Source organism: Vulpes vulpes, chromosome 3 (genome assembly GCF_048418805.1).
Source record: "Vulpes vulpes isolate BD-2025 chromosome 3, VulVul3, whole genome shotgun sequence".
Taxonomy (NCBI): Eukaryota; Metazoa; Chordata; class Mammalia; order Carnivora; family Canidae; genus Vulpes; species Vulpes vulpes.
In genome coordinates, this window is record NC_132782.1 from 86,196,752 (window position 1) to 86,418,051 (window position 221,300).

A 221,300-nucleotide genomic window follows, 5' to 3' on the forward strand; every position below is an offset into this window, starting at 1 on the left:
GACCGCCCTGGCCTGCGCCGCGCGGCTCGTCTCCGCCAATCAGCGCGCTCCTTCCGCGGCGCCCGGCGCTCCAGTGACGCGCGCGCCAGCCTGCGCCGGCGGCGCTTTGACGACCGCCCCTCCCGCGCTCGCCCGGCCCGTTAGCTCCGCGCCGCGCCTCTTGTGCGACGGCCCCTGGGCGGCGGCGCGTGCGGGCGCGGCCCTGGCGCGCCCCCTGGCGGCCCGGCGGGGCGCTGCGGGCGCGGCGCTGACCCGGAGGCGGCGGCGGCGGTGCCCGGATGGAGGCACGTCATTGTCCCCCGCCGGGCGGCTGGGCTGTGTGCGGCGGCGGCGGCGGCGGCGGCCGAGGGGGATGGAGCGAGCGCCGAGCCGGGTCAGGTAAGCTCCCGCCTCCTTCCCGCCTGCCGCCGGCCGGCGTGGGGCCCGCAGAGCGCCCCGCTCGCCTCGGCCGCAGCTGGCCAGGCCGCCCCTGAGCCGGCGCGGCCCGCAGGGGACTGGCGCGGCCCCTCGCCTGCCGCCCCCTTCGCAGCCGCGGGGCCGCCCGGGACCCCGCGGCGCCGGTGGCAGCGCCGCTACCGCCGGCCGGGCCAGGCCGCTGGGGAGGAGGCGGCGGCCGGGGCGGTCGGGCGCCGGGAGAGCCGGGCTGCGCGGGGAGGCCAGACCCCCCTGGTTGCCATGGACACTGCCCTCCCACCCCCACCCGGCCCCAGCCCGCCCCCTCGGCCCGTGGGCCGGGCCGGGCGGGCGGCTCCGGGGCGGCCTGGCCCGCATGGGTCTGCCCGCGGTGGGCGTGTGCCGGTGCCGGCCGCGGAGCCCGGCGTCCCCGGCCCGCCCGCCGCCCCCCGCGTGGCTGCCACCTCTCACCCTCGGAGCGGCCCTCGGAGCCCGGGGCTCGCCTCCCCGCCCCCCCCCCCCCCGCGCCCCCAGGGAGACAAACTTTCCCACCCCGGCGCCCCTCGGCGGCGCGCCGGTCCCTCCCGCGAGGCGGTCCACCTGGCTCCTCAGCCGAGTGTCCGAGTGCCCCACGCCGGCCGCCGGGGCGGAGCGGGCACCCTCGGGGGTGGGGGATGCGGAGGGGAGAGGAGGGGCCGGCCCCGGCGGCGCGTCCCCCGGAGCGTGTGCGCCTCGGTCCGGTTCTTTATCTTCGGGGCAGGGAGAGCTGGCTTACCTGGAGGGGGTCGGGGACGAGGGTGATCAGTTTCAGATGTTTGAAATGAAGATTTGACGGGACAGAAGTTTTACGATCCTAGGACTTTAACCTCGTTCTAATGAATGCAGTCGAGATCACTTTTGTTGAATGGCGCTTTTATATTCAGGGAGGCCTTAGGGTTTACTTGTTTATGGGAAAACATGTTGGTTATTAAAGTAACGACGCTCGGATAATAGTGAAACTGGTTGAGGAACGTGTTCAGTTAACACCTCTCTTTCAAGGTTAACAACGGTATTATAGGTTCTCCTACGTTTTTGTGGCGTCTCGAAATTTTTTAAGAGAGTTGTAAATTTTAAAGATAATTTTACTCTCTGGGTTCATTCATCGTGCACAGGGGATATGGATAATCAGTTTTACTTATTTGTTTTTATTTAAGGTCAGTTTCACTTTCTTTTCCTATCGTTGAATCAAGTCTACCCTGGTTTGTAAAGCTTTAAGGCCAGTCGTTTTATTTACCTAAAAATAATTGAAATCAAGACTTTATCTTTTTAAAGCTTGTGTGTTTTCCTTTTAAATAGAAATGTCACAAAAACGTGGATTACGTTGTTTATGAAGAAGAGTGTATCATTTTCTTCTCTACATGTATTGATGTTATCCCCTTTATGAGCAGTGCCACAGTGATTTTAAAGTAGAGATATGCTTTCCTTTTTTTAAATGAAAAAAAAAGCATATGCTATTTGAAATATCATATAAGGGGCTGAAAATTTTAAGCCTTCCAAATCAAAGATTGCACTTAAGGCAAAGGAAGCATTTGTGAACTCCATTTGTCTCATCCTCTACACACATCCAGCCTTGATTCAAGTACTCATTTTTTTCAAACGTGCTTTTATAACTTTTGGTGTATCATTAGAAGATGCTGAGAGAAATTTTAACTTTTCACTGAAATAGCTGCTTAAAAGTGATACATAACCATATGTACTGATACATAACCATAATGTTTAGAAGCTTTACTGTGAGTAAAGAACTTCTTTAACTGTATGAATCTTAGGTCCTATGCAACATTGTTTGACTTCTAGAAAGGATATCTCCATAGCAGATGGAATTTAGTTTGGATATTTGATGGTTTTAGGATAAGTAAGCATTCATTGGCCGAATATACAAATGAAGACAAATGGATAGTTTTGGTTTGTTTTCCCAGAATTATAATGCTATATGGTTATTGATTGAATTGTATGCTTTCCTTAATTTTTTTTTAAGAGCCCACCTCCCCGCCCACCCCCCCCCCATCCCAGCCCCCAAAGGCAATTGGAGCAAGTAAAATGGTTTTATTTGGTCATTTGTTAATGATTGTCCTGAAGGGATGTTTACCCTGGGAAAATTGAGGTTTTTACTAGTAAATGTTATTGTAAATGAGGCCAAATTAACCTTTCCTCAGGACGCTGTTTTGACTTCTTCATTTTGCTCCTCCTTGTCTTCCTCCTCCTCCTTTGTTTTCTTACACATGCTTGCCTCCACTATGTTTCATGGTGTAGACTTTATTTGGATAAAACAGCTCAAGCTTTCTTCCTGAATGGGGATCCTGTATCATAGGTTGACTTAAAATAGTTCCGTTTTTCTTATTTTATTAAGATGTAATCTGACATATACTTTTTAATTTCTGCATAAGATTCCAAAAAAAAATTTTAAGGTTGTGCTTTTGGGGCAGGGGACTGTAATCATGCCATCATTTAAAATTAAAACAAATTTGAGGATTTTAAAAGAAGCTCACTGTGAGCAGACTGTGCATCACAGCATTTGTTGAGGTGGCGTACGCATTGGTATTTATTCTTTCACTTGACTGTATTGAACATTTTTTAAAACAAGTTTTAAAAGGCTGTTTCTACTTCAAAGTAGGAATGAGATACTGTATACAAATGAGATACTGTATATAAATCACTCAGCACAAACTGGTGCTAAAAGCAAACACTGGTTACTTCCTATCTTCAGAATTCATTCATTTGCTCAGCACATGTGTGGCAAGCTTTCTGTGTGCCAGGTCAGGAAATAGAAATAAAAGTATGACAGAGAGCAATGAGTGAAACCAGCCATGGAGTGGGTGCTATAGCGCTACCATAGAAATCAGCGCCAGGGCGCTGTGGGAGCTTGCAGGAGGGGTTCTAACCCAGTGAGAAATGTTGTCAAGGAAAGTGTCCCAGAGGAAATGAATTCTAAGCTGAGAAGTGGAAGTGGTAACTGGCCAGAGGTGGAAGGATGGAAGAGTGTGAGGTAAAAAAAGAACAGGAGGCGAAGAGTCAGAGAGAGTAGGTAGGAATGGAACGTGGGGAGCGGTTCCTAGGTCAGGCAGGAGCAAGTCTGGGTGTCGGGATGTTGTACCTGGGGCGGTCGGGGCATGCCTCAAAGAACGGTTATCTATAGAGGAGTGGCACACTGGATTTGGTTGTCACTGGACAGTTTACATTCCTAAAAGGATCCCCTTGACTGGGTGGGTATAGCCAGAAGGAACTCTTGCTGGGAATATTGGGCCAGGTGCCTGGTTCTACCTGGTGACTAAGTTTGGGTTATAATTACTCCATTTTCTAGACCCTGTGGACTCTGTCCAATTTCTCATAGGTCCATTATGAAAATTAAGTGAATCTATGTTCAGTGATTAACACAGTGCCCAGCATATAGAAAATGCTTAAGTGTAGCCCTAAGATTTAAAAGTAGGATTCAGAGAGAAAATTATAATTACTTTTTTAACCTGTATTTATGTTCAAATTTGATGTCAGTAATATCTTATGGGCTTTGTTTAAGAAGTCACATATACCAAATAAATGAGCCTCTTCAGGAAAACTTTTCAAATGTGTGACTTCCTATTGTTTTTTGAATAATATATTTCAAACAAGTCATTTTGGACTTGAAACTTAAAATTAAAGCTAGATAGAACAAAATATATGGGTTTTTGGCAAATGTATAGAATTGGAAATTGAGGTACCTGATTATAAACTGAAATATGAGACTAAGAAATTTTAGGGGGCTCTCGGGATAGAATGACAAGATCCAATCAAATATTTCATTGAAGTTTTTACAACTAAAATTGTTAACATGTTTAGATGAGCACAATGCTAAATGTTCCAAGGAAATGATTTCAAAATTTAAAAATACTGCTGCTGGTATATTACAGTGACTTGTTTGACAATGATTAAATATGACTAGATCTGGGATCCCTGGGCGGCGCAGCGGTTTGGCGCCTGCCTTTGGCCCAGGGCGCGATCCTGGAGACCCGGGATCGAATCCCACGTCGGGCTCCTGGTGCATGGAGCCTGCTTCTCCCTCTGCCTATGTCTCTGCCTCTCTCTCTCTCTCTCTCTCTCTGTGACTATCATAAATAAATAAAAAATTTTAAAAAATGACTAGATTTAATGGTAGATTAAGATCTAATGGTAGGTTAAGTAGATTACTTTTCTCACTTTATGAAACAACTGTATTTTGTCTTTTGCAGAGTTGAACAATGACCATAGTTGACAAAGCTTCTGAATCTTCAGACCCATCAACCTATCAGAATCAGCCTGGCAGCTCTGAGGCAGTCTCACCTGGAGACATGGATGCAGGTTCTGCCAGCTGGGGAGCTGTGTCTTCGCTAAATGATGTTTCAAATCACACACTTTCTTTAGGACCAGTACCTGGTGCTGTAGTTTATTCAAGTTCATCTGTACCTGATAAATCAAAACCATCACCACAAAAGGATCAAGGTACTACTTTTTTAAGGACAAAATTCTTCCAAGAAACTTTTATATAAATGCTGTCAATGGTTGGTAGTTTTGGAGAGGGTCTTCTTTTGTAAGACATATTGCTACCCAAGGGGCCAGCAGGCTTCATTTTCCTGCACTACTTGTTTATGATTAACATGTATCATAACAGGGTCGCCTTGGTGGCTCAGGGGTTGAGTGTCTGCCTTTGGCTCAGGTCGTGATGCAGGCATCCTGGGACTGAGTCCCACATCAGGCTCCTCGAATGGAGCCTGCTTCTCCCTCTGTCTATGTCTCCACTTTTCTCTCTGTGCCTCTCATGAATAAATAAATAAAACCTTTAAAAAAAGTATCATAACAAGGTAGATGACTTTTAGTTACTATAACATTTGTAGTTTCTTTTATTCCTAATTTTTTGGAGGATAAGCTTCATCTTGGTGAGATTTGAGATGGGCAGGCATTTTGTTAACTTGTCAGGTAACCATAGTTCCCTAGATGCCTATCTTTAAAATTTTTGAAGATTTTTAAAAAAATATTTATTCATGAGAGACACTGAGAGAGACACAGAGACATAGGCAGAGGGAGAAGCAGGCTCCATGCAGGGAGCCCAATGTGTGGGACTTGATCCGGAGACCGCAGGATCATGCCCTGAGCCAAAGGCAGACACTCAACCTCTGAGCCACCCAGGCGTCCCTGAAGATATTTTTTAAAAAATGGTTGCCTTTGGGGCAGCCCGGGTGGCTCAGCGGTTTAGTGCCGCCTTTAGCTCAGGGCCTGATCCCAGAGACCTGGAATCAAGTCCCACGTCAGGCTCCCTGCATGGAGCCTGCTTCTCCCTCTGCCTGTGTCTCTACTTCTCTTTCTCTCTGTCTCTGTGTCTCTCATGAATAAATAAATGAAATCTTAAAAAAAGAAAAGTTTCCTTTTAACAAATGGCTCCACCTAACTGTGGGTTGTTTTTTTAGTATTTGGAGTTTTGGCCCCTTAAAATCATCTCTGGTAATAAAGTTCTTTGAAAGACAGCAGATAATGTAAATGCTACATTTGTTGAAACTGTGTAAATGTGGTTACATTTGTTAAAACTGATCTGGTAAAATGAGACATTGACACTTTGGTTGGTACTTCTGAGACTTCTGGATTTGGAAGCTTTGAAATGCAAAGAAGATAGATTAGTTCCAACTCAGAATGTCATTTGGTTTAGAATAATTTGGCCCTTGTATGGTTTTGCATCCTCATAGTAAATGTGGTATTGTGATGTGGTGGGTGGTGTGATTTGCTGAAGGTGTTTCAGTGGGAGGAGAGTTTATATCACAAAATAAACAATTCAGTGTTACACATAGAGTTTAAAGATTTTCACCAGCAAGACCTTCCCACAGCACTTCTTTTCACTGACTTGAACTTCCCATTACTTGCTGGGGTTCCTTTCCGTCCCTCAAGCCTTAACTCACAGCACCCTGCCATGCCCTTTCTGGAGCCCTTGTCCCACTCTCCGCAGACTCATTTCCTTTTTCCTAATTTTGCTTTCCATTCCCACTGAACTGAAGCCTACCTTTGCATACTTATTGCCCATTAATTTCTTAGTTAAAATAGAGAGCCATCTGGTGAGGCGTTTCCATCTCCCAGTAGTGCCAAGGAACTGGCAAACTTTTGAAAAAGTAGTCCTCAGATGAATGATCAAACTTTCCCAAATAAGTTGTTTTTGAACTTTATACCTGATTTCTCTAGCATAGTTATCATTAATAATCTGTTTCTATAGATTGTGTTGGAAAATTTTTAAGTAGATCTCAAAGAGTGATTATGGTGAACTCTCATGTACCATCAGTCAATATTGACATTTATCAACTCATAGCCAATTATACCTTCACCCATTTACTCCCCTGTCATTGTAAAGCAAATCCAAGACTTTGTGTTTCATCTATGAATATTCTAGTTTGTGTATCTAAAAAATTCTTTTCTAAAATTTAAAGCATCAAAAAAAATAAAATAAAATTTAAAGCATCTTTAAATTAAAACTCCAGCCAATGTTAACATTTCTCTGATTGTCAAAAAACTTTTTTTTACCATTTCATTTGTTGAAATCAACATCAAAACAAGGTCTATACTTTGCATTTGGTGGATGTCTTTAAGTTTCTATTAACACACCCCCTTTGGTCTGTACTATTGAAGAAACCAAATCATTTCAATTTCCCACATTCTAAGATCCTTCTTTTAAAATATCACTTTCTTCCCTGTATTTCTGGTAGCTGGTAAAAACCTAATCTTGAGGGATTCCTGGGTGGCTTAGCAGTTTAGAGCCTGCCTTCAGCCCAGGGCATGATCCTGGAGTCCCGGGATCAAGACCCAAATCAGGCTCCCTGCATGGAGCCTGCTTCTTCCTCTTCCTGTGTCTGTCTGTCTCTCTATGTCTCTCATGAATAAATAAATAAAATCCTTAAAGGAAAAAAAAACATAATCTTGATCAGATTCAGTTTGATGTGTTGCTATTTATTTAGCTTGAGAAGCGTGCAAAGCTTTTTTTTAAAAAAATATTTCTTGTTTGTTTTTCTAGCCCTAGGTGATGGCATTGCTCCTCCACAAAAAGTTCTTTTCCCATCTGAGAAGATTTGTCTTAAGTGGCAACAGACTCATAGAGTTGGAGCCGGGCTCCAGAATTTGGGCAATACCTGTTTTGCCAATGCAGCATTGCAGTGTTTGACTTACACACCACCTCTTGCCAATTACATGCTATCACATGAACACTCCAAGACATGTAAGTGTTCTGGGCTATGTTACTTGTGTGGTGTTGTGGTATGCTAACCTACTTTCATTTTTTTCTCTGTAATGATAGTGAAGAATTAAGCCAAGAACTCTATGATCACTAGGAAACTGGTTTATTCTTTTAGAAACCATGGAAGAAGACTCTTAAGATTTGTATTCATGTTTCATAAAAATCATTTTGCACCTAACTTGACCTGTGAAGTTATTTAAAAAGAACATATTTTATCAGCATTTGCCATTTCTGAACCCCCTGCTGGCTTTCTACACTTGCTGAAAAATGTGACATTAATGTCTGTCGCCAACAGCTTGGGACAAGCAGAATTAAGAAATCCTGTCTCTCCTGGCTTCTATCCTGTATTGTAAGGCTTGATTCATTTACAGGTTTGTAAGCCTTAGTGGAGAGGAACCTCTTGTTACAGCCCCCAACCTCCTGAAAATTCATACAGGACTTTAGTGTGTGTGTGCGAGCTCAATTTCAACTAAAGGGCAGGAAATCAGTTAAAATATATCATGTCTTTAACAGGTGACAGCCAACTCAGTGGTTGACCAGTAAAATTTAGAATTTAGAAAATAACTAGTCTTTGAGGTTTGATCTTCTAAATATATTGTAAATATCCTTCATTCTTATAAACAGAGCCTCCCTGTCTTTTGATCTATATTAGTGCTGAGGTGTGTGTGCGTGCTATTCATTAATTATCAGGGTGAAAACTCCTTTTGCTACTTCTTTTTGAATAGTCCTTTACTTGATGGAGAATTTAAACCAGTTCTTTTAAAACTGTTTACCCCTCCCCCAAAGAGCAAAATAATGCTTGTAAAGAATTTGGAAAGTACAGAAAAATTTAAAGAAACCAAAGGAAAATCACCTAGAATCTCACTGCCCAGAGGTGTTTGGTATGCCAAGGGCTTTTAAATTACAGAATGAACATTTTGTTTACTCTCATTTTCCACCGAAGTTCATAATTCATTCCCCACAGACAGCTTTCCCATTACTTTTGTGCTTAATGAAAGTAGCATGTGGATTAAAACCCAGTCCTGGCACCTGGGCCACGAGGGGCGAGACCAACAAAAAATTCAGAAGCTCCCAGTGTCCAAAATTAGTGCCTATCTTTTACGCTATTGGTAGCTTTCATTTGCTTTCTATTGTTCCTTTATTTAGATATCTTGGGGCATGGTTATATACATGTTAGTTACATCTCTTTATTATATATGTGATTATATATTTTCCTTTGCTTAGGTTTATTGAGGTATAATTGACATACAGTAAATTGCACATACTTAAAATATATATTTGATACATTCTGACATTTGTATACTCTCATGAAACTACCACTACAGGGATCCCTGGGTGGTGCAGCAGTTTAGCGCCTGCCTTTGGCCCAGGGCGCGATCCGGGAGAACCGGGATCGAATCCCACATTGGGCTCCCGGTGCATGGAGCCTGCTTCTCCCTCTGCCTGTGTCTCTGCCTCTCTCTCTCTCTCTCTCTCTCTCTCTCTGTGTGTGTGACTATCATAAATAAATAAAAATTAAAAAAAAAAACACTACAGTTAAGGTATTGAATATATTCATCACCCCTGAAGTTTCCTAGTGCTCCTTTGAAATCACTCCCATCCCTTCCACCCCAGGCAACCACTGATGTGTTTTCTGTCTACTATAGATCAGTTTGTATTTTTTAGAATGTCATATAATAGAATTACACAGGCATATATTCTTAAATTGCCTGACTTATTTCATTTAGTGCAATTATTTTAACATTCCATGTTGTTGCATGTATCAGTAATTTTTATTGTTGAGTAGTGTTCCATTGCATGGATGGTACCATATTTTGTTTCACCTACCTATTGATGGAATTTGGGTTCTTTCTTGTTTGAGGCCCTCACAGATTAAGCTGCTATGAACATTTATAAACAGGTCTTTATAAGGACATGTTTTCTTTTCTCTTGGGTAAATATCTAGGAGTGGAATGGTTCAGTCTTGTAGTATATGTTTGTTAACTTTAAGGTAAACTGCCAAGCTGTAGTTCCCAAAGGGATTCTGGTATTTTACATTCCCAGCAGCAGTGAGTGAAAGTTCCATTTACTCTGTATCTCCCCATAATATTTGATGTGGTCAGGCTTTCCAGCCTCAAGTCATTCTGATAAGTACATAGTATAGCAAGAACTACCCTACTGTGGTTTTAAATTGTACTTCCCTAATGAGTAATGATGTTGAACATCTTTCCATATAGTTTATTGCTGTCTGTATACTCTTGGCTAAAGTGCCTGTTCATATCTTTTGATTTAAAATTGGGTAGTGTTCTTGTTGTTGAGTTTTGAAAGTTTTTTATATATTCTGGATACAAGTCTTTTATTGGATATGTAATTTGCAAATACTATCTTCCAGTCTGGAGAAGAATATTCTCTTCACACTGTTTTTTGAAGAGCATGTTTTAAGTTTTGAAGAATTTCACGTCATTATTTTTTCTTATCACTTGTATTTTAAGTGTTATATTAAAAAATCTTTGCCTCACCAGAGGTCTCATTGATTTTCTCTATATTTTAGAAGTTCTATAGTTTTAGCTTTTATATTGGTCAGTGATCCATTTTGAGTTAATTTTTATTAGTGGTGTGAAGAACGGATCGAAGGTCAGGTTTTTCAATATTGGATATCCAATTGTTCCAGCACTATTTGTTTGAAAGATAGTCCTTTCTCCACTAAATTGTCTTGCTTCTTTATCAAAAATCAATTGGCCGTATCTATATGGATCTATTTCTGGGCTCTATTCTGTTATGCTGACACTGTCTATCTTGACACCATAAGACGGGGGTCTTGATTACTATGTATTTAAAAGTTTTGGGGGATCCCTGGGTGGCTCAGTGGTTTGGCGCCTACCTTCGGCCCAGGCGTGATCCTGGAGTCCTGGGATTGAGTCCCATATCAGGCTCCCTACATGTGTGTGTCTCTCATGAATAAATAAAATCTTTAAAAAAGTGAATAAAAGTTTTATAATCAGGAAAGTTGTCCTCCATGTTCTTGTCCTTGTCCTTTTTCAAAGTCGCTTTGGCCATTCTTGGTCCTTTGCATTTCCAAGTGAATTTTGTGAACTTCTACAAAAAAGCTTCCTGAGGGCAGCCCTGGTGGCGCAGCGGTTTGGCGCCGCAGCGGTTTGTCGCCGCCTGCAGGGAGTGATCCTGGAGACCTCGGATCAAGTCCCACATTCGGCTCCCTGTGTGGAGCCTGCTTCTCCCTCTGCTTGTGTCTCTGCCTCTCTCTCTCTCTCTGTGTCTCTATGAATAAGTAAATAAAATCTTTAAAGAAAAAAAAGCTTCCTGAGATTTTGATTGACATTGTGTTGAATCTGTGAATTAATTTAGGATGAGTTGACACCTAAACAGTATTATTTTCTGTCCTTAAACAAGGTATATATCCCCATTTATTTATGTTCTCTGTAATTTTTCTTAGCAATATTGCTTAATTGTCAATGTACAGATATAATGTGAACCTTTTTTTTTTTAAGATTTTATTTATTTATTCATGAGAGACACACACACAGAGAGAGAGGCAGAGACACAGGCAGAGGGAGAATCAGGCTTCATGCAGGGAGCCTGATGTGGGCTCAATCCTGGGTCTCCAGGATCAGGCCCTTGGCCGAAGGCAGGCGCTAAACTGCTGAGCCACCTGGGCTGCCCCAATGTGAACTTTTAAATCAGATTTATCTGTGTTTCATATTTTTGGAAGCTGTCAATGGTAATACTTTTTGAAGTTTAATTTCTAATTGTTTATTGCTAGACTCTTAAAATGCAAATGATTTTTGCGTATTGGTCTTGTATCCTACAACCTTGGTAAATATTAATTATGGTAGTTTTGTTTGATTGTTTTAAGATTTCTTAACATTTTATATGGAGTCAGTCATGTGATCTATCGATAAGGACAATTTTACTTCATTTCCAGTCTGCATGCTGTCTATTTCTTGCTTTGATTCACTGGCCAGGACCTCCATTACAGTGTTGGATGGATATGGTGGAAGTAGATGTGACAACCATGTCTCCTTCTTCACTGTAGAGGGAAGACATTTTAGTCTTTCACTTTTACATACGTTGTTAGCTGGGGAATTTTCATAGGGGCACCAAGTGTTTGCTTGAATGCTAAGCCAAATTTGCATTCCAGAGGTGAGCCCAGCTTGGTCATGAGGCAATATGATTTCTGTACATCATTGAATTTGCTAAAAATCTTATGTTCATGACAAATAGTAATCTGTAGCTTCTTATAATTCCTTTTTCTGATTTTGGCATCAGGGTAATGGTGGCATCATGAAATATGTTGGGATTATTTATTTCTATTTCCCGGAAAACTTTGTAGAATTTGTGTTATTTCCTACTTAAATGTTTGGTAGATTTCACTGAAGCCATTGGGGCCCTGGAGTTTTCTCATGCGTAGGTTTTTAACTACGTATTTAATTTCTTTAATAGATGTAGGCCTCTTTGGGTTATCTATTTTTTCATTAGGGAGCTTTGGTAGTTTGTGTCTAAGGAATTTGTCTTACATGTAGAATATACTAGCATAAAGTTGTTCATAATGTTCTTTTCTCCGTTTTTATTCATGTAGTATTGATCTCAGAAAATCAACTCTTGGTTTCATTGTTACTTTGTTTTGTTTCATTGATGTTTGTTATCTTTTTATTACTTTTTTTCCTGCCTACTTTGGATTTAGTGCCCTAGACTAGTTTCTTAAAGGGGAAGCTTATAGGTCATTTAATTTGAGATCTTCTTTTCCGTTCTGTTTAATGCCATAAATTTCCCTTGAAATGCTGCTTTACTTGTATTCCAGACATTTTGGTATTTCATGTATTCATTTTTGTTCAGGTCCAGATACTTTCTAATTGCCTTTGCGATTATTTAGAGATGTGTTTAGTTGCCAGGTATTTTGAGGATTTTACAGAAATTGTCCTGTTACTGGATTTTAACTTAATTCTCTTGTGGTCAGGGGATGTATTTTTTGTTGTTTGAATCCTTTTAAACTTGAGACTCGTGTTATGCACCAGAACATGGTCTAGCTTAGTAAATGTCCCATGTGTACTTTATAAGGATGTGTTCTCTGCTGTGATCTGTGGAGTTTCTCCATGATGGTCAGTTACTTGGTAGTGTTGTTGAGGCTGTCTTCTGTGTCCTTACCGCTTTTCTGGCTACTGTCAAATTTTGAGAGAGGTCTGTTGAAATCAAATATATTTGTGAATTTGTTTTTTCTTTGTTTTGTCAGTTTTGCCTCGTGTTTTAGAGCTTTGTCATTTAAGATTATTATGACCTCCTTGATGAAATGACCTATTCATAATTGACAAAATTACCCTCTTTCTCCCAGTAATGTGCTTGGTTCTGAAATCTACTTTGATATAAATAGAGCCCCTTCAGTTTGCTTATGACTAATGCTAGTATGGTATATCTTTTTCCATCTTTTTACCTTTAACCTATTTGTGTCTATGCTTAAAGTGGATTTTTTGTAGATAGCCCATAATGTAATTTTTTAAACAATCTCTGCATTTTATCTTGGGGTGTAACCCATTTGTATTTAATGAGATTAATTGATAAGGTTGGGTTTAAATTACCATCTTGATGTTTGTTTTCTTTGTCCTATTCTTTGTACCCTTTTTCATCTTTTTCTGCCTTTTTGAGTAATTTTATGATAATCTTTATTGGCATATTTTCTGTAACTTTGTTTCCTTTTTTTAGTGTGGCTTTAGGGTTTGTCATACTTCTTTAAATGATCAGTTTGCCTTCAAGTAATATTCCACTTGTGTATTGTAAAGACTTGGTGACAATCTTGGTGACAGTGTACTTTCATCTCCCCTCTCATGGCGTTTGTGCTGTTGTCGTCATACATTTTATTTCTACCTGTGTTATAATCACACAGTATATTGTTTATTTTTGCCTTAAACAAATTATAAAGGTTTTACTTTAAATAGTTCAGATGTGTTTAGAAATCTTTTGTATTTACCTATATAGTTATCATTTCCAGTGCTTTTTTAATTCCTTTATGTGGATTTAGATTTCCATCTACTTGTTTCCTTATGGCTGAAGGACTTCCCTTAACTTTGCTTGCTGGTGATGAACTCTGCTTTTAGTTTTATGTGTTTGTTTTATTCTCAGTCTGAAATGTCCTTATTTTTTGCCTTTTTAAAAGTTAACTATTTTGAGGTAATTGTAGATTCAGTGCAGTTGTAAGAATGACACAGGGACCTCTTGTCTACCTTACCCAGTTTCTCCAGTGGTGGTAACACTGTATTTCAATATCTCAACCAGGATGTTGACATGGATACAGTCCCGATACAGAACATTTCTATCATTATAGAATCCCTCATGTTCCCCTTTTATAGCCACGCCCACTTTCTTTGTGCCCTGATGTCCTCCTTTAACCCCTAGCAACTACTAATCTGTTTTTCATTTCTATAATTTTGTCGTTTTTAGAATGTTATGTATATACATTAGGTTGTGCAGTATTTAACTTTAATGGATTGGCTTTTTCATTCAGCATAATTCTCTGAAGATTCATTTAGGTTGTATGTACTAATAATTTGTGGGGTTTTTTTTGTTTTTGTTGTTGAGTAGTACTCCATAGTATGGATGTACCATGGCTTGTTTTAAGCACTCATCCACAGAAGGACATCTGGGTTATGTCCAGTTTGGGGATATTATGAATGGAGCTTCTGTCAGCATTAGAGTGTACAATATATGTGTGAACATGTCTTTTTCTCTGGAATAAATGCCTAGGATTGCAATCACTGGGTCATATGGTAGTTGCATGATTAATTTTACAAGAAACTACCAGTTTTCCAGAGTGGCTGACCATTTTACAGTCCTACCAGCAATATATGGGAGTTCTAGTTTCTGTATATGTTTGCCAGCATTTGGTGTTATCACTATTTTTCATTTTAGCCATGTTGATAGGTATATAATGATACCTTCTTGTGGGTTATTATTATTTTTTTAGATTTTATTTATTTATTCACAAGAGACACAGAAAGAGAGGCAGAGACAGAGGCAGAGGGAGAAGCAGGCTCCATGCAGGAAGCCCAATGTGGGACTCAATCCTGGGACTCCGGGATCATGCCCTGAGCCAAAGGCAGATGCTCAACTTCTGAGCCACCCAGGCGTCCCTATTTTTTTTTTTTAAGATTTTATTTATTTATTCATGAGAGACAGAAAGGCAGAGACATAGACAAAGGGAGAAGCGGGCTCCTTGCAAGGAAGCCCGATGTGGGACTTGATCCCCGGACCCAGAAACATGCCCCCAAAGGCAGATGCTCAACCACTGAGCCACCCAGGGATCCCACCTTCTTGTGGTTTAAATTTGCATTTCTCTAATGCCTAAAGGTCTCGAACATCTTTCTGTGTGCTTATTTGCCATCTGTATATCCTGTATGGTGAAGTACCTCTTGGCTGTCTTTTGTTCTTTATGGCATTCTTTGTTTTTATACTGTTGAGTTTTTTTTTTTTTTTTTTTATACTGTTGAGTTTTAAGAGTTCTTTATGTAATTTAGAAACCAGGCCTTTGTTGGATATGTAGGTTCCAAATAATTTCCCCCAGCCTGAGGCTTGTCTTTTCATCCTTTTAACAAGGTCTTTCACAGAACAAAAGTTTTTAATTTTGGCGAGGTGTCTTACTTTTTCCTTTTATGGATTGTGCTTATGATGTCAAGTTTAAGATCCCTTTTGCCTAGCTCTTGATTCTGGAGATTTTCTCATATTTTTTTTTTCTAAAAGTTTTATAGTTTGACATTTTACATTTAGGTCTGTGATCCATTTAAGTCAATTTTTGCATAGTGTGAGGTTAGGGTGAAGTCAATTTTTTGTCTCAAATGCCTTTTAGCCACCGCACGCACCATTTGTTAAAAAGGCTATCTTTCCTCTATTGAATTGCTTTTACACCTTTGTAAAAAACCACTTGGACATATTTGTGTGTTTCTATTTCTGGGTTTTCTGTTCTGTTCTGTTGAGGTATATGTCTGTCTCTCCACGTAGTTTTGCAATTGTAGCTATGTAATAAGTCTTGATATCAGATAGAATGATTCCAGCCATGTAGTCTCTTTCAAAATTGTTTTAGCTATTCTCATTTTTCTGTGTTACCATATAAAGTATAAAATAATAGTGTCTATATCTACAAAAAATCTCCCTGCGATTTTGATAGGAGTCGTGTGAAACCTTCTCAGTTTGGGGAGGGAGAATTGACACCTTTACTTACGTTGACATTTTCAATCTATGAACATGGTATGTCTATTTATTTAAATCATCTTTACTTTAATCCCTGTTGTGTAGTGTTAGGATGTTTTGTCTTATTAGATTTATGTGAAATTTTTTTTATTTTTTGAGGGGTTGTAAGTGGCATATTTTTAATTTTGGTATCCACATGTTTATTGCTGGCATATAAAGATACATTTTATTTTCATATGTTGTTGATCTTATATCAACTGTGACCTTGCCAAACTCAGTGATTAGTTCTAGGCATTTTTGTTTGTTTTCTTTTTGTAGTGTTCTTGGATTTTTCTAATAGTCATGTTATATGCAAGTATGGACAGTTTTACTTATTTTTTTTTTCAGTTTTACTTATTCTTTACTGATTGGTATGCTTTTTATTTCCTTTTCTTATTTCACTGGCTAGAACTTTGAGCAGAGTGGACATCCTTGCCTTGTTTCTGATATTAAGGAAAGGAGCATTTAGTTTGATATTAGTGGTAGGTTTTTTGGTACATGCTCTTTATTAAGTTAAAGAAGCTTTCTGGATTTCTTTTTTTCTGACTTCTGTCTGTCATGAATAAGTGTTGATTTTTGTCAAATCCTTTGTCAATATTAAATTGATATGATCATGGGATGTTTAGTTTTTAGTTTGTTAATATGGTGGATTATACTGGTAGAGTTTCCAATATTGAGTCCTCTTTGTATCCCTGGAGTAAATTCCATTTGGTCACGATGTATAATTACTATTTTAATAGTTTTTGTTTTAATTTCCTGATACTCATCATGACAAGTACATTGCTTAATCCCCATCACCTATTTCACCATTGCCCCACTTACCTCCCCTCAGATAACCATCAGTTTGTTGCATTTAGTTAGAGTTTGTCTCTTTTCCTTTTGCTTGTTTGATTTTTGAAATTACACATGTGAGTGAAATCATATGGTATTTGTCTTTATCTGACTGACTTTTTATACTTAACATTTTGCTCTCTAGGTCCATTCATGTCATTGCAAATGGTAAGATTTCATTCTTTTTTAATGGCTGAATAATATACCACATCTTTATTCATCAACTATTGGACACTTGGGCTGCTTCCATATCTTGGCTATTGTAAATAATGTTGCTACAAACATAGGGGTGCATGTATCCCTTTGAATTCTTTGGGTAAATATCCAGTAGTGCAATTGTGGGATCATAGGATAATTATATTTTTAATTTTTTGAGAAATCTCCATACTGTCTTCTATCTTCTAGAGTGGTTGCACCAGTTTGCATTCCCACCAATAGTGCAAGAGGGTTCCTTTTTCTCCTTATCCTTGCCAACACTTGTTTCTTGCATTGTCGATTTTAGTCATTTTGATAGGTGTGAGGTGATATCTAATTGTAGATTTGATTTGCATTTCCCTGATGGTAAGTGAGGATGAGCATCTTTTCATGTATCTGTTGGCTGTCTGTAGGTCTTTGGAGAAATGTGTGTTCATGTCTTCTGCCCATCTTTTAATTGCATTATTTATTTTTTGAGTGTTTGAGTTTTATATGTTCTTTATATGTTTTGGATTCTAGCCCTTTATTGACTATGTCATTTGCAAATATCTTCTCCCATCCAGTAGGTTGCCTTTTAGTTTTGTTGATTGTTTCCTTCACTGTGCAGAAGCTTTTTATTTTTATTAATCCCAATAGTTTATTTTTGCTTTTGTTTCCCTTGCCTCAGGGAACCTATCTAGAAAAAAGTTGTTATAGCCAATGTCAGAGAAATTACTACCTGTGCTCTCTTCTAGGATTTTTATGATTTCAGGATTCATTTTTAGGTCTTTAATACATTTTGTTTTTTGTTTTTTGTTTTTGTTTTTTTTTCTTTCTTTAATACATTTTGAATTTATTATTGTATCTGGTGTAAGAGAGTGGTCCAGTTTCATTCTTTTGCATGTTGCAGTTAGTTGTGTTTTCCCAACACCATTTGTTGAAGAGACCATCTTTCTCCCATTCTCCTGCTTTGTCAAAGATTAATTGATCATATAGTTGTGGGTTTGTTTCTGGGTTTTCTATTCTGTCCTGTGTGTCTGTTTTTGTGTCAGTACCATACTGTTTTTAAGATTGCTTTGGCTATTCTGGGCCTTTTGTGGTTCCATACAAATTTTAGGATTGTTTGTTCTAATTCTGTGAAAAATGGTGTTGGTATTTTAATAGGGATTGCATTAAATGTGTAAATTGCTTTGCATAATATAGACATTTGAACAATATTTGCTTCAGTCCATGAGCATAGAATGCCTTCCCATCTCTTTGTGTCTTCTTCAAGGTCTTTCAACAATGTTTTACAGTTTTCAGAGTACAGGTCTTTTTTTTTTTTTTTTTTTTAAGATTTATTTATTTGAGGACCCTGGGATCATGACCTGAACCGAAGGCAGATACTTAACCTGAGCCACCCAGGCACCCTAGAGTACAGGTCTTCTACTTCTTTAGTTAGGTTTATTCCTAGATGTCTTACTATTTTTCGGTGCAGTTGTTAATGGGTTTGTTTTCTTAATTTCTGTTTCTGCTGCTTTGTTACTGGGGTATAGAATTGCAGCATGATTCTGTAGACTGATTTTGTATCCTGCAACTTTACTGAATTCATGTATCAGTTATAGCAGTTTTTTGGTGGAGTCTTTTGGGTCTTCTACATATAATATCATGTCATCTGCAAATAGTGAATGTTTTACTTTTTCCTTACTGATTTGGATGCCTTTTCTTTTTGTTGTTTGATTGCTGTAGCTAGGAGTTCCAGTACTATGTTGAATAACAGTGTTGAGAGTGGATATCCCTATCTTGTTCCTGACCCTAGAGAAAAAACTCTGTTTTTTTTTCCCATTAAAGATGATATTAACTGTGGGGTTTTCATACATGGCGTCTATTATGTTGAGCTATGTTACCTCTAAACCTACTTCATCAAGGTGTTTATCATGAAAGGATGTTTTACTTTGTCAAATGCTTTTTCTTGCATCTGTTGAAATCAAATAGTTCTTTTCCTTTCTCCTATGGATGTGATGTATCACATCGATTGATTTGTGAATATTGAACTACCCTTATAAGTCAGGAATAAATCCCACTTGACTGTGGTGAAAGAGTCTTTTAATGTATTGGATTTAGTTTGCTAGTATTGTGTTGAAGAGTTTTGCATCTGTGTTCATTAGAGATACTGGCCTGTCATTTCTTTTTTAGTGGTGTCTTTATCTGGTTTTAGTATCAGGATAATGCTGGCCTCATGGAAGGAAAACTTCCAACTTCATTATTTTTCCGTTTGTTTTTTGGAATAGTTTGAAAAGAATAGGTATTAACTCTTCTTTGAATGTTTGGTATAGGGAATCCCTGGGTGGCTCAGCAATTTAGCACCTGCCTTTGGCCCAGGGTGTGATCCTGGAGTCCTGGGATCGAGTCCTACGTCAGGCTCCCTGCATGGAGCCTGCTTCTCCCTCTGCCTGTGTCTCTGCCTCTTTCTCTGTGTCTCTCATGAATAAATAAAATCTTAAAAAAAAAATTGGTATAATTTGCCTGTGAAGCCATCTGATGGTCCTGGACTTTTGTTTGTTGGGAGTTTTTTGATTGCTGATTCAATTTCTTTGCTGGTAATATGTCTGTTCAAATTTTTCTATTTCTTCTTGATTCAGTTTTGGGAAGTTCTGTATTTCTAGGAACTTAATCTGTTTCTTCTAGGTTGTCCAGCTTGTTGGCAAATAGTTTTTCATGACATTCTCTTATGATTGTTTATATTTCTGTGGTGTTTGTTGTTATTTCTCCTCTGTCATTTTCATTTTATTTATTTGAGTCCTTTCTCTTTTTTTCATGATAAGTCTGGCTACAAGTTTATCAGTTTTGATTTTTCTTTTTTTTTTTTTTAAGATTTTATTTATTTATTTATTCATGAGAGACAGAGAGAGGAAGAGAGAGAGAGGCAGAGACACAGACAGAGGGAGAAGCAGGCTCCACGCAGGTAGCCTGACGTGGGACCCGATCCCGTGTTTCCAGGATCACGCCCTGGGCTGAAGGTGGTGCTAAACCGCTGAGCCCCCCAGGCTGCCCAGTTTTGATTTTTTTTCAAAGAGCCAGCTCTTGGTTTCATTGATCTGTTGTATTATTTTTTAGTTTCTATATAATTTATTTCTGTTCTGATTTATATTATTTCCTTCCTTCTGCTGGTTTTAGGTTTTGATGGTGGTTCTTTTTCTAGCTCCTTAGGTGCCCAAGAGTAGATTATTTGAGATTTTTCTTGCTTCTTGAAGTAGGTCTGTATTCCTATAATCTTTCCTCTTAAAACTGTTTTTGCTGTATCCCAGAGCTTTTAAACTGTTGTGTTTTCATTTTCATTTGTTTCCATGTATTTTTGATTTTTTTCTTTTATTTCCTTGGTGACCCATTCATTTTTAGTAGCATGTCATTTAGCATTCATGTATTTGTGGGCTTTTCAGATTTTATCCTGTGATTGACTTCTAATTTCATAGCGTTGTGGTCAGAGAAGATGCATGGTATGACTGGTCTTTTTTTTTTTTTAAGATTTTATTTACTCATGAGAGAGAGAGAGAGAGAGAGAGAAGCAGGCCTCTCACAGGGAGCCCGATGCGGGACTCGATCCCGGGACTCCGGGATCACACCCTGAGCCAAAGGCAGTTGCCTAGCCAGTGAGCCACCCAGGTGTCCCAACTTTGCCCAACCAGTGAGCCATCCAGGTGTCCCAACTTTGGTCTTTTTAAATTTGTTGAAGCTTGTTTTGTGGGCTAATATGTGATCTGTTCTGGAGATTATTGCATGTGTATTCTGCTGTTCAGGAAGGAATGTTCTGAATATATTCATTAAATCCATTTGATCCAGTGTGTCATTCAAAGACATTGTTTCCTTCTTGACATTCTGTTTAAAAGACCTGTTTGTTGATGTAAGTGGGATGTTAAAGTCTCCTACTATTATTGCATTGTTATTTGTTCCTTTATGTTATTAACTGTTTTATTTATTTAGGTGGTCCCATGTTGGGTGCATAAATACTTACAATTGCTATATCTTCTTGTGGATTGTCCCTTTTATTATTACATAGTGTGCTTCTTTTTCTCTTTTTACAGTCCTTGTTTTTAACATCCATTTTGTCTCATATAAATATTGCTACTCAGGCTTTCTTTTGACATCCATTTGCATGATGAATATTTTTCCTAATTTGCAGGTGTCTTTAGGTCTAAAATGGGTCTTTTGACACACCTGGGTGGCTCAGTGGTTGATTATCTGCCTTTGGCTCAGGTCATGATCCCAGGATCCTGAGACTGATTCCTGCATCAGGCTCCTCACAGGGAGCCTGCTTCTCCCTCTGCTTATGTCTCTGCCTCTCTCTGTGTCTTTCATGAATAAATAAATAAAATCTTTTAAAAAAAATAGTAAAATGAGTTTTTTTGTAGGCAGCATATAGGTGGATCTTGGTTTTTTATCCATTATGTCACTCTGTGTCTTTTGATTGAAGTATTTAGTTCATTTACATTCAAAGTAATTATTGATAGGTATGTGTTGATTTTATTACTCATGTTATTACTTGTTTTGTGGGGTTTTTTTGTTTGTTTTTTTAAAGATTTTATTTATAAGAGACACAGAGAGACAGAGACAGAGACACAGGCAGAGGGAGAAGCAGGCTTCATGCAGGGAGCCTGATGTGGGCTGAAGGCGGCGCTAAACCGCTGAGCCACCTGGGCTGCCCATTTGTTTTGTGGTTGTTTTTTTTTTTTTTTTTTTTGTGGTTGTTTTTGAAGATTTTCTCTGATTCTTTTTTCTTGGTTTGCTGGTTTTCTTTAATGATATATTTGGATTTTTGTCTTTATTCTTGGCAAAATTATTAGTGGTTTTTGATTTGTAGTTATCATTAGATTTATATGTAACATCTACATGTAGCAGTCTAATATATGAAGTGGGTGATTAAGTTTTAACCTGTTCTTTACTCCTCCCCATGTTTTAGGTATGTGGTGTCATATTTTACATCCCTTTGTTTTGTTTCTTGGCTGATTTTTGCAGAATTACTCATTTTTACTGCTTTTTCCTACCTTCATATAATCATTTTTGGTCTTTCCACTCAAAGAGTCCCATTTAATATTTCTTGCGGGACTGGTTTAGTGCCCACAAACTCCTTTAGTTTTTGTTTATCTGGGGAACTCTTTCTCTCCTTCCATTCTGAATGATAGCCTTGTTGGATAGAGTATTCTCGGCTGCAGGTTTTTCCCATTCAGAAATATATACTTTGAATATATTATGCCACTTCTTTCTGTCTTAGAAAATTTCTGCTGAAAAATCTACTGATAGCCTTATAGGGGTTTCTTTTGTATGTAACTGTCTTCTTCTGTCTTGTTGCTTTTAATAGTTATTCTTTATCACTATATTTTGTCATTTTAATTACAGTATGTTTTGGTGTATATCTGCTTTTGTTGTTTTTTTTTTGGGGGGGTTCTCTGTGCCCCTGAATCTGGGTATCTCTTTCCTTCCCCAGGTTAAGGAAGTGTTCAGTTATTATTCAAATAAATTCTCTGCCCCCTTTTCTCTTCTTCTGGAATCTCTGCAATATAAACATTATTATGTTTGATGTAGTTACTGAGTTCCCTAAGTCTGTTCTCATCTTGCATAATTCTTTTCTCTGTCTTTTGTTTAGCTTGATTACTTTCCATTACTCTTCTTCCAGGCCATTAATTTGTTCCTCTGCTTTTTCCAGCCTGTTCATTCCATCAAGCATGTTTCTCATTTTGTTTATTGAGTCCTTTATCTCTGCTGTGTTATATCCCTTATCTCTGTGTTAATAGTCTCACTAATGTCTTTTCTGAAATCCAGTGAGTATTTTTATGATAATTGCTTTAAATTCTCCATCAGTCATGTTACTTAAAACTGTTTTTGCTTAGATCTCTGACTGTGTCTTCTCATTTAGTCTAAGTCTTTGTGCCTATTTCTTTGTGTTAGGAAAGTTACCATGGCTCCTGGTTCTTGAAAGTAGTGGCCTTATGAAGAAGAGGTTCTGGGGGCACCTGGCTGGCAGGCTCACTACTTAGTGGGGAGTCTGCTTCTCCCTCTGTCCCTCATCCCACTGTACCTGCGCTCTCTCTTTCTCATGCATCCACATTCTCTCTCAAATAAATAAAATCTTTAAAAAAAGAGAGAGAGTTCCTGTAGTGCCCAGCAGTGTAGTATCCCCTGTTCCCCAAAGGCCTGGCACTTCTAGGATGTCTCCAGTGTGTGCTATGTTCATTCTGCTGTTGTATTTTGGTCACTTTATCTTTCATCCAGTTGTCTGCAGAGACTCTCTTTGCCTATTGTGGGCAGTGTTTGGTCCCTGTCTTGAATGTGACAACTTTTTTTTACTAGATGTGCACTGGTCTGCTAGTAAAATGAGATGTGTTACTGCTGCCACCTGGAACCAAGGTCTCACAAAACACCCTGGTGAGAAGACGTGTTGGCAGGAGTTTGGGCTGGTCTTCTGAGCAGAGGGACCTGCCACACTGGGACTGAGGGAAGTGTAACTGGGAAGGGTGGTTATTCCAGAGCACAAGGCAGTTTGGTGTAAGTAAGCAAGTTAGATAGTGTGGGTGCTGCACTGATTCCCACAAGTGTCTCTGTGTTTATGCTGAGGGTGAAAGAGGACAGTGGTGTTGGCCAGTTCCTTCATTCCTTAGGGGGTCTCTCCCTGAACAGTTTCTCTGGGCCATGCTTCGAGGTGAGCAACTAATCTCCCTGCTGTGTGCCCCAGGCCTTCTTCAGATGACTGTTTGCCCTGTCTTTTCTCCAAGAGCCCCACTGGTGTCTTTGGAGCTCTACCAGAGCCAAGCACTCTGACCTTTAAAACTCCAGGGTTTAAGTGCCCTTGGTTGTAAGAACTCATGAAATTTGGACCTTTTGCTTTCCAAGCCAGTTGCTCTGGGAATTTGTCTTCCCCACACATTGTCCCGTGTGCTAATTTGTCTCTCACCCTTCTCTGACACTACAGCTCCCTCCCCACAGCAGTTGCCGCATTTTCTCTTCCAGTCTGGGTCTTTGCACTTCCTGCCTGGGTAATTCCTGCCTTCTTCATTTGGCTTCTTCTCTCCCTTCAGTTGTGGAGTTTGTTCTGCCATCCTCAGATTGATTATAGGATATTTAGGATGATTTGATAGTTGTCTTGTTTTTAGGGGGATGAGGAGAACCTAGAGTCCTCCTACTTGGCTGCCATCTCCCTTCTCTCTTCTGATGTGTAGTTATTTTTATATTTTGTTGAATTTTATTTGTAATATTTCATTGTTTTTATGTATCCATGAGAGATATTGGTCTGCAATTTTCTGCTTTTGTACCATTTTTATTTGGTTTGGTGTCAGGGTAATACTAATTTTACAAAATGAATTGGGGATATTTTTCTGTACTTTTGAAGAGATTGTGGAGAATTGATGTAAATTCTTATTTAAACATTTGGTAGATTTATCAGTGAAACTATATTGGCATAGAGATTTCCTTTTAGTGAGTTTTTAAATTACAAATTTAATTTTTGATATCTGCAGGGTCTGTATTGTTATCCTTGGTTTTGTTTCTAATACTGGTAGTTGCTATAAATTTTTCTTTCAGTGCTGCTTTTTTGTGTGTTCAAATTTTTGATATGTTGTTTTTTTCATTTTCATTCAGTTTAGTGCATTTAAAAATTTCCCATGAGTCTGTTCTTTGATCCGTGGATTATATAGAAGCGTGTTATTTAGTTTCCAGATGTTTATTGTTTTTCTTATTTCTAATCTCTAGTATGATTCCAATGTAGTAGAAAACATATCTTTTATTATTTCAATTCTCTTAAATATTTTGAGGTTTGTTTTGTGGCCCAGGATATGGCCTGTCTTGGTGTATGTTCCATGAATGCTTGAAATGAATTTGTGTTCTGCTTTTGTGTGAAGGGTTTATAAACTGACCATATCCCATTGGCTGATGATACTGCCGAGTTCTCTATCCTTGCTGATTTTCTATTTCAATCATTTATTTACAGAAGGATGTTGAGGTTTCCAGCTGTAGTTGTGGATTTCTTTATATCTGTTTTCAGATTTCTTTATATCTGTTTTCAGTTCTATCAGAATTTGGTCCTTGTATGTTGCAGCTTTGTTGCTTGGTACAAATACATTTAGGATTGCTATAGATGGATATATATTTTGATGGAATTTTTATAATGTCTGTTCTCTGGTAGCTTTCTTTGCTCTGAAGTCTGCTTTATCTGCTATTAATATAGCTGTTTTTACGTTCTTTGAATTAATAAACATTAATTATGTTTTGCATGGCATATCTTTTTCATCCTTTTTCCTTTGGCCTGCCTACATTGTTACATTTGCCCTGAGTTTCTTGTAGATATCATATGGTTGAGCCATGTTTTTTTTTCTTTTTTTTTTTTTAAGATTTTATTTATTTATTCATGAGAGACACAGAGAGAGAGTGGCAGAGACACAGGCAGAGGGAGAAGCAGGCCCCATGCAGGGAGCCCGAAGTGGGACTCGATTCCGGGGCCCCAGGATTACACCCTGGGCCGAAGGCAGGCGCTAAACCCCTGCGCCACCCAGGGATCCCTAAGTCAGGTTTTTTTTTTTTTTTTTAAGGATTTTATTTATTCATAAGAGACGCAGAGAGAGAGGCAGAGACATAGAGGGAGAAGCAGGCTCTCACAGGGAGCCTGATGCGGGACTTGATCCCCAGACACAGGATCATGCCCTGAGCCAAAGGCAGATGCTCAGCCGCTGAGCTGCCCAGGCGTCCCTCAGTCATGTTTTTCAATCTACGTTGCTAATCTGGGTTTTTTAATTGGTGTATTTAAGAACATTTACATTTAAGTTTATTGACAGATCAGGACTTAAGTCTGTCCTTTGTGTTTTTTTTTAAGGTTTTATTTACTTATTTTACGGAGAGAGAGACAAGTGGGGGGAGGGAAAGAGATGAGCAGACTCCATGCTGAGCATGAAGTTTGACACAGGCTCGATCCCAGGACTCCGAGATCACAACCTGAGCCAAAACCAAGAGTCAGATGCCTCTGAGTCAGATCACAACCAACTGAGCCAACCAGGTGCCTCTTTTCTTCCTTTTAGATGTTGTAGGGTTTCTTTCTTTCTTTCTTTTTTTTTTTTTTTTAAATCATTTCGTTTTTGTTGAGAGAACTTCTCTTAGTCATTCTTTTAGGATATGTCAGCTGGTGACAAATTTTCTTAGTTTTGCTTCATCTGAGAATGTCTTGATTTTGCCTTCATTCCTGAAAAGTGTTTCCACTGTACGTAGGATTCTGGGTTGACAGTCTTTTTCTTTCAGACCTTAAAAATTGGTTTGGCACTTCCTCTGGCCTCTATGGTTTTTTATCTGAAATATTCAGTCATTTTTCTTTTGTTTATTTCATACACACACTTTTATAGGTAAGGTATTGTTTTTCTTTCACTGCTTTCAAGATTCTGCCTTTTGTTTTCAGGAGGTTAATTTGGATATATTTTGGCATAGATTTCCTTTTCCCCTGTTTGGAGCTTGCTCAGCTTCTTGAATCTATAGAGACTTCTTTAACCAAATTTGGGAAATTTTCAGGTTACATTTCTTGTAATATTTTTTGAGTGCAGCCTCATCTCTCCTCTCTTTCTGGGAATCTGATGACATGTGTGCTAGATGTTTTGTTAGAGTCCCACAGGTCCCTAATGCCCTGTTCATTTTTCCCTCAGTCTGTTTTCTCTCTGTTATCCAGAGTAGATAATTTCTATTGTTCTGTCTTCATGTTTACTGCTTCTTCTGTGAGCTTCATTCTTCTGTCTAGCTTACCTACTAAGCTTATTTTGTTATTGTATTTTTCATTTCTCAAGTTTCATTTTGGTTTTTTTATGTTTCCTATTTCTTTGTTGAGTCTATATTTTTTATTTGTTTCTAGTGTGATCGTAATTATTTGTTGAGCCATTTTTATCATGGCTCCTTTAAAACCTTTGTTAGATAATTCTAACATCTCTCACCTCAGTGTTGGCCTCTTTTTATTGTCTTTTTTCACCCAGTTGAGAAAGTCTTGGTTCTTGGTATGATGAGTGATTTTCAGCTGAAACCTGGACATTTTTGCATTAGAAATTTTATGTGGATCTTATCTAATGATTTTTTCAGCTGGCTTTCTATGATACCACTCTGGCAAAGGAAGTTGTGTTAGAGTGAAATAGAAATCCAGCTTCCCTATTCCATTGACACTCATGGTATATGGGGCAGGGAGTTTGGGATTCCTCAGTACTGCTCCCCGCCTGGTTTCCATTGACACCACAGTGGCTTTGCACTACTGGGTGATGATGAAAGTCCTGATTCTGAAACTACTACAGTGGAGAATTAGAGGGAGTCTTCTTTACTACCGGGGGAGGGGGATAGAAGTCTAGGCTCCTAACTTGATCTATGCTGTGGGATTCGGTGTGGTTTGTAATCACCCAGTGTGGATGAAAGGTCCAGCTCCTAATCCATCGTCTTTAACATTGTTCCAGTGGGTGAGTTGGGATGCCTCATTACAGCCTGGCAAGTGGAAGTTTAGCCTATCGACTTGGCCTTTGCTGGTCCAGGGGTCGGGGGTCGTAGTTTTTCTGTGGTTGTGGTTAGAGTAGAGAATTACTGTCTAAAAGTTCACTGTCTCACTTCCTGGTCTTTTGGCAGAAGAAAGCAGGCTTTTACTGGGGCTTTGTTCTATTTGTTGGTGTTTCCAGGTTGCTGGCCCTCATCCCACTGTACCTGCGCTCTCTCTTTCCAGGGACAGCCCTGGACTGTAGGAGGCACAGAGAAAACCTAGGGAACATACCACAGTGTCATTCCTGGGGTTCCAGAGTCACTAGCTTGTCTTTTCCTCTCTCTCATGGCTTTCTTCTGTTTACTTTACATCCAGTGTCCAGGACTTGTGTACTTATGAAGGGAGGAGGGAAAGGAACTTCTATTCCATCTTCTCTGAAGTGAGAGTCTGTCTCATCTTTGCTTTTGAAAGATGTTTTCATGGGGTATAGAACTCTCTGTTGACATTTTTATCCTAATACCCAGATGTTACTGCACTGTCTTGTGTTGTTTCTGACAGGAAGTCTGTTGTCAATTTTACCTTTGTTTCTGTGTACATGTTTTTACTACTAACTGCTTTTATGATGCTCTCTTTATTACTGTTCTCAGCAGTCTGACTGGGTGGTTCCTTGTGTGGTTGTCTTTTATCATCTTCTGTTTGGGATTTGTCGATGTTCTCAGATCTGTAAATGTACTGTTTCAAATTTGTGTGACTCTGGTCATTAAAAAAAAAAACCTCTTTTATTTCTGTAGTTAGAACACTATTAACCTTTTCTGGTGTATAGTTCTATGAATTTTAACACAGGTATAGATTCATGTAAACTACCACCTCTTCAGGACACAAAACTGTAGAATCACTCTAAAAATCTCCCTTATGCTCTCTGTAGACAGTAATTATTTCCTGAGCTGTTTGTTCTGTCCTTTCAGACTCCCAATCACAAGTATATTTAGGAACTAACAGGAAGGAGTCCCACTGCTTACTGATTATCAGCTTATCTGTTTGTTGTTGTTGTTGTTTGGGATTTCTGTGTTTCATTATGGATGATTTCTGCTGTTAAATCTTCAGGTTCACTGATCCTTTCTCCCCTTCTGTCTAATCAATTGTTAATCTCTCCTGGTATATTATTCATTTCAGAGATTCTACTTTTCATCTATAAAGTACATTTGGCTCTATTTCCATGGCTCCCTAACATGCTCGTGCTCTTTTCTGACTCCTTGAACATGTGACTATATGTATGATGTCTTTTTTAATGTCATTGTCTTTTGATTTTATTATCTGCCATTTCTGGGTCTGTTTCTGTTTATTTTCTCCTTGTTATGTCATTCTTGCATCTTTGCGTGCCTTGTGGTCTTTGATTAGAACTTTATTTATGTTCTGTGATGCTGGAGGGTTTTTTTAAAATTATTGTTATTATAAATATTTTTGAGCTTTATTCTGGGACACAGTTAAGTCAGTTGGAAATGATTTGAACCTTTCAAGACTTTTTTTTTTAATTTTAGCAACTTTCTTTTCTTTTTTTTACTATTTATTTATTTATGATAGTCACACACACACAGAGAGAGAGAGAGAGAGAGAGAGAGAGAGAGAGAGAGAGGCAGAGACATAGGCAGAGGGAGAAGCAGGCTTCATGCACTGGGAGCCTGACGTGGGATTCGATCCTGGGTTTCCAGGATTGCGCCCTGGGCCGAAGGCAGGCGCTAAACTGCTGTGCCACCCAGGGATCCCCCTTTCAAGACTTTTAAAGCTTTGTTAGGCAGATTCTGAGAAGCCTTTAGTTTAAGGTAGAGTTTCTCAGTCTCAGCACTATTGAAGTTTAGAACCAGATAATGCTTTGTTGTGGGGGCTGGCCTGGGCTTCTTGTAGGATGTTTAGCAGCATTTGTGGCCTCTACTCACTGGATACCAGTAGAACCAGTTAGTCATGAGCTAAGAATGGTTTTCACATTTTTTTTTAAAGTTGTAAAAAGGAAAAGAAAAGAAGAATATACAACAGAGACCCCTGTATGTGGCCAACAAGACCAGAATATTTGCAGAGTGGCTTTCAGCCTCTTGTATGGTGACATTTTTGTACTATTTTAGACAAATGGTGGTATAAGAGACAACTTATTTTTCTAGTATAAAGAGTAGTTAAGATTACAGGCTTTGAATATGAAGAAAATATTTGAGTCCAATATGTATCTTCCACTTAATTTGACATTGGGCAAAAATTTAACTGAGCCTCAGTTTCCTCTAAAATTGAGCCAGTATATACTTATCACCTGGGTTTGTTGGTGAATTAAATGAAAATGAATGAAAATATGTAGCTGAAGGTGTGACACACAGTAGCTGTTGCTGTTACTTCACTTCAGGCGTGTGCCCCTTATTTAAAATATTCTGTGATGTCTGTATGGAGTCATATTTTGCTAATTTGGAGGATTATGGTCTGTTATCTTTCAGGTCATGCAGAAGGATTTTGTATGATGTGTACAATGCAAGCACATATCACCCAGGCACTCAGTAATCCTGGGGATGTTATCAAGCCGATGTTTGTCATTAATGAGATGCGGCGTAAGTATCATCTGTAATAGTTTATGATAGTATTTATTAGGTAATTGGTCTTAATGGCATAATTGGTAAAAGACAAACTGCTGGTGTATTGTAGAAAACAAACATGTTTTATCATACATGGATATGTCTTTAAATAATAACATATTTTTAGTAAAACATATGCTATAGAAACATACTTTGAAACCTTAAATAATAATAAATATAATAAAGTATTCAGTTTAATATAAGAAAAAAATTTTTTAAACTTTTAAGTGAGTTCCATGCCTATGGCAAAGCCCAGTGTGGGGCTAGAACTCAAAGCTGTGAGATCAAGACCAGAGCCAAGATCAAGAGTCAGACTTTCCACTGACTGAGCCACACAGGCACCCCACAGATTTAAAAATTTTTTAAACTCACTTTGTTAATAAAATCATTGATAAGTTTTACAGTGATTTTTCCCCAGATACTTGAATTACTATGCTGAGTTATAATGTCACACTGATTTCTTCCCCCCCCCCCCACTGATTTCTTTAAATAGTTTTGAATTCGTTTTAATTCAGTGAATGGGTAATTATGCTATGTATATAAAGCATCAAGAATTATGAAACTAGTTAATTATATGTTTAAAGCAACATGTAGACTCATAACAGCAAATTTGTGGATAATTTCACTTTTTCTATTTAATTTTTAAATGACTTGAAAATTTTCTTCTGCATTATAATGACCCTGATAGGGTATGTGAAATGTTTTAATGCACTTTCTATATGTTTTTGTAATAACTTTTTACATCTTAATTAACTGAGTTAGGGAGAAAAATGCATACAAATAAAAAAGAAACCCTAACTGTTAATCTGGAATCTAGCAGGGTAATTATAGTGGTGGATAATTATACAATGACAATGTATAATCCTTTTGCCTAAAAAGCTGCCGAAGATTAAGAGGTGTTCTATTGGCCCTCGGCACTATTAACAGACCAGAGGAAACAACACAAACATTTTTTATTGTTGTTGTTAAAGATTTTATTTATTTATTCATGAGAGAGAGAGAGAGACAGAGACACAGGCAGAGGGAGAATCAGGCTCCATGCAGGGAGCCCAATGTGGGACTCCATCCCATACCCAGGATCACCCAGGCAGACTCTCAACCACTGAGCCACCCAGGCGTCCCCCGCAAACACTTTTTAAACAGTGTTGGATCCTGACAGAATCTTAGCTAGGGGAAATTTTATTTCTTTAGTGTTGTGTATATATAAGGAATGATTAATATTTTTAAACCTAGACTTTAAGAAAAGGTCATTGCTGTTTGTGTGCACATATATCCACAAGCTCACATAACACCCAGCACAGCCGGTGGGATTATGGGATTGCCACTTATGTATGCAACACTGGCAGAGCACCGGCACGTCATACGAGACAGCGAATATATATTCACGTGGAGAAATTTCTCTATTCATGATTTATTGTGACATTGTCTATATCTTGTTGTTTGTTGTGTCATTTTGTCTTGCGGCTGTTTAGCCCATTAGAAACAGGGCTGCAGAACTGCTCTGTAACTGAGATGCTGAAAACAGTGTGTTCTGTGGGTTGTTGAGACAGAACTGAGATGGGTTCAGACTTTTATGTTTGCCGTGGATTCTCTTAGGGAGATATAGCACCAAATTTAATAAGATTGTATGTGCTGACGTGTTTCGAACAAACATTTTGAGCATTTTGAACAAATTTTTGAGACAATACAGTTGAAGTTGAATTTATTCAAGGATAGTTTTTTAACCTGCTGCAAATCTGGAGTTTCTGGGCTCTTAGGAACTCTAGCCCATGTGCACTTGTAATGGTCTAAAAGGCATGGTACTAGCTGTTCTTAGGATAGTTTGTGTTAGTGCTATGTCCTCATAAAATAATTATCAGGTATTTTCTAACCGACAGATGGTCATTACTCTGGGAGTACAGCTGGGGCATATAATCTGTGATGATAAGGCTGATGTCTTTACTTAAACTTCACAGGTATAGCTAGGCACTTCCGCTTTGGAAACCAAGAAGATGCCCACGAATTCCTTCAATACACTGTTGATGCTATGCAAAAAGCGTGCTTGAATGGCAGCAATAAGTGAGTATAGCAAAGCATTAGTCATTTCTTCCCTTGGCATCACTGACCTATCAGTTCAGTTTTGCCTTTTATGATGAATGCACAGAGCTGTGTGTTTGCTTCACTCTGACTTTGCACTGCCTTTTCCTCAAATGATTTCCCTCATTTTAAAATGATTGAAACATTTTAAAGGGGTGCTTACTATAACAATTTGAATTTAATTACAGATGTCAAGAATTGGGTATTGATTTGGCCATTACTTAATTTCTGAGTAGCAGCATCCCTTTGCAGATCTACAACTAACCACTTCTCCTTTCTAGTTTCTCCAGCATTTTTTCTGCTCCTCTCCACCCTCTGAAATTTATGTGTGTTCCTTGTATCTTTCTTAGTTTGGTCAATTACCAGTTCCTACAGTTTCTTCCTTAAAATCTAAATGCAGACTCAAGAGGAAGATTGCAAATACAACTAGATACCAAATCCTAACCCACTTGCTATTGTGTGAACACACCTGGTAGATCTGTTCTCATTCCCACTGTTGCTAGCCTGCCTTGACTGGGCTCTGCTCACTTGTATGACAGACCCCAGAGCAGAGGAGAATGCTCTCTACTCCCTGCCTTCTTCACCAGCCAGTCCACACACCCAGTGTCATAGGTGTACTGCTTGCTTCCAGGTCAAATTCCTGCTTCAAGTCAAAGCCCTTCTCAGTACTGTCCTATCTCTTTCTGCCTCTCCCCAAACCCTCAGTGTGTTCTGGTCCAGGCAAGATGACACTCTGGCTGCCGTGCATACTGATGTCTTTTTATTCCGTGGCTTCCTGTTTGAATTCTTGTTCTTTTATAGATGTCCATGCTTTTAAAATTCAGTCATAGCATCTGTAATTTTTGTACAACTCTTGTCTCATATCACTGTTTGTTTTTTCAGATTAGACAGACATACCCAGGCTACCACACTTGTTTGTCAGATTTTTGGAGGATACCTAAGATCTAGAGGTAAAGTTTTATTTAAAGTTGTTGATAAAGTGATAATGAATATGGTTAGAAAAGTGCAGTAGGAAAGGTTTAGTACTGGAAAGTGTGTCTCCTGTCCCCCTCAGAGGCAGCCCCTGGCCCAGTTGATAGTATAGCTTTCCAGTACTTTCCTTCCTATGCATGAGAAGCCTGGGAGTATGTTAGATCTCTTTCCTTTTTCTCTTAACATGATAAATCTTTTTACGTTTTAGTACATGTAGGTAACACAGTCTTTCACAGCTAAAGTAGAAATCTATTTACTTGAGTCCCCTAACAATGGATATTTAGGTTGTTTCTAATTCTTTGGTGTTGTTATTACCATTAGTCATTCATGGAACATCCTTATACATTGCCTTTATGTTCATGTAAAAGTGTCCAAGTAGGATGGATTCTTAGAATTTCTGCATTAAGGGGTACCTGTATTTTAAATTCTGATGCTCCAGATCATCCTTCCTAGAGGTTATACCAGTTTACATTCCAACCAACAGCATACGTGGGCTGCATTCATGACAGTTTGGCTCACACTGTGTGTAGCATTAAATTTTTTTGCCCAATCTGAAAGAAAAATGTACTTTATTTTGATTTTTTATTTTGAAATAATAATATTGTGTTCTGTCATTTCAGTAGTTGGTATTGCCAGAAGGATTACACTTTGCTTATTCTTTGCATTTTATTTTCATTTCAGTCAAGTGTTTAAATTGCAAAGGTGTTTCAGATACGTTCGATCCATATCTTGATATAACGTTGGAGATAAAGGTATGTTTGCTAATTGTAGTGATGAGGTTAGAAAGTCAAATTTTGTGTAACTTTTTCTGCAGTTCATTTATAACTTAGACTATAGGTACTAGAGAATGTGAATTGAAACATTTCCTGGGCCAAGATTGTATTTAGAGGGGATTATGTAAGATATGTAGCAGGTATCATACAGACTTAAGAGACTTCATCTTTTTTCTGCCCTTTGACTTTTCTCTTGATAGGTCATGATAAAACCAGAATCTGATGCCTGTATTAGCCCAATTTAGAGGATTGTCATTCTTTAGAAACTGTTTTGTTTCTTGCATTCTCTAAGCTATTTTTTGTTAAGCTTTTATTTTTCTGATGACAAATGTAATCCATGCTTATGATAGAAATGAAGTGTTGCAGATAGGTAGAGGGTCCCATCCCTCAGGATGAACCCTTAACAATTTGATATAAACTGTTCCACACCTACTATTTACTGCTTATAAAAATAGGATTACACCTTAGGCCTGTTTGGCCACTTGCCATCTTCATGTAATTCTGCTTGGGGGCCTCTCTGTATGTATGCCTTGACAGTCGTGCCATAGTGCCCGGTGAGTGCAGACACCATGATGTACATGTCCGATTCCTTGCTGGTGCATATTTGGTTTGTTTCCAGTTTTATGCTATTTTAAATAGTGTTGTGGTGAGAACTTGTTTATACATCATTCACTTTGATCCGCATATTTTTTTTAACAAGGGGAAGATAATTTGATGTATACATGTATAAAAGTGAACATCATAATAAAAGAGAAATTTATTTCTACACAAAAATTCACATTTGCTTTTATACCTTTGAGATATCTTTTTCTTTTCTCTCTCAAGTGGCAGTGAGAGGTCACGTGGTACTGATGCTGTTGTTTTCTTCCCAGGCTGCTCAGAGTGTTAACAAGGCATTGGAGCAGTTTGTGAAGCCGGAACAGCTCGATGGGGAAAACTCTTACAAGTGCAGCAAGTACGAGGATGTGACCACAGTGCTGGGGTGGGATGGGGGTAACAGGGGGGTGGGGAGCACATAACAGTGGGGTAACTTGCTGTGGTGTTGGGGGTGTCTCAGGAACCCCCTCGAAACTCCTGTGAGCTCCTGTGGTGTCTGGGAAAACACCAGGTTTCCGTGCTCCCAGGGTCGGAGATGTGCACCTCTGTCCTTGGGAGGCTTGGTGTCCCATTACTGGGAAGGTTTGTGGGGGGCAGTCCACGGTAGCTGCCATGTAGAAGGGTGCGGCCCAGATGATGTGTCTGTGGTAAGCAGCGTTTTCATGGACTCCTTGTTAGGAGAGGCAGTGATGGAGTGGGGTTTACCTTCTAGAGCGATGAAGGCTCTTCCCCTCTCATCCAGTTCTCACCCAGGATTGGGGTGGTATCTGCTGGAAACTTCTAGAGTTGATGATTGATTCATTGCTATATTTTCCTGTGAAATCAAGAGAGCCTCTATTTGAAGAAAGTCCTGCTTCACATGTTTTAATAGATTTTCATTTTAGAATCAGGTACTATGGGTGATCCTTATCAAATACTCAAGTCATTGGGGAATAAAGCTCCCCACAACCACAGGGACTTCTCCTACTCTAAGCTCCACAAATGTTCTAATCTTTACTTATATTCTTTTTGTATCTGGATAGGGATTTGTTTGCTAAGAATTATACGAGCTTGAAAACTGATTAGCTCTCCAGTTTGTTTTGAATTGGGAGAAGTCTGTAATTACCTGATTTTAAAATTATCAATGACTGTGGCTTCTCAGAAACTGTTCTAGCTTCCTTTTTACTTTCATGCTAATTGAGCAATCTCCCGTTATAAATTTTAGTGTTTTGATTGTTGATTGAGAGCCATGGTGTTTCTTAGCTAGTAGCTTTCTTTTAGGTTTGGTGGAAATATTTCAGAGAAATAACAATGGAAAGACCAAGATACCAAAATGTGTGTGTGTGTGTGTGTGTGTGTGTATTAATCTTCTTAATCTTTTGTTTCTGTTTATTTCAAGGTGTAAAAAGATGGTTCCAGCTTCAAAGAGGTTCACTATACACAGATCCTCTAATGTTCTTACGCTTTCTTTGAAACGTTTTGCAAATTTTACTGGTGGAAAAATTGCCAAGGTATGTAGATAATATTAATAACCTTTTACATTGAGTCTCTCAGTAAATATCAAGGGCTATAAACGACCTAATTGAACAGTTCTGTTACCTGATTTCCTAAATTCTTCTAGTACTTAGTAGTGAGGAAAAAGCATTGAGCTAGTGGTAATGTGTTATGTGTGCTTGTGAGTGTATGTTGTTTCACCTTTAGCTGGTTAGACTTTCTGATGATAAAACTGGTAACTATGATCTGCATGTGGGCTCTGTGGTCAGGGAAGGTGGTGAGATACAGGGAGAGCTGGTGTTGTTTGAAATCCAAAGAGGATGCTACTGCTAGATCTCAACACTCTTTCGTTAGAGTTGATTTTCCTGTTTGTTCATATTTTCTGATAGTAACACACTGAATTTTCGTATTTTCTTTCTACTTTCTAAAATAGAAAATATCAGAAATCAGTAGTACATAAGAGATCTAAACAATCCTTTCCCAAAGTAGTAAAACTCAGTGAGACAGAAGTCCAGAATTAGTGTTCCATTGCATCCTTGGCCTGTTCAGAGGATTCACTTCATGTAGATCCTTGTTTGCTGCAAAGAAATCAAGAATACAGTGGGAGCGCATGAAATAACTTGGGCTCCAGGCTAATTATGTCTTTTGAAATGTGGTTCAGTGTGTTAGGTTTTTGCTTGAACATCTGAGGGTACCGAGCCTTGTGCACAGGTCTCCATGTGGATATGCAGAATGATCTGGGCCTTCAGAAGTAACCTTCCTTTATCCTCTTTCCATCTCTGTTTAGGATGTGAAATATCCTGAGTACCTTGATATTCGACCATACATGTCTCAACCAAATGGAGAACCAATTATCTATGTTCTGTATGCAGTGCTGGTACACACTGGCTTTAACTGCCATGCTGGCCACTACTTCTGCTACATCAAAGTAAGCAGAGTTTACTGTTTTTAAAGTAGACTCTAAGGTAGCTCTGGCACTCTTAGGGGGCAAGGTGGGACTTCTACAGCTAAAATATGAAAGCCCATGTTTCTTATATTTCTCTTGCTCAGTGTTCCCTCTTTGTCTAATTATATCTGATTTCTCTTTTGTTGGCTCTCTTTTGCAGGCTAGCAATGGCCTTTGGTATCAAATGAATGACTCCATCGTATCTACCAGTGATATTAGATCGGTACTCAGTCAACAAGCTTATGTTCTCTTTTATATCAGGTATCATCAGGAAAACAGATTTTCACATTTTCTGTTATGTCATTTCTCTTCATCTCAACATATTTAAATTCAATTTTCTGTTATTTTTGAAACAGCAACTTAATGGTGCCAACAGAGTAAGGGAGGTAGTTTTGGGGTATGGATTAGGAGTTGGATTTAGCTTCCAGCTCCTTGGCAAGTTGACAGTGAAGCATGCCGAGAAAAGGGCATGGTGATGGCGTAGGAGGGTAGGCTGCTGCTGCTGGAAACACACAATGTGGGCCTGGGGGCTGAGGAGGTGATGTGTTAGAGGCCTTAGGAAGGGGCCTCTGAGGACCTGGGTGTGGTCACCTCTCAACCACTGAGCATAGGCAGCCAGTCACCTTCCTGGGGCACACCTGGGTTGGCACCAACTCACTTCTCTCTTGTTGCTGCTGCATACTCTGACTTCACTAATTCCATTTCTGCAAGTATGTGGTCTTGGAAAAAAATCTGATATGTGCTCCAAGGTATATTGATTTATAATAGCTGAAAATTAAGAACATCCTAAAAATTCCAATATTAGCAGAATGAGCGTGTAAATTGTAGCATAATCCATAATAGTTGGACTATTACACAGCTGTTAAAAATAATTCTTATGATGCCTTTATTTTCTTTAACGATATGAGGAAGTGCTCAATATATATATGGAGGAAAAGCGGTTTGAAATCTTTTATACTGGTATTGAAAAAATCAATACAGGCTAAAGTTTGGAGGATATTGCAATAAATCTGGAGTAGATGCCTCTCATGGGTGAGATGAGTTACAATGTTTGTGTTTCTAACTTCTGAATACAGACTTCCTATAATGGGATATATTGATAATTAGAAAAATATAAACAAACAGAAAATAATTCCTTTCATCTCCAGATGTGGCATCTCCAGAATACACAATCAAAAATACGACTTGTATGGCTTTTGTTATATCCCTGTTGGAGCATCTGCCACTAACCTTGACCTAAGGGGATCCTATGCATAGCTCTGTGCACGGCAGTTTCTCAGTCTGTTCTCTGGGGGGCTACAGATGAATCTCTCCTAAGGTTGTGCCCTATGAAGCCCTAACCACTGTCACTTTCTGTCCCCAGGTCCCACGATGTGAAAAATGGAGGTGAACTCACTCATTCCACTCACAGCCCTGGCCAGTCCTCGCCCCGACCCGTGATCAGCCAGCGTGTTGTCAACAACAAACAGGCTGCGTCAGGGTTTATCGGACCACAGCTCCCTTCTCACATGATAAAGGTAACATTCCAGAGGTAGGATGTAATCTCTGTGGTAACTTTGGTATTGTTCAAAGCCTCTGGTTAGCACTGCTGTGGCTGCCATGTCCTTGTACAACTGAATTTCTTGTCAAAAAAGTTATTATAAAGTATTTTAAATATACAGAAAATCTCAGCGTATGAATGTAATAAACAAGAAGAAAGTCTGAGTATAGGTATATTTAAATGCTAGAGATTTTTAGCTCTCACTTTGGACTTCCATTCTGTGAGTGGACTAAGTATTTGGGGATCCCTGATGGAGGCTGGAAACAGAAAGCAACCCTTTCACAAAGAATATTCTCAGTGTGTCCCTGTAGCCCTTTCAGGAGTGTGGTGTGTCCTGTCTGCCATCCGGCAGGTTGGACACACTTCCTGGGAGAATCGGAGGGATGCCTCAGTCACATGACACCCATATCTTCAGGAGGGAAGGCCAGATGTTCACTGGCCTTATGCAGTGATGATGGACAGCCTGTCTGCGAATGGAAGCACCCCTGCCACCTGCACCAAAGTGCTTAAGCCTTTCCGTTTGAGTGTGATTTGTTTTGAATCAGCAGATTGTCTAGTGTGCTGTTTTTTATGGATGTTGGAAAGTATTTGGGTTATAGTCAGAATCGCAAATCAAATGCCTCTGGGAGCTGGGCAGGTAATGGGTTCCTGCATTGGGCTCTTCTTAATAGTGGCGTCAGGACACCAGCCAGCTAGAGAGTATGTGTCCTGTGTGGAGAGGTGGCTAATACTGATTTTTCAAGGTTTTTTGTTTTCTTTCATGTGAAACCTTCCAAAGTTAAGTTTAGCAAATAAATCAGATATTTAAGAAAACTCTGTGAAGGCCAGGCACAATGTCTCTGTGAATGAGATCTCACCCCTGGCCACCAGTTTGCCTCTAGGATAGAGCTGCATAGGTGGAGTCTGGAGCAAAACAGCTCATGAGTAGGATTCAGAGGGGACAGCACCCGAAGCAGCTCTTCTCTCTTTGCCCGTGCCACCCATCTCCCTGGCTCCTATGGTCAGTGGTAATTCCCCACTGGTGGGCAGTTCCTTCTGCCTATATAGCAGTGGGCTTCCAGGAAACCAGGCCGAGGAAAACATGTGACTCTGTGCCCAAGGGAGCCTGTTCATTTCTGTCAGATTGGAGCAGAGAGAATTTGGGCTGGGAGTTCTCAGAAATAGTTGTTGATTAATTACCAGAGAACACTGACCCATGGAAGGTTTATGGTGGTCAGAAGTAGATAGGAGGAAGAGGTGTTTCTAGGTGGGCGCCATGATATTCCAAAAAAGAAAAAAATGAGCAAAATGGGAAGGGCCTCCAGCCAGAGTGGATTCTTTTGTCCATTTCTGGGGCTCTCACCAGCTGGGATCTTCTTTCTTCCAGAACCCACCTCACTTAAATGGGACCGGGCCATTGAAAGAAGCGCCGAGTAGTTCCATGTCAAGTCCTAGTGGAAATTCCAGTGTCAGCCGGGCTGGTTCTGTTAATGCTTCGACTTCTGTGCAAAACTGGTCCGTTAACAGGCCTTCAGTGATTCCAGAACATCCCAAGAAACAAAAAATCACGATCAGTATTCACAACAAGTTACCTGTTCGCCAAGGCCAGTCTCAGCCTAACCTTCACAGCAGTTCTTTGGAGAACCCAAACAAGCCTGTTCCCTCTTCTACCGTTACCAATTCTTCTGCAATACAGTCTACCTCGAGCGCATCTACGACGGCAGTTTCTAGTAAAGTCACAAAGCAGATGACCCCGAGCGAGTCCTGTTCCAAGCCTGTGATGAATGGCAAGTCCAAGGTGAACTCCAGCGTCCTGGTGCCCTATGGTGCTGAGTCGTCTGAGGAGTCTGACGAGGAGGCGAAGGGCCTAGGCAAGGAGAATGGTCTCGGTACGATTGAGAGCTCCAGCTCTTCTGTGCAGGATGCAGAAGACGATGAGGCCTCTCCGCTCGAGCTTCGAGAACCTCTTACTCTAAATGGTGCTGACGGTACAGACAGTGACCTGCAGGAAAACGGTCTGTCCTGTGATGGTGCCAGTTGCCAAGTCCCACCTGCGCTACACTCAGAAAATCCCTTTTCGAAGGCGAATGGTCTGCCCGGGAAGGTAAGTGTGTTGGGGGCCTGGGGGGCGGGGAGGTGGGTGGGAGGAGGGTAGGCTTGTGACTCTCAAATACAGCTGGCCACTGTCCAGCAGCAGCAGGATTTGAAAGAGCTGTGTTTTTTTATTATAGTTGATGCCTGCTCCTCTGCCTCCTCTCCCAGAAGACAAAATCTTAGAGACCTTCAAACTCAGCAACAAGGTTAAAGGCTCGACAGAAGAAACCAGGTAAGACAATGACAGTGAGGAAAGGAAACCATGACCATGTGCATGCGCGCTGCTACTTTAACTCTGCACACATCTCATCATGAACCTTTTGGATCTTGGAATGATTTGAATCATGATCTAGGGAATTTGTTAAGTGCCTCTGAGAAAAGGAAAGGAAAAGTTTATTGGAAAAATTACCATTTTTCCATGAAAATGATGTCCTTGAGCTAACACTCTGTTCTCCTGCCCAGCCCTGTCTCTCTAGCTTAAGAACATTGCAGCATGCTTCCGAATCTGCCCCTAGCACTGTCTCACTTCATCCTTCAGTGACATATGTATGAAGACTCACTAAGGTTGTAGGGCAAGATTTCTTGACTCCCATCATGTTGCAAATATTTTATTCTGCTCCTTCAAGAATCCTTAAATTGCAATCATAGATACAGTCTGTCTCTACATTTAATGTTTTGTTTTACTTTTTTAAATCAGTACATTTTCTAGGTATCATTTAACAGGAGTGAAAGACAGGAATATATAAGGCAGTGGCATTTGGGTTTGCACATGTCCGGGTGGACCCATGCTCCTGCACGATACCCCGTGCGTGTTTTTAGCTGCACACACATTTGCTGTGAGCCTCACTGTGTGGAATGTGGCTGGTGTCTGAAGCACAGTCTCACGCACACATTTCACGGTCAGGGGTATGATGTTCTCATGAGGGACTTTTGGTGACATTCTAATTATCTCTGGATTTACACAGTAGTTGTGTTCCTGGAAAATGTCATGTCCATGAAAACTGCCAATGATACCATAACTTGGGGTTTTCCCCCATGTGGACATCAGGATGTGGGAAGTGGAATGCTAACTCTCTACATTCCACTCCCTGCTTCCTTCTTGGCTCCCTGCCTGCTGGTGCTAGTAGGGCTTCCCTATCTCTATGACAGCCCAGGATGCACCCCACATTTCAAAATGGCCCCTGGGAGGTGGGCTGTACTTCCTGAACAGTGGTCAGGAAGGTTTAGTTATTGAAACGGAGTGGAGCAAATCTGTAGGCAAAGAACACTCCTTTCCAGTTGACCTTCAAGAGGGGCCAGCGTAAACCCTGTCACTTCAGGGTTCCTTTTGTTCCACTTTCCTCTTGTTCCTTTCCTTGTCTAGTTTAGTTTGTCCTGTAACGTCTTGTACATGAGGATTACCTGTGTAGATGGTTATATACACAGAACCACACACAGACTATAACCTAGTGGATGCAGCTTTCCATGCTGGCTTGAAAATCTCATGGTCACACTCGAGGTAACTTGTCTGTACTGATCGCATCTGTGTTCTCTCTCCCAGGTATTCTCTCACTAACGTGGGGCCCCTGTGGGGCTTTCCTTGTTTGCTGGCAGTTTTCATTAACCTCGAGCATGCCTTGGGAGCTCTGTAGTGGTCAAGGGCACACAAAGTTCATGTACTGCAGGAAGGTTTTCTGAAATCTCACTAATTCCTCCCAGTTCGTAAGTTTCAAGGAGGCGTTGGTTCTGTTTGGAGGCAGTGACTCTACCTCTGAGGCTTGGGAGAAACACAGAGGAAAAGTTAGAGCCTTTGGTCATCATTTGATTTTTCTGATTATTTGCAGTTATTAAGAATTAGACGTGTATCTGAAAACAGAAGGAGCCTGATAACTGCAAGATTACCTGAAAAATGGGAAAGTAGATAAGCCTGATAGAGAATTTTGTATTTTTATTTAATGAGGAAAAGAGAAAATTTGAAGTTTCCAAAAATGATAAGCCTGGAATTGGGCTCCTGCCAGATAGGTTAAAAGCATAGATTATTTAGTAAACAAATGTTTTGAAGTTTTTGTCCCTGTGGGCCATAAAGCAATCAAGCCAATGACTGACTTATTGATTTCTTTGTTTTGATGGGGCTGCAGTACACCTGGACCAGAGGAGAGTCCTACAGAGGGTCCCGGTGCGGAAATGGAAGCTGGCAGCCCCTCTCCAGATCCCCGTGAGAAACTGGAGACACTCACAAATCTTAGCAGCAAGCTAAAGAAGGCTCTGCCACCCTTAGACCCCAGCGTCAAATCTACCAAAGAAGAAGTCTCTGAAAACATTTTAGCAAAACCTGAGGAGTCTCTGCCTAGTGCCAACACTCTTTGCAGCAGCACCAAGAATACCACGGAGGACGATGTGCTCCCTAAACTATCTGGCCCTGGGGATTTGATGGACGACCAGAGCCGACCACCCCAGGCTGTACCTGGGGCATTCATAGAGAGCCCACAGGCCTCGGCTGCTGTGGAGACAGTGGGGGGTTCAAGCCCAAGTCCCCCAGTACGTTCCGAGGGGGCCTGTGAGCATGAACTCTTAGTCTACATCAGTCGAGACAAGTGCACAGACACGGAGGACCCTCTCAGGAGCACAGGCACAGCTGTTGAGGACTTGCCCTCTCCCCAAGTAGACAAGATGACAGAAAATCATTCAGAAGGGGGCCCCGAACAAAGTAACAGTGAGAAATGTGAAGAAAATAAGGTTGGACAGAAGGTTCCAGATCATTCTCCAGTTAAGGAAAAAATCAGTATCCTAAGAAAAGTTGATCGAGGACATTACCGCAACCGTAGAGACCGTTCCTCTAGCGGAGAACGTGCACGGGAGAGTAGGAGCAAAACAGAGGACCACTACCACAAAAAGCGCCACTCGTACCTGCGGGAGCGGGCCAAGCAGGACCGCTACAGGACGGAGCCCTGCGGAGGGGCCCAGCACCACCCCTGTCACAGTGAGCGGCTCAGCCCCGGTGAGTACCGCTCCCTGGGCCGGTACAGCCACCACCACTCCCGGAACCGAGGTGGGTCAGACCAGGACTGGAGCAGATACCACCACTCAGAGAGTGAGCACTCCTGGGGCCGGGAGAAATACTACCCGGCCAAACTGAGATGGGACAAGTGCAGGTATTACCACGACAGGTACGCCCAGTACACGGCCAGGGAGACGCGCGAGTGGAAGCCCTTCCACAGCGCCCGCGACTACGCCAAGGCAAGCCAGTACAGTAGCCGGCCCTCCAAGGACTACTACAAGGGGAGGAAGGGCTATGAGCCAGTCGCCAAGGGCAGGGAGCGGCACCACTTCAGTCCCCGGGCCGCCCCCCACGCCCTCCTCCCATACCCCGAAAAGTACCCCCATGAGAAAATTGCACTTGTAGCTGATGATGCCACCTGTAACCTCGCCGAGCGGTTTCATGAGCACGAGAACAGCAAGTCCCGGAAGCGGAGATATGACAGCATGGACGACAGCGATGGTCACATCGAGAAGAAGGCCTGGAGGGGCATACAGAAGGAGCCCTTGGAAGAGCCCAGAGCGAAAAAGCACAAAAAATCAAAGAAGAAAAAGAAATCCAAAGACAAACACCGCAGCCGGGATTCCAGGTGAGGGTGGCCTGCGTACGGTGGGAGAGGCCAGGCCGTCCCCATAGCCCGGCAGAGACCCACGCAGGGCAGCTCCAGCGGTGGTGGCAGCAGTGGCAGCTAGATTCGTATTTCCCATCCTGTGGGTTGTGACCTGCCACCTGCTAGATCTTGACCCAACTCTGTGCTGACACTCCCTTACTTCATGGTACCATAAAGTGCCTCAACCTCCCTTTGTGAGATGGTGATGCTAGTTTGGGTCCGTGCTTTCAGATCTGTGGGAGGAAGCATGCCACGGTCTGTACCTGAGAACTTGGGAGTCTTGGACTTCGTGACTGGGGTTAATATTCTTACTTGTCAGATGTAGTTACATTTTATTACCTGTTAATGTTTTCTTGCAACTCAGAGGCCACTGGGCGGCAGGTATAGGGAGCCCGTCCCCCGCTGCTGTGCCCACCAACGGCGTGGGTCTGAATGACCACTGCTTCCCTCAGCCTTGTCCATCTCTGGCTCCATTCTCTTGAAAATGACTTTTCAGTGACAAGATGCGTGAGCACAAGCAGCAGTGCTCCGTACCCAACACTAGAGACTTGACGTCTGTTGAGATGGAAACCCTGGGGAAAGGTCACCAAGAGCCTTAGGGAGACACACGGTTACCCGAGGGAAAACCACCTTCCCTCCTGTGTGTCTGAGTCTCCTGGCGAAAGCGTATTTTCCCATCACCCTCTAGTTTCAGGAAAAGGTAGTAAAGTCCTTCCTCTGGACTTGTGGCCAGCAGCTGTAGCTCCCGAGCGGAGCTCGAGGCAGTGGCAGGTGGGGTCCAGGTTGGTGAACTCATACCCTGGACCCCAACACTTCCTGCGGTGAACACAGCACTTTTGTACTTCGGTAGGCTCTTCACCGGTGTGTGCGTGCTGAGTGTCTGCTGTGGTGGGGGTAAAAGCCAAGGACCAGGCCTCTTGGAGGTGGTTTTGGTTTTTTGGTGGTTTGAGTTCTGGCTTATTTCTCCACAGGCATCAGCAGGATTCCGATCTTTCAGTAGCATGCTCTGATGCCGACCTCCACAGACACAAAAAAAAGAAGAAGAAAAAGAAGAGACACTCCAGGAAATCCGAGGACTTTGTTAAAGACTCAGAACCGCACCTCCCCAAGGCCGCCAGCCATGAGACTGTTGACCGTTTCCGGAGACCGGACAGCACCCTCCCCCTCACCGACGGGCTGCCTCTGGAAGGTGTCGGGCCTTTCCGTGAGAAGAGAAAACATTTAAGGATGGGAAGCAGGGATGACAGGTGTCCTCTGTCTGAGTGTGGCCAGGGTAAGAGGAGATACTTGGAATTAAGAATATAGAAATGATTTCTTGTGAACGGAGGGGAAGAAGCCCTCAGATGGCGGAGAAGGCCATGCGTTCCAGCGGGAGCCCTAGTACCTGTCCGCTCCCCCCTCGGCCCCCAGCCGCACGGTCCCAGCTACCGGCCGAGGCTGTACATGTGCCAGCAGCTCAGTGACGCGGACTGGCTCTGCGGGGCCTCTAGCGACACCTCTGGGAGGCTGAGGCTCTGGCTGTGTGTGTCTCATGAAGGACCAGGACTTTTGTTTGTAAGCCGTTTCTGATAGAAATATTTTCAGTGTGTTTTTTCTCTCCTGAGTCTTTAAACCTCTTGTATTCTGAGTATAACCTGAAACTCAGTTTGAGGAATGTCAGCTGTCGGCCCTTCGTGGAGCTGAGGCCTTCAGGTGCTTGTACTGTGGGACCCTGGCTCTTGCCGAGTAAATCCCTCCAGGCTGGGGGCTGGGGGGCTTGGATTCTTACCACCTTTGCACCGTGTCTTCCGATGTCATTCCATACCCCTTTCTGCTCTGACTGCACTTAAAGCAGTCCCTCTTCCCATTCTGATTTGTGTCTGTGACCTTCGGCTGTGGGCACCCACAGGAGCCAGGGTGCTGAGCAGGGTCAGCCAATTGCAGCCCATGGGCACCACCTGTCTCCATGTGGCCTGCTGCTAAGAAAGGCTTTACAGGCTTTAAATAGCTGGAAAGTTCCGAAGGAGGACATTTCATTGCACGGGAGGGTTGTGTGGACCTGATATGCAGCGTCCGGAGCTGTGCTTGGGGTGAGCCAGGTCCGCTCAGTTACATGGGGCCACACTGCCCTGGTGAGTGGCTGCCAAGAGCCTGAATGGTCCCACCCAGAACCTGGTTATGCTCTGGCCTTTTGTACAGAAAGCTCGCCCACCCCTGCCCTAGATGCCTGAGGTGCGCTTTCAGGACTTTGATGGTTGCCAGAGGCCCTTTGGTTCTTGACTGTGTTGTGAACTTGAGTGGGACATTCTGTGTTTTGGGGTCAGACCAGTCCCTGCAGTGGCCCACTGTCCATGTGGCTGTTGAGTGAGGAGGGACAGACAGGTCCCAAGGGTTGGCATTAGAGAACTGGACACCATGAGGGAGGTACTGTCCCAGCAGGAAGGGATGTGCAGTGTGACGTGCCATGACATGCCCAGGGGGCACGGGATAGAGAAGAGTGGGAAGTGATGCTGGACTGTTGTCTGTTCTGGGTTATTTTTTATTTAAAGATTCTATTTATTCATGAGAGACACACAGAGGCAGAGACACAGGCAAAGGGAGAAGCAGGCTTTCTGCGGGGAGCCCAATGTGGGACTCGATCCCGGTTCTCTAGGATCATGCCCTGGGCTGGAAGCCGTGCTAAACCACTGAGCCACCCAGGTGTCCCTCTGCTCTGGGTTTTTTAAAGAGATTAATTATATGAATCTTCAGACTGGTTTCCCATGAGCATTTGGTGATTTGGGGAAGGGCTTGGCCTGATGAAGATGGAGTCCTTTCTGACCTCTCTGGTGCTTGGGAGGAAGTGTAGTGGGCATCATCCAGGGGATTCTGCTTTGTTGCCAGAATCTTCCTGTCCCAGCTGCAGGTCTAGGCCGCGGTGCACAGTGGAGGGCAGCTCCCCCACAGAGATGGTTCTAGAGGGAAAGCAGGCTGAGTGTGAACCTTGGTAGTTGGCATTTGGGGGCCCAGACACGTCTCCAGGGGCTGCAGTCAAGCTTTGTGTCAAGTGGTGGCTGTTTCTGTCCTGTCCGATTACACTTGGTGGCTGGTGTGCTGCCAGCACTTCTGGGGAGAACAGACTGAGGAACCCATGTGCCTGTCCCTTCTGTCCTCCTCAAGGACAGGGACCACCTGCTTGGCCTTCCATGCCCAGCATTCCCTGTCTTCTGAGAATGCCAGATCCCCTTGCCTGCCTGCTGCGCGTCCCCTCTTCTTGGCACGTTGACTGCTCACCTCTCAGATGCCTGTCCTCGGGCTCCATGAGACTCTCACTTCAGTGTCCCTGGTCTGAGATCTGTTCTGTCCTCCTGTTAAAATGCTGATCAGTTTGATGGACTGAGAGCAAACTCTTCCCACAGAGTATGTATGGCTTTCGCTCCCCAGGCATCACATAAAGTCTTGCTTTGAGGGGTAGCAGCGTCACAGTGTACGCCTGCTTGTCTTGTGTGGGGCAGGTGTCAGACACCCAGCCCCCCGGAATGGGCTCTAGATGTAACCACTTGATGCAAGCACACAGCACAGGCACGAAAAATTCTGCAAAAACAGTATTAAAATGTCTTTCCTGATTCTTTGCTTTCTAGGTGATTGAAAACTTGGCCTCAAAACAAAAAATTCACTAGTTATGGTAAGCAGCTTTCCTGTCTGTATATTTCATACTTGTTTGTAGAGGCACCAAGGGGGACACACACAGAGTTCGCAGCCTTGGGGACACAGCCAGTGCTGCGGGGAGCAGGTGTGGGAGGTGCCTCGTGAGGGAAGCAGACTCCTCTGACCACCAGGCCAGTGGTGGAGCTGTGTTTAGTTAGGCCCCTATTCGTCAGTTCTGGCTCTGAGATGGTGTCCCTTAATCCAGGCGGCACCACCTGCTTCCCCTGCCTCCCCTTATGGTAGGAAAATGAGGGAAAGTTGAAAGCGCAGGCGACGAGGATGGAGAAGCCCCTTCCTCCACCTTACCCACTGGCCTGAGGGGCTCCGCCCACACACAGGCGCTCGTCCTCGTGCTTGGGGCACAAGGGGCTAGCATGCCCCACACCTGACACGCTCCCCAGCTGGCACAGCGTCCAGGCCTGGAGCAACAGGTCCCATAAGGACCTAGAAATCACACCGATTTCAGACAAAAGGAACTTTGTGTTATTGGAATGAGGTTGGATACCTTCTAACAGATAAAAACTTTGCCAGTGTCTAGTGGTTGACTACTGGAATTTGATCCATGGCCGTGGGAGATAGTAATTCACGTCTGCGGTTCAGGAGAATGTGCCACCTTGCTCTGGAAGGGACTTACGTCCAATGTGTGACTTGTAGTCAGCAAAGGGGTGGGGGGTGAAATGGATTTCACTGTATTGTCTACCGAAGATTAACGTGCAACTAATGCTTTCTCGGTGTGTCTTAAGGAAAAGACCTAAGCCTAAGTAAGGAATTAGTCTTCTCTAGTGAAAGGGAATTAATTGAAGGAGCGAGCCGATTAGCCGCGGCCCAGGCTTGGCGGGCCCAGCAGGTGGCTCCCTCTGCACGTCTGGCCCGGCAGCCCCCTTCCTGTCCTGCCCTTGGAAGGAAGAAGAGCTCCCCCAAAAGGCCTGGTGCAGCTGTGCTGACAGGAAGCCCACGAATGAGTTGTCCCATTAGGGATGCCCGGCCCTGCCCGGCCCCCTAGCCCCGTGGCCCCTCTATCCTGCCTCGGGAGGTACTAATGCGTGCTGCTTGCCGCCTCTTGTCTTTCAGATCCAACGTGTTCAACAGAAGCCATCCCCAACCCAGCTTAAATTATAAATATAGAAAATAACTTTGTTCAAATCTGCGTGGTGCTTCTTTAGTAAATACTGTACAGATTTTACCATGGAGAACTTTTTTTTAGTTTTTACCTTTTCTTAATTACCCTTATTCCAAATGGACGAACACTTTCTACAACTGCTGACCATTGTAAAACACCGTGTATATAAATCCCATGGACAGTAACGCCCTGGACTGGAACATCTCAAATGCTGCTTAATCAGACTCAGGTGGACCGCTCGCATTCCATGGAAAGCTCCTCCCAGTTAGACATCCGGCGCGAGACCAGCCGGGAAACCATGGAATTATTAAAAGTACAAACAAACTGACAGTGTGTATATTTAATTTAAAGACTTATTTAAAGATTCACGAGCTCTCAACTAGACTTGAGAGCAGTCTGTTTTCTGTAATGTCTGATACTAGAAACTAATTTGCTTCATATTTTAGTTGTATTCAAGATTTGAAAATGTATTTTATAGACAAGTTCTGTTTTTGAACTTTGTGGAACTATTCCAATCAATTTACCAGTTATGATGAGTATTTACATTATGAATGTATAATCCAAACATTATTTGTAAAGCCTACAGTATGTTTTTATTACTTAACACTTTTTTATACAGTGTCTCTTGTCTTGACTATGATATTGGAGTCTGAGTTGTCAGCTTGGTCCCTTAAAGTTTCTAGTTACAGACAAAATCATACTGTGATTTTATTTTTAATATGGATATGCTATCAAACTGTGATACACTTATAATTCACTGGTCCTGCATCAGGAGATGGAGTGGGGAAAACTGTATTTAATACAGTTTGTATCTGAATAATCTGTATGGTTTATACAGTTTGTGTTGTTCAGAGATGTCTAAAGTTTGATCTTTGTTTTTTTAAAGATTAAAAAAGCACTTGCCCCACTGTAAATATACAGCATGTAAAATTTATATAGTATATAAATGGCAGCAAATTAAACATTTTGTGTCTTATTCTTTACTTTACTGCTGTTTCTCCCCTTTGCTTACCACACCCTTCTCACCAACTTTTTCCTGCTGCCTTGACTTTCTTAGCCTCTGGAGCCCAAGCTACAGCCTCCCTTCTCGGCCTGGGAGGACGGAGGGACAGGGAGAGGGTTGTCCGACCCAACCATCTATTTTAGAGAACCAAGTCACAGACCATCTTGTTTAAACAATGCATTTTTAATTTTGTGAACACAATATTTGCAATTTGACGGCCATACACCTTCCATTTTTACTATTCATTTTACAACAAAATATTGATAGGGTATTCATGCAGGTGGTGGGAGTATATACACTGAATAACAAACACTCCAGAAAGCTCTATGTACATTATTTACATATTAACTATTTACCGTAAATAGAAATGTCTAAGAAAAAATAAGAAAATGTGAAATCACAACGTGTGGTTTCAGGTCTACAACAGACCTAACTTCCCCAGCAAAGCACATCTATGTCAATAATACGCATTTTAACTTTAAAAAATATGCATTGCTTTATATGAAGCATTAAATGCTGCTTCACCTATAAATAGCTCCTATTTTGATTCAGTTTGGTACCACATTAAACTGTTGACAGTTGTTCCGTGATCCTGAAGACACTTGCTTGCCTGGGTCCAGGGTCATCCAGTTAAACCTCGAGCGTTCACGGAGGCCTGCCTGGTGCGCCCCCCCACCCTGCACTGCCGCCTGCCCTTGGTCTCAATTCAAGCGCGCCACGCAGACGTGGGGCTGGGGAGGAGGCTGAGGTCCGGGCGGCGTCCTGGACAGGCCTGCCCGCAGGTGGAGTGGGTCCGACGGCTGGTGTGCCCGTCCTGTTAATACTGTCACCACATAGACGGGGAACGAGAGGATCTCCCGTAACATGGGGGGCAGGTACCACAGATTCTAAGCACCGCGGCCTCTGCCTCGCTCTTGGGGAAAGAGCCATCACCGGGGAGGAACAGTTCCTACCGGGCTTTCCTGAAGCTTGCTTCTCCCAACCCCACTGAGGCCAAGCCCGGGGCCAGAAAGCCCTGCTTCCCCAGGGGCCTAGCTGGGGCGGCCGCAGGACAGAGGGACGCTCTCCCTCGCGGGAGCTACCGATCAGGCCACCGCCAGGGCGCTCTTGAGCAGCGCTGGGCCCGGGCTCTGGGCGCTGCGTGTCCGTGGAAGACCAGAGGCCAGAGTTGCATATATGCCGGCACATATACTTGCCTTTCTCAAAAACTACAGTTTCGAATTTGAGGTATCAGTACAGTAACAAAGCCTAAACGCTTGGGAATGAAACAATCAGTTCAATGCAGGTCAGAGAGTCCTGGGCTCAGACCCCTTTGCATTTAGTGGGACTTAAAGCTACGTCAAGGTCAGCGGCGTCGAGGCCAGGGGCCCGCAGCCGGTCAGTTCCAGCACCAAGGCAACTCACAGGAACAGTCACTTGTACTTAACATCTTCACACAGGTGCTCACGGTCTGAGGGCTGCTTTCTGGAACTTGCATGTGGCACAGGACGGTCCGGGGACCCACCGCCAGAACAGCCGCGTGGGCCAGGGGGTCCCATCCCAAAGACCCAGATACAGCACCCCAACCTCACCCACCAGCACCCCTGTCCTGCTCGGAGATCCACCTTCCCTCCGGCAGCCGCCCTGAGCACCTACCATGAGATCAACAGCAACCTGACAACTACCTGATAGTGGATCCTCTGAAGTTCCACCACCAGTGCATATGTGGGGTTTTACACTATTTACAGGAAACCCTCAGTGCCCCGTGCCTTCATCCCACAGCGTCCTCTCTCCCTGCTCGTAGCGAGAGAGTCAGTCTCTGAAAACATGGAGTAAGGTTCGTTCTCATTTGTCTATATGTGTTAAGTTAAAAGATCTCGTCAAATTATCATCGGGTCTGTAAAAAGTATTTGTTTTGCCAACAGGTTTTCAATAGCGAAGACTGACCCACATGGAACCGCTAGCTGGCAGGCCACACAGGCCAAAGCAGCCGCTCCGTGGGGCTCAGCACCCGGGCTGCGCAGGACTGCAGTCACAAGAGAAACACCCAGAACCATCACTTCGATGTTAAAGATCTGCCTTTTCAGAGGGTACTCTGTGGGGGCACAAGGTCTGCGCTGAAGAGTAGCCCCGGGGCCTGCCCACCCCCTGGAGCCCAGCCCTGGGCCCCTTGGGGGCATCGAGGTGCCTGCCCCTCTGCACTGCACATGTGTGGACAGAGGTTTCCTCAGTGCACGTACTTGTGTCCTGTACTTGTGCCCAGGAGTTCTGTTTATAGCTGCCATTCTAAAAATACTGTTAGAAAGTAAGTATCTTGTTATAATTTCAGAATATAAAAAGGCATATAAAAGCTATAATCCTATATATCTGAGAAAAAAACTCTGAATAAAAAAGTGGTAGCTTTTCCTTTCTTGTCCTGATAGAAAACGGCGGCTTCTAGAATGGTGAACACAGCCACGGGGAGTGCACGTGTGGCCCGCGGGGCACGAGGTCCTGTCCACAGAGGCGGCGCTGGGACGTGCGGGCGGCGCCCCGCACAGAAGGCCCCTCGGAGCTCGGGCCACGCCCTCGGCGACCCCAGAGTGGCACCTCCGTGAAGCCGCTGCCCGGTGCAGGCGCTGCCTCCTCTGGGGAGGCGGCAAGGAGGGCGAGGCTGGGCCCAGGGTGTCTGTGCGGGGAGGCTCCCAGTCAACTTTCTGCTGCGGGATTTCGGCTTCCACTTTCACCTGTTCCGGCCAGGAGGGATCTATTTCTTATTGGCAATCCTCCTCTTCCTCGTGGCCAGCATGTCATAGAAGGGATCCCTGCTGATGCTTGCTCTGGGGACAAAGGACAATCCTGAAGGCGGAGGGCGGCTGTAGCGCGTTTCTGCAGCCAGGGGTCAGGCCCGGCACACAAGTGTGCATGCGCTCAGGCAGTGCTGCGCCTGTGCAGGCACTCCCACGCATGCAGGCGTACACACACATGCGCGTGCATTCCCACGCATGCATGCCTACTCGTGTGTGCACACCCATGTGCAAGCATTTCCACGCGTGCTGGCGTACACACGTGCACTCCCACATGTACCGGCATACACTCACATGGATGTGCACTCCCACATGCACACGTACACTTACATGCATGTCCTTCCACACATGCAGGCGCACACACTCGCCCCAGCGGAACCCCGTGCACAGACAGGACGGGGCCCTGGGGCTCTGAGCAGGGGCTTGGGGCACACACCTGATGGATTTCATCCACTCTTCCTTCTCCTCAGGGCTCGGGGCAGAGATCCGGTACACGACGTGGTTCCCTTCCACCACTCGGCCGTCTGCCTCCGTTTTACAGGCCTTGATGACCTGGCCCTTATGGCTCGGGTTATAAAGCTCGAAACAGTTCTGGTGGAGACAGAGGGCCGTCACCCTGCGCCAGGGCCGCCCAAGGGCAGGGGCAGCAAAAGGGAGCCCCGCTTACCGGTTTCCGGGGGTCCTCCACCTCTCTGATGCTGAGGTTTTCCAGGGGAATGATGCCCCTGGGCTCCTTGTCCTAGGAGAGAAGAGCGCATGGCCAGCCTTGCTCAGGTCCGTGCCAGGGGCCTGGTCCCCGGGGCACCGCAGCCTGCCCCATACTTACTGTCGTGTACTCGAAGTAATAGAGGCAGTTGTCAGTGAGGATGAACCACCGCCGCTTCCAGGTCTTCACCCGCCCTCCTAGAAGCAGAAGGACCCCGTGAGTCAGAGCCCCAGCTGCTCGGAACTGGGACCTACAGAAATTACCATATTTTCAGAAATGCCACCAGGAACCAAGCTCGGTTTTACGCTCCCTTCCTCGTGAAAACGTTGGACATTCCACTCAACACTTAGCCAAGGCCTAGACAAGCCTTGTGGCCTGTGGCCTGGCTGGTGACAAGCGGGCGCAGGGCGCTGCCGGGGCCCCACATGCACCCCCACCCGGGGCCATCATCGGCGCCCCTACAATGGCCTCGGCCACCTGAGCCCCCTACTAAATTCAATTGCTCTCCAAGCCGGCTTTCTGGAAACGTTAGTGGTGATGAATGGGCTTAATATCCCCACATGGAAATGACAACAGGATGAAGTCAGTGCCACTCCCCGGGCCTGTCCGGGTTGTAATCCTGTTACCTCAGGTCTCTGGGTGGCCCTGGGATCCATCAGGATCAATTATTCCTCAGTCCGGGGAATTACTTGATTGAATTAATCTCTTAACAAGATCAAGACACACATGTAAACACACACGCGCGGGCACACACACACACAGCTCGTCTGCATCTCTTCTCCTTTCACTACAGAAAAGGAAATCTTTTACCCTTAAATATTCAGCACAAAATGGGCTTCAATTTCCAACCCTGGCTTCTGACATAAAGTTCAAGAAAACACAATCTACGAGAAAAACACACACATGGTAACAGGATCAAGCGGTACGTGGGCAGGAGTGGATCTCCCTACTCTGTCTCGCCTGAGGTGGCATCCGGGCGCAGCTCACTCACCTTTCTCTATTATGTGAGCAGGTGAGGGCTGTCGGGGCTGAGGGACGAGGGTGTGCAGACAGGGCGAGGGGAGGAAGGATGTGTGGGTCACGTGGGGAGAAGGGGTCAGGAGGGACAGGAAGGCACACTTGCCAGCTTCCCAGTTCAGCCTGGGGCTGAGGCAGGACGGCCTCCCAGTCATAATGTCTGCAGAAATCCAGGCAGGGAGGACACCCCACTTCAGGGGGAGAGGCACGACCACTGGGATTTGGTGCCACTGGGCCAGGTCCCGGGGAGGTCCCTCTGGGATCCCTCAGCCCTGCCGCACTGAACAGACATTGGACCTCCTCTGGACGGCCTTGGGCAGGCCAACATCCGACCGGAGAGGCTGGTGTGTGGGATGGGATGCCTGGCAGTGGGGACACGGCCTCAGCTGTGCGGGGAAGGCAGGCCTGCTATGTCTCCCCCCGTCTCTGACCAACACCCCCAGCTCCAGCCACCTCACTACTGCTCCCTGTCTGAAGGGTCTGTGTGCCTTCCCCAGATTCCTGTTGCCCCCTCCACACCCCCAGGCCTACAGACACATCCCCTCCCCATCCCCCAGTGTCTCTCGGAGCCCCAGCTGGACCCCCGCTCCCCACACCCCTGTGCAGCTACCCTGAGACTCTCGGGGCTTCCCTGGAATCCTCTGCTTCCCCTGGACCAGGCCTCATCTGTTCTTCTGAAGAGCCAGCACAGAGCTGGGTAGAGGAGCCCTGTTTATTCTCCAACCTCCCGAAGCACCCCAGGGAAGCCCAAGTTCACAGGGCAGGGACCCAGGAGACCCCTGTCCCAAAGTCCTCCAGTGATAGGACAGCACGGACTCTCTCCAGGTACATCCCCTGCCCCCACGAGGTCTTTCTCTGGCCCCTGTCAGCCTCACCACTGTCTCCAAACAGCAGCCACAGGCGTCCCTTGAAAGGACAAGTTCATCCCAGCTCTCGATGCCTGAAGCTGCCAAAGGCTCCCACCCTCAGCTGAAGACCCCAATCCCTCGGTGGCCTCCATGGCCTCCTCCTGGCTCCCCTCCCTGCCCCTGCCCTTCCTTCTGGCTGACATGCCAGCGGCAGCTCTGACTCTCCTGCCAGCACCTTCCCTCTGCTCGCCCCACAAGCAGTTCTTGGAGAATCCTCCCAGGAGTCCTGCGCCATCCACTTGTCTAGCACCTGCTCTTCTGTCCACGCTCCTATCACTGGGTCACTAGGTGGCGGTCTAGGTGTTCCGCTCACCTCCAGGCCCCACCGCAGGCGGTCCAGGAAGGCTTCTCAGCACTTTGCCCTTGGGCTCCTGCCCCACTGCTCCTGCACTCAGTGGCATGTCCAGGGGAGCCCCAACCCTGGTCCAGTTGTCACAGCCAAAGGGCCTCCCAGCCCAGCCCTAGGTACCCTTACAGCTCAGGGCCTGCCCAGCAGGGGCGGGCGTGGGAAGGGGGCCACACTTTTGGTGTTGGAGCCACCCCAGGTTTTGCTGCAAGGGAACAGACAAGCTCTGCATATATGTGTTCCTGGCTGAGCTTCAGGAGATGGGGATGGACACATACATACACACACACACACAAACACACACACACACACACTCTTTCACTCCTGCAGAAAGGAGCCTTGCTTCTCCACCCTGTGAACTTCCTGCTAGTTCCATGGCCGTTGCCAGGCACACGGCATGTGGGCACATGGCATGTGGGCACCCATTACCCTGCAACAGGTTTTCTGCAGGACAGGTCAAATCTGATCCACGTTCCTGTTTTCAACACAACGGATCCATTTTCAAAATTCAGCGACTTTATAAGGCCTTTACTTGACCATCATGAAAAGATGCTACAATGCTCCCATGCTCTCGCAAAGCATGCAGGCCTTTTGAAAGTGCCACCTGCCCTAAGACTACATTTTTTATGAGAAACACGATGCAAGGCCACGTGGTGACCTCTGTTCCTATCTAAGCACATGCACAGAACACACGCTGTTTCCTACCCTTGTGTCATAGGCCTCTGGCCAAGCACTTCTGTGTCCAGGCCTTGGTCCGCCCTGTGCTGGATAAGGGCCCAGAGCTAACCCAGGCCACGCTAATGCATCTTTAGCATCGGCTTCCAGCAGATTTACTGCTTTCTTGGTCTTCAGAGCCCAACACCAACCAGCTGCCCCTTAGTAGCCAGGCCAGTGTCAATACTGTGGGGAGGTGACCTGTGGGCAGGATGGTCTCCAGGCCTTAGCAGCTCTGGAGAGCAGACCAACCTGGGGAAACGTGCTCTCTGGACGGCTACAGCTCTGTGAACACAGCAGGTACAGAGGTTGCCTGGGCCAGAGGGAGGCAGCAGCAGGCTTGCTGGCGCTCTGGGAAGGTGGCTCCTGGGCAGTCACTGGGCTGGCCAGCTCAAGGTCTGGGCAGTACCATCACTGCTAGGTCTGTGACAGCTAATGAGAACACCAGTGCCATAACTTACACACACACACACACACACGCAGCGGTGGAACATGGAAGGAGCAGACCTTGGTCCTCCCACCTACCCGCTGTGCCAAGGCCATGTCTGGCTGTATGGGGCCCCTTGGGCACCTACCCAGCACCCAAGCCAGCTCTGTGGCCCCTAAGGGTGCTCTGGGCACTGCTTACATGTACAACCAGAACACAGGTTGGAATATAAGGCCTGTTGTGCCTTTACCTCCCTCATTTTGTTCTGTCTTTAGAAGCAGGAGCATCTCCCACTGGTGCTGAGGCCACACCAACTGCCAGGCAGGCTTGCACTGTCACTGTCACTGTCACACAAGGGGCATTCCCTGGCCATGCAGGAACAGGAGGGACCCAAGTGCAGCTGCTGGTGTGTCAGACACATCCCTCCTCTGCCCTCACCCCAGGGCCACAGGTGTGACGTGACCTCAGAGATGCATCTCGAAGTCCATGAAAGCATTCAAGTCCACACTTAGGGCTCTGAGTTTCTAGACAAAGATCTAGAACTCCCCTAACTGGCAGCACAGGCAGAGAAGTCGGAGCAAGACCCCAAATCAGAATGGCTGAGTCCCAGCACACACCTTCATGCCTCTTACCCACCCTTGATTAAAAACACAAAGTTGCCGGACTTCTCGATGTCTTACAGTATGTTCTCAGAGTGCCCGGATGGTACACAGTTGTCACGTCTCACAGGCTCTCATGTCACAGTAAGGCATAAATCCCAATCTCCCCAGAGTAAAAACAAACAAAACACCCCACCCTAACAATTCATTAAATTGCCCAGAAAATATCAATGTTTCTGTACTTCTTTGTCAATGGTTAGGAAGCCTTTTAAACATTTCCGGATTCCGTCCAAGGGTGGTGCAAACATGCGCTGTTTGGTTAGTATGAGAGGCAACCGGTGATGTACGGGAATGGAGCAGGCAACCAGCAGTCTTGTGGCTGCTCAGGCCCTAAGGACACTGAGGGGCAAGCTTGTTCCCACATGGCATTCCCATGCGCTCCCGGGCGCAGAAAGGCTGGCACTCCAGCCATGCCTCGCCCGGCCCCGGAGGTGTAGGTGTCACATTCGCTGCACCCTGCATGAAGCTAACCCCGGCAAGTCCAAAGCCACATGGGTCAGATGAATGGCAGCCACAAATCAGAGCTTCACACAGACCAACGGGGGAGAGAAACTGAGAGAGGAATGAGCAGCTGGGGAAGGGGCAGGAAGCCACTGGGTACGTACCTCCTAACGCAGAACAAGCAGGGACAGCCCGTCACAGAACAGAAAGGTGGGAGCCACAGGCAGAAGGAAAACAAGAAGGCACATTTAAACCACTCATCAAAAATCAGCCACACCAAACCAAGAGAAAGGCACGCAGGTTCTCGCAGTAAATGCACCTGCCTCTGGTACAGAAAACTGCCTTGGGTCTATCTGGATGCTAAGTGAGCAGTTTTCTTGGACGCTCGTGCAGCCCGGGCGTTATTCTCTGCCGTGGACACTGACAAGATGGCCTCGTTCGGACAGGGCAGGGCTCAAAGCAGCAGCCATCAAGTCTGGGGCGTGCGGCCGGCTACCGTGGGCGGACTCGGCTCAACAGCCCTTGCTTCTAGCAGTTCTGCCTTTGGTCGGGGGCCTTGGGGGCCGAGGGCTGGGGGCTCCGAGCGCGGGGCCCACCTGCTGGCCGCCACTCACCCAGCTTCAGGAGCCAGCCCTCACGGTCAGGGTTGAAGAACGTGTGTGTCAGGTCATTGCCATCATCCTCGGGGATCTTAAACGGCTCGTTCTTGATACTCTCGTATAAGTTCTGCGAGGAGCACGGGTGACAATGGTCTCAGGGATGCAGCCGGGGGCCAGGAGTGGGGAGGGCCCAGTCAGCACTGTGTCCCCAAGGGCGCCAGACTCAGCGGGACCAGGGCCACGAGGTGCCTGAAGGTTAAGGGGCGGTGGTGGCAGCTCCTGAGGGGCGAGGGCCAGTTCCGTGGAAGAGGGAAGCTCACCCGCAGCAGCTCCTCCGGGAGATCCCCTCCCTCATTGATGCCACGGTTCATGGTGACGAAGCGCTCAGCCGTGGGCTTGTCCCGCACATTGTGGTTGTGGAGGCTGGTGTTGAGCATGATAATGGCAAATGACAGCACATAGCAGGTGTCTGAAAGAGGACAGAGGGAGCCGGGGCGCTCAGCCACCTGCCCGGCCAGAGGCACCCCCTCCACCCGGCAGAGGCGCACAGTGCTGGGGCCCAACCCTCACCAACCTGTGGACTGGAAGACGCCCGGGTTGCACAGGCAATAGCGGGACGCAAACGCCTCCATCATGCGGTCGATCTTCTGAGCCTCCCCCGGAAGTCGAAAGCTCCACAAGAACTGCCTGCGAAGACACCAACACCAGGGGATGATGGTGTCTCTCCCTCTAGAGGACCCCCAACCCGGGAATGCTCCAGGCAGCCCCTGGATGGCAGAGGGAGGCACTGGGGGCAGAGCCCCAGGACCCGCAGGAGCAATGTGGCGGCCGCCACTTGCTGCCCTCAACTGTCCACCCAGGGACAGCCAGCACCACCCGCAGAAGCACGTCGGGGACCCCTGGCTCCAGCCAGAGACTGACCAGCTAAAAGAAATGGAACCCTGGCTGCCATGACCACACCCCAGACTCGCCAGGCCTGTGTCTCTGTGTTGCAGAGTTGTCAGCACCTCCTTCAGCCCAGGCCAGATGAGGCACCGAAGAGGACAAATGGCAGACAGCAAAGCCACCCCCAGCTCTGTGCAACTTGCGGAAGCCGTATGGGGACAAGGGCCAAGAGTAGGACAGAAACACGGTCAGTCACACACTTTGCAGCCACAGAGCACGAAGTAGTCGCAATGGAGACTGCATGGCCCTGGCTTGGGGGACAGCCATCGGAGCCTCAGCTGGGACACCAGGAAGGAAACCAGATCCTCTCGGTGGTGCAGGAAGAGCAGAGCGTACAGGACGATGCCTTGAGTGGACATCCAGAGGGATGACCTGGCACCTCTACCACGGTGGCTGGCAAAACCTCAGGGCCACACAAGGGCCATCCTCTTGCATTCACCCCGATGACATGTAGTGACGGCTGGCTTTGCCTGGACAAGGCAGGGACTAGGGGGCAGCCTCTGACAGCAGGCCGTCCACATGCTCCCCACCCACGCTGGGGCGTCCACGAGACAGGCATCTGAGACCAGATGCCCCAGGAAGCGGGCCCATGCCTAGGCCGCCCCAAGACTCTGCTGCAGCAGTGGGAAGAAAGTATGCACTGACTACTGAGTACCAACTGAGATGATGAAGGAGAAGCAAAGGAGTGGGGAACGGCACGCACACCCAGTGGTCCCACCAAGGCGAGCACAAGCTCGGTCCGTGAAGGCCTACCCAGGCCCTTGGGCAACACCCTCTGGGGGTGAGCCCCGGCCTCCTGCTCCAGCACCTCCCCACCAACAGCCGAGACTCTGACACTTACCTTAAGGCTTGGACAAGGTTCAGATCAGCAAACTCATGGAGTTCGACAAACGCCTGGAGAACTTTAATATTAAAGTCGTCCCTGGGAAAGAAAGCAAACACAGTCCAAGTCCACTGCACAGAATTTCAATCATCTCAAAAGAAAGATATTTCCTATATCCAGCAGGTGCTTGTGGTTTTCCATTTTGCCTAACTGGAAGATGTATTACATTGCACGTTCATTCTCAGACTTGGGGCTACTAATACCCCTGGCAGCTTCCAACACCCCTATCTGCTTCCACTTTTCTTTCATCCTTTGCCCTAACACCTTCTAATATATGACAGAAATGGTTTTCACATTTATTATGCTTATTACATACTGCCTATATCATGCCAGCAGAATATGGCTCGAGTGAATGAATCCATCTTTTCTTTTTTTAACACCACAACCCATGTGCCTAAAACAGAGCCTAGCATGGACTCAGAACTTAGTATTTTTGTGGAACTCAAAACCTGCAGGCACTCAGCACTTCTAGCAACAGGAACTGCCAGACTTCGTATTACACAAATGTCATAGTTCATCTCATGCACTTGCCACCAAACGATGGAGAATTCAGACTCTAGATCTCATGGCACAGACGATTAAATGAAGTGCTGCAACCCCTGGGCCACTGTTCAGGTTTTCTGTGGGTTTGTTTTTAGCAGCTTTATCCGAACATAATTCACATCCCATGAAATTGCCCTATTTCAAGCATACCTTTCAATGGCTTTTAATATATTCACAGATGTGTACAACTGTTACCACTATCAATTTCTGAAGACTTTCATTACCCCAATCCCAAGCACTTTCATTTCACCTATCTCAAGCACTTCACGTAAAGGGAGGAACACAACACATGGTCTTCCGCAACTGGCTTCTTCTATTATCTCCCTGTTTTCATCCACGTGGTAGCATGTACCAGCACTCTGTTTCTCCTTTTACCAATTAATTTTCCATTGTATGGATGTACCACATCTTATTTATCCACCAGTTGAGGGACATCTGAGTTGATGAACATTTGAACTGCTTTCACTTTTTGGCTAACAAGAATAACGTGGCTACAAACATTGGTCCGGGTTCGTGCAGATGTATGTTTTTACTTATCTTGGGTGTATACCTAGGAGTAGAATTACTGGGTCACGTGGGGACATTAGTATTTTGAAGAACTGCCAACTACTTCCCACAGCTACTGCATCGCTTATCCTACAAGCAGTGTGTAAGAGGTCTGATTTTCCCACATCCTTGGCAATGCTTATTATCTTTTTATTATGATTACAGACATCCCAGTGGGTGTGAAATGGCAGCTCACTATGGTTTTGATCTGTAGCTCCCTGATGGGGGCTAAGGATGCTGAACATCCTGTCGTGTGCTTATGGCCTTATCATATATTTACACATCATCTTTGGAGAAAAGTCCATTCAGATGTTTTTCATTTGTAATTGTCTTGTTACTGAGTTGTAAGAGTTCTTTATATATTCTAGATAGCAGTCCTTCTCAGACTTATACATGACTTGGAAAGATTTCTATTTTGTAGATTGCCTCTTCACCTTCTTGATGACATCTTTTTTTTAATTTTTATTTATTTATGATAGTCACAGAGAGAGAGAGAGGCGGGGGGGGGGCAGAGACACAGGCAGAGGGAGAAGCAGGCTCCATGCACCGGAAGCCCGACGTGGGATTCGATCCTGGGTCTCCAGGATCGCACCCTGGGCCAAAGGCAGGCGCCAAACCACTGCACCACCCAGGGATCCCGATGACATCCTTTGAAACACAAGTTTTCAATTTTGATGATGTCCCATTTACCTAGGTTTTTTTTTTTTTTTTTTTTTTTTGCTATTTATGTTTTTGGTGTCACATCTAAGAAACTCTTGCCTAATCCAAGATCACAAAGATTTACCCCTAACATTTTCTTCTAAGTGTTTTATAGTTTCCTTCTTAAATGTAGGCCTCTGATCCAGTTTAATTTTTGCATATGGTGAGTGGTCCAGTGGTATTATTTTACATATGGAAATCCAGGTATCCCAGATCATTTGTTAAAAAAGACTCTTCTTTCCCCCACTGAACTGTCCTGATAACGTTACTGAAAATCATTTGACAGGAGTGATTCTGGATGGTTCTGTTAAGCTACCTTAGACTCAGGTCATGAGATCTCAAGGTCCCAGGATCATGCCCAGTGTCAAGCCTCTTTGCCCCTCCCTTACTTGTGCGCTCTCTCTCTCTCTCTCTCTCTCTCAAATAAGTAAAATCTTAAAAAGAAAATCATCTCACAGTAAATTTAAGGGTTTATTTTAGATTCTCCATTCTATTCCATGACCTAGAAGAATACTCTTACACCAGTATCATGCCATCTTGATTATTTTAGCTTTAATCTGTCTTATAATCATAAAATGTAGGTTCTGCAAAACTCTGTTCTTCTTTTCCAAGATTGTGGCTATTTTGGGTCCCATGAATGTCTACATTAATTTTAGGATGAGTTTGTCAACTTCTACAAAGAAGTAAGCTGGGATCTTGATAGAGAATGAGTTAAATCTGCAGATCAAGGTAGGTGGTACTGCCATCTTTGTACTACTAAGTCTTCCCATCCATGAACATGGGCCATCTTTCCATTTATGTAGGTCTTCTTTTTTTTTTTTCAGTTTTATAGTTCGGAATAAAAATTTTATGCTTTTGTTAAATCCATTCCCAAGTATTTTATTCCTTCTAATGCTATTATAAAAGAGAGTTGTTTTTCTTAATAGCTTTTCCAAGCTTGCTCATTGCTACCATTTAGAACTATAATTGAATTTGACATAACAATCTTATATCCTGCAGCCTTACTGAACTTATTAATAATGCTTTTAGTGATTCCTCAGGATTTTCTACATATACAATTAAGTCCTCTACAAACAGTTTTATTTCTTCCTTTCCAAAGTAGATGCTTTTTTTTTTTTAAGATTTTATTTATTTATTCATGAAAGACAAAGAGAGAGGGAGGCAGAGACACAGGCAGAAGGAGAAGCAGGCTCCATGCAAGGAGCCCGACGTGGGACTTGATCCTGGGACTCTAGGATCACGCCCTGGGCCGAAGGCAGGCACTAAACTGCTGAGCCACCCAGGGATCCCCCAAACTAGATGCTTTTAATTTCATTCTCTTGCCTAACTAGAACTGCCAGTACCACGTCAAAGAGAAGTGGTGAGAACAGTCAACCTTATCTTGTTCTTCTTAGGAGATTGCATGAAGTGAACTTGTAAGTTTTACAGGTGCCCTACATCATATTGAGGAAGTTCCCGTCTTTTCCTGGCTTGAGTGCTTCTGTCCTGAAGCAGTGAATGCTGTAAAAATGCCTTTCCAGCATCTATTAGGATGATCATGTGGGTTTTACTCTTTATTGTATTGAAATGGTCTATCGCTTTGACTTTTGCATGCTGAACTAACTTTGCATTCACGGAATAATGAATGTATGCATGGGAATGAATGTATTAGTGTAGAGTCATTTTTATACATTGCTGGATTTAATTTACTAATATTGAATTGCGAATTTTTGCTTCAATAGTCATAGGAGATACTGGTCTATCTACTGTTTTGTGTTTTTTTTATTGTGAGGTCTTTGGTTTGGGTATCAGGTAGTAGTGGCCTCACAGAATGAGTTAAGTGTTCAGCTTTCCACTTTTGACCAAGTATTTTTAATAAAAAGCTACAAAACAGAAACCACTCTGGTTGAACAACTGTTAGGCTCTTGTTTAAAAACAAGAGTTTGGTCCTTGACTCAGGGGACATGATTCCTGCCCTAACCTGTGCTAAGCACAGCAAATGGACTATTAACTGGAGAAAGCTGGGAATGTAAAATCTGACCAGCTTCTCTCCATTTAAAAAATTAATAACTTCCCACCTTCACTCATCACCCCCAAGCAACAGGGGAAGAAAATCATGAAGAAATCTGGTCTATTTCGGGGCAAAACATGAAAAGAAGATTAAGATGCTTTCTGAGGGGGCACCTGGGTGGCTCAGTTGGTTGAGTGTCCAACTCTTGATTTTGGCTTTGGATTTTGGTCATGATCTCAGGTCTCAAGTCAGTTTCCATGCTCTCAGTGGAGAGTCTGCTTGAAGTGCTCTCTTCCTCTGCCTCTCCCGCTCCCTACTCTCTCTCAAATATATAAATAAATCTTAAAAAAAAAATAAATAAAAAGCTGCTTTCTGAGGTACAGAGAAAGGCAGCGTCAGTTTCAGTTCTGCTATGGCTCCCGAGTTAAGGCTTCCAGAGATGACAGACCCCACCTGGCCCAAAAGACCCATACCTCCCCCAAAGGCAGAGAGAGGACATGAGAGCATAGGGCCAACTCGGTGGTGGGGAGTGGCCCACACAGCCCTGGACCCACAGGAAACTGTGACAGACCTTGATGTGGAGGGCGAGACCAGGTTGTGCTGCTGATTCTCCTTCAACTTACCTCTCACCCAGATAGTCCCCAATCACGGTCTTATTTAGGCCTTCTCCTTTATACAGGAACTGGGCTACGTCTTCTGGGGAGTTCTGCAGCAGGTCATTTTCTATTAGAAACTGAATTCCCTGAAGAGGGACATAAGGAAGAAAGCTCTGATTAGGAGGGTCGCCCAGACTCATTTTTCACAGACAGAAATACATCCAGAGTAATGATCTTACTGGCTGGGGTATGGCAAAAACAACAGAATAATCTGATCCTCACCCCCCAGAGTACACTTTGTCCATCAGAGGAAAGCACATTCATTCCTCCTGGCCCATTAATGGGCTAAAAGACAAATAAACGTGTTACTGAGAAAATCATTATAAGGAAGTTATTGGAGATGATAAAGGCAGAGGTGGTAACAATAGCAAATTTCCCAAGCTCAGAAGATCAATCTGCTTTGTGTGTGAGAGCAACATGTCATATGTGGTTGGCTAACCCACGCCCTCCCCAAGCTCCCCTTTATCCTTGCTGTTCCTCACTAAATAACCACATTCCTAGCTTCCCTTGCAACTTGGAGTGACCTTGTGACACAAATCTGGTCAGGAAGAAGTCTGTAGGGAGTGCCTGGGGAAGCTGTCACTTTCTTGATACAAAGGGACTCGTGAGCAGCCACTGCTCCTTCTTCTTCCTTCCTGACTTGAATGCAGACATGAAGACCAGAACCCTTACAGCCAGTGGACCAGGGAAAGGCCCCGATGAACACAGGGCCTGTGTCCTGCCACTTGACACCCTTCAGCCACCTCTGCTATGTAAGAGGAGAGCCCACTGTGTAAGCTGTATTGGCTGTGGCTGAACATGCTAACTGATCACTGGGCCAATGAGCTTAAGCTGGTGAAAATCCATGCCCACCTGAAGGCCCAAAAGGGCACAGGTGACAATTTCTAAATGAAAGGCTGCAGGGGTACTGTCCTGGCCCGAATTAGCTATGCTCCTCTCCTGAGAAGCCCTAATAATAGCAAAATTTTACCTCTGACACAGCTTCTGAGCTGGTTTCAAAATACACGTTGGCAAAGCTGGTGAGGGGATTCTATCCTCTATTTGCTGGAGGTTATTTCTACAAATTCAGAGAGATTTTCCAGCTACAACTCTCCATGCCCGGGACCTGGGCTTCCTCACGCCATGTGCTCCATCCGAAAGTCTTTGTCATTTTTTTCAAACACATGAATGTCTACAGCAGCCTTATCTAAAATTCCCCAAAACTGAAAACAACCCAACATCTCATCAATAAGAGAAGAGATAAATCTATTCTGGTAGATTCCGTATGATGGTACACAATACAGCAATAAGAGAGAATAAGCGTACAACATCGATGAACCTGCCAGACGTGGCATAGAGTAAAAGGATGACACAGTGTGGACCTTAATTCCATTTATATGAAGTTTTAAAACAGGTAACCCCCTCTATGGTGATGGGGTGGAATTCATTCGCTAGGAGGAGACACCAGAGAGACATTTCTGATGCCCTATAACCACATCTTGCTCTGGGTTACACAAGGATTTCAATTTGTAAAAATTTGTCAAGCTGTGCAAAGTTTGTGCACCATATGCTGTTCTTCAAAAAATGAAAAAGTTTACCAAAAAATCAGTATGTCTGACTATCCTAAATTAACTCTCATCTATTTCTGGTGGGAGCTAAAGTGAAGACCAGCCCCCCGTCCCCCGCCATACCATCCTCTAAGTGGGAAGGCATGCACACAGTATAAGGAAGCGTTCCATCCCAAGTATGCGCCTATCCTACCCAGTCCCCTGAAAGCGAGGCCGGGGACAAAGGTGACAATGCTGGTGTTTATTCACCCACAGAGAAGCATGCTGGATGGGGAAGCAGGGCTCGGGATGTTGCAGTGGTCTGTGAGGGAGGGGAGCCCAGGGCAGGAGGGGGGCTGAAGTTTACAGTCTGACCTAACATCCCTGGAAAAGTGGTCCAAGGTCACAGCTGCCCTGGTCTGCCTGTCTTGACTCCGTGTCCCAAGGGTGGGTAGAATCAGCAGACCCTGCTGCCCCCCCATCCAAAACTGCAAGGGATGGGGAGAGAGCATCTAAAGGACCCAAAGTCTTGGGACCAAGGGCCCAGCAGATACAGGTGTTCCCTGGGGGGTGCCTGGTTGGCATCTGGGTGACATCCTTGGCCTGGTCTTTTGTGACCATTGTGGCGGCAGTACTAGCCAAAAAACAGGGGACAGGGGCCCCACAATTATGAAACCACCGCTGCAGGCTGTCCTGTAGTCAGGTCCCTTCTGCTGCCGTTACTCTCTGTGCACCTTCCCTGGGGCCTTGGCTTTGCATCCATCCCGCCCCGTGCCCTTTCCAGCCTCCCAGAGGTCCCCAGAGTCCCTAGGCCCAGCAATTGACACAGTCACAAAGTCCCAGGTACTCCATCAGCCTACGCTCTGCCCAGAACTGAACGGGCCTGGGGATGAGGTTTTCTGAGCTCTGGATGCTCATGACCTGCTCTAAAATTCAAACACTCAGGAGCTCCTCAGGGAGGCTATGTATATAGCCTGAAAAACCAGATTTGAGAAGAGCAAGTAGGTCCAGAACAAGGTCATCTCTTCTGTGCTTCAAGGTTATGGGAGACAGCCAGAGGAGCCCCAAACCAAGCTCCAGCTCCCCTCTGCAAGAGGTACTGGAAAACACAGCACCACAGGGGTAAGTCCAGGCCAGGGACTTGAAGAGAAAATGGAGCCAAAACCCAGAGTCTGAGATAGCAGTTACGAAGGAGAATGGAACTATTATCAGGGAGGAAAAACCAAGAAGCAGAAGCAGAGGACGACAACACAGGAGCCAGGGGACATGTATCCTCATACAGGACAGAAGCGGCGGCATCACCATCCATGTGACACGCAGGCTGAGTGTAGGTCCGCAAGCCAGGGAACACCAAGGATCACGATCCCCCGTGGAGGGAAGCAGGGAGCAGACTCCCCATCAGAGCTTCCAGAAGGAACCACTCTGCCCACACCTGGATCTTGGACTTCTAGCCTCTGGGCCTGTGACACAACCCATCCTTGTTGTTTCAGGCCATTGAGTTTGTGGTCATTTATTACAGCAACTCTGGAGACCCAAGTACACTAGATAAACTTTAAGGAAAGAAAGTAAATGTTCTGGTATCATTAGACAAGGTTAATGTTTTAAAATATCATTTAGGAAATCAAATAGGAGAATCTGCTGGAGGGGGCCACCATTCAACCCACTACACCTCATCTACTTTTCCTATTTCCTGGTTTTCAACCCTGGTGCTATGGGTCCTGGGTGCGTGTCTCCATCAGGACACATCTGGGCTTTATTGTTGTTTCTTCAACCTGATGTCAAGGTGCCTTGTAAATGGTAACTGAGCACAAATTTATGGTGATTATGGATTTGCTACCACTTGATTCCTGAGCCTTCACGTACACTGGGTATTTCTCATGTCTTTTCAGCTTTCTGTTGAATTAAGTTTTCTTTATTCGATGTTTCCTAGTTTGGAAATCCTATCTTAAAAAAAAAAAAAAAAAAAAAAAGGAAATCCTATCTTATCCCTAACTTCCAATGGTTACTCTTAAAATTTTAATATTTAAACTTACCTTCATCCATGAATGTCCAGAAAACCTTAGCCAACCTTTACTTCCCTGCTTCCCTTCTCCCTTGCTATGGATACAGCTGACCCTTCAACAACACAAGGGTTACTGGCCCCCCACGCCCCACATAGTCAAAAATCTGCATGTAACCTTTGACTCCTGAAAAATCTGACTCCTAATAGCCTCTTGCTGACCAGAAGCCTTACCCATAACACGAACAGTCAAGTCACACATTTTCTACATCACATGTATTCTATATTTGTATTCTTAAAATAGTATCATAGTATTATAACCACATTCTTATAAGCTGGAGAAAAGAAATTGTTACAAAGAAAATTGTAAGGAAGAAAAAATACATTTCCAGTACTGTACTATATGTTTAAAAAAAAAAAAAACCCTGTGTATGTAAATGGACCCTCGCAGCCCAAACCCAGTGCTGCTCAAGGGTCAACTGTATTGAGGTAATCTGGGGGTTTTAGTTTGTTAAACACTCTTTCAATAATCAAGCTCTCATTTAGACTTAACCATATGTTTGGCTGGTTTCTTTGCATCTCTGTTTCATAGTGCAGCTGCTCTTGGATTTGGGTCGGTTACAGGTGTGCTGCTCCAATCATGATTTCTAGAGTTTACAGAAGGCATTAGCAGTTACTTTTGTGAGCCTTTGCATATCTGGCATGTCTTCACCTGCCTCCTCACACAGGTGACAGTCTAGATATACAGAATTCTAGGTTTTATTATTTTTATCTTATTTGGTTTCTCACAGCTCCACACCAGCCTCCCCAGAACTCCAGATTTTAAATCACACTTCCTCAGACCTTGGAAAACACTTTCCCTGCTGTCTTTGCTCCAGTGTTTCTGGTGAGATTCTGGTTTCTTCCTAGATAATCTGGTCTTTCCCTTCTGGAAAGTCAGTGAGTTTCTCTTTATTCACAAGCTTTCTGGTATTTTACTTGATATTTCTATGGATCAGTCTCTGAAAATTTTATCCTGCTTGGTATTTAGTGAGCCCTTTGAATTTGAGAATTTTCTCTTAATCTAGTTCTGAAATACTCCAATATTAATTTGAAATACATCCCCCACTGTCTTCTAGCTTCTCCTCCTGGAACTTCTATGGGATAAAATCCGAGCTGCCAGACCTGCCGCCCCACCCCCATGAGTCTACACAGAGCTATGGAAAATATGGAGGGAGCATTACCATCCACCCTGCCAGCGTCCCTGATCCTGCCCCACACTGTGGGTTTTCACAGGGCTTTGGTTCTTCACTTCCACGGATCTTTCCCACAACTCCTCGTTTTTGCACCAAGGATAAGCCAACACCCTATCATCTCTGATGATATTTATAATATACATAACATCTTACTTTTAATGTTTCCTCCTATGTTAGTTCTGCTGTGGAGTTTGACTTCTCTCTCATGGGGTCGAACAGCTTATACATTCAATGATTCCTGGCTGGGTGTTCACCTTAGTATTTAAGAATCTCTGATAGTCTCCCTGAACGCCATTTGTTTCTGGAGCAAGTGATGCGGCCATTGGGGTGCTCAGAAGCTGGTCTCCAGAACAGGTGTTTCTCCTCCTCCTGCTCCTCCATGAGGCCAGCAGAGAAGAGAGACCTCCATCTCCTACGTGGAGGCACACACCACTACTTGGCGCAAGCTCAGCCAAGGGTGAGTGGTCTGGATATCCCCTCAATGGTCCCAAGCCCCAAACGTGCTGCCCTGAGCGAGCTGAACCCCTGATGTGGTTCTCACTTCCCACGGCAATTCTTTCCTGATGTGCATTGGGCTACCGTTCATCTTTTTATCTTTCAGGGTTCCCTCAACTTCTAGTCCTCTAAGTGAACTCGTGCTTGTTATAGAGCCATACATTATATTTTTAAAGACATTCCAAGGAGACTGGGAATAAAAGAGAAGCTGTAGTATGTTTCCAGCTTCTTTGATTGAACCGATCTTTCCTCTTGCTCACTTATAACCCCGACTGCTACTTCTGGGTATCTAATGTATCTGCACAAACAAAAGCTCCTTGCTCAAAATGTTACCACTCTGTGACTTAAAATATTTCCTACTGGCCTGGAAGTCTTTACTCTGATGATAGCCTGTTTCCCAAGCCCATCACTCAGTGCTGTTATGGACTGAATGTTTGTGTTTCCCCAAAATTCTGATCTTGAAGCTCTGACCCTATGTGATGGTATAAAAAAGCGGGGCCTTTGGGGGATGCCTGGGTGGCTCAGTGGTTGAGCACCTGCCTTTGGCCCAGGACGTGATCCTGGGGTCCCGGGATGAAGACCTACATTGGGGCCCCTGCATGGAGCCTAATTCTCCCTCTGCCTATGTCTCTGCCCAACCCCCTCTCTCATGAATAAATAAAATATTTATTAAAAAAAAAAAAAAAAGGAACCGGGGGGGGGCCTTTGGGAGGCAGTTAGGGTCAGGTGAGGTCATTTGGGCGGGGCTTTCATCTGATGGAGCTAATGCCCTTATGAGAAGAGACACCAGGGAACTCTCTCTTGCTTCTTCTCCGCCATGTGGGGACACAGTGAGAAGGCCATTTATAAGTTGGGAAGAGAGGTCCCACCAGAACCCAGCCATGCTGGCATCTCAATCTCGGACTTCCAGCCTCCCAAACTGTGAAAAAGTCAGAGTCTACTGTTCAAGCCACCAGTCTATGGTATTTTGTGAAGGTGGCCCCAGCAGACTCAGACCAGTGCTATGGTCATCTATAAAGTGGAATTTTCATTACTTTTCCCCTGCAGGTCACATGCAGACTAAATTTACCATCTGATTTTACCGAGCAACATGATTACAAATAAGTTGTTGGGCAGAGCCAATAATTAGTATCTTAGAAATTTTTCGGGGGATCCCTGGGGTAGTTCAGCAGTTTAGCGCCTGCCTTTGGCGCAGGGCATGATCCTGGAGTCCCAGGATCAAATCCCAAATCGGGCTCCCTGCGGAGCCCCATCGGGAGCCTGCTTCTCCCTCTGCCTGTGTCTCTGCCTCTCTCCATGTCTCTCACGAATAAATAAATAAAATCTTTAAAAAAAGAAAAAAGAAAAAAAATTTTCAGGTGATAGGATGCCTGAGTGGCTCAGCAGTTGAGCATCTGCCTTCAGCTCAGGGTGTGGTCCTGGGGTACTGGGATTGAGTCCTACATTGAGCTCCTTGCATGGAACCTACTTCTCCCTCTGCCTGGGTCTCTGCCTCTGTGTATCTCTCATGAATAAATAAAATCTTAAAAAAAAAAATCTTTCAGGTGAAGAGGTCTATATGTAAAATGAAGCCTATAGAGCAACTGGCCATGGCCTAGGCAAAGCAGATAAAGCCCCTGCTTGCTTAGATGTGGTGAAGAGGATCCCCAGGGCTGAGCAGGGTTCCGGAACATCCAACCCCAGAGTCCCACAGGAGCTCAGGGAAGTGCAGTAGTTACAGGCCTGAGTCTGAGGTGGATTCCTGGCTCAGGACACTGGGCAGGTCTCAGTGGTTCTGTGCCCCATTGTCCCCAACGGCACAATAGGAATTAAAATGGAACCCACCTCGTAAGATTAAGTATACTAATTACAGTGCTTCATTAGCAGTTCCCAACATATGCCAAGTTCTCAATAAACGTGAGTCAGCCCTCATGATTATAAAGCTGACACCTGGTGTTGGGAAACTATGAGGACAGGCAAGAACCTGAAGAAGTCATGGAACCACTAAAATATAGGTTATTTGTGTTTCACTGGGGGAGGATGTGGGCTCATCCATGACCTTGCTGGCGCACTATCCTGCACTGCACCATAAAACATTAAGGTCCAGTTTTTAAAAGAGCCACTTGTGAAGTATCACTCGAGATGCTGCCAATGCTTAGCACATCTGCTAATTAAGCCAACTCTATGAACTCGACTCCTCAAGAAAGGGGTTTGTGTGGCAGGTTTCATTGCTTTCAGGTGTTTTCCTAGACAATCCAACTTGAACACTGTATTGGCTCAAGTCAGGAGAGCTCCCTGACCCTTCATGCAGACATCTTCTCTCGAAGGTGAATGAAAGGAACAAAGTCCTCTGACTTGAAGCATTTAACCCCCCAGCAGCCTCACAGGCTGCAGCCCTGCCCACCAGCCCCAACCTGTGCCCTGACCAAGCACTCCTCAAGCTGTGGGCCATGCTTCAGCAGAAGATATAGTGCTTGACCCGGCCCCACCAATGGTCCCACTATTGGTGGGCACACACCCATCGCTCCCAGGAGGCCCAGCCTCGCCTGGAACCTCACATGCGAAGACCAGGGACCAGATCAACAGAGCTTCTTCTTTACCCTACTCACCAGGAGCCCCTACATAGTAAAAATTTAACATCAAGTCTCAGTATTTTTCATGAGGGCAGATGACCACCTCTGTCCAAAATGAGAGAGCCAGTCAAATCGGTGAACCTCAATTTCTTATATGTCAGAAACCTGGGATGTCTGCTTACCTTTTTGGGATCCATGTTGAATTTCTTCCTCCCCATGGCTATCTGCTTGTTCCTCTGGGTAGTTTTGCTATGCATTTCAAACAGTGAAGAAATGGTTAGCCAAAGTTTGCGCCAAGCGCAAGGGCGCGTGTAGTCTCCATGGCACTTTGGTCAGCATCTCGGTGCAGAAAACTGCCTAGGCTCCCCCACGCACCCCTCTCCCTCCACCCTCTACCCCCTAAAGCAGAAGTAGCACACATGGCTTCCCCAGGCTCTTCTCTACACTGGATTCCTTTTCCAGAAAAAGCCAATGACAAGGAAACGGCTATTTAAGGGAAGCACAGTTCCCTGCTGTACATAAAGGCTGCTTCTGCGGTTAATTCGGAGGGGCCTGTGCTTCCAGAGAAGAGAGAGGACAGGCTGTGGCTGTGGCCCCTGAAGAAGCACCCTGACTCCTCCACAGAGAGCAGGAAGGGGTTGGAGGGTGGAGAGCAGAGGAACCAACGCCCCACAAAGGCTGCCCCACTTTGAGTGTCTCCAACGGTCCCGCCCGCCCCTGCTGTGGTCACATGGCAGCTGAGGCAGGGAAAGAAGAGGTTAGTAACTCAGCAGTGTGGCACCAATTGTTTACCTCTCCTCCACTGAAGTCAGATTGTCAATCTCAGTCATCACTTCGGCAATTTCATATTTCAGCCTCTGCCAAAAAAAGCAGACATTTGGGCACAGGCTCCTTACCGTCCCCCTCCTAGACACAGATAAACTTTAGCCTCCCAGACAGAAGCTTCCCTGAGGTCTCACATGGGCATCTTAGGGATGGAAAAATCAGTACTTTCTATCCACACAGAGAGAGCTTCACAGAACAGCCCCAACTCTGGAGAAAACACAATTATTACCTATCCACCTCTTACCAGAACAAGCTCAGAGGGGTCAACCAGGCAGATTCTAGAGTGTCTGTATGTAAAACCATCCTGAACTCACTCACTGTGGCTCCTCCTCCCCACCCTTTGACCATGCTCCCTGCCTTCTTCACAGCCATGGTCTTCTCTTCTTGGGAAGACCGGGGAGAAGGTGCCAAGGCCAGTATCAGGCCCTTAACCACCAGTCTCAGGGTGAGGTTCTATTGCTTGCCTTCACTTCATGTGTTAGGATACAGACACACGAGATTCCCACTTTTTACATTTTCATGAAGCTACTTGACTATTTGACCTAAAAGCAAAAACCAACTAGAGTTTTTGGGTTGCTTTTTTACCTCAATGTCATCAATAAGTTCCTTCTTTCTTCGACGAATGTCTAAAAGTTCTTCTCTCTCTTCTAATGAGAGGTCTTCAGGCACTGGAAGAAAAAAAAAATCAATTAAACTACTACCAGTCTGGAGCCCATGTCGGCAGTATCTAGGGAGGTTGAAGATAGGCATGTGAACAAGCTGGTGTATCTGTAGGTAGGCATCCAGCCTGAGGAGAACCCTAGGTAGACCCCACATAAGATATTCATAGCAGCATTGTTTGGAATAGAATAAGCACCCAAACGTCCACTAAACATGGTACATTTTTAAAACAGAATCCCACGCAACAATAAAACATGGCTTAACTGAGTTAACACAGGTGAGCCTCTGAGAATGGGGACAGTAAAGCAGGCTGGACACTGGATATGGCCCTGTTTGTACAGGCTAAACGTCGAGCACACACTTTTGGAGGTGTGCATGTCTTGGAGATGTGCATGTATGTAAGAACCCAAGTGTACACACAGGAATGAGAAATCCCAAGTTCTTGATAATGGTTCCTTCTGAGAAGGGTGGATGGCAGGAAACATATTCCAGAAGGACACAGGTAAGTGTCAGTGCCATGGGTGCAGGGTGGCCAATATGGGGGTAATTGAACTTCTATATCATTATTATTGACAGAGTTGTTCATAATAATATCTTAATGATTAACCTTTCCCATTCCTATCACGCATTCTCTCTCTTCTTTAACTGTGCCACAATTGGTATTTCACTTAGCTTTTCGAAGAAGGAGCTTTTGATTTTTAATACTCCTCTATTGTGCGTTTAATTTCCATTTCATTAATTTCTTTTTTTTAAGATTTTATTTATTTATTCATGAGAGACAGAGAGAGAGAGAGGCAGAGACATAGAGGGAGAAGCAGGCTCCCCACAGGTAGCCCGATGTGGGACTCGATCCCGGATCCCAGGATCAGGCCCTGAGCCAAAGGCAGATGCTCAACCACTGAGCCACCCAAGCATCCCTCTATTTCACTAATTTCTTGAAAGAAACAAAAGATTAACAATCTGATCAAACAGCAAGAGAGCACACAGAGCTTCCATAAGTGAAGATAATAGGGTCATGGCACAGAGGTAGACCCACTGACCAACACATCAGAAGACAGTAGCCAGGAAAGTGCCCCCCAGACAGACAGAAGCTTGATTTATAACAGCTGACACCACAGCTCAAAGGCAGGGTACGCACTGGTAAGTAACATGTGCTGTATGTGATACAAGTAACATGTATCTTCTGTCCAAGATGAAGCCAAATCCTTATTTATCATCATAGGAATTTTCAACCAGCTCCACGTAGAAGGCAAAACCACAGGTTTTAGAATAGGAAAGGATTTCTTAAACAAGACAGGAAAAATGTAAATCACAAACTAAAATATCAATAAATTCACCTTGAAATTAAGAACCTTTGTTCACCAAAATTCCACACCATAAAGTGAAGAGCTAAGCCAAACACCATTAAAAGGTTGGTATCCAAAATACAGAACTCATACAAAGAAGGGGGAAAGAATTTAAAACCAAGGTTAGGAAATGGGCAAAAGACCTAAACAGCCACAAAATCAAAAAGGAATGAAACAATGGACATGTGAAAAGACATTAACTCTCTTAATCATGGGAAAAGGTAAATTCACATCTTAGGGAGGGACCTCTACTAACAAAGTAGTAAAATTCAGTTAAGGCAATTTCTTAGGACTCAAAAGCCCTGGGGCTCAATGGTTAGGTGGCTGCCTTGGGCTCAGGTCATGATCCTGGGGTCCTGGGATCATGGATTAAGCCCCACATCAAGTCTGCTTCTCCCTCTCCCTGCCGATCTCCCTGCTTGTGCTCGCTCATTCTCTGTCAAATAAATAAAATCTTAAAACAACAACAAAAAAGCCAGACTGGACCAGAAGTGATTCACTTAACCAAGGTGATGAAGCAGAATCAATGAGGAGAGAGGGAGGGGGCAGACAGAGGCGGAACCTGACTCCAGGCCCTCTAAGGGCTTGGGAACTGGTGGCAGCAAGTAAGTCTGGGGGCGGGCAGAGAAAAGGATTGAGCTCATAAGAGGGCTGGATGAGGCTTGTGAGAGCTATGGGACCCCTTGATCTCCTCTAGCTCCCACAGAAGACTACTCATCTCCAGACAGCATCAGTCGGGGGCCCAAGGGTAACCCAACACACATGAGAACACCACACCAAAGACAAGGGACGCAAGCGGTGCTGACACCCCTGTCACCACCATCACCACCAATCTTCTCCTCATGGGTCTCCTGGCTACTGGCAATCATCCTTTACCCACTTGCACCATCATGGACTAGAGGTAGGACGGTCTTCTCTGCAGAATCAGATCAGCTATAGAATGCCAAGATACTGATAAGGGGGAGGGGTGTCTGCCAGCAACCAGCATACTTGGATCACGTCACAAAGAAATTGATCAACGAGGCCTCTTGACACACTCAGAGCTTCCAATGACCTTTAGCCTTGCACTCGCCAACATGCAAAGCAACCAGAACAAAGATGTGAAAGTGGTTACATTTTGGGGAACAAGACATTTTGTGGGTAGCCAGGGTAATGCTCGTCTCCCCCACTGTGGCCCTGCAGAACCACTGACTGATACACACATAAACGATAAATATAAAAACTTGAAGAAATACATGCACGTCAAACTCACCCATTTGGGGGGGTGGGATGGAGAAAGGGAGAGAGAGTAAAAAAAAAAAAAAAGAAGTCTGTTCAGAATGGAAACTGGTACGGCCACTTCAGAAAACCAATTGCTGCTGTCTGTTCCTATGGAAGATGTGCCTAAGTGATGGGCCAGTAATTTTACTCCTAGGTGTAAACATACTAAATTCTTGAGCACTGCAACAGATGATATGTATGATGTCAAAGAAGCACACTTGGTAAAAGAGAAAGGAAATGGGCTAAATGCTTATCTAGAGTAGGATGGGAAAATATGTTGTACATTCAAGGCAGGAAACTCCTGACCCGTGATTAAAAAAAAAAAAAAAATCACATACTAGCACTACTACATGGACCATCTCAGAAAAATAGGGACAAGAACACTTCTATTTCAAAAGCAAAAAAAAATAATATGTTGTGTGGGTATACAAATATCTACATAGTAAAGCAACAAAGACAATCATTGGGATAATAAATACAGAATTCAGAATATTTCTTAGGAGGAAAGAAAGGGATACACAGGATACCTCAAGAGTAGTATTATGCTCCAAAGGAATGCTCTTTTGCTAACAAATACTATTCCTGCTACCAAATAAAATTTTTTTTTAATTTTTAAATCTTTAATGAAAACAGGAAAAAGAAAAGAAAAAGAAAACAGGGCAGCCCAGATGGCTCAGCAGTTTAGCGCCGCCTTCAGCCCAGAGGGTGATCCTGGAGACCCAGGATCGGCCTTGTGTCTCCCTGCATGGAGCCTGCTTCTGCCTCTGCCTCTCTCTTTCATGAATAAAATCTTAAAAAAAAAAAAAACTTTAATGAAAACATTTTTTAAGATTTTATTTATTTATTCATGATAGAGAGAGAGATTGAGAGAGAGAGAAAGAGAGAGACAGAGGCAGAGACAGAAGCAGAGGGAGAAGCAGGCTCCATGCCGGCAGCCTGACGTGGGACTCGATCCCGGGTCTCCAGGATTATGCCCTGGGCCGAAGGCGGTGCTAAATCGCTAGGCCACCCAGGGATCCCCTGAAAACATTTGTTTTAAGGCTAGGCAGAACTCTTGGCCCCGGAGTAGATGTCCAGACTACATCTTCCTCCACAAAGTGGTTACGACAACCCAGGGAGTTTAGGTAAAAGCAGAGAAAGGTCTTATATACATAGGACGATGTAGTGTATTTCAGTTCAGAAAATTCAGTGCTGTTTAGTAATTAAAACCAACAGTCAAGGGCAAAGAAGGAAAAAAGCTGGCCAGATGCCTCTCCCTAAATCAGCCAAAGAGATTTCTTATTTTCAGTGTTCTTCTGCTGAGAAGCTTTCTCTGTTCTCCACACAGAGAGGAAGAAAATAAGACTCAGAAAGGCGAGGGCTGTCATGCAATCATCAACATTCTCATTTCTTTTCAGAAAGTCCACCTCTGGCCCCTCCCTCCGACCCAGAGGATGAGTAGGGCTGGCTGAGAGCACAAAGTGATGGCCCCGAAACAATCTCAACACCCAGATGACCTGTCACTAGATCCTCAAGCTTCTACGCATACCCTTTAGCTACTCTTCATTGATGCCCATCTTTTCCTGTGACTTTAAGACCCCAATGACTTAAGTAAATCAAGTACTGACCATTTATTTTACCAACACTTCTGACCAGATTTTGCTGGTCTAAAAGAAACATTTTGTAAGGTAGGGTAAGGTGTAGAATAATGTTCTTAGAGCTTCATACTGTCCCATTTAGGGACTGTAATGGTACTATGTCTGTACTTTGAAATACTTCTGAAAAAAAAAAAAAAACTTTTTTCTTTTTTTAGAAAGTAACAATCATTAAGCCTATTTGATGGACATAGGAGTATCCATCATCCATTTCATATTCTAAGGGTTGAAATCTGTCATAATGTGGAGTAAAAAAGAAACATTCCTGGTATTCACTGGCCAGCAGCATTTTTTATGGTCATATCTACTAGGGTATTCAGCTGAAGTATTAATAGGAAATCACGGGATGCCCCCCGGTGCATTACAATGAATAAATAAATAGAAGGAAGAGAAATATGTGATAAAATACTAGACTGATTTCTGCCTAGGTTCTGTAACTTAAGTATCTCACTATCCTAATACTTCTCCTTACACCCAGAATGTGCAGTGAAAACCAACATTTTAGCTGTGGCTCCAGCTGTCGGAGGGGAAGTTCTATCAGTATCTCTCTGCATCCAAAATAACTTTGTAGTCACATAATCTGCTGACATGCAGGTGCTTTCACACGTGCAGGCACCACACTAAAAATGGAGTAAGCAGTATTCAGAGCAGACATCCTTAGTTATCAAGACCTTTTCCTACAGCAACACACCCAGGGGAGGCAATACACAGTTTGGATCCACTGCCTGACATTACCATCATTTTGTCCTGTTGACATGGTTAGGTAAGATAAAACAGAAAATTCTCACGGTTGATTTTTTCCCCCTAAGAAAGCTGGTACTTGATTTAATTGAAAACATAATACATGGGATATACAGCCAAATCCAAATACTCACACACACACACACACACACACACACACACACACACACTCTGCACACATAAAAGTACATTTGATAAAAAAAAAAAAATTTCTCCTTCCAGCTTCAATAAAACCTGTCTCTTAAAAAAAGGAAATTTACTGGAAATTACTGGTAATATTCAGTGAAATCACTTCAGTTTAATGCTCCTATCATGAGCTTCTACATGGAATCCCAACTTTGCAGAGGCAGTCTTGAGCAAGGCCCTCCGTGACCCAGGACTCAGTTCTTCACCTGCCAGAATGACCGGGAGACTGGATACACTCCATTACTAGATTATCACTTCAAGTTCTAAAGCAGAATGAATCTATGTTAGCTACAAAGCAGCAGGTACCATTTCAACAAACCAAGTATTTTCACGAGGGAAAAGCAATGTGGAAAGAAGGCAAGAGATTCCTCATTTTAGTACAAAAACGTTCCAGTGACATTTCCTAGGAAGCACCAGGAACAAATTCAGGGGATTCAGCCTAGGTTCTAGCCTCTTTCAAGCTCTCATCTGCACGGATGGACATCAGCAAAACCAGTGATGAAGTCTGTGTTTTGGGTTCAGGACTGTAGGACTTTAATGCACGTACTTAAGTGAGGTCCTTTTGCTTCTGGTCAAGATGGAGTAATAGAGACTAGACTTATATCCTGCCTAAAATGGCTAAATGAAAAACTCAGACCCAATTCAATCTACACCCCGAAAAATGTCTCTCAAAAGTCAAGGTGAAGGGTGTCTGGGTGGCTTAGTAGGTTAAGTGTCCAGCTCTTGATTTCAGCTCAGGTCATGATCTCAGGGTTGTGAAATAGAGCCCCATGTTAGGCTCTGCACTGGGCATGGAACCTGCTTAAGATTCTCTCTCTCCAGGGTGCCTTGGTGGGCCAGCTAGGCAGCCAGCTCTTGATTTCAGATTGGGTCATGATTTTATCAGGATCCTGGGATTGAGTCCCGTGTCAGGCTCCACACTCAGTGGGCAGTTTGCTTTCACACGTACAAAGGGATTCTCTCTCTCCCCCTCTCCCTCTGCCCTCACTTCCCTCACTCATACTCTCTCTCTCTAATTAAAAAGAGAAAGAGAGAGAGAGAGAGAAAAGATTCTTTCCCTGTCCCTCCTGCCTCCTTCACTATTAAAAAAAAATTTTTTTTGAAACAAAGACATTTCCAGACATAATAACTTGAAAGAATTCATCAGTATGTGATCTGCATTATAAAAAATTCGAAAGTCCTTTAGGCACGGGGGGAAAAAAAGAAACTAGCAGATGAAAATCTGTATCTCCACAAAAGAATTCAGAATACTAATGGTAACTATGTGAGTAAACATTGTTCCCTCATGATGTGAGTCTCTTTAAAAGATTTACTGTTCTGTTTAAAGCAAAAATAACAAATGTGTTAGGTCAATAATATATGTAAAAGTAAGACAGCACAAAGCCTGGGAAGGGAGAAATCAAAATTAAATCAATAGTGATTTAAGGTTCTCATCTTACAGGTAAAGTGGCATAATATCACTTGATGGTAGACTGATGAATTAAAGCTATATAATATCTTAAAACCACCACTATATAAAGACTATGAAAATAATCCACTAAAATAGAGAATGCAGAGCACCCTGGGTGGCTCAGCAGTTTAGCACTGCCTTCAGCCTGATCTTGGAGACCCCGGATCAAGTCCTACGTCAGGCTCCCTGCATGGAGCCTGCTTCTCCCTCTGCCTGTGTCTCTGCCTCTCTCTGTGTCTCTCATGAATAAATAAATAAAATCTTAAAAAAAAAATCAGTGAAAAATGGAAGATGACACATTAAAATATAATCAGATGGTATCCCAAAATTAAGTATTTTCTAATTTTCAAATTATATTAATAATCTAGTTTATCTAACAGATTCCAATCTACTAAGAAGCTACAATTTGGTTTACTACTATAAATATCTAAGGATTCTCCTACAAACTTCACACACACACACACAATCTTTCTTAAAGTCAATCAGCAGCTCTCCAACTTCTTCCAGGGGAAAATAATGGTCCCCAAGTATGAACCATGGCCAGAAACCCTATGTTTTAGTTACAATATGTCAAATGCAATCCCTAAAAATTACCCATTGCACAAAAGTTTGATAGTAGTAGATAAAATAAAGTTCAAATAATCACATGCAGCTAAGTCACAGCTCCACATTTTTGGCTACTCAGTCCTAACTGAAAGTGATGTCATTTACCCTTAAATTTTACCTTAATTACTAATTAATACTAGCTTTCTTGTTATGACTTGGATTTTTGGTTGTTTGTTGTTGTTGTTGTTTAGAGTTTTAATCAGCTCAGGGACAGACCAATTCCACGGGGCACAAAGAACAGTGGCAGAGCATGGGCTTCGCAACTGGTCGGTCCTGCTGACTCGTTAAATGGGAATTCTGTACAAGTTGTGGTTTAACCCGCATAGAAATAATATCTACCTAACACTAAAAAAACAGGTTAAATTAGCATGAGTTCCTAGCTACTATTGAAGTACTATAAGATCTTAAAAGAAATGAGGTTGAGGGATCCTGGCTGAAATGCCACCACATGCATGGACCCAGACTACAGAAATTCATTAATTGCCAGCCAATTCACAGAATGGTGGGACAAAATAAACCAGTGTCCTGTTAAGGTGTTTACTTTGGAATACTGTTATGTAGTAATAAATAACTGACACATTTACAATGAACATAAATGAAAATAGGACGAAGTTTAAAAACATGGACTTAAAAAAAGATCCAACTAAATGCCCTCTACAATGGGCACATGCAAAATAGAACAATACCTAATGATTGAGGTGAAAGGGTAGAATGCTCTGCCAGACAAACCTTTACCAAAGTTAAGTTGCTCCCCCTACAATATCATAGGAAATCAAAGATAGGCACTAGATAATAACATATTGTTCAATTACACAACTAACAAGACTGAATTTGTATGCCACTAACAAAATTGGCTCAAAATACATAAAGCAGAAATTGACATATATGTAAAAATGGCATTTTTCCCTAAAGGTAAAAAAAAAAAAAAAAAGGGAAAGATACAGATTTGACTAACACAATTCACAAGCTTGCACTATGGACAATACATTTCAACAATTTTTTTTAAAGATTTTTTATTTTTATTCATAGAGACAGAGAGAGAGAGAGAGAGAGAGAGAGAGAGAGGCAGAGACACAGGCAGAGGGAGAAGCAGGCTCCATGCAGGGAGCCCGACGCGGGACTCGATCCCCAGTCTCCAGGATCACGCCCTGGGCTGCAGGTGGCGCTAAACCGCTGGGCCACCGGGGCTGCCCACATTTCAACAATTTTAAGATGTACTTTTTTTTTTCACATTTTAGCATCTTTGAAATTAACTGTCACTGCCTTCCTATCTGTGAATGTTTATTATTGCTAGAGGCATAATTGATCTTGATGTTTCTGCCACACACACACACACACAATATAATAACCATCTGATGAAGAGTTATTGCTTGGTTATTGCTTCAAACTTTTCCTTGATACTTTCTGGTAGAATCACCAAAGTCAGAGCATAAAAACTTACAGAATTTGAAAAATCCCAAAGACAACAAAGCAGTACTCTTTTGGGAAATGATGCATCACCCACAGAGGACAAGACTGTGTAGAGAAACACAAATACTTTCCATAGAGTGATTCTGAAGAGTGGGACTCTCTGAACAAGTTTTGGAAGTACCCTGACCAACTTACTTTGCTCCTATTTTACTTTTTATATGAATGCAAAATGGAAGCACAATTCTAAAGAACACATTGGTCCAAGAAGATGTAAATGACAAAATTCTGAAGTGAGCATAATGAAGAAAATAGCAGTGCCTGCATGCTAGTAAATCATGGAGTCACAACTGAAAAACATGTATTTTAGAAAAAAAAGTTAAGTTGAAAATAAGCTAAGCATTCACCTCCAGGGATTAGAAAAATAGCAGCTGCTTAAACACAAAGGAGAAAATAATACAGAGAAAAAATTCATTTAAAAAGTACCACAAAGCCACTTTGGCAGCACTTCAAAAAAAGTAAAACACAAAGTTTACATATAACCGTACAGTCCCTCTCCCGGGTATTTACCAAGAGAACAAGGACACAAGTCCACACAAACTGGAATGTTCACAGCAGCACTGGGAACAACAGCCAATAAGTAGAAACTACCCAAATGTCAGTCACAAGATGAATGGATAAACCCAGTGTGGCCCATCAGATGCAGTGGTATATTATGCAGCCACAAAAAAGGAAAAAAGCATTGACACATGCTTGAAAACATTATGCTGAGTAAAAGAAGCCAGCCCCAAGGGACTATACGTTGTATGACTCTCTTTATCAGATGTGTGCCCAGAACAGGCAAAACAAATTTATGGTGACAGAAATCAGAAGAGCAAGGGATGCCTGGGTGGCTCAGTGGTTGAGTGTCTGCCTTTGCCTCAGGGCGTGATCCCGTGGTCCTGGGATCAAGTCCCACATCTGGCTCCCTGCATCGAGTCTGCTTCTTCCTCTGCCTCTCTGTGTCTCTCTCATGAATAAACAAATAAAATCTTAAAAAAGAAAAGAAAAGAAATCAGAAGAGAGGTTAATCTGGAAAGCAGAGGAGGGTACTGAATGAGGAGGGGTACAGAAGAGCCTTGTGTGGTATCACAAACCACCTAGATTTTGATCTGGTAGTTATACATGCATATACACACATATCTATGTAAAACAGCTTGATTTCTATGCACACTTAACATTTGTGCATAGAAGCATTGTATTTACTGTCTCTAAAAGTTTACTTATGGATAAGTAATCCCTTTTATTTTTTTTTAATTTTTTTCAAAGATTTTATTTCAGAGAGACAGAGAGTGAAGGAAAGCAGGGGGAGAAGCAGAGGGAAAGAGAGAGATAACATCTCAAGCAGACACCCTACTAAGCGTGGAGCCCAATGTGGAGCTTGATCCCAGGACCCTGAGATCATGACCTGAGCCAAAATCAAGTGTCAGATGCTTAAACCACTGAGCCACGCAGGCACCCTAAGTAGTCCGTTTTAATCCTCAATAAAGAGAAGAATTAATTTCCTGCAAAAGATACTAAAATGACATTCTAAGAACCTGCCATTCACAGAACTGATGCTCAACCCGCTCAGATGACCTAAGAACAATCTGCCCTGAGGTATAAGACAGGAGTCAGATAGTATCACTGCACCTCTGCCTCACATCCTGTGGCTGTTACTCTTCCAAAGTCCTCTCCACCTCAGATATGCACATCTATCACTGTTAAGAATTTTTGTACAATACGAAGATAGATAAAATCAGCAATAAACTAAGAATGAGAGCAGTCATGGCAAGTTTTTAAGTGAACTGCTTTGTCTTACACTCACATGGAACTTCCCTCCCCACCAGATCCTCCTCTGCCTTCATATATAACCCCCCTCTGATGACCAACATGCCAGCCTGTCACTGACACTGTTTGGTGGCCACCAAGGAAGGGCAAGAGAGCTTCTGTGGCAGCGTGTGTCTTACAGGCAGTGGTAAAGGAAGATTTATTCCCTGACTCCATCTGGCAAACCCACACATAAGAGCCAATGACTCGGCCATCTATCTGGAATCCATATCTGAAAGTGTTTCATTGAACCACGGACTCCAGCTCATCTTCTATAGCAGTTTCTTATACATGGTCTTCCAGCCTTCTCCATCAGTAGCACTTAGAGGTATTTGAAAACAGGGTTCCTATCACATGCCTATCAGATCAGAACCTCTCAGTATGAGGCCTAGGGCTCCAAATTTTAACAAGCTTCTCAAATGATTGTGTTGAACACTAGAATTTGAAAACCACTGCTAAAAGGTGGCTATAAACATATAAGTCCTGAACTTAAAGCATGAATGCAATGTATTGAGTACAGAATGCCATCTGATATAGTAATTAAGAGCCTGAATTCTACAGCCAGACTACCTGTCTCAAAGCTGGTCTCTTGTCTGTTATCAGCTGTGACCACTTTGGGCAACTTACCCAACCTCTCTGTGCCTCTGTTTCCTTGCCTATAAAAAGGTTAATATATATTACCATGTAAAAAAGCTAATCAAAATCAAGTTCTCTTCTTGAATGTTATTTGCAATTTCAAATTAAATTTACTTCAATCGGGATCCCTGGGTGGTGCAGCGGTTTGGCGCCTGCCTTTGGCCCAGGGCGTGATCCTGGAGACCCGGGATCGAATCCCACATCAGGCTCCTAGTGCATGGAGCCTGCTTCTCCCTCCGCCTGTGTCTCTGCCTCTCTCTCTCTCTCTGTGACTATCATAAATAAACAAATATAAATAAATAAATAAATAAATAAATAAATAAATAAATAAATAAATAAATTTACTTCAATCATGAAAAATTAATAGTGAACAATGAGACTTTCTCTCTTAGATAACTGAATGACAGAGCAAAATACGCATCTGGACATTAGGCTTGTTTAATTGCGTTTTCTGCCCCCCCCCCCCCCCCCCGTCCCCTGCCAGAAGGTACAGTGCAAGGTAGAAGAGGGAGAGGGAGAGGGAGCCGCTTCACAAATACACATGAATAAAAATTGTGTGAAGACAGTTTGGCAGTTCTGCAGAGGTAAACATAGTCTTATAAGACAATCCTGCAATCACACTCCCAGGTAGTCCCCCAAGTGAGCTGAAAACATGCAAACACAAAAACCTGTACACATGTGTTTACAGCAGCTTTATTCATAATTGCAAACATTAGAGGCAAACAAGACGCCCTTTAGCAGTACAAAAGAATGTTATTCACCACTAAAAATAACTATCAAGCAAAGAAAAAATGTGGAGGAACCTGAATGCATATTAGTGAAAGAAGCTAGTCTGAAGAGGCTGCATAGCGTATGATTCCAACTACATGATGTTCTAGAAAAGCCAAAACTATGGAGACTGTAAAAGGATCAGTGGTTGTCAGAGGTTAGGGAGATGAGGGATGGGATAAATAAGTGAGCACAGGGGATTTTAGGGTGGTAAATCTACTATGTATCATATTATAAAATGGTAGGTACACGTCATTACACATTTGGCACACCCCACAGAACTACAAAGAACAAAGAGCAGAACTCTATTGTAAACTCTGGGGGTTAGGTAATAACCATGTATCAATACTGCCCTGTCAATTTTAACAAATGTACTACACTAATGTAAAATGTTAATAATAGGGAAACCTAACGGGGAGGAGGAGCTTATGGCAATTCCATAGCACCTGCAAGATCTACTGCTTCCTTCTTATCTAACCTGGTTACGCATAAGGTTAATAAGATTTCCCACAGTAATATCAAATTACCACTAGCAATAAAAACTGACTCAATCCTAATGTAGGCTACTGCTAACCTTTGCTCTGTGAAGCTCTGTGCTTCCTTGCCACTATAAGCAAGAGCTGGCCACTTGTACCATTAGTACAGAGAAAGGAAATATGTTATACTGATTTTTTTTAAATAGTCTTTTAGTAATCTCTGCACCCAATATGGAGCTCGAACTCACAACCCCAAGATCAAGAGTCTCATGCTCTTCTGACTAAGCCAGCCAGCTGCCCCTTTATCCTTATTTTAGTCAGCTTTGGGCAGAAGGGTGAATTTTTTTAGAAAATTTAAAAAAAAAAAAACAAAAATATTTAAGCAAAACCCACCCTACACAAAACTAGAATTGTTGGGCAGCCCAGGCTTGGCTCAGTGGTTTAGCGCACCTGCCTTCGGCCCAGGGCGTGATCCTGGAGACCTGGGATCAAGTCCCACGTCGGGCTCCCTACGTGGAGCCTGCTTCTCCCTCTGCCTGTGTCTCTGCTTCTCTCTCTCAATCTGTGTCTCTCATGAATAAATAAAAAATAAAATCTAAAAAATAAAAAAAAAACTAGAATTTTTTTGCATGAGAAGCGAGATAGGGCGCCTCTTCCTTTGAGGGGACTTATATCTTACTTCTCAAGTGTTTTAGAAAGAGTAATGATAGGATTTTAGAACACCACTTCTAACAAGGGGCACCTGAGTCAACAAAGAAAATCCCAGAGGGATGTACATGACAGAAAAGTTCTCTGTGAGCTCTGACAAGAGAAGCTCCACACTTGAAAGGGGCACTCGACAGTCAAAAAGAGAACAAAGAATTTCCCTGAAACAAATGAGGACAAAGAGGACATGCTGGAAAAAGTCTTTTTAAAAAATGACTGTAAACTTCCCAAATTTGCCAAAACAAAACAAAAAAACCAAAACCCACAAATTCAAGAAGGTGAGCAAACTCCAAATAGCACAACCCAGAGATCTATGCCAAGTCAAATCAACCGTATGCTTCTGAAAGAGAAAAAAGGCTGAATCAGCCACAGAAAATGACATCTTTCCTACAGGTTAGAAACAATTCAAATGGTTGGATTTCTCATCAGAAGCCATCATGGCCAACAGAAGTACTGCAACAATTTTCAAGTAAAGAAAGAAAAGAATGGTCGATTCTCCATTCTGTACCTGAAGTTATTCTTCAGGAATGAAGGAGAAAATTATTCTAAGGTGAAGTAAAACTGAAATTTGTAACGAGCAGACCTGCCCTAAAGAATGACTAAAGTTCCCTAAACAGAAAGGAGATGACAAAATAAGGAATGTTGGAATTCAGAAAAAGAAGGAAGGACAACAGAAAGAGTAAAAATGTGGGTAAAATGCGGGTAAGTACAAGAACCTTTCCTTCTCAAGTATTCTAAATTACGGTTGAGATAAAAATTAGAACTCTGTCTGATGTAGTATGCGGGGAAAAAAGAGTTAAGTGATATAAAAGGGAAGTAAAGTTTCTCTAGTTTACTTGAAGTAGAAAAGTGATGATACCAGTAAACTATAATTATATAAATATGTAATTATAGGGACGCCTGGGTGGCTCAGTCAGTTAAATGTCTGCCTTCGGCTCAGATCCCAGGACCCAGGGATAGAGCCCTGCATCCCCTGATGAGCAGGGAGCCTGTTTCTCCCTCTTCCTCTGCCCCTCCCCCTTTGTGCACTCAAGCTCTCTCTCAAGTAGATAAAATCTTTTAAAAATTATGTAATTATATATTATATATATACATAGCTTATACACATCCATGTGTATACACGCACCTTGAGCAACCACAAAAAAAGCTATTCAGGGCAGCCCAGGTGGCTCAGTGGTTTAGCGCTGCCTTTGGCCCTGGGGTGTGTGATGCTGGAGACCCGGGATCAAGTCCCACATCAGGCTGCCTGCATGGAGCCTGCTTCTCCCTCTGCCTATGTCTCTGCCTTTCTCTCTGTGTCTGTCATGAATAAATAAAATCTTTTAAAAAATTAAAAAATTAATTTAAAAAATTTTAAAAAGGTTCAAGTAACTCACAGGAAAAGTTCAGAGAAATGGAAAAAAAAGAAACAGGAAAAAAAGTGAAGTGACAACTTAAGCTCTGATACGTCAGTAATCACCTTAAATATAGAAGTTCTAAATAAAGCAATTAAAAGACACAGATTAGCAGATTTTATTTTTTTTATTTATTTTTTATTTTTTATTTTTATTTATTTTTTATTTTTTGCAGATTTTTTTTTTTAATGACCAATCTGAGATCCCTGGGTGGCTCAGCAGTTTGGCACCTGCCTTTGGCCCAGGGTGCGATCCTGGAGTCCTGGGATCGAGTCCTGCATCGGGCTCCCTGCATGGAGCCTGCTTCTCCCTCTGCCTGTGTCTCTGCCCCTCTCTCTCTCTCTCTGCGTGACTATCATAAATAAATAAATAAATAAATAAATAAATAAATAAATAAATAAATAAATAAAGGCAACCCTCTTAACAAGATAAAAAGACACATATTAGCAACGTGAGGAAGGCAACAGGGCAATCCCCCCAGGACCCCCAGACATCAACAGAATAAAAAATACTATAAACTACACTGAGATCAAATGTACCATTTTCTTAATACCAGAAACTACTACCACTCACCCCAAATGAAGTAGATAATTTGAAGAGCCTATGACAATTAAGGAAAACAGAGTCTGTAATTTTTAATTCCCAAAAAAGAAATCTCTGGGTACACATGGTTTCACTGAGAATTCTGCCAAACTTTTAAAGAATAAGCACTAATTCTATACAATCCCTTCTCCAAAAACAAGAGGAAGGAACATTTACTTCCCAATTCATTTTCTGAAGCTAGTACAAACACTAAAGCCAAAATGAGAGTAAAACAGTACAAAAAAGTAAATTACTAGCCAGTATTTCTCAGGTAAATATTGACATAAAAATCACTGTACATGTATCTCAAGGAAGAAATAAAAGTGTCCCTTTTTGCAGATTACATGATAATCCACCTAGAAAATTCCAAGAAACCTAACAACAGGGGTACCTGGGTGGCTCAGTGGTTGAGTGTCTGCCTTTAGCTTAGGCCATGATCTGGGGGGTCCTAGGATCGAGTACTGCATCAGGCTCCCTAGGAGGGGAGCCTGCTTCTCCCTCTACCTATGTCTCTGCCTCTGTGTCTCTCTCATGAATAAATAAAATCTTAAAAAATAAAAAATAACCTAACAAGCCTTCTAAAACTTAAAAATAAGTTCAACAAAACTGCAAGATAAAAGACATCATATAAAAATCAATTGTACTTCTATGTACAGCAATGAACACGTGATAAAATTTTTTTAAAGATTTATTTATTTATTTATTTATTTATTTATTTATTTATTTATTTATGATAGACACAGAGAGAGAGAGAGAGAGAGAGAGAGGCAGAGACACCAGAGGGAGGAGCAGGCTCCATGCAGGGAGCCCGATGCGGGACTTGATCCCGGGACTCCAGGATCGCGCCCTGGGCCAAAGACCAGCGCCAAACTGCTGAGCCACCCAGGGATCCCCACGTGATAAAATTTTAATGTTACCTCCATCACTTGAAAAATAAACTTGAGTATAAATCTAACAAAAACAGGTATGCTGAAATACATGCATGTTGAAACTACAAAATACTGATGAATGAAATTTTAAAAATCTAAATAAATGTAAAGACATGTTGTGTTCATGTCAGAAGACTCACCACAGTAAAGACATAAATTTCCCCAAAATTAACATGCGTTTAATGTAATTCCTGTCAAAATCCCAACAAAATGGGGCACCTGAGTGGCTCAGTCAGTTAAGTGTGTGCCTTCAGCTCACATCCTGATCTTAGGGTCCTGGAATCTGGGTTGGGCTCCTTGCTCATCAGCTGGTTGCCTCCTTCTCCCTCTGTCCCTCCCCCCTGCTTGTACATGCCCCCCCCCCTCTCAAATAATCTTAAAAAAAAAAAATCCCAGCAAGATTTTTTATAGATATAGAGAAGATTATTCTAAATATATCACTATACATATATATATATAAGATTATTCTAAAATTTATATGCCAAGTCGAAAAAATCAGAACAGCTAGAGCAATTTTGAAAAAGATTAAATTGGAGTAACACTGAAAGAGATCTCCAAAGAGTCATTCATGGAGCCAACTGATTTTTGACAAAGGTACAACAGCAATTCCATAGAGGATGGTGAGCTTTGCAACAAATAGGGCTGAAGTTACTTTGACCTAACCTTCACACTTCATATAAAAATTAACTCAAAACGGATGACAGAGTTAAATTTCTAATGTAAAAGAATAAGCCTTTTTGGAGAGAATCTTGAAGGAGCTAGAGCTCAGTAGAGTACTTTGACAGGACACCAAAGCTCTAACCATATGAGAGAGTTAATAAACCAAATCTCATCAAAACTAAAACCCTTTGCTCTGCAGAAAACGCCGTTAAGAGGATGACAAGGCAGGTTACAAATTGGGAGAACTTTCTCTAAGCCATATATCCGATGAAGGACTCTACATCTAGAATGTATTTAAGGACTCTCAAAACTCAACAGTAAAAAGCAAACAAGTCAATTGAAAACAAGCAAAGCATTAGAAGAAACATTTCATCGAAGATGATCTACAGATGGCAAAGCAGCACATGAAAAGAAGTTCAGCATCACTAGTCATTAGAAAAATGCAAACAGAGACCACAAAGAGCTATTATTACTTATTTAGTACAAGAGCTAACATAAAGAAGACTGACAGAGGATCTGTGGGGAAACTGGATCTCACACACTGCTAATGTGGACGTAGAAAAACTCTGGAAAACTGCGGCAGTTTCTTATAAACTAAACACACACTTACCAAATGACCCAGCAATATCATTCCTAGACATTTAACCCAGAGAAACTTAAAAATGAAATGTCCACACAATGTCCATTATATGCAAATGTTCATAACAGTTTTACTTATGACATCCCCAAACCGGAAACAACCCCAAGCATTGTACAACAGGTGAGCAAATAAACACATTGTGGTCCATCTATATACACCTTGGGATATTACTTTGCAACCAAAGTGAATGAACTGGGGATCCCTGGGTGACTCAGCAGTTTAGTGCCTTCCTTTGGCCAAGGGCGTTATCCTGGAGCCCCAGGATCGAGCCCCGCATCAGGCTCCCTGCATGGAGCCTGCTTCTCCCTCTGCCTGTGTCTCTCATGAATAAATAAATAAATAAAATCTTTAAAAAAAAAAAAAAAAAAAAAAAACAGTGAATGAGCTACTGACACACGCAACAACTTGATGGGTCTTAAGGGTATTATGCTGAGCGAAGGGGAAAAAAAAAACCCACCCAACCTCAAAAGGTTACAGACTATGATTCCACTGACATAATACTCTTGAAATGACAAAACTATAGAAATGGCAAACAGATTAGTCATTGCCTGAAATTAAGAATGGTCTGGGAGGGATCCCTGGGTGGCGCAGCGGTTTAGCGCCTGCCTTTGGCCCAGGGCGCGATCCTGGAGACCCGGGATCGAATCCCACATCGGGCTCCCGGTGCGTGGAGCCTGCTTCTCCCTCTGCCTATGTCTCTGCCTCTCTCTCCCTCTCTCTCTGTGACTATCATAAGTAAATAAAAATTAAAAAAAAAAATTAAAAAAAACCACTGTTCTCTATAAATAAACATAAAAAAAAAAAAAAAAAAAAAAAGAATGGTCTAGGAGGGGGATCCCTGGGTGGCTCAGCGGTTTCGCGCCTGCCTTTGGCCCAGGGCGCGATCCTGGAGTCCCGGGATCGAGTCCCGCGTCGGGCTCCCAGCATGGAGCCTGCTTCTCCCTCTGCCTGTGTCTCTGCCTCTCTCTCTCTCTCTCTCTCTCTCTGTCTATCATAAATAAATAAATCTTAAAAAAAAAAAAAAAAGAATGGTCTGGGATAAAGGACAGCAGGTATGACTATAAATGGGCCAGCAGGACACAGAGATCTTTGTGGTGACGGAATAGTTCTGTCCTGACTGCAGTACTGGTTATATGCATCTACAGGAGTGATAAGATGATACACAAATACACACACCCACTGCATCAATGTCAATGTCCTGCTTTTTGAAACTGTATTACAATGACACAAGATGTAACCAACAAGAGGAACGGAGTAATGGGCCATGTAAGACCTTTCTGTACAACAGTCTTTGCAACTTTTTGTGAATCTATAAATCAAAATTTAAAGTTTTTGAAAAGCATTCGTATCACCTAAAGAAAAAACTAGGTGTCTTCTATACCCTGATGACCAGAAAGAAGAACTGGTACACTCTGATCTTCAGTCACACAGGTCAGGGAGAAGTGGCAAGGGGAGTGAGGAAAGCCACTGGCTCCAGAGCACTGTGGTCCCTCCTGGGGTGCGGAAGTGCCAGGTTCATCACAGCCTCTATGGGGTCAGGATGGGGATGGGGTCAGGATGCTAATGAAACACCAGCCAGACCTTCAGAGACCAGAAATGTCAGGATCCATCTACACTAAGTGAATATTAGGGCTGACTCATTCTAAAAATATAGCACCAAAAATGGAAACAAGGAGAAAATGTCCAACCACTGTTTCTGAGCTGCACATGGCATCTTAGCTATATCCCTGCCATGATAACATCCACTGACCTGGAGGATTCAAACATTTTAACATCTAGGGAAACAGCAGCCCAGGCAAATGGTACTATGAAGTGCTGACTCTGAACCTGAACCAATTTGTTAGATGCTACACTATATGACACTATAATAAAGATATGCTCCACATTTCCAGTAACGGTTAATTTTTATTGGACAGCACAGCTAATATGACAAAAGAACATTTTAAAAAGTGGTTCCACAGGAGGCACCTCAGTGGCTCAATCAGTGAAGTGTCGGACTCTTGATCCCAAGCTCAGGTCTTGATATCAGGATCCTGAGTTCAAGCCCTGCACTGGGCTCTGTGCTAGGCATGGCGCATACTTTAAAAAAAATTTTTTTAAATAATAAAAAATAAAAAGTGGTACCACATAACACTCTAGTTGGCCTGCTCTTAACAGTCAATGAATCAGTAACTAACAAATTTAATGTGAACTAAACACTTGCAGGCAGCCTTTACTGATAGGCAAGTAATTTTCTCCATCATTTAAAGTAAGCAGAAGTAAGGGTATCTCACTTCTCTCACTTCTTCACTTGTATGGAGGTTAGGTATAGGTCTGTATACAGAAATTAATTCTCCAGAATTGCAGGAACAGATAATGTGTGTGATTACAGCAGTCAAATCATCAAAACCTGTGAGTTTTTATGCAAATACACTCTTTTCAGTTTCCACACATAATTCTCACTGATTCACAACTCTATCCTGTTCACTCATTTTTTCAAGAGTTTTTCTATCACACCAAAAGCTAAAACACATGCTCATGCAGAAGCAACAAAAGAAAAAGCAGCTACAACCCTGCCACAGAGAGATAACCACAGTTAACATTTCAGATTCAGTCTTCCAGAGTACAGTCACATATGCAAAATCAGATGAGAAACAGTGCAAAAACACTTGTTAAGTGTTTAAGTGGGATGGGACTAATGATGATCTCTGATGCTTAGGCAGAGGGGCATCCAGGTTGTACCAGTGTGCCTGGGTCCTGTTTAGTGCCACTTGTTTTCTTATAATTAGCAGCTCACTCTTCTCCACTTGACTACACAAACCAGCATTTCATAAAACACCATTCTACCCTTTAAAAAAAAAAAATCAACTTGTAGAGATATAATAACCACAAAATTCAAGTCTCAAGTATCACAAAACCAAAACATGGCTTTTACTTCAAAACTAAGTTTAGTAGGTCAAAATTTAATCTCAACCCTTCTTTATTTCAAATCAAAACTCACTCCCAAAGGGCAAAGGCTGCACTCAATGGAAAAATTAATCTAAATAGCAAGACCAGAGAAAGAATGATTAGCTTTTATGCATCCACTTATTTGCAAATGCCAATTTCGTAGGTCCTCCATACTTAGTTTACAAAAACCAAATATGCTTGTGTTGTTTTACAGAACTGTAGCTATAGCTTTCACAGAGAGTGACAGTCAGTACTGCATCAAGTAAAGGTGAGCAACTTTCACCACATACAAGCCTGTGCCCTTACCTTTCATTTTTCTTCCAAAACCTTGCCTTCAAGCCATGCTCTTTCTTCGATCTTCCAACTTTTTCTCTTTCCCACCAGCTTCTTTTCATCAATCTATGAACATGTTCAAATCTCTCGTCCCATCCACTGTGTGTGACAGATCTGAAGGAATGAGTTCAATCTCTTTTTTCTTCATATAAACTATTAGAAAGAGTAGTCTGTGCTTGCACTTTCTTAAATATAGAGATGATCTGAACACATTAATAAGCTTAAGTCTACACTTAGTATAGACTGAAAGGTATTAAAGTCCTAATAACAACAGTGTGGTATGAACTCATACAAAAATAGGTTAAAAGATCAATGGAAAAGAATATAGAGCCTAAACACAGAAGCACATATGAAAGATATTTAAAAGAATAAGCTCTTCAACAAAGAGAGCTGGAACAAATGAATATCCACATACAAAAGAACACAGTTGAACCCCTACCTCACACATAAGAATTAACTCCAGGGCACCGGGGTGGCACAGTCAGTTGAGCATCTAACTCAGTTCTGGCTCAGGTCATGATCTCAGGGTTGTGAGACTAGGCCCCACATCAGGCTCTGCACTCAGCATGGAGTCTGCTTGGAATCCTCTCTTCCTCTCCCTCTGTCACCCCCCACCCCGCCACACATGCAGGCGCATGCACTCACTCCCTCTCTTTCTCTAAAATAAATAAATAAATATTTTTTAAAAATCAACTCCAAATAGATCAACGAGCTACATGTAAGAGCTAAAGCCATAAAACTCTAGAAGAAGACATAGGAGTACATCTCCATGACCTTGGATTTGGCAGTGCATTCCTAAGCACTCAAATCACAAACAAAAGAAAAAATACTTTTGCAAAAAAAATTATCAAAAAAAGTAAAAAGATGACCTACAGAGGAGAGAAAATGCTTGCAAATCATGAATCTAATAAGGGTCTAGTATCCAGAATACATAAAGAACTCTTACAACTCAATTGCAAACAACCCAATTAAAAAATTTAAAGCACCTGAACATTTTTCTAAAGGTACACAAATACCCAAGAAGCACATGAAAAGATTCTCAATGGCATTAGTCATTAGGAAATGCAAATCAAACCACAATTAGATTGTACTTCAGACCAACCAGAATGGCTATAATAATTTTAAGGGGGCTGCTATAATAATTTTTTAACCGAAGATACTAACAAGCTTTGGCAAGGATGTGGAGAAACTGGAACCTTCATACACCACCAACAGGAACGTAAAATGGTTTGGTTGTCCTGGAAAATGGTTTAGCAATCTCAAAAAGTTAAAGAATTACAAAGGATCCAGGAATTCTACTATGTATGTACCCAGAAGAACTAAAACAGACATTCAAACAATTACTTGTACAAGAATATTCATAGAAGCACTATTTAAAACAGACCAAAGGTGGAGATAAATATCCATCAACTGATGAGTGGATTAGCAGGTTGTGGTGTGTGCACATAGTGGAATATTATTTAGGGAAAAAAATACTAATATCTACTACCATATAAATGAACCTTGAAAACATGATGCTAAGTGAAACATGCCAGATGCAAAAGACCACATATGTTTCCCTTGATGCTAAATGTCCAGAAAAGGCAAATCTCTAGGGACAGAAATTAGAATAGTGTTGGTTGGGGCTGATGCAAGGAAAGACTGCACCCAGTAATGAGGGATCTTCTTGGGGTGATGGAAAGGTTCTAAAATTGACTGGGTGATGACTGTACAACTCTATAGATTTACTAGAACTCACTGAACTATATAGTATAAATGGGTGAATTTTGGAGCACCTGGCTGGCTCAGTAAGAGGAACAGGGGTTCCTTGATCTTGGGGTTGTAAGCTAGAGCCCCATATTGGGTGTAGAGATGACTTAAAAATAAAATCTTTTAAAAAGCTAAAACTTTTTTAAAAGGGGTATATTTGATGGGGATATAAATTGTGTCTCAATAAAGCTGTTAGGAAAAAAAAAAGCTTTTTTATGAATCTTTCTGTTTTGAGATCCTAGCATCCAGGATCCTTGGTTCCCTACTCTGCCATCACGTGCCTGTTTGTCATTTATACATTCTGTGCAGTCCAAACAGTAGAAAATCTAGGGGAACCTGAGTGGCTCAGTGGTTGAGCCATCTACATTTGGCTCAGGTCGAGATCCCGGCGTCTGGGGATCAAGTCCCATGCATCGAGCTCCCCTCAGGGCGCCTGCTTCTCCCTCTGCCTACATCTCTGCCTCTGTCTCTCATGAATAAATAAAATCTTTACAAACAAAACAGTAGAAAATCTTGAACATGCAGCACACAATGGTGAGGCTCAAAACAAATTCTAAACCAATGTTTAGCCTGTTTTATGCTGAACATCTAATGTTAATAAAGTCTGAAATACAAGACAAATCAAGACAATATAGTATTACTTATGTCACACTGTCCAAAGAGATGTGTACATATTTACTATCACATATCCAATGGAGCATTCAGAGAAATTACTCTGGGTATACAGATAAACATTGTCCAAATAGGGCTACATTACTATGAAGCTTGCAAAAAATTAAAGGTGGAAAAAGTTTATGCTGAAAATGTTATTTAAGAAGAGGGTTGGCACCTGGGTGGCTCAGTTGGTTAAGGTTTTGACCCTTGGTTTCAGCTCAGGTCATAATCTCAGGCTCCTGAGATTGAGTCCTGTGCTGGGCTTCACACTCAACCCGGTGTCTGTTTCAGATTCTCTCTCCCTTTCCTTCTGTCCCTCCCGCTCATGCGCGCACACACTCTGTCTCTTCTCTCTCAAATAAATAAACAAATATTTTTAAATAAATAAAAGGGAGGGGAAGGTAATTTTGGTTTTGTTTGGTTTTTTTTTTTTTTTTTTTTAAGATTTATTCATGAGACAGAGAGAGAGAGAGAGAGAGACAGAGATACTGGCAGACAGGGAGCCCAATGTGGGACTCGATTCTGGATCCTGGGATCACATCCTGAGTCAAAGGCAAATGCCCAACCGCTGAGCCACCCAGGCGTCCCAGCAGGAGGTAATTTTGACTCTCAATAAAGAAAACCCAATTTGAATGTTCATCACCAGGAGCTCAGAAGAACATCAACTTGTGTCACTAGCCTGGAAAACCCTACCTCAGGCAAAAAGGGTATGCTCTAAAAAGGCGATGTGTCTGAGCTCAGCTTCTGCTTTAAGCTGAAGAATGAGGCAGTTCTCCAACTAAAAACCCGAGTTCCTCCCATAGCCACACCTACAAATAACATTCTCCAATAACCTCCCCTAGAAACCGACTCAGGTATGTTCTTATTCCTTGTCGGGAAGCGTGAACCACAACTCAGTCTTTAGCCGACTGGATACAGCTGTATAACATCTGGCATTCCACTTCCCATTCACAAACATCTGAAAGGTAGAATGCTTGAGGAATTTAATGGTAATGGGGTGGGGGAAATGAGGGAGCGCTATTTTAGGACAAAGCAGGGTGGAAATCCATGTGGTTTCTATCTCACAGTCCAGGAAGGATGGTGGGGTCAGCAGTCTCGGCTGGAAACCCCACCGGAGAGTCCTGCAGCTACTCCATAGCTGAGGTTCTAGGAAACGTCCAGTTTTCTCCTGAAATTTCAGGCCGAAAAAAAAAAATTTTCAGGCTGAGTTATCAGGTTTTGTAATGTCATTCCAAGCTCTGATTCAGTCAGGATCTCCAGGTAAAGCAACAGGACATCTCGAAGGTTACAAGAACATATCAGTTCCTGGGCAGAAGCTGGATGAGGAAGGCTGGGCATTTCAGAGTCCCCAAGCCTGGCAGACCTGGCATGTGGGTGTGCTCTCACTCTCCCCTAAATCCAGGGAATGACAGGAGAGGCTTTAAGATAAATAAATAAATAAAATCATTAACTGCTTAGAAAAGTGGAAATCATTACAAAAAAGAGAGAAGGGATCCCTGGGTGGCTCAGTGGTTTAGCGCCTGCCTTTGGTCTGGGGTGTAGTCCTGGACTTCCAGGATCAAGTCCCACGTCGGGCTCCCTGCATGGAGCCTGCTTCTTCCTCTGCCCGTGTCTCTGCCTCTCTCTCTCTCTCTCTCTCTCTTTCTCTCTCTGTGTGTCTCTCATGAATAAATAAAATCTTTTAAAAAGAGAGAGAGAGCAGATAAGAACAGAGCAAAGGAGGGGTGGGGCACCTGGTGGCTCAGTCAGTTAAGCACCTGCCTTCAGTTCAGGTCATGATCCCAGGGTCCTGGAATTGAGTCCCACATCAGGCTCTTTGCTCAGCAGGGAGTCTGCTTCTCCCTTTGCCCCTCCCCCTGCTCCTGTGCTTACTCGCTCTCTAATAAAAATAAAATCTTAGAAAAAAAAAAGAATCAGAACAAAGGAAAAATCAAATCCAAGGAGAAAGCAAATGTATATACATGCAAAGTTTATGGCAGTATTACTACTGCAAAGTTTGCAACTTAGAGGAGTCCTAAAGCCTCAAGTCGCTGGATATAATATGTACAAATGGTTTAAAATTGAAAAGTCAAATAAGACAGAGGGACTCATAATGAAAAACATATGACCATCTCAATAGATGGGAAAATAGCATTTGATAAAATTCAACAGCCTTTCCTGACTAGAAAAAAAAAAAATCCAGCAAACTAAGAATAGAAGCTTTCTTAACCTAAGGGAAGGATATCTGGCAGAAACCACCAACAAGCATCAGACTTGGAAGCACTCCCACTGAAGATGGGACTGAAATGATGCCCCTATCACAGTTGCTGTTCAATGCAGGAGGCCTGGCATATTTCCCCAATCTGGGATGGGGCTCTGCTTAAGAAACCAAAGGGAAGCATTTCCATCAACTATGCTTGTAATAATTCGCATATTTGTCTTTCTCCACCCAAATGGGCTGTCAAATTCTTCACCTATCTTCCAAGTCAGTAAGACCTCATAAAACTTCATTGAAAGTATCCCAGAAAATGTTGTTATGATTTCTCAAGCGGAATATTCCACACTGAATGAAAACAAGTAACCTTCTCAGATGGTCCACAAGTTCTAACGTTCTGGAGAATGCATTAGGGGACCCTGATCTTTGCTCTGGGTCTGTTTATTTAATCATGACCATGTGCTAGGCAGACGAGATTTCCAAAACCACCAGGTAACTTACTCAGGTTTATTCTGACTGAAGTGCTCCTACTTGAAAACTTTGCTGATAACGAATGTGAAAATGTGAAACTTTCCTTCATTTTACATCCTGATTTAAGTGTTTTAACTCTGCTAATCTAAGGCTCACAGAAGAATGGTCTAAAACTGTGTTTTTTTGATTCTCCAGTCTTCATGATCCAACCAAGGCCAGTCACCTTCTCTCCAGCTGCAAAGAGGCCTGTGAAAGAGGACAGGCTGCAACAGTATGGCACATCCATAAGTGAAAACAATGTGTCCCTGGCCTAGAGGGACACTTCCTTTTCTATATACATTTGCTTTAAAGTCATACTTTGCCATAGCTACAGGAAAGAACCAACTCGACATGACCTCTAGCCAGGCTCTGTTCAAAATACTTAGCTCCAAATATGGAGTATTTTGGAGGAAGGGCAGGGGTTGGAAAGAAGTCTTTGTAAGAAAAGAATCAAGCTCTCAAGTTCGCGTGGGAGGGTAAGATTCAGGGGTCAGGCCACACTCAAAGAGCTAAACTGGTCGCAAGGAGGCTCCCCCCAAATGACCTTACAAATAAAAAAATGAACAGTTTTAAAGCCAGTAGAGGAGGCGGAAGAACTTCTTATCTGCATCTAAACCATGCTGAACTTTACCATCTAGCTTCTGGAAATCTGGGCTGTTCCTCTGAGAAGTGCCCTCCCACTCTTCCAACCCCTCCCGCCACCCAGATGTACAACAGGATCCCCTCACACTTGAGAACACTCTATTTTGGAGAATGTAAAACCTGCCCTTTTCTTTATAGCTATTTCTTCCTTCCACTGTTTTACCTTCTTCTTTTCCTTCATTTCTGTGGTGACAAAAGAACCTAATTTTGTTAGACATCTCCACCAGTAATCAGTGACTGAGGACATGGTGACAGGAGAGCATAGGACACTGCAGTGCCAAAGGAGCCTCTTCATTCTGAAGGCTCCTAGAGCACATACAAACAGGATACAGAGGGCCACTGTCTATGCACACAACAACCACACGTTCTTGGGGCAGAGAGTAGCAGATGTTTAACAGCTGTCCAGCAGCAGAGTAAAACAGAGGAACAGAAGGTAAACCTTGAATTAGCCAAAGCGAGTATAGGGAAACCCGAGGAGAAAATACAGTCACTCAAGTTAGCCAGGGCACCAGCCTACCCTGACTGGTTGGCTTTTCCCATTCACTACTAATCGATGGCCAAATAAATAAAAGCAGTTACATCTTGATTTTAAACACGTTCCCAAAAAATGATCAAACATTTCTGCTTCTACTTTTAAAATACAGTGTTGCCAAGGGAGACCGCCAGAATAGGCAACTGTGAGTCCACAGCCCAACTCCACCCTCATGTAAGTTATTTTATCTCCCTATCAGTTTCTCATCTGAACCGTGGGGCTCACAATACCTACCCCTCCAGGACTTTTGTAAGAATTACAAGCGAGCTAACACTCCAAATCCAAAGTGCCTAGTATAACATCCGGCACCTAGTAGATGATTAGTTAAATGTAACAGTGAGTAAGTACTGTCACTGCTGTTATTGTAAGTAATTACTATTAACATTCTTTACCCAGAAACTTATAAGGAGTTTATCCTTCTCAAAGTGGAGCTTCAGATACCCATTCTGCTAGGGGGAGAAAGAAGAAATTTTTTTGTGTGTCTTTTTGAATCCATGGAGAGCGTCCAATGACTAATGCAAACCCCCAAAGAGACAGAACTAGTCAAAAACAAAAACTTGGAACCCCAAGGAACACCTGGGTGGCTCAGCAGTTGAGCATCTGCTTTCAGTTCAGGTCATGATCCTGGGGTCCTAGGATGGAGTCCTGCCATCAGGCTCCCTGCGGGGAGCCTGCTTCTCCCTCTGCCTATGTCTCTTCCTCTCTCTCTGTGTCTCTCATGAATATATAAATAAAAGCTTTAAAAAGAAATTTGGAACCCCAATTTCCATCCTACTCTCTGAGGTGCCAGACTGAAGGAAAGCCTTGTGTCTTGGAGGACAGACGTTATGACAGACAGTTGGCTCCTCACGGGGCAATTTCCATGGCACAAAGTGTGATGGAGCCTAAGTGTTCCCGGGAGACAAGATGTGAGCTCGGGCCACAGAGCACAGCAAGGCTGCTCCGTGCTCAGGTACACAAATGAAAAGGGCCAGGTACAAAGTCTTACATAAACAGGCTTCCTGTTTGCGTTTTGAAAAATATACACATTCACTCACAGAGAAGCCAAGTTTCACAAACCAAACCAAAACGTGAGAATGGAAGAATTATAGATGGCTTTTACTCTATTTGTCATTTTCTGAAATATTTTATAAACTTGTACTTTTACAATCAGAAAAAAAAAAAAATCAACAATGCTACCTCCATCTCAAAGTAAGCAAGGACTCTCTGGCTATGCAAGTTAGCACACAGCATGCCACAGTCCTGCCAAGTGCTTCTGCTATAACCTTCCAGGCAGGGTTTCCACATCCCCTTAAGTTGCCCAGGGCTCCCCGAGGGTCCTCTGTGCTGTACCAATGACACCCTGGAATTTCTCTCATTTATTCTCTCTCAATATTGCCAAACACCTGCTTAGTCACAGGCTCCATGGCCTACAATGCACAATGAATGAAACCAGAAAGACCCACCCAGATTATGCTTTCTGTCCAATAAAATGGAAAGACCACATATACACTATTATTACAAAATGCCTATAAGTTCTAGGAGGGAAAAGAGAGGATAACAGAAAACTCAGATTGAAGGTACAGGAAGGCAAAGGAGGTGGCATTCACATGGAGTCCCAGCCCCAGAGGCTAAGGAGCAGTGAGCAGACCAACAGCAGGATCAGGGCAAAGGGTATTCTGGGCCAGGGGAATAGTATGAGCATAAAGACACAGACCTTGCAGGAGGACACAGCTGCTCACAGCTCATGCAACATCATGACAGCATTTCTCAGGCACATGAGGCCACCACAGTCTCCTCAGGAGCCTCACTACCTGTGGATTTCTGCAAGCCCAAAAGCTGGACTTACTTGCTCATATGCCTGGAGCAGATCCATCCCTCAGGTTCTCATGCACATTAACCACACTCAGCATGTTTCTTTCGCAAGTCAGCATGCAAACTGATCAATTTACAATAAGAAGTAAAACTGCCTAACACACACGAGTCCCTGAGTCTACACTTACTGCATTCTCTCAGTGTTAACAGATCAGTTCACAGAGATAAATATAAACCTGTCACAGGTAAGACTAGAAATTACCATGACCATCTCCTTAGCTTCCAGGTGGGAAGCCTATTTATAATTGGAAATTTGCCATGGGATCAAACCAAGAGGGCGGAGCTTGAACAACAGTTTAAGGGCATCAGGATCCTGGCCTGATACCCCCATCTCCATGGATGGCAGCTAAGCAGCAGCCGTGGGCAACCTAAACCACACTGTTGACGTGGCCTGGCTGCACCTGTGGTTCCAAATGCCTAGCTTTCTTTGGCTGCGGTCAGTTTCCCAGCTCTCCAGACTTCCCGCAGGTTCTGTAACTTCCCCTGAATCTTTCCAATGATTCCCTTATATACTTACAAGAGCTACTTACTTTCTGTGATTTGCAATCAAAACTCCCAAGGGCTATGTTCACTTTCAAGCATCAAGCATTAGCTATGGTGTCTGGTGCTCCAGACGCTCTACCTCCCTCCCTGTGGCAGTGTCTCTCACTCCCCTAATCGATTCTATCTCAGTCTCCGTGTATCTATCCCTAGGAGTCCTCCTGCTTCCCAACTCCCTTTAATATTGATGCTCCCCAAAATCCATCCCTCTGTCTTCCACCTTCATCATCGCACACCGCACTGGGTTATCTCCATGCTGTGATCACCTCATCACCCAGGCGTGAATTCCTCCAGTATATTCAATCACCTGCCAGGCATCTTCTCCAGGTGATCCTATGGATGCATCAATGTGTCCAAAAGTTAACCCATTAGCTTATCCTCTACACACTGTTCTACTGCACACCTTGATTCAAGCCTTTACTATAAGCTTCAGGTTTGCTTTGTCTTATATCCAAATCCCCTCAATTCTGCCTCAGTAAGAAGTTTGTTTTGTCTAACACAATAGATGTCTCTTCATCTGTAGTCCCAGGTTCTATCCTCAGTTGAGATCTTATCACTAATCCAGCCTTTATAACACACAGGGCTAATAAAGTCACCCTCCTTGCAGAGAGTCCCAGGTACTAACCTTTGCCAGGCATAGCAGGAGCCTGGTAAGGCAATGTTCTAGAGGCTGTCAGAGATCTCTGTTAACAAGGAGGGTTCTGCAAGCCAGCCCTCTCTTAGCTGGGCAACTACTAGGCAGGTAGAAACCCGCTGCCCTAGAAAAAGAGCTCAAGTATGTTCCAGGTTCTGGCCAAGGGTTGCCCTCCTAGTATCTCAAAACCCACTTGTCAAATGTGCATCTGGGATGGGCAATCTTTAGGAGGAAAAGGAGACCCTCATTCTTTCCTGGTAGAAGTTCAAAGGGAACTTGATACACTGGATGTCCCCAACCAAGGTCGCTGGCAAGCAACGACATCAAAAGCCCCAAAGAGGATGTTACCACAGGTGACTCAGCCTCAATATTGAGGCCAGGATACTCATAGCAAGGGCTCACAGCCTGTGCTCAAGACTGGAAGCCCCAGAAATCCAGAAAGCCTGCTGGGCAGGCATGCTTAAGGGAAGAACAGTGGAAAATGTGAGTACCTACTAATGGAGCTGTTACTCTAGGGTCCTCAGTTTTTCCCCAACACATGACCAAATGGACTCCTGGAATTTAAGGAGTCCTTGGAGTTCTACAGGATAATTCCTAGGTCTAGAAGAGTCATCGTGAAAGAAATCGTGGACTTCTAATAATCAGTAGTGAGAGGGTTTGTGTGATTTATTGAAAAAAATAAGGAACATGGCCCAGGCTGATGAGGAAGGTCACCCCGTTGTCAATGGTTTCTCCCCCACCTACTCAGAAAAAGACCAAGAGCCTGGGATGCATCATTCAAGTGTCTCTCATCACATCCTAAATGTTTCCAACCATTGCTCCCAAAAAACCAGCAGCCACACCGAATGCTCACTCCCTGAGTACATCATGCTTCTCTGTCACACGTGTGTTCCCTCCCAGCCTGTGGACCACCTCTCATCCTTTACAGCTCCAATATCCCTTGTCCCACGATGTCTGCCCTGATCCCAGTCAGAACTATGTCTTCCTAAGGACTTCCAGTGTTGCCTGCATATCTGCTTAATGTCTGCTTAGCACCTGCAGCCCTGCACTCTGTGTCTCACTAGTTACCTCCCTACATCCTCCTCACTAAGCTGCTTGAGAGTCACCATGTCTTGTGTCCTTCCATAGTTCTCAGACACCTACTACAGGTTCTTTCTCATACGTGTAGTCACTGCAGAGGTCCTATAAAACAAAAAATAAAATGCAAATAACACAGTCAAATAACACAATAGCTGTTACCTAATTTATACAGCTTCTTCATCTCTGGAAATCCAGTAGAACAGTCAGGGAGACCAGTCCCATCAGGCGTGAAACTTCCTGTTTTTTTTCTCTTTACTACTCTACACCGCCAAATAATAAGGTCTCCCATTAACGACAACCAATAGAGGTCAAGATATACAAATCTACCACTGTTTTAAGAAATTTTGAAGTGTTTGTATAGATAGGATTAGCTGTTGCTTAAAAATCAAACCTGCCTAGCCAGTTGAGGACCTCACAAGTAAATATCCCTTTAACAACTAATAGCTTCAGCAAACCTAACTTCCTATTACTTTGGGGGGGGGGGTGGAATCAGACCATCAGGCACTTTAACGGTCTTTTTTCAAATAACCATTCTAGGATTACATCCTAAACATGAATCCTAAGCTTTGAAATCCTAACAAACTCTGCCATCCACACATGGATTTAGAAATTCTGGAGATTATATTAACAGCAAATAACCATTTCTTCTGGTTAACTTGCAGCCCCTATTCTTCTGACAGTGTACTTACATCCACCTGCTACTGGGCATGGTTTCAAAGAGATTACTGAAACTTCTCCATTTCCCAACTACTATTCTAAAAAAGAAGTCTCTCTTCTCTTTAATACATACAAAGCTTCATATGAAAGACAACTTAATCAAAACAGTTGCCTCAAGGTCAGGGGTCAATAAGCCTGGACCAGCTTCTAACTATGAGAGGGAGGCAGAGATGATGATGACGTGTTTCTTTACTCAACAGCTCAGAGAAGGCTTGTGTCCAAACAGAGAAACACTTGGTGAGAAGCAGCTCAGCAAACTCCTGATTCCAGGAGCCACATGTCATGCAGGACCTGAATGGCCTTCAGTGCGTTACAATGAGTGCTGCTTCCACATCCCCCAGGAGCTGAGGCTGGCACTGTGTGGCCCGCTGGGAACTGGAGGCACAGGTGCAGCCAGATTCTGCAGGGCACGGCTGCCTCACACAGTCTGGAGCTCCAGCCAGTGTTCAGAGGATAGCTCATGCCCCACTAATGAGGCTCTAAGAACAAATGGCCTCAGGACACCTGGTTGGCTCAGCGGTTGAGCATCTGCCTTCTGCTCAGGGCATGATCTCAGAGTCAGGGATCTAGTCCTGCATCGGGCTCCCTACGAGGAGCCTACTTCTCTTCTCTCTGCCTCTCTCTGTATGTCTCTTATGGATAAATAAATAAAATCTTAAAAAAACAAATAAACAAATGGCGTCGATGGCATTTGTTACTGAGAAGCAGCATCCACTTCTCATCCATCTTGTCCTCTGGTTTCTACTGAAAACATAGTTTTTATTCCCACAAGAGCTCCTGCCAATTAGAAAGTTCCATTTATACATCTACACAGGAATTTGACTACTTTCTTCCTAAAAAGTCTCAAATCAGCCAACTTCCAGAGATGGCAAGAATGGCAAACCCAAGGGAGAAAGTAAGATTTAGCTCCACTCATGAGAGTGTTCACCATTTTGCTAGAACACGAGCCTGCAAATCAGTTTGGCTGAGGTGTTAGGCAATAGTCTAGAGTCATCTGAGGGGCAGACACCAAGGTTTTCACTCATTCTAACATTCTATGGAAGAAAATACATTTTAAACATCCGAGATAAACTTGATACTTTATCCAATCTCCTGAGGGGTTGGTTATCATTCAAATCTAGGAAAATGTCCACTGAACCTGCTTCAGAGTAAGAATGAGGGATTCATATTTTTAAGTTGCATCCTTTTTAAATGAATTGCTTTTTAAGTTCACTTCCATAAAAATCCGGAAAAACGCTGTGGATCTTCATTATCTGTTTAACTGCTTCATTTGTTACCAAAAGAACCACCCTCCTGTTTCCATTCAAAGGTAACTCCTCCCTGCAGGTAACTGTTCAAACAATTCCCACTCAACAAATTCTTCTCTTTTAAAAAAAAGAATGAGGGCAGCCCGGGTGGCTCACGGTTTAGCGCCGCCTTCAGCCCAGAGTGTGATGCTGGAGACCCGGAATCGAGTCCCACGTCAGGCTCCCTGCATGGAGCCTGCTTCTCCCTCTGCCTGTGTCTCTGTCTCTCTCTCTGTCTCTGTGTCTCTCACGAATAAATAAATAAAAACCTTTAAAAAAAAAAAAAGAATGAAGGGTTGAGGGAAAAAACTGAGAGATTAAAGAAATGAATGCTCATAAACAAGCTGAATTTGTAAAGACTAAGAAAGGGGCAGCTTGGGTGCCTCAGCGGTTTAGTACCACCTTCAGCCCAGGGCGTGATCCTGAAAACCCAGGATCAAGTCCCACGTCAGGAGCCAGCTTCTCCCTCTGCTTGTGTCTCTGCCTCTCTCCCTCTCTCCTGTTTCTCATGAATAAATAAAATCATTAAAAAGACTAAGAAAGTAGTATGCTCAGCAAGGAAGTAGAAGCGAAAGTAGGATAGTAAACAAAGGGACTCTCACTGAAGAGGCAGAAGTGCTTTAAGGGGCACCTGGGTGGCTCAGTGGTTGAGCATCTGCCTCTTGCTCAGATCGTGATCCCGGGATGCTGGGATTGAGTCCCGCACAGAGCGCCTCACAGGGAGCCTGCTTCTCCCTTGGGCTGTGTCTCTGCCTCTCTGTGTCTCATGAATAAATTAAATCTTTATTTTTAAAAAGTGCTTTAAGTATGATACTCTAATAACGGACACATGTCATCATCCATTTGTCCAAATCCACTCAATGTACAACACCAAAGGCAAAGCCTCAATGCAAACTATGGTTTTGGGATGATGATGACATCACTGGGGGTTCATGGATGGATCGTAACAAGGGTACCACTCCGTGAGAGATGTCCACAGTGGGGGACAAGGGGAGGCAGCAGGAATATGGGACAATCTGCACTTTCTGCTCAATCTTTTTTTTTTTTTTTTTTAGATTTATTTATTCATGAGAGGCACAGAGAGAGAGAGCAAGAGAGAGAGGCAGAGACACAGGCAGAGGGAGAAGCAGGCTCTATGCTGGGAACCCGACGTACAACTGGATCCCAGGTCTCCAGGATCACACCCTGAGTCGAAGGCGGCGTTAAACCACTGAGCCACCAGGGCTGCCCACTTTCTGCTCAATCTTGCCATGAACCTAAAACTGTTCTAAGAAATAAGGTCTATTTTAAAGGGGGAAGGGGAGCCCTTCCTCCTCACTCCCCTCTGGGGTCTCTGCCTGTTGTCAACCACACATCACCACGGTGCCATCTTCAGCTCTGGTGCCATCTTCAGCTCCATCCTCTCCCTGCCCCCGACCCCCTCCCCCCCCTTTCTCCTTCCACCAACATATATGCTCCCAGTTTAACCACCATTGTTAGTTAATGGCTTCCAAATCTGATCTTGCCCTACTATCTCTCTCCCAAGTTCCAAGCCTGCATCTCCATATGGAGGGCTCACTAGAATCTCAAAATGAACATTTTTCAAAACAGAACTCAAAAAAAAATGACCGATGCAATTGACACAAGAGACCACAATCATAAGAAAAAGCTGGAAAGGAGGAGATAAAGTTATCACTTGCCAAGGAAATGACCATATCAGTGGAAAACCTAAGAGTACCAACCAAAAACCTATGTTCCAAAAACAACAAAACAATTTGGTAAGCTAGTGAGATATAAAATTAATGTACAAAAAAAATTAATGTACAAAAACCAATACTTTTCATAAATTCAAATAACCAGATAAATAAAAAATGGAAAAGAGTACTTCAATGACAATAGCAATATCAGATATCCATAAAGAGATTTAATAAGTGCACAAAACATATGGAAGTAGAAGGAAAACGTGAATATACTCTTGAAAAACATAACAAGTTTGAACAAATGAAAAGGCATACTATGTTCTTGGATAAAAAGATGCAACATCAGAAAGAGGTCATTCTCCCCAAGGTCATCTATAAATTTAATGCAATCCCGGGGATCCCTGGGTGGCTCAGCGGTTTAGCACCTGCCTTCATCCCAGGGTGCATTCCTGGAGTCCCAGAATCAAGTCCCACATCGGGTTCCCTGCATGGAGCCTGCTTCTCCCTCTGCCTGTGTCTGTGTGCGTGTCTCTCTCTCTTTCTCTGTCTCTCATGAATAAATAAATAAAGTCTCGGGATCCCTGGGTGGTTCGGCGGTTTGGTGCCTGCCTTTGGCCCAGGGCACGATCCTGGGAGTCCTGGGATCGGGTCCTGCGTCGGGCTCTCGGCATGGAGTCTGCTTCTCCCTCTGCCTGTGTCTCTGCCTCTCTCTCTGTGTATCTATCTATCATAAATAAATAAATAAATAAATAAATAAATAAATAAATAAATCTTTAAAAAAAATAATAAAGTCTTTAAAAAAAATTGGGGGGCAGCCCCAGTGGCGCAGCAGTTTAGTGCCACCTGCAGCTCAGGGTGTGATCCTGGAAACCTGGGATCGAACCCCACATCGGGCTCCTGCTTCTCCCTCTTCCTGTGTCTCTGCCTCTCCCTCTCCCGCTCTCTCTCTCTCAATCTGTCTCTCATGAATAAACAAATAAAATCTTTAAAAAATTTTTTTGATGCAATCTCAACACAGCACCTATTTTCTATTGGGGTCAGATTCTAAGGGTCATAAATTAAAACAAGCAAGTAAGAATAGCCAGGAAAATTCTGAAAAGGAAGAAAAATGAGGAGTAAAAGACTAATCCCAACTGATAACCATCTGCTGGGGCACCTGGGTGGCTCAGTTGGTTAGCATCCAACTTTTTTTTTTTTTTTTTAAGATTTTATTTACTTATGAGAGACACTGAGAGAGAGGCAGAGACATAGGCAGAGGGAGAAGCAGGCTCTTAGTGGGGAACCCAAAACGGGATTTAGTCTCAGGACCCCGGGGGATCATGACCTGAGCCAAAGGCAAATAATCAACCACTGAGCCACCCAGGCGCCCCAGTTAGTGTCCAACTCTTGATTCCAGCTCAGGTCATGATCTCAGGGTCATGAAATGGAGGCTCCCCGCTGGGTGTGGGGCCTGTTAAAAATTCTCTCTTTCCCTCTCCTTCTCCGCCCCCGCCAAATTTTTTTATTTTTAAAAATTTAAAGTTAAAAACTTTAAAAATACCATCTGCCTCATTAGGCAAACCGAGAGTCACTGATCTAACAGCAGACAGACCAAGGGAACAGAAGAGTTAAGTCCAGAAAAGTTCAAATCAGCTGGAAATTCAGTATATGATAAAGGCAGTGAGGTAATGACGGACTTTTTAATAAATGGTGTTGAGACAACATAGCTTTTTGAGAAAAAAGATAAATTTGTATCTATACAGCATACACCAGGATAAACTCCAAATCTCCAGAGGTTATAAAATAAAACAGACAATATGGGCAAATTCCTTTATAATCGTGGAATGGGGCAGTGCTTCCTAAGGATGACTCCAGATTCAGACACCACCAAAGAAAAAAATGAATACATATGACTGCATAAAAAAGCACATTTTTCACGGCAAAGCAAAGTGAAAACACCAAGTAAACAAAAAGGTGAAACAAAGTCACAAGAGAAATGGCAAATCGAGAAATAACATTTGCAATCCATGGAAACTAACCCCTCTAACAGACACCTTATAGAAGCCCAAAAGACTAGCAGCCCACTAGATTAATGGATTAAGCCCACTAGACACCTTATAGAAGCCCAAAAGACTAGCAGCCCACTAGATTATATATAAATTTTTATATATATATAAAAAATATATATATATAATATATATATATATATATATTTTTTTTTTTTTTTTTTAAGTAACCTCTATCCCCAACATGGGGCTCAAACTTACAACCCTGAGCCCGAGACTCACATGCACTAATGACAGAGCCAGCCTGGCACTATTATTTCTTCTATTGTAATTGCATAAATAAATATCCTATGGACAAACACATTTCTAAGAAGCAGGATGCAGCAGAGAACAGGCTCATGTTTGTTCACACAAGTGCAATAAACCTTTCTGCAAAGGAAGGAAGGGAATGCATTAGGGACACTTTCCTACCCATGAACAAAAGCACCCAGGGCCCAGGCTTTTTTTTCTTTTTCTTTTTTTTTTTTTATTGGAGTTCTATTTGCCAATATATAGTGTAACACCCAGTACTTATCCCGTCAAGGCCCATTTCCAAACGTAGCCCAGAGGGGGTGAGCTCAAGAATAGAGCAAGAAGTTTTGATTAACAGAAACTCCAAGTTTCTAAATCAGTATGCTAAATCACCACCATGCCCACTCCCTCCCAACTCCTTCCTGACCCTACTGCTCCAAGAGGCTAGGATCCCAGCTGCCTAGCAGTAATTCCAGGCAGGACCACAAGCACCGACTGAGCCTCCAAGCTGCCCAGACAACTGAGTTTCTGTGAGACCTGCATCCACACAGGCTCCACTCTTCCTGTCCCTGAGCCCTTGGGCAAGTCCCTCCCAAGGTAGCTGAAGTGAAGAGATACAAGCCTAGCCCACTGCTAACTCCAGGTGCTCAAAAATGCTTCTCCTCTCCAAGAAGTGCCAAGCCAGGAGCTTCCCCCCCAACTCCCAGTCTGGCTCAAGAAATTAACAGAACGAGAGCAGAGAGCAGAGTTTCCACCTACAGATGGGAGGAAGCAAGCTGTTCTCGAGGAGCAGAGTGAGCCCCGGGGACTGGGCCCATGTCACTGTTGGAAGGGCAGCATCTGCCCAGGCCTGGGCTGGCTCTGAGGTCTGACCACTCGTAGTGATCAGTGACCACAAAGCTATGGAAGAAGAGGCTCTGGGATCCAGCACTTCAGGGCCTTCCACAACTGGCCAGGTCCCAGCAGCGAGTCCCCTTGTCATCAGTCTGTGGGCTTGAACCTCCAGCAAGCTGGATTGGGTTAAGACCACTTTTTCTACTCTAGCTTCTCCACTCCCCCTGGCAGGAATGGGCATTCTGGAGAACCACAGGGAAGCTGAATTGGGGATACATTTAGTTTGGGATCAATTTGGATATATTTATGTGGCTTCCAGCCACTTCTGAGTACAATTATAACCAGCTATCCCCAAATGGACAAATGCCTTCTCGGACGTCTCTTGCCCCCTGGACCTACTTATCTGATGGTTACGACACAGCAGTAGCCTTGGGGTGGTAGCTCCATATGAACACATCTTCCAATTCCCAGCACCAGAAATGAGGGTGATGGAGGATAAATTAGGTTTGAACCAGAGTCAGAAGGTTGTCTGTGGAAAACTTTTCCAATCATCAGATATGTAAAAAATCATCAAATAGAAGATCTGATTCTCACTGAAGTCTTATCAAAATGGAAATTCTGTCAGGAATCTCACTTGATGGCACAACATGTAATAAATACACCATATTTTTTTCTCCTTCAGTGTTGTGAAAAATTTATGAGAATCCCTACACTTAAAGGTTTTATAGCTATAGTCCTAAACTAGCAAGTCTGTGCTGAAGCTGCATGCTTGATCAGCCCAATAAATCAGATGCATCTCATCCTGATGACGTCTGGCAGTTCCAGACTTTACAGATGGAATGACACACAAAACTGCCACCTAAGCAACAAAACAGCCTGAAGAAAACCATTTTCAGGTGACAATTCCCAGGTTCATCTACAAGTCATGACTAAATGGCGTAACCCAAAAACAACTTAGAGGAAATTTTTAAATGCATTCTAATTACCTTTGTATGTGTATAATTTCAGAATAATTCTGTTTTTCAGAATGTTTTATCATTCAAAAATTCAAACACGATGTGAAGGAAGTACCCAAGCTAAAATATAATGATTTGGGACGCCTAGGTGGCTAGGCGGTTGAGCATCTGCCTTTGGCTCAGGGCATGATCCTGGGGTCCTGGGATTGAGTCCCACATTGGGCTCCCCATGGGGAGCCTGCTTCTCCCTCGGCCTGTGTCTCTGCCTCTGTCTCTCATGAATAAATAAAATCTTAAAAATAAATAAATAAAATGATTTATAAGGAATGTATTACTTGGTCACTTGTCTAAAATATATTTCTCAGATACACTTGGGTCTTCATCCATGGTTCCTGAAAACACATCAGAGCCATAAGGTAAAATGAATGCCTCGTTATTAATGAAGATGACTCTTAGACCTCACTCAAGTGCACAGGCTGGTTGCTAGGAGGACCATGTGATCAGAGGGGTGGAACTTTAAGGTCCACACTCCTCATCACTTCCAGGGAGAAGGGTAAAGGTTGAAACAGCCAATGGTCAGTAACTTAGTCAATCATGACCATGCAATGGAGCCTCCATAAAAACCCAAGAGGATAGATATCTTCCTGGTCCTTTATGGAGAGCTTCCACACCTAGGGAATCAGAATGCTTTCACATGCCACACCACACCCCAAGCTCCAGAAGGGCAGAAGCTCCTTTGCCTGGGACCTCACCCTACGTACGCCCTCATCTGGCTACTGACTCCTATCCCTTATCATATCCTTTAACAAGCTGGTGAACTTCAGTGTTTCCCTGAGTTCTATGAGCCACTCTAGGAAGTTAATTGAATCTAAGGAGCAAGTGGGTCAGAAGCACAGGTGACAGGCCAGGGTTTTCCAAAGGCCTCTGAAGAGCGGAGTGAGGAGCAATCTTATAAGACCAAGCCCTTAACCTGTGGGATGTGATGTCTCCTGGTGGACAGTGTCAGAAAGAATTCTCAGACACCCTGGTGGTGTCTGAAAAACTGCTTGGTGGGTGGGGATGCCCATCTCACACTGTAATTGGATCCAGAAAATCAAAAAACTGGTAAAATCCAAAAACAGAAAAAGACAGAAGATGAGGATAAGCTTCAAAATAGAAAAAAAAAAAAAGTTCTTATTACAATGTAAACTTAACACTGATGACTGAAAAGAATTTTTTAGAAAGATTCATTTGAGACCACACATGAATGCCAGTGGGGGGGGGGGGGGGGGGCAGAGGGAGAGAAAATCCTGAAGCATTGACATATGACAATAATCCCCACTGAGTGGAGATTCCCAACATGAGGCTCAATTCCAGGACCCCCTCGATCCCAGGACCCCGAGATCACAACCTGAGCCAAAACCAAGAGCCATATGTTTAACCAGCTGAGCCACCCAGGCACCCTGATGACTGAAATCTTAAAGAAACTTTCCTAAGTTAGCAATAATTTTTTAATTATTTTTCATTCAACCATCCTAGAGGAAAGACTGGATTATCTTTCTATTCTCTTTACAGCAAGTATGTTCCAAGATTACTGTTGTGTGAAGGGATCATCAATTAGCTAGAGATGGCAACCCAAAACACAGGGGGAGCATACTACAAAGTTGTGCCCAGAATAGAAAGGGATTGTACGATTTTTCTGGGTTTTGACTTATTTGTGGGTTTATGAAGTTTTAAAAACTTATAAGCTGTTGTGACTTTTTTTTTTTCATCCTAAATGAATTTTCACTTTGATACTTAATTTTGTATTATTTTTCTTAAAGAGGGCATTCCAAATTTTAAGCATTTCAGGCCCCAGGAAAGCTGGGCCCTCCTGACTGACCACAGGTGCCGACCAAGGCAATAGAGAACTTCCTCCACTTTCTTTTCTTCAGCCTTCCTGCCCTTGGCAGGTTCATCTTTGAGAGAAGGGACAGACACCCCCCCCCTTACTTTATCTTCTGGGACACTGCCACCCTTCCTAAGCCTTTCCCCCCCTCAAAGATGTCCCTGCAGATCTGTCCAAAAATACTTCAAAACAGCACAGGGATGAATCACAGAGGACCCAAACTCCTAAACAAATACACTTAGCAAAATGGAACATTTCCCACCAACCCCTCCCCAAAAAGGCATATGCTTCTTAAAGATTTTCCAAAATGTGCACCAAGCTGGTAACTGTGATCTACATAAATTTTCAAAGCCAATGAAGAAAGCAAAACCAGACCGCAGTACTTTTACCCGACGTGACCTTATCCCATGATCAGATATATAGGTTTGTTTCCTTCTCATAATGTGGAATGTGAACATCCTACTTTAAGTTTTTTAGTAGTTACCTTTAAATTACTTTAAAACACACACACACAAACACACTACTACCCACATTTTTTTTTAAAAGATTTTATTTATTTGAGAGAGAGGCAGAAATAGAGAGCATGAGCAAAGAGGGAGAAGCAGGCTCCCTGCTCAGGGAGCCCGATGTGGGGCTCAATCTCAGGATCCTATGATCATGACCTGAGCCAAAGGCAGCCACTTAACTGACTGAGCCACCCAGGCACCCCCTACCCGCATTATTCTTATTGTCAATGTCTAAAATAAAACAAGGTATCTCTGCTTTGTAGGAAGAAAAGGTAGGGCTTTTACTCTCCCCCACCACCCACTTCTCTGCTTCATTCGTGTAACAGAAAAACTGTAAACAGACTCAATCCCAGGACCCTGAGATCATGACCTGAGCCAAAGGCAGACGCTCAACTGAGCCACCCAGGTGCCTCTGTTTAATGATACCCAGGCCCAATTCCCCCCCAGCACAGAATGGCTGCTTCTCCGCAGGACGCTACTGAGCATGATAGCTTTGTCCAGCTCTAAGCTTGTAAGGGAGAGAGCTGAGACATGTAATGAATGCCTCACCATTTGTGATGTGAACTTCATCTCTGCAAATATGCTTCTCTGTGAAGCAACCCGGTTGGTTCGGGATCTCATTTCTGTACAAGATTCTCCGTCTGGCAAGGCTTCTACTCCAGACAGATGGGGTGCTGCCCACTGCACCAGGGAGGATGGCTGCAAAGCCAGGGAGAAGCCCGGCTGAATCTGAGCACGTGGAGGCCACCCGTGTCCTCCGGCCGCCAGATTCTGCTGATCCATGATACTGCCACTGCAGAGCAAACCCACCTGCGCTCCCCGCGATCACGTGGTACCACCAGGCCTTGCCCACTCTCTGCCCTCCCCAGATCTGTAGGTCCTCCCACAGCAGGTCCTCTTACTTAACATTGCTCACAACCCTGCCCTCAGGAGACAGTGATGAGTCAGTCACAGTCCCGCCCGCAGCCCCCCTTCAGTGTCCCCAGACTTCTGTTGCTCAGTCACCTGTATCCGGAGGGTGACAGGAGGGAGGAACAGGAAGGAGGATTGCTGGGGCTCCGGCCACATCTTCCCTGCACGTCTCCAATGATCACATTTTACTGTTCTATTTCAGAATTCTTGTTCTTCTGTGGTCAGACGTTCTTTCTATAAAAAATGTTGCATTAAGTTTTCTCCCTCATGCTGTTGAGTTTTTTTTTTTTTTCTTCTGTCTGGAGGTTCTTATGGTCGGTGTATATTTAAAAATGAGATGTAGCTGGTTGTGTGGTAGAAAGTTTCTTCTCTCACGAGATTCCATCCTGAATGGGAAGGGCTGCTATGTTCTCTGCCCCATGAGAGCAAAGCCTGTCCACTGGCAGGCTTCACTCCAGGATGCAGTCAGGGAACTCGCCTGCAGGATGACAAGCCTCCATATGACAGAAGGAAAAGCAGCCTTCCTTGGGGTGCAGACACATACCCAGAGAGCCCCAATTCTCCCCCAGCAGAGAACGCAATCTCCGTAAAGGAATAATCACCTAAGGGTAAAATGCTATCAACTGCCTGCCTCAAAAGAAGGGAGAGAACCCTGCGGCACAGCACAACCGTCCCCACGACTGGAAATTCTCCTCCAAATAGGCAACACGGTCCACACTCGCCCACTCTCAGAGCTGTGGCCGGAGCACAGCCCACCCGCAGACTCCACACCCTCATTCTGCCCTGTCTGCTAACAGGCTTCCAATTTCTCTTTCTTCTGCAAATCTATACAGCTCTCCTCTACTGCCGGGCATTTCCCAGTGTTGCTAGCATTTCCAATCATGTCTTGTCCTATCATCTGCTGAGATTTGGCGGGGGGGGGGGGGGGGGGGATGTTAAGGAGTTTGCTCTCCTATGTCCCCTACTAGGGTCACTACCAGCAAAGCCTCACGGAACCTGAGAAGTAGATCCTTCAGCCTTCTATGAGCAGATTTCAGTACAGCCCCCTGAGAAATTCTGTTTCTTGAACCCACAGACTCGTCTTCAGAGAGTAAAACTTGTCTGCAGACAACATGGTTCTGCTCGGGATGCAACCGTGCATGATTATAAACTCAGGGCTTACCACACAAGGACTCAATTTGGCCCTTCTACAAATAATAAGACTGAAAATCAACTTCAACTTTCTCTGTGGGAAGAAGACACATGCACACCTAAAAACCTTCAAGAGAGCGTTCAAGCCACAGATTCTACCATGTGACAGGTGAGCACAATCTCTCCAACCTCTCCCAACATGAAAACAGGTCCAAGTCTCAGTGCCACTCACAAGAAAGTATAGGTACTTTATCCTGAAACGTGTCATAACATGGAGAACCTGGAAAATGGAATCCAGCTGCAGCTTGGATGAACCCACTAGTGAAAGCAGCCACATATTCTACGATTCTGTTTATATGGGATGTGCCAAGCAGGCACATCCACAGGCACACAAAGTAGATTAGTTGTTGCCAGGGGCTAGGGAAAATGACTGTACTGGGGGACAGGGTTTCCTTCCAATGTGATAAAAATGTTAGTCTAGGGGCGCCAGGCTCAGCAGAGCGTGTGACTCTTGATCTCAGGGTTGTGGGCTCGAGCCCGTTGGGGGCTTTAAGATAAAATCTTAAAAAAACAAAATTCTGAGGTGCCTGTGTGGCTCAGTCAGTTAAATGTCTACCAACTCGTGGTTTCAGCTCAGGTCCTGATCTCAAGGTCATGAGATCAAGCCCCACCAGCATGGGGCTCCCTGCTCAGCGGAGTCTGCTTGTCCCTTTCCCTCTGCTCCTCCCCCTCCTCACACTCCCAAATAAATAAAATCTTAAAAAAAAAGTTCTAAAATTAGGTAGTGGTGGTGGCTGCACAACACTGAAAATACTAAAAGCCACAGAATTAAAAAATTTTTAAAATAAAATAAATTAAAAATAAAAAATAAAAATAAAAGCCACAGAATTGCATACTTTAAAAGGGTGACCACTATGTTACGTGAATTACAGTTCAATTTTTTTTTTTTAATTTTTTTTATTTATGATAGTCACAGAGAGAGAGAGAGAGAGGCAGAGACACAGGCAGAGGGAGAAGCAGGCTCCATGCACCGGGAGCCCGACGTGGGATTCAATCCCGGGTCTCCAGGATCGCGCCCTGGGCCAAAGGCAGGCGCCAAACCGCTGCGCCACCCAGGGATCCCCTCCAGTTCAATTTCTAACAAAAGATTTAGTACCTTATCACCAAATCAGTCCCAAGGTTCACAATCCATGACTCCTGTCATACCTTTGTTGGATCAAACATTACTTCAAGAACATAAGGGCCTCTGACAGCTTACAGAGCAGCAAGCCTAATCATTTATAGATCTAAGAAGCTCCCAGGCTATTCTCAAGTTTAAAAAAAAAAAGAGCAGCCCGGATGGCTCAGCGGTTTAGCACCGCCTTCAGCCCAGGCCCTGATCCTGGAGTCCTGGAATCATGTCCCACCATTGGGCTCCCTGCATGGAGCCTGCTTCTTCCTCTGCCTGTGTCTCTGCCTGTCTCTCTCTCTCTCTGTCTCTCAGGAATAAATAAATAAAATCTTAAAAAAAAAAAAAAAAAAAAAACCTTCGTGTAAAAATGAGGCAGGAGAGAGGTGGAAGAGCAGTGTAGAAAGCTTCTTGAATGGTTACAAAAATGTGTCTTTCAGTGGGAGGCAGAAAACAGCAATTTGTGAAAACCCAGGAGACTGAGCCCACCTAGTATAAAACAGGCAAGGATTCTTCAAAATAGCATTCATGCTGGTACTGATATGGCAATAACCTGAGGAAGAGGACAAGCTTTTCTTAAATTTGCTCAGTAGTCCTCACTGATTACATCCACTCAAGTGGCACTGGTTTTTATTTTTTCCCTACAAAGTTTCAACAGCCTTAGGACGCTGAACAATATTTTTGTGCTGAATAATAAATCAGTGTATTGTGGATGCCCAGAACCACAGAAATGTAAAGAGACCATCTAAAAATAGAGCGTGGCATTTCAAGGAAACCTGTTCACAAAATCGAATCTAAAAAGAACAACTCGGAAGACAGCCACAGGGCTGCCCAATTTTTATTTCTTCTCAGGCAGCGCTGGTCTCAAATAGCCCCAAAACAGGATGTCTGGCGACAATTAGAAGAAATCTGAGAAATCTGACCTCCTTAACATAAAAAAAAGAAAAACAAAATGTTCGAGACACACAAGTATGTGAAAATCACTAGTCTTATGATAATTACACTTATCACAAAAGCTATTTTGAAACATATAATCCACCTTCAGTGACAGGGTGATGATATGTACTTGGTCCTTACAAGACAGACCTGATCAAAGATGCAAAGCTTTTAGGGCAATTACATCGAAGTGGACCTGCAGATTTGAAATTTAATTTGACTGAACTGCTGATTCCGCACTTATCTGCTGTCTGGTAATGCACTCACATGGGCATCACTGATCAGACCCAAGGAGAGGGAGTTCTACTTCCTTCGATGGCCCACTGCCACCTCTCCACCAGCTAGAACATTTTGAGAAATGCCTGCCCCGGGCAGCTCAGAGGTTTAACACCACTTTCGGCCCAGGGCGTGATCCTGGAGACCTGGGATCAAGTTCCACATCGGGCTCCCTGCATGGAGCCTGCTTCTCCCTCTGCCTGTGTCTCTGCCTCTGTGTGTGTGTATGTCTCATGAATAAATAAATAAAATCTTAAAAAAAAAAAAAAAAAGTCCCTGCCCCACTTGACAGGAGAAGGGTTCGTTTGGTCTCTGGGTTCCCACAGCTCCTATTTTCTGCCTCCCGCTGAAAACAAGCCTCAGCCTCGCATATATGTGCTCTGGTTACACAGTAATATACATGATATGATTAAGAGGGAAAAACTAAAATGCCTGCTAGGCCAGTCACAAACAAAATGAGTACTTCAGGGTGGAATCTAAACCAGCCGTCTGAAAGGGAGACTCCTAGATCCTGTCACTGTTTCTTGAATACTTTTATAGAGTGTCACTTTTTTCCCACCCTGCCCTCTTCCTTTACTGAATTTTCATACAATGAGTTTGCTATGACCATCACCGGATATACTAACAACAGAAAAGTTACAGCTGGATCCTGTATTAGTCTCAGCTGCAGCTAAAGTTAAAAATGTTTAAGGCCTATAGGAAAAAGGGGGATGGGGGGGGAGAAGAGGGAGGGAGAGGCGACTGAGGAAGAAGGGGAGACTCATTCCTAAGAGATTTCAGGTTTGTTCTTCATCCAAGGACCTGGCAGCAAAAGCTGCTCTTTTGTATTATGTAAATAAAGTTTGTCGTACTAAATCTTCCAATTCTGAAGCTCGTTTCTTTATAAAGCCATGGCCGCATATTAAAATAAAATTCTTAATCACCTCCATATGAGGACAAGTCTAACCACTGTGTATATTTGTTCCAAGTTCACCGTCGCACATATTCCATTGATATCTGAGCCGTTTAGTAACTCCTTTTGGTTACGGATCTAATCCACATATACCAAAGAACAAGAAATATGAATGTGACTCTGACCTTGAATCATCACATAGATGACTTTAACGTATTTATAATTTCAAAAAATGACATAAAAGAAACCAAAGCACTTCTTTTTTTTTTTAAGATTTTATTTATTTATGAGAGAGACAGAGACAGAGGCATAGACATAGGCAGAGGGAGAAGCAGGCTCCCTATCGGGAGCCTGATACGGGACTCGATCCCAGTACCCCGGGATCACAACCCAAGCCGAAAGCAGACGCTCAACCACGGAGCCACCTAGGTGTCCCTCTCTTCTGTTTAGACATGTAACCTATATTATAGGATGCAAATGATATTAGGCAACCGGCGTGGACACTTCAAAAAGAAAAAGTCACCATCACCCCCCAGGAAACAACTGTTTTAAAGATCAAGGAGACATAACTAAATACAAGGTGCAAACTCTGATTAGAGCCTAGATAGGAAAAATAGATATAAAAAATATTTGGGGGAAAGCAGAATTGGGACTGTATTTAGAAGAATATTACAGAATTACTACTAATCAGTTTTCTTCAGTATGGCAGGGATGTGGTTATGAGGACAATGTCCTGACAAGAATGATGAAGTATTTAGGGATAAAGTGTTGTGACGTATGTAACTGACTTTCAAATGATCCCCTCCCCACCCACCAAAAAAATTAGTTTGTATTAGAGATAAAGCAAATGTGGCAACATTTTAGCAACTGGTGAATAAAAGGTAACAGGTAGAGGAGCATTCTTTCAATTTTACTGTAGATTTGAAAATTTTCAAAATACAAAGCTGGGGGAGGAAAGATAGAGTAATTGTACTGCCAATTACCAGTTACTCCTAAGCCCAAACACAGCAGTTCCTCTGCTTAGTACACAAAGGGGGGCAAGGGGCTTCACATGTTGATGACCATGTTTTTAATGCCTGCTAATTGTTTGGGATTTTTGACAGGTTCTTCACTAAATAATTTCAGTTGGGTTTTTTCATGTCAGTTTCACATACAGGAAGATTGAAGCTTAAGGAGACTATGCATACAGGCTCAAGGCGGGAAGGACCAGAGCTGCATATATTTACTTACAAACTATGTCAACAACAATCAGTTCGACTGGTTGAACAAACTTCTGTAAGTATACACAGAGACACAAATTCTCAAAATCAACCATTAACGTTACAGCTGACTGTTTTCTGCCCTGAAATATCCTTCAGTGGCTGAGCATCATGACATAGCAAACAGACAGGAATTCTGCAATCTTAATTCTCTTAATTAATTAGACCACAAGGGGAAGGGGGCCCTTCAGTCACACAGGACTGAGATTATCTCGGAAAGAATGATTACATGATTCATCCCAACAGAGTCAGCCACAGAGAGGCATAGCCAGGAACAAGGAGGCTGCCCAGCATAGCCAAGATCCTCTGGTTCCAGATTTTGATAAATGGAAGTAACAGTCTCTGGATGGAGGGAGGGACAGACATTAGCCAAAAAACCATCGCTAAAACATGCAGGAACAGTCTTGTAAAATTACGGGTTTATACTAAAAAACCAGACTCCTCTCTGGAGCATTTGGGGAAGTGGTTCAGGTTAGTATCACCACCCAGGCTTGGCCATTAATCTGACAAGTGAAAGTCATTAACTTAACAAGGAAAATGGCTCTCCTGTCAAATCTGTTCCTCAAATTCCCAGTCAACAATGTATGTTGTGTTGTTGTTGTTTTTTAAAAAGATCTTATTTATTTATTCATGAGAGACAGAGAAGAGGCAGATAGGCAGAGGGAGAAGCAGGCTCCATGCAAGGAGCCTGATGTGAGACTCAATCCCAGATCCCAGAATCACACCCTGAGCCAAAGACAGACAGCAAACGACTGAGCCACCAGGCATCCCAACAATCTAGGTTTCTTGACTGCTAACACCATGAAGCTAAAACCACGGACACCAAGCTAAGGTGATGGGAGAACTCCTATGATGATCTCCCCAAGGAGACGCACTTGGCTGCACATGCTCATGACTCCAGGACTTGGAACTCCAGGGCAGGCCTACACCACCTCTGCAGGTGGCTGGAAGGACTAGAATGGCAGGCTTCAATCCCAAGAGTGAAACTTTCTCAGCCTACCCCAAACCTTCCTAGATAAAAATGGAAGAGAAAGGTAAAGTTTCTAAGAAGCAGCCTGAACACATCTGAAATAGACAGTCTTTATCATCTTGACATGCAGGATAGTCTGTTCTTCGCCAGGATCTTATTACTCGATGACAAAGACAAAAAGAGAAGGCCCCAGGCTCCTCTTCCATAGAGCAAAAAGGGTGGAGGCAGAGCAAGAGGTAGGAGACACTTAAATCCTGAAACCAAATGTCTAAGCACTAATAGCAGCAGAACCCAAGGGAAATATCTCAGTTTATGTTCTTTCCAGATTAAAAAAAAAAGTTAGTCATGTTCTGCATGTCCAGCCAAATTACTGGGCATCTGTGAGGCAGAACCACCATGGGGGTGCCGAATGAGTGTGGGACACACACGCTGCACTGCCTGTCCGCTTGCCACCACCGAGAGGAGAGGAAGAAGTTAGAGCACTTGGGAGACCCAATGCGACCACAGGAAGGAGGGAAGAAGGCATCTGACTTTCTTTCGTTTAAAAAAAAAAAAATGCCACGGAAACGATTTGACTAGTAAACGGCTTAGCCACTATTTTAAAAGAAAAGGCTAATTTAGAAACATGTTACTTTCGGGAATCCACAACAGACGTTCTGCAAGTCCCGAGAACATGCCACATTCTGGAAGAACACTTATCCGATATTAAGATTCCTTCTGTGTGGGCAATGAAAGACACCATTTTATTCTCAGGATGCTCTGGGCTCTCAGAAGTGTGGTCATATACCGAAAAAGTCTGCAACCGCTCGGCCCTCCCACACTTGGGATATACGGCCTCACCGTGTGAACAAGCCAAATGCTTCAAAGTCACTAAAATCCTCCAATTTTCCCATACTCTAACACAAACAAAAATGAATTCATTTGTCTGTCTCAATTCAAAAAAATTTTAATTTAATTACTGCAACTTGGAAAAGGACATTCTTGATCATTTTATTTCCTCTCTACTAAGAACTAAAAGGAAGTCCTGTCTTCTAACGGAATAGAAAATGGCCAATGTCTGCCACTTTTGATTGCTGCGTGTTTAAAAATGTTCATGTTGAAACAAACGTAATCATTAAGGAATTGCCAAATGAAACTATGAATGGATTTGTAAGCATATGAAAATATATTAAAAGAAGAAATTAAGCTCAAAAAGAAAATATAACCTCTCTCAGTTCTAAAAGTAACAAACACATATGCTTGATGAATACCTACAGAAGAAAAGAGGTTTCTTCTCTGCACTCCTTAGGGACAAGGTCCTTGCTGAGTGATGACACAACAGACCTGCCTCTGCTACAGCCAGGATCTGGCAAGATGCCTGTGCTCCTTACAGAACGCCTCTTAACCCTGTAAACAAGAAGGGCATTTATCGTCCCGCGTGACAGGAAGTATGGACATAGGGAGGCTCCGGGTGGGTGACATTCAGCAACTCAACCACATCCTCAAGGATCCAGCTGGTCATCCTCAGTGTGCGGATGGATATGAGGGACATCATGAATGTAAGGTGGCCACCCAGCCAGGCCAGCAAAGTCCATCCGAAGACAAGGAACTGTTTCTTCCTTATTTTTCCAAGAACGGAGAAACCTTTCCAAGAAGTACCCCCAGCAAACTGCCCTTCACAGTTCACTGGCCAGACTTGGTTATACTCCCCTCCTCTGATCAATGATAAAGAAAGAGGGATTTCCTTCCCTGGTTTATACCTTTTAAGATTCATTCTCTCTAGGGCAGCCCGGGTGGCTGAGCGGTTTAGCGCCGCCTTCAGCCCAGGGCATGATCCTGGAGTCCGGGGATCGAGTCCCGTGTCGGGCATTCCTGCATGGAGCCTGCTTCTCCCTCTGTCTGTGTCTCTGCCTCTCTCTCTTTGTGTCTCTCATGAATAAATAGATAAAATGTTTTAAAAAAAAAAAGATTCATTCTCTCTAGTGGTAATAACATCCCCTTCCTTGTAAAGAACCCGGGACAAAGGAAGAGGAGGATGGATCTGCAATAGGCAGCCCACAGTGTCACAGAGTCAAATACAGCCATGTGGACAGCCACCAACTGAACAGCGACGGTCAAGAGAGAAATGAGCAGCCTGATGATTCTTGCCCCTGCCCCTCAAAATATCTACATCCCATTTTACGGTTTAAAATCAAGAGTTGAAAAAAAAAAAAAAATAAAATAAAATAAAATAAAATAAAATAAAATAAAATCAAGAGTTGTTGGGGCGTCTGGGTGGTGGGTAGCCCAGTGGTTGGGCATCTGCCTTCAGCCCAGGGTGTGATCCTGGAGATCCAGGATCAAGTCCCACATCAGGCTCCCTGCATGGAACCTGCTTCTCCCTCTGCCTGTGTCTCTGCCTCTGTGTGTCTCTCATGAGTAAATAAATAAAATCTTTTAAAAAATAAAATAAGGGCAGCTCCGGTGGCCCAGCAGTTTGGCGCAGCCTTTGGCCCGGGATGTGATCCTGGAGACCCGGGATCAAGTCCCACATCGGGCTCCCTGCATGGAGCCTGCTTCTCCCTCTGCCTGTGTCTCTGCCTCTCTATCATGAATAAATAAGTAAAAAATCTTTAAAAAAAAAATAAAATAAAATGTGATATGCTAACATATATGCTTCTTAATAATACACTAAATAATAATATCTAGGGACGCCTGGGTGGCTCAGTAGTTGAGGGTCTGCCTTCAACTCAGGGCATGATCCCGGAGACCCGGGATTGAGTCCCATATCGGGCTCTATGGAGCCTGCTTCTTCCTCTGCCTGTGTCTCTGCCTCTCTGTGTCTCTCATCTGTAAGAGGTAACTCTTAAATAACAGCTCTTGATTTTTTTTAAAGATTTTATTTATTCATCTTACAGAAAGGAAAGAAATATTTAATAATTATTTTTAAAAACCTATCAACCACCCTAACACTTAAATCAATTCTAGAAATAGCTAAATAGTTACTGCTTTAATGAACCCTCTTATTATCAAACTGTGGTTTTAAAGAACCTCGAGAATGTAAAATAATAAATGCAACCCAGATGTTCACTAAAAAAATGAAAACAAGATTGTTTTTACTTCATAGCAACCAGTAGGTCAACCCATTTCCTCCTTCAGAGAATTCTCAGAGGACCACAAACTCCACTCGAAGACCATGTGTTTCATATGTATCTGTCCAGAGAAAAAGGAAACTCTGCTGTCCAAAATAAACGGAGAATATTATATGTTCCCATGAAAGTGAATTAGAAAATTGCAGTGAGGCCGGGTTTACAGGCTGCCAAACATCTGGATGAAAACTGAAAAAAAAAAAAAAATCACTAATTACCTAGATATTGGGAAATACTTTTCAATCATCATTAAAATGTCCAGATTTATAGCAAACTGCTTTTATTAATTACAGAAATCAGTTTTTCAAAAGCAAGAGTAATTAAAAATAACCCTGCTGAGAGTTTAAAACGGAACTTATTTTCTACTATTTGAATAATGTTCCTGGTGAGTTATGGAAAACTAAGTCAGCTGAAAGAGTAAATTTGCTCTGAGAAAGCAAATTACCAAATCTTCTTAGACAACTAAACTGACTCAGGTGAATATAGTATTTACATAATACTCTACGTATCCCAAATAAATGCTTGCAGAATTGTCTTCAGACAAATTTATAAAACCCTGCAGAATCTAATGTCTTCTTTCGTGTTAACTGGGGAGCTGACTATAGGATGTCGGTAAGTTTAATTTCAAAAATCAGGATGAAGAGCCATGTATCTTCTATTCTTATTTAAATGATTTACTATTCTCCTACCACTCCAAAAGTGAATTTTAAGCAGCTTTTCAGCTACTTGGACACCTATATTTTCACCTCCCACATTTCAATAGGCCATCTTCTCGCTGACTGATAAACCTGCTTCCTAAAGGATCTGCTAATAACTTTTTATTTTTATTTATTTTTTTTTTAATTTTTATTTATTTATGATAGTCACAGAGAGAGAGAGAGAGAGGCAGAGACACAGGCAGAGGGAGAAACAGGTTCCATGCACCGGGAGCCCGACGTGGGATTCGATCCCAGGTCTCCAGGATCGCGCCCTGGGTCAAAGGCAGGCGCCAAACCGCTGCGCCACCCAGGGATCCCCATGCTAATAACTTTTTAAAACGAATCCATCTCTCCCAAAGTTATTCATGCTAAGAGCGTGACCAGGCCAACAGCAACACTGTACTAACTCACCCAGCAGAAATTACTGTTGGTCCTCTACCTAAATGATTTAGGTAGGTCCTCTTACCTAAACCTAAGAAGCGTTTCAAGGCAAAACACACAAAATCCTTCCCTGGCCAAGCCCCACCCCTGTGGCTTTCCTGCCACTCTCATCCTGGGGCAAACTTCCACCCAAGGGCGTGGTGCCTGCTTTTCCTAAAGCAGGCAAACATCTTTCCCGGTCCCTCCTAAGCCTGCTCCCTGCCTTTCCCCCAGGCCAGTAGACACTTCTCTGTCCAGTGCACCTCTCAAGCACAATCAGGGCACCCTCTCTTCCAAAACATGGCTCCTCCCTTAACTTCTGTACAACCTCTGAGAAGCCCCCGACATCACTGGCTCCCCTTTCCCAGTCTGCTTTATGGGGCTGTCCCCAGCCCTGGGACTTTCCCCTTCCTCTCAACTTGCTTCCCTAAAAGTGATCTCATTCATCCAGTCCCATGAACTGAAATGAATGAAAGCCTTTCCAACACATATCTCCCACCCAATCAGGTCTTCTAAGCCGCCAACTCTCACAGCCGCCTGCCCTTCTACCATCTCCACTGGGATGTTTCACTTACAAATCCACTTTTAAAAATCCTAAGATGATGCTTCTCGTAAAAGCTGACTAGTTTGTTACAGACCAACCTGTCTGCCAAGAACAACTAAAAGAGTTGACAAATCATAAGAAGCAACTGTGTGAAGGTATCGGGGATCTACCAACGCAGTGTGGACTCAGGAGGCCAGGATCCCAGAGACAAGTGCAGAGAAGTGAGCCCAAAACCTGAACCACTTTTCTCTTTGAGACATTTGCCAATTCACTGCAGAAGCCAAGAGGCCAAAAAGCTAAGCAGAAACAAGTGGTGGAGAATCTGAGCAGGCCGGCAAAGCCTCCAGCAGCCTCAGGGGACCAGGGAAGAGCTCAGGGGCTGCCAGATAGAAGGAGCTTAGTAAACACCCCAGGCTTTCAGAGAGGACCACCAGACAACTACACCAGGATGGGGGTAAACCAGAAGCAGACCTATGCTCACAGTTCTAAAGTGGTGTTCCCCTACTTCTGCCTGCCAGAAGCCTCCCTTGAGGAAAACTGCCCGAGTCTCAAATTACCTCCACAATTTTTTATACTCATTGTCTACAAGTTAATTAACAGGTATGTCTAGAGTCAGGAGCACACGACTGAAAACCTAGGGCAGAATAGACAACAGAATAAACTCATGGGCTATCCAAATACTGACATTATCAGACATGGACTTTAAAATAACTATGATTAACAGAACAAGGAAATTGGGACACCTGGGTGGGCCAGGCGTGATCCCAGAGTCCTGGGATCCAGTTCCGCGTTGGGCTCAACGCGGAACTGCTTCTCCATCTGCCTATCTCTCTGCCTCTGTCTCTCAAAAATAAATAAAATCTTTAAAAAAAAAATAGAACAAGGAAATTAGTTTACATGACAAAAAATTTCAGCAGAAAATTGGAATCTAAAAACAGAATCAAGAAAGTTGGGGGCATCTGGGTGGTTCAGCCCCTAACTGCCTTTGGCACAGGTCATGGTCTTGGGGATCCTGAGATTGAGCCCCACATCAGGCTCCCTGCTCTGTGGGGAGTCTGCTTCTCCCTCTTCCTTGCGGCCCCCACACTCGTGCTTGCTGCCTCTCAAATAAATAAAATCTTTAAAAAAAAAAAAAATCAAGAAAGCAAAAGGCAGCAGTAACTGAAATTAAAAACTCCAGAGATGGGTTTCATTGCAGGCTGGAGACGAAGAAAGGATTACTCTGCAGGAATATGGGTCAAAAGGAAATATTCAGAGGGAAGCATTGAACAGATAACAAGGATGAAGAGTCTGAGAGACACACAGAACATGATGACAAGGTGGAGTCCCAGAAGGAGAGATGGGGAATGCAGCCAAAGGATCGAATGAAGAGATAATGAGCACCAATTCTCCAACTCCAACTCTAACATAAGATTAAGTCTTGTCACGGCATCACCGAAAAGCAGAACCACCACCACCAATCCCAACAAGGACAGATTCAAGGAAACCACATCTGGACACATCACAGTAACAGCTCAAAATGAAAGGCAAAAAGAAGAATCTTAAAAGCAGCCTAAGCAGGCGAGGAGGGGGTGATGAGGCAGAAGACATGACCTTCAAAAGGACAAGACAGATACAGCTGACTTGTCAACAGAATCCATGGAAGCCAGAGGCATTGAAATGACGGGTCAAAACACTGCAAGAAATTAACTTGATAACCTACCACTGTAGACCCAATGAAACTGTCCTTCAGAAGTGAGAGCAAAGTAATGACATTTTTGACAAAAAAAACCACATAAGAATTCTCCAAATGGCTTTCTCCTATCCCCACCTCCTCCGACCTTCCATTCTCAGGCAGCCGCACCAGCATCACCACCTTGTCACATGAGCCAGAACCGGGCGGGAAGTCCTCTCTGATTCCTGCACCTCTGGCCTCCCAGATGTCGTCGGCATGTCCATCTGATTCTCCAAAACACATCTCATCACTGGTGAAGCAACGCATCATTTCTTCCTCAGGAGACAGGCCAACGCTTGGAAGTCTGATACATGCCCAGAGCTGAGGAGCTTGTCCCCAGTGAGAAAACAGTCTGTGAGCAGGTAAGGAAACCAAGAGCATGCCTATACTCGCACGTGCAGTTCTGAAGCTGCCGTCTAGAAAAGCGCCCCAATGTCTGTAGAAGCAGACAAGTCCAGGAGTTCCCCTGGGTATGGTTTGTAAGAGCAACGTAAAATTTACAGAGAAGTCCAACAGAGTGGATGCCTGGGTGGTTCAGCGGTTGAGCGTCTACTTTCAGTAAGGGTGTGATCCTGGAGTTCTGAGATCGAGTCCTGCACCTGCGGGGAGCCTGTTTTTCCCTCTGCCTATGTCTCTGCCTTCTCTGTCTGTCATGAATGAGTAAATGAGATGTTAAAAGAAGAAGAAGAAGAAGAAGAAGAAGAAGAAGAAGAAGAAGAAGAAGAAGAAGAAGAAGAAGAAGAAAGAAGAAGAAGAAGAAGAAGAAAGAAGAAGAAAGAAGAAAGAAGAAAGAAGAAAGAAGAAAGAAGAAAGAAGAAGAAGAAGAAGAAGAAGAGAAGAAAAAAGTCCAACATGGGACAAGATACATAAAATGTTACAGCAATTCTGTGAAATAAATAGGGTCTCCAAATGGTAACATAGATAATCTCAAATGCAAGCTGCAGAACATTCCAGATAGGATGATGCCATTTTTATAATTTTAAACAAACTGAGACCTTTACCTCATCTACAGGCACACGCGTATATGTTAAAGTATGAAAACCATACCATGGGACCCAAGCAAACTCACATCTGCCCTTAGGAAATACCCCTAAGGATGTGAGTCGGACCAGGAATCATTCAACAAGTGACCTTAACTTTATTTGACATCTGTTAACATACATTCACTGAAGGCCTACTATGTACTGTGTTCTAGGTCATGAAATATAGTAAAAATATTTTTTAAGTTTTTAAAGGGCTATTTTAAAAAAAAAAATTGTAACAGTATGTGGCATACCAAGCCAAAAATATTTACTACCCAGCTCTCTTACAGAAAGCTGGCAGGCCCCCGGACTAGAGCATACGGAACCTCACTGACAGGTCCTGGGGGCCACAGTACAGATACAGAGAAAGTTCTAGGCTGAGAATAGTGCAGACTCAGAGACGGGGTGACATGATCTGCTCTAAAGGGATCGTTCAGGCCACTATGCAGGGAAAACATCAGGCAGCTAAGGCAAAAGAAACAAAAGATGGCCCCAAAATTTTGGCCAGAGCAGAAACAATGTTGCCGTATGCAGAGATTGAGGCTTACCTGTAATGCTTGTGATTTTTTGTTTGTTTTTTTTACACAAAAGACCTAAAACAATGTAACATCGGCAGTATTCTCTTAACTATGAGCAATGGGAACATGAGTGTTTCACTGTTTTCTGTTTTTTTTTTTTTTTAAGTGACACCCTCAAGGTGTGTATTTTTTATTTTTTTTTTATTTATTTATTCATGATAGAGAGACAGAGAGAGAGGCAGAGACACAGGAGGAGGGAGAAGCAGGCTCCATGCTGGGAGCCTGACGTGGGACTCGATCCCGGGACTCCAGGATCGCGCCCTGGGCCAAAGGCAGGCGCCAAATCACTGAGCCACCCAGGGATCCCCTGTTTTCTGTGTCTTTACATAGATCATATATCTCTTTCCCTTCACTGCTGCCTCAGCTGCCCAATCCCCCAAGATCCTGTGACTCTCACATGAACACCTGCCATGCTCCCACTTCAGCAGTGAGGTCCCCACATCCTTCCTCCCCTCCTGGGATCCACCCTCCACTCAGTGGCCAGGATCACTCTTCTTAGAAAGGCAGGGGGTGCAATGGCGAAGAATGTGGCCTCTGGAGCCAGAATACCTGGACTCGAATCCCTGCCCCACCCCTGACTAGCTATAACATGTGACAAAAGTCGTTTAGCTTCCCTATGCCTCCGATACCTGCAAATGGTGACGTTAAGTGTCTAACAGGGTAAGTTAAGATACGTAAAGCACGCGGAACAAGGCCCAACACAGAGAGCGTTATGTAAACACTGGCTAAAATTATTGAAACATAAGTCATATGCCATTGCCCTGTTTAAAATCCTTCATAGTCTTCACATGCTTAGAACAAAATGTGAATTCCTTACCTACTGAAACTGCTGCCTCCAGCCCACACCCTGGCCCGCTCTCCCTTTAGGTGACACCTGACAGAGCATTTCTTCCTAAAGGCTTCCTCTGCCTCTCTACACCCCCACCCCGCCCCAGGTGATGTTCTTTAACACACTCAGCATAATCTGCCATTATTTTATGTGTCTGTTTACATTTCCTGTCCATCTCCAATCTCAACAAAAGCTCTGGGAATGCAGGAAATTCATCTCCCTTATTCATGGCTACTCACCCTTGTGCTAAAAGCACAGGACCTGGCATTTGGTAGGGCTGTTATCAATATTTGTTGAATCAATGTTTGAGAAGAGAATATGCTCTAAAAACACCGATTGTGTCACATTTTTTAAAAAAGATTTACTTATGAGAGGAGCAGAGGGAGAGAGAATCCTGAAGCAGACTCCCCTCAGGGCCCCACACAGGGCTGGATCCCAGGACCCTGATATCATGACCCGAGCAGAAGAGTTAGCTGCCCAACTGACTGAGCCACCTAGATGCTCCTAAACATTCAAGAAAACAGTGATTTCCTGTGCAAAGATTGAAAATACAGGTAACCTATTTTATAATTTTCTACATTTTTTTAAAGATTTTAGGGATCCCTGGGTGGCGCAGTGGTTTAGCGCCTGCCTTTGCCCCAGGGCGCGATCCTGGAGACCCAGGATCGAATCCCACATCGGGCTCCCGGTGCATGGAGCCTGCTTCTCCCTCTGCCTGTGTCTCTGCCTCTCTCTCTCTCTCTCTCTGTGTGACTATCATAAATAAATTTTAAAAAAATAAATAAATAAAGATTTTATTCTTTTATTTGAGAGAGCAAGTGTGCATGTGCTCATGGGGGGGGGGGGGGGGGGGCAGAGGGAGAAGGAGGCTCTTGCTAAGAGCCCAAACTGAGGCTCATGATCTCAGGCCTGGGATCACCACCTGAGCCAAAGTTGGATGCTTAACCTACTGAGCCACTCAGGTGCCCCTAAACTGTTATGCTTTAATATATAAAAATACTCTCAGGGTACCTGGGTAGCTCAGTTGGGTAAGCATCTGACTCTTGATTTCAGCTCAGGTCATGATCTCAGGGTCATGAGATAAAGCTCCGCAGGCTCCCGCATCGGGCTCCACGCTGGGCATGGAGCCTGCTTAAGATTCTGTCTCCCCCTCTGCTGCCTCACCCCTTCCCTACATGCTCTCTAGAGTGTGCATGTGGTCTCTCCCCCTCTCTCTTAAAAAAAAAAAAAAATCATGAAGTGCTTGCTCATTCCTTTCTACAACTTCATTCACCATCTGGGTATAAGATGCATTTGATGAGGCTCCTGAAGGTGGACACTTGGGTTCTCTTTTACTATCACACACAAAGCAGTGAGTAACCATGTACCTATAGTATCTCCAACATGCACAAATACACCTGCAGATTAAATTCCAAGAGCTGTTATTGCTGGCTCAAAGGATTTACACACGCGCAATTGTTTTAAAAAGCTGCTGCTGCCCAATGCTGCTGTATCCATCAGGATCCACCCAGAGAAACAGAAGGCCCTCTAAGGAGCTGAAATGGAGGAAATTTCATACAAGGAGTTGGTCACACACATGATGGAAAAGCTGAGAAGTCAAACAGGAAATGGTAAGAGAACCCAGAGACCAGCAAGAGCAAGAAGCTGCTACCATTTCTAAGTTGGAGGGCCAAATGGAGGAGGTGTTTCTAAAGCTCAGAGGACTCAGTCAATGGGCAGGAGCTGAACCACAGGAGACAAGGCAACTACCAGAGACGGTCTGAGGCAGAACAAGAGGAGGAGAGAACCCCATTTCCTCCCTCTTCCAGCCATCAATCTCCCCCATCCCCCATCGCCCAAATCCAGCACCAAGCCAGCTGACTCAAAGGTCTGGGAAATGTTGCCTGCAGGGGTGAGTGAGTCCCTTGGCCGGCCAGCCAGGGAAGAGCAGGTGATGGATCTGAGCCAACAGGATACAGGCTGGCGCTGTAACTAATTTACCCTCCTACAGCCAACAGATGGTTTCAAACGTGGGGGTCCCTGCTTGTCTGACAGGTGAAAGGTGGGCTCTCAACCTGGTCTTAATTTGTATTTATTTCATTACGAGTGAAGCTGAGCACCTTTTCATGTGAAGCACACGCTTAATCCTCATCTACACCGTTTGGGAGGCGGGGAGAAGAAAACCGGTAGAGTCATTCACTTCATCTGCCACAGATGGTCCACTCAGGAGCATCATGCAGGCAGATTCCCAAACTGAGCATTAAGATGGTGGCAATGAGCCAAACTAGCCAGTCACCTGCCAAGCAGAGACAAAGCTCAAGAACTGTTCTAGAAAATTGAGAGGCAACAAAGCCCCAAAGGAATTAAAAATACCTTAACTACACTCTGCACACATTATAAGTAACAATGTGTTCTTGTAATCTTGTTCCTCCTCAGAATTGCCTTCCTACCATTCACATCACCATCCTCTCCCCTTATCTTGCATTGAAAGAACAAAATAATACCCTGGACAAAAATTTAAATTATAAAAATAATTCATTTTGGAAGTCTTTTAACCCCACTCACACAGAAGCAAAAAAGGGCTCTTAAGTGACCTTCCGTGCCTGTGTAACTACCCTTTGAATAGATTATTTACCCTATCTTGTAAACAAGCTGCAGCTCACTTCCCCATGTACAGTTCAAAGTTCTACCCTATACTCTAAAAATATAGTTTTTGTTGACTGGCAACTGAAATTATTCTCTTTCAAAGGGCTGGACTTTATTTTCAAAAATGTGAGGTTTTAAAGCAAAGACTTTTTTTTAAAAAATCTAAATGGCAGTAATAACTATAAAGAATTTTAAAGAGGTATATGTTAACTTCAAGATCTCCAAAAATAGTTAAATATAAGCACATCAAATGTATACAATAATCACTTTATAATGACTTATTTCAAAACTCTAAGGCTCTCACTTATCCAAAAATATACTTCTAAGATTGCCAAATTTATTTTCAAGTGTCTTCTACAAGGAAGATGAATGAAAAAAAAAAAAAAAAAAAAAAAACACCTCATCGATAAAAGTGGTCTTTGAGCACCTACCATGCTGCCGGGTATTTTAGCAGACAAATAACTGCTCATTGTTGACTGTTCTAGTGAGGGAGATTAAAAACAATCACATCCCTTTCCTAACACAGGATGTTTTATAAGTTTTTTTTTAATTCAAATTTGAAAGTAATACACATCATTTCAGAAACTTGGAAAATAGACAAATAAAACAAAATATCCCTAGTATCACCAGATTTTACATTGTTTCAACCACAATACATAAAGCAACTGCTTGTTTTTAATGGTTGGAACATTTCATCGATAACCCCCCTACCCCCCCATAATTTAGCACCTTTCTCCTATTAGGCATTGCCTTTCCCAATTTTCTGCCATTACAAATAGCATAATGCACATCTTTGGGTACAAGATTTTTTATTTTTTATTTTTCTTCTGAATCTCTCTCCTGGGAAAGCAACCTTGCAAGTAAGTTTTAAAACTTTTGATACTTAATAACATCCTTTGTTACAACACTCAAGATCTATAAACTGCAGGGCCACACTGACTTCCTTTTCTAATCTTTACATCTGCCTTTTACCTTCAAGCTGGCTTCATTTCTGTATTCACAGAGTCGGAAACGCCTTCCAAACAAAATCGCCAAGCCAGCAACGTCAAACGTTTAAGTATTATGGCGGTTTATTTTCTAAGAAGGAAAAACTGCTACATGCCTGTTGTTACCAAATCCTGACAGGCAGGAAGCAGGGTATCTACGAGAATCCTTTGCTTAGAGTCTTCAGACAGACAGCCTGGCTGTAGGAGGGCTTGCAACTGGGCTCCTTCTTTCCACAGCACTTTCTTTCATAAACAACACACCCACTCGGTGCCACAGTGCTACCCCTAGCTTTAACTGTGAGAACTGAATTTGCCAAATGCCACCGAGGGTGCCAAATTCCCACCATCGCAGCCGCATCGCTTCTTGGGGCACCAAACCTTTCCCCCTGGGCAGCACTTACAGTCCAGAAGGCACCTTGATTAACCACTTCAACCTGAAAGCGTTCGATACTGCTGATTCTTACAGGCAGCTGCTCCAGCAGCCTGTAATTAAGATTTTTTTCCCCCCCAAAACGCTCCCTCATTACAAGGGGTTCTGAAGATTCGGTCGGTCAGCATAAAGGAGGTTTTCAGCACAGTAGAGGAAAAACCTCAACTTCGGGTGTCCCTGTAAGATAGGGGTATTAACCCTGCACTTTCCAAACCAACGACCCCCTCCATACACACGCGTAAGGCTGCTGCTCAGACATAATTCGCAGCATGACACAACAGTAATTTGCATGCCACTAAGTAATCTACGACGAAGGCAAATCCTCCTGCAAGGGGTAACCGAACGGCAGGCACACACAGCCTGGCGGTTTTCGGTCTTGCCTCAGCGCCGGCTGCCCCTCCCGACTCCGACCCTCGGCTGCTCGGACTTATTTTCCTGGCCGACCCTGTATAACGTTCCTTATTTCGTAAAATGCGTGTGCCCTGGGTGCCCCCTCTTCGTGGAAGCCTCCTCACTGACCACCTCTGACCCAAAGCCCGGTGCCTGGCACGGCTTTCAACCCCGTCGCCCCACCCGTCCCTCTTGAACCTGGAGGATCCCCAATTGGAAACTTTCCCCTTCCCATTTCCCGGGGACACCCCCCCCTTTCCCACCACCTGAGAAAAGACGCCACGGGGGTCAGCCTCCTGCGGTCAGGCTCCGGAGGGCGTGGACGCCCTTGGCGACGAGAGGCGGGGAAGGTCGCCCCCAAGGTACCCCGCCCCCGGAGGGCGACCCCCCACGACCTCCTCTGAGCCCCCAGCCCGGGGCCACCCCGGCCGCAGGCGACCCCGGCCTCGCCTCGGACCCCCGCTCCGGCTCGGCAGCGACCCCGCCGGTCCCCTCCCCTGTGCCCCGAGCCGGCGCGCCGCGGGCCTGGATGGTCGCCAGCAGGCACGGGCGCTGCCCGGACCTCCGACCCCGGCCCCGGCCGGGCCGCCCCGCCTCCGCCCGGCTCCCCCGCGAGCCGCGACCCCCGCCCCCCGCCCCAGGCCGCCAGCCCGGCCGGCCACACCTCCGACACTCACCGCCGCCGCCCTCGCCCCCGCCGCCGCCGCCGTCTTCGTCCATGTTGAGGCCGCTCCCGCTGCCGGCGAGCCCGGGGCCGCGGGCGGTGGGCGCCGCGGGTGCGGAGCGCGCGAGCGGCCGGGCGGCTCCAGCAGCGCGCGCGCCGGGTCGCGGCCCGGGCCTCCTCCTGCCGGGCGGGGCGCTCGCCGCTCGGCGCGCCGTCACGTGACGCGCAGGCCCCGCCCCCAGCTGCGGTGGGCGGGGCCTGGGGCGCGCGGCCCCGCCCGCGGGAACGCGCCCGGCCCCGCCCGGACCGCTCCGCGCGGGCCGGGTGGGGCTGAGCGTAGACCCTGGGGGCGGGGGGCGCGGCGACCCCTGCCCCGCCCCCCGCCCCCGCGGGGACTGCAGACGCCTGCGGGGTCCTGGGCGCGGGATGCCACTTCTGCAGACGCACGTGCGCTCAGGAGAAAAAGCTCAAGAAACGCACTCCTTCAAAAGTCGGGCCTTCCCGCTTCGGCCCCAGGGCATTTCCGAGTAATTCCAGGCTCTCGGCTTCCTGATGGATCCTGGAGGCGCTGCTTTGCCGGTGGGGAGCGTACTTTGAAATTAACCAAGTGTCAGGCTGGTCTCCAACCCCAGACCCGCACACCTGGGGACCCACCCCAGCGGGCTCTGCAGGGGCTGGTCGGGTCGGCTGGCCTCGGATGCTCTCGCAGTGTCTCTAAAGTCTCCTTTGGAGAGCTGCCAGCTGCCCTGGATTTAGGACGCCGAAGGAGCTCTGAATTCAATTTCCCGTGGGCGCAGCCAGGGTCCTAAGTGCAGGCCTCGTGGACACAAGGCCTTGGCCTGCCCTGCCCCAGATCTCTGCATTTCCTTCCTCACTGGGCGTCTGGCTTCCAGGGTCTCCCCCCAGCTGAATGGGGCCCCTGCCCAGCCTTTCTGTTCATCTCGCCTGAACTAAATTGCATTAAAGAAAAGAAAACGCTGTAATGGAGGAGGTAATTCATCTCTAATATAATTTTCCAGCAACTGTTTTATATTTGCAAATGGCCTGTTTAGTGCAAGGATCCTTCCGCTGTCATTTATCCAAGTGGACAGTTTTTACCTTTTTGTTCAAGGTTGTGGGATGATTCCAGAGTCCACAATCTCCTAATAACCTCTAGAATTAAACAGCCATCCTTCCTGTGCTTCAGAGTGATAGGGCACACTTCTGGGAGCAAAGAAGATATTTGGCAGCTTACATAACAAATAAGCAACAGAAAAGGGGGCTGGGGGGATCCCTGGGTGGCGCAGCGGTTTGGCGCCTGCCTTTGGCCCAGGGCGCGATCCTGGAGACCCGGGATCGAGTCCCACGTCGGGCTCCCGGTGCATGGAGCCTGCTTCTCCCTCTGCCTGTGTCTCTGCCTCTCTCTCTCTCTGTGTGACTATCATAAATAAATAAATAAAAATTTATAAAAAGAAAGAAAGAAAAGGGGGCTGGGTGTCATGAGTTGTAGATTTGACCAGCCTAGAGATGTGGCTTCCCCATCTTGTCCCTGTCTGCTTGGTTATCTTGAAGATAATCTCATGGTTACCAAGAAAAATGACAGCACATATTGAACTTGATAGTGTGATATGTGGAGCTTTGAACTCAAAGATACTATCAATTAGAAAAGCCTTTAAATGTCAAATTACTAATTCTTTATGCTTCTTAATGTGTGATCCAAGGTGCTTCTCTCAAAGTATAAACCTGAAAATTGCTCTCTGATGTCCATCTAAGACAATTCCCATCAGAGTAAAGCATGGCCCAGTTATCTGCAAGCAGAATGTTGTATTATCACCACGGCTGAGCCCTGGCCTCCATTTTGACAAACCCTGCAAAAATGTTGGGGGAATACAGGCTTAGGGTGTCATTTTGTTCTTCAAGGGAGGAATCAGAAGACTTCAAAACCTTCACTACTCAAAGAAATTACTATCTAATGGGAAAATTTGATGGGGAGGGGAGGGCTGTTCTCCAGGATCTCTTAAATCCCAATCCCACCAAGATAGCATTTATCTAATCCGCTCACATGCAAGTTGCCCCTACATATAAGAATATTAGGTATCCTATTTACCCACTAATATAGGCATTCAGTATATGGCCAGCATATGTGTGGTTTACTCAGAAGTTGAAAGTTTTATAAGTGGATTTGTAAGAAAGACAATCTGTGTGGTAGACCTTGTTTCCAAGATAACAAGTGTTAAAACCCTGTTGCAATCACTCAGACAATAAATATTTAGGCACCTGCTGTATTCCAGGCACTGTCCCAGGTGCTGGGAATATGATGATGAAAAAGAGCAAGTCAGTCCCTGTTCTCAGGGGACTTAAGGCCTAGCAGGATTAGAGCCATTAAGCAAATAATTACACAAATAATTTTGTAATTGGCTTGTGATGTCCTACCCTGTTTCCAGCCTTTCTCACAGTGTTTGCTGTTTCCTGTGGATTGGCTCTGTGCCTTGAAACTCCTTCAAACCGAGATTCTAGTCTGTATTTATTCCATCTCTAGCATCCACCACAGGGCCTTGCCATGTTGGAGAAAGGGAGGAAGTAACATTTGTTACTGCTGCTGAATGAACAGAGAGCCATCAAAACCAGAAGACATTTTGAAAACATGTTGAAACCCATTTATCAGCCCTCTGACCATTGCAGAAATAGTTTTAAGAAATCAAGAATGTGCACATTCCAGAAAGGTCAGAGGACTCCTCCTTTGTACATTCATCTCCATCCTCCAAATGAAAGTCTGTGAAATTGGATAGAAGCATCCTCTCCTGGCTCTAAAGTCACAGGAGCCAAAACCCTGCCAAGACCGGTGTTCTGCTCAACCAGAAAGAGGCTGCCCAAGCCGCCTGAACTATGGCTGCTTTCAGCCCCTGCACAGAGCTGTTCCCATCTCCTCTGATAGTGGTCAAGAAAAGCAGAGACAGCAGTGACCATCAGCAGATGGGAACCTCACTAATCCATTGCATCTGCTCAGGGGTCTGGTCCAGTCCAGGGAAGGCAAGGTGCACACAGGGCTAGCTCACTGTCAGCTCATGGTCACGAAAGGAAAATAATATTTTCTGAAATCTAATTTCATCTCAGAAAGAAACATCATTGAAGAATCTCATTGGAAAGGAGATGATCTTGTGCAGATTAGCATTCTCCACTCGGCCCAGGCAAACAACAGGGGTCTAAGTGTCAAGTCACATCCTCATTAAATTTTCAAAAGCCCAGACATCATGTCCTCCACAGCTTCCGCTTCTCTTCCCAGGTTTTAAAGCAGTCTACCCTGATCCTGTCCTCTTGCCTGGAATCCACACAATTGATTCTTAAATTGTAAATTAGTTTAGACTGATTAGTAACTTGCATTTCTGCTTGAAAAGGCAATCAAATTTGGTGTTCATGGTAAACTGGGGGAAAAAAATTTGGCCACCCGTTCAAGCTATTTGTCTTTGGGAAGAAAGGCATTATACTCATTCAAGGTGACATCAATATAAAGAGTTATTACACACAGGGTGTCTTCTATAGTAATAAAAAACTGGATTTTTTTTATCTAGCTTTTCATTTTTATAGTACATCCCTGACCTACTGAAAATAATTTAAAAAGGTCCCCTTCATAAGTTGGTCAGAGTCTGCAGTGTGCAGCTTAAAGTCATCAGAAAAACCATCGTGGGGTGCAGAGTGTACTAACGGACAAGCAATTAAAAGGGAAAAGGGTGAAAATGACAAACATAAAGACATAGAACATCTGTCCTTGATCATGGTCCTCTGAATAGAAAGTGAGCTCTTAGCCAGCAGCTAAGTGACAAACAACACCCATCACTGAGTGCTGTGTGACCCAGAGGGCATAACCGTGCACAAACAAATGGGATTCTGCACTTTGACTTATAGGGCCATGAGTTCTGGTCATCCATTGCCTTTGTGAAGAAGCCACATAAACCCAGTAAGGTCATTAGGTCCCAGCCATGATGTGTCACAGCACACTACCTTTAGTAACTGTATAATGCAGTGTCTAAAGTCAGACAGCCCAGGCACTTCCATTTCTTGTCTGTGTGACCTTGAGAAAGTTGCTTTACCTCTCTATGCCCTAGTTTCTGCATCTGAAATGTGACCACCACCAACCCTGCCCCATACAGTTGTTCTGGGAGCTAGAACTTGATGGTACCAAAGGCAGTGCATGGTGCACAACAAGTGTCAACCAATGCTCGTCACCTTTGGGCACAGAAGCATAGTTTCCCCGCTCACTCTGCACAAGCCAAGCAGAATCCATCTGACAAAATGGAGAGGCAAAGGTGAATCTCAGTAAGGACTCCCAATGTCACTGCCACCCTCTAGCTGCCGTCTTTTCGCCCCATGTCTGCCTTCTCGAATGTCCCTTGCCACGCTCCATGCCCTCTGCTTATGAATTGTCCCACACTTCATATCTGAACAGTCTTCTGAAGAACTCAGATGCATAGAGGAATCTGGGGACTCTGTGACCCTCTTCTGATGTCACTTTGTTCCATAACTTGTTTCTTTTTTTTTTTTTTAAGATTTTATTTATTTATTCATGAGAGACAGAGGGAGAGAAAGAGGCAGAGACATAGGCAGAGGGAGAAGCAGGCTCCATGCAAGAAGCCTGACGTGGGACTAATCCCAGGACTCTAGGATCACACCAGGAGCCAAAGGCAGACGCTCAAGTGCTGAGCCACCCAGGGGTCCCTGTTACTAAGGTTTCAAATAGGGAAACTCATTATTGAGGACCCTAATTCACTGGAATAAAAACATGAAATGGTTGTATGTCTTCCAATCATGGCACCCAATGATACAAAGTTCAATCTGTCTCCATCAACATACAGGGCAGATTCCCAACATCCTGATCACTTTCATTGTAAAAAAATAATGTGGTTTGGACAGACTTTTGATTCCAGAAAGATGGAATAGAAGTCATTTTCCCTGTCCCTCCTGCCAAGTACAAGTCCATGGACATTGTATATGAACCAAAGAAGACTCTGAAAGGAAAGAGGACTAGGCACCTTGGGACCCAAGGAATGATATGATGGTGAGTTCCTTGGGTTTTCTTTTTGCCTCAGAGATCTCAGACTTGATGCTGGAGAAGCCAGAAATCTAGAAACACCAACTGGTGAAGAAAGAAAAGAAAGGAAAAGAAAAAGAAAAGAAAAAAGAAAAGAAAAGAGAAAGAGAAAGAGAAAGAGAAAGAGAAAGAGAAAGAGAAAGAGAAAGAGAAAGAGAAAGAGAAAGAAAGAAACCCAACAAAAGCCTGCTCTCTCTAGCCAAAAGATCAGGAAAAGTGCAGCTTGGCAAGGCAAACAACCTTTTAGACAATAAGGCTGCACTCCAGCCAGCCCCATCCCCACCAATGTCAGCAAAAGTCTGAGTGGGGAGCCTAGACCTCCACCCTCCTCAAGCTGAAAGGAGGTGTCCCAAGCCAATGCCCCCTCCCAGAATGATATCAGAGAAGGCCAAGTGGAAAACCTATACCTTCATCCCAGCCAGGCAGTAATGAGGCCCCATCTCTCTCTACTAGGATGATGTCAGAGAAAGTCTAGGGAAGAGTCAGGACTCTGACCACCAGCAGTGACGAGGCCATCTGGTCCCTGAGTATCATTGGAGGCCATGTGGGGAGCAATAATGAAGACCTAGCTCCTCCCCACCCCCCAACCAAGGTAGTTTCAGCAGAGGTGGGGGGGGGGGTGCTAAAATTGCATCTCCATTCAGCGGTAATAAAGGTACCCTTTACCCCAACCCAGAATATCCACAGACACCAAGTGGAGAACCTGGATTTTCACCCCCACCTGGTAGTAAAGAGGAGGCATACATACCCCACTTCCTTAGCTGGAGGTGTCAAAGGAAGCAAGCATAAACAGAATATTTATCTAAGACTGCATAACAATACCAAAAAGTCCAGTATAGAGTTGGAAATCACTCATGACACCAAGAACCAGAAAATCCTGGGTGCAGTGAAAAAAGACAATTGATAGATGCCCATACCAAGATGACAGAGATGTTAGAGTTACCTGAATTAGATTTTGAAGCAGTCAGTAGAAAATGTTCAATGAGCAATTATGAACACAGGTGATACAAACGCAAAAATAGAATGGAATATATGAAGGAATGGAAGGTATAAAGAAGAACCAAATAGAAAATTTAGAATGGAAAAGAAATAACCAATAAAAGCTTTTAAATCAATGGGTGGGCTTGCAGAAGAAAGGAAGAAATATATATATATATATATATATATATATATATATATATATATATATATATATACATACACACACATGCCAGGGTTGGATGGGGTCTATTCCAGGGATGCAAGGCTGGTTGAGCAGTCACAAATCAATCCATGTACTCCATAGATTAAGAAGAAAAATCATATGATCATATCAATAGATGCAGAAAAAAACATTTGTCAAAATTAAACACCCGTTCATGATTAAAAAATGCTCAGATACTAGGCATAAAGAGGGACTTTTTCAATTTGATTTTTTAAAAACTCTACAAGGGCACCTCAGTGGATCAGTCACATAAGCATCTGCTTTTGGCTTAGGTCATGATCTCAGGGTCCTGGGATTGAGACCTGTTTTGGGCTCCCTGCTCATTCGGAAGTCTCTCTTCTCTCTCCCCCTGCTCTGCTCCCGTGTACTCGCTCTCTCTCTCTCACTTGCAAATAAATAGGTAAAATATTTTAAAAAATAAAATAAAGGGGCAGCCCAGATGGCTCAGCAGTTTAGCGCTGCCTTCAGCCCAGGGCCTGATCCTGGAGACCGAGGATCGAGTCCCACGTTGGGCTCCCTGCATGGTTTTAAAAAAAATAAAATAAAAAAGAAAACTCTATATATATTAAAAAAAAAAAAAAACAAAACCTACAGCTGACAGAACACTTAGTTTTGAAAGACTGGTGTTTTTCCCCTTAGATTGGGAACAAAGCCAGGATCCCACTCTCACCACTGCCACTCAACTGGAAGTTCTAGCCCTGGAAGTTCTAGCCCACACAATAAAGCAAGAAAAGATATTAAAGGCCGACAGATGACAAAGGAAAAAACTTAAAGTGTTTCTGTTTATAGACAACAGGATTGTCTACGTAGAAAATCCCAAGGAATCTATAAAAATATCTCCTAGAACTTCTAAGTGAATTCAGTAAAGTAACTGAATCGACATAAAAATCAACTGTATTTCTATATGCTAGCAATGAACACATGAAGATCCCTCACTACATTGTCCCCAATGAACCCCTGCACCTCTAACTGCTCCCCGGAGGACGCCAACTGCACAGTGGTTACCTGGGGGCAGGCTAGTGTTGCCTGGGGAGGGGCACAAGGGAGCTGTGGAAGTTTTAACCTTACAAATTCCTACAAAAGGCAGTAGTGCTTGAAAGAGGAGAAAGAGTGGAGTGTAGGTAGTCTGGCTTTGAATCCGTGTTTCTATGTATCAGGCTTGTGTGTTTGGAATTTTGGATCATGGCTGGCATTTGGAGTTTCTGTTTGTGTACTGAGGTGAACAGCGTCCCCCCCATCCCCAAAGTCATGTCCATCTGGAATCACAGAATGTGACCAAATTTGGAAATAGGGTCTTTGCAGATGCAATTCGTTAAGATGAGATCATACTGGAGTAGGTGGGCCCTCGATCCAGGGACCAGAGTCCTTATAAGACAGAGTGAGGGCACACACAGAGGAAAGATGACTCTGGGCCATGGAGGCAGAGACAGGGTGGTGCAGCTAACAGCTAAGGAAAACCAAAGGCTGCTTCCTGGGAGCCACTGAAAGCTAGGAGAGAGGCACCCTTTGGCTCTGCAGACACCTTGATCTCTCCAACTTTTGGCTCCAGACCTGCAAGAGAATAAATTTCTGTTGTTTTGAAGCCACCCTGTTCCATGATCATTTGTGATTGCTGCCCCAGGAAACTCATACCGTCCGCATCTGGTGGTCTCCATCAATTGAGGAGGTGGAGTCTTCCCTGGATGCCCAGAGAAGGGCAGTCTCCTCCACCCTCAGGCGGTCCCTGTGGCTTCCTCCCAAGGAGAACGAATTCCAGATTCTGTTTGGGAACTGAAGAACTATCTTCTACCCAAGGAAATAGGGACACGCCCTCAAGCATGCGGCATTTGTCTGTGTGTGAAAGACGGGCTGGAAAACCAGTGCTCAGAAATCACATTCTTGTCCGGCTGCAGAATGCACTGCCCGGGGCGCCTTCTCCTCTGGCGCCGGCTTGCTCAGCAGAAAGCTGCAGGGCAGCTGGCTGAGAGCTTAGTCACAGCCTTCCAAAGCCTCCTCCCCTGCTTCCAAGTTCAAAGAGGAGAAGAAACAAGAAGCAAGCCCTCCCACCCACCCATCCCATCCCCCCACCGCAGGACCTTTGCAGGGAGACACCCTGTCGCAGCAGGTGAGTCAGGGCGAGTGTCCTCAAGACTTAAAAGGCTTTCAAGTCTCTTGGCTTCTCCCCAGTGGAGGCAGAGACTTCTCCAGAAGTCTCCCTCATTCTTCACTTTTCTGCATCCTTTTCTCTAGCACCTCCATCAACTGCATCAACATCTTCATCACTGAATAAGTGAAACAATATGATAGGAACTACTATTTTTTTAAAAATTTTAAAAGATTTTATTTATTTAACACAGAGAGAGAGAACATAAGCAGGGGGAGGACCAGAGGGAGAGGGAGAAGCAGGCTCCCTGCCAAGCAGGGTTCTTGACGTGAGGCTTGATCCCTGGACCCTAGGATCATGACATGAATTGAGGCAGACACTTTACCCACTGAGCTATGCAGGTGCCCCATGGGGCTACTATTAAGTACCTGCTGTGTGCAATCTCAGTACCAAGTGTCCTCCTACCTACCCTGGAGTCCTCCCAGCTGCCTGACCAGGTAGACACTTTCAGCCCTCCTTAGAGACAAGGGAGCTGAGTCTTACAGACACAAATTAACTTGTTTGAGGCTACATAAGGAGAGGATAGAGGGGCCAGAAATGGTCCTGCCTCTGCTGCCCCTGTTCTGTCGAGACACTGTTGGGCCTGGGGAATACAAAAGAAAAGGGAACACATTCTGGTTATTCCTGGACTGTCATTCATATAGCCAGTCCCCAGCCTGTTACCCACATGCAGCCTGATGTCCTCACCTACATCCCCACCCCCCACTCCAAGACTCCTTTTCCTGTCTTCTGTCATTTCTTTCTTCAGCTCCTACCACGTGGCACAGGTGTCAACTGAGCACCTGAATTCACACCAAGGATTGAGTTTTTTTCTTTCTTTTTTTAAGATTTTATTTATTTATTCATGAGAGACACACAGAGAGGCAGATACATAGGCAGAGGGAGAAGCAGGCTCCATGCAGGGAGCCCACTGTGGGACTCGATCCCAGAACTCTGGGATCACAACTTGAGCCGAAGGCAGATGCTCAACTGCTGAGCCACCCAGGTGACCCAAGGATTGAATTTCCTGATCCTGGCCCAAGGGTTTGGGTTGGGAGTGGCTGTTTCATGGGTACAGGATTCCTTTTGAGGTGGGGGGATGCAGGTACTTTGGTACTAGACACCACCCTGGGAATGTGCCAAATGCCACTGAACTGTTTACTTTAAAATGATGAATTTTGTGTGATGTGAATTTCACCTCAATAAATTGAAAAGGCTTGGTGGTGGGGGTGCACTTGGGTGGCTCCATTGGTTAAATGTCCAACTCTTGATTTTGGCTCAGGTCATGGTCTCAGGGTGGTAAGACGGAGCCCTGTGTCAGGCTCCACGCTCAGCAGGGAGCTTGCTTGAGAGTCTCTCTCCCTCTCCCTTTGTCCCTCTCCACCTTGATCTCTCTCTCTCTCTCAAATAAAATAAACATATCTTTTAAAAAATTAAAAATGTCTGGGAAGTGCCCAACAAAGGAATTCTATAGCAGATTATTTTTAATACTGTCCCAGCTTAAAAGCACATCATCCTTGCTGGAAGCACGCTCTCATCAGATGTATGCAGGCAGCAGGAAACAAGTTCTTGAGACCCTTGTGGGTGTCAGCAGGTCATTAGATGAGCCATACTGGGACAGGGTTTCACTTACACTGTCCTCCATCCCGTTTCAGCATCCTCATGCTTACACATCCTGCTAATACTAAAAATGAGGCAAGACAGGATATCCAGAGATTGAAGGTGAAGCTTGCCGAGAGGTGACTCAGTGAAATGGATTCTCAGTGCATCTGCCTCTCAGAAGTTATGACTGCTCCTTGCAGCACTTCTAGAAAACCAATGGCAGACAGAACTGCCCGCCCACGTCCTGGAGCACCCGCCCCAGGGAGCATGATGAGACAGCTTCCTAATTGCTGGGCGGCCTCTGAATGCTGTGACCCTCTGAGACATGTCACCTGGCAGGTTCTCCAAGAGGTGGTTTGTCCCACAAGCTACAAGAGGCCAGAGCAGGACCAGCCTGGCCACAGGTGAGGATGAGCAAGCTGTGAGCCTTCTTTTTTTTTCTTCAAGGAACCAGTTCCTGGTTTCATCTGTTCTATCGTGGGTTTGTTTGTTTATTTTTCAGTCTCTATTTCATTTATTTCTGTCTAATCTTTATTAATTCCTTTCTTCTATTGGCTTTGGGCTTTGTTCTTCCCTTTCTAACCCATTTAGATAGAAGTTTAGGTTGTTTATTTGACATTTTTCTTGTTTTTTGAGGTAAGCCTGTATTTGCTATAATCTTCTCTCTTAAAACAGCTTTTGCTGCATTCCAAAGATTTTAGACTGTTGTGTTTTGATTTTCATTAGTCTCTATGTATTTTTTTATTTCCTCTTTAATTTCTTGGCTGACCCAGCTGCGAGCCTTCTTGACAAGGAGAAAAAGAAACTGAGAGCAAAAAGGCTGCTGAACATTCCCAGCAGGGGTGCCCAGATAACTTATCGAACACACATGTTCACAGCAGCACGATAACAACCAGAGGTGGAAACATCCCTTGTGACCATCAATGGATGTGTGGCAGATCCATACCACAAAATATTATTCAGTCATAAAAAGCAACAAACACCATAGCGCTGACACCTGCTATGACAAAAATGACCCCAAAAATCATTGTGGTCTGTGAAAGAAGCCAGATACAAAAGATCCCATATTGCATGATTCCAGTTAGATGAACTATCTAGAATAAGTAAATTCATAGAAACAGAAAGCAAATTGGTGGTTGCCAGGGATTGGGGAGAGGGGCTTCAGGGAACAGGGTATGACTCCTTTATGGGTATGAGGTTTCCCCTTGGGGTGATAAAAATGTTCTGGAACTAGTTAGAGGTGATGGTTGTACCAACATTGCAAATGTACTAAATGCTACTGAACTATATACTTCAAAATGGTTAATTAAAAAATTTATATATATATATATATACACATATATATATATATATATATTCTTTGAAGATTATTTATTTTAAAGAAAGAGAGCAAGCACATGAGCAGAGGGAGGAGCAAAGGGAGGAGAGAGAATCCATAAGCAGACTCCTCACTGAGTGGGGAGCCCCATGCAGGGCTTGATCCCAGGACCCTGAGATCATGACCTAAGCCAAAATCAAGAGTTGGCTGCTTAACCAACTGAGCCACCTGTGTGTGTGTGTGTGTGTGTGTGTATAGTGTGTGTATGGTAAAATGTATATAACATGATAATGACTATCGGACATTCACATTGCTGTGCAACCATCACTCCCATCCCTCTCCAGAACCCCAACATAGACCAAAACAGAAACTCTGTCCCCATCAAATACTCACTTCCCCTCCCCTTTCTCCAGCTCCTGGCAATCACCATTCTACTTTCTGTCTCTGTGAATTTGAGGACTCTAGGTACTTTGGGTAAGAGGAATCACATAGCACTTTCTCTTTTGTGACAAAATGGTTAATTTTAAATTTTTTTTTTTTTTTTTTTTTTTTTTTTATGATAGTTACAGAGAGAGAGAGAGAGGCAGAGACACAGGCAGAGGGAGAAGCAGGCTCCATGCACCGGGAGCCTGATGTGGGATTCGATCCAGGGTCTCCCAGATCGCGCCCTGGGCCAAAGGCGGGCGCCAAACCGCTGCGCCACCCAGGGATCCCCAAAATGGTTAATTTTATATTATGTGAATTTCATCTCAATTAAAAGAAAGGAAGGAAGGGCGGAAGGAAGGAGGAAGAATCCATCCTAGCCACCTCTTTACCTTGACCATTTTAGCCAAAGACAGCATCTGAGTCAGGGTGACCATAGCCCCTTCTGAATGCACCCTGCACCCTCCACTGTCATCCCCTAAGAATGAGACCAAACTGGCAGGACATCAAAATCAACTGTGAGCTGGGGGTGGGGGTGGGGGGTGATGGGCACCTCTTCAGGGGCCAAGAGGTGCTGGTGGGAGGAAATGCTGTCCTGGGCCTCAGACGGTGGCTTTGGGCACAAATCTCACATTCAAGTGCCTGAGAAAAGTGGCTCGCTGTGGTTTCCTCCCTAAGTGTTAGAAAGCGGACAGCTCATTCCTGCTAATGGAAAGGTGAGTATCCGCTTCCTGGATTTTGTGAATGGGGTAAAACCCCAGGAGAGAAAGCTCCCACACAGCATCACTAATTGCACCCCATCCATTTGTTTTCTGAGTGTAACTTCAGGTTAATTATTTATGACGGGGCTCCAAATGAAGTGTTAGTAAAAGACTGGCTTCTTCCTCTAATTGCCAGGTTTCTGAGAAGCAGCTCAGCCTGGAGGGATTTTGTGATTAGGATGAGAGGAAATCTAAGAAAGTGAAGTGCACTTTGGCCTGGCCCAAAAGAACAGCCAGAGTACCAAGAATGAAAAGGAAAAGTGCATTATTAACAACCAGAATATGGAGGGACACCTGAGTGGCTCAGTGGTTGAGCATCTGCTTGTGACTCAGGGCTTGATCCTGGAGTCCCAGGATCGAGTCCGGCATTGGGCTTCCTGCATGGAGGCTGCTTCTCCCTCTGCCTATGTCTCTGCCTCTCTGTGTCTCTCATGAATAAATAACTAAAATCTTTAATAAAAAAGAAAATAATAACCAGAATATGGAAAGGGAGAGAAGACAGAGGAAAGGTGGTTTCCCTGAGAGTCCTTCCAATGCCTGGCCCTCCCCTGAATCTCCCACAACCAGAAGCCAAGGGGAGCTGCCCACTGAGCCATCCACCAGATGTCAATGGTTGCTCATTGGGCCTGAAGATGCAACAGCCTGAGTCTTCCTTCTGGTGGGAGATCCTAGAGTCAGGGAATGGTTCTAAAATAGCAGGGGCTTCCGGTGGCCCAGCGGTTTGGCGCCACCTTCAGCCCGGGGTGTGATCCTAGAGACCTGGGATCAAGTCCCACGTCGGGTTCCCTGCATGGAGCCTGCTTCTCTCCCTCTGTCTCTGCCTGTCTCTGCCTCTCTCTCTCTGTCTGTCATGAATAAATAAATACAATCTTAAAAAAAAAATAGCAGGGGCTTGCCCATGAAATCAAATAGAACCCTAGAGGTGCCTGGGTGGCTCAGTTAGGCATCTGCCTTCAGCTCAGGTCATGATTCTGGGGTCCTGGGATCAAGCCCCACATTCTCCCTCTCCCTCTGCCCTTCTACCTGCTTGTACACACACTTTCTGTGTCAAATAAATAAATAAAATATTTTAAAAAGCAAACAAACAAAAAACCAAATAGAACTCTGGCTCTCCCTAAGATGGCACGTATGACACGTTCTATTTAACTTCTAGCCACGCACTAACTTCCTACTTAGGCAACAAATACCCAGCCCTGGGATCATTTACACTCTACAAGATGAAGATGGAAGAAAAAATACATGGAAAAGAAAAGGGAACCAGCTTTCAAACAGTCCTGCTCTGCTATTTACAGAAGATTTCGTAGGGGAAGAAATCACAATCATATTCACTAAAACACAATTTAAATTTTACCTGTTTATCTATGTATCACCCTGTCCCCAGCCACAGTGACAACTATGAGCTGGCTTCTTTATCAGTTTAACTCCCAAGTATTCTTCCTTGGAGGCAAGAAGCGGCTTATCAGGACACGGTGAGAAGTTCCTAGATGAGGACAGTCTGTAGCTCAGTCACTGGGGATTTTGCTCATTTCTATCCCAGCCTGCAGCTCAGAGCTTCTGTGAATTCTAGGACGTTTTACTTCCTCACTCACGCTCCATGCACCTCAGCAAGAATTCTTCATTAAGGCGTAGGATTTAATAACAGACACACTTAATTATAGATGTTGCACTTGCCTGTCCTGGAGGATTGATAACAAAGTGTCTCCTAGAAAACCCAAGACAAGGAGTAATGAAGGGGCTCAGACGGGCAGGCCAAGGAATGCCACCGGATGTTGAAGACATGGACAGATGATGAAGAAGGGGGGGCTTGTGGGGGGTAACTGAAATTCTCTCAGGGTTATTCACCAAAGAACCTGCCCAACAAGGCCCCTGGTGAGGCTTCCACTGGGGTACACAGGACCAGGTTGGAAAATGTTCCTCTGGCTTTTCCTCTTCTGGGAACATACCACTACATTTCCTTCCCTGGTCAACTCAATACCTTCAAAGTGCAGTTCTGACCTCCCCTTCTCCAGGGAGCCTTCTTGGAAACTCCACCTCTAAAGAAACGGATTTCTGCCCCAGGGAAAGGAGACCAGTACCCAACAATGGGATTGTCCACCCCATGGTGCTGTGAGCACTTATCACAGGAAGCATTCAAACAGAGACAAGAGAAGATGCTCTGAACTGTATTTCTTCCAAAACTCCTTCCAGCTTTTGTGTGAATTTTCAAGCTAACAGGACTCAGAAGGTCATTACCAGAGCATCACAATGGGTGCTCTTCAGCCAACATTCCATTCTGGGAATTGTGCAGGGAAATAGCACTGATGGTAATCAAAACTAATCATGGACGAACTACAGTGACCAAGGATCAGAAAGCCTCCCACCCAACTTCAAAATACGGTCTCCATGTGAAGATGTGGGTAAATGGTACCCTCATGCCTGGCTGGTGGGAATGCAAAATGGTGCAGCCATCATGGAAAACGATTTGACAGTTCCTCAAAAAACTACATGTAGAATTATCATATGATCCAGCAACTCCATGCCTAGGTATATGGTATGCCCAAAAGAATTGAAAACAGGTATTGAAACAAATATTTGTATACATATGTTCATAATGGCATTATTCATAATTACAAAAAGATGGAAACCACCCAAATGCCTACCAATGAATTAATGGATAAATTATGATATATGTGCAACATACATGTGTTAACTTTATATTGTCATATATACAAACATATGTAATGTATCATATAATGTTATTATATGTGTGTTAATGTGTAATAATATATAATAAATTATGTAATGTGATTATATGTTATATGTGTTAATATATAATAATATTTATAATGGAACGTTTCTCAGCCATAAACAGGAATGAAGTACTGGTATATGCTACATGGATGGGCCTTGAAAATATAATGCTGAGTGAAAGAAGCCAGACACAAAAGGTCACATGCTGTATGATTCCATTTATATGAAACAGCTAAAATAGGCAAACCCCCAGAGACAGGCACAGATTGGTGGTTGACAGATGCTGGAGGAAGGGAGGGATGGGGAGTAGCTTGCTACTAATGAGGACAGGGTTTCCTTTTGGGAGGATGAAGCTCTTTGGGAACTAGAACTTTGAATTGCAAGACTTTAAGTTTTGAGGCATCAAAAAAAACCCAAAAATCCACAATAACAAGTGTTGACAAGGATGTAGAGAAAAGGGAACCCTCATGCACTATGGGTGGCACAGCCACTATGGAAAACAGTATGGAAGTTCCTCAAAATATTAAAATTATGATCCAGCAATCCCACTTCTGGGTATTTATTCAAAGAAAACAAAAACACTAATTTTTAAAAAGATTTTGTACTTATTTGACAGATGAAAAAGAGGGAGAGGAAAAACAGAGGAAGAGGGACAAGCAGACTCCGTGCTGAGTGTGGAGCCTGTTGCAGGGCTCAATCTCATGACCCTGAGATCATGACCTGAGCCAAAATCAAGAATCGGATGCCCAGCCAACTGAGCTACCCAGGTACCCCAAAAACACTAATTTGAAAAGATATCTTCAATCCCTGGCTCATTAAATGAATGGATAAAGAAAATCACATATATACATATAATTATATATATAATACACAATGAAGTATTATTCAGCCATAAAAAAAAAAAGAATGAAATCTTGCTATTTGCCACAAAATGTATGGACCTTGAGGACATTATGCTAAGCAAAGTAAGTTGACAAAGACAAATATAGTATGATCTCACTTATATGTGGAATCTAAAAACAAAGAAAACAAAACAAATGAGCTCATAGATACAGAGAAAGGACTGGTGGTTGTCAGAGGTGGAGCTGGGGAATGGGCGAATGGATGAAAGGGGTACAGACTTGGGGCACCTGGGTGGTTCAGTGGTTGAGCATTTGCCTTCAGCTCAGGTCATGATCCTGGGGTCCTGGGATCAAGTCCCACATTGGGCTCCCCACAGGGAGCCTGCTTCTCCCTCTGCCTATGTCTCTGCCTCTCTCTCTCTGTCTCTCATGAATAAATAAAAATAAAATCTTTAAAAATATATATGTGTACAATATGATCCTAACCATATAAGAAGGAAAAGTCATATATAGAATATTCCCAAAAAATAAAATAAAATAAAATAAAATAAAATAAAATAAAATAAAATAAAATAAAATAAAATAATAAAATAAGGGCAGCCCGGGTGGCTCAGCGGTTTAGCGCCACCTTCAGTTCAGGTCATGATCCGGGAGACCGGGGATCGAGTTCCACGACGGGCTTGAGCCTGCTTCTGCATGGAGCCTGCTTCTCCCTCTGCCTGTGTCTCTGCCTTTCTCTCTGTGTGTCTTTATGAATAAATAAATTTAAAAATCTTTAATAATAATAATAATAATAATAATAATAATAATAATAATAAAAATAAAATAAAATATTGCCAACAAAACAGACCAAAATACTCATACTGGGTGCCCTTTGGTAAGAGGTCTGTAGATGACTTTAATTTCGCTGGGTCTATTTTTCTGTATTTTTGATATATTCTATTATATGGTGATGTACTGTAATATCTAGGAAAAAATATTTTAATTTTTAAGTGCAGCCTAATCAAATTGAGGAAAAATTTGAAGTTTCCACTGTAGCTTTTCTCCATAGTTAGAGCAGGCACACATTAACGAATAAAACACACCAGCCCTCAAATATAGCAGCCTACCCTCTGCATTCTTTTCAGAGATGAGAAATTATTCTACAAAACAATTTTAAAACTCAGCATTTAAGGAAAAATTATTGAAAATAAAGTCCATGTGTATTCATAATATCTTGATTTGTCATTATGCTTTGGCTTAGTTCATTCCTATTCTCTTTTATTCTCATGAACTGAGAAGACGCAGCAATGGTGCAGCTAAAATTTTGCCTTTGCTAATAACTTAGTTTATGAATGTTATAAATATAACCGATTTTTAAGGGAGAAAGCACATTCTTGGCAAAAAAACAAATGTCTCTTAAGATGGGCTTAATTAAAACAAAATACTCTCTAAATAGAATACCTCACCAGAACTCATGAAAATTTTAGAAGTTGAACATGACAAAGTGGGTTTAAAAACATGAGAATATTTAAAGCAAAACATTCTTCTTTGTAAATGTCCCAAAATATGTCTAAGAGTGCTTGAAAAGTCAAGACTACAGAACAAAGACTCTGTGTTTGAAATTTTAATATGCACATTAAAAAGACCAAGAAATATGACTGTAATCTGAGTAAGATTAGACAAAACCAGGAAGGTGATAAAATAACAGAAGGAAGTGCCTTTCAACATAAGAATTTTAGGCTTATACAAGAGACCTTAGCTCTTAAAAAAGTGACAATGGCAAGGAGCCATATTCAAAGCAAAACTTCATGGTTCAAAGACAAAAGACATTTTAAAAAATTATTTCCATTTTCCCACTTTGAAAAGGCCTTTTCATTGCAGTTTACTACGAAATTTTACTATATTTTCCAAAGTAATCTTGGCCACATACTTTGTAAGTCAGGAAGAACCAAGTCTTCCTGATCTGAAGTTCTGAAAACAGTTACAACTGGAGGGAGCACCTAGTGGAGTCTCAACTTCTAAAGGATTGGTGAAAACAACCTCTGAAGAGCAACAGCCTTTAAAATGTATTTGCCGGGATGCCTGGGTGGCTCAGAGGTTTAGTGCCTGCCTTGGGCTCAGGGAATGATCCTGCGAACCCAGGATAGAGTCCCACATTGGGCTCCCTGCAGGGGGCCTGCTTCTCCCTCTGCCTGTCTCTGCCTCTGTATCTGTCTCTCATGAATAAATAAATAAAAAATCTTTTTTAAAAAAAAGATTTAAAAAAAAAAAGTTAAAAAAAAAAATAAAAAATAAAAAAAAGAGTTAAAATAAAATAAAATATATCTGTTAACAGGAGCCTGGCTGGCCTTAGTTGGTACAGAGTGCAACTCTTGATCTCAGGTGTGAGTTCAAGCCCAATGTTGGGTATGGAGCCTACTTTAAAAATAAATAAATAAAACAAAAAATAAGATGGGGGCACCTAGCTGGCTCAGTCAGAAGAACATGCAACTCTTGATCTCAGGGTCCTAAGTTTGAGCCCCATGTTCAGGGCAGAGATTACAAAAAAAAAAAAAAAAAAAAAAAAAAAAAAGATAAAAAGCAAGCACCCCATTGCTGACACTTAAAGGGTGAAGGGTGAACGGTGAACTTTAAGAAAATGTTGGGTTGGCAACATTTATCAATGAGGACCCTGAATTCCTGCGTCTGCTCACCTAGGGCTTCATTCACCTGGTATCCCAGGCCCAAGGCTTCATTCTGGATTATGGACCCATCTAAGAACAGCTGTGTGCTTGAAAAGCATGTAGGACTAAATTATATCTAATTTTCCTTTAGGTGATTAAGTTCCTAACTCAAGAATCTATCATTTTTTTACCTTTGAATCTGGAATTCTCAAGGCCTAAAAGGGTTTTAAGGTAACTCCTCATGGTTGGATAGACTCAGAGTACTTACATGCTTCCCAAGCAAAGAACCTACTTTCTGTTTCCAAAAATATCAAATGTTCTGAGCATTATCAAGTTCTTTATCTTTTTTTTTTTTTTTCCAGGCAGCGTTGGAGCAGACTGGAATAAAGTAAGGTAAAATACCGCCTTCTTAGTGATTCGTGTTTTCCCTAAATTATGGGTCTTTTAATGTTGTGATTAATCTCCCCAGACTTTCATTATAGATGAGTAGGAGTTATTACTTGGGTAAGGATTGAATTGAGGTAATTGAGCTGCAGTTGTGTTTTAGAAAAATCAGTGTAGGGGAAGGCTTGGAGGGCCAAGGTGGAAGGCAGAAAGACATGTTTGGAATCTGATGCAGGTAAAACATAAAGGCTCAAGCTAAGGTAGAAGAAGTGGAGATGGACAGAGAGAAGTAGCCAGATTCAGGTATATTAAGCAGATAGAATTGGCAGGACAGCATTGGTATCATTGTTCTAGTTACAACAGCTGTGTAACAAAAAGCCCCAAACCTACAGGTATAAAACCACCATTTATTACATTGATGGATTCTGTGGGTGAGGCATGAACAATGAAAATGGCAAGGATGGCTTGACCCTGTGCTGTGAGGTCTGAGGCTTCAACTGGGAAGGCTCAAAGGCTGGGAGGGGTGAGGGAACTACAATCATGTGGAAGCACCTTCACTCACATATTTGAAAACTGAAACTGGCTTCCAGCTGGGACCTCAGCTGGAGCAGTCAGCCAGAATACCTACACATGGCCTCCCCATGTGGTCTGGGCTTCCCCTACAGCATGTGGGCTTCATGAAGGGTCTCTGGCATGACCATGCAGGGCTCCAAGCACTGATGTTCAGTGAACGAGACAAAAGCTGCATAGCCTCTTATGACCCATCCTTTAAGTCATGGAGTGTCATTTATATCACATTAGTTATAAGTGAGTCATAAGTCTGCCTGCATCCAAGACCAAGGGGATGATGGCGTTACACTCCATCTCTGATGGGGTGACAAGATTCTAGAAAAGCATGTGGGATGGAAGATGCCGTCGTGGCCATCTTTGCCAAATGCCATCTGCCACAATCATTGGCCTTTTCCTATGTGCCAAGTGCCTGTCATTAGGCTGAGCTCCCCTTCTTCCCTCATTTCCTCCTCATGGTAACCGTGGGAGAGGGGTCATCTTCTGACTTCACAGAGGAGGAAACTAGGGCTTGGTGAGATTGTTTTCTTTTCTTTTCTCTTCTTTTCTTTTCTTTTCTTTTCTCTTCTTTTTTTTTAAGATTTTATTTATTTGACAGAGTGCATACAAGCAGGGAGAGTGACAGGAAGAGAGAGAGGGAGAAGCAGACTCCCCTCTGAGCAGGGAGCCCAACACGGGCCTGGATCCCAGGACCCTGAGATCATGACCTAAGCTGAAGGCAGACGCTTCACTCACTGAGCACCCAGGAGCGCCAGAATGTCATTCATCCTTAAAAGCTAAGGAAATTCTGGCATCTGCTCCCACGTGAATGAACCTTGAGGACATTATGCTGAGCAAAATAAGCCAGTCGCAAAAAGACAAATACTTTGTGACTACTTCTAGGAGGTCCCTGAAGTTGTCAAACTCCGAAGAGACAGAGAGGGAGTGAGGGGGGGTGAGGGAGGGGGAGGGGCGGAGGCTGAGTGTTTGATGGGGACAGACTCTCAGTTTTGTTTATGGGATGAAAAGTTCCGGAGATGGATGGTGGTGCTGGTTGCACAACAGTGTAGGTGTGGTGTTGTACCACTGAACCCTATACTTCAAAATGGCTAAAATAGTAACTTTTATGTTAGGGATACTTCACCATGGTTTAAAACAAAACCAGCAGAGGCGGGATCCCTGGGTGGCGCAGCGGTTTGGCGCCTGCCTTTGGCCCAGGGCGCGATCCTGGAGATCCGGGATCGAATCCCACATCAGGCTCCCGGTGCATGGAGCCTGCTTCTCCCTCTGCCTGTGTCTCTGCCTCTCTCTCTCTCACTGTGTTCCTATCATAAATAAAAAATAAATAAAAAAAATAAAAATAAAAAAACCAGCAGAGGCTGTGGGAGGGGGAAATCTTGTGGACAAGATTACTATTTAATGACAGCAGCCAGGGCCCTCGTTCATACTTCTTTTGTTGTCCTTTGATAAGAGGATTTTTAACAGCTCTTCAGAGATGAAATTGTGTTACCATAGGTGGGCAGGGGTGGGGAGATGGTTTGTGAAAAAAAATTTTTTAGGTTCCTTTTTTATCACATTATTTTAAATGTTTAAGTTTGTATCCTTCTGTTGCCCAGAATAAAGAAAGATGAGTATTCTAGATATTCAAGAGCTATGCCTTACATTGCTGAAACATTTTCTCAAATTTTTCTATTAGAAATCTGTGTAAACTGGAGCACCTGGTTTAGTTCAGCATCCACTCTTGATTTTGGCTCAGGTCTGATCTCAGGGTCATGAAATCGACCCTGTGATGGGCTTCATGCCAAGCGCGGACTCTGCTTCAGATTCTTTCCCTCTCCCTTTGTCCCTCCCCTCTGTGTCTGCTCTCTCGCTCTCTAAAATAAGTAAATAAATATTTTTTAAAAATATGTGCAAACTGAGAAATCATACCTCTGACCTACCTTGACAAATACGCTATACTTAAATAAAGTACCTAGGGGTGGCTCAGCGATTGAGCATCTGCCTTTGGCTCAATGTTGTGATCCTGGGGTCCTGGGAGTGAGTCCCACATCAGGATCTGCACAGAGAGCCTGCTTCTGCTTATGACTCTATGTCTCTCATGAATAAAAAAATAAAATCTTTTATAATAATAATAATAATAATAATAATAAATTAATAAATAAATAAAGTACCTAATCTTTTTTTTTTAAAGGAGGTGACTAGGAGCAAAAAGGAAGGGGTGAAGGAGTGAGTGGTGTGGGCTGGGCTGGGGTGTGGGAGAGGAGATCTCAAAGAAGGGGAGCCCAAAGCAAAGCTCACGGCCAGCCATGTACCTGCTTCTGGAAGGACACAGAGGCTGGTGGGACTGCCATCAGTGAGCTAGAGGCAGGAGAGGAGGTCCACAAAGAACAGAGCACAGTTGACATAGGGCCGGGGAAGCACTGTTGGGACTTGGACTTTTAGTCTGGTCACAAAGTGAGACAGGAACTTTTGTGCAAAACACTAGATCATTTCTACAAAACAGCAAAACAAAGGTCCCAAAGCTCTGTTACCGGAGCTGATTGTAGCTTGACACCTAGAGTTGTTTTTTTTTGCCCAAAGCTGAATTTACACCAGGGTAGGAGGCTCCTAAGGACAAATCTAGGGAAGAGGCTAAGAAAACTTTCATACATAAAATATAAAGGGCCATTGGTCCACATTATTGATTTTTCAGTCAGAAGCAGGAGCTCATTTAAAATTGGCAGCTGCCTTGGCTTTTAGATTCTGAAAAACCATATGCTTCAGGATGATAAATGCCAAACATAAATGAAACATAAAATACAATGGGAACTTTCCTGCCTTTCAAGTGAATGCTTTCATTGCAGTTCTAAAGTCTTGTGTGTATAAGTGGACAATTATGCAGATGTTTGAAAGCATGAAGTAGGTCTCCACCAGTCAATGTGTAAAAATGTCCATCATACATTGAGAAGTGAAACAAAGGCAAGTTTTATTATTTTTTTAAAAGATTTTATTTATTTATTCATGAGAGACAGAGAGAGAGGCAGAGACACAGGCAGAGGGAGAAGCAGGCTCTGTGCAGGGAGCCCGAAGTGGGACTCCAACCCGAGTCTTCAGGATCACACGCTGGGCCAAAGGTGCTAAACCACTGAGCCACCCAGACTGCCCCAAAGGCAAGTTTTAAATGGTTCCTATGCCACCCCATTTGGTTAAAATAGAACGTGTTTATGCAAGTATGTCTATAGTGTATGCATAAGAAAAAAGCCTCTTGATGATCAGTTAGTATGGTTAGATCTGTACTAGGATGACCAAGAACTTTCGCATTCTGTATTATATATTTCTGAAGTGCTGGAATTTTAGAATCATGAGCACATATTACCTCTGAAATCAAAAAAACAATAAAGATATTTTTTAATGGAATATCCAGGATATGTAAATATCTCTCCAAATTCAAAAGTAAAAGAACAATCTACGTAATAACAACAAATAAAAAGGGGCACCTGGGAGGCTCAGTCAGTTAAGTGTCAGATTCCTGATTTTGGCTCAGGTCATGATCTCAGGGTTCTGGGACCAAGCCCTGAGTCAGGCTCTATGCTCAGTAGGGAGTCTCTTGAGGATTCTTTGTCGCCCTCTTCCTCTGCCCTTCCCCCTGCTCACTGTCTCTCTCTCTCAAATAAAAAATAAGTGAATCTTGAAAAACAAACAATATCTCATTTAAAAATGAACAAAAGACATGCACAGATATTTCACAAAAAAGGATATACAGATAGCAAATAAACACATGAAAAGATGTTTTTTTTTTTTTGAAGTTTCATTGGAGAAGTTTAATCTTCTACTTTTATAGATATCATGTATTAAATTAGAGAAAATATGTTTTTAACCACTTTTTAAAATATTTTATTTTGGGCAGCCCGGGTGGCTCAGCGGTTTAGCGCCGCCCTCAGCCCAGGGCGTGATCCTGGAGACCCGGGATCAAGTCCCACGTCAGGCTCCCTGCAAGGAGCCTGCTTCTCCCTCTGCCTGTGCCTCTGTCTCTCTCTCCTCTCTGTTTCTCATGACTAAATAAATAAAATCTTAAAAAAAATTTTTTTTTTATTTTTAAGAGGGGCACCTGGGTGGCTCAGTTGGTTAAGCATCTGCCTTCGGCTCAGGTCTTCGGCTCATCTGCCTGGGATCGAGCCCTGCATCAGGCTCCCTGCTCAGTGGGAGACTGCTTCTCTCTCTTTCTCTACCCCTCCCCTCCTACTCCTGCTCTCTCTTGCACTCGATCTCTCTCTCTCTCTCTTTCAAATAAATAAATAAAATCTTTTTAAAAATATATTTTGTTTTTAAGTAATCTCTACACCCAACATAGGACTCGAACTTACAACCTAGATATCAAGAATCACATGCTCCACCAACTGAGCCAGCCAGGCACCCCTGAAAAGATGTGTAACATCATTAACCAGTAACAAAATGTAAATTAAGACCACAATGAGATATCTGTCATCGGCTAAAATTAAAAACAGTGACAATACCAAATACTGTCAATGATATGGAAAAATTGGATCATGCATACAGTGTTGGTAGGAATAAAATGGCATAGTTATTCTGGAAGAATAGTCTGGTAGTTTCTTTCCTTTCTTTTTTTTAAAGATATTACTTAATTATTTGAGAGAAAGAGAGAGCATGAGCAGGGGTGTAGAGGGAGAAACAGACTCCCTACTGAGTGCAGAGCCCAACATGGGGCTCTATCCCAGGACCGTGAGATCATGACCTGAGCGAAAGGTAGACACTTAACTGACTGAACCACCCAGGTGCCCCTAATGAATTATTTTCAACACGTCTTTCAAGTTGGTATGTCAAAAAAAGTTCCACCATCCAACCTGATCGATTTTTACTGGCTAACCCAGGACATCTGTATACACCACTATTTCACAAAGTCTTATCTATAAACTACATTGGTGCATGAAAAGATGCAGATTCTAGCCAGCCTTTCTAAATTGGGCTATCTTGGCCATCTGCATGGCTATTACATATTTCTAGTGGCTTTTATAACCAGTCTAGCATGAGAACCATTGGTACATATAGTTTATGCAACTGAAATCAGAGAAAGTTAAAAAAAAAAACACAAATATTTTACATGGCTGAGAATAAAATACTGGGGAGTTGACTAAAATAACAATGGTCTTATTAGGACGCCTGGGTGGCTCAGCGGTTGGGCGTCTGCCTTCGGCCCAGGGCATGATCCCGGGAGTACCCAGTCAGGCTCCCTGCATGGGGCCTGCTTCTCCCTCTGCCTATGTCTCTGCCTCTCTCTCTCTCTCTGTGTGTGTCCCTCATGAATAAATGAATAAAATCTTTTTAAAAATATTTTAAATAACCATGTATGGAAATATACTTTGGTAAGCAAATTAATCTGAGTATCACAATCAGTTGAAAAGATGCTTTGTAGGGGCACCTGGGTGGCTCAATGGTTGAGACTCTGCCTTTGGCTCAGGTCATGATCCTGGGGTCCTAGGATCAGTCCCACATCGGACTCCCAGAGGGGAACCTGCTTCTCCCTCTGCCTGTGTCTCTGCTTCTGTCTCTGTGTCTCTTATGAATAAATAAAGTCTTTAAAAAAAAAAAAAGAAGAAAAACCCATTTTAAAAAAAGAAGATGCTTTGTGGACAAGAGAAAAAAAATTTTTTTGTTTAAGGGAGGCATATGCTCATGTCTCAATCCTTCCAAACTGAAATTAAACACATGCCTTTAACCAAAAAAACACAAAAAACAAAAAACAACAACAAAAAAATACATGCCTTTAGCCTTGACATTAAAGCTCAGTATAAATTAATGTCTTTCACCTTCTAGTTTTATTTGAAATGCAAAATGGAAATAGTAATAGATTGACTGAACTGATAATTTATTAAAAGTTGAATTCTGGGGCAGCCTGGGTGGCTCAGCAGTTTAGCGCCGCCTTCAGCCCAGGACCTGATCCTAGAGACCCAAGATTGAGTCCCACTTCGGGCTCCCTGCATGGAGCCTGCTTCTCCCTCTGCCTATGTCTGCCCCTCTCAATCTCTCTCTTTCTCTCTCTCTCTCTCTGTGTCTCTCATGAATAAATAAATAAAATCTATTTTTTTAATAAATAAAATCTTTACAAAAAGTTGAATTCTGGGGGTGCCTGGGTGGCTCAGTGGTTCAGCATTTGCCTTTGGCTCAGGTTGTGATCCCGGGGTCCGGGGATCGAGTCTCACATTGGGCTCCCAGGAGGAAGCCTGCTTCTCCCTCTGCCTCTCTCTGTGTTTTTCACAAATAAATAAATAAAATCTTTAAAAAAAAAAAAAGTTGAATTCTGTTTGCTAAGGTAGCTGGTCAAATCAGGAAAGCAGAGGGACCCAAAATCTAGCAGGCAGAGCATGGATATTTAATAACTTAGCCAAAGGGAGTGCCTGGGTGGCTCAGCTGGTTAAGCATCTGCCTGCAGCTCAGGTCATGATCTCAGGGTCCTGGGATCGAGTCCTGCATCGGGCTTTCAGCTCAGCAGAGTCTCTCTCTTCCTTTCCCTCTGCCCCTCTCCCTGCTCATCCTCACTGTCTCTGTCTCTCAAATGAATAAAGAAAAGATACTTTTAAAAAACCCACAAGTGCCATGTTAAGTAGTTTTCAGGTCTCCCAGCACACCTCAAAGTTACTGTCCAAATAAATTCAATGAACCTTCTTTAAACCCATTTGTGAGTTGTCCCCAGTCTTGAACACCACAATTGTCCATAGCTCGGCAGGGATGGAGCTAGGCCACCCGCTAAGCAGCCTAATGTGAGAACCTACACACTTACCCCAGTAGGCACTCAGATATCAAAAAGCTACGTAAGCTTTTTATTTTCACTTTTAAATCTTTCTCTACAGAATGTACTTGTTGCACATATTTTCCCTCATGGAATGTTCTCTTTAACCACCAATGCTGATGATCTTGCCAATAACCAGATTTGAACCTTAGCCATCAAATAACCCTCCCTGGTGCCTCCATGGTACATATACAATATTTAGGACATATCTGCACTTAGAATTAGCAACTATGAAAAAAAAAAGAATTAGCAACTATGAGGCCAAAAATTAGTTATTTTTTTAAGTAACCTCTATACCCAACACAGGGCTTGAACTCAAGACCCAGACATCAAGAGCCACATGCACCACTGATTGAGCCAGCCAGGTACCCCAGTTTTTAATCTTAATTTTAACCATACTGCTAGCTAGAAAGTTTAAAACAAAAGGAATGTTAACATTATTAGACCCAGTTATTCTTTTAAACTGTTACTGAGTAGTATTTCAATGAATTTAAGCTCTTAAGTACACAATGACTCTATTCCCAATTGTAACTACCATTTGTTGGGTGTCATCTGTATGCAAGCACAGGACAAAGTACTTTGCATGCTTTAGTACATAAGATCCTCCATAATACCCCTAACAACATAGATATTAACACCTTTTATAAATAAATTAGGGGTGCTCGATCCCTGGGTGGCTCGTTGGTTGAATGTCCAACTCTTAGTTTCAGCTCAGGTCATGATCTCAGGGTCATGAAATCTGAGCCCCACATTGGGCTCCACACTCAGTGTGGAGTCGGCTTGGGATTTTCTCCTTCTCCCTCTGCCCCTCTCCCTGTTCATGCATGCTCTTTCCCTCTCTCTCCCCCTAAAATAAACAAAATCTTGGGATGCCTGAGTGGCTCAGCAGTTGTGCATCTGCCTTTGGCTCAGGTCGTGATCCCAGGGTCCTGTGATCGAGTCCCACATTGGGCTCTCTGCGGGGAGCCTGTCTGCCTCTGCCTCTGTCTCTGCCTCTCTCTCTCTATGTGTGTGTCTCATGAGTCAATACATCAATCTTTAAAATAAATAAATAAGACAAAATAAACAAGATCTTTTAAAAAAATGATAAAGAAGGTAGCTGAGGATCAGAGTTTACATGCCTTCCCAGGGTCACACAGCAGCAGGGAGCCTGGGATCCCACCAGCAGGAGGTGGGATTCAAACCCTGGTCTGAATCACTCCCAAATCTTTCTACTGAGCCCCCTGCCCATGGAGCTTTCTACTGCCTAATGGTGCGTGTGTGTGTTACAGAATATAGAAAACACACAATTTATCATTTTAACCAGTTTTAAGTGTCTAGTTCAAGGGCATGAAGCATATTCACATTGGTGTGCAACCATCATCACCACCCATCTCCAGAACTTTTCCATCTTCTCAACCTGAAACTCTGTCCCCATCCAACACTGACCCCATCCCTTCCCCCAGCCCTTGGCACCCACTCTTCTACTCTCTGTCTCTATAGCTTTGGCTACTCTAGGTCCCTTACAGAATTAGAATCATACAATATTAATCCTTTGTGTCTGGCTTATTTCACTTGGCATAATTTTTTTCAAGGCTTTTTTTTTTTTTAGATTTTATTTATTTATTCATTAGAGACACACACAGAGAGAGAGGCAGAGACACAGACAAAGGGAAAAGAAGGCTCCATTCAGGGAGCCCGACGTGGGACTCGATCCCAGGTCTCCAGGATCACGCCCTGGGCTGAAGGCAGATGGTTAACTGCTGAGCCACCCAGGCGTCCCTCTCAAGGCTGTTCTAAGTTAAAAAACAACTTCAAACAACTTCCCAAATGGAAATACTCTGTTTACCTACAAGCTTTGAAGACAAAGCCTGCTTCTGGGCCTGTCAGTGGCTGCCAGGGTTCAGGGAGACTGAGATCCGTACCCTTAAAGCTGTGAGGAGAGCCTCAGGACCTATTGATTCCCAAACATGCAGAAACAAATTAAATCCACCGAAATAAACCAGGGACCCACAGAGTTGACACAAAGATGTTTTTTTTTTTTTTTTTTGACCCAAAGATGTTAACAGATTTTCTTTCTCCCTTCCTTCCTTCCTTCTTTCCTTCCTTCCTTTCTTTCTTAGGTTCTTTCTAGCTTAGGTTAAACAGGATTTCTTTTCTTTTTTTTTTTTTTAAGATTTTATTTATTATTCATGAGAGACCCAGAGAGAGAGAGAGAGGCAGAGACACAGGCAGAGGGAGAAGCAGGCTCCATGCAGGAGCCTCATGCGGAACTCGATCTCGGGACTCCAGGATCATGTCCTGGGCTGAAGGCAGGTACTAAACCGCTGAGCCACCCAGGGATCCCCAAACAGGATTTATTTTCATTTGTAAGAGAACCATCTAGCAACAGATTTATTCAATTCTCCTAAAAATGGTGGCATTCTTTTAAACTATTCTTTCAGAAGCAGCAGTTACATAAATGGAATATTGGGTTCAACCTAAAAATGTGCCCCTACCTTGTTAACTTTATTATTATGCATATGATCATGATAAAAGATTAGGATATTCTTCACATTTCCAAGCAAAATCCGAAGCAATACGCTTGTTCTTATCAAACCCCTAAAAACAGCCATTTGAGAGTAAAGCAGCAGAGCTTTATGCATTACATCACCCTAGTGAAGCTACAGGTTCCAACTCATGCACCAACAAATCTACATAGCTAGCTTTTTTTTTTTTTTAAGATTTTATTTATTTATTCATCAGAGACACAGAGAGAGAGGCAGAGACATAGGCAGAGGGGAAAAGTAGTTTCCCTGCAGGGAGCCCGATGCAATGCAGGACTCAATCCCAGGACCTAGGATCACGACCTGAGCCAAAGACAGACACTCAACCACTGAGCCACCCAGGGGCCCTACAGGGCTAGCTTCTACATTTCACTTTTATAGAATTTATTTTACACCTATTGTACCAAATAGCATTTTGTCTTTTTTTTTTTTAAGATTTTATTTTTTTAAGTAATTTCTATACCCAATGTAGGGCTCAAACTCACAACCCCAAGATTGATAGTCATGTTGCCCTTCTGACTGAGCCAGGCAGCCTACCTACCCTTACAGTCTTCCAACATTATAGCAGTTCAATTTCCATCATTTGACAGTGCATTTATGGGACAATCTGCAGGCAACTCATTTTAGCAGACAAATTAAAGAACGCTTTTAAACAGACATGACTGTCCTAAATTGTTTATTAGGTAAGAATTTCACAAACATTAATTATATTAGCGGCAAGGTGGAGCAGGAGAGGATCCCTCCTTCTCCATGCCCCCCTGCGAGGACCACCAATGGTGTGCCGGAACTCGGGATGCTTTCCAAGGCCACATTCTCACGGCTTGCAGATATCAGACCTCAGGTCTCCCTGTGCTCATGAACTGGTTTGGTGATCCACTGGGGGTCAGGATTTCTTCTGATAGCTTTATAGAATGGATCAATGAGGATAACCTCAAAGAATGTGTATGTGGAATCTCTGCCAACCTAGTAAGAATTCAAGACCGTAAGAGCCACAGTGGCCACAGTGGTGTCCAGCTCATTCCTCTGCTATAGACTGTAGGCTTTGGGCAAACTTGAGCTAGTTGACACCATGATGGACAGTCTTGCTGCAGCCTTAAGCAGTGGGTGTTTGCGGCCACTATGTGGCACACGGATCCAGTATATGACATAACCTTGCTTGGTCTTGTACCTCAGTCTGCATGCTTTTTCAGGCCAGGTTGCATGGGGCATCCCATGGAGTGCAGAGAGCTGGTACTGCCAGCAGTGCTTCCAAAGGAAAAAGTGCATTCCATTGGACTTGTTCTTCCTCCATAGCTCCTTGGTATACCTGTAAGCACCTATCCTGGCTTACCTGTGAGCTGATAATTGCCCCCAGATCGAAAGGAAAGGGCTTTTCTCCCCAGTAGACTATTGCTTTAACTTAAATTTTTGGTGCCATATTTTTGGGTCAGGTATATATTGTTTATCACTGATGACAGACAGTAAGCTTCCTGGTTTTAAACAAAAGAAATCTTGGTTCCAGGAGGGACTTCACTACCTACAGAGATTCACAGCAATCCTCGGCCTTTCTTCTTTCTTTCTCTCACCCCAGAAGGGTTCATTGAACAGAAGAAATGCCAGCATTTCCCCCAGATTCAAGCTATTTAACAAGAGGCTATTTTTGCTAATCTTTTGGATTAGTTTTCCTAACTGCTAGAGAAACGGCGCCTTAAAAAGGAAATGTTTCTGCCTTCAAACTTATACTCACTCAGTTTAAAATAGTCATGATCATTTAAAAAAATATAATGCCATGCAAGTACCCAAAAGATTTACCTCCAAACGTCTAGCCAGCTAAAAATAACCTCTAAACAAATAGCAAAACCTGGGCAAGCTCCCACAGAAGAAACCAAAGGCAACAGATCCCAGAGAAGTGAGGACCACTGGGCTGAGGAACAGACCAGCTCTTGGCTTACTTAGTTTGATCCAGAGTAAGAATCAAAAGCGGATGTAGGGTACCAAAAGCTAAGGCAACGAAAGCAAAAATAGACTCCATCATGCTAAAAATGTTCTGCATAGCAAAGGAAACCATCAGTAAAATGAAAAGGCCACCTTTGGAATGGGAAAAAAAATTTGCAAATCATGCATCTGATAAGAGGTTGTTAATATCCCAAGGCTACAAAGAACCCATAGAACTCAATGGGCAAACAAACCCAATTTAAATCTGGACAGAAAAAACTGCAGAGACATTTTTCCAAAGGAGACAGACAAGTGGCCAACAGGTACATGAAAAGGTGCTCAACAATACTCATCATCAAAGAAATGCAAACCAGGGCACCTGGCTGGCTGGGTAGGAAGAGCATGCAACTCTAGATCTCAATGTTATGAGTCTGAGCCCCACGCTGGGTATAGAGATGACTTAAATAAAAAAACTTAAAAAAAAATGCAAACCAAAACCACAATGAGATCTCACCTCACACCTATTAGAATGGCAGCCGTCCAAAACACAAGAGATAAGAGCAACAAGCCTTAGCAAGGATGTGGGTAAAAGGGAATCTTCCTGCTCTGTTTGTGGGAATGTAAATTAGTTCAGCCACTAAGAAAAACAGTATGGAAATTCCTCAAAAGACTAAAATAGAACCACCATATGATCCAGCACTCCCACTGCTGGGTATACACCCAAAGGAAATGAAAACAGGATATTGAAGAGATATCTACACCCCTGTGCTCATTGCAGTATTATTCATAATGGCCAAGAAATGAAAGCAATCTACATGTCCATCAGCGGATGGATGGATAAAGAAGATGTGAGGTACATATACATACATACAATGGAAAGAAGAAAATCCTGCCACTTGTGAAACATGGATGTAGCTTGAGAGCATTATGCTGAGTGAAATAAACCAGACAGACAAACACTGTGTGTCATCACTTGTGTATGGAATCTAAAAAAACAAACAAACAAAAAACAAACAGAAAAGTAGAAAAGTGGTTGGCAGAGGCTGGCTTGGCAGGGGGCAGGAATAGTGAGAGGTTAGTAAAAAAAAGGGTACAGGGATCCCTGGGTGGCGCAGCGGTTTGGCGGCTGGCTTTGGCCCAGGGCGCGATCCTGGAGACCTGGGATCGAATCCCACGTCAGGCTCCCGGTGATATGGAGCCTGCTTCTCCCTCTGCCTGTGTCTCTGCCTCTCTCTCTCTCTGTGTGACTATCATAAATAAATAAAAATTAAAAAAAAAAAAGGGTACAAACTTTCAGCTCTAAGATAAATAAGGTCTGGGAATCTAAGGTAAATAAGGTGACTATAGTTGATAGTACTATATCTTATAATTGAAATTCATTAAGAAAGTAAAACTTAAATGTTCTCACCAAACATTATATATGGTGATGGATATCTTTTTATTTTATTTTATTTTATTTTATTTTATTTTATTTTATTTTATTTTATTTTATTTTATTTTTTCATGACAGACAGACAGAGACAGAGACACAGGCAGAGAGAGAAGCAGTCTCCATGCAGGGAGCCCCATGTGGGATTCGATCCCGGGACCCCAGGATCATGCCCTGGGCTGAAGGGAGGTGCTCAACTGCTGAGACACTCAGGCGTCCCCAGTGATGGATATCTTAATGAACTAGATGGGAGGGTGAACTATATATTATATATATATAAAATTGTCATGATGTATACTTTAAATATCTTACCATTTTATTTGTCAGTTATACCTCATAAAGCTGTGGGCATAAAAGCTGAAGTGAAATTTATTCCTATGGTTGCAAAAATGCAACGGAGCTTTTCAAAGCCTTGTGTAGAAAAGTATTAAAATACATAAATGTTAACATCAAAAAATCTCCCCTGAGCAGAGTTTTTGGTTGGAAGGAGGGGATTGGAAAGGGGGGTGCCAGTAGATAGGAAAACTCTTAGTGGGCAGAACTGATGTAGGCATTACAGGACGTTTAGCTTCTCTGGCTCTCACCCCATCAATGCCAATGGCACTTCCCAAGTCATGGAGTTAACCAACCAACACCCACATTTCCAAATGCCCCTAGCTACCCCTCAATTCCACATAAGAACCCCTGATTGTGGTACATCTGTCTGTAACTTTGGCTTCCCTAGCTCCCATCCCATTATTCCCTTTATTTCTCCCCTTAACTGGCATAGAAATACTGGTTGCACTTTTTTTTTAAAAGATTTTATTTATTTATTCATGAGAGACAGAGAGGAGAGAGAGACATAGACAGAGACAGAGATACAGGCAGAGGGAGAAGCAGGCTCCATGCAGGAAGCCCGATGTGGGACTCAGTCCCGGTCTCCAGGATCATGCTCTGGGCAGAAGGCGGCGCTAAACCACTGAGCCACCCAGGCTGCCCCAAAATACTGGTTACACTTAAATAGCTTTATTGAGATATAACTTATGCGCCACACAACCCATCCATGCAGAGTATATAATTTGGGGTGCCTGGCTGGCTCAGTCAGCAGAGCATGTGACTCTTGATCTTGGGGTTGTGAGTTTGAGCCCCAGGTCAGGCATAGAGATTACTAAATAAATAAATAAATAAATAAATAAATAATAAATAAATAAATAAATAAATGAAACAAGATGAAGTGTACAATTTGATGGACTCAAATATTCACAGGGTTGTGCAAGCACCACCACAATCAAGTTTAGAACATTTTCATCACCCCCAAAAAGAGAGCAACATCCACATACGAATGCCAGGCCACATTAGTTCCCTTCCCTCCTCTAGGCTGTAAAGTTCATATAGAGAAAAGGTGGTCATGTCGGTGTGTGTGGCAATGTTTTCTCTCTGATTCTCCCTATGGGCCTTTGGAGCAGCCCAGTAGATTTTCTTGGCACTTTTGGGGCAGGTTCTCCAAGAAGTACTGACCAGCGCTACAGGTAACCTTCCATCTGAGCAGTGGAGGGTCAGAGGTGGGGGCCTCAGGTCTGCAGACATCCCTCTGGGACAAACACCCCTTGGCTCTGAGGGTGCCTTCATCATCCTGGGCTGTTAGAACAAAACACCACAGACCAGATGGCTTGAACCACAGACATTTATTTCTCACTGTTCTGGAGGATTCAAGTCAAGATCAAGGTGCCAGGAGGTTAGGCTCTTGGTGAGGGCTGTCTTCCTGGCTTATAGATGGCCACCTACTTGCTGTGTCCTCACATGGCAGAGAAACAGAGTGCTCTCTGGTCTCTTCCTCTTCTTCTTCTTCTTTTTTTTTTTTTTAGAGAGAGCTTAATTTATTTGGCAGAGAGAGAGCATGAGCAGGGGGAGTGGCAGGCAGAAGGAGAGGGAGAAGCAGGCTTCCACCAAGCCAGGAGCCCAATGCAGGTCTCGATCCCAGGACCCTGAGATCATGATCTGAACTGAAGGCAGACACTTAACTGACTGAGCCAGCCAGATGCCCCTCTTCCTCTTCTTATAAAGACACTAATCCCAGTGTGGGGGCCTCACCCTCCTGAACTCATCTAAAAATAACTACCTCCTAAAGTCCCTATTTCCAAATATCATCATCATATCAGGGATTAGGGCTTCAACCTATGAATGGGGTGGGGTGAGGGTGGAGTTAGTGGCACACACAATTCAGTCCATACAGAGGGTTAAGGTCTATAGCTGGAGAAACAGGGTAGTCACTCCACTCTCAGGAATAAGAGAGCCAGACACAGGGCGGGCACAGAGGTCCTCCCATAACCAAGTAAGAAAGGCAGCCTGGGGCCACTGGGCATTTCATCTGGCTGGGTCTCACAAGACTCCACAGCCTTGGTCATTTCTCCTTAAGTCTTTTTTAAAGTTTTTTTTTTCTTTTTTTTGTAATAAAATATACCTCATATAAAATTAACCATTTGTAAGAGTACAGTTCAGGGACAGTAAGTATAGGACACTGTTATGAGAGCTCTCAATACATAAAGGCAGTGTTTGGGTGATGTTGGGTTTGGGTGTTACTCTTCTCCCCAACCGGTGGATGCTCCAGACCATCTTGGGTCCTGTTCACCGTCTATCCTTAGACCCTGACACACAGCCATGGTGAAATGAGGACATCAGATTCTTATTCCAAATCCTGGGAACCCCAAATTACTATTGCAAACATTTCAAGCCGTGGCCTGCCTGATTCAATGCAGCGTAGGATTCTCAACCACACGTTGGGTCAACGAGCCAAATTCTGTTGTCTGGTCTGTTTAGAGGATGTGAGTGTTTCCCCAATGAGCCAACCTCACCACTTTTATGAGCCCCACAGATCCCAGAACAGGGGTCAAAGGGATGGACAGCATGATTACTAATAGCTGACCATACTTTGTCTATGAAGCATTGGCACCCCGGATCAAACAAATCCAGCCAATCTAACATCTTCTGCTGTAGTTTTCAAGAACATGCTATGTTTTCAGACTGAAGAAAGCAGTTTCACATTATGTGTGCTGACATTCTGTTGTAAAGGAGGACAGAGAAGGAAGGCATGCCTTCTCAGACCATCTCCCAGGGATGGTGCAGGCCTAGCAGGAAAGCATTCACTTCCTGCCCACGAGTGTGACACGCATTAGGTCACATGGGGAATAAGTTCCAAATCCTATTTTTGGAGGTAACAAGGGGGAGGCCAGCCTGGACGTTGGAAGGAGCTCAAGGATTCCTTGGTAAAACCCACAGGTCTAGGGAGACAACTGTTTCCAAGACCTGCCTCAATTCCTCAGGCTGTCCTCTCTCACGGCTTGAGTCCCCAAGTGGCTCTAGAGAGGGGGCATACAGGATGTTCTCATGAATCATTTCAAGTCCCATGACCAGGGCCAAAGTCAGGCTTTCAACCTGTGTCTGTTTTTGCTTGGGATTGAGCTAAATCACAGTGCACCCTTCTTCCCTAAAATCACCAGCCAGGGCGACAGTCTTATAGAAGGTGACAGTTTTTCAAAAGGTGCGAGGTTGAAAGAGACTTTAAAACCAATTGCCACAGGACAATAAAATGGTTAGGACTTAACTGAGAGGGTCCACGGGTTCTACATTTTAAAATATATTTTTAAATATACAGAATCATATAAAAACAGAGAGGAGGCCACTAGAACTTGTGTCACAGAACTTCCATGTAGTTGCCACTGTGTTAAATTTTCACATCTTCCTTTCAGAGAGAGGGAAGCCTGGCTGGCTCAATCAGTAGAGCACACGACTCTTGATCTCGGGGTCATGAAGTGCTTCACTGTGATGGTTCATTTTATGTGTCAACTGGATGGGACTAAGGATGCCCAGAGTTGGCAGGACATTATTTCTGGGTGTGTCTGGTAAGGGTGTTTCCCAAGAGATTAGCATTTGAATCAATAGACTAATAAAGATCTTCCCAAACCAATGTGGGCAGGCAGCATGGGCCTGAATATAACAAAAAGGCAGAGGAAGGGCAAATTCTTTTTTTTTTTTTTTAAGACTTTATTTATTTATGTAAGGGAGAGCACACAGGAGTGGAGAGGAGGGCAGAGGAAGAGGGAGAAGCAGACTCCCCAGAGAGCAGGGAGCCCGCTACAGGGCTGGATCCCAGGACCCTAAGATGATGACCTGAACTGAAGGCAGATGCTTAACCAACTGAGCCACCCAGGCACCTCACAAATTCTCTCTTCTTGAACTGTGACATGCATCTTCTCTTGCCCTCAGATCCCAGGGCTCCTGTTTCTGGTCTCTGAGTGTTCTGGTCTTGGAGTGTTCTATCACTGGCTCTCCTGGTTCTCCAGCTTGCAGAGAGCAGCATATCGTGGCATGTCTCAACCTCCATGGTTGCATAAGCCAATTCCCATCATAAATCTCTTTTATGCCTCTGTACGCTATTGATTCAGTTTCTCCACAAAACCCTAATACACTCATGAATACAATAAAAAGTAAGAGACTAAAACAATCCCTTCTTGTAGAGCAACAGCTTACAGAAAATCATGTGCAAACTGGTGATCCCTTTCCTCCTCACTTCAAGAGAATGGTGTTTTTGTCTTAGTTTGATGGGGGGGGGGGGGGGGGTTACAATTAAAGTCATGTACTCCAATATGTTAAAGGTCTTCATATCCTGAAGAAGCAAAATTGTCAGGGATCCCTGGGTGGCTCAGCAGTTTAGGGCCTGCCTTTGGCCCAGGGCGTGATCCTGGAGTCCCGGGATTGAGTCCCGAGTTGGGCTCCCCTTGAGGAGCCTGCTTCTCCCTCTGCCTGTGTCTCTGTCTCTCTCTCTCTCTCTGTGTCTCTCATAAGTAAATAAAATCCTTAAAAAAAAAAAAAAAGCAAAATTGTCACAAGCGCATCTGTGACATACCTTGTGTCTAACAGAATATTTCCACGATAGAAATGTCCTTTCTCTGAGCTTCTGCTGCCATAGCCGTGAGCTATGTAGAAACTAACGACTTAAAAGGTGGCTGGTATGAGTGAGGAACTGGATTTTTAAAAAAATTTATTTTAATTATTTTTAAGTAGTCACATGTGTGGTAGGACCTACTGAATGGGATAGCCCCGGCATAATTTTCATAATTTTAGATTCATTTAAGTTGTTTTTTTTGTTTTTGTTTTTTGTTTTTAAGTCTTTGACAATCAGTAGAAAAGCCTGAGGCTGACCTGGGCAATGCAGCCAGAGATTAGAAAAGATTCAATACACAGTTAGGGGATCTGGCTCTAATCCTTAGAGACCTTGTCAATACCAAGCAGTTAGCAGACAAAACTTTTAATTCTTTGTTGTGATCTTTCTCGTTTTCACAATCTGGTCAAAAAGCAAATATCAGCACTTTTATAACAGCAAAGACCTTTCCACTTCCCCACGCATACCTGCTTTTACCTCACTTCTTTTGCTCATTACTTAATAAGGAACCAATATGAACTCCTGGGCTCAGAGAAGATAGTGGCTTGGTTTTATTTTAAGGAAAGTAATCTCTACATCCCACATGGGGCTTGAACTCACAACTCTGAGATCGAGTCATATCCTAAAAAAAAAAAAGAAAAGAAAAAAAAAAAGTCATATCCTCTACCACCTGAGCCAACCAGGCGCCATTGGGGCTTGGTTTTACTTTCTGCTCTGTCTCCAACACCTATGAAGATGCCTGGTACATAGTAGGCACCCAGTGAATACTTCCTGGATGTTGAATGACTATCTTGAAAGGAAGTGACCAGGAAAAACAAAACAAAACAAAACATGAAAAATAAACCACATCCAGCAAACTGTTTAAATCATAATTCTGCCAGTTACCGGCTATGCTATCTCATCTTTGTGTCCTCAAACACTGAAATGAGAACCACTGTGTTTCAGGATCATTCTGAAGGTTTAAGAGAATGTTCCACAGGCGGTCACTGTCTCTTCACTGGGCAGGGGTGGGAGCTCAGTGAATGGCTATTAGCTATCAAAGTGATCAACTGCCTGATGGTTCTTTGGGGTTAGGACATTATTGTTAGTTTCTCTTTTAATAAAACACCGTCATTCTAAATAAGCAGATATGGTGAACCATGTGCATAAAAATATGAGCTTCATGGGACGCCTGGGTGGCTCAGCTGTTGAAGCATCTGCCTTCAGCTCAGGGCCTGATCCCAGGATCGAGTCCCATATCGGGCTCCCTTCATGGAGCCTGCTTCTCCTTCTGCCTGTGTCTCTGCCTCCATCTCTGTGTCTCGTATGAATAAATAAGTAAAATTTATTTTAAAAATGAGCTTCATGACATGAAGAGTTTTATAAGAAACTCATGCCAGGTTTTATGACCCTGCAAAATGTATGTGAGCAGCTCTGAATAACTACATTCTGAATCAAGCAGGAGAGAGGGAGCAAAATCCTAGCAATTTTTCCCCAAGAGAGTAAAACGGAAACATCTAACAAAGAGGAAGCTTGGAGTTTATTCAAACAAACTGCTTTATTTTAGTAAGTCCTAAGTGGTACTCAGAACATTTCCAAGAAATCAAATAGTTTATATGCTATTTATATGTACTCGATTATCACAATTAATCATTTAAGAAAATTCTCTGAGAGATTTTTTACAAAAAGGCACTGGAAGGAGGAATATTTCACTGATGTTACAGAACAATAGTATTTCCCAATATTTTAACAGATTCTGACATTTTAAAAGCATTTCACTATGAGCCACGAAAGAAATCTAGAGTTATGGTTTCTGTTGTGAAAATCTGACTCGTTCCTGTGGCAGATTTCCCCATCGGGGTCTCCCAAGAGGCTCTCATAGGTGGGTTAGGCTCAGGACAAGCCCACTGTGGCCCAAGCTGAGTCAGCACAGACCCACAGCATACCAAGCTGAAGGGACCTGTTGGGGCTCAACTGCCCCAGGAGGCTGTGTGTAGCCCTGGGCAGAAGTGAATTCTCTGAGAAGCCCCCTCAGAACAAAACCCATGGGCTTCTCAATACAGTGGGAAAATGTGATTTCAGGGGCATCTGGGGGGCTCAGTCAGTTAAGTGTCCAACTCTTGATGTTGGCTCAGGTCTTGATATCAGGGTTGTGAGTTTAAGCCCTGCTTTGGGCTCCACGCTGAGCATGGAGCTTACTTTATTTATTTATTTATTTATTTATTTATTTATTTATTTATTTATTTAGATGGAGCTTACTTTAAAAAAAGAGAAAAGAAAATGTGGTTTCATACTGAAAGTCAGTTTCCAAAATAAAAAATAAAAATAAACTCACCAAATTAATTTATCTAACACATTTATCTTCTTGTTTTAAAGCACCATCTATAGGTATTGAGTTAAAGAGCTAAATCTTGTTAAGGCTTGATAAATCACTCTCATTGAGCTTAACAAACCACATTGAACTGGATTAAGTACAACATTTTTATATTCGTTTTTGAGTTTGAATTTGGATAAACAGAAAAGAAAACCCCAAGTTCTTGCCTGTAGGGACACTCCCTATGCGAACATATGGCTCCCTCTTGTGGCAAAAGTGAGCCTCACATGACGGTTGGGGCATGGGAAGGGGGGGGATTTGCTTCACACCCCATTCATTCCCCCGCAATTAGACAGCTCATTCAAATTACCCTGGAGTTGACTAAATACACAGTGTCAAGGCAGGAGTACCCCATCCACTGGATACTCCACAGGAGTATCCCATTCACTTGTCCACCTTCAGAGGGAGATGAAAATGTGCCATTGAAATGCACCCAGATTAGTAAAGGCCACAAAATAAAGACTTGGGGTGCCTGATTGGCTCATTCGGTGGAGCGTGCAACTCCTGATCTGGGGATCGTAAACTGGAGCCCCAGGTTGGCTGTAGAGAGTACTTAAAAATAATAAAAATCATTTAAAATAACAAAGGAACCACTTGACATTTTCACACATTTGACCTCATCAGCCAACTCAAAGTGCAATACACAATGCCCCTCACATGTACAAAAATAAAGGGCACCTTAAAAAAAAAAGCCCTGTATCAATGGACAGGTTTTTTAAAAAATATTTTTGAGAGAGCGAGAGCACACAAGCAGGGAGTGGGGGAGAGGAAGGAGCAGACTCCCAGCTGAGAAGGGAGCCCAACATGGGACTCGATCCCAGGACCCCGATATCTTGACCTGACCTGTAGGCAGATGCTTCATTGATTGAGCCACCCAAGTGTCCCAATGAACAGGTTTTTTTTTTTTTTTAAGGATTTATTTATGATAGACACACACAGAGAGAGAGAGAGAGAGAGAGAGAGAGAGAGAGAGAGGCAGAGACACAGGCAGAGGGAGAAGGAAGCAAGCTCCATGCCGGGAGCCCGATGTGGGACTAGATCCCCGGGCTCCAGGATCACACCCTGGGCCAAAGGCAGGCACCAAACTGCTGAGCCACCCAGGGATCCCCCAATGAACAGGTTTTAAAAGAAAACCCAGGTCTTCTTGGTCATGCTAATAGCCATATTAAAATACTGAAACTGAAAAAGACGATGCATTTTGCTGAGAAAGGATGCTTTATTCCCTGGAGTGTGTTACTCACAGGGGCAGATTCCTTGGCCTAATTGTTTCTCATCTGGAATGAACTGGGCATTTTCATCCCTTTTTCTGGATCACCCTTCTCCCAACACACTAAAACCCAAGGCTCCTGGGGCACCTGGGTGGCTCATTTGGTTGAGCATCTGCTTTGGCTCAGGTCATGATCCCAGAGTCCTGGGATCAAGCCCCACATCAGGTTCTCTGCTCAGTGGGCCTGGTTCTTCCTCTCTCTTTCTCAGTCCACCAGCTTGTCCTATCTCTGCCAAATTAAAAAACAAAAACAAAAACAAACAAAAAAACCCACAAAGTCTCCCTCTGTTATGAATCTGAGTAATGAAGTAGACAAGGTCAAGTTTGAGAGTGAAATGCTATAGTTTTTATACCACTTCTGTGGCTCCAGGTGCTGGGGCACAAGGTGGCGGGAGGGTATGCCCCTCACTGCTGTGTTCTCGATTTCCGGATGAATTCAGATGTGTCTGCTGGCACTTGCCACATACAGGACAAAGCACCTGTAGTGAGAATAAGACAACAGCCCTCCTTTTCCAGATCACTCTCCTACAATAAGCAGGTTTTTCTGAACAACTGTGAGTCCTTAAGTCTTGGAGCAGGAGCAGTAGTGACCAGAAATGCCCTAGCTATGGCATCCCTGTGGGTGTCCCACAGAAACCAGACACTTCAGGATGTCTGAGAACTCAGCTGACAAGAGGCAGCTGTATGACAGTGATGGTTAGTTTTACATCAACTTGATTGAGCTGAGGGACACAGGATGGCTGGTAAGACATTATCTCTGGGTGTGTCTGTTAAGAGCACTTCCAGAAAAGAATTGATAGATTGAGGATGGAGCGCCCTCACGAATGTGGGTGGGCATCATCCAATCAGCTTGGGGCCTGAATCGAAGGAGGCAGAGAGGGGGCACTTTAGCTCCCTCTTCGCTTGAGCAGAGACATCTATCTGCTGCCTTCAGACATTGTGTTCCTAGTTCTTGGGCCTTTAGATTAGAACTGGGAGCACCATCAGCTTGCAGAGCTGGCAGGCCTTCCCCACTGACTTTCCCATTCTCCAGCATACACGGCAGATGGTGGGACTTCTCAGCCTTCACTATCACAAGGGCCAATTCCTCTAAGGACTATCTTTACATCCTATTGGTTCTCTCGATACATCAACCGATGTCAAAGGAGCAGAAAGGACACCTGGGTGGCTCAGCGGTTTAGCGCCTGCCTTCAGCCCAGGGCATGATCCTGGGGTCTCAGGATCAAGTCCCACATTGGGCTCCCTACATGGAGCCTGCTTCTCCCTCTATGTCTCTGCCTCTCTCTGTGTGTCCCTCATGAATAAATAGGTAAAATCTTAAAAAAAAGGAGCAAAGAGAGACACGCTTCCTCCAAGTCATCTTACTAAGCAGCGGCAGTTAAGAGTGCTGGCTGACTTCAGTTTAACAGGAGGTAAGCTTCTCAAGTTAGAAAACAGAGCCTAGCAGCACCTGGGTGGTCTAGTGAGTTAAGTGCCCACTTGATTTCAGCTCAGGTCATGATCTCAGAGTCCTGAGATCAGGCCCCACATCCAGCTCTGTGCCCAGTGCAGTCTGCTTGTCTCTCTCCCTGTGCTCCTCACCTCCCTTGCTATCTCTATAATAAATAAATCTTAAAAAAGAAAAAAAGCCAAGGGGTGCCTCAGTGGCTGAATCGGTTAAGCATCTGCCTTTGGCTCAGGTCATGATCTCAGGGTCCTGGAATCGAGCCCCAAATCAGGCTCCCTGCTCAGTGAAGAGCCTGCTTCTCCCCCTCCCTCTCTCCTCCCTGTTTATGCTTGTTCTCTCTCTCTCAAATTAAAAAAAAAATTTGTTTTAAGATCCTATTCCCTAATCTTCAAACAAATCACTCATTTTCTGAGAGCAGAAAAAGACCCCTTAGTGAGCAGGAGATGGGAAAACAGGATATAAATCCACTGCCTTAAAAAAACTGATAGCATTAATCAGTTAACTGGAGAATTCTCTTGTCAATACTGTGGTGAGGCACAGCTGCCCTAGAAACACTCTATATTGTTATGTAACTAAACACTTTGAAAAATTAACTGTAAAGAGCTGCTCAAGACACTACCAGAGCAAAACTGCAGTGAAGCCTGCTCTTGCTCCTGTAAATAACAGATCTGTTTACCAGAACACATAGGACTGAAGGACTCCTCAGCCCCAATGAGTGGGTCATTTGTTCCAGAAAACATGTATCTGTGAAGATAGCCTATCCTAAGCAGCAAGTCCCTTTGCCAACAGTCTCTTCCAAATTTCAGTCAATCCAATGTACAGCTCAGATTTTGTGCAGAGTTTGAAGCACAAATGATTTTATCATTTAAAAAATTATTTATTGGGATCCCTGGGTGGCGCAGCGGTTTGGCGCCTGCCTTTGGCCCAGGGCGCGATCCTGGAGACCCGGGATCGAATCCCACATCAGGCTCCCGGTGCATGGAGCCTGCTTCTCCCTCTGCCTGTGTCTCTGCCTCTCTCTCTCTGTATGACTATCATAAATAAATAAAAAAAATTATTAAAAAAAATAATAATAAAAAAATAAAAAATTATTTATTTATTTATTCATGAGAGACACAGAGAAAGAGAGAGGCAGAGACACAGGCAGAGGGAGAAGCAGGCTCCATGCAGGGAGCCTGACGTGGGACTCGATCCCGGGACTCCAAGATTACACCCTGGGCTGAAGGCGGCGCTAAACTGCCGAGCCACCCGGGCTGCCTCACAAATGACTTTTTAATTGACCTGATTGATCAACTTTTGATAAAAATAATTTTGGAAAAATGAGTTAACATTTAAGAAGCAAAGAGGAGCCAAGTAGAAGCAACAATCTTATTAAATCCTAGGTCTCTCAGGAGCCTGGGTGGCTGTCAGTTAAGTGTCTGCCTTTGGCTCAGGTCATGATCTCAGAGTCCTGGGACTAAGTCCCGTATGGGGCTGCCTGCTCAAGTTGGAATCTGCTTCTCCCTTTTCCTCTGCCCCTCCCCCACCCTGCTCAGGCCTTAAGATTTTATTTATTTATTCATGAGAGACAGAGAGAGAGAGAGAGAGGAAGAGGCATAGGCAGAGAGAAGCAGGCTCTCTACAGGAAGCCTGATGTGGGCCTCGATCCCAGGATACCCTGGGCGGAAGGCAGGTGCTCAACCCCTGAGCCACCCAGGTATCCTATCAAGTTTTTAAAAAATTAAAAATTCCAGGTCTCTAACTTCACGTCTGCACTGAATGTATCATACAGATGGGGTGTGTTTCAAAGCTTCCACCACTAACCAGTGCTAAAAGGCAGTTTCTAGCTCTGAGCTCATCTAGCTTGTTTAGGAGACCCCTTAAATCTAGCTATCTGAGTGGTTTAAAAAGGAGAATTTTTAAATTATCTAGGGGAGAATATAGGGAGAATTTTTTTTTTTTAATTTATTTATGATAGTCACAGAGAGAGAGAGAGAGAGAGAGGGGCAGAGACACAGGCAGAGGGAGAAGCAGGCTCCATGCACCGGGAGCCTGACGTGGGATTCGATCCTGGGCCTCCAGGACCACGCCCTGGGCCAAAGGCAGGCGCCAAACTGCTGCGCCACCCAGGGATCCCCGGGAGAATTCTATAGTACATTTCTTTTTCTATGTGAAACTACAGTAAATAGTCTGTGTGAATTTTTGAATACACTGATTTACAGAAAGCTCCGAACAACACATGCCTTGTGGTTTACAAAACCAGTAGTCCTGCAATAAGGATTGATTTAAATGCAAGTTTCTTAATTTCTCATTCCTTATGGGCTTGCAACTTCATAATCACTTCAACATCTCACTGTTCATTCCAATGTTAAAAATTATGATTGCCAAATGTGAAAAACCAAGTCCAAGATTTTGTACTATGGGGAAGAGCTTCTAAGTTTAAAATGATTGTGTCCAATCCTTAAGAACAGAATCCATAAGAACAAAACACCAAAACCTATATATAAACTTCTAAAGCAAACTTGCCTGTTTTCATTGTCAAAATGATACACCTAAAAAATTTCAAATGACTTTCCCTTTTAGAATACATGCATCCCTATGTCTATAGCAGCATTATTTACAATAGCCAAGATATGGAAGCAGTCCAAGTGTCCATCAATTGATGAATGAATAAAGATATGGTGTGTGTGTATATATGTGTGTATACATAATGAAATATTAGACATAAAAAGTGAAATCTTGCCATTTGCAATGACACAGATGGAGCTAGAGAGTATTATGCTAGGCAAAATTTAAATCAGAGACTGGCATTTCACTTGTAAGTGGAATTTAAGAAACAAAGGGGGGAGAAAAAGAAACCAAGAAGTGACTCTTAATTATGAAGAACTGGGGATCCCTGGGTGGCGCAGTGGTTTGGCGCTTGCCTTTGGCCCAGGGCGTGATCCTGGAGACCCGGGATCGAATCCCACATCAGGCTCCCGGTGCATGGAGCCTGTTTCTCCCTCTGCCTATGTCTCTGCCTCTCTGTCTCTCTGTGACTATCATAAATAAATAAAAATTAAAAAAAAAATTTAAAAAAAATTATGAAGAACTGATGGTTACCAGAGATGAGGGGGTGGGGGGTGGTTAAATAGGTAATGGGGATTAAGGAGTGCACCTATCGTGACCAGGTGACATATGGAAGTACTGAATCACTAGACTGATTGAACCTGAAATTAACTGTAAACTGGAAAATTAAAACTTTAAAGATTTATCCTTTTTATAATTCAATCACAGAAATAATTTATCTGAAAGAATATCCTATTTCTATACTAATTGCCTCAAGAATAAAAATGTTTATAGAAGGCCTTATTTTATAAAGTCATGAAACCTTAGGCCAGCCCAAGTGGCTCAGCAGTTTAGTGCCACCATCAGCCCAGGGTGTGATCCTGGAGACCTGGGATTGAGTCCCACGTTGGGCTCCCTGCACGGAGCCTGCTTCTCAGCCTCTCTCTCTCTCTGTCTCTCATGAATAAAATCTTAAAAAAAAAAAAAAAAAAAAAGGAAACTTTTTTTTTTTTTTTTTTTTAAGAAACTTTATATAGTGAATTTATATCACCTCTCCACTCTAGAACTTTCCATAGGAGATTGTCTTCAAACAGGAACTGGACACAGGGCCAAAAGGAAAAATTTTGGTCAAGTATACGTGTATTAAAAAATCAAAGAAAAAAAGTTGCTAACGCGAGCATTCCCCCAAAGTGACATTCAGAAAAAAAAAGCTTATTTTAATATGACCATGTGAAGACATTCTAAATTTATTTAAAAAAAAAATTATTTAGCATCTGATACTAAATAGAGAATTCCGTATTTGTTCTTTGCAACTGGTTGAAATTTATGTACTTGCAGTTTACAAAATAAATAAAACAGTCAATGGATCCCAGAAAGTTCTATCCCAAAGGAACAGACTTAGTTTAAAAAAGAAAAAAAAAAGAGGGGATGGCTTGACAAGAAAACACTTCTCTGTGTCCTCACATCATCCATCATGACCCCAAACACAGGGTCCACTAAGCAGGGCTTTCACCCCCACCCACCCCCAACCCGGACAGTGTCCTTTACACTGGCCGCTATCACAGTGAGCACCACCCCAGAGGATCACAACACATTCTCACTATGTCCTGGGAGGAAAGTGAGAGTAGAGTTCTGACCTGGCTTCGCAGATTGTCTTTCAAGCTCTGCTTCTGGTCTTCTAAGTGAGCAGCCTACTTGGACTGGTGCTAAAAGATTTTCAGTAAGAGGAAGATAGCATTGATAAATGACAAGGTGAATCAAGACTACACACAGAAAATAAGACACTTATTATGCTAAATAACACGTTTTATTTTTCATTTTCCCAAAACACTAAAATAGCACACGGCAGAGTAATTTAGGACACAAATGGAGAGAGGCAATGAGTAACCCCGAAAATGGTTGTCTTACTTTAGGACTCCTTAAAAACTCATGCTCTGAGGTGACCTTGATTGGAATTCTCAACAACCAGAGGGGTTACCTCAGAAAAAAGGCTAGTGTAAGAGATACCTCCGCTCCTGGAAACTGGAAACATTCTACAGGGGAAATATGAGGTCTATCTCCCCCTACCTGAGCTACAGCAGATGGTCTCAAGCTTGTTTTATTTCAGGTGACAGGGCTAGAGCTCCGTGTTTGAGAAAGGATTATACTAAAAGGACATTGAATATTTCAACTTTCACCATAAGGACTCCATTTAAACTGCGTTTCAAGGGGAAGGAAAGGGATATGACAAAAATCAAATTTTGCTGCTGACCGAAATTCTACAGAATGCAGAAATGGTGGCAGCTCACAATCACATCAGCAGGGCTGAGAGCAAGTAGGGAGGAGCTGACTTGTACATAAACAGGCACTTCCACCTGATGATCAGACAGTCTAAGGAGACAGTATCTGGGACAGTAGCCCTTTAGAATGCTGAAGATACATAAAGAATTTTGTTAAATCTTTACATTGTAACCTGACATTTATATAGGATGTATTAATGTTATTGAAAAGGTATCCCAATATTGAATGTCTTTCAAGCACAAGATAAAACATGTTCAAAAATCTCCTCTTATATCAACCAACTTCCCATGAGTTCATCTGATCATACAAACTGAAGCAGGAACTTCATGGCTGCCCTGTTGGCATCCAGACTCAGTGTGAAAGCAATCATTGTAAGACAACTTTTAAAATTAATCTCACTATTTTTATTGTTCTGCTTGTACCTTAACTATGGCATAATGGATTTGCTACTTCAAAAGCTGGTAGAGCCAGTAACCCCAGTGTTATCTGCAGATGGTTTGAAGTACTTTTTATACTTGAAAGCATTTTCTTGTTTTCTACTGTTTGCTCTGAAAACACAGGCTCTAAATGGCCAAGGAAAACACATTTTGTCTCATCATTCAGGAAAACTTCAAGGCATGCGTACAACAGTGTAGACAGGACGAAATGCAAGCAAGACAGTTCCAACTCGAGGCCTGGCCCTTCTGGCAGAGCACTTGGCGGTTTCTCCTCAGAAATCCCCATTTCTAATCTTTTCTGACAGCACAGTAGTCCTGACCCCCAAGGCTCTCCTTTGTGGCACCATCCTCTGTGGCTGTTGATTGCCCTTGGCCCCCCTCCCAGCCAGTCCCTCATACCACAGGACACCCCAGCCAAACACTCTTTTGCAAGAGCACAGAACAGATCCAGAGTCTTGCTCTGAGCCGCAACGGAAGCTGAATTTCTTCTTAATGATTCTTTCAAACATGGAAGCACTTTATTGCCATTGAGGAGCAAGAGGCTGGTCTCACTGAGAGCATTTTTCATTTCCATTGATAACTCCTCATTTTGTGAATTTCCATCCACATCAACCACAGATGTATGCATCCAGGAAGAGGAAGGTATACCTGATGGGCAAGGGCTCTCCCCCTGCGCTCTTCCAAGTCCATACAGCAGCCTGTTTGAGTCCTCTCCCACTCCCTTCACCTTCCCGAGGCAAGTGTCCAGAGCCCCGACTCTGTCCCTCATGCTGTGTGTTCTTTGATGTGGAAACTTGACCACACGAGGGTCAGCAGAAGGCCTTCAATGGATCTCAATATGAACCTGGAAGAGATAATCAAATTAAGGTATTATTACGAAGACAGAGTCTTAAAAGAGCATACACACACCAGGTATTTCTGAACAAATATGAAGATCTCTTTAACAGTTTCTGGTACCAAGGATTCCTACATTTTGACAGAAAACAGATGATAACCTACCAATCAGAGATCACAACAAAAAGAACATACTTAAAAAAAAAGTACATTAATTCAGCGTTTCCTAAAAATATGAAAAATGAACATTCTTAGGGTTTGTACGTTTCACAGCTATTTAGTTATTTCTGTAGGTTCAATAATCAGGATTGATTGTCCTTTCTTTAATCACGATGTAACTGGATGACTTGATCATGCAGACCAAGGCCCTACCTGATGTGTCCTATTTGAGAATGCTTCTCAGTGACTCAAGCATGACAAGCTACTTTTAAGGAATCAAGGTCAACTTTATTTATGGATCTAATGCCCACAAAGCCCTTCCAGGAAAAACCAGCATGGAGGGTCCTGGCATGTAACACTGCAGCCTCAGGGTGGTAAGGAAGATCACTGGCTGCCATATCAGGAACCTCAGCAAATTCTGGAGCCTTGATAAGGGAAGAATTCACCCGAATTTATAGGTACAAGTAAATATGCTAGAGAAAGGTTCTTAGCTTAGCTCCCCACTCTCAGACTAGCAAATAATAGAGGCTTTTGAAAGCCCAGTCTGAGATTCTAGGTTGAAAACTTCAGGACAGAAGTTGATTTGTGACTTCAGTGGTCATTTAAGAGCAAATTCAAGGTGAGGTGACCAGATGGTTAACAATCTCACTGTACTTGGAACCCTAATGGGACCAGCCTTTTTCTGTGACCAAGAATAATCTTTCTTTGATAGCATTATGTCTCCAGTGGAGAAGATGTGTCAGGAAAGGCTATGAAAGGGCCCTGAGGTTGACAAACCACAAGTTGATTGGGCATGCTGTCCAGTGAGTCCTTGAGTTACCTAAATTTATGGAGCCTTGACCCTATCTCCAAGCTGCTTTACAACCCTCTGAGTTGTAGGAAATGTGAGAGAAAGGCAAAAGATTTCTCATCCAAAGAAATAACTTTTGTCTAGGCAACTGATTATTGCCTGTGATACTGATCAGTTTTATTTTTTTTTTTTTTACCAGTTTTATACCCATTTGGCATTCCGCATTACGTGTGTGCTTGATTTGTCTAAATTCTTCCTTAAACTGATTCTAACATCTCATTACTTCATTAACTGAGTTAAAAAAAAAAGGGGGGGGGGGAGCCCCAGTGGCGCAGCAGTTTAGCGCCGCCTGCAGCCCGGGGTGTGATCCTGGAGACCAGGGATCGAGTCCCACATCAGGCTCGCTCCATGGAGCCTGCTTCTCCCTCTGCCTGTGTCTCTGCCTCTCTCTTTCTCTTTCTGTGTCTCTATGAATAAATAAATAAATAAAATCTTTAAAAAAAAAAAAAAGTTGACTCGTGTTCTTTCAAAAACCAACCAGGGATGTCTGGGTGGCTCAGCAGTTGGGTGCCTGCCTTCAGCCCGGGGCATGAACCTGGAGTCCTGAGATCGAGTCCCACATTGGGCTCCCTGCATGAAGCCTGCTTCTCTCTCTGCCTGTGTCTCTCCCCCTCTCTGTCTCTCTCATAAATAAATAAATAAATAAATAAATAAATAAATAAATAAATAAATAAATAAAATCTTAAATTAAAAAAAATAATCCCAGAGCATTAAACATAAAAAATAAAGAAATGCATAAACTCTATTTAATAATTTTTCTAAGAGGCCACCTGAAGGAAGAGCCATCTAACGAAAAAACACAACTCTGCTGGGAGAAAGGGAGGCTGGAAAAGTGGGATGTGAGACAGGAGCCTGGGAGCTCATTTCCCAGAGTAATAAAAAGACAAAGCCTGCGTGAAGAGTCAGGGAGCAACAAGCATGCAGTTCAGAGACGGAGGAATATGCACAAGGAGAACCAGCTGTAGCTGAGGCCTGGCTGCGGGGACAGAGAGATGGGGGTCAGGAAGCTGCAGTTTCTCTAACTAGGGGAGCTCAGAGACTCCAAGCTAGGTGAGTGTATACATGTTACATTTTTTTAAAAATTGAGACTACACTGAAAGAGAAAAACAAGAATTACTGGAGGCTGACACAGAAGCAAAGTGAGTGAAGGGATGGGGGGCCAGGAAGCCAACCAGGGCTAATGAGAGGCAGTGGCTGCAGCTTGAGGAGTGTGATGACATCCGCGGCGATGCAGAGCCACCAAGGGGTGTTTGGCCAGGTCTGCCCTTTGGATTAATTATCTGGCTGTAGTGTGGTGGCTAGATGGCAAAGGAAGCACATTTCCAATGAGGAGGCTATTCCAATGGTACAGGAAAGAAGAGGAGAGACAAAGTATTTTTCCAGTTGGTGGCCAACAGGTTAGAAAGGAGGCTGTCATTTCTGGGTAGCAAAGGCATCATTAACAGAGAATGGAGAGGAGCAGCAGGTCTGGAGGGATGTCAAACGGCTCAGATAGGGACACAGAGAGTTTGGCTGCGGGAACTGGGCATCCATTTTGATTATGAGTAAAGTTGTTAGCTCAAAGAGTGATGTCAGAGTTGGGGACCTAGATTCTGAAGTCACCAGCTTTGGAAAGGTGGATAAAAAGAAGACAGTGGGGTACAGAAGGCCAGGATCTCCAAGATCTAGCGAGGGCTCCCCAGTCACCAAGGAGAAGACTCAGAGCACCTCAGGAAACTCCATGTCACAGACGTCAACAGCATTGAGTGCTTCAGAAAGAGGGTGGTTAGATGTGCTTCTGGCACAAACAACTTAGCTCCAGATAAACTCTAAATGATCTTCTAGTCCAGCAGTTGTTAGATGGGGTGACACTACCTCAAGGAGTGAGGGAGAGAATACCAAATCATCTTTGTCTAGTTCATTTTATTTCATTCCTCTTTTAACTTTTTCTGTTTTACAATATATACCGTATTTTGGTGGAGCAAAAGATACAATTTATAAAAACATACATCTCCGTATATCTGTAGGGCATGCTCAAAACTTTTTACCAATAGAAATGTGACCATTACTCTACAGAACTGATAAAAATGTATCTGAACAGTATAAAGCAATACACAGATGTTAGATGCAATTTTATATCTCACAAATATGAGATCTAACTGACATAACATTATATTAGTTTCAGGTGTACAATATAAAGGTTCAATATTTGTATATATTACAAAATGATTACTCACCATAAGTTGACATCCATCACCACACATAATTACAATTTTTTCTTGTGATGAGAACTTTTATGAGGTGCAATCTTATTTTATTAAGTGTGGATTCTGGCTACAATTCAATACAGCTGACCCTTGAACACATGGTTGTGAACTGCATGGGTCCACTTATATGCATGTCTTTTTCAACAAATACAGTACATCCTGTAAAATGTATTTTCTTTTCCTTTTGATAATAACACTTTTTTTTCTATATTATTTTTTTCTAAGAATACAGCATATGACACAAAATATATGTTGACTGTTATTGATAAATTAGATTTTTGAGGAGTCAAAATTTATTTATTTATTTATTTATTTTAAAGATTTTATTTATTTATTCATAGAGACACATAGAGAGAATGAGAGGCAGAGACACAGGCAGAGAGAGAAGCAGGCTCCATGCAGAGAGCCCGACATGGGACCCGATCCAGGGTCTCCAGGATCACATCCTGGGCTGCAGGCAGCGCTAAAACTGCTGCGCCACCGGGGCTGCCCAGGAGTCAAAATTTATACATGGATTTTCAACTGCACAGGGGTCTGCACTCCTAACACCCACCATTGTTCAAGGATCAAATGTACTTTCAAAGCTTACCAAGTTGGGGTGCCTGGGTGGCTCAGTTAAGCAGCTGCCTTTGGCTCAAGTCATGACCCCAGTGCCCCGGGATAGAGCCCACCACATGAGGCTCCCTGCTCAACAGGGAGTCTGTTTCTCCTTCTGTCCCTCACCCCACTCTTGCTCTTTCATGTGCATGCACTTTCTCTCTCCTCCTCTCTTTCAAATAAGTAAAATCTTCAAAGCTCACTGAGTCAAAAATCTAACCAAATTCTCTAGACAGTTTTTTAGACAGTTTTTTTTTTTTAAAGATTTTATTTATTTATTCATGAGAGACGGGGGTGGGAGGGAGGCAGAGACATACAGGCAGAGGGAAAGACACAGGCATTTCCTTCCATGCAGGAAGCCTGATGCAGAACTCGATCCTGGGATTCCAGGATCATGCCCTAAACGGCTGAGCCATCCAGGGATCCCCTAGATAGTTCTTTCAAGTTAACTTTCCAAAGCACATTCTTTCAAACCTTCTATTTATTTTACCAATTTGAAATGCAGTAAGAATGAACATTTCCCTGAAATGGGAGCATTTTCATATATATATGTGTGTGTGTGTATATCTATATATGTATGTATATATATGTGTGATATATATGTGTATATATACATACATATACATATATATGTATATCAATCCCAGGTCCCTGAGACTTAAGGCAAATGCTTAAGCAACTGAGCCACCCAGGAGCCTCTCAAATATGTTTTTAATACATATTAACATAGTTTTTATAAAAAAACTTTTTTTTAAGATTTTATTTATTTATTCATGAGAAACACACACAGAGAGGCAGAGACATAGGCAGAGGGCGAAGCAGGGTCAATGCAGGGAACCCGATGTGGGACTCAATCCCGGGACTCCAGGATCAGGCCCTGGGCTGAAGGCAGCGCTAAACCACTGAGCCACCCGGGCTGCCCAGTTGTTTTTTTTTTTATAATTATTATGAGAAACATGTCATTTAATAGGGGCCGACTCTCAAGAAAATTAGTTTCTAATCACTTTTAGTACATCCTTGTATAAAAACTTAGAGCAGTTCAGAAAGATGAAGAATTTCCAGAATTGTGTTAAAATTTAAGCTAAGCTACCACTAATATAATCATGTATTTAGTAATGTTAGAATACATTGTCCTGAAGATCTAGTTCTTTAGTAAATTCAATAATAAACTGTGTATTTAATCTCTTGACAAAAATACTTTAGGTCGGGATCCCTGGGTGTCGCCATACGACACTATTATGATACCATTGACTGTATTCTTTATGCTGTCCCTTCCGTGCCTTTGACTTATCATTCCGTAACTGAAAGCCTATATACCCTTCCACTCTCCCACACCCATTTTTTCCATCCTCCCACCAACCACCTCTGGCACCCATCAGTCTGTTCTCCGTATTTTGGGGTTTTTTTTTTTTTTGGTTTGTTCATCTGTTTTGGTTTTTAGATTCCACACTTAAGTGAAATCATATGGTATTTGTCTTTGTGAAATATTTTTATAACTCTTCCCACTCTAATACATATATAGGTACATTACATTGTACCCAATACGCATAATTATATCATTAACTGTCCTTGGCCCTAGAAATCTCATCTTCTGCGCACCCCCCTCCTCGCCCCATGTTAAGTCTACAAAATAAGCAGCATAAACTCTGGCAAATAAACTTATCCACCGACACTGAACCAACAGAGTGAAGGAAGGAGTCTGTTCTGAAGTTCAAGAGTATCATCCAGGAAAAAAAAAAGTGTAGTACTGGGAGTAAATTCCTGAATATACTCCCTCACCCCACATCCCCCACCCCCCAAAAAAGATGACAAAGGTTGAAAATGGAACCACAAGACCAGAGGGGTGATGTGCAGAGGGAAACAAGATTATCTAGGTGTGCCCATGATCTCTAGTGCAGATATGAAAAATCATCCTCCACAAAAATCCCTGCCTGCTGGAGGCAGCTGACCTGCTGCATAACAATAGGCCTGACCCAATTAGGCAGCTGCTGCCCTCTTGGACTGCTGTCATCCTACCTTCTCTAACCTGAGCTATTAATGGCCTCAGGGACCTGACAGTCTGGATACCACTGCTCTCTAAACTAAAAATATCCTGGCCTCTATGCTTCTGAAAGCCAGCTGGCAAGGCTATTCCCAAAGGGGGCTGGGAAGACAACACAGCTCAAAGAGCAGGGTCAGAACAATGGGCTTGCTGTGGAGTCTCACCTTACAATGGCTCACAAACATGCTCCAGGCCCATCCCAGCCTCTCTTGGCTTCCAGAGCTTCCAGGCATGAACATCAGTATTTAACATCTCTGTGCTCATGACTAAAGCAATGGGACTGAGGAGATGGCCCACATTCCTCAAATTACTACCAGCATAGGGATGCCTGGTTGGCACAGTCTGTAGAGCACAACTCTTGATCTCAGGGTCGTGAGTTCAAGCTCCATGTTGAGTGTACACATCACTTAAGGAAATAGAAAATTTAAAAAAAAAAAAAAAACTGTAAAAGGGGTGCCTGGATGGCTCAGTGGCTAAGTATCTGCTTTTGGCTCAAGTCGTGATCCTGGGGTCCTGGAATTGAGTCCCATATCAGGCTCCCTGTGAGGAGCCTGCTTCTCCCTCTGCCTATGTCTCTGCCTCTCTCTGTGTGTCTCTCATGAATAAATAAAATCTAAAAAAAAACAAAGAAAAAAACAAAACAAAACAAAACCTGTAAAAAAAAGATATGGTGCTCCCCAGCTCAGAGGATGAGAAAGAGGAACAACTCATCATCTCCAGATTAAGCTGAATCATAACCACAGGAAACACTAATAGTACAGAGTTCCTGTTACTAATCTTTCAGTACATCCAAATGGTATCTGCCCTTAAAAAGCCAGTCATGCAGCTCTGGCTAGGCACCACCCGGTTTCCTCCTCCTTTTAACCTGACAGCCAAAGGTGAGCTCAGACATTGGGGGCCTCAGGCAATTCTCTGTCCTCTGCATGCTGTGAGGGTGTGAAAGCGCCTAGCATCTTCTCTGATAGGCCATAAACAGCAACTATCATTGTCAAGAGTGTTTTAGGGAATGAACAACAAAATGCAGGCTGAGGGGTTCTATAAAGCAGAAGACATGGGAGTGACTACTGGGTGGTAACATGGACGTGACTTCAATGGAGACCATGTGTTTCCATGGAGGGGTAGAAGCCAAGGCCCAGGGGGCAGTGGCCTACCAGTGAATGGGGGAGCACCCAGAGGTAGGTATCTCCTGCATCACTGGAGAAAACACATGGTACAAGAACCCCAGTGGAGGGCAAATTGGGCTTTTAAATTAAAAATTTACAAATGCAAATAACCTTTCCTTCGGGATTTTACGCCTATGATTTTCTGCTACAGATTCAATCAGCAAGTGTTCATTGAGCTCCTGCCCTGGGCCAGGCACTATATTCTAGGCACTGGTGTTAGGACAAACAGGGCTCTTCTTCTTGAAGCTTACTTTCTAGTTAACATACACTCAAGGACTAGCTATTCACACAGTTTTCATGGCAGCGCAACTTATTATAGAAAATTTAGGGATCCCGGGTGGTGCAGCGGTTTGGCGCCTGCCTTTGGCCCAGGGCGCGATCCTGGAGACCCGGGATCGAATCCCGGTGCATGGAGCCTGCTTCTCTCTCTGCCTATGTCTCTGCCTCTCTCTCTCTCTCTATCATAAATAAATGAATAAATGAAAATTTATAGAAAATTTATATTTATATATTATCTACATATGTGTGTCTATGTGTGTATATGTTGTTTTATATTATATTATAGAAAATTTATATTAATATATTATCTACATATATATGTGTGTCTGTGTGTGTGTGTGTGTATATGTTGTTTTTACCAAGATAAAATAAGGTTTAATTCCTCATAGCCTATGAGTTGGGAAGGCCTTCTAACTAGGACAAACTCAAAAATCAGAAAAGATTGTTACATTTGACCACATAAAAATAAACTTTGGGGGTGCCTGGCTGGCTCAGTCAGTAGAATATGCCACTCTTGATCTCAAGGTTGAGAGTTCAAGTCCCATATGGGGTGTAGAGAGAGAAAGAAAGATAAAAAAAAAAAAAAAAGTAAACTTCAGTATGTCAACTAACTATACCCATAATCAAAGTCAAAACATAATAACTAAACAAAAAAACCAAACTTTTTAAACTCTAACAGATACAAGGCTCTAAGAAATTAAGACAACAGAAAAAAGGGCAAAAAACAAGGGTAGTTCACAAAAAAAGAAATGTGACAAGTCTTTCTGTGACACTATGTCCTTTAAGGAAGGCGTGTTGGCTCAAACACCAGAATACAGCCACATCCCAACCACTCCCGGTATCACCCCTGCTGCCACCTTGATCAGGAGCCACCACGATTTCCCTCCCTCCTGAATTCCTGAGTATCTCTCTGCTTCTCCCCTCAATACTGAAGTGAAGAAAGAGTGATCCTATTGAAATGGTTAAACACAGGATTACCCTAGGAGCCAGCAATTCCACTCCTAGGTAATATCTAAGAGAAATGAAAACATGCCCAAACACAAACCCTATATGTGAATGTTCCTGGCAGCATTACTCATAGTAGCCAAAAAGTGAGAACAGCCTGAATGTCCAACTGACAGATATAAAAGAAGAGGCTAAGGAAGTGTCACAGATTGGAGATGTGTCATCTAGTAGTGCCAGGTCCTGAAAGAGAAAAATCACATTGGGAAAAACCGGTGAAATCCAAATGTATGGGACTGGTGCTCATCTCTTAGTTTTCAGCTGTGCTATGGTACAGTTAGCCTCCAACAGAAAAGCGGGTGAAGGGTCTATGGGAACTCTCTGTACAATTTTTGCAACTTTTCTCTAAGTTGAATCATTTCAAAGTAAAAGTAACAACAAAAAAGTAACAACAAAAAAAGTAATCCATTCTGGCTGAGATTTAAAAAAAAAAAAGAAATCCAGTGTGGGGTGAGGAGATGAAGATGGTGTAGGCTTGAGGAAATAGACAAAACAAGATTAACAAAGAGTTGATCCTTACTGAAAAGGGGTGATGGAGACATAGACGTGTGTGTATATATGTGTGTGTATGAGTTTATTATACTACTCTATTTTGGGGTACATTTGAGTATTCCAACAAAGCTTTTTAAAAAAATAATCCTTTAAAAAAGTAAATCACATTAAGTTCCATCTTATTTTTTTAAAAAAGATTTTATTTATTTATTAATGAGACACAGAGAGAGGGGCAGAGACACAGGCAGAGGGAGAAGCAGGCTCCATGCATGTAGCCCGACGTGGGACTCGATCCCGGGTCTCCAGGATCAGGCCCTGGGCCGAAGGTGGTGCTAAACCATTGAGCCACCTGGGCTGCCCCTAAGTCCCATCTTAGTGAAATATTTCCCACTTTACTCAAGAGTACAAGCCAAAGTCCTTATGAAGGTAGGAGCCACCATCCCGTGTTTCCCCTGTCCCCCAGTTGGTTACTGTGATCATGTAAGAACAGACACTCAGTGGGGGGCGACTGGCTGGCTCAGTTAGGAGAGCTTCTGACTTTTCCCCCTAAAGATTTATTTTTTTAAATATTTTATTTATTTATTTATTTGAGACACACACACACAGAGAGGCAGAGACAGAAGCAGGCTCCGTGCAGGGAGACACGGGACTCGATCCCAGGGATCCCAGCCAAGCCCACGCCTTGGGCTGAAGGTAGACACTAAATCGCTGAGGCACCTAGGCATCCCCCTCCAAAGATTTATTTTTGAGAGAGGAGGAGCACTCACAAGCCTACGAATGGAGGGAGGGGGAGAGGGAGAGAGAGAATCTCAAACAGATGTTGCACTTTTCCACGTGAAAGCAATTCATTTTTATTGGCCCTTACAAAATCATCAGAAGGTGCTATGGTCTGAATGTGTGTCCCCCCAAAATTCACATGCTGAAACCCTAACCTAAATATGGTGGTCTTAGGAGGTTGAAGCCTCTGGGAAGTGTGTAGGTCTTGAGAGTAGAGCCTTCATAAATGGGATTAGTGTTCTTAAAAAGTGGCCCCACAGAAATCCCAAGCCTCTTCAACTATGAGAGGACAAGCAAGAAGGCACCAGCTAGGAATCAGAACTCTCACAAGGGCTTGGCTCTGCTAGTGTCTTGATCTTGGACTTCCTGGCCTCCAGAACTGTAAGAAATAAATGTGCGTTGTTTATAAGCTGCCCTGTCTGTGGAGGTAAAGAACCACTGGCCCTTCTCTACAGATCATTTGAGAAGCAAGGCCTACGCTCTCTCCTGACTCAGCAGCACTCTCCCCGGGTACCAACAAACACATTTATGAAAAAATAGTTTTTAACCTTTTCTTCACTTTATATATGGTTGGTATCTTTTAACATTAGTACATAGAGACCTAACACGCACACTTTAATATCTGCTTGGCCCACTATAGGACCTTTTGTAAGACTTGAAACAACCTGGGATGCCTAGGTGGCTCAGCGGTTAAGCATCTTGCCTTCGTCGGCTCAGGGTGTGATCCTGGAGTCCTGGGATCAAGTCTTGCATCAGGCTCCCTGCATGGAGCCTGCTTCTCCCTCTGCCTATGTCTCTGCCTCTGTGTCTCTCATGAATAAATAAAATCTTTTTTTTAAAAAAGGCTTAAAACAACCTGATTCATGGATACAGGTGTTCACTGTACAATAAAATTTTATACAGGTTGAAAAATTTTCAAAGTTTATTAAAAAAAAAAAACCATGATGAAAGCATTCACTTGAATGTAAAGATTCTATAGTATTGTTATATTTCCTGAATGTTTGGTATTTACCATCTCAAAGTATATTTGTTCCCTATACAATTGTTCCTATAGAACAAATTCCTGAGCTGATGCTTTTGGCTTGACTAAGATTTCACAAAACTTATAAGCTTTTACATTATCTTAATGATCTATAATTTCCCCCAATCAAGCAACAGAATAACACACATCTCAAGCTTCATGTGACCCTGCAACTAGGATCTTGGGATCTTTACTACTTTTTGAAATTGTTTGGATATAAGATCATGTAATCAGAGTCAAAGCCAAAGTTCTTCCAATGCTCCTTACCCCCCCAGTTCAAATCTCCAGCCACCTTCTTCATGGACCAGCCTCCTGCTGTTCTGGAAAATACCAGGCTTGCACCGGCTATATAGGGCCTTCTCTGCACAGAACAAGATACTCTTCTTACCCAAACATCACCCCATCTCCAAGGCTAAAGCCCTCACCACTAAGGTTTTGTTCAAATGCCACCTAATTAATGAAGCCCTTCGGCTCTATTTAGAATGGCAACCAGCTCTCCCTACCTACACTACTGAACTCTTTACCCAATTAGAATGAATGAATATAGATTTTCAAGTGATAGGCAAACACGATAAAACAGGGAGCTGTGAATTTAAAAAGTCTATCAGAAATGACACTATGATAGAGCAGTCAGAAGCGAGGAAAAGAGGGGTCACAGGGAGGGAGGAACCAAAGGAAGCTTCCTGGGCCTAGTCAGCACAGACCATCCATGCCAAGGAAGACACTGCTCAGTGTGACAACATCTACCTTCACCATGTCTTTTCTCTTTTTTGAGGCCTTCTCTTTTTTTTTTTCCCCTTGGGGGTGGGGGTGGGGGTGGGCAGAGGGAGAGAGGCTCCATGCCCAGTGCAGGGCTCAATCTCACCATCCTGAGATCATGACATCAGCTGAAATCAAGAGTCCAGATGCTTAACCGACTGAGCCACCCAGGCTCCCTGAGGTCTTCTCTTTTAATTTTAAGAATCAAGGTGAACTGGGCCTAAGATACTTGATTCTTCTCATGGGCGGCATAACGGAAAAATTGGAAGCATAAATGGTTATATAGGTTCTCAGTATATTCTATCATCTTGCCTTTACTAATTAATTTAGTATTTCTTACAGATTCTCATTTTTCTACTCCTGTGTTTCAGATTCTGTATAAGTAGGATGCTAAGGACTCCAGTAGATTAAGGCTTGCTTGTGAACAATACATTTTTTTTAAGATTTTATTTATTTATTCATGAGAGGCACACAGAGAGAGAGGCAGAGACACAGGCAGAGGGAGAAGTAGGCTCCATGCAGGAAGACTGACGTGGGACTTGATCCCGAGACTCCAGGATCACGCCCTGGGCCGAAGGCAGGCACTAAACCACTGAGCCACCCAGGGATCCCCAAAACAACTTTTTTCTTAAGCTTGCAAACTATATTTTAAAATCATAGGGCAGCCCAGGTGGCCCAGGATCGAGTCCCGCGTTGGGTTCCCTGGGTGGAGCCTGCTTCTCCCTTTGCCTGTGTCTCTGCCTCTCTCTGTGTATGTCTCTCATGAATAAATAAAATCTTAAAAAAAAAATAACATAAAATCATAAAGCTCCTCAGTTTACAAAGCCCTTTTGCATCTATTTTCTCATGTAATCATCTTGCATATTAAAGAGGTATCAACCTCCTGGAAAGGTCTCACTGCCCTACAAATGATGCGGGGCCCTAAGCAAATACGTGGGCCAAAGCATCCTTTACTATGGCACCCGTCATGAAGAGGGTAGAGACAGCGTGCTGAGTAAAAAGGCGGCGACCCATAGCTGTCCTCTCTCTCAGATTCTATTTCCCACAGCACTTCCCTTTACAAGAGGCCAGAGTAATTAAACCCTTAAGTCAGGTTAATTTAATTAGTGATTTTCCACAAATGAACAGAAACTCTAAACCTGCAGGGGCATTTAAAGTAGATTAACTTTAAAGTTAAAGAAGAGAGAGTAAAGATTAACTTTAAAGAAGAGAGAGACCCTGCTCCCATACGCTCCCCATCAGCACGTGAGATGACTGCCACCACACCTGATTAAGCCTGAGATCGAACCTAAAATACTCACACAGGTCTTAGCTCGCCCCCAACGTACTGGGTGGCCACTTTGTGACTCCCTTGCCCCCATCTCACCCCTGAACTGAATGACAAGCCCACACTCCACTCCTACAGCTCAGCTCTTGGGCTTCTCTACAGCTACACCTGGACTATTCATGCCATGTCATCCACCACGGTGTTTTGGGCTTGGTATGTACTGAGCCCTTCTGACTGCCCAAACCACTCCAAATAGAGCTAATCTGTCTCCTCCTAAATACATCTACTCTCAATCATTACAGTACAGATTCCTTGTAATAAAATTTGTACTTAAACAACAGTTCCTGAGATTCTCAACTACAAACAATTGTGAGAATTGGAAACCCTAAGCATATTAGAAACGGAGTCCTTTATTCCTTATTACTTAGTACAAGGAAGCCTTCAGTACTCTCGAAACGACAGGAAGCGCAAGATCATATAGATATTTTGATCATGCAAGGCCTCTCCGAAATCAGAACTGAAGTGAGACTGTACCAGCATTCAAAGATTCAAAGAAAGAACAGCCTGTGCAAATGCCCAGGGGCAAAAAGGGGCTTGGTGTGTGGAGACAGTAGTAAAGAAACTGAAAAAACAGTAAACAAGACGCAACTCAAGTAAGTTAGAGGTAGGCAAAAGCCAGATCTGCCGAATAAAAATATGTGAATTGCATTCTATGTGCAATGAGGAGCAGTTTTACTCTCTTGTTTTATGGGAATTGACACCTATGTAAAAAAAAAAAAAAAAAAAAAAACCTACTGCCCAGTGCAAAATAGATGATCCAGATGAGTGGTCATGGTAGTTTGGAGTAGAGGGTAGTCATACGCAGTTAAGCGGACACGTGACAGAAGTGATTTCTTTAATGGTACAAAATGTGGTATTTTTTTTTTCAAAACATGATAATTCTTTACAACATTACGTACTAGGTTATCTCTTATAGTTCTTGTAATTCAACATGTGACTGCCAAACATTAACGCAATTCTTTTTTTTTTTTTCTTTTTTTTTTCATTAACGCAATTCTAAACAAATCGTTCCAAAGTAGGAGTTGGGGGGAGGAGGGAGGCACGGGAAGGGTGTGTATCAAATATAGCCTGCTAACATGTTGTTTTGGCCAAGTTTACTTTTTTAGAATTTGAGTTAATTTGGTATCTAAAAATCAGTATTTCCAATTTCTCTTCAAAATCACTGTATCTGGCAACCGACCATTGGCTAGTGGCAACTGGCTAGAGCACAGGCTTTCTGGTTTACCCCAACCGCCACATCCTGTACCCTTTACTCATTCATATCACCTGCTGGAAAGATTTCCGTTTTCCACTCTTCCAGTCTGGTACCGTAACTTAGGTGTGCCACAGGCCCTTGTTCATGTAAAAACATCCTAATTCGGATCTTGACATAGGCAGATTCATCTCATCTTGCATTAACACACAATATTGATCACTAATTGGTTTTAAGTAGCCTGCCATCACCAGTGATAGGCACCAAAATGTTAAGGTCCAGGCAGCGACAATTCCATTCTGATACAACCAAACCAGAGAGGACCAAAAAAAACCGACAACACCTGCATGGTCTGAACATGCCTGATCCTACAGTCAGACTTTCTCATTTTGCACACCAGGGAGCAACACAAGTACTGTCAGACTGCAAGCTCCAGAAGGTCAGGAACCTGTCCCTCCTCCATCAAAGCCTATGCCAGGCACTCCAAAATGTGTAAACGTAATCCAAGAGGAGCTCAGCATCTGGCCATCTATGACACACTTGTAAAGGAAAATTCTCAATCTGACGACTTTTCATCCCACTAGAAAGGGGCATCTGTAATTCAAGGGATGCAGAAATGTTATTTACAGTGATCTCCAGGGTGCTGGGTGTGTGAGCGCCTACTATTCCACGCCTGAACAGTGCTGACGCTCTGAAACCTCTTGCGTCTCTACCTCTTCCACTTCATTTTCCCCTCTTCACCCTCACCCCACTTTCACTCCGACCAAAATAAATAAGACACCTCTATCAAAACACTGACCCGTCTTAAGTTTCCAAAATAATTTTTTGAACATTTGTAAAGTTCGGGAACTAGCAAAGTCAACCAAAACCCAACCATTTATAACGGGGGGCGGGGGGCGCGCAAAATTTCCTCTTCACGGCCTTTCCAGCGGTGCCAGCATCCACCATACCCGCGGACGCCCCCTCACCCCCACGCCCCAGCTGTAGGCCCTCGGCCCCGGGTCAAGCCGCTCCACCCCGCCCCCAGTCTCGTTTGCAGAACGGAGACAACAATAACCTCAGCGGGTTTTCCTCCCGTGGGGCTGCAGGAAACATGCTCGTCGCCCGGCATACACTGAGCGTCCAGCTGGGCAGCTCCTGTCAGCATCCTTGCCGTCCCGGGGCGGGGTGGGCCGGGCCGCGCTGGGCTGACAGGCGCTCCGGGAAGGTCACTCACCTGCAGGCGGACGTTGAGCATCATCGAAGCCACGATGTAAAGGTACGGGAAGTTGATGCGCAGCCGCCAGGCCAGGTCGAAGAAGATGAGCAGCGTGCGAGTCAGCCCCTTGCAGAAGACCCCATAGGAGCGGGCGGCGGCCGAGCGCGAAAGGCGGACAGCCAGGCCGGACAGAGCCGCCGCCATATAGACCGGCGCCCGCCGCCCGCCCGGCGCGCACCGACCGGCCGCGGACCCGGGCCGCCCGGCGCTCAGAAGCCCGCCCCCGCCCCTCGGAGCCGCGTCGCCCCCGGGCCTCCGCCCCGGCCGCTGGGCCGCGCTCCGCGAGCTGAGGGAACTAGGGAGGCGGTGGCTGCGAGGCCGGGGGCGGGCGGGCCGGCTGTGGGGAGGAGAGTCGTCGCGTCACACTAGAGGATGCGCCTCCGCGAGCCGCCGCCTGGTCCCAGCCCGGCCGCGCGGCCTGACGTCACAATGCCCGCGCCGCGCCTGCGCACCTCTGCTCCGCCCCCCAGCCCCGCCTTCTGCCCCGCCCCCTGTCACCTTCCGCAGGTGAGGCGCGCATGCGTGGGTGAGGCGTGGCGGGATGCTCCCGCAGAGGGGCGGATACGTTGTCTCCGTCTGCCCCCTTATGGTAAGCCGGAAAATTAAAGGAGAAGGTGAACCGTGAATTAGATTGTGCAATGTCAATGTCCTTAATAACGGAAAACTGTACATTTAAAAATTGTGAAAATAGGCAGCTCTTCCTGCCCATGGGTCCTGTTCCTGTGCTTTAATAAAACCACCTTTTCGCACCAAGATAAATAAAACAATTGTTAGAGCAAGTTTTATGTATAGCTAATCATAATTATAAAAAGCAAACAAAGGGAGGCTTCCTGGGGCAAAGGGACAGATCATGCTCGCCAAGTAGATGGTTTCACGACCCCAGCCATTGCTGTTCAGGGCCCACTTATATAAAATCGAATCTTTAAAAATTATGATATTAATTAAGCCCGTAGAGTGAAAAGTCAAAATAGTGAAACTTTCAAAACTTCTAGTATTCTGTGTGTGTGTGTTGTTTTTTTTTTTACAATGAGTTTTTACATTCCTACTTCAGCATATAGGTTTCTATCAAATATTTGCATGGTAAGAAGGTAGACACCTTATTTTTATTCTCAGACCCGTATTTCATGTCTTCACTTCTGCCCACTAGTGAAAATATGGGAATTTGGTACTGGTGAGGGAAAAAGAGTTTCAATAACAAAATTAAAAGCAAATCTTAAATGCTTTAAGAAAGCAACAGAAAAAAAAAAAAAGAAGAAAAAGAAAGCAACAGTGTGGGATGCCTGGATGGCTCAGCGGTTTGGTGCCTGCTTTCGGCCCAGGGCGTGCTCCTGGGGGCCCTGGATTGAGTCTTGCGTCAGACTCCCCTCATGGAGCGTGTCTCTTATGAATAAATAAATTTAAAAAAAAAAAGCAACATTGTGAAATAGATTTATTTATTTATTTATTTAGTGAAATAGATTTAAATGTAAAAATTCTGTGCCCTAAAATGGGTTTGCATTTTTAGAAGTTATTTAAGGGGCACGTCCGTGAGGAAGTCAATTGGGTATCTGACTCTTGGTTTTCCTTTCAGTCCTGGTCTCGGGTGGTGATCTCCAGCTTGTGAAACCCAGTTCCCTGTGCTCTGCACTGAGCGCCGAGTCTGCTGGGTTTTTTTTCTCCCTCTCCCACTGCCCCTCTCTCTCTAAAATAAATAGATCTTTCTTTTAAAAGCAATTTAAGGGACGCCTGGGTGGCTCAGTGGTTGAGCATCTGCCTTTGGCTCAGGGCGTGATCCTGGAGTCCCGGATCCTTTTATGGAGTCTGTCTCTGTCTCTCATGAATAAATAAATAAAATATTTAAAAAAATAAAAGTCATTTAAAAATTCTCTACCCTAAAATAAATTCACATTCAAAATCATTAAAAGAATTTTTTTGGGGGGGCAGGGGCAGCCCAGGTGGCTCAGTGGTTTAGCGCTGCCTTCAGCCTAGGGCCTGATCCTGGAGGCCCCGGGTTCCAGTCCCACATCCGGCTCCCTGCTGGATTCATTTTTATAAATAAATATTTTTTTTAAAAAAACCTACTGGTTAAGAAGAATTGCACTTTATTCAGGGGAGTGCTTGGCTGGCTCAGTTGGTGGAGCATGCAACTCTTGATTTCCGGGTTGAGTTCAAGCCCCACCTTGGATGGGGAGATTATTTAAAAATAAAAAATCTTGAAAAAAAGGGGAAAATTGCATTTATTTTGATGCTCACAATATTATATTTACAATACATTGTGTTTCAGGCCAAGACCATTTTATTTTTATTTTTTTAGATTTTATTTATTTATTCATGATAGACAAAGAGAGAGAGAGAGAGAGAGAGAGAGAGAGAGAGGCAGAGACACAGGCAGAGGGAGAAGCAGGCTCCATGCAGGGAGCCTGATGTGGGACTCCATCCCGGGACTCCAGGATGACGCCCTGCGCCAAAGGCAGGTGCTGAACCGCTGAACCACCCAGGGATCCCAAGGCCAAGACCATTTTAAATAGATATTTCAGGGGTTTTAGGTTCTGGATAGTTTTGTTGTTATTAAAATGATATTTTTCAAAGCATTTGCACAAATCTTTAGTTCCTCTTATTTTTGCAGCATATTTTGCCACATTTATTACTGCCATTAAAAGCTCACTTCCCCTTTTTTTGTAAGCTATTTTTTCTCTCAGCACTCAGTGGATGCTATCTTTGAGGATGCAGAATACATGCTGCTGAATTATCATCTGCATTCAAGCTATCCTTCCCAAAAAAGCAAAATGAACACTTCTTTATACAGTATTTAGAAAAATAAAGATTTTGGAGGCTAGAGTCTTCAGTGGAAAATTTGCCAAAGACACAAAATCAATCTCACAATGTGTGAACAGGTTTGGAGATCAGCTGAATTTATTCTTAGACCTGTAAAAATTTTCACTGGTGGAGATTTGGCAGTCCTGTTTATTAGAAGTATGTTGAAAGACCAGATGGGCTGCAGGGATGTGAGATATGGAGATATATATATATATATATATATATATATATATATATATATATATATATATATATATATATATATCTCCTCCCTGGTTACTCATTTCTTTTCTCTAAATGCCATTGAAGCAATGAGGCATATTTAACAAGCCATTCAGTTACTATAAACAATGGTAAACAACATCATCACACTGAGCAAGGTAAAAAGCCTTATGTAATTAGACACAATGGGAGGTTAAAGAGAACACGAAGGAATGTTAACAAGATTTGAAGTTTAATATATATCCAGGTTAACTAGTTCCAAGCTATAGAGTAGGCTGGTAAATTAGTCTAGCTTCCTGACTTAACATTTAACTCAGCCCCAATTTTCTGGCATCTCTGGGAAGACATTCTGCTAATTATAATTTGAGAACCAGGCAGAATTAATTATAAGTCAATGTGAAATGTATTTTCAGGACACCTGGGTGGCTCAGCTGTTTAGTGCCTGCCTTCGGCCCAGGGCATGATCCTGGAGTCCTGGGATCGAGTCCCATGTCGGGCTCCCTGAATGGCGCCTGCTTCTGTCTCTGCCTCTCTCTGTGTCTCTCCTGAATAAATAAGATCTTAAAAGGAAAAAAAAGAAACGTATTTTCTTTTTTTTTTAATTTATTTATGATAGTCACACAGAGAGAGAGAGAGAGAGAAAGAGAGGCAGAGACACAGGCAGAGGGAGAAGCAGGCTCCATGCACAGGGAGCTCGGCATGGGATTTTGGGATTTGATCCTGGGTCGCCAGAATCACGCCCTGGGCCAAGGGCAGGCGCTAAACCGCTGCGCCACCCAGGGTTCCCAAGAAATGTATTTTCATAGAAGCATGTAAAGTTTATAAGAGAAGATAGGAGAAAAGATGCCAAGGCATATAAGAAAATAATTTTATTAAGCCTCGATCTAGAGGTACCAGGTGAGTTATCTACAATCTTCTTTCCTTCTTTTTTTTTCCAGCTTCAAATGATGAGAAAAGCACAGAGAAGCAGAGTTCCACGTTCAGCAACTTCTTTTAGCCCCATGACCTGGTTCTGTAAAATGAGGATAAGGACACCCATCCTACAGGGTATTTGTGAGAAATAAATGAGAGCAAGTACGCACTGGCACTGTCCTAGGCAGATGGAGGGCACCCAGAAAGTGGTAGTTATTTTCATGCTTAGGGCCCTTGAGTCCTTAGAATACAAGTTTAGTGGCTCCATTAATAATCATAAATAGGGGCACCTGGCTTGTTCAGTTGGCAGCACATGCGACTCTTGACCTGGGTGTCATGAGTTCAAGCCCATGTTGGGGGTAGGGCTTCCTTAAAAAGAAAAGAAAGAAATTCCAATTTTGAGGCTCTCAGTGTAATAAAAAATAAAGAAATAGAAAAATATAAGGTTACAAAAAATATATATAGTTCTCAAAAAATCATTGTAATTAACAATACTTAACTATGGATCACAAGCAACCCCAAGAATGAGACACCTCAATGATGTGGCTGGAAGAAAGGATGAACCCAAATGATCCAAAATGTTGGTCAGAAATAATTTATATTCCTTTGCTCATTCCCATGGAAACTTGGAAGGGTGGGGTGGATTTAAACATGAGAGCTCAGTTGCCATTATAAGAAAATTCAAGTTTCCAGTCTCTCACTGAAGGGCCCTTTCCAGGCACTCCTATTATTTCAACAGATTAAGGTCAATGTGAATCAGTGACACAGTGCTAGTATGGAGTTATTCTTAAGTGAAAAAAAATAAGGACAAAAGTATGCACAGATGTGTGTGTGCGTGCATACATACATATGTATGTATAAAAATATACACATAGGGACGCCTGGGTAGCTCAGCAGTTGAGCATCTGCCTTTGGCTCAGGTTGTGATCCCAGGGTCCTGGGATCGAGTCCCACATCAGGCTCCCTGCAGGGAGCCTGCTTCTCCCTCTGCCTATGTCTCTGCCTCTCTCTGTGTCTCTCATGAATAAATAAATAAAATCTTTAAAATATATAAAAATACATATATATCTGCATATTTACATGCATATACGTATTTGCATATATATGTGGCTGTATACATATTTATACATATATACATGTATGTGGGGGGCTGGAGGGGCCTTTTGTTTATTATTTGAATAAAAGGATAAACCATACATTTGTTTTAAATTGCTTTTAAAAATCAGGGCACCGGGCACCTGGGTGGCTCAGTGGTTAAGCATCTGCCTTTGGCTCAGGTTGTGATCCTGGAGTCCTGGGATCAAGTCCCACATCAGGCTGGGAGCCTGCTTCTCCCTCTGCCTATCTCTCTGCCTCTCTCTGTGTGTGTCTCATGAATAAATAAATAATATCTTTACAAAAAAAAGATTTAAAAATCAGGCACCTGGGTGGCTCAGTGGGCTAAACTATCTGACTCTTGATTTTGTCTCAAGTCACGCTCTCCAGGTCATTGGATCAAGCCCCACATTGGGCTCAGCATGGACTCTGCTTGAGAATCTCTCTCTCTCTCTCTCTCTCTCTCTCCTTTCACCCTTCCCCCAGCTCATGCTCTCTCTCTCAATAAATAAAATCTTAAAAAAGTTTTCTTGTAATCCCTAAAACTCGAAAGCAAAATGAAACAGATGAACCTGTATACCCAGTTGGTGGCATAACAGAGAGGAACCATTCCAAGAAACATTACAGCTATAATCTGTACCAAAAAAAATTATAAAAAATTTAAAACTGCTATAAACTCCTAAATTATTTTCAGTAATGATATTGTTGATGGTACTATTGATATTGTTATTCTGAAACTGCTCTGTGTTTCTGGTCAGAGTGGCTAAAATTAACAACTCAGGAAACAACAGATGTTGGCGAGGATGCAGAGAAAGGGGAACCATCTTACACTGTTGGTGGGAATGCAAACTGGTGCAGTCATTCTGGAAAGCAGTATGGAGGTTCCTTAGAAAGTTAAAAATAGAGCTATCCTATGACCCAGCAATTGCACTGCTAAGTGTTTATCTAAAGGATACAAACATAGTGATTCAAAGGGGCACTTCCAACCCAATCTTTATAGTAGCAATGTCCACAATAGCCAAAATATGGAAAGCACTCAAATGTCCATCGGCAGATGAATGGATAAAGATGTGGCGCGCGCATGCGCACACACCCACACACATACACACGAATATTACTCAGCCACCAAAAAGAATGAAATCTTGCCATTTGCAATGATGTAGATGGAACTAGAGCAAAAAAAGTCAAAGAAAGACAAATCCCATATGATTTCACTCACATGTGGGATTTAAGAAAGAAAAGAGATGAACATAGGGGAAGGTAAGGAAAAATAAAATAAGATGAAAATTGAGAGGGAGGCAAACCATAAGAGACACTGACTCTAGGAAACAGTGTTGCTGGAGGGGAGGTGGGTGTGCAGAAGAGATAATTGGGTGATGGGCATTAAGAAGATGTAATGAGCACTGCGTGTTATATGCAACTGATGAATCACTGCTACCTCTGAAACTAAAAAATCAATATGAAATTGTTGTGTGTTTGTATTGTAATGTGTGGGCAGCCCCAGTGGTGCGGCGGTTTAGCGCCGCCTGCAGCCAGGGGTGTGATCCTGGGGACCCGGGATCGATCGAGTCCCGTGTCGGGCTCCCTTCATGGAGCCTGCTTCTCCCTCTGCCTGTGTCTCTGCCTCTCTCTCTCTGTCTCTCTCTGAATAAATAAATTTTTAAAAAATGTATTGTAATGTGTAATTATGTTGGTGTTGAGAACAAGGGGTTTTTGCATGGGAGAAAGGAGTTGCCCCTATACGTTTGAGGAGTGTAAGTAAAAGCACTATAGTCCTGAATTTGAATTGGAGGTATGGCATGAACTCAAATGTCTTTATCTTAATAATATGAGCGTGGGGGTCTGGGTGGTGCAGTCTGTTAAGTGTCCGACTCGATTTTTGGCTCAGGTCATGATCTCAGGGTCATAAGATGGAGCCCCACGACGGGCTCGCTCTCTCTCTCCCTCTGCCCCTCCTTCACCTCTCACTCTCTCTAAAATGAAGAGCTAAATCTTTAAAAAGATGAGTGTGTGTATGTGTGTGTGTGTATGTGTGTGTTTCCTAGCTCTACTTCTTGAAAAAGCCAAGGAATAGTGAGTGACCAGCCTAGTAGCAATGCATCTCTAGTCCCCAAATTGAAGTCTCCAAATATATTTTTCTGTTAAAAGGCAGATACTTGGGATCCCTGGGTGGCGCAGCGGTTTGGCGCCTGCCTTTGGCCCAGGGCGCGATCCTGGAGACCGGGGATCGAATCTCATGTCGGGCTCCCGGTGCATGGAGCCTGCTTCTCCCTCTGCCTGTGTCTCTGCCCCTCTCTCTCTCTCTTTCTGTGTGACTATCATAAATAAATAAAAATTTTTTAAAAAGCTAGATACCTCATTTGGGGCAGACAGTGTACGTACAAGATGAGCCAAGAACTTCCTGTCACACCAGGCAGCAAGGAAGTTTTCATAGACCCCTAGGGTACTGTTAGAAAGAGTCAGAAGCCAACTTAAAGAGATTCCTGTGGCCAAAAATGCGACAATCTGAACAGCAACAAGGGTAGTAACTTCAGTAGTATGAAGCAAACTATGTATGGGCAATCTCTGAGTTCGTTACAGTACTTGTATTAGTTTCCTCAAGCTACCCTCATAAATTAACACAAAACAGCTTAAAACAACAGAAATTTGTTCTTTCAGGACATCTGGGTGGCTCAGCGGTTGAGCGTTTGCCTTCAGCCCAGGGCGTGATCCTAGGGTCCCAGAACTGAGTCCCACATCGGGCTCCCTGCATGGAGCTTGCTTCTCCCTGGGCCTATGTCTCTGCCTCTGTGTGTGTGTGTGTGTGTGTGTGTGTGTGTGTGTGTGTCTCATGAATGAATAAGAAATCTTTTTAAAAAATTTTAAATAATAATAATAACTAAAAGACAAAATCAAGGTGCTATCATGGCCATGTTCCCTTCGAAGGTGTCCGGGAAGAATTCTTCTTTGGCATTTCCAGGTTCCAGTGGTTGCCAACAATTGGTGGATCCCTTGATTGATAGCTGTATAACTTCAATCTCTACCTCTTTCTTTGCATGGCTGCCTTCTGTGTGTCCTCCGCTTGTAAGGACACCAGTCACTGGATTTGGGGCCACTCTAGTCCAGTGTACTTCATTTCAACTAATGACACATATGAAGACCTGATTTCCAAACAAGGTCATATTCTGAGCTTCCAGGTGGATAAGAATTTTTGGGGAGAATGCTATTCAACCTGGTTCAGTACTTCATCACAAAACAAAACAAAAAACAATCTCTCCAGTTACCTTTGGAAAATGCTTGGAGACAAACTCATTTTTATAAACTAGTAAATAAGGGGAAAGAATGGAGCATTTATCCTACTTCATTTGTATAAACTTTACTTAAGGATCAGTAGTTAAGGATATGTTTCTCTTTATAGACAGGTCCAGCTAATATATAGATCAGGAATGCTAGAATCAGAGTATCATTGTTTTATAGACCTTAATAATTAATGAATCTAAGCACTAATCATTGATGAGTGTTAACATCACACACACACACACACACACACACACACAAAACAAAAAACAAAAAAACAAAAAAACAACCAGACATGTGACTCCTGAGGAAATGCATTGGAAAAAAAAATTGAATCTGAATCAAACCTTGAGATCTAATTACCAGAGGAACATATTAAATGTCTACAATGATGCAGCCAGCAAAATCAAGATTGTGACATTTAGAAAAAGATACTTAAAAAAATTAAAGGCAGGCTTTCAAATCTCAAAAAATACTTGAGAGAGTTAGCTATCAAATCCAATGTATGGTCTTTATTTCCAAAAAGTCAACTGGAACAAGGGTGGTGCATTGGGAAAACTTGATAATTTTAAGGAATCATTATTTTTTTAAGTTTACCTTTTAGAAATACATACAGAAGTATTTATAGATGTCATAGGTAATGTATGGAATTTGCTTCCAATAATGAGGATGGGGGAGAGTGAATGTAGGTGACCCAAAATGACCCCAAAACTGATCACTATTAAGTCAAATGCTGTATATATGGAGATGCACTCTATTATTCCGCTTTTGCATACATTTGAAATTTTCCATTAAAAAGCTTAAAAATTGGGGCACCTGGGTGACTCAGTAGTTGAGTGTCTGCTTTTGGCTCAGATCGTGATCCCAGGGTCTTGGGATCAAGTTCCACATCAGGCTCCCCAAAGGGAGCCTGCTTCTCCCTCTGTCTTTGTCTCTGCCTCTCTCTGTGTCTCTCATGAATAAATAAATAAAATCTTAAAAAAAAAAAAAAAGGTGTGTGACAATCAAATGCATGACATTCCAAAAGTCATAGAACATCTAGGTAAGCCCAGGTTATCCTCCTTGATGTTAACTGTCATGAAACAAATCCCAAAATTTATTTAGTGTCTGTGAAATGCTTAATGTTTTATATGGTGAAACAAAAAGCTAAGCATAATGCAAATTGCAAATTACTTTTTAGGAATCAATATGATGGTTCTCTATAGTCTCATTTGAAATTCTTCTTTTTGACCAAAGTGAGCATCCCTGTGATGCCTTTTTTTAATGAGTACTACTTGAAGACAAAGGAAGCCAACACTGAATAGCCTTTTAGTGTTTCTTTCTGCGTGCTAACTTAGTACTCTCCCACTGTAGCCCTGGGAGTGTACATCTGTGGGGCTCCCCCAGCTTCACAGGATAATGTAGAGTGGCTGTCATCATTCCATGTGACCCTAATCGCTGTCTCTTGTTTGAAGCCTTGAAGTTTGGGAGTGTTTTACTACCTAGCAATAGATAACAGATACATTAAGGACAAAAGTTTTTTTTTTTAAAATGCCAGAATCTCTAAGTGGGCTGGATTAACAAGGGCTCAGGTTTTTTGGGAACAAAGTTTAAAGCAGAGATTCTAACTTTGATATTGGCCAAAGGCAAGGGGATGTTTGGAAGGGTAATAAAAGGGGAAGTGTTAAATGTCAGCTACAGGCTTGTGCCTGTGGAAATGGGGGCTGAGGATGGTATCTACCTGCATGTCCTTGCTCGCTGTATCATATTATTGTTATTTCAAATTTTTGCCATCTCTTTCCTCCCCCTGTTCTTTATTATTCCATATAAAAAGCGTTGGTGCTGGTTCTACTTCTTCTTCATCTTTTTTTTTTTTGCTGGTTCTACTTCTATTTGGTCCACAAGTTGCAAAACTTGAGATGGGTCAGAAGGCAGAGAGCACTCCCCAGAGGTCCTGGACTTGGAGCCTTTGCAGTCCCTGGACCTGATTCTGTGTTTCTCTCCCCAAGATGGATGAGTGCATTCTTGGTTGAGTGTAAGATCGTGATGGTTACATTAGGGTGGGTGGGAGCACCTAAAAATATTTCATGTGTGGAAAGATGTATGTGCGTGAGTGCCATGCCACCAGAGGGCACATGGTGGATGTGGCAGGAGCCGATAATTGTCCTCTGGGATCCACTCTTCTCTACTTTCAGGGATAAACTTTTTAGCAGGGCCTGTATCTCCTAGCCTGCACTGCCTCTTGTTGTGGTCACGTGACTAAGTTTTGGAGGATGGGACATAAGAATCAAGGCAGCTTCCAAGATCATCCTGAAGAGACACAGGACACACAGTCCTCCATGTTTCTCCACCCTGTGCTTGGAACTTAACATGCTGGCTAGAGTTCCATCTGGGTCCATGAGGAAGGAGCTGGACCCTGAGGCATCATAGATAAGAGGAACATACCAGTCTGAATTACTCACCTCTGGATTTTTGCACACCAGTGAAGTAAACTTTAATCTTGTTTAAGTGGTTGTCACCTTAGGTCTCTGTCATTTGCACTGAAACTAATCCTAATGAATAGAGGATATCTTTTCATTTTCCCTGGCCAGCCACATCTTCCCATTCTTCCAGGGGGACTTCCTCCCAGGGGGACCATTCCTTGTGGTCGTGGTAGGCTATGAGTCACTGGGTGGACTCCCTTTTCCCAAACAGTCCACCCACCCGCCCCCCCTTGCCAGGAATGGAAGCCTGAGTGGAGTGGAACCTGCAGGCAGGTGAGTCTGTTATTGTAGTATTAATGGTTTTATTTATTTATTTGACAGAGAGAGAGAAAGGGAGAGAGAGAACAAGCAGGGGGAGTGGCAAGCAGACAGGAAGAAGCAGATTCCTCGCTGAGCAGGGAGCCCAACGTGGGGCTTGATCCCAAGACCCTGGGATCATGACCTGAGCTGATGGCAGATGCTAAACTGACTGAGCCACCCAGGTGCCCCTAGAAAGAAGATCCTTGAGGTCCCTGGAGTGGCCCAGCACGCTGTCCTTTCTGAGCCCAAGTTAATCAACTTTTCCTTAGATTCTGTGACCTCCCCAGTGTTCTTTCCATCAACATCTTTGTGGTTTTTTTTCTCAATCCAGAGTACCTTCCTGTTGCCTTCAACCCAAGAACCATAGATAATGATGTCTCCCCACCTTTCCTTTGCTTTCCCATTTTTTAAGATTTCATTCGTTTATGAGGGAGAGAGAGAGAGAGAGAGAGAGGCAGAGGCAAAAGGAGAAAGACCTGAGACTTGATCCTAGGACCCCAGGATCATAACGAGCCAAAGGCAGGTGTTCAACCAACTGAGGCACCCAAGCACCCCATGCTTTACCATTTTTTCACCTTTGGTTGTGCCAGTATCCCCACCCTGATACCTCTTAGTCACCATTGTCTCATAATAAATCATCCCATAACTTAGGTGCTTAAAACAACAACAATCATTTTATTATCATTCTCACTGTCATCGGAGTTGAGTGGGCTCCACTAAATGGTTTGCAGTCAGATGACAGTTAGAGCTGCTGTCATCTTAAAGGCTTCCTGCATTTTTGAACATAGAAATTCCTTAATGCTAACTGGGTATACAACAACTTAACTCAATTCTGACACTAACAACCTGGAGTTAGCATCTGATTCTATAGGTTCAAAATCTCAGTCCCTTACATGGCCTTTTCTTCAGATGCCAGCCGCAGGTCCTGGGGACTATTCGTAATTCTGACAACCTATAAACTCAGGGGTTCCCAGACCCTTCTTCAGTCTTGATAATTCACTAAAATGACTCATGGAACTTACTAAGCCACCATTATACTTATGGTTACCAGTTTATTATGAAAGATACAAATTAACAAGCAAATACAGAGCCCAATAGGATACAATGGGATACTACTTAGCCTTAAAAAAATAAAATAAAAAAAAGGAGGAGGAGGAGGAGTGAGGCCCAGAAGGGTGACTCAGTCAGTTAAGTGTCTGCCTTTGGCTCAAGTCATGATCTCAGAATCCCAGGACCACATAGCCCCCCCCCACCACCACCATCGGGCTCTCTACTCAGCAGAAAGTCTGCTTCTCCTTCTCCCTCTCCTTCTGCCTCTCCCCACCACTCATGCTCTTGCTCTCTCTCTCAAATAAATAAAATCTTTATTTTAAATCTGTAATCTTTATTACAGAAGGACAAATACTACATGATATCCCATATATAAGGAATCTAAAATAGCCAAACTCATAAAAGCAGAGGAGAATCATGGCTGCCAAGGGATGGAGTGGGGAGGGAAATGGGGAAGTGTTAGTCAAAGGGTACAGAGTTTAGTTGTGCAAGATGAATAAGTCCTAGAGATCTATGTGTAACATAGAGCCAACAATACTGTATTGTATACTTAAACAGTTGCTAAGAATGTAGGTCTTTTTTTTAAGATTTTGTTTATTAAAAAAAAGATTTTGTTTATTAATTCATGAGAGACACAGAGAGGGAGGGGCAGAGACATAAGCAGAAGGAGAAGCAGGCTCCTTGCAAGGAGCTTGATATGGGACTCGATCCCAGGACCCCAGGATCACAACATAAGCCAAAGGCAGACACTCAATCACTGAGCCACCCAGGTCCCCCAAGAATGCAGGTCTTATGCTAAGTGCTCTTATAACAACAAATAATTATAGCAGTAAGTAAAGGAGGCAGGAGGAAAGTCTTGGAGGTAATGCATATGTTTACAGCATTAGATTGCAGTGATAGTTTTGTGAGTGTATATTTATTACGAAGCTCATCAAGTTATATACATTAAATATGTATAGCTTTTTGTCAATCATACCTCAATAAAGTGGTTAAAAAAGAGTTGAAGAGGACAAGGTCCAAGTTGAGAGAGGCGGGGCTACCATGGCTTCTCCTCACAAAACCCAGGCATACCACTCAGCACTGCCACCTGTTAGCCAACCTGAAAGCTCCTCCGGCCTCATTATTTCAGGAGTTTCTTTGGAGGTTTCATTACACAGGCACCATTAATTAAGTCGTTGGCCACAAGATCAAATTCAATCTCCAGTCCCTCTCCCTCACAAAGATGATGTAGTAGGTAAGATGACCAATAATATCCTCATGGAAGGGATGCCTGAGTGCTTATAACTGAAGGAATATGAATCATATTCTGGGGCTTTGCTTCTTTTCATCAAGTTGGCAAAGTACATGCACTTTAGATCTGTTTGATTTCCTTCTTGAAATCTCTTAAAGTGAATTTAATTTTTATTCCTGTTTTGAGCTGGTAATAGATGCCCATTGTTTCAAGGGAGTAAAAGAGCTGTAGGGGCCAAGGGCAGGCTTCCCAAAAATGTGCCACTTTGGCATATTGATTATTTCATTTTTTAAAGATTTCATTAATTTATTTATTTGAGAGAGAGAGAGAGAAAGAAAGAAGGTGAGAAGGAGAAGGACAGAGGGGGAAGGAGAGAGAATCTCAAGCAGACTCTGTGCTGAGGGCCGAGCCTGACAAGGAGCTTGATATCAGGATCCTGAGATCACAACCTGAACTGAAACCCAGCTGAATACTCAGTCTACTGAGCCACCCAGGCACCCTAGCATACTGAAAAAACACACTTAAGAAACAGCTGATGCAGACACTCAGATCCTCCTCTGTCACCCCCAAATCACAAATCTCCCATATGAAAAATATCCTCCCAGGGATGCCTGGGTGCCTCAGCAGTTGAGCATCTGCCTTGAGTTCAGTGAGTGATCCCAGGGTTCTAGGATCAAGTGCTGCATCCGGCTGCCTGTGAGGAAACTGCTTCTCCCTCTGTCTATGTCTCTACCTCTCTCTCTGTGTCTCTCACGAATAAATAAATAAAATCCCACCAGAATGGCTAAAATCTAGAAGACTGAGTAGAAATAAAGACTGATAATACCAATATTCATGGGCATACAGTGTGATGGGAATGTGAAGTACGACAATGAGTTTGGAAAAACTCTCAGTTTCTAATAAAATGAAGCACACCTTCTCTATGACCTGGCAATTCTACTTCTGGGTACTTAGTCTCAAATAAGTGAAAATGCATGCTTAAAAAGAAGATTTGGGGGTGCCTGGGTCACTTAATTGGTTAAGTGTCTGATTGTTAATCTCAGCTCAGGTCTTGACCTCAGGCTTTTGAGTTTGGGCCCCATGTTGGGCTCCATGCTGGGCACAGAGCCCACTTAAAACAATAATAATAAGTAAATAGTAAATAAAAAGAAGATCTGTATAACAATGTTCTTAGCAGCTCTATATCTATCTATCATCCATCTATCTATCTATCTATCTATCTATCTATCTATCTATCTATCATCTATCTATCTATCTCTTTATTTTAAGAAGGATCCATGACCAACACAGGCCTCAAACTCACAACCCTGAGATCAAGAGTTGCACACTCTGCCAACTGAGCCAGCCAGGACCCCAGCAGCTTTACTTATAACAGCCCAAATTGGAAAACCCTAGGTGTCCATTAACAGGAAATCAATAAACTATGATATTATTTTACAATGGATTACCAGGTGGTGGTGTAACAGAGCAAATTTCTGACATGTACAAAATGAATGAATCTCAAGCATTTTACTGAGGGGAAGAAGTCAGGCACAAAAGAATATAAACTTCATGACCCCCCCCCAACTTTTATTAAAGTAGGCTCCAAGCCCCATGTGGGGCTTGAACTCACATGCATGAGATTTGGAGTCGCATGTTTTTCCGACTGAGCCAGCCAGGTGCCCCAAGACTGTATGATTCCTTTCACATGAAGTTTTAGAACAGGCAACAGTAACCTATGAGCAAGATCAGAACAGAAGTGCCTTTGGGAGTAAAGGTAGAGACTGGCAAGAGACGCAAGGGAATTCCTTTGGGTGATGGTAAGATTTTATCTTTTTTTTTTAAAGATTTTATTTATTTATTCATGAGATATATAGAGAGAGAAGCAGACTCCCTGTGAGGAGACTGAAGTGATACTCAATCCCGGGACCCTGGGATCACGACCTGAGCCAAAGGCAGATATTCAACCACTGAGCCACCCAGGTGCCCCAAGATTTTATATCTTGATGGCGTTTTGCATTACAACTATATACATTTGTCAAAATTCAGTGAACAATAAACGGAAGATTTGTACATTTTATTGTACTTAATTTTATCTTACAAAAAGAATCATTAGGGATGTCTGGGTGGCTCCGTGGTTAAGCACCTCTGCCTTTGGCTCAGGGCGTGATCCTGGAGTCCCAGGATTGAGTCCCATGTCAGGCTCCCTGCATGGAGCCTGCTTCTCCCTCTGCCTATGTCTCTGCCTCTCTCTCTGTGTCTCTCATGAATAAATAAATAAAATCTTTAAAAAAATCATTAATTATATGCATGCTGATGTGTTTAAGGGTGAACTGTACTTGGGACATTTGGGTGGCTCAGTGGTTGAGCATCTGCCTTTGGCTCAGGTCGTGATCCTGGGGTCCTGGGATTGAGTCCTGCATCAGGCTCTTCACAGGGAGCCTGCTTCTCCCTCAGAGCCTGCTTCTCCCTCTGCCTATGTCTCTGCCTCTGTGTGTGTGTGTGTGTCTCTTATGCATAAATAAATAAAATCTTTTTTTTTAATAAATAAAATCTTAAAAAAGGGTGAAATGTACTGATTTCCTCCTTTTGAAACGCAGCCAAAAATTTGATGAATTGTTAAATGGTAAATAGATATGTGTAAAGCAAGTACAGGAAAATGCTAATTATAGAATTTAGATGGATAATGGATATACAGATGTTCACTGTACACTCCTTTCAACTTTTCTGTGCCGAAGTTTTTATAATAAAATGGAGGAAAGCAAAGAGAGAAAGAGAAATATAGGGGCAGTGTAACCATTCTCATTTATCACGTCCTTGCTCTGTCACCAGAGCTGAGCCAGTCAACAACAGTACTGGTTTGTCTTTCACTACCCCTGGCTGTCCATGCTGGGGGAAGTGGCCACGAAAACAGACAGCGTGTGGTTTATGGCCACAAAGTTTCCCTGCTCTGAAATGGGCTGGTCATAAAATAGTCACCATCCCCAGGGTGGGGGAAGGGATCCTTCTTTCCTCAGCTGTGTCGGATCTCTGGTTTCTGCCTATCTGCTTCTTTCGGTTTATTTCCTCCTAGTGGAAGAACACATGTCCCAGAAGCTTCCTGGGATATGGTGTGTGGGAGGTATAACTTTTTTGAGAACTGACTTGCCTGAAAATGTTCTCATTTTTACCCACCCACTTGATCGATAGATGGGCTGTGAGTAGAAGCCTCGGTGGAAAATCATCTTCCTTCAGCATCTGGAAGGCATATTGCTCTGCCACTGCAACTGTTGGGAAATCTGAGGCCATTCTATTTCCTGTTTCCTTATGACTTGTGTTTTCTGTTTGGAAACTTATAGAATCTTATCTGCTCCCATTGTTCTCAAGTTTTCACCATGATGAACCCAAGGATGTCGCCAATTTTCATTCACTGGGCTGGCACTTTCTATCTCTAAACTCCAGTCTTTCAGGTCTGGGAAATTTCCCTGAATATTTTCATGGATACTTCCCTCCTTTCCTTTGTCTTTGTTCTTTGTTTTCTGTTACAGGATATTATTAGGATGGTTGGCCCTACTGAGCTAGTTCCCTCATATCACTAACGTTTCCTACTTTCTATTTCTCTGTGATTTGGGGCCCTCTGAGAGATTTCTCAACTTGGTGTTCCAAATTTTCTGTTGAGTTTTTCCTGCTAGGTTTTGGTTTTTGTTTTGTTTTGTGTTTTTGTTTTTAAATCATCTGAATGGGGGCACCTGGGTGGCTCAGGGGTTGAGCATCTGCCTTCAGCTCAGGATCTGAATTTTTTTTTTTTTGGTTTGTTTTAAAAAGCAAACATTATTGTTTTGTTTTGTTTTTAATCTAAAGATACTGATGGCCTTAAAGAAAAGTTTCTGTCTCCTTGTCCCCAAATTTATTTATTTTGGTTATTTTGATTTCTATCTTCTATTCTGGGAGTTTTCCTCAAACTCCCAGAGTATGGTTATATATATATGGTTATATATGGTTATATATATATAACTTCCAAAATAGAAAAAATATATTATATATAATACATATATATTTAAAGATATTATTTATTTATTCATGACAGACACACAGAGAGAGGTAGAGACAGAGGTAGAGGGAGAAGCAGGCTCCCTGTAGGGAGTCTGATAAGGGACTCCATCCTAGGACACTGGGATCAGGACCTGAGCCAAAGGCAGATGCTCAACCACTGAGCTACCCAGGTGCCCCTCCTCAAATATCTTTTAATCCTCCTGGGTAGGACAGGTTACCCAGAGAAGAGCCCTCTACTCTCCATCCCTGATTGTGAGTAAACTGCCCACAGGAGCCATGAAGGAGGGGGTTAGGGAGGTTCCAGATTCAGCCCAGGCTACTAAATCCCTTTGTTTTTGTTTTGTTTTCCAGGCCCTGTGCCTGGACTCCCCTCCACTTCACCCGTCGACCCCATTCAAATACTGTTGGTTTGTACTCTCTAGAGAGGAACCTCCAGTCCTTTGTAGGGAGGAGGAGGGTGACCACCTTGCCTAATGCAATATGGGGAGCAATGTAGACCATCTGCTGCTGCTTCTGAGCTTTCAGGCTATCTCTCTTATTCTCTCCCTCCACCCCAGTTTCAAAAGTGCCTGGTGCTGCCAGTTTCTACCACTTTGACAATACTCTGGTGTAAATCTGGTGTCCATCAATGTTTCCGGCTGCTAGTCTAAGTGACTACCAGTCTGTCTCCTCATCCCAGCTGCCAATATCTCTTTTCTTCTCCACACTGTGCATTGTAGGATTATTATGTCTTTTGTTTTTGAAATTTCTTTCTGAAGTTCTAGTGGGGTTTTGGGTAGAAATTAAATTAGATACTTGTAATTAATCCAACATGTTAATCTGGAAATGAATACTATATGTTCATTTGCTTAATAAGCATCTTTCCCACTAGAAGGTAGGTTTCCTGATGGCAAGATCTGTTTTGCCTATTTCACAACAGAATAACTTACTGACCTTAAATGAAGGACCTCAGTAGGAAATATGATTGTGTTAACCTTAAAAATGAAACTGCCAGGGGGCACATGCCTGGCTCACTTGGTAGCATATGGGATTCTTGGGCTCAGGGTTGTGAGTTCGAGCCCCTCATTGGGTGTGGAGATTACTTAAAAACAAAATCTTTAAAACACACACACACATACACTAAACCTGCCAGTTATTTATTTATTTTTTAAAGATTTTATTTATTCATGAGACACACACACATACACAGAGGGATGCAGAGACGCAGGCGAGGGAGAAGCAGGCTCCATGCACCGGGAGCCCGACGTGGGACTCGATCCCAGGTCTCCAGGATCATGCCCTGGGCCGAAGGCAGGCGCCAAACCGCTGAGCCATCCAGGGATCCCCTCTGCCAGTTATTTTATCAGTAAAAATCGATAGGGATCCCTGGGTGGCGCAGCGGTTTGGCGCCTGCCTTTGGCCCAGGGCGCGATCCTAGAGACCCGGGATCGAATCCCACATCGGGCTCCCGGTGCATGGAGCCTGCTTCTCCCTCCGCCTGTGTCTCTGCCTCTCTCTCTCTCTCTGTGACTATCATAAATAAATAAAAAATTAAAAAAAAATAAAAATCGATATATTTGGGAATAGCAATTCCAATTATATCCAAATGGATATATTTGGGAATTGCAATTGAGGACACATAGGCTACAGCAATACAGGGAGTCCAATTAACAAAGGAGAGAAACATTATTTTATGGAGAAGAAAGGAAGTTGGGAGGGATTCTTTTGAATAAAAATCCATTGGGAAGGGGCAGCCCAGGTGGCTCAGCAGTTTAGCGCCAGCTTTGGCCCAGGTTGTGATCCTGGAGATCCAGGATCGAGTCCCATGTCAGGCTCCCTGCATGCTCAGTGGTTTCGTGCCACCTTCAGCCCAGGGTGTGATCCTGGAGATCCAGGATCGAGCCCCACATCAGGCTCCCTGCATGGAGCCTACTTCTCCCTCTGCCTGTGTCTCTGCCTCTCTCTCTCTCTCTCTGTGTGTGTGTCTCTCATGAATAAATAAATAAAATCTTAAAAAAAAAAGTCCATTGGGGAGAAGTAAGAATTCAGGGTGATGATGGTTTTCCATCAGCTGAATAGAAGGGGCAGTTGACTTCTTATAGGAGATGCGATGTATACCTTTCCCTGTTGGGCCTTGTAATGACTGATTCTTTTCTGTTGAGATTTTTCTTTTAGGTGTCTGTAATTGACAATCATTGATATTGAGTGATAGGGTTCTCTCTACCAGCCTCCCCTTCTAGCATCTTGGGTTCACTTTAGAGAGGTTTCCTTTATTAATTTTCATAATTGCATATCCTGGCCACCTGAGAAATAACCGTGTAGCACATTTAGAAACACACATGGTCTAATATTTGCTTATTTAGTTTTAACTTTAACTTTTTTGGCCCATTTGTTGTCATGAAGGACATTATAAATAGACACTCAATGCCAAACTTGGAGAAGTTTTATTTTTTATTTTAATTTTATTTATTTATTCATGATAGACATAGAGAGAGAGAGAGAGAGAGAGAGAGGCAGAGACACAGGCAGAAGGAGAAGCAGGCCCCATGCAGGGAGCCTGATGCGGGACTCGATCCTGGGACTCCAGGATCGCGCCCTGGGCCAAAGGCAGGCGCTAAACCCCTGAGCCAAGGGATCCCCTTGGAGAAGTTTTAAATTGAGTTGTAAACAACTCAGTTTTAAATCAGCTTTGTTTTTATTTATTATTATTTTTAAAAGGTTTTATTTATTTATTCATGAGAGACAGAGAGAGAGAGGCAGAGACATAGGCAGAGGAAGAAGCAGGCTCCCTAAGGGAGCCTGATGGGGGACTCAATCCTAGGACACCAGGATCACAACCTGAGGCAAAGGCAGGCACTCAACCACTGAGCCACCCAGGCATCCCTATTTTTTTTTTAAATAGGCTTCATGCCCAATGTGGAGTTTGAACTCATGACCTTGAGATCAAGAGTCAAATGCTCTACCAACCAGCCAGGTGTCCCCAACTCAGTTTTGAATCAAAGTTTATTTTCATATATGAGTTGTACATTTTGTTACTATATAGTCACAAACTTCTTGGACAGTGGACTTTCATTTACCAATCTAGAGAAATAACGATCTGAACGTGGGTTGTGTTGTGTGTTGGCTCAAAAACCCTTGTCCTATCAGAATAAAGTCCATGCTCAAAGCAACCCGAGATTACCTCTCTAGATTCTAGACCTGGAGCAGCTCAAAGGTGTAGCTCCCTCCAAGTCACATCTGAGGATGGCCCCAACTCTCTAACTCCCAAGACTTTGTTCTCCCTGTGGATAGATCTTTTCTTCTCATTCCATCAAGACGCACCAAAAATCCTACTCAGTGGCATGTTTCCATTCTCATCTGCTTGATGAAAGCCTTTCTAAATCAGCGTGAGTAGACTTCTTGCTCCCTGATTAGCACTATATTTGTACCCCACTCACAGCACTAAGAACAGTGAGCCTGGTATCCTGGCAACTATATCCTTATCTGGTTCATTTACTATCAGTCCATTACTCAACAGCAGCACTCAAATGTTTGTTCAATTGAATTATTGACCAAAGGCCCCACCCTTTTATTTGCTTCTGGTCTAGAAACACAGAGGTAATTATACTGAGTGGTTTCGTTTGTCATAGATTTACTGGAAATTTTTAACAGCAAAGGGGACGATGTTGCTCTACTATCCTTGAAGTTTCAACTTCTCCTTAAGGAAGATCTTCATGAACAGAGCAAAAAGGAGATGTCCTTTGCTCTGGGAACATGCTTGTTTTGAAATAACAGCAAGAAAAAGATGCTTTAGAAACCAAACCAAACCAAACCAAACCAAACCCGTGTAGAAGTCTGATTTCAGAACACTGTTACAGTACTGAGCAACAGAGTGAATTTCAGGAAAAGAAGGCCTAGGAGATGGAAATGTCATTGGATATCAACTCCCCTGGAGAG

At 43.4% G+C, this 221,300-nt stretch overlaps 3 protein-coding genes and 1 pseudogene across 6 annotated transcripts; 1 reads left to right on the top strand and 3 right to left on the bottom strand.

Annotated features, from left to right (window-relative positions):
• Positions 1-227: 227 nt before the first annotated feature.
• Positions 228-49,744, top strand: USP42 (ubiquitin specific peptidase 42). 2 transcript variants are annotated; one of them, XM_072753164.1, is made up of 18 exons: positions 228-378; positions 4,632-4,881; positions 7,427-7,627; positions 29,786-29,896; positions 31,876-31,978; positions 32,879-32,946; positions 33,650-33,720; positions 34,614-34,696; positions 35,717-35,828; positions 36,599-36,739; positions 36,918-37,018; positions 38,121-38,274; positions 39,664-40,380; positions 40,508-40,602; positions 42,488-43,975; positions 44,968-45,269; positions 47,596-47,639; positions 48,734-49,744. In XM_072753164.1, exons 2-17 carry the CDS (start codon positions 4,641-4,643, stop codon positions 47,601-47,603), a joined length of 3,996 nt encoding a protein of 1,331 aa, XP_072609265.1. In that variant the 5' UTR covers positions 228-378; positions 4,632-4,640; the 3' UTR covers positions 47,604-47,639; positions 48,734-49,744. The 2 variants fall into 2 exon arrangements, with proteins under 2 accessions (XP_072609265.1, XP_072609264.1); XM_072753163.1 differs by lacking the exons at positions 47,596-47,639; positions 48,734-49,744 and having other exon boundaries at positions 44,968-45,803.
• Positions 49,745-49,949: 205 nt separating this feature from the next.
• On the bottom strand, positions 49,950-136,687 carry CYTH3 (cytohesin 3). 3 transcript variants are annotated; one of them, XM_072753166.1, is made up of 15 exons: positions 136,525-136,662; positions 115,966-116,106; positions 94,424-94,564; positions 73,847-73,929; positions 73,229-73,293; positions 72,619-72,685; positions 64,597-64,715; positions 60,154-60,234; positions 58,942-59,054; positions 58,688-58,836; positions 58,383-58,494; positions 53,377-53,453; positions 53,218-53,289; positions 52,987-53,141; positions 49,950-52,583 (listed from the first exon to the last, which is right to left on the bottom strand). In XM_072753166.1, exons 3-15 carry the CDS (start codon positions 94,428-94,430, stop codon positions 52,511-52,513), a joined length of 1,173 nt encoding a protein of 390 aa, XP_072609267.1. In that variant the 5' UTR covers positions 94,431-94,564; positions 115,966-116,106; positions 136,525-136,662; the 3' UTR covers positions 49,950-52,510. The 3 variants fall into 3 exon arrangements, with proteins under 3 accessions (XP_072609267.1, XP_072609266.1, XP_072609268.1); XM_072753165.1 differs by lacking the exons at positions 94,424-94,564; positions 115,966-116,106 and having other exon boundaries at positions 136,525-136,687; XM_072753167.1 differs by lacking the exons at positions 94,424-94,564; positions 136,525-136,662 and having other exon boundaries at positions 115,966-116,079.
• A 29,399-nt stretch (positions 136,688-166,086) lies between these two features.
• On the bottom strand, positions 166,087-167,473 carry LOC112910010 (large ribosomal subunit protein eL15-like; annotated as a pseudogene).
• Positions 167,474-183,101: 15,628 nt separating this feature from the next.
• On the bottom strand, positions 183,102-200,384 carry SMIM10L3 (small integral membrane protein 10 like 3). Its single transcript, XM_025986238.2, has 2 exons — positions 199,989-200,384; positions 183,102-184,877 (listed from the first exon to the last, which is right to left on the bottom strand). Exons 1-2 carry the CDS (start codon positions 200,172-200,174, stop codon positions 184,857-184,859), a joined length of 207 nt encoding a protein of 68 aa, XP_025842023.2. The 5' UTR covers positions 200,175-200,384; the 3' UTR covers positions 183,102-184,856.
• Positions 200,385-221,300: the final 20,916 nt, after the last annotated feature.

What these genes read in the sequence shown, in the direction of transcription:
- SMIM10L3 (XM_025986238.2), bottom strand. Translation starts at nt 200,174, where the DNA reads ATGGCGGCGGCTCTGTCCGGCCTGGCTGTCCGCCTTTCGCGCTCGGCC. An exon ending in TGCTCAACGTCCGCCTGCAG is followed by an intron (nt 184,878 to 199,988) that starts GTGAGTGACCTT and finishes TATCTCTTCCAG; the next exon opens with GTTCATATTGAGATCCATTG.
- CYTH3 (XM_072753165.1), bottom strand. Translation starts at nt 136,567, where the DNA reads ATGGACGAAGACGGCGGCGGCGGCGGGGGCGAGGGCGGCGGCG. An exon ending in CGGGGGCGAGGGCGGCGGCG is followed by an intron (nt 73,930 to 136,524) that starts GTGAGTGTCGGA and finishes TTTTTCTTCCAG; the next exon opens with TGCCTGAAGACCTCTCATTA. An exon ending in GGGCTGGCTCCTGAAGCTGG is followed by an intron (nt 53,454 to 58,382) that starts GTGAGTGGCGGC and finishes TTCTGCTTCTAG; the next exon opens with GAGGGCGGGTGAAGACCTGG.
- USP42 (XM_072753163.1), top strand. Translation starts at nt 4,641, where the DNA reads ATGACCATAGTTGACAAAGCTTCTGAATCTTCAGACCCATCAACCTAT. An exon ending in TCCCTTCTCACATGATAAAG is followed by an intron (nt 38,275 to 39,663) that starts GTAACATTCCAG and finishes TCTTTCTTCCAG; the next exon opens with AACCCACCTCACTTAAATGG. An exon ending in GGCTCGACAGAAGAAACCAG is followed by an intron (nt 40,603 to 42,487) that starts GTAAGACAATGA and finishes ATGGGGCTGCAG; the next exon opens with TACACCTGGACCAGAGGAGA.